Source organism: Xenopus tropicalis, chromosome 4, assembly GCF_000004195.4.
Source record: "Xenopus tropicalis strain Nigerian chromosome 4, UCB_Xtro_10.0, whole genome shotgun sequence".
In the NCBI taxonomy this organism is placed as follows: domain Eukaryota; kingdom Metazoa; phylum Chordata; class Amphibia; order Anura; family Pipidae; genus Xenopus; species Xenopus tropicalis.
The window spans coordinates 93118870-93407227 of NC_030680.2; the positions used below are offsets into that span (position 1 = coordinate 93118870).

At 38.4% G+C, this 288358-nt stretch overlaps 8 protein-coding genes and 1 long non-coding RNA gene across 13 annotated transcripts in view; 5 read left to right on the top strand and 4 right to left on the bottom strand.

Annotated features, from left to right (window-relative positions):
• Positions 1-3252: 3252 nt before the first annotated feature.
• LOC116410396 lies at positions 3253-5793 on the bottom strand. The gene is made up of 2 exons (XR_004222355.1): positions 5707-5793; positions 3253-3358 (listed from the first exon to the last, which is right to left on the bottom strand). It is a non-coding gene; the product is annotated as an uncharacterized LOC116410396 (long non-coding RNA).
• Positions 5794-84267: 78474 nt separating this feature from the next.
• Positions 84268-102384, top strand: rad54l (RAD54 like). The gene is given in 18 exon segments (NM_001001241.2): positions 84268-84415; positions 87145-87225; positions 88181-88300; positions 89508-89568; positions 90100-90235; positions 92360-92429; positions 94369-94657; positions 94847-94971; positions 95738-95888; positions 96697-96823; positions 96917-96991; positions 97590-97720; positions 97823-97933; positions 98426-98549; positions 98861-98939; positions 100021-100200; positions 101150-101313; positions 101790-102384. Coding segments are annotated over 18 exon segments (2229 nt in total). The 5' UTR covers positions 84268-84412; the 3' UTR covers positions 101992-102384.
• A 7457-nt stretch (positions 102385-109841) lies between these two features.
• On the bottom strand, positions 109842-125239 carry lrrc41 (leucine rich repeat containing 41). 2 transcript variants are annotated; one of them, XM_031900944.1, is made up of 10 exons: positions 125002-125239; positions 123834-123920; positions 120425-120495; positions 117903-119013; positions 117242-117475; positions 115300-115464; positions 114993-115091; positions 113294-113416; positions 112272-112347; positions 109842-110799 (listed from the first exon to the last, which is right to left on the bottom strand). In XM_031900944.1, the coding sequence occupies exons 1-10, from the start codon at positions 125102-125104 to the stop codon at positions 110580-110582; spliced, it is 2289 nt and encodes a 762-aa protein (XP_031756804.1). In that variant the 5' UTR covers positions 125105-125239; the 3' UTR covers positions 109842-110579. The 2 variants fall into 2 exon arrangements, with proteins under 2 accessions (XP_031756804.1, XP_031756805.1); XM_031900945.1 differs by lacking the exon at positions 125002-125239 and adding an exon at positions 124708-124796 and having other exon boundaries at positions 110184-110799.
• Positions 124825-133101, top strand: uqcrh (ubiquinol-cytochrome c reductase hinge protein). Its single transcript, XM_031900946.1, has 5 exons — positions 124825-125242; positions 129716-129888; positions 131132-131167; positions 132093-132254; positions 132855-133101. Exons 2-5 carry the CDS (start codon positions 129844-129846, stop codon positions 132885-132887), a joined length of 276 nt encoding a protein of 91 aa, XP_031756806.1. The 5' UTR covers positions 124825-125242; positions 129716-129843; the 3' UTR covers positions 132888-133101.
• Positions 133102-136082: 2981 nt separating this feature from the next.
• nsun4 (NOP2/Sun RNA methyltransferase 4) lies at positions 136083-142174 on the top strand. The gene is made up of 6 exons (NM_001007929.1): positions 136083-136186; positions 137512-137930; positions 138088-138242; positions 138813-138973; positions 141390-141514; positions 141671-142174. Exons 1-6 carry the CDS (start codon positions 136103-136105, stop codon positions 141945-141947), a joined length of 1221 nt encoding a protein of 406 aa, NP_001007930.1. The 5' UTR covers positions 136083-136102; the 3' UTR covers positions 141948-142174.
• Positions 142175-149618: 7444 nt separating this feature from the next.
• Positions 149619-178799, top strand: faah.2 (fatty acid amide hydrolase, gene 2). Its single transcript, NM_001011356.1, has 15 exons — positions 149619-149812; positions 159352-159465; positions 162406-162549; positions 162905-163038; positions 164671-164877; positions 166814-166854; positions 167231-167355; positions 167960-168085; positions 172373-172470; positions 173893-173992; positions 175163-175206; positions 175847-175886; positions 176888-176996; positions 177770-177915; positions 178419-178799. Exons 1-15 carry the CDS (start codon positions 149624-149626, stop codon positions 178548-178550), a joined length of 1749 nt encoding a protein of 582 aa, NP_001011356.1. The 5' UTR covers positions 149619-149623; the 3' UTR covers positions 178551-178799.
• Positions 178800-179045: 246 nt separating this feature from the next.
• faah.1 (fatty acid amide hydrolase, gene 1) lies at positions 179046-208131 on the top strand. Of its 3 annotated transcripts, none has more exons than XM_012961592.2 (15): positions 179046-179625; positions 192166-192279; positions 193191-193334; positions 194625-194758; positions 195662-195868; positions 195955-195995; positions 196141-196265; positions 198003-198128; positions 199344-199441; positions 201602-201701; positions 202912-202955; positions 203340-203379; positions 204075-204183; positions 206609-206754; positions 207753-208131. In XM_012961592.2, the coding sequence occupies exons 1-15, from the start codon at positions 179419-179421 to the stop codon at positions 207876-207878; spliced, it is 1761 nt and encodes a 586-aa protein (XP_012817046.2). In that variant the 5' UTR covers positions 179046-179418; the 3' UTR covers positions 207879-208131. The 3 variants fall into 3 exon arrangements, with proteins under 3 accessions (XP_012817046.2, XP_017949065.2, XP_012817045.1); XM_018093576.2 differs by lacking the exon at positions 179046-179625 and adding an exon at positions 180462-181341; XM_012961591.3 differs by lacking the exon at positions 179046-179625 and adding an exon at positions 187114-187601.
• Positions 208132-209119: 988 nt separating this feature from the next.
• On the bottom strand, positions 209120-229927 carry faah.3 (fatty acid amide hydrolase, gene 3). Its single transcript, XM_012961960.3, has 15 exons — positions 229681-229927; positions 225635-225748; positions 223624-223767; positions 222012-222145; positions 219612-219818; positions 218976-219016; positions 218649-218773; positions 217940-218065; positions 216105-216202; positions 215348-215447; positions 214918-214961; positions 213649-213688; positions 213125-213233; positions 210672-210817; positions 209120-209531 (listed from the first exon to the last, which is right to left on the bottom strand). The coding sequence occupies exons 1-15, from the start codon at positions 229888-229890 to the stop codon at positions 209403-209405; spliced, it is 1767 nt and encodes a 588-aa protein (XP_012817414.2). The 5' UTR covers positions 229891-229927; the 3' UTR covers positions 209120-209402.
• Positions 229928-278039: 48112 nt separating this feature from the next.
• The window catches only part of dmbx1 (diencephalon/mesencephalon homeobox 1), a 15858-nt gene continuing 5539 nt past the window's right edge, over positions 278040-288358 (bottom strand). The window contains exons 2-5 of one of the 2 annotated variants that reach the window (XM_018093577.2): positions 283105-283269; positions 282301-282495; positions 281659-282013; positions 278040-280741 (exon numbers count right to left, since the gene is read on the bottom strand). In XM_018093577.2, the coding sequence (XP_017949066.1) occupies positions 280341-280741; positions 281659-282013; positions 282301-282495; positions 283105-283257 (1104 nt within the window). In that variant the 5' untranslated portion in view covers positions 283258-283269 and the 3' untranslated portion in view covers positions 278040-280340. Of the gene's footprint in view, positions 280742-281658; positions 282014-282300; positions 282496-283103; positions 283270-288358 lie in introns of both variants that reach the window. The other variant, XM_002931403.5, reaches the window with a different exon arrangement.

A 288358-nucleotide genomic window follows, 5' to 3' on the forward strand; every position in this document is an offset into this window, starting at 1 on the left:
AAATTAGGCTTCAATGGTTATTAACCAGAACAGAACATTTACTAAGTAAATAACAGAAGAGAAGGTACTTTCTTTGTACACAAAATATTCATGGCATATTGCCACAACACACACTAAGAGCCCAATGGGTACCCATTAAAGTGTATGGATAACCTACAGACACAGAAGATAGGCAGATAGAAACGTCATAAATGCAGCCCTTACTATGATTATGTATAATTATGGCATTGACCCATAATTTCCAGGACAGAATTGGAAACTGTGAATTGAGGGAGAATTCCTTATGGAGGACTAGAGGAATATAGTAATGGAATCCAAGTAATGAGCTTAACATATCTTTATAATTGTTTTTATTTTCTACAAGGAATATAATTGGCTTTCCACAGACAAAGAAATGCATTTGTTCAGTTTTTCCTAACAGACTAATTCACCTAAGGAATCCCATCAAACACTCTTTTCCTTCACCTTCTTATTGTCCTCTACTTTGTCACATAATAGGATTCATTTATGTCTGCTAGTGCATTGAGCCAAATGCAATTTTGAGTTCAATCACCATGTATTTTCCCACAATGCACTGTTCTCCCAGAATTCCAGTGTCATTGCTGGCTGGAAGAGGTGCTGAATCTGACGCTATTGCACTGGGCTTCAAAATCAAAACTATTGCCATTGTGTGTGACCTTCGTTACAAATCAGGTGCAATTGTGCCAAATATTTTTGAAGTCTATTTGGCATAATTTCTGGAGCTACCGCCTGGTCTGGAGGTTCCCCTGTGTCAATAGCAGCGTCTGATTCAGGACAGAAAGCAGGAAGGACTGGGCAGCACCAAGTGCAACTTTATGGAAGTGCAAAGAGCACATTCTGATGCAAGTATCTTTAATGAAAGTAGTTTTACATGCAACTCCCACATCTGCTTAAATGAATGTATGCATGTATGTTCTCAGTCCTGGGTGATCTCATGGTTCTAAAGTATGTAAAAGAATAGTGGGTGTCAATGAGTATAATAAAAATAAATCCACAACATTTGTTTACTTAGAAATGTAATAAGGTTACACTAGAAACCTTGTTTTAATAACCAAATAAATATTAAATGATATAAAGTACATTTAAACTTGAAAATCTAAGCATTTTACAGGTCTTGAAAATAAATTATGCTTTTCCAAATCCCCTGAATTCATACATATTATATACAGCATTCAAGGATATTATCTGACACCCCATTTATCTCTACTTCTCAGTAATATGCTTGAAAGCATTCAATGAAAAGAATCAGCATGTACTGTAAGTCAGTTCTTAAAATGGAAGTATTGGACTTTCTATTAGAACCATTTGTGGTTTAGGGTAAAACCATTATAAAATGTAAGTGGGGGTATTTATTTAAGGCAAGGAAAAAGTTGGAATGAGATAACATTGTAGATATTATTTTAGCAGTAATAAGTACACAATTAGGTAATTCTAGCATTGCTGCCTTTAGGACACAAATCCCAAACAGCAGAAAGCAGCCTGCTTTCTAAATACTTTGAGCACAGGTCAACTATTTAATTAGAATTGTTGACCAATGTATTGAGTTTAATCCTCCCAGACTAGAAGATACTGGCAAGCCTGGTTATTAACATATACAAATTGGAGCAATCCAACTTTTTTGATGTGCAACCCAGTCTCCACCCACATTTACTTTTAATAAATTCTTGTAAAATTAAAATAAATATTAGAAATGCACTATGTATTATAATATATTAAAACAAAGGGGTGGGTTTATCAAAATTCGAGTTTGCTACAAATAAAAATGCAGACATGAAAAAAATATCCTTGAAAAAACTTGTGTGATGTGAACGACACATGAAAAGTCACATACTGACAGTGGCTCCAAGCAGCCAATGCAGCCTACAAATATTCCAAATGCACCAACCACATAGAAAACCAAAGGAAAATCCTTTACAGATGGTACAAAACACCCTCAGTCCTCCACCAGATATACCCAACGTCTCCCCCAAATTGCTGGAGATGCAATACCGAAAAAGGGACACTAATACACATCTGGTGGGAGTGCCCTATTCTTACCCCCTTTTGGACAGATGTCTCGCAACTACTTTACGATACAATGAAACTGCACATTCCATTAACTGCACCATTAGCACTCCTCAACCATGGGCTACAGGACCTACCCCATGAACTACAAAAGCTCACATTCCACATCATCACGTCAGCCAGACTATTAATTCCCAGACTATGGAAAACAGGCACTATCCCAACTAAAGAGGACCTAATCCATCTCACAGACTCTAACCTTACCTACGAAAAACAAGTGGTACAATACCCCGTGACTACAACAAACAAAGACAAAGCTACCCAACACATATGGCGAACCTGGATAACAAAATATACAAGAACCACCTAAAACTACAACACAAACAAACAAGAGGCAAGAAATCACATACAACAAACAAACCCATGCCACTCCCCTATCAACCAAAGAGGAAAGAAAAAGTAAGAAGCATCTCCGCAACCAAGAAGCAAAATTACTACGCATGGACCCCCATCCCTTCTCCCCCTTTCTCCCTCTCCTACTTACCTTCCCTATCTCTCTTCATTCTTTATCCCCAATATTTTTGCTGTGTATTACATGTAAAGGAAAAATAAACAAAAAAAAATAAAAAAATTTCAGTTTAAAAAAGAAAAGAAAAGTCGCATACTGGTAAGAATTGTTCCCTTAATTTTAAATAATTTTAAACTTGAATGTTTTAATAAACTGGGGCAACAGATAGATAAAGTTCTAATCAACCTCCCCAGCTTCTATTTGCTAAGTTTTTTTTTCCTTTAATAATTACTGAGTTAAGAATATTCTCGAACATATTTGTGTTTTTCATTCTGAATTGTGAAAAAAACGGTAAGTCAAATTTTGCTAAATTGGCCCCTAAATGTGTAATATTTCATTAAAATATTCTGTTTCTAAGTTCCAGTTTTTTGATGAAGATGATTCACTTTTGATAACCCTTTTCTTTGAGCTGCCTCCGTTTTATCCCAATAATTACCACCTTAGGAAGTAGAATGAACTTTTTCATGGTTTGAAAGCGGGCACAAGCTTTTACAGAAGGTACAGCATCCATTATGAGCAATAATTGAGCATTTCTACTTCATTTTGCATCAGGAGAAATTATCTTGGCTGATAATAGACAGGCAGAGATGTCATTTCCTCTCAAAATCTCCCATTCTCTACCAAAGTTGAACTTTATGCTGGAGGGGGGGGGGGCTTACCTGCCAATTAATTTTCTATCAGACTGCATGGTGAAAGGTAAAGCTGAGTTTTCTTCTTTTTAATAAATGCTTTCACCTCTGCCCACATGCTGAATAATACTGATACCTGCAATACATTAAAAAGTTGTTTTATTGATTTTTGATAGCGATGAGCAAATCTGTCCCATTTTGATTCGCCAAAAAATGTGCTAAACGGGCGAAAATTTGCAAAACACGGCTACCTCACAACATTTTTGACGTGGATGTCTTTTTTTTACGGTACCGCAACTTTTTTGACGCAACCACAATGTATTTCATTCGACCGTGACTTTTTTACACAACCGCAACTTTTGTTGCCAGAACCATGACTTTTTCCTTACTCTGCAATTTTTTTGCTGCTGTTTCTTTAAAAAGTATACACCAATGGCAAAATGCATAATTTCACTGTGAATCCAAGTCTGGCAAAAAATTTCTCTCATCACTAATTTTTAAACTTGAGAAGAAAAATCACAATTTGCAATTCCCCCCCCTAGATCACTAGCATATTTACCAAAAACTAAAATGTTAAACGTGATCGTGGTAATAAAAGTTGATTGCACATTGAAAAAAAACCCCATCATCTTGCTTTAAAACGTCAAAGACACAGCCCATTGAATTTTACAGAATCTGGCAGGTGGCACACTATTTTTAATAGTAATGTTTTTTAATAATAATAATAATAATAATAATAAGTAATAGTAATGTTTAATTTTTAAATGTTTTTTGTTTGGTAAAGCCAGTTTGTTAATGGAAAAAAGAGCTAAAATATATTCACAATTGCATTGTTTTGCTGAAATTTTTCAGAACTGCAGAAAAAATATGATGTCAAATATTGATAAATCAAATATTGATCAATAAACCTCACCATTTGCATCTACTAATGTTCTTTTATTTTTAATTTTGACTTTACTTAAGAAACCCTGTGAGTGCTGACAATCGTATTATTATATATATATATATATATATATATATATTTATATATATATATATAAATAAAGGTATTCCTTTAATAATGGGATCTAGGTACCCCTATATGTAATAAAAGGCACTAAGTCTGCCCAGGTGCAGTAACCTATTGCAACCAATCAGATGCTTTCTTTTAACCGGGTGACCAGTAAATGTTACTTTCTGATTGGTTGCTATTGGTGATTAGACCAGTAGCAAACTTTGCACCTTTTATTACATAACCTTTCCAGTATGGTGACAACATTTATTTAGTATACACTACTAAAAATCTAATAATGCAAAGAACTTTTGTGTGTACCTTGAGAATGTAAATTTGTACTAAATATGCAATCACCCACAACACAGGATAATATATCAGAAATAGACATTTAAGTACATAAAATCATCCCAATAAACCCTTGTTTACTAAACATCAAACTTTAGGCTTCACTTCCAGCATCAATATGTATATATAACTTCCTGGTAGTCTCAGAAGGGATTCGTATGTTTCTAAGAAATGATGCTTGCTGCCACACAATCAACTGACATTAACTGGCTCATTGCCTGCCATAAGCACGTTCCACCTCTTCCACTGGTTCTGAAACCTTTCCTCGGGACTTTCTATTAACTAAACAGTAAAAAAAGAGGAAAACAGAGGGAACTGTGGTTCTTTATTTTAATTTTCTTTCTTTAGATGTCCATCTTGTCTGTCTGTCCTAAGCTGGCGACACTTGTACTAATAAAATCATACATAACAAAGCTTTGTGCTATTTTGGTGTGTATGCTGACTGAAAGATCTTACTAAATATCTACTTACCATGGATATTAGTTGGTTCGTCAAATGGGCAAGCTTAAAAATTTCCTATTCCTAATGCATGATTATCAGCCAGTGTATGGTGCACCAGCAGAGGCACTACTACTGTTCTGACAATTTAGGCTTCTAATCAGAATGAACAGAACAACAGAAAGGCAGTTATGTCCTGTATGGCCCCTCATATGGAGTCTGTCCACTCAATTGTCAGCCAATTGGTTGGATACTGTACAGCAGTGTTCCCCAACCAGTGGCTCAGGAGAATCATGTTGCTCACCAACCCCTTGGATGTTGCTCCCAGTGGCCTCAAAGCAGGTGCTTATTTTTGAATTCCTGGAGGCAAGTGTTGGCGGCATAAAAACCAAGTGTTATGCCAAGCAGAGCCTCCTATAGACTGTCAGTTCACAGGGAGGCTACCAAAAATCTAACTGATTCATTAATATAAAATATGATCCATATCTATAAATAAAATACAGTAGCAGAAAAATATATAGACTTGCTAATGCTGGGTGTTTCAAAACTTTAGTTAATATTAAATTATCAATATGCTATTATCAATATGTTTGTGGTCTCAGAAACCTCTTAAACCATGAAAATTAGAATGTTGATAAATGGGCCTTCCCATCATTTAGAGCTTTGCCATTATCTAATTTAAAAATAATTCTGTGTACTCTACTCACATGCATTTTTCAGTTGGATGCACTTGGATCAATTCTCCTTAACTTAAGTTACACATCCGTCACATCAGTCAGTACCACCTGAATGGGTCCTTAATAGTGATGAGCAAAATTTTTCAGCAGGCATGGATTTGCAGCAAAATTCAGCATTTCACCATTGGCAGATTTTTCACAAAATAGGCGGAAAAAAATCACAAGTGAGGAAAAAAGTTGCAGTCACATAAAAAATGTTACATGGTACCCCTGGATTACATCGACTGAAATACACCCAACAACCCCAACAGATGCAAACATAAACAACTTTAAGAAACACTTCTGATGTCTGATCCAAAACAATAGAAACGGACTATACTTATAATAATAATTAGGTGAGAGTCCAACCCTTCCCCTCCCCAATCCCCAACCTGACCCCAACTTTACTTCTTTATTTTCCTTTTTACATGCTTTAAATGTAATTTACCCTGTTGAAAAACAAACAATAAAAACAAAGTTAAAAAAAAAAATGTTACATGGTAGCCACATTTATTTTTCACTGGTTCCAATTTTTTTTTACGTCATTTCGAGAATTTTTCTGCAGTTTCTCGAATTGTTTGGCGAGCAAAATGGGACAGATTCACTCATCACTAGTCCTTATTGCAATGCCTCCAATTTAAGAAAGCCATGGTACTCATGATTGACCTCTTCCAACAACTGTTGCTTTCAGGTCATGTCTTGTGGGGGTGCACTACTTTTCCCTTTTTTCACTATTTAATTTGTTTAGGGCATTTTTTGTGGCTGCTATTTTAACCAGTGTTGTACTCTGCATGAGTATAACTACCCTAGCAGTCAAAAGTATTTATGTCCTGTTTACTAATACCTGCCCACTATCAAGTATATGACAAGTTGTTTTTTTAATTTTGCCTTTGACTTATGATCCCCCTTCCTGTCAACTGAGATTTCATTTAAAAGGCCTTGTTCTATATATTGCATTCCAGTGGGTGTTCGCTGAATGCTGTGATTGCCGAGAGCAAAACTAAACAACAGTGGTTACAAAAATACCTGCCATTCACAACTTTCTTTGCAACGTCTTTTATTAGTGAACTAAGGAAATTCAAAGATTAAAACCAAGCCTTTAAAATAATAAAAGCCATGTTTCAGTGTAATTTATTTGGAGGTCATCAAATAAATAAGTAAATAATACTAGTAAAATTCTAAATAAACCTTGTTTACTGCAATTTTATTTTCTATTTTTCTGTTAATATATTCAAAGCTGCCTATAATATACTATAACATGGTTATTCAAATTTGCCTATAGTTTACTATAACATTGTTCTCTTCAAATAATTTTCCTGGTGTCTGGCACTGCTAAGTGATATATCTGAGGCTTGTGAGTACAAGGGGAATGGCCAACTACCTCCTTGTTATCAAATGATTCGCATTTGTACTGTAAGTAATTTGGTACAACAAATAGCAGAACATACTGAAGTACAGAAGGTGTCTATAACAACAGTTTAGTGGGCACATTGGTGCAATTTTAAGTTTGTCTATTTTATCAATATTTGTTGTCCTCAGATAAAGGGATGAGCTTGTCATCTTACTCTGTACAGGTATGGGACCTGTTATCCAGAATGCTCAGGACCTGGGGCTTTTCAGATAAGGGATCTTTCCATAATTTCAATCTCCATACCTTAAGTCTACTATAAAATCATTTAAACATCATTTAAACCCAATAGGATTGGTTTGCCCCAATAAGGATTAATTATATTTTAGTTGGGATCAAGTACAAGATTCTGTTTTATTATTATAGAGAAAAAAAATTAAAATTATTTGCTTATAATGGAGTCTATGGGAGATGGCCTTTCCGTAATTTGGAACTTTCTGGATAATGGGTTTCCAGATAAGGGATCCTATACCTGTACTCAGTTTTAAAGGGATGAGGTGGAACAATACTCAGCTTTTAAAGAAAACCTTAACAGACCAATAACATTATCCAACCAAATCCATACTTAAACAAAGAATACATTAAATAAAAATTCTATAGAGAAGTGTTCAAATCATTCATGTACTATAAAATGTTTTTTTCTGTAAGTGTACATAGAAGGATCTGGTCAAATGGATAATACATTTATAACAAGTAATCAGTTCTATTGCCTGTCATCTGTATTGGCTTTTATGCATCTTTCTGATATGCAGCTAAACTAGAGTATTAATCCATATCCACATTTAAAATAAAGACCTAATAGTGCAATCACATATAAAGCATCTAATTTATATGCTTCAGAGCTAATATGCAGCTTATCTTCATGTTTGCTGCATGGCTTTGTAGAAGCCAGGGAAGTCTGCAGAATACATTGCAGCTTATTTGGGTTGAAAATTTGCAAAGGACTTTAATTTATCAATCTAACATATTATCTTATTCCCTAAACTAGGCAACAACAGAGGCTCGGAGTCATGCAGAGAATGTGCAGGATTCTGGGCACAGGCAGGGGGACTACAGATATAGGCAAGTTGGGTATTTAAAGGAGAACTGAAGCGTAACAAAGAAGTAGGCCAGAAATGAATATAGAATATAAATGTCACAATATAAGGTGGATTAGTAATTAATTCAGATTCTGCTTGCATGGCAGTATAGAAACCAGTGCAATTCACATCAGAATTTAATAATCAGCCCTGTAGCATCAGCTTCTATGAAAGGTAAACCGTATTTATTTATTTGATGATTTGCAACTACCCCTATGCTTACCTGTCCAGAGCATACTGAGCATTTTAGTGTCAGTGAGACTCCTAAAAAATTCCGAGATGATGACTCCCTGTGGACAATTTTGAAGTATAAACTATTACTGTTTTAGAGAATCTGGAATTTTAGGCAGGTGCAATGTATAAATTACATAATTTCTGCCCAGATTTGTTTTTAGGATTTAGGTCTCCTTTAACTGAAAAGGAAAGGCAAAGTCACTTGGGGGTGCCAAAATGTTAGGCACCCCCAAGTGACTTAAATCACTTACCTTTTACCCCGGGCTGGTGCAGCGCTTCCTCCTTCGCTCGCACGCAAATGCGCAGTAGAGTGAAAAAGCCGAACTTTAACAGAGAAGTCAGCTTTTCACTCTAATGCACATGCGCCGGTCCTGGGAATTTGCCGGCAAAACGAAGCAGGAAGCGCTGCGCTACAGGTACCCCGGGCTGGTGCTGTTTTCTCCTAACAGGGGCACGAGCCTGGGTACAAGGTAAGCGATTAAAGTCACTTGGGGGTGCTTAACATTTTGGTACCCCCAAGTGACTTAGCCTTTCCTTGTCCTTTAAGATAACACGATGTCTTAATGTTATAGGGAGGCTCAATAATTTGCTAAATTATTTTCTAAATTGGTGTATCACAATGGTCTGTAGATGCTTCCACTGTTTTGTTTACAGGTTGTAACAATAATTTTTCCACAAGAAGCCCATGTTAAGAGTTAATATTTGGATGTAATTCTCTTGTTTAAAGCCCCCCTTTATCCTTATTTTGCATGCATAGGCAAATACCTATCAAATGATACACATCTCTGAGCTAGTATAAATTAATATTGAGCTAAAATCTGACACTTTAGAGATAATGAGATCAGCACGAAGTCACATTCAATTAGACAGATCTCAAAACACACTGCAGAAACATGTTCATTTAACTGTTTATTGTGTTTGGAGTTTGAATTATCTGTTCTGTCTTACGGCAGATACTGTGCCTGCAGATACTTTCTCCAGCAAAACAGCAACAAATGTAAGCATTCTAGGAGTAAGTGCTTAAGGGCACTTATTTATAACCTATTAGATAGCCCACAAAAATGTTTGGCAGTACCTTGAATAGTAACTTATATTAATTAATGCAAAGGTTAGCCCTAAATTATGGTTGGTTCTCCACATCACAGAAAGGTCCTCTCATCAGAAAACCTCAGGTCCCAAGCATTGCAGATAATAGATCCAATAGCTATACAAAATGACTAAATACAATTAATACTGATAAAACAAAGAGAAAGAAAGATTGCCAGCGCTTAGTTTGCCTTTAAAAATAATTTTTACAAAAAATGAGGTGTTAGTACCACACTTTGGCCAAAATATGTAAGCTCACATGCCACGTCAAGGCCCCTCATTGTACGTGAGTCCTACACTGTCTAATGACTTTGAGTCTGTGATGCAATTAAAATAAAGTCCCCCAACAAACAATGTGACTGAGTATTTAGACCTAATGCACCTACCTTTAGCTCAAAAAGGCTCTAGTGGAAAAGCAGGGAGCTTTTAAGTCCCAGCTCATTAGCACACACATGAAAGTGATTCATTGGTTTAAAGGCTACATAGCAGCTAGAAGCAAAATTTGGCTACAATTTGTACACAAAACACAGAAAGAAATAGCCAGCGCTCGGTCTAACCCACGCTGTAGTGTTGACCAGCTGCTAGAAACACACTATTGTGCCAGCGCTCGGTCTAACCCACAATCTGGAGTTGACCAGCTGCTAGAAACGATAAAAAGCCATTAATTATACACAAAGAGAAAGAAAGATTGCCAGCGCTTAGTTTGCCTTTAAAAATAATTTTTACAAAAAATGAGGTGTTCCACAAAAAAAGTACCACACTTTGGCCAAAATATGTAAGCTCACGTGCCACATCAAGGCCCCTCATTGTACGTGAGTCCTACACTGTCTAATGACTTTGAGTCTGTGATGCAATTAAAATAAAGTCCCCCAGGTGCAACAGGGTCTTACTACTCAGTCACTCAGTCAGACTTTATTTTAATTGCAAAGACTCAAAGTATTGAAAGAATAATGCTAATTCAGATTTTTATGATCAATAAACCGATTACAGAACTGGATCAGCTATGCCAAAATAAATGTTTTTTTCAATAATTAAGACACTGAATAAGAGAAGTCAAATAATGTGACAAGTAGTAGGTTAAAGACTGAACACTAAATATCGAAATGTAGACCCTGAATCAAATCCCCCCAATGTACTGACTAAATCTCTACTAGCTGCCATAATTGTTGTAAAGTGCTTTGATTCCCTTAAATCCCCTCAGGAGAAAGCACTATAAATAATTTTTATTTACCTCTTCTATCTCTCTTCCCTTTCTGCCTTTTACTTAGCGGAGTGACTGAGAGAGAAGGTAACTGTTATCAATAATGGATTTTGTTGTGCTGGGGCTTATAAGTGGAGTATCAGAAAGACTTGTAGTGAGCCTAGTCATTTTGACCTTTGTTCATGTTTTAGACTGTGTGGTGTCTTTATTAGCAATAAACTATGAATTTTTTTTCTCTAACGCTGGCTACAAATCTCCATGAAAATGCCTTGCTATAGACTAACATTGGGATCGCTGCAAGTAAAATATATTACTTGGCTACTAATCTCCCTGTGTGTCAATGCCCTATCAAAGGTTGCAACTTATGATTTGTTTGTACAGAGCTCATCATCTACATCTGAAAAATTACCCTGTTTACATGTGAAATTGCAGTTGCATAAAATAAACACAAATGTGGTAAGTCGTGATGCATAACATTAACCATACTTATTGCACTTCCATAAACACAATTTTGTTTATCCAGTTTAATCCAATGAAGTTATGCAATCCACTCTCTGAAAATGTTATCTTAAACAATAGGGTTGCCACCTCACCCCTTTAATACCAGGCACATTGAATCCATATCCTGCAGTTCATCCATAGTAAGCAGTTCATTTAGATGCGTGCTGCATGGCTGCAAATAAATTAATTCAGTCTGCAGCATGCATCTAAATTAATTACAAATTAGCCGCACAGGATATAGATTCACCATGTGGCCAGTATTAAAGTGGTGAGGTGGCAAACCATTCCCAAAAATGTGCAACAGTGGCCAAGCGCTAATTAATCAGATACTTACAGCCACTTGATTGGCTATTGCAGCCAAATGGAAAACATCTGCTGCACCAACTGTGACTAAGATAATTAACCAGGTTAATTCCAACAGGAAGTTTGATTACGGAATAGCCACCCTCCATAACATCTGGGACATTTGGAAATTACAGGCCTGGCTACCTAATTTAACTAAGCTTTTGTACCACCTATTCCTTTTGGCCACAATTCACCATCTAATTTGCCGTCTCTGTTGGCCATCTACACCAAATACTCTAACAACTCACCCCAATGCCTTACGATCTTGCATCCACCATTTAACCTGAAAACTATGGTTACAGTTTTCCCTTTTTCCTCTTAGAGGTTACATTACTGTTGTTTATTATACTTTGTTTTTCTAGACCAATCTCCTCTTCATGCTAAGATTGGTAAGTTTTTTTTATAGAAAAAGAAGACATACTACTCATGACTTATCACTGGTAATAATGCTTTATTCTTTCTTTCTTTTATTGATGATTGCTATCCAACACATGCTTTTTTATTATACTGTATTATGTTCTTTCTGCATAATTGAAAAATAAAATATAAGTTACAAAAAAAGTAGTGAGGTGGCAAGCCTACTTGATAGGCTGGCATGACTAATAGAGCACCACACCTATAGATGCCAGAATTAAAAAATATTCTGCAGTAATCATTTGACTGATGTGTAATACAACATCCCTCCATGTTTACATGTATAACCACTAGGGTTGCCACCTAACCCATTTAATACAGGCCACATATTGAATCGGCAGTATGCATCTAAATAAATTGCAAAAAAGCACCAATCACAGGTGGAACGCAGGAGAACACCACTACTCTTAGTAGGGAAGTGCAATAAGAAATGCTGGTGAGTACAAGCATAATAAACTTCACTTACACTATATACAGTATAAGTGATTTAAAGTTTCCTTCAGTCTTGGAATTACACAACTACAGCAAGCAGGCAGGGTCATTTTGTTATTGAGAAAAGCTTTGCATCATGCCAAAATCTTGTTTATGTGCGGGGCAGGTAATATATGATTGACAGCTGGGACTTTTAAATGCCTTTTGGGTATGGATGTGTTAATGAAAAAAGGAATTGGGATTTCATGTTTAATTTGAACAGGACTTTTATTATACAGCTTTTTATATCTGGGTGACAGGTCCCCTTTAATGTAACTTATTTTAGACTACAGAAACCTCCAGTACTTTTAATAGTTAAAATCTACATTAGTGGTGCTCTGAAAATCCGTAATCAAGTATTTCTCTCTTAAGGCTTGATTACAGGAAGCACCTTAGATAATTGTTTATCAGAGATTGATAGACAGTTTAGTTGCTACTTCTGTAGCCTGCATCAAAGAAAGTAAAATGGATAATACACTGATTAGCGAGAGAAGCAGAGCTGGAGGCAGTCACGTGTCACTCACTTCTCATGAAAGAGAAAAATATTTAACATTCATTTTAATTTTTTAATTTATTAGAAGTCATGCAGCTAAAGACCTTAACATCAAAAGGCCTCTACTTTTACAGCAGTCAGCATAAGGAAATTCACACGCCTTTCATATTGCTTGGGCTTTCTCTTCTGTGTTTTAGTTTTTCTAATTAAATTACAACACTCAAACCATTTAATGTCAAAGCATGACCTAGAGATACATTCGTCTTTTACTTTAGAAAACACGTCTTTTAAAAATATACATCTGTGGACTTGCAGCATGCTTATAGGGAGTGTGCAGTAATATGTGATAAATGCATATTTTGATCCTCTCGTGAACACAGATAGATTACTAATTGTGATAATATTTACTAGTGATGAGAGAATTAGCCAGGTATGGATCTGCAGCAAAATTTCACATTTTGCCATTGGCGAATATTTATATGGAAGTGGTGCAAAAATTTAAGAACCAGAGGTGCTGTTGGGGCCACTGGTCTTAATTGATAATATGGTGCCATGAACTGTCAGCGACAGATAGGGACAATGTTAGGGAGGTCAATCTGGTGGTCATCGTGCTGCCCATGTTTAGGTATACATTCAGTCTGGGTGGTGGGCCATGCTACCCGTGTAATGGATTAGAGCAGAGGAGACAGAGCATGGCATCAAACTGACACATCAGGAGTCGTGCACACTTTTACCTCCACCCATGAATAAAATTCTTTCTTGTTCAGCATTCTTCATTCTTTCTAATTCTTCAGGATTCTTACCTGACACATGTAATCAGCAAAGCCACCAACGTGGTATGCCACCCCTTGAAATATTTATAAAAAAAAAAGGAGCATACCCTTAACAAAAATGTCAATGTTTTGGGCCCAGGTCAAAAGCAAATATAAATATATATATATATATATATATATACTGGCTTAGGAAAAGCCAAATTAATAGGTCCTTGGAGTCAGTGGAGGAAGAGAAGGAAAGAAGTAAAGACCTTCCATTCTGAACTCCAGTTAATGTTTTCAGTTGGCCAGCTGTAGGCAGCTGGCTGAATAAACTGCAGGTGAAGCAGCAAATAAAAGAGCTGTGGTGTTGCACAGCAAGGGGTTGGTTCTTGACCTTGAGTAGGTCAGACTCAGAGTTGGTCAGAGCAGGGCACAGAGCAGGAAGGCTGCCTGCCTGTGTAAGGAACTCCCAGAAAGGCTGGGGGTACTGCCTGCCACTGCTAGGAACAAAGGGTGCCGTGACCAGGTGTATGAGAGCTGAGAAGAGTCAGCAGGGCTTAAGGTGAAGCCACAACATCAAGGCTTAGGGAGAAGCCAGAGTGTTCACAAGTGTGAGAGTCATCGTGGATGTGTGTAACTGGGGACGGTGAGAGACCCCAAAAAGGTTCCAGAGTGTGGAAGTTACACTGGAAGGTGAGAGTCCCAGAAAGGGGACAAGTTTTGAACAAGTTTGCTGAACTGTTTTTTGATGAACTGTGTTCCTGTGTTTTTGATGAACTGTGTTCCTGCGAGGACTTCCAAGGTAATTTTCTCAGAGATATTACCTGTGCCACGAGCAACATTAAGAAGGCAGCGGGAGCTTAGGGAGATTAATGCGTGGCTGAGAGATTGGTGCAGGGAGGAGGGCTTTGGGTTTCTCCAGAACTGGGCTGATTTCTCAATCGGCTACAGGCTCTTTGCCAGGGATGGGCTGCACCTCAATGATGATGGGGCAGCTGCTTTGGGGGAAAAGATGGCTAGAGGGTTGGAGGAGATTTTAAACTAGGAGTGGGGGGGGAGGGTGCAGCGGGAAATTCTGTGGTAGACAGGATAGATGAGGTAGTGGGCATAGTAAGGAAAATTGGGGGAGGAGACTTGCTTCGGGATACTGATAATGGCAGGGAGGCCCATAAGTTGTTTACACGTCATTCTCACGCCGGAACCAGTATTAAATGTATGTTTACCAATGCAAGGAGTCTGACTGGTAAAATGGGAGAGCTGGAGGTACTGGCGTTGGAGCGGAAATATGATGTGATTGGTGTTGCTGAAACTTGGTTGAATGAGTCTCATGACTGGGCTGTTAATATTGGGGGGTATACATTGTTTCGGAGGGACAGGGGCAATAGGAAAGGAGGAGGAGTGTGTCTGTTCATTAAGCAGGAATTAAAAGCAAATATTAAGGAGGAAGTGATGGGGGTAACAGAGGGAGCTGAATCCTTATGGGTTGAGCTTCTCACAGATAGTAAAGAATCTACCAAGCTAATTGTAGGGGTATGCTATAGACCCCCTAATGTAAGCGAAGAGGAGGAGGCCCAGCTCCTGTTGCAAATAGAAAAGGCTGCTAGTTTGGGGCAAGTGATAATAATGGGGGATTTTAATTACCCTGATATTGACTGGGGCAATAGTACTGCCAGGACAGTAAATGGGAACAAGTTTATAAACTTGCTGCACGACAACTTTATGTCACAGGTTGTTGAGGAGCCAACCAGGAACAATGCTATACTAGATCTAGTGATCTCTAATGACCCAGAACGTATAGCAAATGTGCAAGTGGTTGAACCCCTGGGTAATAGTGACCATAATGTTATTTCATTTGATGTTTGGTGCAGGAAACAAATTTACACGGGGGCAACAAAGACACTGAATTTTAGGAAGGCAAATTTTAGCTCCTTAAGGGCAGTGCTTCAGGGCATAGATTGGGGCATTATGTTTTCTGATAAAAACACAGAGCAGAAATGGTTGTCATTTAAAATGATATTAAATCATTACTGTTCTCAATTCATTCCATTAATAATAAAAAGTAGAAGTGTTAAGAATCACCCCATGTGGCTTAACTCTGAGGTAAAGAAGTTAATAGGGAAAAAAAGGAAAGCTTTTAAGAAATATAAGTCAGAGGGGACAGTAGCTGCGTTTAATGAATATAAACACTATAACAAGTGTTGTAAAACAGCAATCCGGAAGGCAAAGATAGAAAATGAGGAGCGCATCGCGGCCGAGGCCAAGACTAACCCCAAAAAGTTTTTTAAGTATATTAATAGTAAAAAGATGCAGGTTGAGGGTGTGGCCCCATTGAGTTACAATAACAATATGGTTACAGCGGATACAGAAAAGGCAGATGTGCTTAACCAGTTCTTTTCTTCTGTGTATACAGTAGAGGAGCCACTGGGCCAAGTCCCACCCAATAGCTGCACTGTTGCCTCAGCTCCAACTACACAGTGGTTGGCACAGGATATGGTGCTTAAAGGGTTACACACGATAAATGTAAACAAGGCACCTGGGCCACATGGAATACACCCTCGGGTACTGAGAGAGCTAGGGGCAGAATTGCAGTGGCCCTTGTTTCTGATATTCTCAGACTCTCTTTCATCAGGTATGGTACCTAGTGATTGGAAGAAGGCGAATGTCACTCCCATATTTAAAAAGGGAATAAGATCTCAGCCTGGCAATTATAGGCCTGTAAGTTTGACATCCGTGGTGGGCAAGTTATTTGAAGGCTTGTTAAGGGATCACATTCAAAATTATGTAGTGGAGAATGGCATTATGAGCAGTAATCAGCATGGCTTTATGAAGGACAGGTCATGTCAGACCAATTTAATTGCTTTTTATGATGAGGTAAGTAAGAAGCTGGACAGTGGGGATGCAGTAGATATAATCTATTTGGATTTTGCCAAAGCATTTGATACCGTTCCCCACAAACGACTGCTTTCTAAGCTAAGGTCTATTGGTCTTAGTGAAGTCGTTTGCACATGGATAGAAAACTGGCTACAGGATCGGGTACAGAGGGTGGTTGTTAATGGCACATTCTCTACTTGGAGTAAGGTTCTCAGTGGGGTCCCTCAGGGTTCTGTACTGGGTCCACTTTTGTTTAATTTGTTCATAAATGACTTAGGGGAGGGTATTATGAGTAATGTATCAGTGTTTGCAGATGACACAAAACTCTGCAGACCAGTCAATTCTATCCAGGATGTGACATCCCTGCAGCAGGATCTTGACCAACTGGCAATCTGGGCAGCTAAGTGGCAGATGAGATTTAATGTGGATAAATGTAAGGTCATGCACCTGGGATGTAAAAATATGCAAGCCCCGTATACCCTTAATGGGACTGCACTAGGCAAATCCATAATGGAGAAGGATCTTGGAGTCCTTGTAGATAATAAACTTGGCTGTAGCAAGCAATGCCAGGCAGCAGCTGCAAGGGCAAACAAGGTTCTGAGCTGTATTAAAAGGGGTATAGATTCACGGGAGGAGGGGGTTATTCTTCCCCTTTACAGAGCGCTGGTAAGGCCCCATCTAGAATATGCTGTTCAGTTTTGGTCTCCAGTGCTCAAACGGGACATTATTGAGCTAGAGAGGGTCCAGAGAAGGGCAACTAAGCTGGTAAAGGGTATGGAAAGTCTCAGTTATGAAGAAAGACTGGCCAAGTTGGGTCTGTTTACACTGGAGAAGAGGCGCTTAAGAGGTGACATGATAACTATGTATAAATATATAAGGGGATCATATAATAACCTCTCTAATGTTTTATTTACCAGTAGGTCCTTCCAACGGACACGAGGGCACCCACTCCGTTTAGAAGAAGGGAGGTTCCATTTAAATATTCGGAAAGGATTTTTTACAGTGAGAGCTGTGAAGTTGTGGAATTCCCTCCCCGAATCAGTCGTACTGGCTGATACATTATATAGCTTTAAGAAGGGGCTGGATGGATTCTTAGCAAGTGAGGGAATACACGGTTATGGGAGATAGCTCTTAGTACAAGTTGATACAGGGACTGGTCCGATTGCCATCTTGGAGTCAGGAAGGAATTTTTTCCCCTCTGAGGCAAATTAGAGAGGCTTCAGATGGGGTTTTTTGCCTTCCTCTGGATCAACTTGTAGTTAGGCAGGTTAGGTATAGGCATTATGGTTGAACTTGATGGACGTATGTCTTTTTTCAACCCAACTTACTATGTTACTATGTTACTATGTTATGTTGTTAAACCTGTGTTTTTGCCTGAAGAAGTGGTGTCCCTTTCTCTATGCTCCTGATCCTCTGGTTACCTGCCTACCATAGCTAATTCCCCCCAAAAATATGTACTGGTAGTCAGCATGTCACAATATATATATATATATACAGTATATACATTGTATTATTTTAAGTAGAATAAAGTATGGTCATCCAAATTACAAAAAGACCCAGTTAACTGTAAAACCCCAGGTTTCAAACATTTTTGGATAACAGGTCCCATTTATCACATAGGTTAATTGGCTCTTGATAAAAGTTGACCATTTGCACCATTTAAATACCAAGAATAAAAATTAAAGTATTTTGTTAAAGCTACAGTCACCCAGTTTTTGTTTAGTAAATAAAGTGGTTAAAACCCTGTTAACTAAAGAAAGGAAATAAGTAAGTTAACATTTGGATAAATGGCAGGGACACTTATTAGGGTGTAGCCTAAGGACCCTCTGTATGTATGTATATCTTTATTTATAAAAAGCTACTTTTTGTACGCAGTGCTGTACAGTAGAATACATTAATACAAACAGGGGGTTATTAAGATAATAGATAAATAAAAAGTATTACAATAAACACAAATAAATAATAATAAAGATAGTTGCAATAAGATAAGAGTCAAAGACACAAGAGGATGGAGGTCCCTGCCCCGTAGAGCTTACAATCTGTGGCTGTATATTCAATTTCCAGGAGCACCTGACAGTCAGAGAGGTAAAGCGGAGAGGCGCTAGGATTGGGGTCCACAATGTGTTTGCCATGAAATGTTGGGGGCCAAGGGCACATGTCATGAATTGTTGGGGTCCGTGATGTGCATGTCATGAAATGTTGGAGGCCACATTATGTTTTTCATAAAATGCTGGGGGGCCAAGCTGTGCCTGTCATGAAATGCACTGTGAGAAGCTGGGGTTGCCATCACCATCTACATCACTGCCCAACAGGCACTACATTTGCTAGTTAATCAATACAACGTATAGCCAACAACAACATTCAGTGAAAAAATATTCTCAACCTGCCCATACATCTCTACATTTACCATAATATATATCCCACATCAAGTAATTATAACCATCAATGCATAACATGGGGGTGGCCAAAAAATCCTTTAAACAAAAAGATGTGTAACCACAGATTAACTATGTCTGTCCATAATACCAGACCACTAGTTCAGCAACAGCCTTTGAGCTACTGGTTTAGGTCAATTATTAACCACTTCTGGTCTTGTTATATAATAAGCCTTTCTTTAAAAAAACATATTACACTTTTTGTAATGTAAAATACATTTCTATACAACAAGCATAGATGTCTGTTCTTTATGCAATGACATACTGCATCAGACTGAAATCCACAATATTCACAGTATTACATACTAGTCCTGGTTCACAGAATAGTGGTTGGTTAGAAAGATTTGGCAAAAGGAACAACACCACTTTAATATGTTGGCTTAGGACAGTCTGTAGTTACAGAAACCTTTTCCCAGTATCTTGTCTTGCGCTAACATGCTCAATGATGTATTGAGTAAATATACAGATAAGTGAGGCTACTGTATGTAGTCATGTAAATAAAAATTAAATTAATACAGTATACCAATTTTGAAATGGCCATGCATACTACAGTTCATATATTAGGTTCACTGAAGTATGCTGAGTTAAGATAAATCGGTGGACCCTTGAGGGGTAAAGCAATTTCATGCTGTCCTACACTGATTAATAGCTTTGAAGACGACATAAAACGTCCTGTGTAACATCTCAGATGTGTCAGGTTTCTTATCTGGGCACCTTGTTTTGTGTACTTCTCCTTTACTTTAGCACTAATGAATCTGAACATGATCAGACATCTTATGTTTTTATAGCAAGTAAACTAAAAACAATTAATCACTGGAAGAACAGCAGTTAGATGTGCATTGCTCATAGCTGGCATATAATGCAGAGGTAATCATGCGTAGCAGTGATATGATTGTGATATAAATGTATGTTGCCTGCGGAGCCCTCTAGATATTATCAGCCTCATAATCTTGTACTCTGCTTAAACCATTGACTACACACTAATTCTTTGAGGAGTTGTTCCAATAAATTATGAATTGCAAACTAAAACAAGTTTAAATTAGAATATTTTAACTCGTTCTGCTAAAAAAATGTGAGGTTAGTAAATAAATATGTATGAAAAATTGGGTCTTCTTTTGTTTTACATCTGCAACATCCCTGACACTATGGGACAGATTTATCAAAATGCGAGTTTAGAGTTTAATACATAAAAACAAACCCACATTCTATTCATTCATAAGCCTATTTATTTTATTATTTATTTGCATATGTGTATAGTGAGTTCTAAATTTGGTAAATACGCTTCAAAAATCCCCTTGGGATGACTAGAACATGGGTGATTTTTTTTATGTATTAGGCTCTAAACTCACGCTTTGTTAACTCTCCCCCTAGGAGCTTACATTTAAAATTACTGATGAGCGAATTTGTCCGTTTCACTTTGCCGAAAAATTTGCAAAACTGCTGAAAAATTAATGAATTTTGATGCACGTGACTTTTTTTATGTGACCACAACTTATTTGACGTGACCACAACTTTTTTTACTCAAACGTCACTTTTTTGATGCGACCGCAATTGTTTCCTCACTCTGCAGATTTTTGTGGCAGTTTTGTAAAAAAAATTTGATAATGGCAAAATGTGGAATTTCCCAGTGAATCCATGCTTGGCGAAAACTTTTGCCTTAATGTCATGAGTGCCATTACCCTATGCCCACTTGCTATGACAGATTTCACAAAAATAAAGTTGAAACATTCCAATACCAACAGTTAAACAAATATTAAATGAACACATATAAAATACACAAAGCTAGTTTTGCATGGTTGTGTGATTTTATGCTGTCTACTGTACATTTTTCATCTCAGCTTAAACTTTATTGTGTGTCTGTGATATTGGTGGAGATCCACTGAGACTCTCATTAATAAGGGTTTTACATCCATCAGAAACATGAGATTTATCTTGAGATTACATGGATTATGAGTCAGACCTCTTCTGCAGAGACCATAGGGATTTCTCTATTTAATTACTGTTGAATCTAAAAATGAAACTCCCGCATAAATATTCTAAAGAATTTCCCATTAGTATCACAGTGTGAATTTCTAGATGTGCTGAAAATGCTAGGGAGCTGCAATCCTTTGTGTGAGCTCAGTCACTTTCCTAACTGACAAAGCCAGCCAGATATTTTCTCCAAGAGCAGAAACTAGTAAAGGCAAGGTTAGATAGTAAAGGATATGATAGGGTAGGGTAAGGAAGGATATGGAAAGGCAGGTCAGGTCTTCTGAACTGTAATTTGGAAGCTATTGCTCTCTGTATAGTTTTAGCTATTATTTAAGTAATTTGATACAGAAAATATGAGCCATGGTTTATTCATCACTAATTTTAATCAGAGTGGTGGCTGAAGAAAGAAAAGGCCATTGAGGGTGGTATTTAGGGAGAATGTCTATTTCCTCTCCTAGATACACTTAGCAGCCCAGCTCACAGGTCACCTAGGTTTAGTATGAAGATGAACACTACAGGGCAGATTTATAAAAAAAAATCCAGCTGGTGTTTTATGTTGATTAGAGAAAAAATGTTCTGAAACCTCAAACAGTCATTTAGTTAAAAGATGAGAAAAGAAAACTTGGCAAGTAAAAGCTGGCAGGTTTCTATAGGAACTCTCAAACAACTCTTTATTCCCCCAGTTTATTGAAACACTGAAAATGAATGTAACAATGGGATTTTCATTAGTGACTATTTAGTTCCATTTTTTTCTTAAATGTACCCGTGTTTCTTTTTTATCGACCTCCAAAATGAGTAAATTGGCCTCTCTGTTCAATTAATGATTTAAAAAAAAAAACAAAACACCTTCAGATTTTTTATTCATTTTTCTTATATCTCAATATTTTTTTGCTTAAATTTGCTGAGATCCATTCAAAACAATGGGTACATTATAAAAAAAGGCAAGAGAGCCTTGCACATATTTTAGTCACAAAGTACTTTTTCCAGTTTTCATTAATATTCTTGGAATCATTGCTGAACTCCTGATTTAGCAATGTTTAACTGATCTGTGCCCTTCTGAGCTAAGAGAGTCTCTGACCAAATCTTGTGCCTTAAAAATTAAAAATAAAAAACCTATCTCTGGCCAGTTTTGATCTACACCAAGTGGTCAGTTAATTTTTAGGTGAGAGAAAGTCATCCTCAGTCCACCAATTAGGACTAAAATATACTGCCAAGGATAAAGTCGTTATCTGTAATACAGATGTGAATGTTTTCCCTAGTGCACCCTGCAATAGAACAGTCACATTCTACAAAGTAATCGTTACGCTTGAAGAATGCAGAAGTTCCATTAAATTCTCCAGATGGAGGTAAAGCACCTGACATTTATCTGCTTGAATTTATGCAAACAGGTCAGGAGGCTTAATTAAGAAAATAACACTTAGCAAGTCTGGGTGCCAAGGCTTGCTAGCATCCCCTTGCATTATTCACAGATGGCAAAAGGTGAGAGAAGTAGAAAAATCTTTTTATTTTTATAAGAACACTATGAGGCACAGAAAAAGTAGGACTTTGTTTCATTGACTATGGGAGTTACATAGTAAGATTGTTCCAGTCCAATAACCCATACAAACAAATGTGATGCTTTCTTTATTAGATTAGAACTGCAGTAACTGCTTATGGTTTTTGTATGTATACAATCAAGATAGGGAGCTAATTCATTGCAAAAAGAATTTGTCCTATTAACACTAGAGTGGTTTAAATATGAGTTCATTTTAGGTATTAAAGGAACAGTAACACCAAAAAATAAAAATGTTTTTAAGTAATCATAATACAATGCACTGTTGCCCTGCACTGGTAAAATTTGCACATTTGCTTCAGAAACACTTCTAAAAAGCTGCTGTGTAGCCATGGGGGCAGCCATTCAAGCTGAAGAAAGGAGAAAAGGCACAGGTTACATAGCAGATAACAGATAAAACACCATTGTATTGTACAGAACTTATCTGTTATCTGCTATGTAACCTGTGCCTTTACTCTTTTAAATGGCTGCCCCAATGGCTACACAGCAGCTTAGTTTACTAAACTATAGTAATGTTTCTAAAGCAAATACACCAGTTGCACCAGTGCAGGGCAACAGTACATTATACTGTAGTTCCTTTTATACACTTTGATTTTTTGGTGTATAAGTTTTAAGTTTAAGCTTAAAATGAAACACATACTTTTGCAAACTTTTGCAGCCAGTGAATTAAAAGTTTCAGTTGCCAAAATGTGAGAAAAAGAGTGTTAAATAGATTTATATAAGTTTTGAACTCCTATAATTGAGCACCATGACCCAAGAGAATCTTTAGTTATCCCGATGGTGCTGGATCCTTTAAAATCACCAGCCAAATGAAATTAAAAGCAGAGCTGAGCAGTGCAGCTGCATACCTGGCCGACATCTTCTTTGCAACTGAACATTCTTCTGATCTCTCCGCCGATATGGACTCTGCTCTGCGCAAGCAGGGTTCTTATTGGAGGAGAGAACCGAAGAATGTTCACTTGCAGGGAAGATGTCGGCTAGGTACGCAGATGTACTACTCTGCTCTTTTAGGTTGGGGTTAGTGATAGGGACTAGTGATGAGCGAATCTGTTCCGTTTTGCTTCGCCGAAAAATTCGCGAATCTTTGAAAAGATCCGCGAAACGGCGAAAATGTCATGCGACAAAAAAAATTGTCGCCCGCGGCTATTATTTTGTCGCGCGGCTATTGTTTCGTCTCCCGCGGCTATTGTTTCATCGCGCGGCTCTTGTTTCGTCGCGCGCGGCTCTTGTTTCGTCGCCCGTGGCTCTTGTTTCGTCGCGCGCGGCTCTTGTTTCGTCGCCCGTGGCTCTTGTTTCGTCGCGCGGCTCTTGTTTCGTCGCGCGGCTCTTGTTTTGTCGCCCGCGGCTCTTGTTTCGTCGCGCGGCTCTTGTTTCGTCGCCCGCGGCTATTGTTTTGTCGCGCGGCTATTATTTAGGCGCCCACAGCTATTATTTTGTCGCACGGCTATTGTTTCATCGCGCGCGGCTCTTGTTTCGTTCGCCCGCGGCTCTTGTTTCGTCGCCCGCGGCTATTATTTTGTCGCGCGCTATTGTTTCGTCGCCCGCGGCTATTATTTTGTCGCCCACGACTATTCTTTTTTGACGCCGGCGACAATTTTTGGACGTGCGCCGAATTTTTCCGCGGCAAAATTTTTCATCCGTTTCGCGAAACAATCCGCCAATGGCGAAACGCGGAAATTCACCGCGAATCCATGCCTGGCGAAACTTTTCGCCCATCACTAATAGGGACAGTTTTAAAAGTTAGAAACTATGCGATAAGGGAGAGGTTAGGGGGGTCAAGGCAGTGCTAGTTAAGGGGGCTTTTATAGCCCGGGAGGTATCGTTCTCCTTTAAGGCATACCAATGAAACATAACAATAGTAGAAAACAGAGCTATTAGTAGCACAACTTAAACCCGCATGCCAATGTGTGAGAGTATAGTTATTTAACCTTCATCCTTCGTCCTCTGTTTGCCGTTAATGCCCAAAATATTACTGTTACCAACAAAATTAATCTGCCACTGAATAGTTCAAATTGTCAATAATGAAATGTCAATGCTTCAGGTTTTCTGAATTTGTACTAGCAGTACTGGATCTCTCTGTTTTTATTATTATTAACATTTATTTATAAAGCGCCAAAATATTCCGCAGTGCTGTACAATAAGTGGGTTTCATACATTGGACATACAGAGTAACATATAAAGCAATCAATAACCGACACAGGAGGTGAAGAGAGCCCTGCCCAAAAGAGCTTACAGTCTTAACAGTACTGGGAACATTTGCATTATTAACCCATTTATATGCTTCAGTAAGCAAACTTTTACAAACAGTTTTCCTGTACATTAAGAAATTTAAAATAACATTTCTCTGCAATATACCCTACCCTGTGGTAGATCACTGTATAACAGACCCCTGTAGAATTGCAGCATCCTTCTTAGGCCATAAGCTGCTGCATACTCAGAGCTAATAAAAGAGGCATATTAATAAAAAAGGGTGTTGAAATACACTAAATATTACTACTTTGTAAACTCAGAATCTATCATTTTTGGGTTTGCCCAAATACTGAATCTTGCATATTTGAAAGTAAGATAAATTAAAAAAATTGCATCATCTATAAATAAAAAAATTGTCACATTTAGTTCAGCTTTAATATCACATGACTTTCAGGCAAACTAAAGCTGAACTCCTAAAGATTCTGACAAAAGTTCTGGGATCCATAGGAATATTGGACCAAATCATGGAATTGATATATTCATAGTTCTAAAACTGGTTAAAACCTTTTTTTTACATTAAATACAGTGAACCTATGAAACCTATTTAAAGAGGTCTGGAAAAAAACATGCACCCAGTATGCACCTACATTACAAGTTTGAGCTCAGTAGCAATTCTTGTCAGTATCAGAAAGGAAGCAGATTATTTTTTGGTCTTATTTATTATGTTACCTATTTTCTAGTACAGGTATAGGACCTGTTATACAGAATGCTTGGGACCAAGGGTATTCCAGATAAGGGGTCTTTCCGTAACTTGGATCTCCATACCTTAAGACTACTAAAAAATCTTAGTTGGGATCAACTACAAGCTACTGTTTTATTATTACAGAGAAAAAGGATTTTGATTAAAATGGAGTTTATGGGAGAAGGGCTTCCTGTAATTCTGAGCTTTCTGGATAATGGGCTTCCGGATAAGGGATCCCATACCTTTATATCTATTTGCTGCTGTTCCAGAATAAACCTTCATCTGAACCATATACACTACTTTGTTCCAATAACCATGTCGCCTCTTTGTGCGAGGCATTAAAGTGCCAGGCATTAAAGGAGAATTCCTAGCAACAGGTACTTGGACTTGGCTAAAAACAAAACATTTTTTATACATAACAAACATAAGTCTCTCAGTATGGATGCTCCTTAATATTTTTTTTTTTTAAACATTAATTTATTGAATTTTTAGTATAACAAAGCAGGTAAGAAACATAGAGAGTGGAAGGGGCGGAGGGGACATGTACAGTATGGGCTTTTGGTATGTGGATATGTAAGCAGTTTTGTAATATGGTAACACTTTGTTGACTGACCCTTTCCAGTTTGGTCCTTAATATTTAACACATTCCTTAAAGGAAAATATATTGTGTGAATTAAATATAAATAATATTGTGTGCATTCAGCGCTGAGAATAATCTATGGTGTTAATTGAAATGGAAAAGTCCAGGCCTTGGTGTTTATTGACTGGGGACTTTGCCTTGTTTTTCTTTCAATCTAACACTTTCAATAAGTTAAAGAAATGCTTTTTTCTTCAGAAATGACTGTAGAATTATAACTGAGATGCTGTCACAACATTCACACTGGTTAATTATCTTATTATGTGAACTAGCAGCTGTTATTCCTGTGAGGCCTTCTTAAAAGCAATGCTGGCACTCATAGAGGGCGAATGCTTAAAAACAGTTCACAGAATTGCTATATACTGTAATTAGAATATATATAGGCTTCCAGCTTTAATGATGTGAGGAAGTCCCAATCCACAGGGAACTGGAGTCACTGGAGGGAAACAGGTTGAATGCACTGAAGGATTTGCAAATCATTTCCAGCATCACATTGTTTGCAAAGCTATGTTTAACATGTCATATGTGATTGAGGCTGCAGCTTACATTTCGTTTCTGGGGATCTACTATGTAATTAAGCGGCTACTTGCTGGTTTGATAACGCATCTCAGAGAAGAACAGACTAATTCAACTCAGAAAACAGACTAGCCCCAAAGCCTACTGTAGTTACATACTGTATTCCTTAAAAGAACTAGGAGGTGATTTATCAAGGGTCAGTAAATTTTACCAAGCAGTAACAATGTATTCCTGGCAGGAACGTTTTGATCAATGGGAAAAATATGGAGCTGCTGGGAATTCAAGAATCTCTGTTTCAGTATATTAGATAAACCACTTATTTGATATTTGTTTTGGGGGGAATGTTAACCCCCTCCAACCTCTGTGCAGGTACCTTAAAATGTATCTACCATTGGTGGAGTATTACAGGTATCCCTATGGCCCTGTCAAGCAACAACGCTTGTCACGAGGATTCATGTCACAAGATGGAAGAAGTCTATCAGAAGTCACAGGGAAAATGCTGCCTGGGCCAAAACATGTACAGCTATAATACCTATTCTGCTCAAAGAGTTAGTAATACAGTATGTGTACCACCTTGAAAAAAAAGATAAATAATAGTAGGCCATAACGTACCTGAATGATTTGAATCAGCTAGAACTGCGTTTTCAAGGTTTTTTGTTTTTAAGTCTCTATTTGCATTCTAATTAACCCATTTTAACTTTATAATATATAAATACATAATCATAATAGTCACATAGGTTAAGATTTGGGGTTAGTAATTATTTAGCTGTCCTAGATATTACTTAAACCACAGCACCCAGTTAGATTGCAAGCTCCATGGGGCAGGGATCTCCTTAATCTTGTCTCTTTACTCTTTATATAACAATACTTTGTATTTATTTGCATATATTATTGTGTAGGGGTTTGCTAAAATGGCCCCTCAGGATGTATACCCCTAGGATAGGTCCCTGGGAGGGTAATGGTTAAGGTACAATGGGTATAGCCTGGTACATCTATAGTTAATGGGGAGTATCTCAGCAGTTCGGGTTATGGCCACAGGGTGGTGCATAGGCCCATATAAGGGGAATGCAGCCATGTGCTGCAGGCCAGAGTTAAGGGAGAGCCTCTGAGAGCAGAGGTATTCTCCCCATAGGTATATTAGGAGTTTTATGTGTCAGATCACTCTAGGAGTGAGATGTAGTTAGGGCACAGGTAGAATGGGCAGAAATAGCCCCTCCAGGAGTGGTAGAGGGAGTAGGCTCCCCCAGCATTACATCAGCTGGAGTGTAGGGGCCCAAGAGTCTAGGTAGGTGGTTAGGCTGCCGCTAGAAGGGGTACTACTCTGAGGGTACTTAGTCGTGAGTACCGGGGATGAGTCCTGGAGGTGGTCCATCTTGGCGTGAGTACCGGGGAGAGCCTTTAGAGAGGGTCTCTTGGCGTGTAGTACCGGGGAGGACATCTAAAAGGGATCATCCTGGCGGGAGTACCGATAAGATACCCAACAGGGGTAGGTACTCTAAAGGTTTAAAGAAGGAGAGTGTCCCCTGCACTGTGTTTTGTATTGCCACTCCTGGAGAGGTCCTGCCTAATAAACAACCAACTGTTTCATCACAACTGTGTGTTCATCGTGTCTGCCTCAAGGAGCACCTACCTACCAGTAAGTGAATACCCCAGGGAGGGGATAACCATTGGAGGTTGTGTGAGGTCTCAGGCAGCACTACACCCAAGTATCAAGTCCCAGGGAGGGAGTTGTAGTTCTCCCATAGCAGAGCCCTGGGTGGAGGCACGCCATTTATCCAAGAAATCCCTGCTTCCCCCATAGTAAGGTCAGGACTCCTGGAAGCGCCAACTAGTGAAATATCAGCAGGTAGTGCCACAACCGTTTATAAAGTGGGCTACAATTGTAATGACCCCTGTCTGTTTTATTAATCTATTATTCTGCTGTACAGTGCTGCATACATAAGTTGTGCTTAATATATAAATACATACAAGCAGAATAGCTCATACACATCATACAACAATGTAAACATATTACCTATGATATTCCCTGATACTGTGGGGGTGCGCATATTGCTTCATTTCACAAGTGAACTCATAGATGGTTAGTCACAATCTTCCTGATTTAGAAAAATGTTTCCAATGTGGACAAAACTGTTACTTCAAATTAGCCCTAAATCACATCCATGTAAATAGCCTGAAATCACTTGTTTAAGTGCTTATTGGGTTGCAGCAATAGGGTTTAATTACTTATTTTAAAGTGAAATGAAATAAAAATGTACACATAAACTACAATAAAATTGGTATCATCAATAAAAAAAAAGGAGTGATAAGTTCTGACATCAACTTACAACCTGTGATCCAGAAACAAGCATTATACAACATACTTCCGTAACAAGTAAAGGGGCCCGATTCACTAAAGTCTGAAATAAGGAGTGCTATTTATAGTTATGCGTTAAAAATCTTATCACTTCTCGATTCACTAAAAAAAAAAACTTGTCATAATTAAGAAGCGATGTTCTTGGCGTTATTTATCTTGCGACGACATATTTTCAAGCAATATATTACGCAGCGCACAACATATTACGCAGCACGCGATATTTTACGCAGAGCGCAAAATTTTCAGAACGGTAGTCTTCAGAAAGTAATGGTTACGTGGGTAATATATTGCGCTCTGCGTAAAATATCGCACGCTGCGTAATATGTTGTGCGCTGCGTAATATATTGCTTGAAAATATGTCGTCGCAAGATAAATAACGCCAAGAACATCGCTTCTTAATTATGACAAGTGTCCTTTTAGTGAATCGAGCGAAAAATAAGAAGTGATAAGATTTTTAACGCATGCTATAAATAGCACTCCTTATTTCGGACTTTAGTGAATCGGGCCCAAGATGTTTTAATTAATTATTATGCATGGGCATTTGTGCTTACTGATATACTTGAATTTATATATTGTTTTACACAAATAACAGGAGTGGAAGCAGTCTGTATGAAACTGGCAGTGACCTTCCAACTGTACTACAGATCCTGATCTCAGTGATAGAATTTATCTTGAGTCACACTTTTTTTATCCTTACTACTTAGTTGTATGTGCAAACTTAAAAACAGAAATGGGAAGCAAATTTATATACAGTATATGGCATACTGGGAGGATGTGGGAATAAGCTATATAAAGGGAATATTATGCTATATGTCATATATATTGATAATCTATTGCTCAGGAATATGAAAAATACTTCCAAATCTTGTCTAATTTCTTTTTAAAACAGGTGCTGACATAGGCATGGAGCTCGTGAACTATGATATAAACAATTGATAACAGATGGCACTCACATCCAGCAGCTGTGCTAATAAGTACTACATTTTATTAAGATCTCCACACACAACGTTTCAAGGAATTCTCCCCCTTTCTCAAGTGCTCTCAGAAATGTGTATCAGGAAGCACATATTTAAAGGAACACCCTACCCACTGATTTTTTGTCTTACACGGGTACTAAAGTTTTCTAGGAACTTCTTGCGGACACAAGAATTTCTAAGTGCCTTTTTCCTTTCTCAAATACTACCATAAACCTCTGCTGTTCTCATCTCATAACTACAACCTGCTACATCCTGTAAATGTTGGTCTTTTAGCACCCAAGTGACTGTGTAAACCATGCTCCTAAGTGTTGTTATATATATAATACAGTTTTTACTTCAGTTTGCCCCGTTATAGGAAAGTGAATTTTTAGGTATTGTTTCTGCAAGGTACATTAGGTTTATTTTAAATAACAAATAGAAGTTAATTGCCAGTCTGTGTGTTGCGTAGAGTGTCTAAATATTGTATGACTATATCAAACATAATATATGCAAAATGTTCAGACAATACTGTGAATGTTAACAGTAAAGGTCCTATAGATGTAAAAAGTTACATATATTTTTGTGGAAAACTAGTGAACTGCAGTTAAGCTTCCTGTTTTTTTTTGTATTTGTAAATTCACATATCTGCTACATAGCAAAACATAAAGTAGCCAAAAATTGGAGAGTGAATACTAAAATAGGCCTTACAAGCCCACTCTGGGAGACAGACCTCAACTAACTGGTTTATTATTGCAAGGTTTATTAGAAAATTATATTTCCTTTTCAGTTAAGGTGGCATATTACATATAAAATTTACCAACACATCAAGAAGGAAAGCAAACACCCATAAACTTGTTTTGACTTTCTGTGAAGGCGCTCTTGGCAGATAATCCCATGGTTTAAAATAAAAAAGTAATACATTACTTTTGCTTAAAATATTAAGACACCGTTCTGGATTGTCATCAGCAATATATAATACATAACCTTGCAATGTGCATTTTGCAATTTTAGGTATTATCAGGAAACCCATTACCCAAAAAGCTCCCTAATGCAGTAATGCACTTTTCAGTAGTGTTCTATTTAATCCTTTGCTTTTCACCTAATAGCCCTTTCTCTGCAAAAGTAAGCCAGTGCCTTTTATTAGATGTGTGCAGCAAAACAATGCTATTTTATTCATGTTTGAATGTGTTTAGTAGCCTTCACAGACCCCTTAGCTGGAAAACGCCAGGTTGCAAGCATTAATGATAAAAGATCCCATAACTGTATAAACATGTCAAAGAGAAACAGGGGTTAAATTGAGAAGAATAACAGATGATGCTAACTTTTCCTACTTTGCAAAGAATATCATAAAGAGCACAGATTCTCTTCGTCTCCAAGAACGGCTTCCATTTCAGGGATGGCTGTATTCAGGAAATGAGTTTTCTGTTCCATTAGTTTAGTCCGCCTCTGAAAAGTTATCTCTGATAACAAATGAGACTCTTTTTATTCTGTTGGTGGGCGGGTGCCCACTGACAGATGAGGAAAGGCCCAATTCCAAAGGTAAAAGAAAGATTCATTTCACCCACATCACACTTCCTTTCAGCACAGATTAATTGAAACAGCTTTTGCTTCATGCACTTTGTGAACAAAAAAAAATGAGCCAGTGGGAGACTCATCGGTTTGGAAAGGTTATCACACTCTCGTGAGCAGGGATCTCCTATTAAAATGGCATTGTGAGGTTTATTTATCAATGTCTTCCAGCTCCAGAACTGGTGTAAACTTGGATTTTATTTAAAGCATTACAACACTACTGAAAACGACTGCACTCTTTATGAAAAGATACCAGTAATATTAATATAGCCAGACCCTGCAATAAGTAAATACTTCAGTTAGCATTTTTAATTAGGGGGAAGTCATACCTTGTAAGATTGCAATATCCAGCTGGGATTCATTTTTCTATATGCCTTATAATAATGCAAATCCCTTTCTTATCATTACATTTCTCTGTAATTAATTCTGCAGATTTGTGCCCTCTGCGCCTTAACTCATTGCAGAAGATTCAGCACTGAAACTGTTAAAGAACTGTCTAAATGCATGTAAACAAAGAATTCATGTTCCTCATGCATGGTAAAGTATATGGAATGACTATGATAATACTAGAACTAGATAGGCTAAGTTTAGCCCACAAACAATACATTGTATAAAAAGACATCAGGTATTAGGTCCATAAGCCCTAGTGCAACATTTAGGGCTGACAAAAAGGCAAAGGAATGAAAACAACCATACTGTAGAGCTCTTCCAGATGATTAAAATAAGGTGTCTGCCAAAAGTTGCTAGTGGGCCCCCTCTCTTTGTGGGCCCTGGGCAAAAGCCCATTTTGCCCATTTAAGTGAGGCTATTCATACACACAAAGAGCACCAAAGAAGCAGATATTTGCACAATTTGTCCACTGAGGTGGAGGGCCAGACTGACTTTATTGAATCATTTCCCCCCACGCCAAAGATAGGAACACAATGCAGACTTGTCCAGGGAGGACCACATCCATTTCCAAAATGATTCTCACCTAAAGAGAATGTTTAAAGGAGAACTAAAGCCTAACTAAAGAAGTAGGGTAGAAATATTGTACTTTATGTTTTGGGTTTCTGTACCAGCCCAAGGTGACCACAGCCCTAGCAGGGAATATCTGTGCCTCCAAAATGCCCCAGTAGCTTCCCATCTTCTTTTCTGCTGATTCACTGCACATGCTCTGTGCTGCTGTCAGCTATTGAGCTTAGGGACCCACTGCATAAATAGAGTATAAATGTAACAATAAAAAGCTGATTAGTAATTCATTCAGATTCACATTACATGACAGATCTAAAACCAAGGCATTTGCATCAGAATTGAATAATCAGCCCTGTAGCATCAGCTTATATGACAGACAACCCTCATTTTCTGCTTGATAATTTGCAACGACCCCTAAGCTCAGCTTCTCAACAGCTGCTCAGACCACACTAAGCATGTACACTGTCCCGGACAGTTCTGGGGGGTGGGGACAGAATCCAAGATGGGGAGCTCCTGTGACAACTGTAACACTGAGATGCTGAAACTTTAAGCCAGTGCAGTCAGTTTATAATATAAAAGGGTTTAGTGCTCCTTTAAATCTTCCCAATAGATAATTTCCAATAGAACTCTTGCCAAACTTTGACCAGAAATCAGTCGTGGAGACTGAGTTGTTTTGAATGTGACTCACTTTTGAATGACTCAAGTGGGGCTCAGTCAAAAGGCAGTATCAGCCAATATGTGGCTGCAAGTAGTGTGTCACAAACATAACAGCTAGAAATTTGTAGGGACCCATAGGGTTAAGCTCCCTATGGCTTTACCCCTACCTCTTCACTATCTTCACTGTTATTGGGCAGAGCCCTTATACTCAGGTTTCAGTTATGTAACTGTATTCCTTATAGGTTTATACAGATTGACCACTCCCCCTGCAGACTGATATAGTGTCTTGCAAGGAGGAGTGTCTTCCTCTTTTGGCTGCATGCTGTGTCCTAGGCAGAGCTCCATCTGAGCCTGGGTGCAATTAGGCCCCAGTAACACTACTGGAACAACTAAAGCCGGGGACAGGGCCCCGTGAATGAGAAGAAGCCAGCACAGCAGACCTATTTAATAGCACCCTCTAGGAGAGGTGAGCACAGTCAGTCTAGCTAGAAAGGGCAGCCATTAGCCCCAACAAAGGAGTTGTTAAGGGTTTAGCCTACCCCAGGCTCTGTATGGCTTGCTGTAGGGACCACAGTTAAGACAAAGGGGCACATTTACTAACCCACGAACAGGCCGAATGCGTCCGATTGCGTTTTTTTCGTAATGATCGGTAATTTTGCGATTCTTTCGGCGTCTTTACGATTTTTGCGTAAAAACGCGAGTTTTAACGCGAGTTTTTCGGCGTCTTTACGATTTTTGCGTAAAAACGCGAGTTTTTCGGCGTCTTTACGATGTTTGCGTAAAAACGCGAGTTTTTCGTAGCCATTACGAAAGTTGCGCAAAGTCGCGATTTTTTCGTAGCGTTAAAACTTGCGCGAAACGTCGCACCTTTTAAGTTTTAACGCTACGAAAAAGGCGCGACTTTGCGCGCAAGTGTTAACGCTACGAAAAAATCGTGACTTTGCGCAACTTTCGTAATGGCTACGAAAAACTCGCGTTTTTACGCAAAAATTGTAAAGACGCCGAAAAACTCGCGTTTTTACGCAAAAATCGTAAAGACGCCGAAAAAAAACGCAAAAAATACGAAAAAGTCGCAAAATGTTCGTCTCCAATCGGAATTTTTCCAATTCGGATTCGAAATCGTGTCTTAGTAAATCAGCCCCAAAGGATCAGGCAGTACTTACCCTTGAACCACCATTGGCTGGAAGGGATCCGTTCCAGTAAAGGGCATCCATCTTGGGCACTCAGCTAATACCTCTGCACTTCTCCATGTTGGGCTATACTTCCTAAAGGTCACAACTGCTATTTACCACTGTGACATTCTATATCTACTGCTTGTGAGTATATGACAACCCTGCATAACATCTGTGTCTTGGACAATAAATCTGTATTATAGTTTACCATAAGAATCCTCTGGCGTCCATTTATACTATCTGCACCACACAACCTCAGCTAGTTGTAGTTCAACTACACCCTTGCGTATAGTACATCTCCCACTTAGCGGAGGCCCATGCCTATGTATTAAGGGTTGCATGTAACACATGCTCTACACTACGCTACTAGCCAGGATTTGCCTTATCTAAGTCAAAATAGTGTTACAAATTTATACTGCTAACTTACCCTGTATTTAACTACAAGTTTAGTAGTGTTAGTTAATCATCAGCTAAACGTTAATTAACGCTGTTGGGGTATTCTCTGCAAACAGCAATAGAATGGCACTTCTAATGACCATAATAAATGAGACCAATAGGGCTAATTCACTAAGGTGCGTTAAAACGAGTGCTATTTATAGCATGCGGTAAAAAATTTTAACCTGTCTAATTTTTCGCGTCTTAACGCACGATTCACTAAAAGGATACTTGTGTTAATTTAGACGCGATGCTGTTTGCGTTATTTAAGTCGCAAAGACTATTTTTGTGCGGTATTTGACGCAACGCACGCTAATTAACGCAGCGTGCTACTTGTTGCTCGCGCTAATTAACTCACGTGTGCTACTTATCGCGTGCACGCCATATTAGCCATACACACCATTACGTTCGTAAAACTACTTTTTTTGAAAATGACCATTTCCCTGCAAACAGGAGGCTACATCACTCTAGGGCCAACACAGACTTGAATAAATCCCACTGCAAAGTCCTTATTGTGTTGCCAAAAGCTCATGAACTTTACTTTTCTATAATTACCGCCTGTCCCAAGTAGGTGTTAATTTTCGCATAGACTAATGCGATATTTAGCGCATCTAAGTGTTTGTGAATCATACGTTAGTATTATTTCTGAGCAAGAAAATTAACGCATTCGGTTGCGTGCTATTTAACGCACGCGATATGCGACTTAACGCATGCGATAATACTTTAGCAAATTGCACATTTTTTTAGCGTCAATTTTAACGCAAAAAAAGCATGTGATAAGCGTTATCGCACTTGAATCAACCCTCATGTTTATTATCTAAGATGAGCAATTAGAAGTTAAGTTTGACCCTAAATGCATATACAGGTATACAGACTCCAGTCAATCCTATTGTATGTTTAATGATTAAATGTTTTTCTAGTAGTTAAGGAATGGAGATCCAAGTTACAAAAAAACCTTATCCAGATCCTATACCTTTACAAGTATAGGATCCATTATCCGAAAAACCCATTATCCATATATCTCCAAATTACGGGAAGGTCATCTCCCATAGACTCCATTTTCATCACATAATTAATATTTTTGAAAATGATTTCTCTTTTTCTCTGTGTTAAAAAATTCCTTGTACTTGATCCAAACCAAAAGATAATCCTTATTGGAGGCTAAATAATTATGTTCAGTTTATTTAATGCGTAAGTTGTTGTTTAGTATACTAAAGTATGGTGATCAAAATTATGGAATGGACCCTTATCCAGTAAACCCCAGGTACCAAGCATTCTGGATAACAGATCCTATACTTGTATTTGCATAGTTTGTGGTTAAAACATATTTCCTTTTTCTATGTAATAATAATGAGTTTTCTCAGTAAATAAGAAATATGTAACACAACGCTTTAGACACTTGATTGTCAGGGGCAGCTCACTAAGAGAATGCTAAGTGACAGATAAGAAATTTCATTAAGGAGACAAACACTACAGGAAGATAATGTTTAGCTATATGACAGGGGAATCCACCAGTAATGGGCAAGGTGCTTTCTTTATAATTCCCATACTATCAATTAAAAAAAATATTGCATTGCACATTTATGGCACACATATATGGCAAGACTTTACAAAAATAAAAATTTACTTGTCCTTTTCTCATGAATAATTAAGAAATCAGTAATGTTCTCTATGGCACTATCTACTGTCACTCAAGTCACTTTAGCATAAGATGCTACAAATTTATTCAGATAATTTAGGGCCTAAACAATGGACATTTACATTTTAGGTGAAATGGGTTCAAGTCTCTTTATATAACGTATCTCTATTTACAGTAATAAATGTTCATAGTTTTCTAATGGATATTCCTCTATAATGCATTTTAATTAAGCATATTAGATCATTCACTATTGCCAAATTAGGTGAAAAGTTGCAAGAGCTGAAATAATAATTTTTAAATCTTTGAACATTATATTATCTATTAAAATTCTCTGGTTGGGCATTCATTGTGTATATGCCATTTAATTCTGGGAAACTGCATACAAAAAGAGGCATTCCTGAACTGAAGAGTTCAGAGAAGGACAACAATATTAATTAAAGTGTCGAGGACTTGTGTTATGACGAAAGGCTTTTGAAATGAGGTTTGTTTTCATTAGATAAAATATGCCTTCAAGAGGTTTTGATTAATTTGAACAATTATAGGCAAGGTCAGAATAGGGGAATACCAAGGGAACTGTATCCTCAGGACTGTGATACAAGGCCGTTCATTTTGGCAGGAGGGAAAAAAGGTTTTTTAGGACAAGGTCGTTAGGGTTGGGGGAGTCCTTGCCTTGGAAAGCAGTAACAGATAATTATGTAGATACATTTCAAATGTATACATTAACAACTGAAGGTTATATTAACCAAGGACAATTCTGATACCCTTGTTGGGTTCACTATATTATTTTTTTAATCCCTTGTGGCTCATTTGGTGTATACTTCCGCTGATTTCACGATTTTACATTTTTGTTGCCTGCCTGTACAAGTGTACCTGGAACTGTGTAGGGTGAAACTAGACAGGTTTGATGTCAATTATTACGCTATATTTTCTGTTGTTGATACAACTACATTCTGTAATACATTTTTCTCTTGTTCATTGGCTGCATATATGTGTAGGTCTGCTTATGGGAATACAGCAGAGACTTTGTGCATTGGGTATGCGTGAGACTTTATTCTTGAGTTTAGTTTGTATCTCTCATGTTAGTGTGTTCAGTTGCAAACTCAACACTATAGGGCTCAGGGCTCTCTTCCTACTCAGCAATAAGATGCTGTAGAGAGATATCATTAACTATGTCAGAATAGACAGAATTGTAATAGAAAAAGTACATTAGAGTTTATTTACCCTTTAAAGAGTTTTTGTTACATTTTTCTATCCTTCCCTATATATTGTACTAAATGTTTTACATGTTATTCACAACATTCTGGTCAGACCCCACACAGTCCCAATATTTTATATAAATTGATCATTTTTGACCAAACTGTGTTATCATTCTTGTTCAATGCCATAGAGAAAGTACCCACAGGTACTTGGCCAAATGACTGTATACGCTTGCTGATCAACGTCATTAGTTCTTGTTTATGTATGTGCATAAATGAAGGACAAGAATGGACTGTTTAGTTATGAATAATATTATTTTAATTCATATGTGCAATTAACTTCTTTTCTTTGTTATTTTTTACAGATTATTTGCAATTCCTATGAACATACCAGTTAATATTCAATGAGCCAAACTTGCCTTCTAACTTCAGATTTCCCCTATAATCTGTATTGAATTGAATCTGGCCCAATATATACTATAAATTTACCTGCTGAATAAAAACAAACTTGAGGTATATGTACACTTTAAAAGACAACACAATGCAGTTGTTGAGTGATTTTCTTCCCATATAGTCTAATTCAATTAGAAATGGCCATGAAGAAGAAATCACTAATTCAGATGCATATTAAGGTTTGACTTGTCCCCTTTTACTCAGCAGGCATGTCATAGAAAACCAATATTTCCCAAGTTGTTATAATTATGACATTTTTAATACAGCTTCACAGAGTATAAGCCATCTAGGGCTTATGAGGCTGTACAAACGGAAATTTCCTCTATAGTTTATCCTGCGTAATAGCATTTAATAATTGTATAAGAAAGATCACAGCTTCAGGCCACAAATGGTCTATGAATAGTAAGTGAGAAATCCCTCTTGCCACATTGTTGTCTGCTACTGTCAGACTGAATAACTTGAGAGATCAGAGCAGCCTGAGATGGATTCATTTAGAAAAGGTCAGAAGAATATAAAATGCACATTTACAAATTTTCCAGACATTTTTAGAAAAGCTGCTGCTACACTAACTCTTTGATTCCAAAAAGGCCTACACTGTCTGGGGTCAGCTTAAAACCACAGCAGCAGCTGCTTGCTAGATACCGAATGGCTATCAGCAAAACTAGCACAATATAGGGCATGATTTTTAACATTAAAACTTTAAAGCTTCCACAAAAACAGTTTAAGGTTTCCCAGCTTTTAATTCCACACAAATTATCTGGCAATTATAATCATTATGGTATAAGCCCCTGGCTTCTGTATTGGTTATTACAAACAAGCTGTTTTCAAAGTCAGAGATGCTCTGGCTGGGACAAGTCATTCGCTCACAGGCAAAGAACCACATAACTCCTCTTTTAAATGTAAAAAGACTCTCCTGGATTAGTATGTGATGATTTTTATAACTTTTGTACAGAACTGCATGTCTTTGGCTGGAGGAAACCAAAATTATTTTTCTGTTCTGCATACAGTGCAACTAGGGGTGGAGCCAAGATGATAATAATAATAACTCTTCAGCTGCAAGAAAATGGTTGTAAAATAGACAATGGCCAGCTACAATGGTATAGAGCATGGGGTATACTTAATTATAACACACAGGATGGGCCTTTGCTATGTGGAAGGATCGAGGGGGTGGCAGTGCAACTACAACTCACTTAAGCTGTGTGCAAAAATATAAGAAATAAAGGACGCCAGAAGATTATTGCAGCAAACTCAAACAGAACTGGTTTTATTGTCCAAGACAAGTGATCCACAGGGATAGGCAATAATACAAATGCAGGTGCAGAGCAAATTGATTGACAGGTTAAATGCAAAGCAAGAAATATAAAGATGCACCATTGTGGAGAGTAGCTTGGGTAGTAAAAAAGTCTGTAGTACCTGTACCTTAAGTGGTCCGGATCCTACACAGCAGTCCTGGGTCAGGGAGAACAAACTAAGCCTGATACCTTGTTGTGCTGCGGTCCCTTCACTACAGCAGCAGAATACTCCCACTTATCTCTCCTGGTTGGAGCAAAGAAGCTGCTCTTTCTCGCTAGTTCTGACTGTTTCCTAGAAAATGCTATAAAATATATCTTTCCTGCACTTACTAATCCTCATTCACAGGGTCCCTGCTCCCCAACTTTTCCAGAGGTAAAGGTCCCTCTGGGGCAGAACAGCATTACTGAGACCTTGTTAAACCCAACTGCAGTGAACATCCACCTGGTTCAACAGATTCAGGCTAAAGAAAAAGATCCACCCCCTACTAAACACTATAGTACAGTGTGCAGGAAGTGGTTGTAAGCCTTATGGGCCAATAACACATAATATGCTAAATAGCAAAATAGATACACGGACATCTGGTCAGTAACAGTAGAAAAAGAAAGGTAGGATTTAAAGCTATATGGGATGTTATCTCTATAGGTCCCTATTTCAACTTTCAGCTGCCTAAGCTGTCTTTAAGGGGCAGAGACAGGGAACTTCACATGACCCTGCACATAGTAAGGGTACTTTTAAGCAAAATAGCAGTATATGATGTAGGGTAAGATTGACAGTAACACCATATATTACTGCTGCCCAACATTTATGGAGCTGAGGGCCACAAATTAAGACTACCCTACTCTCTACAGATAGTGTGGGAACCATGTCTTCCCGCATTGCCTTTTCTCTAGCTCCATCCCAAAAATGCTTTTTAAACGTAGAATACCACAGGTGGTACAACACACAATAACAAATAATATGAAATGTATACCCTGGTCTACAAAAAACCTGCAGGGGACAAAACTAACAGTGTCTTTGAATACCCCTGATGACAGAGGGCTACTTATACTTAACACTTCTCAGCAGAAGATTTTTTGCTGTAGGGCCCATTTTAAACATTATAGTCATCCATTCAGTTAAAGAAATAAGGTTAGCCAACTTTATTATAAGTTACTTACAAATGCTTTGGTAGTTTATAAAAAAAAGAAGGTTATGTTATCATCATCCTAGTCCTTAACCAGAAAATTTTGGGTGCACTGCTAAGTAACCTATGAAAATATCATAAGGTTGCATATGTACAGTACAGCCATTACTATCATACTTGCCAATGATAAACAATGTAATTATCAGAATTCTGCTGGGTTATTAGAGCTCCAATTGTGCTTAGAAAATGTTTATTGTTATGTGTTTGTTGTTTTGACAGGTGCAAAAAATATTTGATAGTTTGAAGTATGCAAAATGTTTGGGAAGTATTTACTGCCACATATATGCTTTTTGAAATCTTTTTTAAGGGAAGATCATTGAGACTGCAATAAGTACGCATCTTACAGCACCTTCAGTATTCACAATAAGCTGCAAACTAGTTTAACTTCTTGATAACTAATCATAATACAGTCAGATGTCAAGTGTTGGATAACAAGGTGCAATGTGCTTGGATTACTTTTTAATTTTTTTATTTTAATTCAACTGTAGTGATTATTTATGAGGCATATGTTAATTGTATAATACATTTGGAATTGTTTCCATTTATTCTTGTTTAATAAAGAACTTTAAATCTCAATGAAGCCTGCTAATGTTAGTGGTTTTATTACACACATGCTTAGTCCCAGGTGAATAAAGAAGCAAATCAAAAGACATAGGAAAAAAAAACAGAAAAAGTAATCAGATAGTACCTGGATTTTTAAGTGCCCCCATCATTTTTTTTTATATTTCAGACGGTCTCTAGAAGCATGTTTTGCCCTTCAAGTTGCCCCAGTTGAATTTTTTGTGTCACTTGAAACAGATTAGTCCATAATAGAGTGAAATCTCATTTCATCATTAATCTAAAAGGTTTACTCTACACAGAATAGACAGAGTCAGTCACCCATTCAGTTATTTATTTGCATCAACCAAGGTCAAAGGATAATCCTGTAGATCTCAGCAACATCAACTCAAATGCCAAAAATCATGTTTTCTTGGAATGTGTTTTTCAGTAATGAAATTAAAATTCCATCTAGGCATGTTGCTCGTATAAATTATTTAGAAAATGGGATGAATGGATGCTTTATGGCAGTCTAATCTTCATGACCAAATGTATTGAATTTATTACATTGGTTAGTTTAAGCTACTAGATATAAATTAATATCATGCCAATGGAAGAACCCCATAATAGAGTTCTAAAGTCTATGGCATCCATTGATATAATATTGCTGTGTACATAAATGACTATTTTATAGGATTCTACATCATGAGTACCTTATATGGCATAGGCGCTAACTCTGTAGGGCTCTATTTAACTGCATTTATCCCTTACAAAATGTGAATTGAAATTTCCACCTTAAATATCCAGAAGTGCTGGTAAATGCTAGGGTATGAAAAAGCAGCTTTGAGTAAAAAATGGCTTTTTAAAAGCAGTTTGTCCTAAAACCTCTTGGCATGCATGCATTTTGCAACCATTCTTATAAATAAGTGGGCTATTAAAACAGCTTAGTAAAATGGAATATATATAATTGTACAAACTGGAGTGGAGCACCATCACTTGAAATTTTTATAGAAAAATAAGAAGGTCTCATATAACAGCAAAAAAAGGAAATATTACTATATACCATGCAGGTTAGTTACAACCTTTTGAGGCTGCTGCCTCTTTGTCAAGTAACAAGTAGTGATGAGCGAATCTATTCCATTTCACTTTGCTGAAAAATTTGTGAAACTTTGGAAAAATTCACTAAACTGCAACTTTTTTTTGACGCAACCACTACTTTTTTAACACAACTGCGAATTTCATGGGGCTAAATTTTGTGTATGTTTTGCAAGAATTGCCAATGCTTACATCTTCAAAAGAGAGAAAAAAGTTGGATTCATAACTTTCATCCACGGGGCTTAACAAAGAATATGATTTGTATGCCTTTATAGAGCTAAACTCCCTTAAAAATGGGTGTCCAGAACCAAAAAAATTTAACATATACAAATGAAAGTGGTCCGCAATCCAAATTTCCATGTTTCTCAAAGTGCTTTATTCCATAGATATTACCGTTTTGGCTTCTGCTTGGGGCCTTTTTCAAGCCTTTCAAGGTATGTATATATATATATATATATATACAGTATATCTCAGTATTTCTCCCTCAGAGATCACCCCAGGGATCACCTGACAGGAAATAATGCAGCTCTGTAATAATGCAGTCTGTAGCAGGAAGACTTGTGGGAGCAAAAGACAGAACTTTGTCCATTATTGGCTGATGTGACTTAACGTATATATGTGCCTTTTGTTTGTTGTCTTAGTACTTTAAATGCTACTAAAAAGTATATTTTTATGAAAATGGTTAATTTAAATGAAGCAGGCTTTTACATATGAGCTGTTTTTATGCAATACATTTTTATAGAGACCTACATTGTTTGAGAGTATAGTTTTCCTTTAAGAGAAGAGCTAATTTTCCTTGCATGTAACAGCTTTATAGGCAATAACATGAGATCATGGTGGGGCTAAGGTAATCACTTTAAAGCAGAATGAGTACAGCTTTGTTTTAGATTAGATGCAATTAAGAAACATCAGTTGCTTGCAAAATTACTCATTTTATTATAGTTGAAAAAAGAGAGTCCATCAAGTTCAACCATTCCAAGTGAAACCAGCACTCACAAACCTTTACTGACCTAACTATACACTCACATACACTACATAAACCAAATAAATCAAGATCAATACTAACGGTAGATTTTAGTATCACAATAGCCTTGGATATTAATGATCAATAAATCTTCCAAGCCCCTCTTAAGCTGGCCATACACGCACCGATACTATCGTACGAAACCTCGTTTCATACGATATTCAGTGCGTGTATGGCATGTCGGCGAGTCGACCGATATCGCAGGAAGCTGACTCGTCGATCGGCCAGGTTAGAAAATTTGATCGGGTGCCATAGAAGGCGCCTGACTAAAATCTGCCGTCAGGGCTGAATCGGCAGAAGGAGGTAGAAATCCTATTGTTTCTACCTCCTTATCTGCTGTTTCAGCCCTGACTGTGTGTGGCGGATCTGACGATGTTTCGTGCGACCGATGGTCGCACGAAACATCGTCAGATCGCCACGTGTATGGCCAGCTTTAAAGACATTTACAAAATCTGCCATTACAACATCACTAGGAAGGGCATTCCACAGCCTCACTGCCCTCACCGTGTAAAACCCCTTTCAAATGGAAGTTCCATTCCTCTAATCTAAAGGGGTTGCCTCTGGTGCGTTTACCGTTTTTATGGAAAAAAAAACATCCCCTATTTGCCTATAAATCTTCCATCCCCTTTACCAGTTTAGTTGCACGTCTCTGCACTCTCTCCAGCTCATTAATATCAAAATCTTTCCAAGTCCAGTATTCCAGTTCAGCTACCTCATTCAAGCAGGCTATCACTCCTGTGCTCCTGTTGTAGCACTAATTGCATGTAGACATCATATAAGGTAATGGAGGACATCTGACACTGCAGGGCTTTGCTGCAATTAGTGTTTAATAGTGTGTTACACTACATGTTTCGGGCAAAGCCCTTTTTCAAGTGAAGTGAACACTATTAAACACTAATTGCAGCAAAGCCCTGCAGTGTCAGGTGTCCTCCATTACCTTATATGATGTCTACAGCTCATTAATATCCTTCTTAAGGACTGGAGCCCAAAACTGCACTGCATACTTAAGGTGAGGCCTTACCAAAGACCTATAAAGAGGCAAAATTGTGTTTTCATCCCTTGAGTCAATAAATGGATGGCAGCATGATCCTAATATCTAATACTTTGGTAAAGAGACAGCTATACAAAACACACCATAAAAGCTGCTTGAGTAAAGGCATGGCCACACGTTTCAGCAAGTTCCATGTTGTAGACTGCATTGTTCTGTTGCTGTTCCCATCTTACTACTGAATGGTCATGAAGCTAAATGAAGCTTCAAGCCTCAACATTCCTCCGTGGAATAGTATACAATATCAGAAGAACCCTGCCTGCATCTGCCGTAGTTTGTACTGGCTCTTCTACTTTTAGACTGATGGATGTCAAAACAGAGACCTTAGCATCCCTGGAGACTTTTTTTTTAGTTTTTAACTAACTTCATAAGAGATCTTTGCTTCTAAGGAAACAGTAACAAGGAAGTATCAACAATCGCAGCTTTTATTTGTGTGCCTTTTAAATTAATAAATGGCCACTTGAATCAATATAGAAATACACTGGAAATACACCGGACAAGTTCCTACTGTTTATTTACTCCTTAACTCCTTTCATACAATCAGAATTTAAAAAGCAGCAGAACTAAACATTTTATTATTTGCATACAATTTGCAGCGATAAAGGATAAACTTCAGTGGTCATTTTGATAGCACACCGATCCAGATTTAAGTAGCTAAAATAAACTCTTAATAGAGATGTTCTTCAGCTCCTGCTGTCTCTATATAAAGGAATAATATGTCCTTTTGAAGCAACCTGTATTTTAAGAAATCATTGTTACTAAGTGATAACTTCCCTTCAAATGGAATTCTGTTAAATGAAGAAGTAAGCCCTTAATATGAAATAATAATTTTGATTCCTTTGGCCTTTTGAATCATTCCTTCTTAATCCTCTTCCTTTCATACAAACACCATTCAAGTCCAAATAGACCTCATTCTTGGCAAAGTATTCATAACAGACTCTTTTTCCTTTTTACATGAAACAGTAAAAAAAAAAAATAGGCACCATTAAAGGGGGACAAAAAAATGCACAGGGCGATGATTAATGCACTTTCCCTGGCTCAGTGTATTATCAGTCAATACAGACTCAGCAAGTGCTTACATTAGAGATTTTAGTGACATATTTCTGATCATAAAAGATGACAAGCCAAGGCCATCCTTCTAAAGCAGTTCTAGATAATTACCATGGCACTTTCCTTCTACCTGGTAGCATTTTTATTGGTGAAGTGTCCCTATGACACCACTTCAAGGTGGTATGTGTATAAAATTACATGTAAACCTTCCATTTCCCATTTGTGTCCTCTAGCTCTGCAAAGTAGTCACCCTAAACTTAATAACAGATACAAAAGAAAATGATCTCTACCAATGCCACATCTTGCTGTCATCAGTGAGATTCTAGTGCACTTTTTGCTTCCAAATATTACACTGTGGTCAAATTCTATCCCCAGTGATTCAATGAACAAAGAACATGATGGCAGGTGTACAAAGACTAATTTAGTTGCCTTTTATGAGGAGGTGAGTAGGAACCTTGATGCTGGAATGGCAGTTGATGTCATCTACTTGGACTTTGCTAAAGCGTTTGATAGAGTACCTCACAGAAAGTTAATGATAAAATTGAGGAGTATTGGCTTGAAACATAATATTAGCACTAGGACAGAGAACTGGCTGAAGGATAGATTACAAAGAGTGGTGATAAATGGAACATTTTCTAATTGGGCCAGTGTGGTTAGTGGAGTACCGCAGGGGTCAGTCCTTGGTCCTTTGCTTTTTAACTTGTTTATTAATGACCTGGAGGTGGGCATAGAGAGTACTGTTTCTATTTTTGCTGACGACACTAAATTGTGCAAAACTATAAGTTCCATGCAGGATGCTACCACTTTGCAGAGCGATTTGACAAAACTGGGAAACTGGGCAGCAAACTGGAAAATGAGGTTCAATGTTGATAAGTGCAAAGTTATGCACTTTGGTAGAAATAATATAAATGCAAGTTATAAACTACATATAAATGGTAATGTGTTGGGGAGATCCTTAAAGGAGAAGGAAAGGCTACTAAAGAATTAATCTCAAGCTGCAGGCATACCTTCAGTTTTCTCAATAGTGCCCTTAAGTCTCCCCATATTTCAATCGTTCAGATGATCAGAAGCCAAACAGGAAAAAAAAACGCTGAGCTGGGTAAAGAGGATTCCCATAATGCATCGCTCCTGCACGGACACTGATACCAGCATTATAGGCAACGCACATGCATGTTCCTCTTCTGGGAGCGCGTGCAAACAGGAGCTCTCTCTTCGAACAGACTGACTTCCAACTGAGCCGCTATGAGCGCGCACCAATAGCAAGCGTCCGGTTGCTATGGTGAAGCGCTATACACAGAAGGGATCTGGCCAGTGTGACTGTTGCGCATGTGCATTGTAGTGCACTGAAGAAAAGGTGAGGTTAAAGCGAGGTTAAACTTTGAAGTAAGTTATTCTTGCTATAAGAGAGCCAAAACTATAGCGTTTTTCATTAACAGTAGTAGCACTATTGAATGGTATCATTTATAGATTTTGCCTTTCCTTCTCCTTTAATTGAGAAGGATCTGGGGATTATTGTAGATAACAAGGCAGTGTTATTCTGTGGCTACTACAGCAAATAAAGTGCTATCTTGTATAAAAAAGGGCATTGACTCAAGGGATGAGAACATAATTTTGCCTCTTATAGGTCCCTGGTAAGGCCTCAACTTGAGTATGCAGTGCAGTTTTGGGCTCCAGTCCTTAAGAGGGATATTAATGAGCTGGAGAGAGTGCAGAGACAACTAAACTGGTAAAGGGGATGGAAGATTTAAACTATGAGGTTAGACTGTCAAGGTTGGGGTTGTTTTCTCTGTAAAAAAGGTGCTTGGGAGGGGGCATGATTACTCTGTACAAGTACATTAAAGGGGATTATAGACAGATAGGTTCAATCAATGACCATATTTGACACACCAAGACTGTAATAAACCACACCAAGACAACATAGTTTTGTCTTCATTTTCTGTATTCAGTAGACTAATGAAAGCTAACTGGTTCAACTGTGCAGGTATTTAGCATCTCACAGGTCAGACAATACTCACAATTGGTCACAATGACTCTCTCTCTGCAGGGCACAATGGGTTACCCCCAGCTTTCAGGTTATACTCTCCCAGTGAAACCTAGGCGATTCACTATCTAGCCCTAGGTCTGTACACTGGTAACCCTACTCTGGACAGCAATACACCGGGGATAATAATCCTGCTATAACCCTTGTCGGAGCCAGATGCTGCTCACTAGCTAACCCTAACTATGTCTGGGCCTACCTGTACCCAGGTTCCACTTAATCTCCCCACATGCCTGCTCAGGTGGAGAGCTTTCACAAAATGGCCTCCTGCCACATGGCTGCTTAGCCTTTTATATTATATCACAGTGCCACCTTATGGCCAAACTGTGAACTTCAAAAGGCCAGGCTATGACCCAGGAAAAGGGACTTTCCATTACATAGAGGACCCTTTATAGCCGTCCACATAACCAGGGGACTGCCAATGAGAAAAGGGCACAATTTACCAGTCCCCTACCCTAGTAAAAAAACAATTAGCAATACCTCAAGAAATAAAGGCACATCGCTAATCATACTATCAAAAGCTGTTACACTATGGGGTCAATGACAGTAGTTCATTTAGAACCACACCACCCATCAAGACTTAAAGAAAAACTATACCCCCAAACAATGTAGGTCTCTGTAAAAATATATTTCATAAACAACTTCATATGTAAAACCCTACTTCATCCAAATAAATCCTTTTCATAAAAATATGATTTTTTAGCAGTATGTGATATTGGGTAATCCTAAATAGAAAATTGCAATTTTAAGAATTAAGGGCCTCCTCCTGGGATCATAGGATTCACAGTGCACACAAACAAGCCAAGGCACACATACATGCCAGGCCTATCGGCCAATTAATGGACAGTATTCTGCCTTTTTCTTCCACACTACTTTCTGTTACAGTTAAAGCTGAATTATTTCCTGTCAGGTGATCTCTGAGGGAGCACACAGCCCATCACTAATTGGTGGATCAAGGATGTAAAAGGGCAATATTTACTGATATGTATATTCCAGTTTGTCAGGGTTCTTTAATAGGTCACTTAACATAATATAAACTATCTGTTGGTTAAGTATTCATTCTGGGGGTATAGTCTTCCTTTTAAGAAATGGTCAACAACAATAAATGCAGAAAGAGTGCCAAGAATAGTGTTCTCGATTACCAGCAGAAAAATAGAGCTCTACAAGCTCTTCAAATCAGGGTAAACCAAAGACCAGCTCTGTTTATAAATTAAAAGGGAGGGCATTACCTTCACTTTGCAGTGTTACCACATAAATGGAGTGGCATAGTGAGATAAAGTGAACCATCTATATATGGGAATATATTTGTTCAATTTAAAAAAGTAATTATTATTGATCAAAACGGGCAGACATAAATGTAGAAAATCCAGAATGGCAAACCTTTGAGATATCACTACTACAAGGGCCAGTAACACTTTTCCTATATCCCACTTCCATACTATAGCATCAATAAATGCTGCTGCATGGTGATTACAATAATTTTGGGTAGGGGGTGAAAGTAGACATGCTCCTTCTCAGTGGGTCTGTAATTCTTCTCTACCAGAGTCGCACTGGGGGGTGCAGAGCCCTGCAGGTGCCCCCACCAGCCACGTGCCCCACACCCCCTAACCCTCTCCCTTGCTGAGCCACCTTAACTTAGCGTACATAAGTTTAACGCATCGGGAAGGAACACCAGGGGCACGCCGGCAAGGGTCGGGTTTGGGCCGCCGGGGCCCACCGGGTTTTTTCTCTACCATGTTTTCATACCCTTATAGTTTCTAAGGTTCCTCGTTCACTTAAAGTTAGGTTCAACGTCAGCAGGTCAAAGCAGGTTCAACGTCAGCCATTTCTTCACTGCACACAACTCTGACAGCAAAAATGATTATGAGGAAGTAATATGACAGCAGGTTTAAACCAGAAGTTAGTCTAGAAGAAATGGGATGTCCACACAGACCTCTTTAGGGAGAAGGTCACCCTATTGCCCTATTATGTAAGGCACTACTTTGCCAGAATATGCCTTTTATAATGGTTTTTATTAATAAAACATAACAAACAAAATGGTAAAGGGCAGACCTTTTACTGAAGGGGAATGTATTCTGTTTAAAAAAAAAAACATGCTTGTCTTACGGTATATTTAATTCTTATTGCTTCACTTTAACATCTATGTGGGCAATTGTGAAACTGATGCTGCAACGCCTTATGTTTTACATTTTCAATATCACTCTCAACGCTGTAGCAAAATGTCTCATTTCAGAGCCCTTATTTTACCTTCATTCAATGATCCTATTAAAAGTGGATTAAAATAATTGCTTTTAGGGAGTAGAGGAGGTGCTCTCAGCTATTGTAAATCACATTCGGAGACTGGCACTCTGAACATGAATAAAAAAAATGTAATGAAATGTTAATTCCACATGAAAGTCTGTCATTTCACAGAGCAGCTGTGACTGAAGTTTAATTGCAGTTCAGGATGGTAAAATAAGCATGTAGAGACAAGCTATTTGAGCTGAAATTTCCAGAGGGTGAGAGGACGGCCTCCTGGAGTAAATTCTAAAATAACTAAGATGGTGTCTGACTCATGCTCCAGAAATAGCAGGAAAAATCCAGCGGTCATTTGTGCAACTGCTGTACTTTGCTTCATTGGTTTTGCCAAACAGCAAATTTTGTTGCCACAGAAAAGCTAACAGCAATGTTTCATGTTGTATCATTTTGTATCATCAATGTAGTAACTAAAAGGCCTACTATAATCCAATGAGAGCACCACTTAATTGCATGGTAGAGTGATTTTATTTCATTGTTACAATGTAGTTTTGATCTCCAAAGTATTGTGTAATGTAGCAAAAATGAGAACCTTTTCATTCGTTACCAAAAAAGAAGGAAAGTTTCCTTGGTAAGTTAATTTTAGGCTACGGCTGGTGTTGTTGGAAAGCTGGAAGTTGTTAGGTATAATGAATCCAAGTTGACTTTCCTTAGAATAATAACTTAAATAATTACCTTATTAGCCAGAGGAAGTCAGTAATAAGGTGGGGATTCCAGGCTTCAGCCTCTTTGATGGAGGCAGGAAGTAGAAGTCAATTAGAGTGGAAGACCTTAAGGCAATACCAGGTAGTATGAGGGATAGATCATGTAATAGTACATTCTAGTTAGTAGAGCATCTCAATTAAGGAGTACTGAAGGATTAGTTCCCTAAGCATCAGCCACTGGCGCAGGAACCAATAGGCACAGGTATAGAAATTTCCCAATCAAGCGCCCCAGTGTATGGAGCCAGTACGCTGGAGCTGGAAAACTGCTGAGTCAGTACTGGAAGGACCACAACCTTCAAGCCAACAGTAATTTGAGTTTTACCAAGGGGGCTGTAATAATAGGCACAGCAGACTTGTGCCCAGTGAATTATGTCCTTATAATGCCAAGCACCAGAAAGACAATCCAGTCTGTCAAGACGTACCCCCACAATTGTGTTGCTTTTGATCATTAGCGGAGTGCTTTCTACATAGGCCACCACCCACCCGACCCCTATCGTGTGTTTCATTTAGAGGGACAAGGTAGGGAGTGGACTTAGGACATTAGGTCCTGTTATTCAGCCGAATTGCCTTTGTTACTCCATACAAGAAATGTTGAGCACTAATGGTATACTGGTATCATTATAAGGTTTTCCAAGTGTGCTGCACAGCCCTTTATACTGTATATAAAACTATTTACAGAGAGAAAGAGCCAGAATCATTTTAGTGCTGATCAATATGTGTATTCTGAAATCTTAGAGTCAACCTCTGCTGAGCTTCTGCAATTTTACAGTCTCCTGCAGTGTTGACATTTTCAATTAAACTCACATTTACTCCAATTATTTACAGTTATTCACCAAGAAAACTTACATTCTCCCAAAAAATGAAACCTGTTAACTAGTTTGCTGCCAAAATGCACACAGGTTGTCATTTTAAGAAAAATTATACCAGCCATCTGATTTTCTGGGCTTCAAAGTAATAGTAATTTTTATTACCTGCTATTTAGTTAGAACCAACATACTTCCCTGCCCCAATGAAACTTACAATACTAAGGTCCCCAGTCACATTCACATACACTGTGCTCAATTTTATCAGGAGCCTGTATGTTTTGGAGTGCTTGGAGAAAACCCACACAGACTTGGAAGAACATACAAAATCCCTGCCCAGACAAGAATCTGAGGACCCTAGCCCTATCTTGTATAATAAGTTGTCTGCTGTATAATAGGCTCATTATTTCTCACTGTGTCAAAGGAAAAATGTAATTTGAAGCCACAAAATGTGAAGTTCAGTGAAGGGCTCAATCAAACAATAGTGTAGGGTTCACCAGGTCCACTTCAATATATACTGTATCATGTAAAATAAAAAATTCCACTGGAGAGCCGAGTAAGTTCTGTGTTGTTTATTTAGAGAATTCTTGCAGATTGATGCCTATACTGGTTCCTTCTATGATTACTTATGGACATTTTTGCAATGGACAGAATACTACTAGATGGTATGATATACTTTATGATGCTTGAATACATAAATACACTATAATGTATAATTATGGTGGTATTCGGATAGACCCTGTGGTAATTTCCATTGATATCTATATAAATGTAATTAGTGTACCTGGCCTCTAGAAGGAGCTGGTAACCTTATCACATGATTTAATTTGGTGGGTTATGGGTTTAAAAAGGTTGTACACTCAGTGTTCTTTGTACTGCACCAAAGGAAGGACCCAAGAGGTCTGAAACATGCAGTGCTATGCATCTCTAAATAAATAAAACAGAACTTACTCGGCTCTGCAGTGGAATTTTTTATTTTTCATTATTTCTCACTACCTACCAGACATTTCTATAAAACTACGAAATTGTTTCTTTTGGGCCAGTGTTATTATTAGATGGTCCTTGAATCTTTCCTTGACACAGCACTACTGTTTTTTTTCTGTATTATACAATACATGTTAGCTATTACTGGTACACCTGCACAGAAACGGATAAACTCAGGCCGAGAATCAGCCCCTCTGCTGGCATAAGCCTTCTCCTGTGACTGCACCCTTAGCCACTATGTCAGTCCAAGTACAGGTACACATAGCACATTTAGGCACGTAAATAGCAAGTATGGCTAATGCTGAGAATCAGCCCTGTGTAGCATTAGTCTGTGCAATTCGGCACTGAAATCTGTTTCCTGTGCCTGTGGGAAAATATCATGGATGTAAAATGGAGGCCAGAGAAGGCAAGGGAGACTTCCCTACAGCTTTAACTACTTAAAGCCCCTGAGAGTGGAAACAGAGGTAAAGTAGTAGAAAATGCAGGAAGGCCAAAACATAATGCAGTCTCATGGTCAAACAAGCAGAGGTCTGGGCAGGCAGCGAGGAGATGAGGTCAAAACACGCAATTGGTAGGCAAAAAGCAGGCAGTATTCAGACAGGCAAGATCAGAAGACAGAGGCAAGATCAGAATGGGCTGAAATTTGGCAACAGGCAGGATGATCGAGCAAGGCAGGGTCAGGACCCAGCATATTTAATATGGTACCAAGAGGATTAAGGATAAAAAATACCCCACTTCTCTAATAAACAATATTGAATTTATGGAGCAATGGAATAGAATTCTGTCAGATTGCTTACTAAGGTTAATGACCCTTTTGGGTCATTTTGTAAGCATTTAAAAACTAAAATTAGTAAATTTAAAGATGAAAACCAAAATCTAAGTGAAGATTTAAACAAAGATCAATTTTAAAATCCTCATCAAGAGAAACATGTAAGCTTTTCTGGTAACTGATATAGAAAGTTCTAATGATGTCAGAGAATCAGATACTGGTGGCTGCTCTTCCTCCTCTTTATCTCTTCAGGCATTTAGAGATTCCAAATTTCTTGAAGTATTTTCAAGTGATGAAAGATATATGAGGCCAACATCTTCAAAAAACGTGAAAAGAAGACAGACATACTATAAAAGCAAAAATAATTTTCTTTTAAGCGAATCAGGAGATATCCAGTCATAGGAATACAAAGACTATCCCCTAACCCTAGAGGAGGTACCATGGTGGATAATTTGTTAAAAAAAGAAGCCAAGTGGATATATTACCTGAATACCAGACAACCACATGGAATTAATCTTGAATTTGATATTTCCTGCTAATACTACTTAATATCTGTCAGAATAAAGTACAGTACAGTATAAAGTATGTCATTTGCTCAGTAGAATACATAACATATATTTATACTCTCAATATATGAGATATATCCTTGTTGACTATTATATATTTTACGTACATTTAGTATTTTTTGCATTTTTGTATGTCTGTACTTGTATATATTACAATGTGACCTATGTCACAATGTTACAAGCAACATGATTGGATCTTTACTATGATTATTTAAAATGAATTAAAATAGAGTAAGATATTTGTGTTACATTTTCCTATGATTAAGTGCCCAGCATTGGCACAAAACGCATAGGGATTACACATCCTTAAGAGGACTTCTACATTGTGACTGTGGTGGGTGAGTCAATCGGCCTACTATCCCAGAGAGAGTACAGAACACCACGTTACACCCGGGCCAATTTACTCCTGACCTTAAAACTGACAGCTGTATAATCCCCTGAGTCACAAGCTAAATGACACACAACTTAATGATTGTGCACTTTTATTAATTTTGGGGAGTCAAAGACTAGGGTTGTAAGAACAAAACCTATAGTAAGTTCTGTTTATTTGCTTTGTGTCGATGCCTGCATTTATTGTGCTGTCTGGCACATAGTCTGCAATTCCTTTGCTGGGATAATGCACTGGTCTTTACTTGCAATCCTTATTCTCTCTTATTATTCTTGGCAGATAATGAAAGGTTAGATGAAATGGGGCACTCCATTATTCATTTTAATTATCACCTTCCCAAACCCATTTGTAAGACTGACTTTCTTCACCCATGGCGCATATAATATAGCATAATGATGATGCCATATTTTGTCAAGGATATCTTAGACTCCTGCATTGAAAGTATTCTCTTTTGTCCTAGCTCAAATTATGCCTGCTTTTCCTTTCAGAAAATTCTACATTCATTCATCTTTGTGCACTGCATACTTTTCCCATATTTCGCTGTATATAATAAGTACCTTCCTGATTGTAACAGCCTTGTGATTTCTTTTTTGATAATACTGCCAGTTGATCCCAGAATGTGTAATGCACATAGGCTGGCAAACCTAGCAGCTAAGCAAAGTGCATAATCTGCAACTAATCCTTCCAGGAATTAGCCCCATTAGTGTAAATCAGTTTGTTAGCAAGCAGTGGGCAGCTTTCATACAGTTTCAAAAGATAGAGGTGGAAAATTTTCATGGTGGCAAAAGGCATACATCATTTAAATATAGGATATAGGATACTCATTCTCTTTACAGGTTTCTTCACCTTGGTTGTTGTTAGAAATAAAGCTACAATATGAAAATATACTCAGCACTTTACAATGCAAGGACCATGATACATTGTATTTTTAACTTGTGTATTTTTCTGATAATTAAGCAAAGTTTATATTCCCTTAGGAGTTTTTAGCGCAGCTTGTAGTTTTTTTGTTTTTTTATAAATGCCATTATCTCAGTTTATCTGGTGCTACAGCAATCCTTATCATCTCGCTGACACCTCCTGTGTTATAATTGCCCTACATCATATCATCAGGAACATAGCCTAAACGGGCAACATTATACCATGATCCAATCGGCAGTTCATCCATCAGTGATCCACTTGTTTCAGTGGGGCCTGGTATGAATATAAAATTCAAGGCCCCCTATGCAACACTGAATTCTACTAATCATTGGTTTTGAAAGCTGTACTACCCTGACTGGCATCCTGCAGCCAGGCCCACACTGTTGTATGTATGTATGTATGTATGTATGTATATTTAGCTTAGTTCTGAAGAGACTGAGGGAGGATTCTCTCCTAAAGAATTCGGGATGGCATTCCAAACATAAGGAGCAGCAAGGCAGAAAGGTACAAGATGGAAAACAGCAGTAGTAGAGGGGGATGCAACCAAGCAGTTGCTCTGTGTTGGCCAGGAACATATGGTGACACAAGAAAAGAGATGTAGTGAGGTGCAGAGAAATGAAGAGTTTTGAAGGTTGTGAGGAGTTTTTAAGCTATTCTTTGTTTAATGGGAAGAAATGTTTAATACAGACTGTAGGGAGTTAGAGATGGGAGTTAGGGACGGCACCTAGCAACAGGTTACAATAGTCTAGTTGGGTTAGGATGAGAGCATGCATGAGTATCTTAGCTGTTGCAAGTGAAAGAAAGGGACAGATTTTGGCAATATTGCATAAGAAAAGTGACTGGCTTCGACAATTGTGTTAATATGGTCAGCGAAAGAGAGACAGGGGAAACCACCCCAGACAACATGTCGAGTTGACAGGGTTAATGAGTGTGCCATCAGTAGAGACAGTACGACAGGGTGGAGTAGGACCAGGCTTAGGCAGAAAGATGATCATTTCAGCTTTTGTTAGGTTCAGTTTGAGGTGGCATTGGTTCACCTCTTTGCTTGAATTCCTCATGTAACCAATGATAATGCATAAAGTTTCATTTAACAAAATGTTATTTTGAAATAAAATAAAATCTTAGGGCACACTTACTAAAATACTTGCTAATTGTGCAGTTACCAATAACTACCAAATTAGTGATTAGTTTTGATTGTCTTCTACAATCTATAACTAAAAACAAAGATTTAATTGAGTGCTACACTGGTGCAAATATTTTAATTATTTTGTGTCTTCCTTTTCATTTTTTCTCTCTATTTATTCTTTTTCATATGGTAAAATGTTGTTTTTTATGTTTATTTGGAAAACCCTGCAGTTCAAGGTCTTAAAACTGGTAAGCAATTTAAGTTGTTTCAACATGGTCACTACCTTGGAATTGTGCAGAATGGAATCACTTAATCAAAAAAGTCAAAACAAGCAGTGAGTCACTTATTTCTGTGACAATAGCAGCCAGCTTGGAACCATCAGGACTCCTAGAAAAACATCAACCACAGGCTTATCTGCAGACCCAGGCCAGTCTGGATAGAATTATGTTTTGCATTAGAAAAGACTTGGGGGAAATTACTCAGGAGAGCATTCCCTCTTGAACAAAAATCAAGCTTTTTACATTCAGCAAACATAACAGCCTTTAGTAAATGATTAATATATGTACAGGTTTCACAATGTCATAACTGTATGTGCAATAAAATGAAAAACAATTAAGGTTCCTAACTAATAATAATTGCCAAATTTTCTTTTGATAGCAATTGTTATTAAATTACACACATAAAATATATCAGTATGCAAAAAATGAAAACAAGCAATGAACACACGGACATACAAACAGTACCACTAATATCCAGTGTGACAAAAAGGTTTGTCTCAGTGGGAATTGTCTGAATTGTCTATATACAGTATCTACTGGCTCCTTTAAATCTCCAGGGCAAGAGAGGCAAGTGCCCTGGAGCATGGCTAGAGAATGTTGAAGCCCCTTAGGTGACACCTGAAGCACTTAAGGTGAGCCTGGGTGTGCAGCAGGAGTTCAGTAACTGAGAAAGGCTGTGAGGGGTAGACTGGACTGAATGCAAACCTGATTTGGGGACCCCAGAGAAAGACTGCCAGGAATTGGCAGTGACAATTTGGTTATACCATTCATTGAAACTACTGTACATGCTGGTGAGATTTTGTTTTGTTAAACGTTTGTCGCATTTGAACACGAAGCTGTGATGTATTATTTTGCTATGAAAAATAAAGCACAGGCAGGAGCCTGATCATTTTTGTTGCAAACCAGAGTTGCCTGTCTCATCTGTGAAGCCCATATTCCCATCCGCTACCAGCTAAATCCCCATACCAGTCAGCACAAATTAAATCAGAATTCGGCAGTGTCAGTCAGCTTGAGCAAAGTTGTGGATGCTGCAAATGAATGTGGAGTAATATTAAAATTAGCCCCAGTGCAGTAACCCATAAACCAATCACCAGTTAGTTTTGGCTAAGTTTATGGTTAATCTTGCACAAGACGTGTTGCTCAGACTTTAGTTTAGATGGCAAGATTTTTATTAGACCAGCTGTGCCATACCAGAGGCCATTTTCATTATGTACAATGGCAACAATTGGGGATAATTACAGGAAAATTTGAGATAAATGAAAGGAAGAGTTGGGGGAAACAAAAGCTACATATGATGTAACAATTGAGTTATCAGATTAATATTATTGTTTATCATGGTAGGAAACTGTTGTGTAACCCTACAAAAAAAATGTGAAGTGCATCCTCTGAGCCAACTATAGCAGGTGTTGATTATTCAGCATATGATTATAAAGAAGTAGTAGTAGATCTTTTTACTCAAGGTCTTATCCCAACATGATCAGGCACTGTCTGATAGTTATGATTTGCTCATGATTTCATTTTAATTTCATTTAAATATTGATAGTTGCATAAGAGATGTATAATTGGTCATTATTTGGCGTTTAGCTGGGGCATAAAGATAATTATGTTGTTTGCTATTATTGATTCTGAAATTAAAGCAGTCATCAAAATATCGCTACAGAGCTTTTTGGGTTTTTTTCCTTGAATGCTACCTTATTGAAGAAAAGTGTTACGAACTGTAGTGTAGGAGCCCGTAAACTGCCAGGAGTACCTTGTAGGTGTAGAAGGAGAGCCCTGCCAACCCCGGTCCTTTTGGGGCCCCGGAGTTGACAGGGATCCTACACAGGGCCAAAAGTCGGTGGCAGTCAAATATTCAAGCAAAAGTCAAAGACCAGCAAGGCAAACAAAACAAGGCTTTAGATAAAATCTATTACCACAGAACCAGCTTGGGCAATTAAAACAAGCAGAAACTGGAATGTAAATTGAAATTTGGCACCAAAAGTGACATCAGCAAGTCCTCTGACGTCATGACTCAGTGCCGAGTGGCACCCGTGTTACTGCTAAGGCCAGTGTGTGACGAGGGTTTTCCCTTGTAGCCCTGAGTGCTTTTGCTTTTTGTTGCTTTGCAGTGTGTGACGAGGACAGGCGCATGCAGGAGCACGCTTCACCAGAGGAGTCCAGGGTGCTCTTCTTGTTTTCCTTACAAAAAGCCAAATAGTAAAGTTTGCACTTTTTTTGCCGACAAAGTTGCATGCCAGAAAAAATCATATTGTTCCATTTAATTTTGACATGGCTGAAAAACGTGAATGTTTCAAAATAAGTTAATTAAATTGCTTGAGACTATGCAGGTTAACTTTAGGATAGTAATTGAGAATTAGGTCTGCAAACCAACTACCTACTCTACTACCTTTTTGTACTAAAGTGTGCTTTAACTATTTGCAACATGATATTAAAAATTAATGGATAATTCCAGTCAGACTACTGTGTTATTGCCTTACATTATTATGAAGTCCATTCTCAAAATATGGACCCAATGCAGAGGCAGGTTGAGGGAGATGCTTACACAGTACTATATTGCTACTTATGAAAATTCAGCACTGTTAAAACAAGATGACAAATCAGTACGACTTGATTTGACTCAAACAATACATTTCTACCGAAGGAGTGAATCAATGTAAAATCAGAGCAAAAATATGTTGATTGATTCAGAGGATTAGTTCTCACGTCTCTAAACAGGAGGTCTGTAGCTTGTTTTTATACTCAGGAGGGGGAAAAAACATTTGAATGTTTTCAATGAAAATTTTCATCTCTGTTTAAATAATAGCCGCAAGCTAAATGCATGCTTGAAGCATATGGTATTCTGAAATTGCTATATAAAAAAAATGTGATATAGGAAAGATGAGTAACTACAGTGTGTGTGTGTAACTGAGAGCAATATTGACAGTAACACAGAAAGATAATGCAAAGAACTATCTGCAATGTTCAGAACATTATTATCAATCAGAGCAACTTGTCCCTGCAGTGATCCCCATAAATGGACTGTAACTCGGTATAGCAATAGGGAGCTCATGACCAATCAAGCACTGGATAATCTTAAATTTTGAACACAGTACATAGACGCAAAAAAGTCTTTGCAGAAAATTTTCTAGAATGCTTTGCTTGGGTTTCAATATTAACTTCTATTTGAATCAATAGGTATATTCAAGCAATTCAAGATTTTTATTGAATTAACGTTTCGGTCCTCACCTGGGACCTTTATCAAAATACTAAACAAACATATTAGAACAATGGGACCACAAAACTGCATACTATTTAGTTGTTGCTATAGACAACAACAAGAAGTCCTCTGCACTCACCCATTATCAATATATATAGGACATTAAGACATTCTGTGCATTAAACTACCAAGAAATGGATTGTTTTTTTCCATATATTGCAACATACACTACTTTAAGCCAGCCAACTAAGTCAAAGTCATCCCTGGTCTGGCCAGTCCTACATTCACTTTTATCTGATTTGTTAAGAATTCAACTGCTTCAATATACATTTAACAAAGGGGCTAAGTTTTACCTGCAACTTACTAGCTTTCAAGGTTAAACCCCCAAATTATTGCCCTTTTATTGGCTCCACTGGGATCACCTGACTGTAGCTGGGAAGGGTGGGAACTACACCACAGAGCTGGACACTACTCCTGTATAAACTATATCAGGGGGGGAGTTGTACTCACCACTAATTTTTAAACCATTAGGCAGGGATGCAATGAGGCTGTGACCACAAAATGCATATAGATAGAAACAAGAGGTCCTCTGCACTCACCCATTATCAATATATAATACACAAGAGCCATTAATATCCTGGAAATTATATGCTTATAAACAGTACTTTATGGCAATATGAGGATATGGTATATGGTCATGGAACTCCTTAGTGACCTAGTGACAAAAATAGGTACTTTATTCACTATAGTATATAAGACATTAAGACATTCTGTGAATTAAGGTACCAAGACATGCCCTCCCCTTTAATGCAATATACTATATTGCAATATACTTCAAGCTGGCCAACTATATCAAAGTAATCCCCAGACTGCCCAGTCATATAATCACTTTAATCTGAATCATTAAGAATTCTACTGCTTCACTGTACATTTTTCACAGGGACTGGGTTTTACCTGCAACTTGCTTGCTTTCAATGTTAAAACTTCCATCTTTCCCAGCTACAGTCAGGTGATCCCAATGGTGGTCAGTAAAAGGGGAGGGCATTTTTTGGCAACTTATTGTACAAAATGTCTTAATTTCCTTAGCATATTGATAATGAGTTAGTGAGAGGACCTCTTGTCTGTTTGAAGAGAAATGGCACGCACTCCATGGTCCACTAAAACTTGTCTTTATTGTAGAGATCTTAAAACAAAAAGGTCCTTACGCGTTTCGTATACAAAAGATACGTAGTCATAGGCAACTTGTCAGACCTCTTGTCTGTATCTACATATATGTGTTGTCTTTAGCATTACCTACATATATATATGTATTTAATGTTTGTTGGCACATCTAGATCCAAACATCCAAAGAGAAGCGGCAATAGTTCATAATGTGGTCTGGCATATTGCTTTGAATTTATAGCAGTATCCCAATTACTAAACCAGCAGTACTGAATCAAGTTTGCTGAAAGAACATGTGAGTGATTTTCAAATCATCAAATTTGCAATCTGATGTGTGGGGAATTCTCTCAATTGCTGTTTTTTTTAAACAAACTTTTTTGTGCAGATGGATATAAAAAAAAAACCTAATTTTGTTCAATAAAATAAAAAACTTTGTAACACTTAGGAATATTAGGTGCTTTACTGCTGTAGTGGTGAGAGGGATGGGGATTCATGATGTAATTTTCTAAACCAGCATCATTCAGGCTTCTTGCCTTCAGCACTGAAGTAATGCATTTATTACTTGAAGCCTATCTATTAAACAAACTCATATTAACATTGATTTTATATCACCAGCACTTCACTCGTTCCTCTTTGGTATATGTCATTTTTATGCCCATATATAATACAGTGTTCACATATTCCTTTGACCTACTTTATTAGCGTCTCAGGATAGAGTATTGAGCTATACATTTTGTTTCACTGAAAATTTAAAGAGGCCATTTAAAAAGGATCTAGATGTCTTGGAAAAAACTTAGTGAGCTAATAGGTTATATCCTAAATTGTGTTCTGTCTAATAATGTCATCAAATTGACTTAGACAGATCAATACATCTTTTACCTTGCGCTTTGAGATGTAATGCATGCAACCCAAACACCCAAAAGCAATGTGATAGAAGTTTGAAGTGTAGAGATACCTCTGTCTATCACTGATATAACCTAGCAAGTTTGAGTGTTCGTGCTTTGTGTAAGAGTACAGTGGTAAAGGGGATAGACTGCAATACACACAGACGTATATGTATATGTAACCACATTTTACTGGTTACACACATAGTATATTGTATATACACATATACACAACTCTATTCTCTTAGTATCTGGGATCAAGCTGCTTCTTGGTTTTCCTCCTACCTTTCTAACTGCTCCTTCTCTGTTGCTTTTGCTAACAAATCTTCCCAAAATGGAGTACCTCTGGGCTCTGTACTTGGCTCTCTGCTGCTTTCCCTCTTGTTGGGACCTTATTTCTTCATTTGGCCTTAAATATCACATGACATCCAAATATTTTGAAGACACCTCATCACTAACCTCTGACACTCAGACCCAGATCTCTAACTGGGACTTAACCTAGCTAAAACAGAGCACATTGTCTTTCCACTCAAATCCAGTGCTTGAGGCACACGAGGCACAGCCAAGCTCTGTTCTTACAGCCTTGCTTAAAGGTGGCCATACACGGGCCGACTATAGCTGCCGATATCGGTCCCTTGGACCGATTCGGCAGCTAATCGGCCCGTGTATGGGGAGAGCAGAGCGGCCTGGCCGACCGATATCTGGCCTGAAATTGGCCAGATCTCGATCGGCCAGGTTAGAAAATCTGGTCGGATCGGGGACCGCATCGGCTCGTTGATGCGGTCCCCGATCCGACTGCCCCATTGCCGCTCACATAATCCGATCGTCTGGCCCCAGGGCCAAACGATCGGATTATTATTTTTTTTACCTAAATGGTCCCCGATATCGCTCACCCGTAGGTGGGGATATCGGGGGAAGATCCGCTCGCTTGGCGACATCGCCAAGCGAGCGGATCTGCTCGTGTATGGCCACCTTTAGATAGGCTACACCAAGTGGCTCCCCCTCCCTAATGTGTCTCTAACTAATGCAATTAGCGCTGAATTAAAGAGAGGAGCAGCAGGTCTCTGCTTTCCATTTTAAAGACCTGCGTCAAAATACAAAATGTAAGAAGCAGCCTGCACAAAAAAGCCAATTGTGGCACATTTCTTCCTGCCTTGTAAATAAGACCTTATATCTAGTTACAGAAGCATAATTATACCAAAATTCCACCAGATTTAGAATTTTTGTCCTGGAAAAAAAACTATATACAGTTTTCCTAGGTGAACTACAGGTATCCCCAAGGAAATGTGGTGGTGGATTACAGTAGACATCCAGGTCAAGATAAAGGCAATTAAAGCAAAATAAAAACTTTAAACAGTCACTACCACCTTTATACAAGCTTTGGTGAAAAGCAATAATGAAAAAAATAAACCATTTAATAAATGTCTTCAGGGCTACACACATTTTTATGTTGTGCTTTTCTAAGCGATCCAGCCCCCCGTCTTTTTGTGGCGCCCCTCTGAACACCCCAATTCTCCCATTGACTTTGACAGGGAAGATTTTTAAACTGCTGCCACACTTACAGCTTTGAAGCTACACCCCCCAAACATGAATAACATAATCATAGGGTCACCCCAAATGAAACAGCGACATTTGTTGGATGACCCAAAGTGGGAGGGGCCAACAACAGCCAATATAATTTCACCCAATGACTTTAATGGTGAAATGTAACCTGCTGCCAATCTTACAGCTTTGAGGCTACACTCCCTAACCTTGAATCACATAGTCATGGGGTCAACCTGAATGAAAAGATGATGATTGTTGGATGCCCAAAAGTAGGCGGAGCTGTGAACAGCCAATCAGATTTTACCTACTGACGCTGGAAATTCAACCTGTTGCAATTCTCACAGTAATAACACCAGGGTCCCCAAACTTTGCAGAGTTAGGCACCAGGTAACCGTGGCTAAAGGTAAGAAAAAGTGGGCGAGCCACCAACAGCCAATCAGATTTTACCTATTGACTTTCAATGGGGAAATTCAACCTGCTGCCATTCTCACAGTATTAACACCAGGGTCCCCAAACTTTTCACAATTGTTCACTAGGGGACTGCAGTTTTAGTTTTGAAAAGTGGGCAGAGCCACTAACAGCCAATCTATTGACCTATTCACCTATTGAATTTTATTGGTTTGATGTCAGGGTTCCCAAACTTTGCAGTCAGTCACTGGGTGGCTATGTAATCAAGGTTAGAAAAAGTGGGCAGAGCCGATTGGTCACTGGGGGACTGCAGGGAAAAAATAGGAAAAGTTGATTGTGCCACTAACAGCCATCAGATTTCATCCATTGAATTTTGTTCTCACACTATTTATGCCAGCGTGCCCACTGTTTGTCACTGGGTGACTTTGACTCCAGGTTAGAAAAAGTGGGCACACCCGCCTATCACAATTTATCTTATTGGTTTAAATTTAAACTGCTGCTGTTCTTTAACTATTAATCCTAGGGTCCATAAACTTTGCAGAGTTAGTCACTGGGTAGCTGCAGTTTCAGGTTAAAAAAGTGGGCGGAGCCACCAACCGCCAATCAGATGTCACTCATTGACTTTCAGTGGGGAAATTTAAATTGCTACCATTCAGACACTTGTAGGGACCCATAGGGTTAAATGCCCTATGGAGTGATATCCCTACCTCTTCACATAGATCCCTTGTTACTGGGCAGAAGCCTTTGTAACAGTTTGTAGTTATACCTCATACTTTATTGGCCCATATGGTTGTCCACACCCCTTGCAGCCTCATATAGTGTCTAGCAAGTAGGTGTGGCACCCTCTTTGGCTGCCTGTCTCCTTTCCAACAACATTTCACCCCGGATACCAACAAACTATCTGAAGAAGTTGGGGACAGGGCCCCGTGAACAAGGCTTAGACAGAATAGCAGTCCTTGTTATAGCACCCTCTAGGAGGAGTGAGTTCAGTCAGATTTATATAGTAAGGGCAGCTCAGCCCCAACTAGAAGTCAGCGGAGGTATTCCTTCCATCCGGCAATGTTGCCTTAGCTTAGGGCCACGGACTAGTGACAGGATACAGGCAGGATAACCCCTGATCTATGCCCAGCCGTAGGACCCACAAGAGTTAAAGGTTATCAACCTGAGGATTGGAATAACTAGCCAGACTGCCTTCCAAAGTGGTGCTAAGCTGACAAGTGCTTTACCCTGACCAGACTCTACCAAGAGGTGGGATAAACCGGTGGTACCCTCCTTTACTATCCTCAGTGGGTTCTGCTATATCTGCATGTCTCTGTGAGTATTGATTGATCCCTGTGCTTATAACATCTGTCTTGGACAATAAAGAGTTTACCAGTTTATCTGCAAGAGCTCCTGGCGTCCTATTACTTTAACACCTTACACAGTACCAGTGTTGTAGTGCAACAACATCAATTATCCCAATTCCTTCCACTTAGCGAAGGCCCACTCCTTTGAAAGAGAGTCCCAATGTACCCCATGCTCTGTCCATAGCCGTGGTTTGTCTATTTCAGCCAAAAAGGGGTTACACACTATGGAAACCCGGGCCCCCAAACTTTGCACAGTGGTTTTTACGATATAACTGTGATCCAAGGTTAGAAAAAGTAGGCAGAGCCAACAACAGATCAGATTTCATTCAGTGACTTCACGTTTTTCAAACCAACATAAAGTTAGTTCTCAAACTTCCCTTTCTAGTTTTAAATATTAACTGGCAATACATATTTTTTGTTTATTTGAACAGATTTCCACAGCTAATGACTATTCTTTCTGATGTTTTTTTAGTTGATCCACACCTCAAGATTTTAAATCAAAGCCGTTTAAGCTGTATTATTTACCTTATAGTTGTGCTACAATATAAACCCCCTGTTCACTCCATTTAAAACCTGTCTTCCATTTTTAGGAAACACAGAATCCCGATTATTAGGAAACAACAATTCATTTACTGATTGGAAATTTTATGAAAACAGACATAACATATTTCAACTGTATATAGTGTATAAATAGATAGATAGATTTTTTTTAAAATAACCTCTAGTAGCAGTTGTCCCTTTTGCATCTGACTGTGTGTGGAAAATGCACATGACAAATGTCATCAAGCTGTCACTGATGGAAAAAAGAAACATTCATACTGTCAAGTTAGCAAGAAGAGAAGGTAGGGCAATGTCCTCGGCACTTTTCCAAAACCAGCCTTATTAGCCATAGTTCATTATTATTCCTTTGTGTCCTTGAGGAACATGTACTTTTTAATCTTAAATTGTCAGCTGTGTGGGTAACAATTTGTGAGGTCTCATCACTAATGCATTATATGGGCAATTAACAGCTTGTAACCAATAATATATTTAATATGATAGCAATACTAATTAAATAGCAATTATTTATTTTTCATGTTTTTCACCCAGATTAGGGTAAATCAAGTGTCAATTTATTTAACACATGTTGACTAGTACTTACTTAATAATGTGCAAATTTGACACTGTTGGGGTTAGAAAGGTTAATGTTGTTATTTGTTAAAGAGTTGCTCACGTAATCTCACTGACTCACCCCTGATCAGTACCAAAATGTCTCAAGTAAGTTTAAATTGGGCTGGAAACTGAGATAAATGACATTAACTGTGCAGGAAATTAGTGTTTGTCACTTTCCCTATGACTCATCCCTTTTTACCTGAATGGTGGTAAGCAGTTCAAAAGTATGATATTGTGATGAATACATTATGGGCTCCTTTCTAAAAAGTACTTTATCCAGCCTTTAAAAATAAGATTACACTTTCTTTGGAGAGCTGATTCCCAACAAACATTAAATGAAAATCAAAATGTAATAAAAGCTTCATCATAAATGAAATCTGAAATAAGAAACTTTCTAAATATCAATTAAAAATGCTGTAACTTTTCTGAAATAATCAAGTTTCTCTGTAGCATCCCCCTCTTAACATCTCTTTCTCTCTTCCTTCGGAGATGGTTCCCCTTTAAGAATATTTTTTTATATTGTTTTGTTAAACTATGCTAGATGAGATACCTGATGTTGCCCTAGAAATAACAGAGGACAAGTGCAATGCAGCAGGTTTGGAGTTTGCCATGTCTGGCACTGACCTCTGGTCCCCGGTGCTGTACATGAGCATGCAAAAAGGAACCCAGTCTGATTATAAATTCCAATGGGCAAGGTCCTGGTCGGTAAGGAAGGGAAGGGACATCAAACAAACAAACTTTCAACTTTTTAAGAGACTACATTTCTCTATTAGCATTATTTTTTTTGCATGCACCTGCAGTAAGTTATAACTGTATAATGTTCATTATTATTGATAATAACAATGTATTCATTTGTATTAGTCTTTTTAGAATTTCACAAACTTTCCCACAATGGGGGTGGGGGCAAGTGGGTCACAGATGTTATGGCTTTTTAACCAATAGCCATGGACCTTTAATAGTTGGCCTAGTAACAAGTGAGTTCCTATCCCTGTGAAGAGGAGGGTCAAAAAATTCAACTGTACCTAATTTAAGCTAAAATACTGACCCATCCCCAAGAATAAGAAAAGGTGAAAGAATGGGTCAGGCCAACAATCTGTGACCCCCCATTTCCTAAGACTTGGCATCACTCAAAGCAAAACAGGTTAGTGAAAAAGTGTCATCACCCTGTTTTCATGATTTTATTTAATTTTATAAAACAATGTACCACTGTACCACTTACTATTATGATGGCATCCTACTTCAGAACAACTAAAGATTATTACCTTCCAATATACACAACTTTGTATATTTTGCACATTTTTCTTCCTGATATTTTGTGCACCACACATTTATCTCTATGTATCTTCCAGGTTACAACAGCAGCAGAAAAAACATATTTAAATTGGTCTATAAAAAACAAAGCATCTGTGGAACTAACTTTGCTGTATATATCTTTTGTGATTTCCATTGTAGTTAAAAAAATTGTTGATAATGATGTTAATTAGAAGTGTATGGTTGTTCCATAGATTATGCAAATAGTAAAACGTGGCATTTTCCTTACTGGATCCTGGAGCAAAATAAACGGCATTACTTAGGCAGTAACTTATTGCTTTAAAAAAATGAAGCAAAATCCACCAATGCAAAATCAGCATTGCTAGGCACATTGTGCATAAAAAGGTCAAAAAAAGCAATTTGCATGTTGAAAGGCTGATGTGAATAGCTCTGCCTGTAATCAGAAGATGATGCCCTTGTCTCTTTCAGTGATGGGTGATGATTTATACAAGGTGATGACTTTCATTTTGCAGTAGGCCACTGAAGATCAGATCTAACAAATAATTCCCAGGCAGAGCAAGCTAAAATTATTATTGTTGTTAGCAAATGTGTGCAAACATCATTGACACCAGACCTATATACATAACTTTGGTTCTAGTGAGGGTGCTAAAAATGTTATTTTGTTAAGTACAACTTTACATAAAACTAGCTTACAAATGGTTCCTTTTCAATATACAAAAGTTGCAAATCATGTTGGTAGAGATATTTCTGTATTATATACAGACCAATACTATTTTTTATCTAATTTAGCCTTGTCTAAAAGTTACCCAAGTTTTAAAATGCACAAGACTGATTTTATTCTTTTATTATTGTTTTCTTAAAAAAAATAAACATTTTATACATTTGCAAACCACTTTGATAGAGGAAAGGGCTTTATATGAATGAAAATATATTGCACTGTTACTTTGTTCCCAATAAATGTTTGCTTCAGAGACTCTAATATAGTTTATATAAATAATGTCACTTCCAGGGATCCATTGTGATCATCGGCTCTGTTGTTTGCACCGTGTTGCAACTGCAAAGATGGCTGAACCAGTGCATTGGCACTAGGTGCAGGGCTACATATGTCAAAATAAAAGTCAGCTCTTTTCACCCTCCTTAATCAAAGCCAAGCGCAAGGAACATGTATGGGTGTAAGTAGCTTTTTCAAGACTGACAAATTTTAGCTGTGCGCACTTGCATTTGTAAATAAGCTTGTAAAGTGTGTTTGATGCTCTGCTATGTGTCTTCATTAGTATAGTCTCTAGGTAAGGGTTGCCATGATGGCTTTCTGTCATAGAATGATTACTGGCCAGGACCTCAAACAATACTCTTGTAGCTGTATTCATTCTGAATGGTAGTGTCTCTTTATATTACTGGAGAAATGTAGTTCCATAGTATTGATTACTGTCTCTCTATTTAAAATGTGTTTCTGGATGTGTGGGTTCAGTGGCTTTAAAATGTAGCGCTGACCTAAAGTGCTCCTCTTGCTTGTCCACTATCACTCATCACACATTTTAGAAAAGAGTGTGATGAGCACTACTACTGTAAGTACTGTGTCCTCCTCTTTACTAGAAAATCATTTGTTACTTCTTTTAATTCCTTTCTCAAGCAATACTTTCTAAAACATGACACTACAGTGTGCCATGGGCAGTACAGTACATTTTAGATTTCCTGTTGGTTGCAGAAAAGAGACTTGTGATCACTGTGGTTCTCCCTGACAAACTTGTGAAAGTGAACGTGATATGTTCCCAGTTTTTACAACAAAGTGCCCATAACACTTTTAAAAGCTTCCTGGCCTCTGCAAGGACTTCAGCCATGGCTGTTGTAGCAATGCAAAGACCCAATAAGCTAGAGTACTGATGAGAACAGGTGTTTCCCTAAGACTGCTGCAGCCGCGGTAACTGCCAGTTACTAACAAGTAAATGGGATAGGGGGTGGGGGAAAGCAAGAGCTCAATTTTAAAGGTTTTTTAAAACTGGTAGTGACGCAGTTATCATCAGAATCACATTACAATGTGCACTCATTGTCCATTTATTAGACAAATAAATTGTTGATTTCAAGATTATCTACTGCTAATACAGCCAAGGATTTGATGTACCTTTTCCATTGCTTTGCTGCATTGATTGTTTACAGTAACACTAAAAAATGTAAGTGTATCAAAGTAATTAATATATTATGTACTGTTGCCCTGCACTGGTAAAAGTTGTGTATTGTGTGCTTCAGAAAGCCTACTATAGTTTATATAAACAAAGCTGCTGTGTAGCCATGGGGGTAGCTATTTAAATTGAAATAGTGCTAAATGGCACAGGTTACATAGCAGATAACAGATAAGCCATGTAGATTGCCATTGTATTCTACAGAGCTGATCTGTTATCTGCTATGTCATTTGTGCCTTTTCTCCTTTTTTTGGCAGCCTGATTGGTTGCCCCCATGGCTACACAGCAGCTTAGGGCAATGGCACACAGGGAGATTAGTCACCCGCGATAAATCTTTACTGCTGTGGGTGACTAATCTCCCCAACATGCCATCCCACCGGTGATCTTGTCAGTGGGATGGCATGTCGGGGAGATTAGTCGCCCCCGAAAAAGTGAAGATTTATCGGGGGTGACCAATCTCCCCGTGTGTCACTGCCCTTATTTATATTAACTGTAGACTCTTTCTGAAGCAAACACAAAACTATTACAAGTGAAGGGCAACAGTACATTTTATTCTAATTACTTTAAAATATTTTCATTTTTTTGTGTTACTGTTCCTTTAAGCCATCAGAAATTACAATTCATTGTTCTCCTCCTTTGGTTGTCACGATAAATTATCATTCAGTCTGTATTCAGCTTTGTGATTTTTCTATCCTATAGGATTATTCATGAGATATATAGATATAAGATTATATCTATCCTATATTTTACATTTTGTCTCACCTCTCATTGCTATAAATCCTTTTGCATTTACCTTACCCATGCTGGAATATAAACACTGTTGTATAGGGACATTCGATTAACTTAGATATCATATTAATATCATTTATTAACATCGGATATAGAAACGGACTTAGCACTCAAGTCATCCTGGATTCCATTGTCTGTGCCTGTCATTACTCTCAATACGAGTAAATGAAAAGCTCTCTATTGAACATACATGGATTGGTGACCAGTGGACCTAGGCGCCTAGCACCGCCCCCACAAAATAGTAATGTAAGTGAGGCTGTCATTTTGTTGCATGACTGTAAATCACCCAAAATAAAATATGCTCATAGATAGTTGCCCAAATATCTAAATATTTGTTCCCCCCCCCCCAAAAAAAAACCTACAGTTTCTGTAGTAAATAAGCAAAATACAGTATAATTCCCTAAGATTTAAGTAACTCTTTTTGCCCTCTAAATGATCACTTCCCATCATGTACATCAACACCCCATTCACTTTAGTAATATGGATTTAATAGCTAATCTCTAAAGATTGAAATCTTCCTTATCCTGCTGGTTACAGAGGGATTTAAATCTACAGATGTAGGAACAAAGCTGCTTTTTAATCTGTCCTGACGGTAATATTAAAAAATAAGTTGCTTTAAATCTGTTAGAGAGAGCACTCTCTGTACAGGCGTATAAATGCTGGAGAATCTCTGCTAATCTCAAACTAAATGATTTTTTATTGAGCGTAACAGAAAAAAATTAGAATGATGGTTGCACTTGGCAGATAAGTAATCTTCCTGTCACTTTGAAGGGATTCACCAAATAGTGAATTATGATCTTTTTAAATGATGCAATGTGTAAATGTAATGTATTTAACAAGAAAATATAAGGGCAGCAGGGGTAGGATATAATGTTAAAGGTCCAGATGCCAGTTCTCAGTAGGAGTAAAAATCCACTTTACAAACATAGACAGCAAAGAAGGCAAAAAAAGAGAAACTGAGGATAGCACCCATACCCTTCATAAATTGATATGTTAGTCATACTGCCTCATAAAGAAATGACTAAAAATGCAAATGTCTGTAATAAGGTAAATTGTGACTGACTGCTCTTTCCATTAAGTGCTTTCTCTTTTTCTCAGGGCAATATAGTACAGGGACCGGTTATTCAGAATGCTTGAGACCTGGGTTTTTCCAGATAAGGGTGTCTTTCTGTACTTTGGATCTCCATACTTTAAGGGGCATATTTATTATGGTGTGTAAGCCTACATCACAGCTGATGTTGGCCATACTTATTGTACAGAGCTGCAGAATATGTTGGCGCTTTATAAATAAATGTTAATAATAATAGCATAGAAAACAAAAGCAAAGATCTGATTGGTTGCTATGGACAATATCACTGGTCATGTTGGCTTACGCGCTATAATAATTATGCCCCTAAGTATACTAAAAATGATGTAAACATTAATTAAACTGAATAGGATTGCTTTGCCTCCAGTAAGGATAATTATATCTTAGTTGGGATCAAGTACAAGGTAGTGAATACTTTTAAAAATTTGAATTATTTGAATTTAAAATGCAGTCTATGAAAGATGGTTATTCTTTAATTCGGATCTTTCTGGATAATGAGTTTCTGGATCATGGATCCCATACCTGTATAGGTATTCACATCTGAGAGCTCATTTACTAAAGGAATGTAAACTGCAAAAAAAATGTCTAATGTCCCATGTTTATTTAACCATATTTATTTTAATGCAACCTTATATACTAGTATCAATGGGTAACTGTACCTGCCACAAAATGCAAAATCTTGCAGCAGGTACCGGAAGTGCTAAATACATTGGGTAATAAATGCCAAGAGAGCTCTGTGCTTACTGCTGCTCACTGCCTTGCGAAGGCAGATGTAAGGTGCAAGGGTCGCTTGCCCCAGAGCTTGCTGCACCTTCTACCTCATGCCACAAAGTTGTATAGAGTAGTATAGCAGAGGTACACAAAGCTTGTATAGATAAGTAAAATGAGGTGTAAGCATTTTATGTTTAGTATTTTAATGGAAATATATTTAGGGAGAGGCTTGATTGAGTACAACGGTAATAGATAATAATTGTGTTTCACATGCATCACAACTTCTATGCAATATTTTGATGCAGAAGCAAAGTATTGTGTACATTGGTAGATAGCGTGGAAGCTGAATTTGTGTTTTGCTGTGGGAAAGAATTCAGCAAGTGCTGGAAGTAACACCTCCTACCTACAGACAAGTTTTATTTCCAGGTTTCCCTTGTACTGATGTGCTCTGTATTTTGCATCTAGCACCCTTTAAAGCACTGTGAGTTTTAGTACAAGTACAGAAGATTGTGCATAGATGCAGTGCCTTTGTAAATAGACACAATTATGCGCACTGCTCTGCATGTGTAATTGAACCTTATGTAGCAAAAAAGTTGTTTTTGTTCACGACTGTGTCCACTGCCTTCACTGCATATTTGAGGCCTTCAACCAATAAAATAGAACAAAGCTAATGTTTGCCATTATCCCATTTAGCAGTACAAGGGCCACACCTTCCACCCGTTGCCTGTGAATGCTGCAGTATTTTCAAGTAGCTAGTGGTGTGCCATGTAAAAAATTTAAAAAAAAATTAATCTGTCTATACAACTATAGGAACTAGCTAATGAAGGTTTTCCTTTTAATAGACCCAATTCTAGTAATATAACTACTGATGCATTGGTGAGAGAATTTAACATGTAAAGGTAAACAAAGGTCCAGGACCGAAGAGTATTCATCCCAGGGTATTAAACAAGCTTAGCTCTGTGATTGCCAAACCTCTCTACTTAATTTTTCAGGATTCACTGAGGTCTGGCATGGTGCAGAGAGACTTGCAAATTGCAAATGTGGTGCCGTTATTTAAAAAGGGATCCCATTCTCAGCCTGAAAAGTATAGGCCTGTTAGTCTCACATCAGTAGTATGAAAGCTTTTGGAAGGGGTAATAAGGGATAGGGTACTTAAATACATTGCAAATGACAATACTATAAGTTTGTGCCAGCATGGTTTTATGCGTAACAGATCTTGCCAGACTAATTTAATTGCCTTTTATGAGGCGGTGAGCAGGAACCTCGATGCTGGAATTGCAGTGGATGTCATCTGCTTAGATTTTGCTAAAGCATTTGATACAGTACTTCACAAAAAGTTAATAATAAAATTGAGTAATATTGGCCTAGAACATAACATTTGTTATTTGATAGAAAACTGGCTGAAGGATAGATTACAAAGAGTGGTGGAAAATGGAGCATTTTCTAATCGGGCCAGTGTTGTTAGTGGAGTACCGCAGGGGTCAGTCCTTGGTCCTTTGCTTTTTATTTATTTATTAATGACCTGGAAGTGGGCATAGAAACTACTGTTTCTATTTTTTCTGATGATACTAAATTGTGCAAAACTATGTTCCATGCAGGATGCTGCCGCTTTGCAGAGCGATTTGATAAAATTGGAAAACTGGGCAGCAAAATGGAAAATGAGGTTCAACGTGGACAAGTGCAAAGTTGGTAGAAATAATATAAATGCAAGTTATACACTAAATGGTAGTGTGTTGGGGGATCCTTAATGCAGAAGGATCTGGGGGATTACAAGTTGTCTAATTCCAGGTAGTGTTATTCTGTGGCTACTAAAGCAAATAAAGTGCTGTCTTGTATAAAAAAAGGGCATTGACTCAAGGGATGAAAACATAATTTTGCCTCTTTATAGGTCCCTGGTAAGGCCTCACCTTGAGTATGCAGTACAGTTTTGGGATCCAGTCCTTAAGAAGGATATTAATGAGCTGGAGAGAGTGCAGAGATTGCAACTAAACTGGTAAAGGGGTTGGAAGATTTAAACTATGAGGTTAGACTGTCAATCTTAACATTAAGTACATTAGAGGGGATTATAGGCAGATAGGGGATGTTCTTTTTCCCATAAAAATGACCAGCGCACCAGAGGCCATCCCTTTAGATTAGAGGAACGGAACTTTCATTTGAAGCAGCGTAAGTGTTTTTTCATAGTGAGGTTGTGGAATGCCCTTCCCAGTGATGTTGTGATGGCAGATTCTGTTAATGCCTTTAAGAGGGGCTTGGATGAGTTTTTAGACAAGCATAGTATTAGCATAGCTATTGTGATAATAAAATCTACAGTTAGTATTGATGTTGGTATATATGGTTTATTTATGTGAGTGTACAAATAGGTCAGTATAGGTTGTGTGTGCTGGGTTTATTGGAAGAGTTGAACTTGATGGAATCTGGTCTTTTTTCAACCCTATTTAACTATGTATCTGTGTTTTTGTGACGAAAACAGTAATCATATAAGATATAACTGCATTGTGGGGGAGAGAGGAATTCATAACTTTGGGGCCGTTAGAACTAAAGAAGGATCACGAAAAACTACTTTTCCAACTCTTCAAGTCAGGCCTGGACTGGCAATCTGTGGATTTTAGCAAATGCCAGAGGGGCTGCTGTAAGATGCCAAAGACAGTCACTATTTATTGGGCTGATGGGGGGCTGTTTGGGTTTCTGTGTACATGAAATGCCAAGGCCTATTTTGAATCCCGATCCTGATCTCTTTCTAGGACAATATACCACAATACATTGTGATCTACAATATTTTCATTATTGCAATTCTCCCCAGCTATGTTCTAAAAGTCATATATTCACCTTTCCATCTATTCCTTCATGTTTTTTTTAAGTGTCGCAATAATGTTCCAAAAATACAACCAAGTATGCTATATAATACATTACAATCTGGCTAAAGTCAGAGATATTTTCACCTGGCATATATTTTTATCTTTTTTTTCATATGGAATTCACCTGGGAACAAAATCTATTTCTGTTAGGTTCTGCATTTTCAAAAACCTTTCAAATGTTTCAGCCTTTTTTTTAGTGTTTCTGTAGTCGTGACCTTTTTTAGATAGAATGAGGATCTGGTTGCACTAGAGCACCAATTACCATGTCTCGTGCTGAAAAGCAGAAAATGCTTGTGCTTTTTGAAGTGTGCTGTATTTTTGATACAAGCCCTGCTGGTTGAACTGCTTCTTTTGCCGAGGTTGGAGATTTTCTCTCTGCTCTTTGGAACAGAAAAGATTAAACATTGTCACATCATTTTTCACATCGTTTGAGAAGGTTAACTCCATCTAAGATGGAGAGACACATTTTGTAGAACTGATATTAAATCCTTTAACCTATTTAATGCCAAGAGTATACAGATAATTCATTATAAAGTTGCAGTATAATAGCTTAAATTAACAAATAATCTCTTACATTCTTCTCAATAGTAATTGGTCATTTCACAAATATTTTGCAATGAGTGACCACATACATCCATTATCCACACAACCACAACAGCCCTGTGCATAATAACAGGACCACTAAAGTACACCAATAACATTTTTGGCTAGCAACAACCAAGACAGTACACTTCTGCATACAGTCATCTCTTATCATTACGCGACATCCTAAAGGATGCATAGCTTGCTTAATAAAAGGTAAATAATATGTATAATGCAGAAAAATAGATTGATAAAGCCATCACAAAAAGTTAATTATCTTGTAGTCACTTCCAGTATACTTCAGTTTCCAGTACAGGTATGGGACCCCTTATCCGGAAACACGTTATCCAGAAAGCTCCGAATTACGGAAAGCCCATCTCCCATAAACTCCATTTTAATCAAATAATTTAGAATTTGAAAACTGATTTCCTTTTTCTCTGTAGAAATAAAACAGTACCTTGTAAATGATCCCAACTAAGATATAAATAATCCTTATGGATGCAAAACAATCCTAATGGGTTTAATTAATGTTTTATTGATTTTTTATTAGACTTAAGGTATGGAGTTCCAAATTACGGGAAGACCCCTTATCCGGAATACCCTTGGTCCCGAGCATGCTGGATAACAGGTCCTATACCTGTATAGCATAATCCCTATAAGCCTGTTTATCAACCCTGTAAGTATCCTGTATTAGTGCCTAGGCTTCACACTAGAAATGTCGAACCAAAAAGGAATACTGCTGTTTCCCAAGAAAAACAGACTACGGAATAACCTAGTCAGCTGAGAATGGTTTGAGTAGACCTTAAGGCTAATGCCACACAAACGTAAAAGCGCTTGCTGAAAATTCCGCCCTACGCCTCCTATATGTACCTGCACCTGAATGAATGAGATACACTCGGGTGAAGGCACATGTAGCCGATATACGCATGAAAACGCGTGATAATGCAAAGTATCTCATTCATTCGGGTGCAGGTACATGTAGGAGGCGTAGGGCGGAATTTTCAGCAAGCACTTTTGTGCTTGCCAAAAGTATCCTACCTACGCCACGTGTGGCATTAGCCTAATGAGCATTATGTGAAGGTGGGAAAATAAAAACAGAAGATCCATGTGCCCCAGATGTGGGTCATAAAAATGAAAAAATGACAGCTGCAAGGACCTGCCTGACCTGCATAACATGATTCTGCCAAGAAAAATAAATAATATGCTTCACAGTATCTGCAGTGAGCATTTCTGTTTTATCTGCTGCTTGTGTCTAATTACAAGAAGTGTAATCAAAAGGGCGGGGGCGGGGTGGATATAGAAATGGAGAGGTGCACTATTTACATTCACATTTACATTCAGAAGGGGTGTGACATTTGTTATTTATGATTATTTTCTATACTTTAAAGTGTAAAAGATAAGATACTGTAAATTACAAGTTTGCAGTGAATTTCAGGTTTGGTAGAAACCATAACTTTAACTAAAAATCAGCTATTAGTTTGGATCAGAGGAACGTCTTTTCAAACAGATACCACATTGAATTATTAGCTATGGAACTTTGCGTGCACGATTTAGATTCTGGGAGTCACCACATACAACATAGTTGGGTAATCATATGCATCTGTGGCTTCAAACTATGCTTGGTAATATTTATGATATTTTTTCTTCACTATCCTAGAGCCTTTGGGAGTTAAAATACTGCAAATGGCAAACTCTGAATCAATGTGTAGGACTTTTGTAGAAAAGGACCATTTTGTAGTTTGGTATGGAAAATCCTAACCAACTTTCTTGAATTCTGAAGCTGTACTTTCTAAAAATACATGATTTACTATGAAGGGGTTTGCAACACATACTACAAATAGTGGGTCTCAGCAACAATAGGCAATTAATAGCAAGCAATCAAATCTTTGTTTCACTGTTTTGAATAGCCCAATGCACTCTGTCCCTTTCCAGTCTCGAATCCAGAATATCAGGGCAGGAGGTCTGGAGATCAGGTATGCATTCAGGCAGGCCACGTATCCTAACAATATTGTGCCTAGACCTGTTGTCAGCATTTATTTGAGCTTGGAGTGTTATAATGTCCTGCTTGAGTCGATAACTGTAATTATATTGTTCACTTTTACTTCAATATCAGCTTTTTGCATGCCCAATTCGGCAACTTGTTTAGCCATGTTAGCTGAAATTTTAATAGTAATCATGTCCAATTCTTTGCAGCATAACTTTTAATTTGCTTAATAGTGCCTCATTAGTCACATGTGAGGGCTGTCCCTTGGGTTGCCATAACCATTAGTGTTCATCAAACTGGATGCCCTGTGATGCCATTTGGACAGAGTCCAAAGGAGTTTTGGGCCTAGTCAGATAAACAATTACTGGGCAAGTACCAAGGGTGCTGTAGTATCCACTTTCTTTTATGCACTGACTACGAGTTATCTGACTGGCCATATGCATGTGTGGTACTGTAGATAAACTATAGGAGTAGGTGTTCCTTATGTCCGGTGGGATTGATAGCTTTGGTTAGCTGCAAAGTGCACAACCAATATGGAGCCAACTCAGGGTGTGGCCATCTCGGTTGGCTCACGCATGTGCCCCCTCATGAATTTTATAGTTTTCACCAGTGTGTGGTGTATGTAATAAACATTCTTAATGGAAAAGTTATTTTTGTTCCAAAAGAATACAAGCCTTAATAGTGTGCTATGAAAAATTAGCAGTGTAATGACCTTGTGGAATACAAATTTTTGATCTTTTTTTTCTTTTTATGACTTACATTTTCCCCAAACAGCCAATGTTTTATATATCTGAACTCCAATTTTCTTGTACACTCAAAACCAGTAATGCTAGATTGAGAACATCTGTGCCAAATAAGCTTTAACATCTAACCACTGGATGTACAATTATATACAGTTTTCTCATTAAAATAAAAAGGTACAGAGGGCATACAAACAGTGTGCTAATCTACATACTGTAGAATAGACTCTGTTTAGCCATATCTGTGCAATTAAATGAGTAGGATGCTATTGCTCCCTCAGTAGATATGTTTCTTAATATTTGCAGGCATCAGTAAACAAGCTTTTTTTATCCCTCCAGTTGACAGAAGCCACAGTCACAAATGCCAGTTTATGCCAGTCTGTAAATGTCTAGCTGTTAAAGAATAGTTCCATCAGTAATAAAAAAAAATGTGTGCAGATGCAGTTTAACTTCTTTTTATAAAAATAAATTCATATTCTACTATAATGTCTCAAACACTCTAGGTCCTAATTGGAAAGTTGCTAATCCCTATCTACATTACAGGTATGGGACCTGTTATCCAGAATGCTCAGGACCTGGGGTTTTCCGGATAAGGGATCTTTCCGTAATTTGTTTTTTCATAACTTAAGTCTTCAAAAAATCATTAAAATATTGAATAAACCCAATAGTCTTATTTTGCCCCCAATAAGGGGGCAAAACAAACAATCTTATGATTACAGAGAAAAAGGAAATCATTTTTAAAAATTAGAATTATTTGCTTATAATGGAGTTTATGGGAGATGGCCTTTCCACAATTCAGAACTTTTTGGATAATGGGTTTCCAGATAAGGGATCCTATACCTGTACTTGTTTTTTCCTTTATGTATGTTTATATGAAAGCACACTAATATGGTTCAGATCTATTTTAAAAAGCACTAAACTTTGACCAAGCTACCAAAACATCCGCATTTTGCTTGTACATGTATGGGACCTGTTATCTAGAATACTCCTAAAATCATTTTCCTCCAATTTGGATTTATACAGCTTATTAATGATGTTTTATTATTACAGAGAAAAAGGCAATGGGAAATGGCCTTCCCGTAATTCTGAGCTTTTTGAATACTAGGTTTCTGGATAATGGATTCCATACCTGGAAATCCCATATAAATAGCTTTTTAGATGTACAAAGCTAACATAAGCTTTGGCTAATGCATTTATTGGGACGAACCACAGGTCTTTAACTGGCAGTAAGAAGATTGGTTCAGATAATAAAATATAAAAAATATGAATGAATTCTTTAACTCACTGGCATTTTTTACAATTCATTGCTCTTTTGTAATTCAAATAGGTTTTTTTCACATTTGTTTTTTTTTTTAAAAAATAAAAAACTTGATAAAACCAGCAGAGATTTTTTATTGTTTGAAAAACCACAAAAAAATCCCATTTGAGGGGAAAAAGCAAGCAATGCAAAAAAAAAAAAATTAAATGAGTTAAACTACTTCCTAGCATGCTTTTAAGCAGGGGCGTAACCTCCTGGCCTCATCACCCTCAACAAAATGAAAAATTTCCCCACCCCGAGTTTAGCCATATGTGCCCACCTTCACCTTGTATAGAACCTTGTAAAGTACCAACCTGAAGATGGTGCTTACCAGGACTCCTCTTCTCCTGGGTTCTCACAACCATGGATTCTGCTCTCACCTCGCTCAGGTTGTGTAAAAGTGTTAGGCTTAGAGTCCATATAAACTTTCCAGTGTTCAGAGAAGATGGCAGACAGGTAAGAGGTCAGGGTAGGTAGCAAGAAAAAATAAGTGTATGGAGCATGGCCAAAGGTCAGCCAAGAGATCAATAGATGCTGGGTAAGGTCTAGGACAAGAGCTCACTCATGCAATAGTACAAGGTGAAGGGTTACTGCCCACAGGCAGATTTGCAAGTTGTTGATAAATTACCATAGGGTCTGCATGTGTTTTGTATGTATAATGTGTGCAGTAGCAAGAAAATACTGTTATTCAGCACAAACCCAAGATCAATCTTGGCTGTCACACAGCACATACATGAGTCATGGTTGATTCCTAACTGCTCAGACAATTCATGCATGGTAAGGGGGTGGGCATGACTAAAATGAAACTGGGACATCACCTTAAGAAAAGGGATGAATTGATTGATTATGTATCCATAGCAGAAGCCATTTGGCTCCTATGCACCACAACTTCTATATGTCATGTCAGGTGTGCACATTTGTGTGTACGTCACATAATTTAAAACCTGACCACGGTCACATATACAACAACATGGATATAAACAACCATTTCTGCGATTTGCCCCCCAAAAATAGCATCATCAGACGTTTCTTTACATTTGCCTTTGAAGTTATACCGCTAGCCCTAGCCATGGATTTATTTACTTCTGGACTCTGAACCTGATTTGCCTTTTTTGACACTGGCCTAAATTATAAAAAAATAAATCACTTAGACCTGGTGTAGAAATCTTGCCACTACTTTCTTTGCTGCACAATAACCAACATACATTCTCTCAGTAGGGGTTGCTGGATCAATATTTAAACCGCAGCAGAAAGTCCAACAAAGCACCAGAAGAGTGTTGGTTCACATCAACTCTTAAAGAGATGTATAGTTTTCCATGTACCTGGCTTTTCTACTTCTTAGCTTTATGGCTCTGTCTGTAAATAGAAAAGAAAATAACTTTACATAATTTATAAAAAATGAATACCTACTAACACCTCCAGTTAGTTTTGAAAGGAGCTAATAAAATACCTACATATGACTCTTAGATTCTAGGGAAAAAGACCTAAAATCACATTTTTAATTATGTATCGAGACAAGAGCCTGCTAAGTGGCAGAACTGTACTGAGGACAGGATATGTTCCCTGTCCTATTGCACAATCACATCAAACACTGTAAATTACTCCTGATTGCTCATATTTCACAAGAACATCTGCATCTTGAAAGGAAAATTGATGATAAAAGGGAATCACCTGGTGGTTTATGAAATGGAAGCAGATAAGTGTAATTTTTACCTTTAGATGAGAAAAATAGCTACTTCTGTTTGTACATAGCTATTAGATTTTCCTAACAGTTTAACTCTACATGTTGAAAAGATTGGCTTTCCCTTTGCAAACATCAGGCAACTATGTGATATAAAAATCTTTGCAAGATAACAATGAGGACCATGCCAACCATAAAATGGCTGTAGTGATTTTACTAAATAAAACTATACAATATGGCAAACATTTTTTTTCTAAAATCAGATATAAATTAAGGATCAATAAGCAAAAAGACAAAAATCCTTTCTGTCTAGAATATATATTGGACTGATCTGTTATTGAATGGAGGTTTGTATGTTCATAGCAACCAACTTTTACTTTACCAAGCTTTGCCTGCACAAAGATATTCATATTAATGACTTTACTTTGATTTTCACAAACAATTGCATACAGCCATTCAAGCAGTTCTATGTGCTGTGGGCCTTCCACTACATTGAGTTCTGGGGCCCCAAAAGGACTTCAGTAAAGACTAGTGTTGTCAGGAGATCTCCTGTGTCACATAGGGGCATACAGTATTTACTAATCCACGAATCTGAATCCCGAATGGGAAAAAATTGGATTGGAAACGAAAATGTTGTGACTTTTTTGTCGCCGTGGCGTTTTTTTCGTATTTTGCGTGATTTTGTCTTCGCCGTCACGACTTTATCGTATTTTGCGCGACTTTTTCGTCGCCGTCGCGATTCTTTTGTATTGAGCAATTGTAAACGGTGGAAAAACCAATCCGATTTTTTCATGGCGGCGACGAAAAGGTTGCGGAAAATATACGATAAAGTCGTAACGGCGACAAAAAAATCGCGGGACATCCGAAAAAGTCACGACGGCGATGAAAAAGTCGCATAAGTACCGATCATTACGAAAAAAACGCATTCGGACGCTTGTGGATTAGTAAATGTGCCCCATAGTGTGAGATTTGCAGTCTTAGGACTCCTATGTTACTGCCTGTAGCATGCAGTGTGTGATATTCTGTGTGATATGTGACATACCATCATTATCACTAGCCAGGCCAGTAAAATACCAGCCAAGTAGCAACCCTACAGTTTTTTCACCCACCATGCCCATTTCACTCCACACCAAACAGTGCAAAACAAAAATCTAAATTTTTATGTGCAGGGATACCTGTAGAGAAAGCAGATTCTACTTCATCTGTTTTTTTTAATAACAGCTTATTTCCAATAGAGGAGGGTGTCTCAAATGAATTTGCAGTACTGCTCTAACTTAAAATCATTTACAGTGGAGGAAATAATTATTTGACCCCTCACTGATTTTGTAAGTTTGTCCAATGACAAAGAAATGAAAAGTCTCAGAACAGTATCATTTCAATGGTAGGTTTATTTTAACAGTGGCAGATAGCACATCAAAAGGAAAATCGAAAAAATAACTTTAAATAAAAGATAGCAACTGATTTGCATTTCATTGAGTGAAATAAGTTTTTGAACCCTCTAACAAAAAAAGACTTAATACTTAGTGGAAAAACCCTTGTTTGCAAGCACAGAGGTCAAACGTTTCTTGTAATTGATGACCAAGTTTGCGCACATTTTAGGAGGAATGTTGGTCCACTCCTCTTTGCAGATCATCTCTAAATCCCTAAGGTTTCGAGGCTGTCTCTGTGCAACTCTGAGCTTGAGCTCCCTCCATAGGTTTTCTATTGGATTAAGGTCCGGAGACTGACTAGGCCACTCCATGACCTTAATGTGCTTCTTCTTGAGCCACCCCTTTGTTGCCTTTGCTGTATGTTTTGGGTCATTGTCGTGCTGGAACACCCATCCACGACCCATTTTCAGTTTCCTGGCAGAGGGAAGGAGGTTGTCGTTCAGGATTTCACGATACATGGCTCTGTCCATTTTCCCGTTAATGCGAATAAGTTGTCCTGTGCCCTTAGCAGAAAAAAACCCCCAAAGCAAAATGTTTCCACCCCCATGCTTGACGGTGGGGACGGTGTTTTGGGGGTCATAGGCAGCATTTTTCTTCCTCCGAACACAGCGAGTTGAGTTAATGCCAAAGAGCTCTATTTTGGTCTCATCAGACCACAGCACCTTCTCCCAGTCACTCACAGAATCATTCAGGTGTTCATTGGCAAACTTCAGACGGGCCTGCACATGTGCCTTCTTGAGCAGGGGGACCTTGCGAGCCCTGCAGGATTTTAATCCATTGCGGTGTAATGTGTTTCCAATGGTTTTCTTGGTGACTGTGGTCCCTGCTAATTTGAGGTCATTAACTAACTCTTCCCGTGTAGTTCTAGGATGCTTTTTCACCTTTCTCAGAATCATTGACACCCCACGAGGTGAGATCTTGCGTGGAGCCCCAGAGCGAGGTCGATTTTGTGCTCCTTCCATTTTCGAACAATCGCACCAACAGTTGTCACCTTCTCTCCCAGCTTCTTGCTAATGGTTTTGTAGCCCATTCCAGCCTTGTGCAGGTCTACAATTTTGTCTCTGACATCCTTGGACAGCTCTTTGGTCTTTCCCATGTTGGAGAGTTTGGAGTCTGCTTGATTGATTGATTCTGTGGACAGGTGTCTTTTATACAGGTGACTAGTTAAGACAGGTGTCCTTAATGAGGTTGACTAATTGAGTAGAAGTGTCTAACCACTCTGTGGGAGCCAGAACTCTTAATGGTTGGTAGGGGTTCAAAAACTTATTTCACTCAATGAAATGCAAATCAGTTGCTATCTTTTATTTAAAGTTATTTTTTCGATTTTCCTTTTGATGTGCTATCTGCCACTGTTAAAATAAACCTACCATTGAAATGATACTGTTCTGAGACTTTTCATTTCTTTGTCATTGGACAAACTTACAAAATCAGTGAGGGGTCAAATAATTATTTCCTCCACTGTATATATTAAGCTCCCTTAAAAAGATCAAATACAATTTAAAAAAAAACAGCCAGCTAAGTGTTTTCGAACTACACATTTTCCTTCTAAGGTACTCATAAAAGGACTCCTATACTTCAACAACTCTGACTTGCAAAAGTTATATATCGCAGACACATTTCTTCTATTCATTGGTTATTAACCCATCCTCCCATTTATGACATTCTCTCCCGCTCATTTGTAGAAGGGAAATTAGGGCGTCTACGCGGAAACGCAAGGCATCTCTGGGAATTGTGGTTCACATTCTCTTCGGTGGCCTCTCAGATGTAAAGGTTTCATATGACCGAGGAACTACAATTCCCATCAAGCGCCGCGATTAATGGGACTGGAAGATAATGCTTCCCGGCATACCTTGCGAGTGGGCCCGGGAGAGTTTAATGTGAAAATGGAATAGGCTGGGGCAATGTTGTTGTATGTACTGCAAAATAAAGGAAAACAAATCTGCAACTGGCCGAATCCTGCCCACCCCGTGTGTTGTTACAAGGATGAGTACCATGTTTCCTGTCTGAGTGAAAATGGTGAGCTGCATTTATTACAGATTCTAAAACACCGTGAACCAAGTGTTATAATATTGTTTAATGTAATGTATAGATGGCAGTTGCCATGCATATCTACAGATTAGGGGCTCTAAAGCAATTTATGTAATTAAAGTCATTTGTACGTTGTAGAGCCATACAGGTTCGCACCCAAACAAGATGCTATTTAAAATACAAAGGCTGTAGTAATTAAGAGTGACATTTAAATTCAAAACTCATATCAAAGTAGCAGTGTTACTGTCAAGAAATATCTGTAGATGGCATTCAGAGTAGATAGAATTAATTTATAAATGAGTATAAAGCACTGCGTAACTATTTAAATAAATATAATACTTTAGTCACTTGTAGATGTTGCTGGCCCTTTAACTGGCTGTTTTTAACATATTTATCTAACTCCTGGTGTCAGAAGTAGGTGTACTGTCTCAGAGACAAAATCCCCATCCTTGCATATATCTGGCATGGTTCACTTTTAAGCAAACTTTTAGTATGTTCTAGAATGGCCTATTATAAGCAAATTTTCATTGGTCTTCATTATCTATTTTTATAGGTTTTCAATTATGATTCCTCCAAACTTTCAAATGAGGGGGGGGGGGGGGGGATCACTGACTCCAGCAGCCAAAAAACTAGTTTGTGAGGCAACAATTTTATTGTTATTGTTACTTTTTATTATTTTTATTTTGTATTTTGGTCCTCTTATAAATATATCACTCTCTTGTTCAAATCACTGCCTGGTTGCTAAGGTAATTTGAACCATAGCAACCAGATAACTGTCAAAATTCCAAAATGAAGAGTTGCCAAACAAAATTGAAATCATTAAAGAAAAATACAAATTAAAAATAAAATGAAGACTAGTTGCAAATTGTCTCAGAATATTACTCTTTACATCATACTAAAAGTTAGCTGAAAGGTGAAAACCCCTTTACGTAGGCATTATTGTGTTATTTTCAGTCTCAGTGAAGGTTTACATTTCATACATGCATGTATTTGTAATGTGCACTGGTTTTTGTTCTGCCTCAGCCATTGCTCTTTTCTGTTTCATAGCTAAATAAAAAAAAAAATACTTTTCAATGCAACAATGTTTTAAAATGTAGATAAGCAATTTAAACATTGAGTCGTGTATTCACCCACCCAGGCTTAATATCTATAATCAGTGCCATAAAGCAAGACTGGACTGTGGGTTTTTCCTCCGGCATGGAAGTTAAATTAGTCAGGTGCATTTTAGAATGTTATCCCCAATAAATATTTTTCTTTGCAAACCTACAATGCTTTACATATTATTGTACATGTTGTTAAACATTTTTTTAAAGTAATACTTATTCTTTTGACGGTATCTGTTTAACCTTATTATTATCATTGACAACTGTTCTTGTAGATACAGATTCCCAGACAGAAGTGTTTTGTAACACTATAAAGGAATTAAAAAGCACAAACTCATTTACACTCTTCAAAAGGCTGGAATACCATGATTGGTATTTAAAAGGATAGTGAAGTGTTCCAGGTCTTATTAGAAGAACATCACTATTCCTCTGTAAATGTCAGTATTGCTAAGCTTTCCTGATTCATGTGCCCACTGCTTACTTGCTTGCTTTAATCTCCTACATGGAGCAGCTATGCCTGTGTTGTTGTGCTTTGGGGTGTACAATGTTCGAATAGGCTGAAGGACAAAAAAAAAAGGGCTCCAGCCAATCAACAATGACCCCCAAGCTCAACGTCATCCAGGAAGCTGCATTGTGTCAGAGATGAGCAAATGTTAATATTCTGGGGGCTGAGGGGAAGCAGGGAGCGTCTGCATTTGGAATGCTTATTGGTATCTGGGCTTAAAGAGGAATTGCAATACGTTACTGTTGAAATTAAAATGTGCCAATGGGCACTTGAAGTAAAATGGATACATTCCTGATCAAAATATGATTTGAGCAAGTAAGAAAATCTGATTGGCTGAGGACTGGCCAAAGAAATTTCACTGGTCCATTCAAGGAAGTTCATTCATTGGCCTGAGGGCCAAACATTTTGGTCAGTCCACTGTAGCCACAAACTTTGTGTGATAAATTGTATAACTCTAGTCAATGGCTTGTGGGCAGAATTACACATACACAGTCATGCGAGGCCCATTCGTGCATGGGCAGCATAACCGAGTTAGATTTTACTGTAGGGTAAAACTATCTCTCTCTCATGTATATATGTGTATATATACATATATGTATATATATTCATTAAGTGTTTTACTTGGGTGCATGCTGCTGATCCTACTTCCAAGCATCAAATATAACTCAAACATGAACACGCTGCAGCACTCCGATACTTGTGAAAAGTGTTTATTGTGCCAACAAACTAGGCCTGGTTGAATCATTGTATTTACCAATACATATAAAACTCTTGTAGCATACTGTGGCATTCAGTTGAGCTTGTCTGTTTCTCTTTAGTCTGTTCAGCACAGTTTCTACAATTGATCTGTTTTCTGCCAAAGGGAGACATGTTTTTTTTTCCATGCATTTCAAGAAACAAAAAGTTATCAAGAATGCAGATACATAAACTGAATATGGATAAACTTGTAGAGCATTTATCCAAATAACAGGTAGATCAAGGCAAATCACCCTTAACCACAACTAACTGTGCAAAGCTGGTGCCTCTGCTCTTTGGTTGGCAGGAAACATATACTTAGTGCTAATAATAAATACCAAATTATAACAATTGTTTTTTTTCTTTGCTTTTAGAGAAGGAGTCTTGCTCCAAGTCAGTTGGCAAAGAGAAAGCAGGGTAGCTCATCTGAGGATGAGGAATGGTGTGAAGATGCGGTAAGATGGTTCTTTCAAGGTCTGGCACAAATAATAATACTATTATGTATTTCAATTACTGCTCAATATATTTCTGAGCACTTCCAAAGTAAAACTGCCACCAATCCCCTCCAATCTCGGTGCCTATCTCCGTGTGCCTGTTTATCTCTTAACTACTCAAGCAATTAATATCCAACCAATATCTCTCCTCTTTAATCATGCCCTGCTGGACCCCCAACAATTTTGAGTCACAGCATTCCACAGAAACTGTTTTAATGCAACTAACAAATTATCTGTTATCGACACAAGCCAAAAACCAGCTTTTGGCACTGTTTATCATCCTCTCCTCCTTCAGTCCTTTTATTTTCTTGCTGTTTATGAAACTGCCCTATCCTGGTTTTCCTCTTATTTTTAAAGTTTCTCTGTTTGCTCAAGGCTTTTCTCTGTATACTTCCTTCCTTTGCCAACTTGTTTTTCAAATTGATATGGTTTACAATACCACACCTCTACTGATGATACTCTGTTTTATCTCTCCTCTCCCCATGTTAACCCAGAACTTTTAATTTGTGTTTCTTATTTGTCAGCCGTGCCTAACGATGTCACATCAGTGCCTTAAAGTAAATCCATGGAACATCCCATAACATCCCACAAGTGTCTATTACCATTAATGACTCCGCTGTGACCCTATTTCCCCTGGCCCAACACCTAGAGGTCATCCTTGATTCTGCTGTGTCCTACGCTCCTCATGTCCAGTCAATTACTAAATTATGTCACTTTCACCTAAGAAACTTCCAAAATATGATCAATTATCACACAGGGTACCACCAAAATTATTATTCACATTTCAGAGTATGACTACTGTAACTGTCTATTAATTGTCCTACCCATCCATAAACTGTCTCCTCTCTGGTCCATAATAACTGCTTTTTAATAATAACAGCATTCCTCTTTTCTTGGTCTGCAATGGTGTTTTTAGGTTCCAAAGAGAAAACGTTTAAGCAGTAACAAGGACATTCGAGAGAACTGGATTTCACCTTTTCGGAAACCTCTTGCACAAGTAACAAATAGGCCAACGTGTCTTGATAGCAAGCAACATGTAGGTGTCATCTTATTTTAATCTACATGCTAAACCATTTACTAGGGTACTTTACACCACCACTACCTATAAGCAAGTGTTTAGCTGGCCATGTTGAGGTCACAAAATGAGCAGATCTTTCCCTGATATGCCTATGATTGATCCAGTTGGTTCATATTGATGCTGTTATTGTAACTGATAAACATATAGACAATTTGCGGGCAAATATTGGTCTGAGGGCCCCAAACAAAGGTATATAAGCTGCTGACTGTCAGCATCTTTTATCGACCCATGTATGACCTTTAGTCTAGTGTGTGAATATGTGTAAAATAAAAAGCAGTATATGTGCACTCCTATTTTAATTCAGTCAACATTATAAGACTATAAAATTAAACCCAACATCATAAGAAGCAAAAAATACTCCACTCACAGGACTTCAACATATAACATTATGGTTTATTGTGTATTACAACGTTTCAGTTGCATATTTAGACACAAAGGAGAGAGGTCACAATATGTGACCAAAACATTGGCTCAAAATATGTTTAACCAAATAACATATAAAAATATGCCTACACTATTTTGGGGTATGGTTGTCTAAATGGAGACCTGGACTTTATATACTGCCCACTAAGTAATTTTGGCTCCTGCCTTTGTTTAATGTGTTTGCAGCCTGGATGAGATAGGGAAACCTAGGAAAGCTGTGGTCAAACTGGAAATACATGTTTTTCATTAATATTGGTATTTATTTTTTTAATGTACATCTTCACTCTAAGAGCAATTGACTATAAAGCCATGTTTATAAGGAACCCCCTTTAATATGGCAATTGGTGCTTTCTGTCAGAAATAAAATGTACTAACATTATCGTCATTCTTTGCAAATGTAGAGATGGCGTTTTTTCATTCTGCTGCCAAGATGATGATATTCTTTTAGATTTTATGTGGTGGATGATAGGGAAATATTTTGTGTGATAAGCTTGCAACATAGAAAGTCAAATAAAAGGATGAAACTGGCAACTGAGAAAACCAATTTTCTTTTGTGTTTTTGTCACTCCTTACATTTTATTATTGTCAGAATTATTGCAATCTCTTTCCTTTTGTCTAATCTTCTAAATTGTGCTTCAGTAATATGGATAGAACAGCATTTCCTGTTATGCTCTCACATGCAATTAAAGTTGTGTATCTTCTTATTATAATAATGTATGTTCTTTGGTGCCTGCATTTATAGGAGGCCTTTATTCGAAGCATATTGTCAAAACCATTTAAGATCCCCATTCCAAACTATCAAGGTAAGATCCTATACATTTTGCTGTTACATTATCTAAAATTATCTAAAATAATAGCTGCAGCAGTTTTAACTGTAAGGAGATGTTCTTTCAAGCAATAGTAAAAGTAGGCAATGACTTTTATGTAATAAATTTTGGTTAATCTTCTGTGTGGCTATTATAAACCTTTTGGTGTGGACAAGGAAGCCATATGAGTTAAGTGGTTTCCACCATGTGTATTCCTCAGATCTCTGCTGTGCAGTACTAGACCTATAGTACATTCTTTCCAGTTTATGAAACTGGCACTGCTTGACTGGCAGTGGATTATTGTTCTGTACATGCAAGTGTGGATGGAATTATACAGTGTTCCGTACCATTTTTGCATTTAGTCAATTGTTGGTTATTGCTGCTTTGGCGCTAAATATATAATTCAAATATTAAAGCTACTGTCAATTAATTTGATGCAATATCAATGTTTATACAATTTTATTTGCTATAGGTTAACATTTAAATATGTATATTTCTCTAAAAAAAAAAAACTTGCTACTATTTTAGGAGGCCTAGGATTGCGGGCTTTGGGAATCAAAAAAGCTGGTATAAGAAGAGCCCTCCATGATCCATTTGAAGAAGGTGCTTTGGTTCTTTATGAGCCCCCTCAGCTTAGTGCACATGATCTGCTCAAAGTGGACAAGTAGGTCATTTTTTAATTCAATTCTGAAGAGAGCACTGTCTGCATAGAGATTTGCAGTGTTATAAACCAATATCTTACAGAGCATATTAGAACACATAGGGGTAAGGTAGATCTATATGCATGTATGTGAATATGGATAATATAGACAGTAAAAAAGTGAGTAAAGATTAAAAAAAAAGTTTTATAGATGGCTTTGCACAATTTTTTTTTATGATGAAGAATTGTCTCTGGAAATAAGGTGAACAATAGAAGGGCTTTCCAATTGAGCTTGGTAATAGGAAAAACAAAGTTAATTTTGTTGGGTCATTATTTTTTGTTTGGTAACACCTCTTGAAAAACATCCCAGTTCTTCCAGGAGTAATTATATTGTTAAATAGTATCACTCTGTAAGGCTGTTAGGAAATCCATTTGTCTACAAGCAAGAAAATCTTATCAGTAAGTAGACCGATAAAATAAAAAATCATTGAAATACAAAAAATAGGTAGATATCTGGTAGTTGTTGGCCATGACAATATTCATATTATACACAGCCAGCATATATCTTCATGGTGGGTACCAATAAATGCCGGTGGGCACGTTGCTCGGATACTAAGAAGACTGTATTGAAAGTTGACAAACTTGCTGTGTAGCTATGGAAACAGAGATCTGAGAAGCTTTTGGAGAATATTTACTGAGTGAGTTGTTGGATGCCAATGAAAGAAAATAATAGCTTTCAAGGCACAAATGACATTACTAGGATTGTTGAGTATTCCAGAATTTCAATTTCATTAACAAATTGCCTTCTTAATGACTGTGTTTAATGTCCATCTTACACCAATTATTTAACTTCCCCCAGGGTTATGCTTTGGTAGAAGGGATGGTGGCAAAATAACCTATTGATATTAAATCTTCAGTCATCCATAACTTCACATGCTGTTTTAAAGTTCCATAAGGTTTAAAAAATTGAATATTAGGCAATATAACCTTTACAGGAGAAGGAAAGGCTAATAAAGAGTTAATCTCAAGCTGCAGGCATACCTTCAGTTCTCTTAATAGTGCTCTTAAGTCTCCCCATATTTCTCCTGTTCAGATGATCAGAAGCCAAACAGGAAGAAAAAATGCTGAACTCTGTAAAGAAAGTTCCTATAATGCCTCACTCCTGCACCGAGACCAAGACCAGTGTACATGCTTAGTTAGTAAGATTATGAGTCAGCTTCCTGCTGATTGGCTCAGATCAACATTCCTAAGGGGGGGGAGGGAGTTCTTAGCATTCTTGAGGGAGGGGGGTGCAGAAGAGAGGAGAGAGCTGCGTGTCTCTGGCACAGCAAAACAGACACAACAAATCAGTGCAGCATTTCTATGAGTGCTTATGGCTGACCTTTCTGATAAAGCTTACTTAGTTTTTACCTTTCTTTCTCCTTTAAATATTTGTGTTCCTTTCTGCATCTAACATAAATAGCGACTTGCAACATAAAGTGAAACAGATTAGATTTATATAAAAATATTATTGATATCATTATTGTGCTAGACTTAAATGTGCATCAGCTGCTGATATGGCTCCTTCAAATCCTTTCGGAAACTTATCTTATGGGGGAGCCCCAACAAGTCTACCCAATTGATATCTGGCCTAAAACCGGGCAGATCTCAATCAGGCAGGTTTGATTTTCCTGCCGGATCGGAGACCACATTGGCTCATTGATGCGGTCCTTGCTTCTATTCCCGACGCTGTAACTACTCTGATTTTGCCACCTTAGGTGGGAGGTTAGTGGAAAGATCCGCTCATTTGGTGACCTCGCCAAAGGAAGTGGAACTTATGGTGTCTGCCCACCTTTAGCTTTGACACCTCTGATTTAGGCACAACAAGTCTAGAGTATGGTAAATGTTAATAAAAATAGGGTTCCTAAGTCAGCCATTCTAAGGGACTTGTGTATGAGCAGACCAGTTTTGTTCCTTTTAGTTTAAATATTTTGTCATCTAAGGAGCCATAATAGCATGAGTGGCCATGAGTTCCCTGCAACTCATCACAAATTCTTGTGGTCCAGTAATTTAAACAATATGATTATTATAAAATATAATAATATAAATACATATAGGTTGAAAAGTCTTATTAGTCTGATTATTTATTTATTTTTTTTTTTTTTCCAGAGAGAAAGTTCCAGTCCATGTGGTGGTTGATCCAGTACTTGGGAAGGTGTTAAGACCACATCAGAGAGAAGTAAACATGTTTCGCAATAGTTATTAGCAAACTGTGACTTGAATTCTCTGGAGGGATACCATAACCAAGAGGTTAAAGGAAGGGTAACACAAAAAATTTGGAAGTGTATGAAAATAATTAAAATATAATGTACTATTACCCTGCACTGGTAACAGTTGTGTGTTTGCTTCAGAAAGACTTCTATAGTTTATATAAATAAGCTGCTGTGTATCCATGGGAGTACCTATTTAAATTCAAATAGAAATAAATGGCACAGGTTCCATAGCAGATAACAAGCTCTCCATTGTATTCTACAGAGCTTATGCTATTTAACCTGTGCCTTTTCTCCTTGGAAAGCTGCCCCCTTCCATTCCTATTATTACTTGGAACCCTCTACATTTCTGCCTATATTTTGCCATAGTTTGCAATTGATCCAGTGCATACATGCCCAAAAAGAGCAAATTAAATATCTTCAGCTCTCTATACTCTTTCTTAATTTTGTGCAATCTGACAAATGTCATCACATAATAATTATAATTAGGCCTAATTCCTCATTGGAAGCTGGAGCACAAATTAGTCACCTTGCCCACTGGTATAAATAATAACTTTGGAATACTATTAGAATGTATGCATGAAAGGCATGAAAGTGCATACCTGAACTATATATTTGAAATGCTATATCTGCTGCTGTCTTTTATTTTGTAGCTGAAAACCAAGGATCTATTTAGACTGCATACATTAGTCTTTTATATTGGGTTCCCGCTCATGGTGGGGCTCATTTGTCAATACTGGGCAAATTTGCACCTGGGTAGTGGGTAGTTTTGCTTTCACTGTTGTACCTGCAGCTTGCTGAAAAAGCTCACTGTTTGGTTACTGCCTAGAAACCCAGTGTTAATAAATGTGATTAATAAACACTGCTAGTATGTACCCTATTTTAATTTAGCAACACAAAACGTCCATCAGAAGCTCAAGCATTATGCCCCTTTTTCAACATGTTTGCAATAAACAGGGCTTGTGCTGAACATATTTCTGCTTAAAAAATGTTTGCTCCTTGTGAAGTACTGTAGATTAGATTACAAGTGCACAGATAAACTGCCTGCATAATGGACATCTAACAAAGTCATAACAGACTTTGTTGAAGGAAGGAGTTTGTATATTTGTAACTACAGATTTTTATGATGAAAACAAAAAGAAAACTGTATGTTTAGCACAACCCTGTTCACATAACACATGTAGAAAAGGGGGTGTATGGCCTATAAATAAAAAAATAAATAAAATAAATGACTTGAGCAGTTCTTTCTCTATTAGCCTTAGCAATTCTGGCCATTGCCACCAACTTTGGTTCTTGTGTTGTGCCTTTCACCAGGTATATATTGAATATGCATATACCTGGAAAGAACTCCCATAACCAACCTTTTAAAGATAGAGAGTTTCAAAGCCCTGCTTTTGGGGAGGAGTAATAGAGTTACTCCCAATGTATTTCTTTCCCCAAATGCACTAACAGAGATAAGAATTTAAAAAGAAATTGGCAACTTAACAATTTTTTGATTTAAATATTCATGCTGCCTCCCTGCTCACAGGCTCTTATTTAAAATGTTATTTAAAGTTATACCAGTTCAGACAGTATTGTTGAATCTAAAGCATATTCATATATTGTGGTGATTTTCAGTTGCAGTCCCTAAAAGGGATTTGCTTCCAACATTGGTGAACACTGCTACTGCAAGTCGTTTGGTAACAACTGAATTTTATATTACGTATCTCCCAGATGTGAGGGAACCCAGAACATATGTACTTGCAAGGCATACTTTCTCTTTAAAATTAAAATTAATATTAATTTATATGAATTAAGGAATTTGTCTTAAAAACAATATTTGGTAGATTAGTATGTTAATGCATAGATCATAGTTGCTTTACCTTAGGGACAAACAGATTGTTTGCACAGTTATATTTTCTGTTTTAGGGTGTGAAATTTCTTTGGGAATGTGTGACAGGACGGCGTATCTCTGGAAGTCATGGAAGCATCATGGCAGATGAGATGGGGCTAGGAAAGACTCTACAGTGCATCACTCTTATCTGGACCTTACTCAGACAAAGTCCAGATGCCAAACCAGAAATTGAAAAGGCAGTAGTGGTTTGTCCATCCAGTCTGGTCAAAAATTGGTACAATGAAGTTAGCAAGTGGCTTGGAGGAAGAATACAGCCTTTGGCTATTGATGGGGGATCCAAGGAGGAGATCGACAAAAAACTAAGTAAGGACAATAAGCAGACAGTTGCCTGTATCTTGTGTCTTAATTTTCTTTCTTTTTGTTTGAAAGCAAATGGCAATCAGAAAACTCTCCTGCATCAGTGCCTGTCATTAAATGTATTTTTATTTCTAAGAGAAATATTACACTTTGTATTTTTAAATGGAAGCTGATATAGTTAATTTTTTTGTGTAGGCGGCTTTATGAATCAGCATGGAATGCGGGTCCCTTCTGCAATTTTAATCATTTCCTATGAGACATTTCGCCTGCATGCTGAAGTTCTGCACAGAGGCAGTGTGGGGCTGGTCATATGCGACGAGGTAAGTGCAGATGATATTTATAACAATATTTGTACATTTTTGTTATTTACTAATTTAAATACACTGGGCACACACATAAACTTGGTTTTAACAGAGCAACCAATACAGATTGCAGGGGCATAAGATTTTTCCCCATCATTCCTGAAGCCCTGGAAAGTTTCATATTTGGTATTGTTTGTAATAGCATCCTTGGTGCAGCTTTACCTTTAGACTTTGTGCAGTCATATCCTTGCCTCCATCTGCCTCTTCATTCTGAGCACAGTTCTAATACCATGTAAATTTTAATTACATGCACTATAGAACAAGTAACTAAGATGCGAATAAAAATATTCACATAAAGCCTGGATTAAGCTTTGTGTATTCAAAAGAGAAATTGATGGATTTTTTTTTTTTTGTGGTGAAATGTTTTCATTTTAGCTGCAAAGAATATTTTAATGTGATATGCAAAAGATTTCATAATATGCATGCAAGGAAATACTGCATAACCTATAATAGGAAATGAATAAAAACTTTCCTCAGCAACAGCATACATTTAACTTTTTTTGAAAGAAATAGATAAGAAATTAAGACAGCTCTCGTAAGGTGAGTTTACTGCAATAAAGACTTTTAATTTCAGGAGTACTAAGAAAGACACAGCATTCTAATTGATAAATTATTGATAAAACACTTGTAACTTTTTTTTGTAATAACTTTCTGTATTAATGTTAACCATTTATACCTACTTACTGATGTATATGATTTCTATTCCTTTTTTTTTTAATTGAAGGGACATAGACTAAAGAATTCTGAGAATCAAACTTACCAAGCTCTCAACAGTCTTAACACTGTACGACGTGTGCTAATCTCTGGAACACCCATTCAGAATGACCTCTTGGAATACTTCAGCCTGGTGCACTTTGTTAATGCTGGAATTCTTGGTAAGGGTGCCATCTACAACCTCTCTTATTTTATGTTAGACTGAGAGTCAACTCTCCCTCTGGCTTCAGTACCTACTGAGAGGTTTTCAAAATGATAATGAGTGTATTGACTCATTGACTCTTAATTTTGCAGTTAAGAGTTTCCTTGAAACACTTACTTGTTGTCAGCATTTCAATGGAATAAGTGCAATGGCTGACAAAATCAGATCCAGTAATTTAACCCATTATGACTCTTTTGCAAATCATACCTTCCTATATCCATGCAAACCTTGATATTTTACAGGCTGTCGGTTATAAAGAAAACTGCACTTGTAGTGTGATCAGTGTTTTAGTCAGCACCAGTGACATAAACACCCATTATACACCCCACAGACAAGCCCTTATTTGGCACCAGAGCACTTGCTATTGGAGATTAAGATATTATTTTTAAAACATTTTTAATTATTAACGTAATTGTCATTTTGGGCTTGGGTGTGGGTTAATTAATTGGTATTCATGTCACAGGGTGGTATCTCAAAAAGGCCTGTGTGCCGAACGAAATGTTGATTATGCCACAACAAATTGATTTTTTTGTTTTCACAAATCCTGCAAGTGCTTTGCTCTATTTTTAATTGAAAAAATTCCAAAGTTTCGAGCTCTTCCTCAGGGGCAAACCACTATATATATATATATATATATATATATATATATATATATATATATATATATATATATATATATATATATATATACATACATACACACACACACACATTTTTGCCTATTAATTGGTGCTTTAACTGGTGCTGTATTTTCTTTCTGTATATAGGGACAGCTCAAGAGTTCAAGAAACGCTTTGAAATTCCTATTTTAAAGGGAAGAGATGCAGATGCCAGTGCTGCTGACAGACAGAAAGGAGAGGAAAAACTCAAAGAATTGATCGGTGTTGTGAATAGGTCTGTTATTGCCTTCTTTTGCTTATGTCACAGCTTTTCACCATTTAGACTTGCAAATTGTTTAAGTCGTTTTGATATGTGTTTTACTTTCAGGTGTCTCATTAGAAGAACGTCAGACATTTTGTCAAAGTACCTGCCAGTAAAGATTGAACAGGTGGTCTGTTGCAGGTAATTTGCCCTTCCTGGTTCCAGTTAAAGGAAAACTATACCCCCAAACAATGTAGGTCTCTATAAAAATATATTGCATAAACAAGCTCATATGTAAAACCCTGCTTCATCTAAATAAACCATTTTCATAAAAATATACTTTTTTTTAGTAGTATGTGCTATTGGGTAATCCTAAATAAAAAATTGCCACCCCCTGGGATCATGGGATTTACAGTGCATGCATACATGCTAGGCTACATCAGCCAATTAAAGGACAAAGTTCTGTCTTTTGCTTCCACACTTCTTCCTGTTAAAGATAAAGCTGCATTATCTTTGGTCATGTGATCTCTGAGGGAAAAGATGTAAATGGGCAATATTTACTGATAAATATATTTTAGTTTGGTGAGATTCTTTAATGAATAATCTGTAAGTCAAATGGCTCTGCATTTTAAGTATATTGCATGTATATATTTGTAATAGAAAAATAATAGAAAATAGAATAGCAAATGTTAGTTTGTAGTTCTACCTTTCTTTCAAAAATTTTAAAGGCTGCCTTCATAGTAGCAAACCAATTCACACAAAAAGGCCAAGTGATATTTTCCCCCATTTTTCATTGCAGATTAACTCCTTTGCAATCAGAACTCTACAAGCTGTTTTTAAAACAAGCAAAACCTGCAGAAGACTTAAACGAGGGGAAAATAAGTGTTTCTTCATTGTCTTCCATTACCTCTTTAAAAAAGCTTTGCAATCGTATGTATTTTGTCAAGTATTATTTATCATCCACGTTAAACTAAATAACCACTGACCAGGAAATATTTTGTAATCATCTTTCCATAATTAATACTAACACAGATCCTTCACTGATTTATGAGAAGTGTGTGGAAGAAGAAGAGGGCTTTCAGGGAGCCTTGAATCTATTCCCTTCTGGTTACAGCACTAAATCTGTGGAGCCACAATTATCTGGTAAGAAAACAGAAATACTTTTTTTTTCTCACCCCCCCCATGATATATTTTGCTGGAGAGGCATCTAAAGGATAAGTATACATACACACAGATCGCTTGAGGTAAACAAGTATGCCAGACACACAAAATGTGATTGTAACTGGGTCGCTCTACCCTTTCAGTTGTTGCTGCATCTCACTCTATTTAAATTCACTAAAATGGGCCAAAATCAGCCCATAATATCTGCCCATTTCTAGAAACTTTGCTGTATATGATTTTGCTTTGATGTGGCTGTTATGCCCCTGTCTACATTATCACACAACCTTAGACTGAAATGGGCAAGTGTTTTCTCTGTCAGAAGAACAACACTTTTATAGAAGCAAAACAAATTAGAATATTTGTGCTGAAATATAATGCAAGTATACAACTTTTCTCTTCCTTACAAAATAGACATGCATTTTTAATTCTTATATTGCTCTACCTTCATTTGCCATACTGCATTTATTTTTTTAGGGAAAATGCTTGTTCTGGATTATATCCTGGCAGTTACACGAAGCACTAGCAGTGATAAGGTGGTTTTGGTCTCTAACTACACCCAAACACTGGACTTGTTTGAGAAATTGTGTCGGACAAGGAGGTAGGATATATTCGACTGACATTTGGAGTTGCATTGGAAGTGATTATGCCAAAAATTTAGACTTGGTTTGCTTTCTTTAATAAAGACAAGGTGAAACATTTGCCTGATTTGTCCATAGTTTTCAGTAAAAGGTTATGTAATAAATATGTGTATGTTTTGTATTTTAAAGTGATGGATTCCTAGACAAAATTAATATGTTTAAATTCAGTATAATTATTGCATAAGTGCAATACTTTCTGGCTGCCAAAGCCATCGTTATTTTATATTTATCTTATTATTTTATGTTATTCTCATCTTATTTTCTCTTTAAGATATCTTTATGTGCGCTTGGATGGGACCATGTCAATAAAGAAGCGAGCAAAAATAGTGGAACGTTTTAACAGCCCCTCAGTAGGTACCTTTGTTAGATTTAGGCAATGATTGTATAATCAGAAAATCTGCCAGGGGTATGATGTTAACGCCATTAAATTAATATTAAAAGACTTTTAGGAATGGTTTAATTTCTAGGAAAATTAGGGGTTTATCTGGTTCCTGGAAAACGAAAAATCTTAATCATTTTTTCCTTTCGGCAGCTCCTGTTCATGAAGTACTACAGGGCAGGCAGCAAAGGTGTTTATTCCTTGTACATAATAACAGTACTGTACAGTATACAATAGAGAGCGTTGTGATAGTGTTGTATCACTATCACTGGACACAATTCTGTGGAATCAGCACTGCATACATGAGCATGGGTAGGAAGTGAACGCCCCACTTGGCCAGTATTCATAACTCGCAAGTAAGGAGTGAATACATAGATCTCTGGACCTGTACTTATAGCTTGCTTAGGGAATATTGCCCTTAGCTCTACAGCATTTGCACTTCTGCCCATAGTAAAGGAGCTTTTGTCATGTCAGCAATCTGACATTAACCAAATACATTACCTTTGGGAAACTGAGCAAGGCAAAGGGACTGATAACTGAAGAAGCTGCTACTTGGAGAAAGTGTCTGGTTATAAAACTAACCCATTGAATCTGCCCTGAAGGAAAATTCAGAACATGCTGTAACTATCCAAACAGTGACAGAAAATAACACAGTGCTTCCATCAGGTGCTGGACAACCAGATCATGCAGTCTTCTACTTTCTGATCTTTTATTCTTGCAGTTCAGTGCTACAAACTTGTGTTTTATATAGGAGTGAAACAGAGAATGAAGACAAAATTTGCATTGACAGAAAATCAAGTAACCCCTAAATCACCAAACATATAACATCTAACAAATTTTAACCCCTCCCTTTTTGAAAGTGACCGGCTGCTTTAATGGTCAGTCAGTAAGCTGTATCTACTGTATTTTTAGGAGCAACTCCTGTTTTAGCCATACTTTCCCCGATATGCTTGGCATAAATATAACAATGCTTCTGGTCCTGTGGGCAAGGTATGTTAAGGTTCTTAAACATGTATTATAGTTATTTTTCTGCATGTGCTTATTTCTGACAGAGTCCTGAATTTATCTTTATGCTGAGCAGTAAAGCTGGTGGCTGCGGTTTAAATTTAATAGGCGCTAACAGATTAGTGATGTTTGACCCAGACTGGAACCCGGCAAATGATGAGCAGGCGATGGCTCGTGTATGGAGAGATGGCCAGAAAAAGACCTGTTTTATCTATAGACTACTTTCGGTATGTTGCACACATCACTGGCATTTTTCAAAATGTATCGCTAGACTGTATGGAAATGTTTATACCATACTGACTGGCATGTTGGATTAGGCTGCCCAGATCATTCCCGTAACCAAGGACATTTTTATAGAAACAGCCCAGCAGGGCAGCAAGGATCTGAATATGTTTAAATGCTTTCTCAGGGAATCTTCTATTGATGTTGCATGATTAGAAATGGCTTTTAAATGTAGGTTATTTACATGGTGTTTGAGGTTTAAAATGCCAACTATTAAAGGAATACTGTCATGGGAAACCATGTTTTTTTTTCCCAAAATGCATCAGTTAATAGAGCTTTTCTAGCAGAATCCTGCAGTGTGTTTCAAAAACACAAACAGATTTTTTTAATATCTAAGTTTGGATTTTCACATGGGGCTACCCATATTCTTAATTTCATAGGGTGTCACAACCATGTGACCTGTGCTCAACTTCAGTCACACTTTCCTGCTGTGCTGCAAGTTGGAGTGATATCCCCTCCCTCCCTCCCAGCAGGCGATCAGCATAACAATGGGAAGGCAGCAAGATAGCAGCTCCCAGTAGATATCAGAATAGCACTCAGTAGTAAGAAATCCCAAGAAGTCCGGCTTGGGACTCCTCCAGTTACATGGGAGTAGGAGAAACAATAGGTTCCCTGAAAGCAGTGCATGTGTAGTGCTGGTTCTATGCTTTGAGATAACTGCCTACACACCAATATTACAACTAAAAAAAATACATTTGTTGGTTGAAGAATAATATTTTAAATTTTTAAATGGTAGAGTGAATTATTTGCTATATAAACAGTGTAATTTAGAAATAAAAAGTATACCAACCAAAAATCATGACAGTATCCCTTTAAGGAAAATGCCCTAGTACTGAAGTAGCAGCTCTGGAATAGTTTATATTTGCTGGATGCGGAGTGTTTTCTGCTTTACAGACTGGGACAATTGAAGAAAAAATCTTTCAGCGCCAAACCCACAAGAAAGCACTGAGCAGCTGTGTGGTAGATGAGGAGCAGGATGTGGAGAGACACTTCTCCATTGGAGAGCTAAAGGAACTCTTCATTCTTAATGAGAACACAACCAGTGATACCCATGACAAGTAAGTGCTGGACTAGAAGGAAAGTAGTACTATATTCCTAATAAATAGTTATTGATTGAGATAGAGAAACACTCTTCAGATTCTTCCATCACTGAAACTCTTTATCAAAGCATCTTTGCCTTAAAATATCCACTTTACTGCTGAAACTTTGTAGGGTATATCTATCAGCTCTGACGTACATGTGAACACTAGAGTCCTTGGCAGTCAGGTACTTGACAAACTATTGTAGAATTTTTGAACTGTAACAGGAAGCATGTTAACCACATGGTGGGTCCAACTGGATAATGACATTTGTGTAATGCCAAGGGAGAAATAATATGCCAAGGTGCAATTTTTTTTCCTGTGCAGTTTCAGTTCTGCCCCCAACCACCTGCTTAAAATTATATTAACATTTTCGTTTACCTACCGTTCATGATTTTACAGTGTGAAGTTGTTTTTGCTGGACTAAAAATGAATGTAATTGTTTGGTTATTTAGATTTAAGTGTCGTCGCTGTGTGAATGGGCATCAAGTCAGACCTCCTCCGGATGGTACAGACTGCACCTCAGACCTCTCCCAGTGGAATCACTGTGCTGACAAGCGAGGGCTGCAAGACCCAGTTCTTGTGTCTGCTTGGGATGCTGCCATCACATTTACATTCCACCACCAGTCCCATGAGGAGCAAAGGGGTGTTCTTTAGCTTTATTTAATCATCTGCTGAAAGAGTGAAGGTGGGAGACTGGAGAGATGAAAAATCCTTTTTATATTCTGAGTTGCAGGCCCTTATGTTATGTTTCCTGCTTTAATGTTGTGGCCCATCAGGTTAACCTACATCTTTTTACCACTGTTCCTTAATGGCAGTATGAAACTCTGAGGCAAGAGCATCATGTCCTAATGTTTATTTTGTTGTTTTTCAAATCGCCCATATTATTGTATGCTATTTGGAGGTAACCTGTCAGTGCATGGACACAATATACAGACTTCCTCCTTACAGCTCATTGCTGCCATCTGCTGTACCCTATGGGTAGGCTAGGCACCAGTCACTAGGCTACTGCAGTTTTTCAACAACTCATAAATAAATACTAAATACTGATATATTGCAGATGTGTGTTATCTTGTGAGCCAAACCAGTCTTGTGCCTGCTCAGCACAACCAGCACAGGTTGTTTTATTCTGCTTGTAGCACAAGTAAAATTACAGATAAACACAGTGTATGCTAAGTCCTTTTTCAGGAAAGTGGTTTGTTGACGTACGTGAGCTAAGCGTTTGATGTATACCTCATGGAGCTCAACTGCATTACACGGCGTAGAGTTATTTATCCCATTCCCCTGTAAGACTTTGCACAAAACAAAGACAAACACCACAAAAATAGTTTTAACGCATCATTTCTGAATTCTGATTACTCGGTCAGTGGTTTCCAAACTGCATGGCTGGCCCCCTGTGGGTGCTCAGCCTAAAGACCAGTTAGAGTGAGGTTTGGGGGGGAATATGTATGTTCTCATCTTGATACTTCTAAAAGCTTATCATGAAAGTCAAGCAGAGCAGGAAATAGGGGTGTGCTCTTGTTTAATGTTCAGCACTGTTTTCATTTATATGAAACTTATGAGCACCAAAAGATGGACCTCCAATGGGAAGGGGAGGGGGGTGAGGGTTGAACCAATAACATCTTACAGCAACTGTTGTATGTGGTGCCAAGTGGTTAAGCTCTATGGAAGCCAGTCCTGAAACTGCAGCATAAGATCCTTGTAAATGATGTATATTTGTTATATGACTTATTTAGATGCAGTTTATTTACCTGTGAATATCTTATTTTGTATAATGTGTACAAAAGAAACACTGCAGTCCAAAAATGTATGTCTAAAATATTACAATTTGTGAAACAGTTGTGTGGTTTAGTTTGTAAATCTGCAGTAATGTTTACGCATTTTGGAAATGTATTATTTTTTTGTAACTCTTTATTATATTTTTAGCTAATTACAACCAAAATTAAGTTTGTAGCACCATTAACTACAGTATTCCACAATATAACTTATACGTCTGTTTTTCAGTATACTGTACTAGTTTGGAAAAAAGACAGGTACAGAACTGTATGGTTTTCTGTATTATATATTTTTATGGGGACAGAACAATGTCTAGTATTAGGAGAAATCTGGACATAGTTATGAACTAACACAGGCCTTGCCTGGCCCTGTTAAACTATAACAACCAATCAGCAATTTGTTTTTTTTCTGGTCTAATGCGCTTAGGCAATGGACACTTGCTTTGCTTCTCTAAGCCTGCTTTAACTTGCGTACTGGTATGCGGAGCAGAGGTCAGTCCAAAAATCACAGAAAGCAGGCATTTTTTTGGCCGACCTCTGCTCCCATGTACCTCAGGCAGAAGCTGTACTCTTCAGTGCAGATGCACAAGGGAGTGGGTCCGCAAAGCAAATGCTCTTTGTGCCTATGGCACCAATGAAAGGAAACATCTAACTGCTCTCTTTGTGTTAGAGGTCCAGGCCAAACTTTGCCCATACAACAATATGATTTGCTTCCGTTTCTGATCATGTTCCACATTGGCTCTGACATCCGTGTGCTCATCTGCCCTTGCCAGCCTACCAAGGAACACTTCTGCTGAAGATTGGTTTTTACTGGAGCAAACCTAGTGCCATACAGAGTGACAGTAATATAAAGGGACCACTGTACCATCAAATGTTCTTGTAGAATTACATTAAAAGGGGCAGTATACCCCCTTCTTTAACATGAGTACAATTAATAGGGTTTGCACTGAACTAGCCTGTTTTAATCAGGAGAATAATTTTCTACTTTTATCTAATTTCTTGAACAAAGCAGGAAAAATGAAGCTACTCCATGTAAGGTTCTTGCAAGGCATTTAATAAGATTAACCTTTTTATAATGAGCTGCTCAAAGTCTAGCATGCTGCATCTGGCAAAAGGGAATTGCTTGTTTATACAAAAAGTATATTAAGCACAAGCCTCATTCACTGAAGTAGTGTTTACAAAGACAATGGGTGTACAGCTCTGTTTAAGTGCTCTTACTGAATCTAGGGTGTAGAGTGCAACTTTATTCATGCATGTATTTGCGCATAAAGAAGCTATAGTATCTTTCAAAGGAATTGGGGTGGAGTGTTAAGTACCACTCAACCTCAAGTGGAAGACCAGGAATGGAAGCTTGCATGAGAAGTGCTAATATCTTCTACCTTACAAGCAGAAAAGACCTTCCATCTAAGCCATAGGAGGGAAACAAAGGCTAAACACTTGAATGGGTTGGGAAGATACTTTTTCATTCATGTGTTTCAGTCTCTTGCAAGAGGACTGAGAGGGCAGATGAGATTTAACGGAGCCTAGTCTGGACTAACTGAATTGTAGTACAGCAGGCAAGGAACCCTGCTAATCCAAGCAGAGGCTGTCATAGGGTGTAACAATGCTCTTGATGCTGACTTGAAAAGTACTACCAGTTTCTTGTCCATCAAGTTTTTCAAAGAAGAGGCATGTAGGACCAGATAGCTTTCCGAGGCACACCACTTCGAACAATATCAGCCTGGGCGTGTGAAAGGAGAATTGGTAAAGATTTTTTTTTTCAGGTTTAAAAGTCTGAAGAAAGTCTATGTCCTTGAAAACAATCATCCAAACCTGAAGCTATCACTTCATCTTTAGTTTCAGAGAAGTTCAACAATTCCTCTCTAAGGTTCTGAATCCTGTAAGGCTTATAGAAGACTAAATTCTTGAAAATGCCTTTGCATTGACAGTAATGCTAATCATACTCACCCTGATGGTGCACATACAGGAGAGGCATTTTTGGAATTCTGGGCCTGAGAATTGTGTGCCTCGACCCTGGAATTAGCTTCAAGTGCATAAAGGTTTATTATGCTCCAAAGGGAAGCACTTGTGGCATATGGGGCAGGCTAAGATTCTACTTTAGCTAAAAGGTTTGCTGACTTGGGAAAGGGCTCCTCTAAATTCCACTCAGGGAGGAGTCCTGGATGCAAAAATATGGGGCTTTTTATGCACTGTTCAGGATGGAGAGTGAGGACTGAGGAGGAATGACTGTCTGAGCCTGCCAGACTCCATCAGACAACTGCTTATCCATCCAATTGTCCACTGTCTATAGTTGTGTAGGCTGTGCAGGGGCATTTTTTACAAGCTCTACCAACATAATAGGAACCTATCCATATGGACACATAATAGATACTATAGTAATAATCTGTTATAATAATAAGCCCAACTTTTTAACCCTTGTAGCTATCAGTTGTTGACCCCTTTCTTGTCTGTTGAAAATGCCAGCTATAAATGGGTATCACACATAACAATAACTTCAGAAACATGTAGTGGAAACAAATCATTATACATTTACATCTTAGTACAGAGGCCTGCAAAGCGTATATAAAAATGTTTTAATTAAGTGCCAGTGCAGTTCTGGCCCTGTCAATTATACTCTACCTCAGTGCTGTCCAACTGGCGGCCCGCCCCTGTTCACACCTCAGGAGCAGTAGAAACCCACAAATAATCCCTGCACTCTACAAAAAGAACATATACTGAGGTGGTACTTCAATTAAAAAGTTTTTTAATATATAGTTATTGTGCAGACTGTAGGAGCAGTGCCAGCATTGTGTCACTGTAGGCTGCCTGTGTGTGCCATACACACAGGCATCATAGGGCAAGCAGAGTATGGCACACACAGGCAGGGTAGGGAAGGCAGAGTATAGCACACACAGGCAGAGTATAGCACACACAGGCCAGGTATGGCACAAACCAGCCAAGAATGGCAAACACAGTGAAAGTATGCACACGCAGGCAGGGTAGGGAAGGCAGAGTATGGCACACATGGGCAGGGTAGGGAAGGCAGAGTATGGCACACACAGGCAGGGTAGGGCAGGCAGGGTATGGCACACACAGGCCAAGTATGGCACAAACCAACCAAGAATGGCAAACACAGTGAAAGTATGGCACACAGGCAGGGTAGGGAAGGCAGAGTATGGCACACACAGGCAGGGTAGGGAAGGCAGAGTATGGCACACACAGGCAGGGTAGGGAAGGCAGAGTATGGCACACACAGGCAGGGTAGGGAAGGCAGAGTATGGCACACACAGGCAGGGTAGGGCAGGCAGAGTATGGCAGGTTTTTGCTGTACTACAACCATTAATATGGGTATGGTCATGTGATAACATGGGTGTGGTTTCAAGTGGGTGCGGTTTCAAAAAGGGGAGTGGTCAAAACTGGCTTCCATTATCGGCCCTCCACCACGTAGGTCGGAAAAATTCCGGCCCTCGGTACAACAGAAGTTGGACAGCACTGCTCTACCTGATTGGTGACCTCTTGTGTTCCCAACCTGAAATTATTAGTTCTGCTACTGAATGACACAGGAAATCCATGTATCAGGAAGAGAAAGTAGCATCGGCAACAAAATCACTGCATTTCCTTATCCTGTATGCATCTTGTTTAAATAGCTTGGATAGGGAAATAAAAGAATATTGTTATTTTAGGTAGGTTTTATTGTGCTTTTAGTTAGTGAGATGTTGCATACAGAAGGCGAGCCATATCCATAATACTGCTGTCATTTCTTCAAAGGCTGATAAGTGTTTTTGGTATGTATTTGTATTTACAGCTTCACACCATTTGTATGAGGAAACACTTTCATCGTCACCTCGTGGCCCTAGAGTTTTATGCTAAGGTGTTTAGCTTGCTGGATAATTGAACAGAACATTCAGTAAGGCCAGTACAGGTGCCACAATGGAACTGTCTGGGACTTCTCCAAAAGAGAGAAAAAAAAGCATTGATTAATATTCATATTAACGTCATATGAAGAAAATGCACTTATTGACAATATTTGTAATGACATTTTATTAGTGCGCTTTATACCAAACTTAACAGTACCAATAAGCAAATTGTTTCTTTAAAAAAATATGTATTAACAGCAGCGTAGAAACATAACGTATTTGCAGTTAGAGGTATGTATGATTTCCTTGGCACATACATGTTATTTACACTGGTCTAATCCCCTTCTCAGATTACAAGATGGATATTGTATACCTTTTTTGTGTGTGTTAAAATGTACAAATGCATCTGCAACAATATGCAGAGTTAAAATGATACATAGGAAGTAGTATCAAATCTTTTTGTGGTCCAATGTTATTTCTTTTTCAATCTTGCCACTGCCAGATACCTGCAGGTAATAGCTACAGCTGGCCCGATGCCTATCCTGTATGGCCAAGTTTGAACAATGTATCTCCTGATACACAATGTGCGCTTCCAGTTGAGAAAGAGCGATACTAACATCTCTTTACAGATTGTGCAGACCAAGCCACCATTAACTAAATGCAGTTTCTTCCAGTCACAGTACCTCCTTGTTCAACATGCATTTAATAATTAGGGCCTATTGTTTTAATTTATGAAAAATCTGTGGATTTTTTTTTTATTTCTTGAGATAAACAGGGACTGTAGAAATAGAAAGGACTCCATCCCACAATGTAAAAAAAGGGACTAAGATTGCCCCGGGTGCAATTACTCATAGCAACCAATACAATGTTTGCTTTTAAACAGGTGACCAGTAAATGCTAGCTTTTGATTGGCTGCTATGGGTTACTGCTCCTGGGCAAATGTAGTGCCTTTTATTACATAATCCTGCAAGTTTTTAATTTCCTGGTTCTTACAAGGTAATTAATTAGAACACTCATTTATTTTAAAGGTTTACTTATCCTTTAAGGAAAAACAATATTAAAATGTACTTAAGCCATATTTACATTTTGCCAGCTTTACATGCATATGACCTTCAATAGAGCCTCTATTTAAATATTACAGCATTTCAGGAATTAATTCCCTATAAACTGACAGAAAAAAAGCTATTGCAACCAAACCACTGTTTGCTTTCATTATTTTAGCTGTATTTTGCTGTAAAAGCTAATTGCTGATTGGCTGCTAAGAGTTCTTAGGCTGGTATTTACACAACCATATTGCTACATGAACATTTAACCTGATTAAATTATTATACTGCAAATGTTTGGAATAAAGCAGTTCTAAAAACGCAGAAGGTAAAATGCCTGGCTAAAAGCCCAAATAAATCAACAGTCACTTTGAGCCACAAATATTATTCTACCATCAGCAATGATACATCAATTTCTCGGATTTTATATGGTAAATAAATGCTAATTTTTAGTGTCAGTAGAATAAAAACATCCTGCAGCATTTACGCAAGATATAAGCGGATACAAATACACAGCATATTTATTGCATATTGTAGATTTGTTCTTTAGCCAGTAATTATTCAGTCTCTGCCACCAAAGAAACATACAGTTAGTGCAGAATATATGATGCATCTGGTATTGCAGAGAACACAAAGCCAAATGATTAAAGTTATCATAAGAGCAGCACATGCCCCGGTGCCCAATCTGATGTGTAAACTACATGAAAGGATTGCCATCTGACACGGCACACCCGTCAGAAGAGAACACAACATGCTGCATCTTTATCCGACAAGATAAAATCTGATGGTGTCTGACAGACTTTTTTCTCTCACTGAAATACATTGACTGTCAGATGTAGATGCAGGAACAAAACCCACCACCAGATTTTATCTTATCCAACTTTACATTACAACTGCTGGAGATCAGATTTTGTAGGATCTTACAAAATATTTTGCTGTTGCATGACAAGGTCAGATAAAATCTGTCCCATAAAATCTCCTGTGGAGTTTAGCCCTAATTGAATCCCAGACTTATGTGTCCATATATAAATTCCCAAAAGTTGGGAAATAATCCAAACGTTTATATGCAATCTACTCAGCATGTCTCCTATTTATAGTGTGTATTCAATGCTACAGACAGATGATCGTAGAGCTGATCTGGATCCAGCCAGTCGTTATTCATGTGAAATAACTGCTCTGAATTATATTATTTTTAGCCTTTTCTGCAAAGTATATTATTTACCTGTTTTAATAGCCTCGGCGTGAGAAAAAAAAGTAAAACCATAAATATTATCAAAATGGAATAACAATATTAAATTAAAATTATTAAATATGTGGCTCCAATGGTCAGAGCAGGGAAAAATATTGTTGGAAAGGGCAACTTAACATGAAAAAATCATACCGTACAACTCATACAACAATCTCCCTCCACAAGGATTTTATGCCCTTTGTATAATGTCTTATAACCCAGCCATTAAACATGCAGTATTAGAAGTAATCATCCCACTGCATGTAACCAGTTTAACATTAGTCACCATGAAAAATATGCATTTGGCTCAGGATCATCTCTGTGGGTAATTAATCATAAGATTCGTTTCACCAGTCATAAAGCATAAAGGCATAATTCACTGTGCGCAATATCCTCTTTTTTTGCCTATGAGCGCATTTGTATGTATGTGAGGGCTCCTTAACTGCATGCTTTAGTATAGATCCAGATACCTTTATCAGACACAGGCAATAAACATGGCAGTTCCCACATATATAGAAGAGAAATAGGCCTCAGACTGCACAAAAATACCCATTAAACCTAGTTTGCTTGACCAGTGACAAGGCAAAAAGGTTTTTTATGGTACTGGAACCTTGTTCTTGAAAAGTACTTCTAAAACTGTTAATATATTTTTTACAGCCCACCAAAGCAATGGACAGAAATAGGACAAAATATGCAATTAAACAGTACATACCATTAACCAAATCTAAAAAGTTCACTACATGTTCTCCACCCATTAGCTGCTGTGAAGGGTAGTGCTTTCTTTTCATTGTACTGCTAACTGTAAAGCATTCAGAAACATGCTTAATGTAAGTTAACCTTTAGCATATTTGCAGAATACAGATAAGAATCTACAGTAAAGGAAGCACTGTGGCTTGATGTGATGGAGTATTCCATTTCATCCAGTTTGTTAGAAACCATAGAATCTGCTGAGTATAAAAGGCTGACACTGAGTTTGTGTTTGACTGTATTTACATCTGTGGAAAGGTGCTATAGTCCACACAATGAAAAACATACTTAAATTAAGACATCATATAAGAAATGAAAGGACAAATAAACTAAAATGCACTTAATGAAATAACAATGAAAATGTGTGCTTTGTGCAAACACTGGTGACCGTGTTTATTCTTCCATAGGACAACACACTGTGCATGCATTCAGGTCTTAACTGACCAGTGGAGCTGAGAAAAGCTTAAGCCAAGCCTAGAGTCAGAAACATGCGCAAGGGTGAGGCACAGATGAGCTCCGATTGCAAAATACAGTAGCTGATTGCTCCCATGAACCCAAGACACAGCCTTGCATATACAGCATGCAGTCTATACAATAATACAGACGCAGTGGCACCTTACATGACACTGACATGGTCAGCAAAAGCTTGAGCAGAGTCCCAGTTGTCACTGACCACACAACACACTCCTTCCAAGGACTGCAGGGCTTCTTGGGCCATAACTGGGTCTCGGTCTAGCAAGTTCTGGGAAATTGAGAGGTGCTTCAACTTGATCTTCCCACATCGTTCCAACTTTTTTGCAAAATGTAGCAGTCCTTCTGGCTTGATGCAGTTGGAGCTATGGCAGTATCAGAACACAAATTAGGGGTTAAGTAATAAGCATACACAGCATGATAAGGGGTGTTGTGGGTGGCTTACAATGCACACGTGTTCAAGCACAGCAGTGGCTGCCTACATACTCAAAGTCTGTATGGGCAGTGTTAACTACAAAATACAGTTATGGGATCCATTATGTGGAAAACCATTATCCAGAAAGTTCCAAATTACAGGAAGGCCATCTCCCATAGACCCCATTACAAGCAAATAATTATAATTTGTAAAAATGATTTCCTTTTTCTCTATAAGAATAAAATAGCGCCTTGTACTTGATCCCAGCTAAGATATAATTAATCTTTTTTGGAGGCAAAACAATCCTACTGGGTTTAATTCATGTTTAAATAATTTTTCATTAGATTTAATTTATGGAGATCTAAATTACAGAAAGACCCCTTATCCAGAGAATTCTGTATAACAGGCCCCATATCTGTACAAGATTCTTAATACTTATAGGCAATTTTTGGTTGCAGACTGCAGGCTACCAGTCCACTTAGGAGCTCCCCAAATAGCCATTCACATCCCATATTTGGCACCCAGAAACTTTTTTATTCTTGTGTTGCTACTTTTTACATTTGAATGTGGCTCTCGGGTAAAAAAGGTTGGTGATCCATGCTCTAGGATGCTCTCTAAACACTGAACAAATACACTCGCCATAGAACTAGTAGGCACCGGTGCAAAACACTGTGTAGTTATCAAGGTATAACATTTTTTATGTCATTTTTTTTATAGTTAGAATTTTCTTGCTTTCTGAATTTTTACCCTTTACTGGAATGGGTTACAGTTACACCATAAAAATAATACTGTAAATAACAGTGTCAAATACTTCAATGGAGGGACATATAATTAAATACAAATATTTATAAATTTGTCATTTATATTATACTGCATTTTTACACTGTTGTTTCGACATAACTTTACACAGTATGTTATTTATTATACAATATAATAGCCATTGTGTCTAAAAGTCTATTAAAGGGGTGGTTCATCTTTATGTTAACTTTTAGTATGTTGTAGAATCTCCCATTCCTAGCAATTCAGCAGTTAGTCTTCATTATTTATAGTTTTTTAATTATTTGCTTTTCTTTTCTGCCTCTTTCTAGCTTTCAGATTGGGGTCACTGACCCCAGCAGACAAAAACTACTGCTATCAGAGGCTACAATTTTATTGTTATGGTTACTTTTAATTACTTTTCTTCCTATTGAGTCCTTCACCTATTCATATTTTAGTCTCTCATTTCAATAACTTCTTGGTTGCTAGGGTAAATTTGACCCAAGCAATCAGATAGCTGAAATACCAAATTGGAGAGCTGCAGACCAATTTCAGATTGTCCCAGAATATCAATATCTACATCATACTAAAAGTTAATTTAAACCACCCCTCTAACCACTGGAGACTGTAAAGCACTGTATGTAATTAAACATGGAAGTAGAATACCTGACATCCAGGTAGTGAATAGAGCACAATGAATCCGGGTTATAAAGATCTGCCAGTGCAGTTAGTCCATCATTCCCTGAGGATGGTAAAGGGAGACAGAGACTCTTTACTAAGAGGATAGATTGGCTACATAGCTGCTCACTTATCTTAATTTTTATACAGAAATACATTTTCAAAAGGAAAAAAATGCATTGTTTTCAAATCGTATTAGGAATGTCACACCTGTTGAAGTCCAGCTGCAGTAAGCTATAATTCCCAGAATCATCATCCAGCTAACTATCCTGCAATATGTATTGTGGCGAAGAACTTCTGCACAAATACCTTGGGCCAGTGCAGTTTTTAGCGAGCAGGAGCACAGGTCTCAGGGAATCGGGTAAGCGATTTAAATCACTGGAGGGCGCCTTACATTTTGGTACCCCCCAGTGATTTACACTTTAGTTCTTCTTTAAAGGAGAAAGAAAGGTAAAAACTAAGTAAGCTTTTTAGAAAGGTCTAAGTAAATACAGCCATAGGCACTCACAGAAACGCTGCACTGACTTCTCTGTCAAAAGATTTGTTGTGTCTGTTTTCCTCTGCCAGAGACACAGAGCTCTCTCCTCTCTCCCCCTCCCTCAAGAATGCTAAGAACTCACTCCCCCCCCCCCTTAGGAATGTGGATCTAAGCCAATCAGCAGGACGCTTCCTCATAGTCTTACAAACTGTGCATGTACACTGGTCTGGGTCTCAGCGAGGCATTATGGGAACTTTCTTTACACAGCTCAGTGTTTTTTCTTCCTGTTTGGCTTCTGATCATTTGAACAGGTGAAATATGGGGAGACTTAAGGGCACTATTGAGGGAACTGAAGGTATGCCTGCAGCTTGAGATTAACTCTATATTAGCCTTCTCCTTTAAACAACTTTAACATCACATTTGTACAGCTGATCTTCAAAATCCAAATACCTGTGCTCACCCCAAAAATCTATTTGAAAAACCTAAATTATAATCAAAATTAAACAAATTATCTGAAATAAAAATAAAATACCCAGTCGGTTCCCACACAGCTTCAAGATTTTTACAGATGGGTTTTTTCTTAGAGCATCAACAAAGGCAGACAGGAACTCTTCTGTGCCTCTTTCAAAGAGCCGGCAAAATGAAAATTTGATTTCTGCAGGACAACAGGAAGTAAACCATCAATCACACAATACAGTAGCATTAAATATATTTTAGTAATAGTCACTTTTTTCCATCCCTAAATATCACTGATAAATTGCATTTTAGAGAACAGATAAAAACTGTGCTGTACCACATCTTATGTGAAATTTAAGGGAGAAAAGGGGTCAGCATAATGAACAGTCAATTTCATTATTGACTGATCTTGGAAACAAACATTCTATCCTTGTCAAACACTGTGATAGGGAATTCTAGTCTTTATAGAGAACAAGAACAGGAATGCTGTGAATTATTTAGCAAACAGTCTGTTCTGGCTAGTGCTCCAGACTAAACAGGTGGATAGCATGCAAACAAAGATTTACCATTTTTCTCTTCTTTGCCGCATGTTCAGAGTACATATACATGTAAATAATATGTAATAATAATACATATAATGGTGTCTTCCAACTGCTATTACCCATGGTGACTGAATTAGCAATTAAAGGAGACATATCCTATAAAAATTATGAATGTACCAGTGCTTAAAAAAGTTGTATTTCAGACAGATTTATTGATTAATTCCACCAAAACCCCACTAGTCCCGCCCATCAGTTCCACTTCCTGCTGGCTGAATTCTCTGGATGAGCTGGGGAGCCGGCGGCCCTCTGTACACTGCACTGTAGGATAGGAACCAATCAGCAGCTAGGCTGACCTGATAGGGAACTGAAGCCTGTTCCCTATCAGGTCACCCACATCTTATTCTGAATCATTTGATTATTTAGGCTACTCTGGTAAAGTATTCCTCACATTTTTCAGCAATGTTTCAGGCTGCTACTGGACTTTTTCAAGCTTTAAAGGAGAAGGAAATGTAAAAACTAAGTAAGCTTTATCCAAAATGTCTATGTAAATACAACCATAAGCACTCACAGAAACAGAGTTCTCTTTCAAAAGAAACAGGATTTCTTGTCTCTTTTTATCCTGTGCCAGAGTGTGCACAGCTCTCTCCTCTCTCCTGCTCCCCCCTCCCTCAAGAATGCTAAGAACTCCCTCCCCCCCATTAGAATGTGTGATCTAAGCCAATCAGCAGGAAGCTTTCTCATAGTCTTACTAACTGGGCATGTATACAGGTCTTGGTGCAGAAGCGTGGCATTTTGGGAATTTTCTTTGCAGCACTCAACATTTTTTTTTCCTATGAGGCTTCTGATTATCTGAATGGGAGAAATATGGGGAGACTTAAGGGCACTATTGAGAGAACTGAAGGTATGCCTGCAGCTTGAGATTAACTCTTTATTAGCCTCTGCTTCTCCTTTAAAAAGAGGCGACTGGTGGACTTTATGGTGCTGTTCATTAAATGTCTACATTTACATAATGGCTTGTAGCCATAAAAGGGATGAGCACCAATCATACTATGAATATTTATGCTAATTCAGATTATTTCTGATCTAAAAAGCATGGCAATAATGCTTCACTGCAAAGGCATAACCAAGACTTTCAGTGGGACAGGTGTTTTTGTTTTAGCATGGTTTCACTTTTTTTAATTCAAACAGTACAAAAAGAGCATGAACTCCATTTGTAGTTACTCTGTACATTACCTTCTAGGCTAGAAGAGTTCAACAAGAGCACAATTTCACTGTGCATATCTGTCATCTTCATGTCATGAAAGCTCAGCCTTCTGAGTGCTTTGTTATGTTCTGCAAACAGATACATAAATTGTTTAAAACAAGTTTATCTAGTTTGCACAAATTTAGTGCATACTTATCCACATGGCACTTTGAAGAGACTGCCTGACTGGGACAATAACATGAAGCCACATGTCTGATAAGTTGATACAATATTTCATTTAGTTGACAGCTAAAACTAGCTGTTTGTTAAAGTGGCAAATCAAATGTGCCATATTACCTGCAAGTGTATGTAGCACGCACTTCAGATCTTCTGTGCAACTAAAGGTAGCATTGTCCAGGGAAAGCTCCAACAGCAATGTAGATGCCTTTAGCACAGAAATTAAAGACCCAACTGGCAAAGGATCCTGGGGGAATCTGATTTCTAATTGTTTCAATTGATTTTCTGTAAATAGAAAAAATATCCAAAAACATATGTGCAGTGAGCCTTGATGGTACTTGACATACAAAAATCAGCTTAAAGGAAAACTATACCGCCAAAATGAATCTTAACCAACAGACAGTTTATATTATGTTAAGTGACCTATTAAAGAACCTTGCCATACTGAAATATATATATCAGTAAATATTGCCTTTTTACATCTTTTCTCTTGAGCCGCCATTTTGTGATGGGCTGTGTGCTCCCCCAGAGATCACATGATCAGAAATAATGCAGCTCTAAGACGTGTGGAAGCAAAAGACTGAATTATGCCCATTAATTGGCTGATGTGACCTAGCATGTGTGTGTGCCTTGGCTTGTTTGTGTGCACTGTGAATCCTATGATCCCAGGGGACGGCCCTATATTCTTAAAATGGCAATTTTCTATTTAGGATTACCCAATGGTACACACTACTAAAAAGTATATTTATATGAAAATGGTTTAGTTAGATGAAGCAGGGTTTTACATATGAGCTGCTTTATGAAATATATTTTTATAGGGACCTACATTGTTCGGGGGTATATTTTTCCTTTAAGACTGTATAAGCTTGTTCAGCTCCACGCCACAAAGAGCACTTTCATTAACTTGTAAAGTAAGATTTATTTTTTTATAAAATACCATAACCTTTCCCCTAGGACAAATTATTAATGTACATTATGCAATTAGGTCAATCGGTTACTAGAAAATGATACCATTTTACTACCAAACCCACACTTTTGTAGTTGCTTCCTTTTCATAAAAAGAACTACGGTACATTAGGCTCACCAGGCAACGAATGCTATCCATGTTGCCCTAGCATAAGAAATTTCTCCTTCATGCCAATCTGAGGGGACATAAGGCGGAGCTGTGCCATCTCTTACTTCCTCATTTGCCACCACACATATCCAGAGAGTCAGGTAACATGGTCGAAATTGGCCAAATTATCTGAGAAAGGCTTACATGGATAGTTTCATTCTTACGCTAATGACAACACCAAGGCAACAAAATAAACTGCCTTATTCTCTTTCTCATAAAATACTATAGGTTCTTCTTTGAGATGCATTTAAGGCAGCTCAGCCATTACCTAGTAATGGAAAAATAAAACTTTACTGGACAGCTAGGGTTAATTTTTTCACTTTCCTTAAAGGAGATGTAAAGCCTATATTTGCCTACAATGTATATCAGTTGGGAATGTCTCCCCCATCCAAAAGGCATAATCTGTACTGCATATCCCCCTCCATTTGCTAGCACCATCACATTTTTCTAAAGGTGGCCATTTTTTTTCATTTTTTTCATACATTTAAACCTGCAAACAGCATACACACACACAGACCCTTATTCAGTGTACATTTCATCGAGAATACAGACTCGCCCAGGCAGAACTATCTCTGATAAAAGTTCTGCTTTGTTTGAGTTGAGCTCAGGAGAGGAGGTTAGGAGAAAAAAGTTAAAGCAGACAGCTAGAGCTGAGTTTCTATGAGAACCAGCAATGCCATCTCTTCACTGGCTGCTAGACTGGAGGGCATGTTTAGTAATCTGAGCATGTCCACAAGCCAGAAGTCAAAGCAAATTCCTGAGGGAGGGGGCCGAGTGGGTTACAGGAGAAGAAGGAAATCTAAATGATTAAGGGGATGCTGCAGCCTTCCTATTAACCTTTGGAGATCCAGAGTGGCAGGTATTGAAAGATTTCAAAGAGGCTATTCACTGATTAAATTTGTATGTGTGGGGGTTTACATGTCCTTTCTTTTTAAGGACCTAGAGTACCTTTGAATTCTGCTGGAATGTCCTCAGATGTCTCCTTTTCATTGTGGTTCTCCAGGTCATAACTGAGAGACAAAAGCTGAAGTGAAGGAAAGGTGGTCAGGATAGTGTTGGCCAAATCCAAAGTGGGGACATATGTTGTAAAGTCACTCATGGAGAACATACTAAGAGAGCAACCTGGACAGCGGGAAAGAGCAGAAAGGGCTTCCACAATAAGGAAGATGTTGGCACCTAAATCTGAAACAAACAGAAAAGTGTTTTTAGTAGAGACATGCACAAAAATCAGAGGACCTAAAGAGAGATATCCAAGTGGAGAAGTGACTGTGGTGGAACGCCTCCAAATCACTTTTATTCATAAAGATTTTTATTTTATAAAGATTTATTCAAAAGCAGGTATCATGAATACTTTTGTACAGTATACCTTCAATAAACAGGGATTGAGCCCCTCCAAGAATAAATAGATACAGGCTTATAGTAGTCTGTACAAACAAATATTATTATCCAACATGCATATATGTAGTATATAAATGATAATATTTGGAAAATAAAAGCTTCTGCACAATTTTTTCTGTATCATTAAAAATATCTCTAACAAATGGGATTTGCTACTCAATCACAAGAATATGCAATGCACTGAAACAAATAAAAAAATCTTTTCACATACCATTGTACGCCATGGTCAGCCTTTCCAAGGACACCCAAGAGCGAAGAAGATGACACAAAAAACGACAAGAGCTAAGTGTAAGGGGAACATTGTGCAAATTTAGAGCTCGGACACTTCTGAAACGATGGGCACCATCCGGAAACTGACTAATAATGCTTCTTTCCTCCACAGGAGGCAAATCATCAAATAAGGGCACTGTAGACACTTCTGAGGGTTTCTCCTTGGCACTTTCTTTATATCCTTGGTTCATGTTCAAAACTCCCCCCTCCCCCATGCTTGGAACACTGAAAATGAAATCATACAAGTCATCTGGCTCTGTTCTAATGCTGCCCTGAATATCTGAGCCAGATATGAGATTTTTCCTTGAGGTAGATGCCGCTTTACTGCCAACAGTATTGGTAGGCAGCGATGATTTTTGACATGTTGCTTTCTTACAGTGGGTGCTCCCAGGTACTCGGCGTGGTAGGGTTTCAGCACTGCTGCAATCAGAACAGTCAGTTACAACGCTGTGACTAATGTTTAGAGGCTGCAGGCTTAGCAAGGCACTTTGGCTGCCCATGTCCTCTTCAACATTGTGCTTAGAATGCATATGTGAGAGATCTGCAGAGCTAGAGGACTGCAGAAGCCCTTTTTCTGGTCTTTTTTCCTGGAGTACCTGACTGTTATCATTTAGTGTTTTTTTTAAGCAAAATGTACAGGGACAGCTTGTCTGCTTCTGCCAAAATCCTGCACTTATACTAAGTATCAGAACCAGGAGATTAATGTCAGGTGAAGGCCAGGAAAGTAGAGAAACTCTCTTCACCTGACCATGATGTATGAGACGGTGAAGGAGCAACCTCAGGGACCTTTGTGTAGCTTGGTCAGAAGAGCGTAGATGGAGGAATTTCAGAGATTCAACAGACCTTGCAAGACATTCCAGCACCGCTGGTGTAAGCTCTGACACACCTTGTTGCTTATTGCAAATAGTAAGCTCAGAAACATGCCGTGCACTGTGCACCAGAGGAGAAAACCGCTGGTCATTTAAACGTTCATCAGAAGAAACATTCAAAATTCCTCGAAGGACATTATGAAAAAAAGCTTCTAGAAATTTCTTTCTCCAACATGTAACAGTCTGCAAGGAAACAGGTTTATTCATTACGTTTTATGAAACCTCTCTGTGCAAATAAGAAATGTGGGTTAAAATTATGTGACTACCAACATGGTAGTTGTCCCAAGCCGAGTACCAGTAAAGAACTAAGCCTTACTTAAAGAAGAAGAAAGGTAAAAACTAAGTAAGCTTTATCAGAAAGGTCTATGTAAATACAGCCATAAGCACTCACAGAAATGCTGCAGAGTTCTCTTTCAAAAGAAACAGGATTTCTTGTCTCTGTTTTACTGTGCCAGAGACAGGCAGCTCTCTCCTCTCCTGCTCCCCCTTCCCTCAAGAATGCTAAGAACTCCCCCCCCCTTAGGAATGTGTGATCTGAGCCAATCAGCAGGAAGCTTCCTCACAGTCTTACTAACTGAGCATGTACACTGGTCTTGGTGCAGAAGTGAGGCATTATGGGAACTTTCTTTACACAGCTCAGCGTTTTTTTCCCCTATGGCGCTTTTGATCATCTAAATGGGAGAAATATGGGGAGACTTAAGGGCACTATTGAGAGAACTGGAGGTATGCCTGCAGCTTGAGATTAACTCTTTATTAGCCTTTTTTCTTCTCCTTTAAAGGAGAAGGAAACTCACTTGGGCATTTTACTGCCAATAGATTCACTACATTAGTGCCACCTAGAACAATATATTTATTCTGCAGAAAGCATTACCATACCTGAGTAAACAGCTCTAGAAGCTTTGTTTGTTTGCTAAAGAGAGCAGCTGCCATTTTAACTAGCTTCCTGCTGCAGCTCTAGCCCTTATAGCTCAGATCACACATTCCTAAGGAAGGGGGGAGGGCGTTCTTAGCATTCTTGTGGGAGGGGGAGCAGGAGAGAGGAGAGAGATGTGCAGACTCTGGCCCAGGGAATTTTTCTGAGAGAGGAAGTCAGACACCTGAACATCATGTTTACTAAAAAGGAGACAAGAAATCCTGTGTTTCTTTTTGACAGCTTATGGCTGTATTTACATATACCTTTCTATAAAGCTTACTTAGTTTTTACCTTTCCTTCTCCTTTAACTTTAAAAGCTAAACTAGCTGTGTGATCTTCTAAACATAGAGAGTAGGACTGAGCTAAAGGAAGCAATTTCTTTTCTTCACAAGCAGTAGGCAACAGCAGCTTATTTAAACAGTAGAAGTCTATTGGATGCCTGACCCATAGGTAACAGAAGTTTTTTTTTTAAAACCGCTTTAATATTTAAAAACAACTGGAAAAAAAACTAGAATGAATTACTGTATGCATATTTACATTCATTGCTGGAGGGGTAGCACACACTTTAAATGTACAAAGCTAAGAAATTTTACATTAACAGTTTTTTTTTTTTTTTTTTTTTTTTAAATGTGTACTGTTTATTTCTTGGATGCTGCAAACAAGTACTAGTTCTTTACTCACCCCAAACCTTGAAGGCTTGCTTTTCATAACGTCATTCCACAGCTTGCACCAGATAGACTGAGTAGAAAGACCTATAAAAGGGGGGAAAGAACACATATCATAACCAACAATGCTAGAATTATCTCCCAGTATCATTGCTAACTATTCTTCATACCATTGCTTCCTCAACCTTTTCCAACCTAACATAACCATGGCAAACTGGTCTTGGTTCTCATTAGGAGACTGGACAGAGCAGCTTGCCTTATCATCTATGCCACACCAGTCACACTACACACTACTTTAAGACTGGAGAGATTCTGTACTAACACGTGTGCAGCTCTACGGATGTATAGTAACCAATACCAGCCAGCTATTATCTTTAATTGGTCTAGAGCATTATCAATAATAAAATAATACTTCTAGATGGCTGTTATTGATGAAAGAGTGACAAACATCAGGCTATAATTCCAAGTTTTATAGTGTATCATATGAAATATGCTACATACTGACCACAGATGTATATTGGTGATGAATGTATTGTATTTAAAAGAATGTTATATAATCACGAAATATTACATTGAGCACTACAGCATTCATTTGGAAGCCTGCAGGACAGATGTGGCGATCAAAGGCATTTTTGCAGCCCCTAGACTGCTCCGGGCTACCATTTGCATATGCAAACTTGGGTACAAATGGCAAAATAATCTGTGATAGAATAGGATTTACTGCCATCTTAAAGAGATATTGACATGAGAAATTAAACATTTTATTACATCTATCATAACAATGTCTTTGCATGCTATTTATAACTTTGCCATTAATGTATTTGTCCGATGCTTTTACATTACCTATCTGATCCCCCATGTTCCTCTATGAGGGGGCTGCCATATTTGTGCAGCAGGAGTTCGTTAGCATTAGAAGCTATAACTGACAGGCTGAGAAGGGACAGTCAGGTTGGCAAAACAGTCAGGTTTAAGAATTTTAAGTAACAATTACTTACAACAGCAGCCCTATCAGCAAAGAATGGTCAACATGACCTATAGGGAACTTTTTATGTAGATTCATATTTTAAAAAGTCATTTTTTCGTTTCAGTATCACTTTAAAGGCATGAACTGAATCTGCCATCACAACATCACTAGGAAGGGCATTCCACAACCTCACTGCCCTCACCGTGAAAAACCACCTACGCTGCTTCAAATGAAAGTTCTGTTCCTCTAATCTGTACTTGTGTTCATTTTCAGTTAAAATATTTATCTAGTTTATTCTGCACAGTTTTATGATCTATCTACTTAAACCATGAATTTATATGAGTAGGAGCTCATAAACTGTTAGATTACATCATTATTATTTGCTTTACCAAATAATGTGACTGAATCAGCAACCAGGGAGTATCCTTGCTTGCTTAGCAAGATAAGCTACATATTTACCATTTTTAAAATTCATAAGATTATATATATATATATATATATATCAATCCAAATGGTGTCTGCACTCCAAGGTATGTATGCATAGAAAATAATCATCTGTGGCCAGCACACCCTTCAATGTTTCATCAAAAAAATTTTTATTGCAGATATATTGTTAAAACCAACGTTTCGGTCCTTATTAGGACCTTTCTCAAGGATCCTTGAGAAAGGTCCTAGCAAGGACCGAAACGTTGGTTTTAACAATATATCTGCAATAAAAAAATTTTTGATGAAACATTGAAGGGTGTGCTGGCCACAGATGATTATTTTCTATATATATATATATATATATATATATATATATATATATATATATATATACTGTATATTGTTACTTAAAAGGAACAGTATACCTTCTTGTTAAGCATGAGTATTATTAATCGGGCTTGTGCTGAACATTATTTTTGCTTTCTGTTTTGGTCACAAAAAATGTTTTTTGAGCTATAAAGCGAAAGCAGAGAAAGTGAAGCTAATTTATGTTTGGTCATTGTGCGGTAGATCCTGCTAACACACCAGTCACAACAAAGAAAAAGGGAGAGGCTTTATACTGGTAATCTAATTATCTACCTCGCAAGGAATAAACATGCCCTTTGAATGACCAGCGCCACCAATAAATTAAAGCAGTGCTGTCCAACTGGCGGCCCGCGGGCCGCATGCGGCCCGCGACCCCCCTCTGTGTGGCCCCCCACCTGTCTGACTGCTTTGATGGCTTACTCTTGTGTAAGCTTTAAATGGTATCAGTACTGTGATTAACTGGCCCCCTGCATGGTTCTCACCTCAGATTCAGGCTGTAATCCCTCTGTATTGTTTAAAAATGTAATCCACTGTGTTCTTCACACCTTTTAATCTCTGCATTGTTCACCCCCTGCAGTGTTCACACCTCAGGCTCAGGCTGTAATCACCCCCATTGTTCCCCTGTTCACACCTCAGGAGCAGTAGAAACCCACAAATAATCCCTGCACACTACAAAAAGAACATATACTGAGGTGGTAGTGCAATTAAAAAGTTTTTTAATATATAGTTATTGTGCAGACTGTAGGAGTAGTGCCAGCATTGTGTCACTGTAGGCTGCCTGTGTGTGCCATACACACAGGCAGCATAGGGCAAGCAGAGTATGGCACACACAGGCAGGGTAGGGAAGGCAGAGTATGGCACACACAGGCCAAGTATGGCACAAACCAGCCAAGAATGGCAAACACAATGAAAGTATGGCACACACAGGCAGGGTAGGGAAGGCAGAGTATGGCACACACAGGCCAAGTATGGCACAAACCAGCCAAGAATGGCACACACAGTGAAAGTATGGCACACAGGCAGGGTAGGGAAGGCAGAGTATGGCACACACAGGCAGGGTAGGGAAGGCAGAGTATGGCACACACAGGCAGGGTAGGGAAGGCAGAGTATGGCACACACAGGCAGGGTAGGGCAGGCAGAGTATGGCAGGTTTTTGCTGTACTACAACCATTAATATGGGTATGGTCATGTGATAACATGGGTGTGGTTTCAAGTGGGTGCGGTTTCAAAAAGGGGAGTGGTCAAAACTGGCTTCCATTATCGGCCCTCCACCACGTAGGTCGGAAAAATTCCGGCCCTCAGTACAACAGAAGTTGGACAGCACTGAATTAAAGTATCATAAATACACACACAATATTCATTCAAATTGGTAATACACCTTTTAGTATGTAACAAAATGTCCTATTCTTAGACACTTTTTTATGTATTATCCAAAGTTCCATTAAATACAATAGACCAGATGGCTGATGATGATACAATAATAATAAATAAATAATAAAAATAAAACTTTTTTACATACACAGCTTAGTAATATATAGTATGTCAGGTTGAATTAATCATTTTGATTCTTTAAGATACTGGTTCTTTAATGCAGTGTTGCAGGAACTAGTTTTTACTTTTTAAATTGAAAACTGTCAAACCCCAATATAATGTTACTGTACAACCATACCTTTTTTAACAGCAGCTTGTTCTATTCTCTCAAGATAATAAATGTTTAATAGTGGCAGAATTCCTTGCAGGACAACAGCTGGCAGCCCTGTAAGAACAAACACTTCCACATAAGGAATAATCTTCTCCATAGTTTCTCAATGGCTTATATTCTAAAATCTCCATTACATTTATACATTTAGGGTGAAGTCACACAGAGCTACTAGTAGCAGCTACTTGTTGTGGCTACCAAAACAGACAATGCTGATCATTTACTGATAACTGTCTCTACATGTGTTTTAGCAGAGGCAATTCTCAGTATTGTCTATGGGAGGGTATTTTCCAGAGTTTAAGAAAAAGTAGCTGCTACTAGTAGCTCAGTGTGTCTTCACCCTTAGGGCTCTGGCACACGGGGAGATTAGTCGCCCGCGGCAAAACTCCCTGTTCGCGGGCGACTAATCTCCCCGAGTTGCCTTCCCCCTGCCATCCCACCGGCGAACATGTAAGTCGCCGGCGGGATGGCAGACACGGCGGCTCGATTTCGCGCAAATCGCCGAAAAAAAAATTGCCCCGCCGCGTCTGCCATCCCGCCGGCGACTTACATGTTCTCCCCGTGTGCCAGAGCCCTTAAAGTGCACAGGAAAGACAGAACAGCCAGCTTATTTACAGCAGCTTCAGGGTAATATCATACTGCATTAGCATCCATTAAAGTTGATGGAACTAAAGAAACCTCAGTGGTAGTTATGAAACCACACTTGCCTGCAATCCTCTATTTAAATACGAAAAAGGGTCCATCGCACACATATGCACAGTAAAATCAGGGTTAAATGGAAATATCTTTAAAGCAGAAACTTTCCATGGATCATGGATTCTTAACCTGCAACCCTCCAACTTACCCACTGTCTCTGGCATAATTGTACTTTTGGTTCATCATGAACCTTCTTGTAAGGATATAGATCAGTATTTATCTTTCTAAGAGCACCACCTGATGTGAATTCTAACGGCTGACAGAAACGACATACTTCCCACAGAAACCTAATGAGAGAGATATAAATGTAGCAATACTAGGGGCTCAAGTGGGATACAAGCATTTTACCACAACCCCCGTCTGTCAGTAGAGTACAGAGAATGAAAGGAATGCTAGTATTCCCCGAACGACACCAGGCAGTCCTGGTGTTTCGCTGGCTTACCCCAAACGTCTTGTTCCAGTTTCTCCATGTTGGCATTCACTACCCTGGCACAAAGCTCAAATAGGGTTGCCGTCCCTCCAGCATCTTCCACCGCATGATCCATGGCCTGGGTTACCCTGATCACCGCTACTTACTCATTTCAGGGGAAAACCGAAACCAAAAGCAGCGGACAAGTCAAGAGGGAACAGAGCGGGCGAGGAGCCACTTCTCAGTAAGGATAGAGGGCAGCCATCTTGAGAAGGTCAGACAGCTCTGTTTAGATCACGTGTCGAAGGTGGCATCGCCGTTAACTAGCCATCTTGCGAAGGTCAAATGCCTTATTGTGGCAGTTGATTTTTTATCATGTATCCTCTAAATTGCTTTATTGTTGATTGAAGAAGGGAAATTAAAAAAATCAATAACTAAAGAATATTATAGACTAATTGTCTCAGAATGTTATTGTCTACATCAGGTCTGACATTTTTAAGCAGGTCAGGAATGGCAATCTGTTCTGGCAAATGAGGATGTGCTGTAAGGTGCCATAGACTGGCTCTTTATACTGGGGCTGGTCAGCCCTACCTACTACAAATGCCAGTGCCTCTTTTGAATCTGAAAAGTGTATTTCCACTAATGGATAGACTCAAAAGTCTAGGTGACTTCTCATCAATGAATGTATCCCAGGAGATTGTTACAACCTCTTTAAATGCCTGTTACAGGGAGAATTTAGTCAGTGTGACTTGAAAAAAGCACTATTACCTTAGGTGAACATGAAAAATGTCAGTCCTGTTCTTCTACAATCTATAGCACTTTTTATTGTATCTGTGTATGTACATATGTGTGTATGTTCATAATGGCAAGAAGCCACTTGAATGAGTGGTGAAACATTTTTCAAAAAACTCAGAAAAGTCCAGTTGTTTTAGGCTTAATTCTACTAGATACTTCTATGCACACACCTACCAGCTCCTTTTTTATCTTTGTTTCAGAGCACAAGGTATTGAAAAGGAGTTTGCTTGATCTTCCTGTGCTTGCATGGGTACTCCTGTTTCTTCCCACACTCCAAAACATACAGGCAGGTTAATTGGCTCCTGATACACTTGTCTCTACTGTTTATGAATGTGAAAGGGACCTTAGACTGTACGCTCCACTGGGGCTGGGAATGATGGGAATTACCTACAGTATAATCTCTACAACAATGCTGCAGAATATGTCAGCACTATATGATAATATAATACATAGCTATGAATATCCTGTAAATGATATGCTTATAAACAGTGTTTAGTGATGACATCAGTTATAACCGGTGCTTAGTAATATCATTTTTGTCACATCTCCCTGAAACTTGTGTATTATAATAAATAGTGTACCCCCTGTTATAAAATATTAAGATATTAGGCATTTAGCCTTTGGCCTTGTGCTTTTATAAGGTCATGGAATTCCTCTGTGACTTATAATATCCATATATTTTACAATAGGTGGTACATTATTAACTACATATATATATAGGGGATCTTATGCCCCAATATCACTGAGAAGGTAATTATTTAAACGGCACCATGGGGGTCCTGGTCCATTGAGGTAATGGGGTTTTATAAAGTTTTTTAATAAGTTACAAATAACTATATACACTTCTTTCACTCGTATTCTACTTGTTGGATATTTTACTCTTAAAATCTTTTGAATGTATAATTATATTACGGAATTAATTATAATATACAGTGATGTTTATAATGCTTGAAAATTTATAGCGCATGTGTTTTTTGTGAAACCCTCTGGAGTCCAACTAACCCCTCTATTTTATCTATACAAATTAGATAAGTATGGGCCGTAAATAATTCAATATTGATACATGAATAATGTAGCTACGTGCCCCAATAGTAGGAGTGTGTTAAAGCACATTACGCGGCTAAAAGAACTGTGACTCAGTTTACAACATTATTTTATATCCTTTATTCTATTACACACATTGGTAAAAATACTTCTGACACATGGTAAAGGACATTTTTTATTTTTATTTTATTTCATTTTATTTTTTCATTTCATTGTATGTAATCAACTTCACTGAGTGTATACGTCATCCTGACACGTCACTTTCGAGTTTCCCGCCACACTGGGTATTTAAGTTTTAGATGCACTGTTTTTTGGCAACTTTGAGAAAGGCTGCAATTGTGGCCAAAACGTCAGTTCTCTGTTTCTACACTTAATAAACTACAAATTTTGTTATAAGTCCTGAGCGATGCGATTCATATTTTTGTTTACATATATATATAGATAGATAGATAGCTAGATAGATAGATAAATAGATATATCATAACAGACAATGCTGGGCTGGCAAAAGTTGCTCCTTTACAGTTTACAGCATTTTTTTTTTTGCTCACATTTACTGATTTCACGTTAGGGTTACATGGGTTACATGGCAAGAGGGTATTGTTTTCTCCCTAATGATGTGAATTAAAGTGAACATTTTACCCTCTAATTGTTTCCCCAGTCAGAGGTGTGGGCTAATAGAGAGTTTTTCTTTTTAAAATACAGCCCCACCATTACTAGGCTGTCACTGGGACAGAGCTCCGGTTTTAGGGTGATGGGTGCCCTTTAAGCTATGGTCTCTGTCTTTAAAATGTGGCTGAAGGGGCTAATTTGACATCCCTGCACTATAAGAATTCTGCTTTAAAAGGACAATCAAAGTTCTATTCATTTGGCGTTGCCAATTGTTTGGGTGATCTAAAACTACCTAGAGAGACACTATCACTATTTATGCTTGTTATTTCTTTTTACGGCAGAGGCACACAAGGAGATTAGTCGCCTGTGATAAATCTTTGCCATTGCGGGCAACTAATTTTACCTACATGCCATCCCACCGGCAAGAATGTAAATTGACGGTGGGATGGCATATGCGTCGCTTTGGTTTTCCAAAGTTTCCTTCTGAGGCAGCTTTAGGAAACCGAAGCAACGCGTATGCCATCCTACCGGCTATTTACATTCTTGCTGGTGGTATGGCATGCCGGGGAGATTAGTTGCCCGCAATAGCGAAGATTTATTGCTGGCGACTAATCTCCTAGTGTGTGCCACCGCCATAAAACAACTTACTTTTATATATTTACTTTATATTTACCAAATATTACTATGTATTGATAGAGTCTGTTTTGCCACTACGCCTAACATTTTGTAAAACTTAAAATTGGGTAGTATTCTGTCTTTTGGTATATGGCATTGCTGTATCAACACATCCAGGGCTGGAACTAGGATTTGCAATTGCAAAAGTGATTATAGTTTATTGCAGTTCTGTTGTCCATGAATTATCATTAACAGCTCCTTATCACTACTCTACCTTGCCTTGTAAGTTGGTACACGCTAGTGGCACCCCCCTGGATCAGTGCAGTTTTTAGTTAACAAGTGCAGCCAAATGTCTCAGGTAAGAAGTTATAATCACTGGGGGGTGCCTAAACTTTAGTACCTGCCAGTCATTATAACTTTCCTTCTCCTTTAATTGTGACAGGCAGTAGGGTGGATGTAGCCGTTCTTCAGCCAGGCAAGGTGGGAATTCACAAAAGTGGCATTAAGATGAATTTGGTGTTAAACTGACATAACATTCTGATTTAAAGAGTTTGTCCACCTTTAAATTATTTTTTATTTAATTAATATTCTAAGATAATTTGCAATTGGTTTGTTTTATTAATTGTGGTTTTTCACTTATTTAGCTTTTTGTGCAACAGCTCTCCAATTTGGAGTTTAGCAGTTTTGTTGTTGCTAGGGTCTTGTTTACCTTAGCAACCAGGCAGTGGTTTGAATGAGAGACTGAAATATGAATAGGAGGGGGACTGGATGGAAAGATAAGTGATAAAAAGTAATCACAATGATATAAGCTCTCAGAGCAATAGGTTTTTCGCTGTCGGGGTCAGTGACCCCCATTTGAAAGCTGGATAGATTAAGAAGAGGAAGGCAAATAATCCAAAAACTATAAGGAATAAATCATGAAGACCAATTTCAAAGTTGCTAGATATAGGGCATTCTCCGATATATTACAATTTAACCAACGTCAACCACCCCTTTAAGCCATTTTTTGAAATGGAACTTTATGTATTTTAGAGTGCAATTGCATTTTCTGCACTAGCAACACCTCCCCAACAACCCACTGTGATGCAGAAGAGGTAAGCAGCAGCCCTTTAGTGGCCCTGAATGGATGTATGTATGGATGTAAGGGGCAGGGGCGTAACTACAGAGGAAGCAGCATAGGTCAATTTACCAATGTTTTGGGGCACTAAACTAAATTTGCTGTGGGGCTCAGTAACATCTAGTTACGCCACTGCAAGGGGTATACAACATGTACACTATTTCAAGTTTTACTTTTTGTATTGGTTATTGTTTATATTTGTAATCCAGGTTCAGTGTATACACCAATTGCCTTGTTTGTAGTTTTTTGCTTGTATTACATCATTTACACATTATGATGCAGCTGGTGATTTTTAAGACGCCACCTGTACTGTTACGTGTTATTACAGGTGAAAATGGCGTTAACCTTCAACTCCACATGTTGAAGCACTTCCGATAAAATGTCCTTAAAGACAGCTGGGTACGGTTTAAAAACAAATGCTTCAGGACACAGTAGTAGCAATCAAGTCAGTTAATGTACAGTGAAACCATGTGAGTCACTTGGTGCTAATAAACCATTGCTTCTCCACCAGATGGCAGTGTTGCTACCCTGTATGCATAGTAACCCATTATTTCGGATTGCCAACAGTCGCATACTGAGGGATTTCACCAATGAATGACAAGAGAACTAGTTCCCGTGTCAGGGGCGTGGTATAGTGACGTATTTCCGACGGGTGACCCCTCTCGTCCTTCTTAGTTGCTAGCTAGTGGTTGAAGATGGTGCTGGAAGAAGAGAGAGCTTGGGAAGGGGAACCCGAGGAGGTGAGTGGGATCAGAGAGAGAGCTTTGTTTGCAGCGCCGAGGATAAGAGACTTTTACTTAATTCTCATGACAAAGATCTCTGAATGGTAGTAGGTTCGATAGCACCAGGTCACCGCACCGCACCGCCCTTCCCTTTCTTCCTATGTACATCTGTGACCCTCCTATAAGAGGGTGGGTAGCAATACGGGGGTCAGTTGTAAAACTGAGGAGCCCTGACCTGGACATTACAAACTAATGATCGTTTGTTTTGGTGAAATTGATGGGACTGTTGGCAAGTGGTATCCGTTCCACACAGTCTCTTATGAACAGATTAATATAGTGAGTAATTGTACCTCTTTATAGAAACGGATGGATTGCGGTTTTTTGAAAAACCATGAACCCTGCAGAACAATCTGACCCACGCCAGCCTGTTCCCCCTTCTGTTTTATGAAGGCTAAAGGCATAATAGCCACTACTAGTACACATGGTACTTATATCCTTAGCTGAAGACTATCGTAATGAATATCTAACTCAGTGTTTTTTGTTTTCCTTGAGTTTGTGCAAGAGTAAACTACCATATAAGAGAAGGCCATGACTGCACTGATAATTATTTTATATATATTTATACATACAGCTCTAGCTGTGATGGGTTTATAGGAAGGAACCCTATTGGGAAGCCCATATAACTTCAAAATATTGTAAATTTTTTAGACTCTACATATCTTTTCATTTTTGTCTTTAGCAGTAGGTTGACCCACTTTTTATTTAATGTTATAATAGGACCCATCTGACCTTGTATGCAATATATTGGTTCAAACATCAAATTTAAAAGCAAGGTTAACTTAATTTTATTTAAAAAAAAAATAAATATATATATATATATATATTGTTTTTCTGTTCTTTTAGCTATGTTAATAAAAATAGTGTCTAATTGATTATTCCATACTACTACCTAGGTGCTTTTCTGGGGACTTTTGAGGGAAATGCAGTTTAATGTTATCTTTTCAAATTACTTTTTAGCAAAATTATGTAAATTTGGATTTTTTTTTTTTTTTTTAATCTGAGTAAGCAAATAGGGTTCAGATTAATTTATTATTTTCGTATTTGGAGTGTTTTGTATTTCGTATTTGGAGTGATTTTTTTTTTTCTCCAAAATGTAACTAGCAAAAGCAAATATACAAAATGACTACTATAATAACTATCCATTAAAAGCAATTATTTCTTTCAGTTATAAATTTCTTGTAATAATATTTTTCTGCCACAGGAGGAAGAGGAGGAGGAGGAAGAAGAAGAGTTAGTGGTAAGAATAGAAATTATTCCTTGCCTTAGCTTCAGTGTAACGTTCAATAATATTCATAATTCATAGAGTTTACATTACCTTTCCTGGAACTTATTCAAGGTATCAACCATCCAACACCCAGGTACAACTTTTATTTACTCTGTGTTGACCTTGGATACATCTTTAGCAGTGGTTGCTGTAGCTGTTATATCACGGCTTTGGCTACTGTAGCCGTAATAACAGGGCATTGGGATTGGGCTACAACCTGACTGGTAGCTTATTTTCAATATACATTTTGATTGCATAATGTTAAAATAGTAAGATGTCATAGACAGGGCTGTTGCAACTCTTTCTAATCTAGTCTCTATGTATTATCCTTGGTACTTTCTAAATAAATTCTAAAACATAATTACTTTTTACAGTTTTTTCATAGGAATCTTTCTTAAGTCATAAAAAATGGAAGTTGTATCTGTTAAGTATAATACTTCTGTTGGTGGTGTTTACACTCAAAAAACCTCTTCTGCAAGGAGCAAAGTGCTCCAGTAACTTTACAAAATGCTTTTTCTCATAGAAGATGTAAATGTAATTTTTGCTTTCAGGTTTTTAAAGTCCATGTAAATAAAGTTTTCCAATGTCCAGTCCACTTATTTTAATTTGTTATGTTATCCAAATTTTAGGACAAAACTGCCATAAATATGAGCATGTTGTCTTCCAAAATTAACAAGCCAAAAACATTAAATCAAGTCCTATATATTCACCAGCTGTAACAGTTAATAGGGTGGTCCCCCAAATACTCAGCGCTTCTTGGTGGAGTTCTTTGAAACCAAATCTTCAGTATAGTAGAAACTGTGTGATCATGTGCTGCCTCCTCATAAGAACAACCCTCCCTTTCACCAGCTGATTTACTGTAACATTTAATGATCTTGCCTTTTTTATGACCTTACAGGATCCTTTAACCACAGTGCGGGAGCACTGTGAACAGTCCGAAAAATGTGTAAAGGCTCGAGAGATCCTTGAGTTGTGTGAGACTCGTGTTAATTCTCGCTCACATACAGAAGAGGAGTGCACTGAAGAACTTTTTGACTTTCTCCATGCTAGGGACCACTGTGTGAGTAATCGGGAGATATGTAAAAATATTTGTATTTCTTAGGGGGGTGCTGGAGACTTTTTTTATATTTTAAAAATGGACAGTTATAATCACTGGGGGGGGTGGGCTGGCAAGGGAAGCAAGGGAAGAAGATGGTGCTCATACAGAAGTACCCCAGGTTGCTGCTGTTTTCTGCTAACAGGAGCACCAGCCCAGAGTATCAGGTAAGTTATTATAATCACTGGGAGTGCCTTTCTTTTTCATTTAAGGAAAATGATTATTGTTTTCAACCTCTGTTACTGTGGTTTCCCTGGTACTTGTTAAAACATCCACAGATGCCAGCGGCATATATTTAGTGCCTATGGAGCACAGACACACTTTAGGGCAAGCTCAGATTTATTAAGACTGCACAAAATAATTAAATAGTATGCCTTATATCACCAGACCCAGGAGTCATATCGATCTTACTGGAGGTCAGTGGATCAGTGTTATGCTATTAAAGGGGAAGGTCACATTAGAATTTAGTTTTTATGATGTATATGTTGGTATACCAATTAACCTTCTCTTTCTCTGTGCATATTAAAGTGTCCCCCTTTTTTTTTTTTTTTGGTTCTCTTGTAGGTAGCTCATAAAGTCTTCAAGAACCTAAAGTAATGTTTTAATTAAGAATTCTCATGAGTGACTTGTTTGCTGAGCTGAATGGTCATTGGCTGTGAATCATTATCCTATGGATTGTGACTCCTTGATCCTGCTTTCAGTACAGTGCTATTCTCCACACCATGGCTAATATTTTGTGGGATAGATGCCTATAAGTAAATATCTACAGCAATGTTGTGACTGTTAATAAAGCTATTTGGTGTTGAGTCAATTTTATTCTCTTATTTCTGCTTTGCTTACTTAAAAAAAAAAATGAAATCATTCTATTAAACTCAACTACAGTATATTGGCTACTGAAGCTATGATAAATTAATCTTCTGATCAACAGATATAAGCCTAAACAGTTTGCAACCAAATTAAAGTAGAAAGGGATAACAAACAGCAGACCAGAAAAAGTTGTCTTCTGATTGGTTGCTGTGGGTTATTAGTTTTTATTATGTTAGTAGCAACTTCTGAATTGGGCTAAGACCTAAAAGAAAAATCCCTTTAGATCTTACATATGACACAATCAAGCTTGATATACAGACCTTTCTTCTCGGTAAACAGTTTAAAGGGCTACCCAAGTTGACGCTGAAATGAATCAATCATGTCTGACTAGTACAAATCTTCATTGTGTTTAAGTGAAAGACCAACATTATTCCCTCTTGGGTAGAGAGTGATGATAAAATTGAGGGTAACCAAAAATTTGAATGCAGTATCGCCCTTCAACTCAATATTGTTGAGTACTTAAAGGTCTGGACAGCTTGGAAAACACACCACCTTCAGATTTACTCATCTCCAACTGCTAGCCCCACTATACTACTGATGTACGCAGCACTTATACCTGCAGTACACTAAGGTCCATCCTATTAAGGTCCATCCTATTAGGTTTTTTATGAAAAACTAAAGGGTGAAACCAGGCTTGACATATTTAAAGAGAAGTCAAACATGACTTCTCTTTAAATATGTCAAGCCTGGTTTCACCCTTTAGTTTTTCATATGAATACTCTCATTACTCTCATCAATGTTTTAAGTTGTACAATAACCATATATTGGCAGCACCACGTACAGCCCACACTTTTGACCTATATATATATATATAATATGTGTGTGTGTTATTTCTTGACTCCTACTGTCACCAATTAATGCACATGTTCCAGATCTCAACTTGACAGTAACTCTATATAAGGATTGTAATTAATGTGGTGCTTATGTGCACAGACTGATGGGTACATTACCTGCATGGTGGAATGCGCAACAATCCACTGCATGACAAAGCAAGCACAGACAATGGTGTGTAAGGCCACTAGGCCTTAACAGAATGGAAAATAGTACAGAATTGCACTTTTTGCTCACAGACACATGTATGTACTGGTGTGTTGCTATGGCTATTATATATTGGTTTTTTCCAGCTAGCCTTTGTAAGGACAAACCAAAGAACCCATGCAGAAAAGTCTTCCTTAAAGTTTGCTTTATAGGAAAACTATAAAGCACAAACAGTAATGTTACACCCTAATGGCGTTTGTGAAAAAGTTGGGCAGCTGTTTCAAACAAAGGCCCTGTGTCATTAACTTACTGAACCTAAATGCAGGAACGGTATCGTGAGACGTTATAACATACTGACTTTTAACACTAAGGGGCTGATTTACTAAGACACGAATTCGAATCCGAATTGGAAAAATTCCGATTGAAAAACGAGCATTTTGCGACTTTTTCGTATTTTTTGCAATTTTTTCGGCGCCTTTACAACTTTTCGGAAATTATCGCGACTTTTTCGTTACCAATACGATTTGCGCGAAAAAACGCGAGTTTTTCGTAGCCATTACGACTTGCGCGAAAAAATGCGAGTTTTTCGTAGCCATTCCGAAAGTTGCGCAAAATCTGGCGATTTTTTCGTAGCGTTAAAACTTACCCGAAAAGTCGCGCCTTTTTCATAGCGTTAAAACTTAAAAGGCGCGACGTTTCGCGCAAGTTTTAACTCTCGTATTGGTAACGAAAAAGTCGCGATAATTTCCGAAAAAAACGCAAAATACCGATCATTACGAAAAAAACGCAATCGGACGCATTCGGCCCGTTCGTGGGTTAGTAAATGTGCCCCCTATAGTTAGATTGAGTAGTTCATCTTTAAACTAACTTTCAGTATAATGTCAGGGTTGGACTGAGGTGTGCAGAGCCTATTGGGCTTCCATTCCAGGGGTCCCCACTGCCCACCCAACGCTCTACCCTCCAGTGTGTGTGTACTTTATTTTGTTATATCTTTGGCCCGATCAGGGGTGGGAGCTCAGCAGGGGGAGTGGCAATGGGGATCGGGTCTGGGTCAGCTTTTTCCCACCAGGACAATCCAACCCTGCATAATGCAGAGAGTGCTATTTTTATCAAATTTGCAATTTGTCTTCTTTATCATTTGCAGTTTGAATTATTTAGCTTTTTCTTTGGAAGCTCTCCAGTTTGGAATTTTAGCAGCTATATGGTTGCTAGGGTCCAATTTAACTTAGCAACGAAGCAGTGGTTTAAAATTGAGACAGGAATATAAATAGGAGGAGAGCCTACATAGAATGATAAGTAATAAAAAGTAACAGCGACAATAAAATTGTAGCCTGGCAGAGCTATCATTTATTAGCTGCCAGGGTCAGTGGCCCCCATTTGAATGCTAGAAAAAGTCAGAAAAGCAAATAATTCAAAAACTATTATAAATGAAGGCCAATTGAAAAATTGATAAGAATAGGTCATTTGGTAACATATTAAGTTAACCAGAAGGTAAACCACCCCTTTTAGTTAATGGGTCCTAAGCTGCGCTATCGCCATTGTTTAATAACCACTTTGCTCTACACTTCCAAAGTTGGCAGCCCTCTCTGGTACGTTTCTCTCAGCATTACAAATGCTAAACGTAGTAATCTAGGTAATCCTGCTCTATGCGAACAATAAATCTCTCTGTTTAGCGGACTGAACATTCTAAGCGTGGGTACTGAAATTAGTCCACTGACGGGTACTCGCATAAAACCAAAAAAATGGCTTGCACAAGCAAGGAATCAGTGAAAGCCTGGCATGCTGATTTGTTACAATATTATCATCTCCCACGGTGGGCAAGGATACATTCTATTAACAGCGCCAGAGCTGCTCGGCAACAGTAACATGCCTGGGTAGCTAGAGCTCACCGATAGGTTACTGTTGACGGAACAAAATGCGTTCCTGCATTGTGTCAGGGCGGAAGGGCTTTTTTGGTGCACAGCAACATGGCAGCCTGCAGGGGATTTTTATTGAGGAGGATCAATGACTCGTGTCTGACCTTTCGTAGACATAAATTCAAGAAAAAATGGGTAAGGGCTTTATGACCTTGGCAAAAGTTTCATATTTGAGAAAACAGATCTAACAAGACGTAGTTTGCTCCCCCATTCAACCTTCTAACATCAGCATTTCAGCACCACCGTGTCTGTCCATCATAAAACCTCGTAGAGAGCTCTTACCAGACTAGTAATTGTACATGCATAACGGTGCTCTTGATTATGTTTTGCTGTAATGACATTGGCTGATTATTGAGATTTCTGCACAGTGTTTGTATAGCCAGCAAGTCTCTAAGGTGTAATGCTATAGCTCAGGGTTCTCTTTTAAGGATCTGGTATTTTTATGTTGTAGTTCAGCAAGAACAGCATGATAGAGGGCCACATTTTTGTTATCCATAAAGTATAAGAATATAGTAGTTTGTATTTAGGTACTTTCAGGACTTCAATAGCAGATATACTGCAGCAATATATTTTATTTAATATATTTGCTTTTTTCTTTGTTACTGTTGTTTCTTGTAGAACTAAACAATTGGGGATGTGCTGAATGCACTATTTTGTGATCTGTCAAAACCCAGAATCATTTGTGAAAGATTTTACTAAAAACCAAATCGAATCTGAATCCTAAGTCTGTTTTTATGTGACAAAAAGTAATGTGATTTTGAGGATTCAGATTCGGTTCGGCCAGGTATATTATTATGGCTGTATCCAAAATTAGTCAGCACAAATAGTTTCTATTATGGGGGTGCAACATTAGAATACCATACGGGCAAGGTTCAGAGTGCCAAAAAGTGCATATTCTCCACCTGATATATATATATATATATTTTTTTTTTTTTACTTTATATGTGCCACATAATAATTGGTCTTATAAAGTGAGTCCTGTTGCAGCTAACACAGCATATATGTGCATGTGTGTTGTGTGAATTATTTATCAAAAGAAATGTTTTAACCAGTAACATACTTTTAAAAAAAGTGTCCAGGATACTCCCATGATCTGATGTTCTAGGAAGAGCACTTGCTGCTGTCTGCTGAGAGGTATATTTGCTGTGTCTAGCACTCACTAGTGGCCAAATAGGTTTATTGCATGTAGCAACTTAGCTTCCTGACACTGTCAATATCCTTAATCTCTGGCTATTGTCAGTTCTTCTTAATTTTAATCCACGGTTTATATTGGACTCCAGTAGCTACACAGGGAAATAGAGAAGTGTTTTAAACAGCTAATATTTGCTCAACTGAAATTAATAAAGGGCAAACTTATTTAATTTTGGTTGTTGAACTTTTTGTTTATGTTTATAAGGCCATCCAGTAGCCCTGCTTTTGCTTTCTCTATATTGAATTGTGTTTCTTTTTCAAACTTTAAGGCAACAACCCTTCCAAAAATTCCATGTTCAAGGCTTGCTTTGCAATATTTCGACATGAATTACAGCATGCAGTTTGGAGATCTATGGCCTTCAATTCGTATTAGTCTTCTCACAGAACAAAAGTATGGGGCTCTTGTCAATAATTTCTCACATAAGGAGACCGTATTGAAAAATCTCAGTGCTTTTAATGCAAAAGACTTTATCTCTGAGGCTCAACATGTGATATCATTATTGCAAATACAAAACAATTTGGACACCTCAGAAAAAATGACATCAGGTGAAGCATCTCTGAATCTGGTTGGACAGAAAAATAATGCAGAGAAAACTCAAGCAACAAACCTGCTTTCATCTCTTTCTAATACAAAACTCACATGTTTCAAATTTTCCAGGGGTGATATAAGTCGTTTTCCTCAATCAAGGTAATTTATTTTGTATTTCATTCACTGATTTTTTTAAGTACCATTATATAGCATTTATTTTATGTGGTTAAAATGTACCTTATACTTGCTTTGACTTTGAAAGCTTGTGAAATATTGTTTTTTTTTTGTTTGCTGTAATAACTTGCTTTTGTTTCAGGTCAGACAGCTTTGGACTCCTGGAGTATTACTTAATGGATGCCGCCTCACTATTGCCTGTTTTGGCTCTTGATGTACAGCATGGTCATAGTGTTCTTGATCTTTGTGCAGCGCCTGGAGGAAAGACTTTGGCGCTTTTACAAACTGAAAATTGCCGTATGTAACCACTTGCAATATACTGTATGTATGTGTATCACTGTGTAACAGTGATCCCCAACCAGTGGCTCAGAAGCAACATCTTGCTCACCAACCCCTTGGATGTTGCACCCAGTGGCCTCAAAGCAGGTGCTTATTTTTAAATTCCTGGCTAAAATGCAATCTTTATTTGCATCAAAACCATAAGTAGTACCAGACAAAGCCTTCTATATGGTATAAGTTCATATAGAAGCTACCTATAGCCAATCACAGCCCATTTTTTGCACCCCCGGGAACCTTTTGCAAGTTTGTGTTGCTCTCCAACTCTTTTACGCTTGAATGTGGCTCAGGAGTAAAAAAAGGTTGGGGACTCTTGGTGTAATATATAAGTTCTTTTTTTAAATAAAAACAATAATAATTCTTCTGTATTTAGGTATAAGAACAAACATTTATGTGCTTTATGAAGTATGTATGTATATCTTTATTTATAAAGCACTACTTGTGTACGCAGCGCTATGTATTATCAATATATGCCTTTTAGATATTTTAGTTTCTTTTGACATTTGTTTCCATTGTACTCTTATTCAACAGAATATCTTGCTGCCAATGACTTGTCTACTTCCCGAAGTAGCCGTCTCCACAGAGTTTTGCGTAGTTATGTTCCTAGAGCCCAGCGTACAGAGCATAAAGTGTGCATCACGTCGCAGGATGGAAGGCTGTGGGGAGATGCGGAGGCTAACACATATGACAGGGTCAGTTTGTTGCAAATTTAAAGGTTATATTAGTATTTGGATTATTACCAAGATTAAAGTGAATATAAACCTAAAATGTATGTCAATTTACTCAGAGAACACTAGTGCAATTAATTTAATAATCTTTTGCTATTCCCTTCTAAGTTTGCCCGACTAAATTAAAATTAGTTTTGTTTCAAATCAGGCAGGGTCTCTCTCTTTTTTATTATTTACCTGATGGCACTGGGGAGTTGTTTGCATCTGGGGCAGCTTTGACCCATTTCTTGTCACTGAGACTCATTACTGGTGAGTGTTGTATTGGGTCACTGTATGGATTGTGTGTAGGTTTGATTTGGTGTGATTTCAAACATTGATGGCAGGATCTTTTAGCCACTTTTTTAGATTGTGATGTCTGAGTTATAGTGGTTCAGGAATACAATATATAATCCATCATTCTACGTGTGTTATAACCCAGTAGTGCAATTGTTTACTGACTTTTTTCTCCCTTGGGAGTTTGATCCACCTTACCAGGTAACCCTGTGCTGTTTTGATAATTTTAATATATTTTATTTTTTCAAGTTTTCTGTTATTACACCTACTCATGGTGTGCATTATAGTTAGGTTCTTATAAATAAGATCTTGCACACCTTCTTTGATTAATTTTAGGCTTTGACATTGTGGTGGTGCTCCCCTTTGCAGTAATTGTATAATACTAAACTAAAATTAGCTGTCCCCAACCAAGACTCCATTTCCCATAATGCCTTACATTCTTTTTTTCAACTATTTTGTGAATCAGAGTCCTCAAGAGTCAATTTAAATAAAGCTCCACAGTGAAAATATATTTAGATTGGTGCTATCATTATCAGAAAATGCTTTTACAGCTACCATCCTCATGTATCTCTTATGTATCTCTTAGTGAGACAACACAATGAAAGTCTTTCTTCTTAGGGAAGTCACATAAAGGGGCAGATTCATGAAATCACGAGTTTGAGTCCCGAATGGGATAAATTCGGATTGGATACGAAAATTTCTGAAGATCGCAAATATCATGAAAATGCTTATGAAAAAAGTCATGATAATATCGTATTGGTGATCACGAAAGTCACGAAATTTTTGTACCGAACGTTTGTAAACAGCGGGAAAACCTTTCCAATTTTTTTGCGCAAGTGTATCAAAAAGTTGCACAGTCATGGAAAAAGTCGCCTAAGCGACGAAAAATTTGTCGAAAATACGCTTGGAGCATTCGAATCTTAGTAAATCTGACCCAAAGTCTTGGTTCCGCTTCTTTCTGCCTGTGTTTTATTGGCAGGTGGAGAAAAGTGGATCTGCTCTTTTCCACAGCTCTGTGCCGTTGCACTGACAGGCAGAGCGGTGGATAGCGGAGTTGAGATGAGATCAGTCTGAGAAACATGAATGTGGGCATTTTCGGGGTCAATCTCCATTTAGGCTGAAGCTGTTCCTGTCAATGCAGCTACACAGAGTTGTAGGGGAGAGAAGCGGAGCCAATGCTTTGTGTGACTTTGCCCTTATGATATGCTTTTAAGATCCTTACCTTGCCGTAATATTAATTTTTGTTGTTTTAATGTTTAAAAGAACAGATGAATGTGTAAAAATGAAACTGCGTAGATAGACCGCACAAAATAAAAAATGTTTTCAATACAGTTAGTTTGCCGAAAATTTAATCTATAAAGGCTGGAGTGAATGGATGTATAACATAATACAGAACACTACTTCATCCTTTACAGCTCTCTGAGCTGTTAGCAGTCAGTAACCATTCAGTGACTTAGGGGGGGCCTTATGGGACATATCTGTTTAGTTAGTTTGCTTTTGAATCTGATCTGTCTGCTCACAAACTAACTGAACAGTTTTGTCCCACGTTGCCCCCCCCCAAAGTCACTGACTAAATAAGACATCCATTCACTCCAGTCTTTATAGATTACATTTTTGCCTAACTATATTAGAAAATGTTTTATTTCACACACAATTTTGCCCAATTTATTTTTACTCTGAATTGTTCCTTTGAACTTGACAAAACATAAACTTGGCTTTTTTACCCTGAGAGCTAAATTATCATGGAATGGATTATGTTGGTTTTTTTTTATTTTTTAAGATTAATAAACGTAGGAATTTTAGTATTTTTATTAACACAGAATCACCCTTTCTCCATCTGCTTGATTACCCACATAAATCAGTTGTGTGGAAAAAGAAAAGAGCAGGTTCATCTAAAATGCTTAAAACCAAAACATTATGCTTAATTGAAGTAAGGTTATCTTTTATTTTTTTTTAATTGATGAAAACATTCTGTGATTACATTTAATTCTTTGGTTTGGAAAGGTCCTGTATGGTCATCTCATATGCTTTGATGCAGTTTGTTGTATAATTTATTTATTTTATTAATGGTGTGACTTATGGATACTTGCTTATGTTGGCTGTATAGGTCTTAGTGGATGTCCCTTGTACCACTGACCGCCATTCCCTTTTAGAAGAAGAAAACAACATCTTCCATCGTATAAGGACTAAGCAGCGCCAGATGTTGCCATTGTTACAAGCAGAACTGCTTGTGTAAGTAATTCGGCATTATTACATTTTGATTGCACTAATTTTTTAAGAACAATATACCTTAAAATAAAATCATAGAATTCATTTACTTCTGCTCTTTATGTGTAATGTACCAGTTGTCTTCTTGAAAACAATAACAAGCTCTATGTTTTCCCCCAGGGCTGGGCTACGTGCTGTGAGGCCGGGTGGAGAAGTGGTGTACTCCACCTGTTCTTTGTCACAGTTGCAGAATGAATGTGTTGTGGAGAGGGCAGTTGAGCTTGCAGCTTCTGATCATGGAGTCCATGTTAAACCCCAGGACCTTAGCTGCTTCAGGGAAGTTTTCAAGAACACTTTTAACTTTTTTCAAGGGTGCCGTGTAGGAGAATTAGTCCTTCCTCATCTCACAGCAAATTTTGGACCCATGTTCTTCTGTAAACTTTTAAGAATTGAATAAAAACTAAAAAGATTACTGAATTGAAGATATGTTTATACCTTAATTCACCTCTGTAAGTGTTCTCAACTCAACGTTGCAAATCATGGAATACAGATATAGTGGTATGAACAGTGGCGCATAGGATGTTCTTGGAAATTTGTTTTTTTTTTTTTTTTTAATATGTTTACATATTCTGGCAGTTATGAGGACAACTCAATTTCTATTTTAATAAAAAAAAATGTTAGAAATTTTGTTTGCTATATTTAATTTCTTAAGAAAGTGGAACAAACAAAATTTGTATGGGGGGGGGGAAGCATTTTGTGTTGCTTATTGCATTTTCTGCTTTTTTTTTTTCCTCCAAAACATTGAATTGTACATTGAATGGTTAAATGAAAATGCACAGGCCAGATATGCTAGATGATCCCTGGTAACAAAAGCAGAGTGCCATGCCATGAACAAGTAGAGTTCTATGCCACACCTGTGTACTAGTCCCCATTTCCACCAAGAATACATATGGAACATTTGCTGCTATGAAATAAGGCTTAAAGGAGAAGGAAAGGCATTTTGACATTATTCTGCAGAAAGCTTTATCATACCTAAGTAAAGAGCCCTAAAAGCTCCCTCTGTTTGTTTAAGATAGCAGCTGTAGTTTTAGCTTAGTCTCAGTAGCTTCCGTGCTGAGTTGGGAGAGGGAGCAAATTCTAATGGAAGGATGAGTGAATTCTTATGGGAGGGGGAGAGGGGAGCAAACTGAGAGTAAGAAGTCTGACATAGAAGAACATGTGTACACAAAAGAAGAAAATAATAAATCCTGTGTTTCTTTTAAAAGATGACTCAGTGCAGCATTTCTGTGAGTGCTTATGGCTGTATTTAAGCTGTGATACAGCTTAATTAGTTTTTAATCTTTCCTTCTCCTTTAACTCCTAGTACATTGCTGGGTGTCTCAGCCTGAGGACTAATTTATAATATGATCTGGGGAGAACACCAATTTGCTCTCCTAAAAGACTAGCTTCAAGTTCAGTTCAATTGAGATTGTGGTGAAGCTTATTTTCGGTCCTATGTGATCTTAAATATATGGTTTAATGGCTGCTACTGAAGTGTTTTCATATATAAGTTGCCAAACAAGTAGATCTCGGTTAACTGATTGTTCAAACAATCAAATTAAAATGATGGGAATAGGACCACATCAATGGGCCAATGTGGCCCCCGATCCTATGAGAAAATCAAACCTGCCCAATCGACATCTGGACAATTTTAGGCCAGATATTGGTTGGGTAGGCCTGTTGGGGGTCCCCATACACTGGGGAATTGGTCCGAATCTGCAATTTATATCTGCCTGTGTATAAGTGTCAATGCAGGAACCAAGTGTAATCATTTCCGCTGCCTGTTCCAGTGGTGTGAGATCGACAAAACGCACCCTAGGAGTAGGATGTAGTTGCATGGGTCAAACTATAATAGAAATGATACAAAAATCTGAGGTGTAAACTACATGAAAGATTTGCCATCCGATGTGACACACTGATGGAAGAGCCTGCTGTGGCTTTATCCAACAAGATAAAATCTGACAGTGTCTGACAAGACTTATTGGGCCCGATTCACTAAAGTCTGAAATAAGGAGTGCTATTTATAGCATGCGTTAAAAATCTTATCACTTCTTATTTTTCGCTCGATTCACTAAAAGGACACTTGTCATAATTAAGAAGCAATGTTCTTGGCGTTATTTATCTTGCGACTACATATTTTCAAGCAATATATTACGCAGCGCACAACATATTACGCAGCACGTTGCTTGAAAATATATCGTTGCAAGATAAATAACACCAAGAACATCGCTTCTTAATTATGACAAGTGTCCTTTTAGTGAATCGAGCGAAAAATAAGAAGTGATAAGATTTTTAACGCATGCTATAAATAGCACTCCTTATTTCGGACTTTAGTGAATCGGGCCCATTTTCTCTTTGAAATACATTGACTGTTGAAGGTAGATACAGGAACAAAACCCACCACCCGACTTTACATTACAGCTGTGAAGATCAGATTTTGTAGAATCCTAGACAATCTTGTGCTGTTCTGTGGCTTTGTATGATCATATACAATCTCAATCTTGTCAAAATTTCCCATGGATTTCAGCCCTAATACATCATTTTTTTTTTTTATCTATGAGATTAAACTTATAGTTACATTTCAGATGACCATTACAGAGCTGCACCAAGCAGTGGATAGAGATTATTACTGTTTGTGTGGGACAGTTGCTTTCCTTTTTTATTTTTATTATTCAGTGTGCCTCTTTGTCAGTGTGTATTTGTGTGTCTGTCACCATGGGTGTTACAAATGATTTTCAGGTATGCACCTTTTATACCCCTACTATGGAAGGGGAGATGTTCCTAAATAATTTGCAAAGTATGTTCATACACTATTAAAGGGGTTGTAAACCTAACCATAACATGGCCCCACTGCGCCTCCTAGTTTTACTTTAGAAGTTGTCCAAAAACATAATTATAGATGCAAGAAAATTCACCACTGAGCATTCTACTGACCAAAAATCTCATTATAAGATCAAAAGAATTGACCAATAAGAATGCTGATTCCCAGCACTATGTCAGACATCTTGCTGTTAATCTTACATACAGAGATAATTATGTCTTTTTGTTTCTTCATTATATGACAATGGAATCGGACATGCGGTTAAAGGACATATACCGTATATACTCGAATATAAGCCGAGTTTTTCAGCACTAAAAATGTGCTCAAAAAGTAACCCTCGGCTTATACTCGAGTATATGGTACGGATGTGATAACTGTGCTTGATCTGCCGATGTGCCCCCCCCCCAGACGGACTTGTGTCCGTGCGTACCTGCGCTCTCGTGCACCCGCGCTCTCCCTATGCCAGCTTCCCAGAACCGCCATCCTGCTACCTGTGCGTGCTTCTCCTGTGCACGCTTCTGCTCTGCTTGGCGTCGCTGATCTTACAAGGTCTAAGATGAGGCCACGAGTAACTGAAGGGGGTGCGTGACGTCACTGGCGCGACTGCGGCGCCAAGCAGAGCAGAAGCACGCACAGGTAGGAGGTCTGTATGAGCTTATCTGCCGAAATGCAGAAGCAGCTTCTTAAATTCTTCAAGGTTGCACGGGGAAACTGTTTTACTGTTTACTGATTATTCCTACATAAATATGAAAAACACATATTTCTCACTGATATAATTGTTGAATCTGGCCATATCTATACAATTCAACTTTTCCAAATAATCTCTATAGTATTTTATCAGAGGATTCAATGAAGTATTTACTTTTATCAAGTAATGACATACTGTAATAGTGGTTAGCCCTATATATAAAAATAGTAATGGTCTGCATGTGATCTATACTCACTTCACTAATTGAGGTTTTGCCATAAAGCTATATAACTCATTCCCCCCCTCCTATCCTTTCCTTTCTGGTCCTGGTCTGTGTTGCAAATGAGCAGATTAGCCTTAAATAGCTAAAAATATTGATCTGCAGATTGGTACATTGCCCCCTTAGCTCCCACAATCATTGCATCTCATTAGTTTCTCTATTTATATATCTTATTTGCATATTTCTGGGAAGCTGGCATAGGCAGAGAGCGGGACTTTAAGTCGCTTGGCAGTAGCTGAAGGGCAACCAATTGGGGAAACAAATATAAAAGCGTCATGTGCAAAATTGGTAAGTTGCCATTTGTATCCCACAATGAAACCTTTTTTACTCACAACTGCTCCTTTTCTGCACCTGCCACAAGTCACAACAAAAGCTGATACGAACAAGTCATACTGGAGTACAGGCCCAATGTTTGCCCTGTCTGTGTTACTTAAGGTCCATACAAGTCATTTTGGTTGTTACAAGCTGAGGCATGGGCATTTATATCAAGCTATATATATAAAGTAGTGATAAGAATTCAATATATTCCTGGTATTAACAATGTAAATGCTATAATGCTGAGTAAGGGATTATCTAAATGTTCCGTCCTGCTTTCGTCTGTCCTGTTTTATGCCTGTTCCAACTTGCTCCTACCTGTCCCGCACTTGTCAGGCCAGTTGGTCCTGTTCTTTGCCTTTTCCAGTCTCTCCTGATCTTTGCCCACTCCACCTTGTCTAGTCCCTTTCTTGGGCCACCACTGTCTAAAACACTCTATACCCTATATATATTTCTTAGGCTAGACAGGGGGCAATTTTTGGGATAAACCAAAGTGTGAGCACACTTTGTGTGCTGGCTCGCTCGCACCAGCCCTACTGGTGACACCCTAGGCTTATACTCGAGTCAATAGGTTTTTCCACTTTTCTTAGGTAAAATTAGGTACCTCGGCTTATATACTCGAGTATATACGGTAGTGATATCTGTGTGATAAGAAAACTGTGCTTAATGCGTCCAAACCAAGGTTTGGGGAAAAGTTTTATTATGCAATATTACTTTAAGAATACAACCCTAATGTTACTGGACTATAGCTCAACCCTCATTATGTTAAATGGTTCTGGGATTTGTAGTCCAGAACAGCTGGGTAAGTTTTGTTGAGCAGTGCTGTACAGGTTTTAGTACCCCTTTAAAGGTGGCCATACACGTGGCGATCTGACGATGTTTCGTGCGACCATCGGTCGCACGAAACATCGTCAGATGTGCCACACACCATTCAGGGCTGAATCGGCAGGTAAGGAGGTAGAAACAATAGGATTTCTACCTCCTTCTGCCGATTCAGCTCTGAAGGGAGATTTTGATCAGGCGCCTTCTATGGCGCCCGATCGAAATTTTCCAACTGGTCCGATCGGCAAGTCGGCCGATATCAGCAGGTTCCTGGCCACCTTAAAGGAATACTGACATTTTCCTATGGAAATCCAAAGGAACGTGTCCGTATTATTAAGTGGCTGCAGCATGAAAAGCTTTTCAAGTAAAGGTCCCCCACAGCCACCCCCTAGCCCAGCAGTACCTGCTTCTCTTAAAGGGGACCAATAGCAGAAAGAGCTGCCTTGTTTTCCTGTGTCATGCAGGATTGGGGTTGGCGTGATCCTTCCATAGGATAATTACAAATGGAAACAGTACTCCGGCCTATGGAAAGATTGCGCCGCCCTTAAACCAGCGTGACGAACACAACTGCAGAGGATCTTTTCACTCTGTTGGAGTGTCACTCGAGTAAGTACGGCTCAGCTGTGGGTGCCTTTGGGACTTTTCACAAGCTAGATTTTTATACTGCAACTGTTTAGTAATACTGACATTTTCCTATGGATTTTAATAGGAATGTCAGTGTCCCTTTAAATGTGTTTTGACAAATTAACTTTTCACTCCTGCTTAATCCTAGTATTGGTTACTGGCCTCCCCTTTGCCATAGAGTACAAAGACTTGTGTTTGGACTTTGGCACTTTAAACTCATCTATGAGAAAAAAAACAAACAAAACTGTCTTTATCTCTTTGCCTGCTCCTGCAGTCTGTTCTTTAGCAAAAGCTAGATGGCATTGGTGTAACTATAAAGGGGTGTAGACCACAGGGGCGGCGGGGTCTGGAATATACTTTTGTTTTTCTATACTACTTACAAGCCATAGCCTCTGTGCATTATCCTATGCTCTTGGAACTGAAAATGAACAACTGCAGAGGTCCTGAAAATTCATGATAGGGTTAACATTCTCAAACTACACTGAAGTCGATGGGTTTTTTTTTTTCCTGTGACATTTTCACTGCTAATTTTTGCAGCACATTCATTCATTCAAAATATTTGCTGATATTTTGCCTCTAATCAACACCTGGTGAAAGGTGGGAGTGATGTCACGCGCTACAGCACACCATGGCGCAAACCCAGCAGCACCCCCAAGGTTACCAGGGGCTGCAAAAAGCCATTCCTGGTAACTTTAAGCAGGGGCGGGCCAAGCCAACCGGGCGCCCTAGGCAACCCGGTCGGCCAACTCCGCCCACCTCCCCGCCCCCCGCCCTCCCGCGGGGCGATTCGATCGGTCATTGCCTCTGCCGGAGCGACAAGCGGCGGAGGCAATGACAAAGTAGCACTAGGGCGCTAGCACTAGACGCGGCGGGGCAATTTCGGGAAATCACCGAAAAAGACTTGCGAGTCTTTTTCGGCGATTTGCGCAAAATCGCGCCGCCGCGTGTGCCATCCCGCCGCCGACTTACATGTTCGGCGGTGGGATGGCAGGGGGAAGGCAACTCGGGGAGATTAGTCGCCCGCGAACAGGGAGTTTTGCCGCGGGCGACTAATCTCCCCGTGTGCCAGAGCCCTTATACACCTTTCAGCCACTGCCCCCCACATACCAACTGATCAGATGGGAGTTGATAAAAACCACACCTTGCCCATTGTTCAGTAACTGAGTTTTATGGCTTCTCGCAGACGTACTGTCCCACCATCCACAGAAAAACCCTTAAGGTGGCCATACACGCACCGATATTATCGTACGAAACCTCGTTTCGTACGATAATCGGTGCGTGTATGGCATGTCAGCGAGCCGACCGATATCGCAGGAAGCTGCTGAAATCGGTCGGCTCGCCGATCGGCCAAGTTAGAAAATTTTGATCGGGCGCCATAGAAGGCGCCTGACCAAAATTCTCCCTTCAGAGCTGAATCGGCAGAAGGAGGTAGAAATCCTATTGTTTCTACCTCCTTACCTGCCGATTCAGCCCTGAATGGTGTGTGGCGGATCTGACGATGTTTCGTGCGACCGACGGTCGTACGAAACATCGTGAGATCGCCACGTGTATGGCCAGCTTTAGATATGGAGATTTGACTTCTGGTGTAACTTGAAAGACTGGTTTATATTAATCATTAGAGCTACCCTCTACACAGTGTATATGTATAGAGACACACAAACATACATATATATATATATATATATATATATATATAATTCTGCGGCACATTTTATTAATATATATATATATATATCACAAATAATGGCACACAAGATACACGATTTCTTACAATACATAGACATTGAAAAGAAAAGAGAGAAATAGCTGCACCGCCCACACTCAAATATTACTCTCAAATAGATGCTGATGTGATTCCACTATGGAATTAAATCAATTATACAGGGACCCACAGGGCAATGTGCAAACGAAGTATATATGTATATCCAGAGGGAAAAAATAGAGAGGTGGTCCCTAATTAGACTTCGATCAAATGCACCATTGCCCAAAAGTTAATAACAGGCAAAATGACCCTCCAAAAGCAGATGTTGGTTAAAGAAATAATAGCTAAAACTTAACCTTTAATAATGCAAAATAAAAGAAAAATCCGTGTATCAAAATAAACCCCAGTAAAAATCGCGTGAGGTGAACCACGACCTTAACATTGAATATAAGGTACCCTGAAGCTGCCTTGAATTTGCTCAAAACTACTGTGCCTAGATGTGGCAGCTTATGTAACAGAATAATGTAGCAAACCATCCACACTTAGACGCTTCGGAGGAAAATGCCGAAATTGATACTTTTGCAAATTCGCAACATAAATAGCAAACTCTCCACACTTAGACGCTTCGGTGGAAACTGCCGAAATTGATACTTTTGCAGACTCGCAACATATGTTGCCGCCTCGTCTCAAGAGAGAAAAACGGGTTGTGTCATTCTTTACTCCAAGATCCCGTTAGCGCCTCCTGCCCAGTAAGTGGGCGGCAGTCCAAGTAAGGCTCCGGTTAGAGGGAGGGGCCACGGTGCTGCTCTTTGTGTCACTTACTGCCATTGTCATTCTGCAAGATGTTGGCACTAAACACTAACGATATAGTGGGGCTCTGTGCTCTGCTAGGCTGTTCTGCTGCCACGGTAGTGCTGCTATTGCGCTGGTTAGATAGGAAGCGGATTGGCAAACAGGTCAGGCTGGCCCGGGCGAGGAGGGACGCTGCCCTCGGACGTATGGAAGAAGCAGTGAGGCGCTTGTCTGCGGAAGTGAGTGAAACTGTGCATTGGTGTATTTTAGCTCAAGGCTCTGGTGCTTCCCCCCATGTTCATAGCTGTAATGGTATTTAGGAGGTAATGTAATTAATGACATAACCACTGATGCAGGGCTATTTCCCATAGTGAGCAATCAGCAGGGAGACTTTACTAGGGAGCTATTCAAAAGCCAAAATCTCATGGGTTGCTATGGGTTATATGACCTAGCAAACTTTGAACCTGTTTTTGATCCAGCTTATGTATGTGCCCTAATGTTAATATACTTTTCTTATATACAGTATATTAAAGTAGTATGACATTTATATAAAGCATTTTTATACATTGGTATAACTAGGGCCCTCAGTACATAAATTGGTATAGACTCTAGAGCCTTTACTTTGTTGCCCACGCAAGTCAAATACTCCTATTCACCACCAATTTAGTAACCCAAGTCCTTCTATTCCTTCATATCACTTGAACACTCCATGTTTGGGCAACAGGTGGGGTTTTGATATAAAGAGGGGCAAGGTGGATCAGGGGCATGGCAATGTGTGTCTGGGGCATTTCTTTTAATTGGGTGGAGGGGGTTTCATGATTACAGATGGCAGCCCTTCAAATACCACATGACTAATGTCACACACAGCATTTACTCTTCTGCTGAAGAAACTGCAGATGTTGCCTGTTACCATCCATATAGGAAATCGAGAAATAGGCAGGCACTTCGGAACTCCAAAATAAAAGTCTCAAAGTAGCTCAATATTTAAGGTAAAATCTGTAACGCTTTTTTGGCTATATCTAGGTAAATCCAGGCTAGTATTTAGGTGAGAGCATGGGTTACATGCGACTCCCTTAAACAGGATGGACCTTTCCTTAGGTGGAAGAGACCTGAGCGTAGCCGAGGGTGTAGTCACTGTAGCTGTGTAGTGCAGGTGTAAATATGGATGCCAGAGAGGTTCTTGCTGTTTAACTATAATACAAGTTTATTGTCCAAGACAGTTACAAGCTGGGTAATCAAATACTCACAGACAGGCAAAGGTAGATGTTAACTGATAGTGCACTCTGAGGAAGAAGAGAGGGTGTACACCGTTTTATCCCACCTCTTGGTAGAGCCTGGGCAGGGTAAATACACCAGTCAGATCAATGCCCCCTGTGGAGGTAGTCTGGGTAGATATCTGATCCTTCAGGTTGATAACCTCTAGTATATGAGTCCTCCGGGTGAGTAGGGATCAGGGTATATTCTGGCCTGTCACTATCCCTACTCTGAGGCAACATTGCCAGATAGGAGAAATACTCCCAGAACTAACTTTCCTTTGGCTATTAACCTGCCCTTGCTTACTAGAGCTGACTATGTCACTTTCCTAGAAAGTGCTATAACAGACCTGCTGTGCTTACTAGACCTCGTTCTAGGGGGCCCTGTCCCCAACTTCTCACATTGGGGCCCCTACATGCCACATACTTAGGTAAACATATACATATTGGGCATCAAACTGTTCAGTGGACCCCTGGAGTTCATATTTAGGGTGTTTTATCTTGGTACCTAATGCTATGTGGGAGATAAGGTGCTGGAAACTGAAAGCTTTGAAGGGATTTTTGGAAATTTCATCAAAATTGCTAGCTTTAGGAAAGCTTTGCAGCTTGGTACTTTGGAGTAGATAGACATAGGTACCCATTTTGAATTCAGGGGAATGTGTACTTTCCAAAAATATATGACTTTCTGGGGTGAGTGTACTTTTTACTAGCATTATCCCACATATAATTATGTAAATGTGTTGATTTTGCACGAGCTGAAATTACAGAAATGATTGATCATATGGGGGTATGTTCACATTGGGGCCCCTACATGCCACATACTTAGGTAAACCTATACATATTGGGCATCAAACTGTTCAGTCGCCCCCTGGCATGCATATTTAGGGTGTTTTATTTGGTTACTTTATGACCTGTAGGAGATAAGATACTATAGACTGGAAGCTTTGAAGCGATTTTTAAAAACATCACAAATTTTGATAAAAACCTATAATTTTAGGAAACCATTGCGACTTGATAGTTTGGAGTAGACAGACAGTTGTGCCTATTCTGTATTCCCCAGAATCTGTTCTTTCCAGAAATGTGTAATTTTCTAGGATAAACCTCCTGTTAGTGGAAGTTTTGGCCTTGAAATCTAAAGTATGCAGCTTTCTGGAGCAGTGCTTTGGAAATTTGGTAGTGTACTGCTGGGAGATTTTGACCTGTACAAGTGAGAAATCTCCATAAAACTATATGTATTTGGTATTGGCACATTCAGGAGACATGGGACTTTCCAAATCAGTTTTATTTTTGTGCATAAAATACTTTTTGTTTCTGGTATGTGTGTTTATATTATGAAAAATATTATTTTTTTAATTTTTTTTAGACATTTAGAGGTCTATATCTTGTTACAGAATTGGAATTACACCAAAATTCTACCATATATTGAAAGCTTAGTTTGTCCTGAAAAAAAAACAATATATTGTTTTCCTGGGTAAACTAAAAGTCCCCCCGAGGAAAGGCCCCTAAAGTGAAACAGTGCAAAATGTTCAAAAACTGTCTGGCAGTAGAAGTTCCACTTTGGTCCAAAACGGCTGGCAGTGAAAGGGTTAAAGCAAAGATAGCCAATCGCATTTCAGAGGGGTTGACCAATCACAATGGTACATATAATTAAAGTTAATCATGTGGCAATTATGGTCACTTAAAAGGAAAAGCACATGTGTTTAAGTACAAAGGCTTTTGAAGAATGGAATCCAACATTAGGCACAATAGTTTTTGAAGAATGGTATCCAACATTAGGCACACAGAATTTTAGTTATACATAACATGAAACATCATAATCAAAGTTTAGACCTTCCGGTTGTCTCGTATATAAATAAAAATCCACTTTGTTTTTTTCTTTATAAGGGCATTAATAATATTACTTCCACGAGGGTATGGGATAATTCTGTCTATACCTGTAGCCATTAAATTGGATAGAAATCTATTAGAGCATTCAGAAAAGTGTCTAGCTACAGTTGTACTACATTTTTCATCAATAATATTTACAATATGTCCTTGAATACTTTGTTTTTATTTTCTACTGGTCTGGCCTGCATATTGTTTATTTGATATGTTTTCTTAGTAATTGATGAGATGAAAGATTGTGTTTTAGTTATGAAGTTACAGGCAAGGTGGATCAGGGAGCATGCCAATCCACACTCACCAGCACACCCTGGCCTTTCCACTCTGTTCCACCTGGTGCACAGTATTTAGAGAGACTTCGGCACTCTCCACCATGATCAAAATAGCACAGAAATAACGGTCCTGTTGTGCCGGTATTTCTGTGCTATTTGGATCAGGGGGCATGGCAATGTGTGTCTGGGGCATTTATTTTAATTGCCAAATTAGCATGGGGTTTCATGATTACAGATGGCAGCCCTTCAAATACCACATGACTAATATCACACACAGCATTTACTCTTCTGCTGAAGAAACTGCAGATGTTGCCTGTTACCATCCATATATGTGTGCATACAGTAACAGGGGCAGAACATGCCAAATGGAAGTCCTCTGGTGAGTGCAAAAACCCCCCAGAAAATATTAATTTCCCTGCTATAACAAGGCGTGTGACTATTAAGAGTGAACACACAGAGCTACTTAGTAGCAGATACCTCTACTACTTCACACGTAGAGACAATTATCAGTAAATGATCAGCATTGTTTATTTTTGTAGCCATGACAAGTAGCTGCTACTAGTAGCTCCTTGTATAACACTGAACCCAGGGTCGGACTGGGCCGCCGGGACACCGGGAAAAATCCCGGTGGGCCCCGGCCCTAGTGGGCCCCAGCGGCCCAGTCCGACCTTCGCCGGCGCTCCCTGCTACTGACTGTTCCTCCCCGACGCATTCAATTTATACGCGCTCAGGGAGGACGTCAGGCGGGGGCCCTGCGGGGGGGTAGGGGGGCCCCTGGGGGGGTTAGGGGACGCGGCTGGGGCACCTGCAGGGCCCCTGGGGCAGGAGCCCCGGTGGGCCCTGCACCCCCCAGTCCGACCCTGACTGAACCCACTAATGGCAATATTTTACAGGTTACAAAATAATTGTTGATTGAATCTGAATATGCAAATGAACATATTAGATTTGAATTCAGTACTTGGCTGAATCTTATGAAGGATTCCATGATTGTCTTAATCTTAAATTTATGGATTCATATTGGGCATATACATTCAAGGCAATAGTGTGTGCTCCACCATATTTTAACTGCTAGTAAAGAAGTACAAAAAAGACTATATGCCATAAGAGCAGCTACAGTATATGCCACCAATGTTAATAAGTTTCATCTTTTCCCCTCAAAACAGTGCTATTTATTATGTTGTTATCAGTAAATTGCTCTGACAGTATAAAAAAACATCTGTTATTGCTCTCACAAAGAACTTGCAGTTATATAGGAATAAAGATATAATAATAATATTCAAAGTGCAAATTATCTCAGAATAGTCTTTTCTACATAATACTTTAATAGCCCTGATCACTTCCAAATGTTGTCTCTCATGTGCACACCTTCAGCTTGTGTTCTTTCCTACCCAAGGTTGCTAAGCCAGTTGATCATATTGCCACCAGTTACTTGCTTATCACACTTAGGGGCTGATTTACTAACCCACGAATCCGACCCGAATTGGAAAAGTTCCGACTTGAAAACGAACATTTTGCGACTTTTTCGTATTTTTTGCCAATACCAATACGATTTTTGCATAAAAACGCGAGTTTTTCGTAGCCATTACGAAAGTTGCGTAAAATCGCCCGATTTTTCCGTAGCGTTAAAACTTACGCGAAAAGTTGCGCCTTTTTCGTAGCGTTAAAACTTAAAAGGTGCGAAGTTTCGCGTAAATTTTAACACTACGGAAAAAGCGCAACTTTTTGCGCAAGTTTTAACGCTACGAAAAATCGACAGATTTTACGCAACTTTCGTAATGGCTACAAAAAACTCGCGTTTTTACGCAAAAATCGTATTGGTAACGAAAAATTCGTAAAGACGCCGAAAAAATCGCAAAAAATACCAAAAAAATCGCAAAATACCGATCATTACGAAAAAAACGCAATCGGACTCATTTCGACCCGTTCGTGGGTTAGTAAATGTGCCCCTAAGGGGCAGATTTATTAAAGTGTGAGTTTAGATCTTAATACATAAAAACTCACCCTTCTTCTATTCATTCCTATGGTTTTTTCAGAAGCGTATTTATCAATGGGTGAAAGTTAGAACTCACCATTTGATAAATATACTTCTAAAAATCCCGTAGGAAAGACTAGAACATGGGTGAGTTTTAATGTATTAAGCTCAAAACTCACATTTTAATAAATCTGCACCTTAATGTATGATCGTGGTCTGAACCCCTTCCCTGCCAATGGTTCATTACCAATTACCCATTACTGTACTTTTTGAACTGGGACGGTTATAGTTCACCTATGTTTACCAATGTGGTACCAATGTCATACACTTATTCAGATATTATGCACATTTAAAGGAACAGTAACACCAAAAAATTAAAATGTATAAAAGTAATTACAATATAATGTACTGTTGCCCTTTACTGGTAAAAATTGTGTGTTTGCCTGAAATACTACTGTGGTTTATATAAACAAAGCTGTTGTGTAGCCATGGGGGCAGCCATTCAAGGGAGATAAAGGCACAGGTTTCTTAGCAGATAACAGATAAGCTCTGTAGAATATAATGGTGTTTTATCTGTTATCTGCTATGTAACCTGTGCCTTTTCTCCTTTTTCCATCTTGAATGGCTGCCCCCATGGCTATAGAGCAACTTATTTATATAAACTATAGTAGTGTTCCTGAACCAAATACACAACTTTAAACAGTGCAGGGCATCTATACATTATGAAATAATTACTTTAAAACAATTTCATTTTTTGGTGTTACTGTTCCTTTAAACACTGCAAGTGGTTCTGCGTAGAGACTGTCCTGTCATAGCTCATTAATTAATTATGGAAATAAATAATTCCAGATGTTGACAAGCACATGCTGCGTAGTCTGCATTTTTACACCAATAAAATTTTTATTGGATGTATATTGTGTATTGTGGCACAACTATTGCGTTATTATTGTTAACATTTATTTATAAAGCGCCAACATATTCCGCAGCGCTGTACAATAAGTGGGTTTCATACATTGAACATACAGAGTAACATATAAAGCAATCAATAACCGATACAAGAGGTGAAGAGAGCATGTACCCATAGTTTTAATGAATACTATTTAGGGTATTTTTTTTTTTTTTTAATTTTTGTACGTTTTGGACTAATAACCTTTTTATTGCAGAGAGAGCAGCCTTCCTTTCTGCATTAAATGCTGTACTTTATTGAAACATCTGAGTGTCTTTCCTCTTTGGGTTACATCTGATATATGTGTCGCTTTATAGATAATAAAATACCTTTCCCATTTTATAACTGCCTCTGCTTCTGGATAAACATCTCACATTCTTGTTCTGAAACTACAGGAATGCCTGTAGATCTCCTTTCTTACTTGACCTTGCAAAGTGTAATCATTTGCAACAAATCTGTGCCTGTTCTGTTCAAAGTACAGGATTTAATTTGGGTATTGTCAGATAAGTAGTGGCTTAGTAAATATTAAACATTCTAGAAAAGTAATACTAAGTTACACTTGTTTTAATTTGTTACAGGTAAATCCTTTTTCTGTTGGTATGGTGAAATTTTATATTTCCGTAAGCTTACTTTGTTTTGCATTGTGACATTAATAACAAGGTCAATGTTATTTCCTCACGTAAAGGGGAAGTTAATGTTGTATCACCTTGGTAGCAAACAGAAAATCCGCTATTGACTTCTACATGATCTCGATAAGTTTTAGATTATTTTCGAACTTGGTTTTGTCACATAGTAAATCTCAAAAAAGTTGTGACTTAGCACTAAATAATCCAAATCAGAAAAATCTTACTGATAGTAAATGGCCCCCATAGTCTATGTAAGTTAGTGAGAAGGCATATTTGTGCATACTACTGATAAACCTTTGTTTTTATTTGTACTCGCAGATTATTTAACTGGCCAGCATTCAGTGTTACATAAGGCATACAATAATTCTTTCATTTTAACATTTACAATACTAATGTTACCCATATATAATACCATTGTGCTAACAAAACAGAGAGACAAAGAGAGGTGAGTGCTCTGTTCTTTCATAGTGATATATCTGTCAGGGGACTATTAAGGTTACAGTAGAACAAATTATCTTTATAAGTTACCTAGTACTGCTGCATTAGCATTTTTCTTCTGCTTTCTGAGTAACTAGTTCATACAAACAGGTATATATTCTTTGTTATCCCCTTTGTTATCTATTCATCTAAATTATATTGCATAGAAACATTGGTTGGAACATTGGATAAGCATTTCAATTGAAAGAAAAAGGAGTGGTGACAGAACTATTTGAAAATATAATGGGAAAAATGCAGCTATAACAAATATGATTAAAGGGAGAAGGCAAAGAACAACATTAAGGGAATCTATACTCTAATTATATGAAGATTTTATCTTTTCAGGATTAGGGATTCACTTGAATGTAAGTGTCTGCCTGAACTAGATTCAACCCCTTAATAATACATAATATTAGACCATCTGACTACAAAAAGTGTAGATTTTTTCCATTCTTTCTGCTCTAGAAAGAAAACCAGATAGTGGCAGGCATGAACTGATGATTAAATTGCATGGAAGAGGGATGTGATGACCTTGTCACTTCTTGTTATTTGAGGACCTCACACACCTGAATAAGCCTTTGTGACCTTTTTTAGTTTTTGGAGACAATGCAATGCTATATGGTTGCAAAGCAGATGTAAAGTAGGTGGATATTGGTGCATTGAAATATAGGCACTCTCTATTCATTTCTATGGGATTTTGTTATGAAATAGGTAATTATGAAAAGGGTGAATTCTCAAATTTTGCCCATCTATAAATCAGTCTTTTTGAAAACCCCATAGAAATGAACAGAGAGTGGAGGAATTTCATTGTGACAAGCTCTATTTTCACTTTTTGATAAATCTGTCCCATTGTCTCCAGGTTGGGTTGTGTTTAACATGGGTATAAGTGGCTTTTTTGCAGCTGAAAAATCTTTTATATTTATTAAAGGACATGTCATCCCAAAAAAACTTTGCTTAATAAAGGAAACCATACTTCTAAGCAACTTTGCAAATTTCATTTATTACAAATTTGTAATGGTCTTTAAGTTACTTTTAATAATTGCTATTAAAATCAGTGTTTGCCTGCTCCTTTTCTCTTCTTATAAAACAATGCAACACAAGCCAGCATATTGACAGTAGTGATGTGTGGGCCAGCCCGATACCCGTGGGTTGGGCCGACCTCGGCACATCGATTGCAGGTTGCAGGCGGGTTTGGGTTTTTCCCGACATGACTAATTGACAGACCTGTCTTGCTGGAGGAGACTGGCTTTTGCAACATTGTTCATAACCAGGAGTTTCTTTCAATAGCAATTACATTTAAAAGTATATTTATATAATGTCCTTTAAAACCAGGGGCGGGCCAAGCCGACCGGGCGCCCTAGGCAACCCGGTCGGCCACCTCGCCCCTGCACCTCCCCCCCTCGCGTTTCAGCACGCATGCGCAGTTCCGGGGGAGGGGGGGGCAGCGGCTACGCGAAAGTTCATTGCCCCCACCGCTTATTGACAAGCAGCGGGGGCAATGAAAAAGGAGCTAGGGGTAGGCAGGAGAGGCTCCTGCTTGGCGCCCCCCCAGTGTTTGCGCCCTAGGCAGCTGCCTCTTCTGCCTACCCCTAGTTCCGGCCCTGTTTAAAACTATTGGGTATTGCTAGTTACCATGGCAGAATAATGGTGCAAAGTTGCTTATTTACTAAAGCTTATTTGCACTAATGCAGTTACTTATATCAACTAATCAAATGTAATATGCTTTCATTTTCAATCCTGTAGTATATAATCAAAACTAATTTCTGATAATAATATGGGTTAATCCAGTATAGCAATTTAGCTCCTGTGTAACTAATTCAGTCTTAATGAACAACTGGTCGTGCTTTTTATCTGTGCCAGATTTATACTATTTGGTCAGTTGTCTTTCAGAATGGCTGATTACATATTACTGACTTTTTCTACAGTGTTTAATATGGGAGAATCATTTTTATTATATAGGGAGCAGTAGGAGTGGTGACTTAATTGTCTTTTTACAGAACACAATCTATTAAATATAGCTATAGAGACTGAAAACTCAAAACCAGTCATACTGCTATGTATATATAAATACTGTATCTGTCACATATCATACAAGTATATATGCAAATTTGCATCAAAGGAACATCCTTTTCGTTAAAGGGACATCAAAACCCTCAAATGCAGTTAGGTTATTTTTACTATTTTTCCCACATTATGGGGTATCCTACTTATGGAGGGAATTTTAGAAATGTGTGGCCTGACTTGTGGCTGTTTTTGAACAGGGGTTTGTTGTTTTATTCCTTGCCTTTGAGTTTGCCAGTGGGTGATTGATCTTATAAGCCTCTAAATTATTGGTATGTTCTTTTTCTTAGCATCCAGTAGCTGATCCAGAAGGTATCTTGTCTCTGTCTCTGCCTGAGCTGGCCAGTAAGCTGAAGGATGGTTCCCTTTCTCCAGAAATGGTTCTTCATTCCTACATGAGAAAAGTATGTATGCAAAAGTGATCAGGTTCATTTATAATGGGAATCTCATAATATATATATATCATGAGGAAAATAGACAGTCTCTCAAAATAGCTCCTGTTCCTTATATGCATGCACATAACCCTGAATATATATATATATATATATATTAGTAAAGTAATATGTTATTGTAATTGTACACATCCAGTATTTGGTCCTACTTTTGTCAGTCAGATAACGGTATTTGAAGATCAATAAAAGAAGGTATATGCAGAAGGAATATACAGTGCAATCTAATGTGATCAAATCCATTCTTTCAGATTTCTTCAGTTCATCAGCCCCTGGAGTTGAGTGTAATTAGCTGTACTGTAACTTTTATTCAGTGCTGTCATGCATGTCATTATTCCCCTTGTACATTCACTTCTTAAACTGGTGATTTGATACATTACTACTGTTAATATAGCTACTCTTTTAAATTCTCAGTATACTTTTATTTTATTTACTTACTGTTGCCATGTATATATACAGTATATATATATATATATATATATATACACTGCTCAAGAAAATAAAGGGAGCACAAAAGTAAGACATCCTAGATCTGAACGAATGAAATATTATTATTAAATACTTTGTTCTTTACATAGTTGAATGTGCTGACAACAAAATCACACAAAAATTAAAATCAAATTTATCAACCCATGGAGGTGTGGATTTGGAGTCACACTCAAAATTAAAGTGGAAAAAAACACTACAGGCTGATACAACTTTGATGTAAGGTCCTTAAAACAAGTCAAAATGATGCTCAGTAGTGTGTGGCCTCCACGCTCCCTACAACTCCTGGGCATGCTCCTGATGAGGTGGCGGATGGTCTACTGAGGGACCTCCTCCCAGACCAGGACTAAAGCATCCACCAACTCCTGGACAGTCTGTGGTGCAACATGGTGTTGGTGGATGGAGCGAGACATGATTTCCCAGATGTGCTCAATTGGATTCAGGTCTGGGGAGGCTTCATCTTGCAGGAACTGCTGACACACTCCAGCCACATGAGGTCTAGCATTGTCTTGCATTAGGAGGAACCCAGGGCCAACCGCACCAGCATATGGTCTCACAAGGGGTTTTAGGATCTCATCTCGGTACCTAATGGCAGTCAGGCTACCTCTGGCGAGCACATGGAGGGCTGTGCGGCCCCCCCAAAGAAATGCCACTCCACACCATTACTGACCCACTGACAAACCGGTCATGCTGGAGGATGTTGCAGGCAGCAGAACGTTGTCCACGGCGTCTCCAGTCTCTGTCACGTCTGTCACATGTGCTCAGTGTGAACCTGCTTTCATCTGTGAAGAGCACAGGGCGCCAGTGGCGAATTTGCCAATTTTGGTGTTCCCTGGTCAAGGGGCTGTAAGCACAACCCCCACCTGTGGATGCAGGGCCCTCTTACCACCCTTATGGAGTCTGTTTCTGACTGTTTGAGCAGACACATGCACATTTATGGCCCACTGGAGGTAATTTTGCAGGGCTCTGGCAATGCTCCTCCTGTTCCACCTTGCACAAAGGCGAAGGTAGCGATCCTGCTGCTGGGTTGTTGCCCTCCTACGGCCTCCTCCATGTCTCCTGATGTACTGGCCTGTCTCCTGGTAGCGCTTCCATTCTCTGGACACTACGCTGACAGACACAGAAAAACTTCTTGCCACAGCTCGCACTGATGTGCCATCCTGGATGAGCTGCACTACCTGAGCCATTTGTGTGGGTGCATGCCCAGGTGTTGTAGGAAGGTCATACAGCCACGTGGGGGCCACACACTACTGAGCCTCATTTTGACTTGTTTTGAGGACATTACATCAAAGTTCGATCAGCCTGTAGTGTTTTTTTCCACTTTAATTTTGAGTGACTCCCAATCCAGACCTCCATGGGTTGATAAATTTGATTTCCAAGGAAGTGTTTAATAAGAATATTTCATTCATTCAGATCTAGGATGTCTTATTTTTGTGTTCCCTTTGTTTTTTTGAGCAGTATATATATATATATATATATATATAAATACACAAAAAGAGGTTGTGGGAGCACTCCAAGGCTAAATAAAGTATACAAATACAATGGAAGTGCAACTGATCTGGCCAAATTAACTACAAACATATATGTATATATATATATATATATATATATATGTATATACACACATACATACATACAATAAAGGTAATCTGAACTCATCAGTTATAATCAGTGCTTAGTGATGTGCAGTGCTTAGTAATTTCTGTCACATGACTGAAACTTGTGTATTGTAATAAATAATGTACTCCCTGTATGAGGGTATTTAAAGTCACCTTGGAGTTCCGTGACCTGTATAAAAGCGACCTTCAGCATTGTGCCTTTATGTGTTTATGAAACTCCTTGGTGACTTATCCCTTACATTTTACAATAGGGGCCCCATTATTTAACATTCACTCAATATCTGTAAACAAAGTATTGTACTCAAGGACTTAAAAAATAAAATCAAATTCACCCAACGTCAGTATTTGATTAAAATAGTATTTAGCTGGTATACATCATATATCATTGCCAACACCAGTAGTATAAATTGGATCATGCCGGGAAGCAGCAAATGGATAATGGCAGAGACAGTGGACTTCTTATGTTCGCCAGGACTTCACTGACCCAACACCCAGGACTGCCTTTGGGTTGATCTCTGGGCTCTGTGACCAGAGATGATCACAGCCAGTCCCAGTCAACTCAGGGCTGAAGTCCTGGAGGGGTTTAAAGGAATTTGAATTACTGTTTGCAAGTTATTTGTTGTCCCTGAGGATCTAATCCAGTATGCCTATGCAGGTTGTGCTTTACTGTTATTTTATTGTGCTTAATATCTTACCAGAGTAAGTCATGTTAGTCATGCACACACACACAGTGTGTTCACATGTACTTTTCAGCTGCTTATGCCAACTGTTGCCTCCTATACTTCCCCAGGCCTTGGATGTCACTTCTGAGCTGAACTGTGTGACTGATTACCTACCAGAGTGTGAGACCCAGTTGGTGCATCTTAGGGGTCAAAAAACGAAAGGCCTTCTCTATGGCGTGCCCATAAGTCTGAAGGACAACTTCAATTATACAGTATGTCTCTTCTGAGGTTATTAAAATATGTTCTAATGACATAAATATAAATATGCTTTGTTTATGCTTCCTTCCTTCATTTCCCACTGACTTTAGCAGATGTAATTAATTGCAGAACTACATCTTACAGAATCGCTTGCATCTTAGATAATGTTATGCAAGGGATTTGGTTCTGTAACAAATGGAAGATTATTTTAATAAGTTAAAAGATGCAGTCCTGCATCCATGCATTGGAATCATGTTGTGATTGTGGTTGTGCCCTCAACCCCTTCAAAGTGCTATTAAGTCTGGGCTATAGATATTTTTCTATGTAAACAACTAGGCCTTATTGGAATCTTTTTTGTTTTTTCCCCAGGGGCATGATTCCACCCTTGGTCTACTTAATCAGTTGAACCGTCCAGCCTGTGAAGACAGTGTTATTGCGAAGGTGTTGAAAGTACAAGGAGCTCTTCCGTTTATGAAAACCAATATACCTCAATCAATGTTAAAGTAATTTCTCATTTTTTTTAAGACTTATATGTTTTATGGGTGCTGTTTTTGGGGGAAACCTTACATGTCCACAATTCTGTTTCAGCAATAATATTCTTGAAAGGTCCAACATGTTCATGTAGAATAAAGTAACTGATTACCTATTAATATTATTGAACCCCCATAACCGCATGTCTAATTCTAATTCAAACCATAAGACCTAAACTTATACCCCTAACAGTTACATAATTTAGAATATTCAGTCTTCTGTTGGAAACAGAATGGTGCAGTCTGGAAAGCCGGTCCAGAAAAAAGTACTTTTACTCATATGGATTGCCAATAATGGTAGAAGCAGTGGATTCAATATTCTGCCTACCTTCATGTCTACATTCTTCAGCTTTATTTTAATACAAAATATTGATAATGCCTTGTTAATTCAAAACTCAGCCCAATGAATAATTCCCAAGTTTCACTTTTGAAAGGTAAATATTTGGCATTAAAAGATAGAAATAGAAATGTAACCATTCAAGTACAAAATAAAGATTTAAAGAAAGAAGTCAGTAATGTTTTTTTAGATCTTTGGCCCCGACTCCAGCTAGACTACTGGTCAAGGTCCCAAACCTTTGTTTCTTATGGTGCTACCAAGTGATTAAAGGGGCAACTCAGCACACCCGCATGGATCACTTGAAAACCTTTACTGTAGCCTTCAGCAAATTATAACTTCATATCATTTAAATTATATTGTTTTGTCCGTTTTGCCCAAGTGACATTATTAAATAGTCTATTTTCTATAAAGCTTGTATACTTTTCTATTTAAAATATTTATTGCAAATTATGGGGTAGCCTAACTCTTCATTTCTTATTTGTTATTATTAGCTGCTGATCTATTTAGACAGGCCTGTTAGAAAGAGTTTTTTGTGTGTGCAATGTTTAGAGCACTATAGAGATATTTTTCTTCTACCTCTGCTCCCTCTTTTGTTGATCTGTTGACTATAACTGTTTTAATAAATAAAAGTGTGAAATTTTATTTTAATATAATACCTTTTATGTGACTTCCAGACTTGTTTTTTTTTAAAGGAGAAGGAAAGGCTAGTAAAGAGTTAATCTCAAGCTGCAGGCATACCTTCAGTTGTCTCAATAGTGCCCTTAAGTCTCCCCATATTTCATCTGTTCAGACGATCAGAAGCCAAACAGGAAGAAAAAACACTGAGCTGTGTAAAGAAAGTTCCCATCGTGCCTCACTCCTGCACAGACACCCAGACCAAGTGAACATGCTCAGTTAGTAAGACTTTGAGTCAGCTTCCTGCTGATTGGCTCAGATCCACATTCCTAAGGGGGGGGGAGGGAGTTCTTAGCATTCTTGAGGGAGGGGGGAGCAGGAGAGGGCAGAGAGCAGAAAAGCTGCCTGTCTGTGGCACAGGAATTAAAGACACAAGAAATCTTTTTTCAGAGAAGTCAGTGCAGCGTTTCTGTGAGTGCTTATGGCTGTATTTACATAGACCTTTCTGATAAAGCTTACTTAGTTTTTACCTTTCTTTCTCCTTTAAAAGACCGTCCCTTAAATGGAAAATGTTTTTTTACAAAAGGTGCTATCTTCTGTGTTTTTCTAATGACAAAGACAGAAGGATAAATCTCTCTCTATCTTGTTCTCAGCTATGACTGCAGCAATCCTATTTATGGCCGCACACTAAATCCTTTAAACCATAAGAAGACTCCAGGAGGATCCTCTGGAGGGGAGGGATCACTCATTGCAGCAGGAGGCTCGATTCTTGGCATTGGCTCCGATATTGGGGGCAGCATACGTTTCCCAAGTGCTTTCTGTGGTATCTGTGGCTTTAAACCCACTGCAAACAGACTCAGGTTTGTTCTGTCTGCTTTTCTCTGGGCACTGTCATTTTTGGGAGTGTGCAGTTAAAAGTTAGTTATCTAGTGGTCGGTAAAGATCTAAAACTGGATTAGTGGGGGTTTACTTTTGGTGCATTTCAGCTTTTTGCACTGCTCATTGTCTAATTGTCTTGTCATATTTTATGAATGATTTGTTTACCCAGTTAAGGGTTTTATGTCCTAAATTTTAGGATATTCACCTAATCTTTACCTGGGCAACTAAGTACCCTTCTGAAGAGCTTAGCATCAAAGAAGCTCTCATTATTCCATGAAGATTTTTGTGCATGAAGAATAAATTTGTCTCTGTTAATCCATGAACCTATGAACCAGAAAGCTCCAAACTAGGGATGACCATCTCCCATAGAATCAACTTTAAGAAAATAATTCTAATTTTTCTAAATAATTTCAATTTTCTCTGTAATAACAAAACAGTATATTGTACTTGAGGATAACTAAGCTGTATGAATCTGTATTGGTGACAAAACAATCCTTTTGGGTTGATTTCTTGTTAAGGTATTGTAAATTCAAATGATGGAAACATCACTTATCCGAGGTCCCAAGCACGCCATATAATAGATCCTATACTTGTATTGATCTAATATTACTTAATAACCCATCAATGCTCTTATGTGTTGCACAAGACGATATGAATTGGTTTGCTGTAATATTTTGATAGACCACGAGATGGCAACAGTTAGCTACTTTTTACATTTCTAGAACTAATCAAAGGAATGCAAACTATTGCTCAACCATACTTTAGTCAAACATTGCTGTACTTTTAATTCAGGATACATCAAAATTAACATGGTATGTTGGCAGCTGTAGTCCAGTAATTGCAAAGTTGGCAACACTGCCCAGTAACTATTCATCTAAGCTGTTGAGAATCCTTCTTGTCCTAGTTGTTCTTTTTTAGCACTGAACACCTAACAGGTTAATAAAGGCAAGAAAAATGTTGCACGGTAATGTCCCTGTGTGAGAGCAACAAGGTTAGCCAGCTTCTCACTGGGCCCTTGTAATTAAGATTTGGCCATCTACTGTAACGTGCAATGGAAAAACAGATAAGAGCAATGGAAGGATTATTTTTGTAGATTTATTTCCCGTTTAATCACTGGAAAGACTACTATTATGTTTTTAGACTGGAGATTATTTGCCATAAAGATCTAAGGGGTCTATGGTTCCCACAGTGTGTCACTAGACGAACCAGACTCTCTCCCAGTGAATTGGATGCAAATGCTGTTTTAGTCACCTCCAGTGGTCTACTAGGAAATGCAGCAGTACTAAATAAAATATCAGCATTAGCATGTTTTCACTCTTTCTGAATTTTCCCTTTTGTATCTAGATTTAATTTATATTTAAATAAATAGGTCACATGTTTATATGTAGTCAATTCCACAAAGGTTTTTTTTTATGTAAAACAGACACTTTTTCTCTTGTAAGCATGTTTTCTTATAGTTCTGGTTTTAAACTGACTCCAGGTATCCTAAACTCTTCTCTTTAAACTTACCTTACAAGGTTCCTCTGTAGTAAGGTTCCCAGATCACTTCAGGGACACTTCTAATAACTGCAAGTTACTGGGGCTGCACTGATTGTGTTTAAAGTGATGTGATCAATAAATACAGCCCTTCTACTTTGATTTTCTAAATGTGTCTCAGTTTTTTTTTTTACATCATATGGAGCCCCCCTGTAAGTCCTGTGCTTATTATTGGAATGCACTCCGGAATCCTGCATTCTGGCACAATGCATATTCTAATGAAACACTTTGCTAGTGGGACGTGAAGGTTTAGTGAGGTTTGTCTTACATGCTGCCCATTGCCATGAAAGGAAATATATTATGGCTTTAGTTGCTATTTAAATTCAGAATTTTGAATGCCAACACATATTCTTGAAAGTCATTTTCTGTTTGTTTTTTTAGTAAGCTGGGAGTGAAGACTAGCTCAGCTGGACAGAAATCAGGTAAGACTTAAGCACAAATCCAGTCTTCATGTGACTTCTTGTGAGAAAATACCTTTGTATGGTTACATATTATACTTATTATAGGGCGATGTCCATTTAGCAGCTCTCGATATATGTTTTTATCTAAATTTGCTTTTTGCAGCCCCAGCACTTAAAACATAAGTTACTTTGCAGGTCAAATCAAAATTATTTGTGCAGAGTAATGCATGTAACTGCACTGTCAGTGCACCACCAGCCTCTGCCACCAGATTTGTTTCAGATGGAAACTTTTTTAGCCCATTGGCACACATTTGCTGTATATCTGTTATGTTTACATGATTTTAATATGTTTAAGTCAGGATTGGATCAATGCATAATTTTCATATTTTACTTTTAGTGGCAGCAATGATTGGACCATTAGCAAGAGATGTAGACAGTCTGGTGTTATGTATGAGAGCTCTACTGTGTGAAGAAATGTTCCAGCTGGATCCAACTATCCCACCTCTGCCATTTAACGAAGAGGTATAGCCCCCCCATTACACATGGCATACATTTTTGTGTTACATTATCACTTTAATCAGTTGTTCATTTTGGAGAGCAATGGTTTTCTATCACACATTTTAAACAATAGAATAGAAACATTACTCTACTGGTCCAGTAAGTGCAACTTTTATCCTTTGCCAAGAGAAGGTTAGTATAGGATACAAGAATTTGCAGCAGGCATTTCAAAGGTTACCAATAGAGCAAAGGTACATTAGGAACCATTGGCCAAGCAGAGAGTAGTTTTGGGGCATTCTTATGAATCATGTTAGCTTTATACATGAGACTGGCTGGTGCCATAAGATCAGTATATAAAATATGGAATTTCTAGACCCATTCATTTTTAGGATGTTGTTCTTCTTTAAAGTCCTAGTTCAGCAGCTGTTGCAAGTCCTAGGGAAAACTCGCAACTGTATTTTAGAGCAGCTTGAGGACTAGGAATCTGACCCTCCTGGTTTAGAGTTTAATGTTTTATTGCTAGCCGGTTTGGGCAGGTATAACAGGTGGTTACTTATTTATATATATAATAAAAGCAATGTTGTTGTATCATCACCTAGTCAAATGATTAACTTCTCAACTTTCTCAGATTTATTCCAGCACTCGGCCTCTTCGCATTGGTTATTATGAAACAGATGATGCTACAATGGCCACTCCATCAATGAAACGTGCCGTGCATGAGACCAAAGAACTGTTAGAGAGAGCAGGCCACAAAGTATGTTGGATGCAGTCTTTACACCATACAGAACATCTAGAATTGAATCTAGAATCTAGCCCACTTCTAATATAAAAATATTCAGTGTGTAAAACATTTGCTATTTTACTAGATTTTTTTGCATTTTTTCAGTTACAAATAAAAGGGGTTGCATTGAATTTATTATAAAATTAAGTGTAAACAGATCTTCCAGCTGCTTAAAACCAGAGTGTAGTCAAGTGTAGTAACCAAGAAAGCAAAAGCTACTTTGTATAAATCTAAACTTATATTGCCAGACAACCCAGATAGCCCTTAACAATGCCAAATGGCATAGCCTTGAAATTCAAAGCTAATTGGCATACCTCATAAAAACCTTTGACTGTGGTATGAGTATGAGTTACTTTACTACTTTCTGGAGCTGAACAAGAGAGCCCTGCAGTTTAGAAAAAAAAAAGGTCTCATTTATATTAACCAATTTTACAGGCTAGGTGGGGTCTTAATGGTCCTCCTTCTGGCAAACTTCCCAGTCAACCTCAGGAGTGGTTTTTGTCCTTCAGGGCCATATTATCTACATAAGCATCCTATGTCCCATGCTTGGGACTGCAGCCTTAAAAAAGTGTCCCTTGAAAAAAAAGAGAGAAAAGACAAGGGAATAGGCATAGTACATTTTTGTTTGCCTTTATAAAGCCATCTGAATAATTTTTTATTTGTACCTAAAAAACATTTGTAATGTTTAGTTAATTAGATTAAAATGATGTAAATCTATTTTGAAGATGTTATGGCCTCTTTTGTATGCTTTAGGGAGTGAATTTTTTTGTTACTTCTGACAAAGTGCATTTTTCTGTTATGTTTGTCAGGCAAGATCAGCAATTCTTTTAGGGGATTTTCTAGCTGGTGAGCTGGATATGGCTTCTCAACAGATTTTATGGACCTAATATCCTTCATATCCTAATGAAGTGGTTCCCTGTGCTTGTATGACATTTACATTTGATAATAATTCTCCACCCCTGCACTAGCAACAGGGACTAATACAGTATAGAAGGCATGTCTTTTATTTATTTAATGCTTTTCCTACATAGGAAATAAATTCAGCTAATAACAAAGGGTAGTACTACACACAAGGGTTTGTTTGGATAGCCTTAGCCACAGCAACTGCATGCAGCATCCAGAGATTTTGTAGGATGCTGCATAATCTGATCTTCCATGCGGTCATGTCAAAGTATATTGTTTTCATGTATCTGCATCTGACTGCTTATAAACTTTTGGGAGAAAATGAACACTTTATATATGCATTCATTATTCCCTTCTAAGTTATGCTGTGTCAGATGGCAAATGCTTCATGTAGTTTACAGATAGACAGATTAAATTTTAACGTGACATTATTTTTATAAGTTCACAACTACATCCGGCTTGTAGGATGAGCTCTGTTGCTATGCCCTAAGTCTAAACTTCTTGACCTAATGCACTAGCAGTTGTTGGACATCAGTTGGAATGTAATTGGAGCTGTCCAGTGCTGAATTGTTGTAGAGTAATAAACTTTAATGTGGCCTTTATTTATATTATTATTATTTATATAGCGCCTTCATTTTACATAGAGCTTTACAGAAAAGAGGGATACAAATATAAGAGCAAAATACAGACAAAAAACTTTTCAAAACTGATTCACAGTTTCATTTGGATATTGTTAGGGTGCAGTGGGGGGAGGACCCAGCTCATGGGAGCTTTTATTCTATTCATATATCTTTTGGCTAGAGCAATTCTGTCTAACTTAAACACTCTTATCATCCCAGTCTCATAAGTTAGGATTCATTGAGATCTGGCATGGTGCAGAGAGACTGGCAAATTGCTAATGTGGTGCCGTTATTTAAAAAGAGATCCTGTTCTCAGCCTGAAAACTATAGGCCTGTTAGTCTGACATCAGTAGTAGGAAAGCTTTTGGAAGGGGTAATAAGGGATAGGGTACTTGAATACATTGCAAATCACAATACTATAAGATTATGCCAGCATGGTTTTATGTGTGACAGATCTTGCCAGACTAATTTAGTTACCTTTTATGAGGAGGTGAGCAGGAACCTTGATGCTGGAATGGCAGTGGATTTCATCTAACAGCATTTGATACAGTACCTCACAGAATGTTAATGATAAAATTGAGGAATATTGGTCTACAACATAATATTTGTAATTGGATAGAGAGCTGGCTAAAGGGTAGATTAAAGAGAATGGTGGTAAATGGAACATTTTCTAATTGGGCCAGTGTGGTTAGTGGAGTACCGCAGGGGTCAGTTCTTTGTCCTTTGCTTTTTAATTTGTTTATTAATGACCTGGAGGGGCATTGAAAGTACTGTTTCTATTTTTGCTGATGACACTAAATTGTGCAAAGCTATAAATGCCATGCAGGATGCTGCCACTTTGCAGATCAATTTGATTAAACTGGAAAACTGGACATCAAAATGGAAAATGAGGTTCAGTGTTGACAAGTGCAAAGTTATGCACTTCAGTAGACATAGTATAAACGCGAACTATCTACTAAATGGTAGTGTGTTGGGGGATCCTTAATGGAGAAGGATCTGGGTTTTTTTGTAACAAGTTGTCTAATTCCAGATTAGAAGACCAGAGCTTCCATTTGAAGCAGCGTAAGTGGTTTTTCACGGTGAGGGTAGTGAGGTTGGGGAATGCCCTTCCTAATTATGTTGTAATGGCAGATTCTGTTAATGCCTTTAAGAGGGGCCTGGATGAGTTTTGAACAAGCATAGTATCCAAGGCTATTGTGATACTAAAATCTACAGTTAGTATTGATGTTGGTATAAATAGTTTATGTGAGTATATCGATTGGTAAGTATAGGTTGTGTGTTCTGGGTTTACTTGGAAGGGTTGAACTTGTTGGACTCTGGTCTTTTTTCACCACTATGTAACTATGTGCTTGGTGACATGGATAAAAACCGACATTAGAAAAGATGAACAGGCTCTGAAATGTCTATGGCTGTAAATTCATAGCAATGTTGCATCTTTAATGGTGGATAAACCAAAGCAGCACAGTCAGTTTCTGCCTAAGGATCTTTGTGTAGGATGGGCATTTCCCTTGTGATATATATAAATATATATATACTTTTTTGTATATTTGTGCAACTTTTTCGCACTTTGCACAACTTTTTCGCACAGAGTACGAAAGTTTCTGGTTTAATTCAAGCTTCGGTATTGTGACTTACCTTGGGCCAGGTTGGAGCTGCAGAGTGCCATTGAGCCCTATGGGAGACTTTCCTTGGGCCGGGTTGGAGCTGCAGAGTGCCATTGAGCCCTATGGGAGACTTTCCTTGGGCCAGGTTGGAGCTGCAGAGTGCCATTGAGCCCTATGGGAGACTTTCCTTGGGCCAGGTTGAAGCTGCAGAGTGCCATTGATTCCTATGGGAGGCTTCCAAAATCATGCACAGAAGGATCAAAGTCAGAAAGCTTTTCCTGTCGTTTACGATCGTTCGGATGAAAATTCCGTGACTTGCGGATCGCAAATACAATATTATTGTGACTAATACGATTTTTTCGTCAGCATTTTTGTGATATTTGCGATCATCAGAAATTATCATATTTAATCAGAATTTTTCCTATTTCGGGATTCAAACTCCTACTTTGATGAATTAGCCCCTTAGACTTGTGTTTCCAATTGTAAAGTAAGTGTTGTAAAGGCACAGGAAAAATTCGAATTGGAAACGAAAATTTCTGAAGATCGCAAATATCCCGAAAATGCTTACGAAAAATCGTATTAGTCACGATAATATCGTATTGGCGATCCGAAAGTCCCGAAATTTTCGTACCGAACCATTGTAAACATCGGTAAAACCTTTCCGATTTTTTTGCACAAGCATATGAAAAAGTTGTGCGGTGTACGAAAAAGTCATGCGGACGCCTGAAAAATTCGGCGAAAATACGCTCGGAGCATTCATGCTTTTGTAAATGTGTCCCTAGGTGTATTTTCATTGTCTCCTTTAGGATTTATTATTTATGTTTTGTTAGAGTGCCTAAACCAAACATTTTTACTGCTGCAATAAATTTATCAGGCTGTTTAGCAGTTTGACATTGCAAATAGTTTCCTCATGCTGGAGTCTGGTTTAAACCTGAGAAATTGACTAGCTATTTTTATTTGCAAAACTCAGCATGATTGTGTTAGAATTTGTAGCAAATGATCTTTTGTGAGCAGTACACAAAGAGAATGATCAGTCCAGATGTACAATTTTTTCTCAGTCACTGACGTGCCAACAAATAGGGAACAGACAACTCTATGTAGTTTATGCAATTGGTTTACTTTTTTCCCTTCAGATGGTGCCATTCACTCCTCCATCAGTGGAAAAATCCATGTTTGAACTGATTGTGAAAGGACTTTTAGCAGACGGTGGCTCCACTTTCCTGGATAATTTGTATGTATTTTATAGGACTTTGTGTTTTGACTTCAGTATTCAAAGCACTTGGTAGTTCATGACTATAGTAAATAGTGTGTAACTTGGTGCGAACATTTGTTACAGAACAAATTTGTATTTGTAATGGCACACTCAGGGGAAAATAAATTGGAGGTCCACAGGATGTTGCAGATAAACACAGAAACATTTTTTTCACTGCCACCAGTACAGCTTCTCCAGTGATAGATTATGATTGTTAAAACAGAACAGGGTACTGGGCCCCCCTGTTGCCTACCATTCTGCTTCTTCTCTTCAGGTCAGCTATTCTGTACTTACAGACTACAGGCAAAAGAAGTCAGCCTGCGAGAGTTCTATTTCCAGCGCTGCCTCTATATTCAAATCCCACCAATGATGCAATTTTTTTTTATAAATATAAGGCAGTTCAGCTCTTCTGAGGCACAATACTCAGATGTTAAAACAGAAAAAAACAAGTGGTGAGTGCAAATAGTAAGGATTATAAAAACATTTCAAAATTCTTTTATTCATTAAAATAATGTCCACATGCTGTGTAAACAGACTGGTACCTGCACACTGGGAAAAGGCTACTTGCCTGATATGTTTCTTTTAAAATTACACTGGTGAGCAGTGTTTTAATGAATAAAATTTTTTATAATCCATACTATTGGCGCTCACCACCTATCTAGTCCTAGTTTCCCTATTAAATGGGTCTCTGTCTGACTATTACCAGTGTAATTTTTTGCTCCTTGAGTCCCAGCTGCTCAGCAGGGAGTTCCATGGACTGACCTGTTACTAGCTAATGTTTTGACTCACTTTGTTACCACACTGACAGTGACTTAACTAGATGTTACTGGGTCCCACAGGAAATTCAATCCTGGGCCCCAAAACATTAGTAAGTTGACCTATTTTACTAAGATACATTGAAATTGCTCATTATTTGGAACCTTACTGGGCCTGTTTCCTTTCTAGTTAAGCCCTGCTGACTGAGCTTGCAAGCCTCAGGCTCAAGGTTGCCATTTACTTTTGTCTTCTCACATCAGCCAAAGAATAGATGCCCCCCTGCTTATTATATAGTCTCTCTAGGGAAATCCCCTGTAAGCACCACAGAGGAAAACCTGCTCTAGAACCTTTTCAAGGGTATCCACTACCTATCAGCGCAATCTAGTGACTGGAGCAGAATTAACTATGGATGCACTGTGTCACCAATTCAGTTTGGCATTTGGCGAATCCTAGTCTTTTTTTGGAAGGATTCAGATTCAGCCAAATCTGTTAAGGAAATTGCAAAATTTCACTTGGATCCAGCCAAAGATTTGGGATTTGGCCAAACCTCAAAATAGTGGATTCTATGCATCCCTAATATTTAGACATAATAAACTGATTTTACCAGTGAGCAGTGTCAGCAGTAATACTTTTATTTTATTTCAGTAAAGGCGACCAAGTGGATCCAAACCTAAAAACTCAGGTTTCAACATATGGTCTTCCTTACTGGCTAAAAATCTTTATTTCTTTCATTGTTAAACCAGTGGTAAGTATGCCGAAACAAGCATTCTTAGTTCATAAAGAGACTGGGAGAACAAAATCATATGGGCATTAGTCTTTGAATGGCAGTGTCATGTGATGGCAGTCATTTGTTAGATGTCACTGATCATTCTTTTATGTTTGCTCCAAATTAATACAACATCAAATAGAGAATGCCTGCCTGAACTGGGTTATGCTTTATAGTGGTTTCATCATTTTATAGAATGTTTTAAAACATTATTGCAACCAGTGTCACATATTATTCCACTTTATTTGATCTGATGTTCATGTCGGCCGACTGGCCACAGTTAGATCTGGTAGAAAATTAAGTTAGTCAGAATAGGAAAGTCTTATGATGTTTCTTTCCCTAGAAATGACTAGAGAAAATGCAGTTTGTTTTTTTTCCACTAACTTAAATTTCTACCAATTGTATCAGCTGGAATGAATAGCAGGGGGGTAAAGTTGTTTCAAATCAATTATACTGCCACTGTAAGAAACATAACTGTCTTGAAACTAGAAAAAATATATATATACTGCAAAGAGTTAAAATGTATTCTTGTACAAGCTTTCATATTCTTCCTGCAGCTGTCCAAAGACAGATTGCTGTAGTTTACTGCTCAGGTGCAAATTTCCCCTGTGTTATTAAATGAGCCCACCAGTTTTTTTTAAGTCTAGAGTACTTTTATGGAGCCACTGCAGTCAAGACTCAACTCCCTACCCTTCACAGCTTACTGTTATTACAACTGGAAAATGCTTTCCCTATAACAGATGGTGGCAGTAATGGGTGGAAACCATATAGGATTCAGAAACCAAGTGTTTTAGCGCCTGCCTATCAATGCAAGAATTTCTATTTTTTTATGGGAAATTGTGACAGAAAGGGAGTGTATTTTATTGCTGTGGTGCTCAAACACCACATGTGCCATAGCCCCTAGTTTTGCTTAAGCATTGTCTTACTGGAGGAAGTTCACAACCTCCCACAAGCATCTACTGTGGTTATAATCCCATTACAGGATGTGAGAAGAGGGCATGGCCTAGCATATTAAGGGGGAAATATAAATTGCAAGTCATAAATTAGAGAGCAAAAATCACTGAAATTCTGAAGTTTCAAAGTTTTTGTCAAAATAGCATTGCACTTCAATAAACCATAACTATGTCAAATATGTATTTCTCTCTGTAGTTTCCCAGGTTATCAAAACTTCTGCAGAATATAAAAGGTATCAGGTAAGGAATGCTTGACTATTTATTACAGTTGGTCTGTCAAAGAAACAACATTCATCTTCTCCCAGTAATATTCTTCAGTCATGACTCCATATTTTTCCCTCTTTTGGCTCTGTGGCCAAGGTGGTGTAACTAACTTAAGACATCCATAGGTAGATTATTGTCAATCAAAACATCACATATTGGCCAGCTATATGAATTTTTATGGGGAGTGATAAACACAAATAAGCATACATTTTAAAAATACCATCTTATTTTCATTAAAAAGCTACATTCCCCTGGTTAAATGGGAAGGTCATGTCTGTGAAGTGATGAATCCATGTTCAAATACATTAGCAAGGCTTCCTTTATCTGCATTTTTTAATTTCAGCACTGGGGTTTTAAGCACAGCAAAGTGCCTAAAGCCCCGCCCCATTAATATTTCTTAACGTGCCCCAGTGATTTTTATGCATTTACAGGCAACCATTGTCTGACAAGTTCTAGCTCAACTATGTACCATTTTCCCTACAAGCCAATTGGAGTTGTTTTCAGCTGCTTTCACGTTGCATCATTGTGCTGCCTAAAAATGTAACATTAGATTTTTGCTTTAAATTGTCAGTTTTATTTTGTTTTTTTGTTTGTTTTTTTTTTTTACAAATTCCAGATCTGTTAAAGACCTGTGGAAGCACCACCTGGAAGTGGAGGTATTCTGTCTATATTGAGCATTTCCATAGAATTGCTAGTGCAATATTAATATGTGGCAGTGGTAAATTTGATTTAAATTTTGATTAAGGAGTTATGTTGATTTGGGAGTACTTCTGTTTAAGTTAGGGTCCAACAGAAATGTTATAGGTTTGCTAATACCCCCTCCCCCCTTTTGGCTTTCTGTACCACCCTCCCCTGTTTATTCTGAAAACTGAAAATAAAGAATATATAAGTTGTGGTCCAACAGAGGTCTTGATCCTGTAAGATTACCGTTCCTAAGGTTATGAGTAAGAAAAAGATCTCCATGCATGGGTTGGCCCATATTGAGTATGCTGGCACACAGCTGATAATTACACATTTGACACATTCCAGCTTTTACAACAATGTCACAGTAACTGTAAATGTGTAACATTCCTGGCACTAATTTGTTCTTTTAAACTAAAGCCTTGTCTCCCCCAGCCCCCTCATTTTTTACTGCACCTGTGTTGGACTCCAGGGGCTAGGCTAGAGACTTTTTATATCCCTGAAAAGGTGAAAATTTATAATTTTTAAACAGGGAATAATTGTTATAGAGGCCAGTTGACAAATTTGATTTCCTCATAAAAGATTTTAGCTTCATTAAACTATGTAATTAACAAGTGGCCCAGTAATAGCCCTTACTATTATTTGTGCCATGCCAAGGACAGAACGCAAACAACTTTACAATGCATGATCCAATATTTTGTAATCTTTTTCTTTGGCAGAGATAGAAGAGCCATATTAATACAGAAATAGTTTTACATTTGAATCCATCCATGGCATTAATAGTAATGATCATTGCTAAGATATTTTATAAATGTTCCAAAAAACACAAATTATTACACATAACTAACACAACAAAAAAGTGTAATGATTAGCTCTGTAAATGAGTTGCATGTCATATAACTTCTTTAGGGAACTGTTGGTATCATAAATGTATGTGTGTTTATTAATATGTTGACTTGTTATTTTTTTACCCTAGGCATACCGCCAAGAATTCATATCACAGTGGAAAAAGCTGGAGATAGATGCTGTCTTGTGTCCTATTCTGAGCCCGGCTTTAACTATTGGATATCCTGGAAAACTGTCAAGTATGTGACATTACAGTTCATTACTAAACTGCCTAGGCTCACATATACTCCATTACTTAACTGCTGTTTACAGTTTGTTCCTCATCCAAGTATTCAGCTGTTTTGTACAGTTTGCAAAGTACACTTTCTAAATGCTGTGTGGTCTGTTTCTAAACAATGATTATATTCATTCTAGCTTTTATGCCAACCTGTCAAGATAATAATTCTGCACCAGGAACAGATTATGTTCCAATCTTTATTTAATGGACAGAATTATTATTGCAGACATATAGTATATGCAAAATATGCAAGCAATTAACTATTTTAATTACCCACAGTACAGAGTTATTTTCCAGATTTCCAGTGTTATTGAGGGTGCATGAAAAATTGCATGCGCTACAACTTGCTCATGATTTTCAATGAAGATGCTAATTTTTAATTGCAGTGGTAAATTAAGTGCAAGTTTATGGAAAATGTAATAAAAAGATTTAACACAAAAAAGTGCAGGTTGCTTTCTACAAATTGTGTAATTATCAGTGTAAATATGGCTGCCCTGGAAATGGTGTTAGTGTGTTGGACAAGTCCACCAACATGCCAAATATATATTTTTTAATCAAAATAAGAGTTAAAAAAAAACATATCTAAAAAAAAACATATCTAATATCTAATTTACGGAGCAAGGAAAAATATAAGGTATTTGAAATAAAAAAAAAAGATTGTAGCACTTTAAATATAAATGAGAAGGTAAAGGCTTCCTGAATTATCACTTATTAATTGTCAAGTTTTCCTTTCAGCGGCTGTATCATACACAATTTTGTATAACTTGGTGGACTTTCCTGTGGGGGTGGTGCCTGTTACAACAGTGACCAAAGATGACGAGGAAGGACTAAAAGCCTACAAGGGTCACAAAAAGGATTATTGGGATAAACTGCTAAAGGAGGTGAGCAGTAAATCTGTTCTTACTCAGGGCTGCAATATTTGGTTACTCTTAAAAACACAAAAATAGAAACATCTTACTTCTTTCCCTAGGATTACACAGGACTTTGTTGGAGTGCTATTTGTTAAAACACTTTACATAATATTACAGTGAATACTTCTATAAACCATCATTTTTAGAATGAAGAATCATCTATTAAATGTATAATAAGTGATATTCAGATTGCTACTTTGAAGCGCCTGTATTACTTTCATGCCAGATCATGAAATGCATGTATGTAGAGGACTATATGACTCATTTATAAATTCAAGTGCACAGTTCATCAAAGATGCTTCAACGTATTGATACAAGGAACTATTTTTAATGTGGGCAATATTGTAAACAATAGCACTTTGCACTTGCTTTTATGGGTAATAAAGACATAAAAACTTTTAGAATGGTTTATTAATTTCAATTTTAATGCTTGAGTACTTCTGACATTGTCCTGGTACTATTACTTTCTTCAGGCTTTAACGGACAGTATTGGCCTTCCTGTTTCTGTGCAATGTGTGGCTTTACCATGGCAAGAGGAACAGTGCCTTCGCCTAATGAAGGAAGTGGAAACACTTACACAAGAAAGAAGAACGAGTAACTTCTAAAACATTTCACATTTTTTTGTAAAGGGTAAAATAGACAGGCCAAAGATTCTGTTTGTAAATAGCACATTAGCAAACTGACAATTTTCTAGAACAGGTTTTAAGAGTAATATAAGCAAATACATTTTGTGATGGACTGCAACTAATAAAAATGTTAATTAAGAGTCATACAATTTCTTTCTTTTTACTTGCATGTAGATGGTTAAGAACTGCCTCCTCAAGCAGTATTAAAAATATGCCTTTGCCCACCTAGAAAAATTATGTTGAAATTTGCTTTGTACCATGCTGTATGCTTGTCGTTAATGGGCTGCAAGAAAACCCCACGTCCCGAGCATTCTGGATAACAGGTCCCATACCTGTACTGAAAATTCCAAAGATTTTATAGATAAAGTAATACAAATACATAAATTAGGAGAAGGGTTTAAAACAATATCCAAATGTTTGAATGTCCCAAATGGTACTGTTGGCTTAATTATCAAGAAGTGGGAGCTACATAAAAATACTGTGCCTACTGAAGGTTCTCCCTTGAAAAATTATACTCCTCTTTCCAACACTCTCTATAAGTCTCTAGCTTTTGAATTGGTTTCTGTCATTGTGTCGTGACAGCCAGTCATATTTATAGAATCTACACAGGAAGGCTTAATGTATATAATAATTGGACTATTGACACAGGAGTTGCAGACCAAGCCCATCTGTACTTGTAGGATTCTTAAGATTCATATCCAAGGAATCCATTCCAGATTTTGTGCACCACTTCTGAACGTCTCCAAGCATGGTCAGATCTGTTTGCAGACAACTAGGCAGTTATATGCCATAAGGCACAAGAGACTGTTCTACTACATGGTGCTGCAGAACTTGCATCCATCCCACAATGATATTGAAGATACTCATACATCTGCTGCCTGAATTTTTAGCAGATCTCTTTTTTGTAACCCTCCTTCTTGGCTTAGTTGGTACTGTCTTGGTTGCACTATGGATGGGCGAGAAAAGGACCAAAATGAAAATTGAAAGAGCAGGAACTCTGAAAAACCAAGGTCTTGCTCAGATGGAAAAACTGTGCCTTCGGTATAAAACACAGGTATGGGGGAAGCTACCATAAGTAACTGCTAATTTCCAGTACACTGTACTTCTCAAATATCTTTCTAATTGTTAAATAGCAGGCATATTCAGCTGGTAGCTAACTGGTTGTTACTGAATTAAGCCTCCCAGCATCCTCTGGCAGATATAAGGATTTAACCATTTTAAAGGTAATTGGTTGTTGGCTGCCTGTTACATGACTATACATGCTATAATTGTGGCATAAAATGAAATTTTCAGGAGATACTTTTTATCAGTTGGTTACTCTTTCACATTATGAATGACATAGTGGTCACAGAGTTAGAAAAGGTATCCAAAAGTGTGTACTGGTGATGGTACAGTATGTGTTGTTAAAAACACCAAAAAATACTAACCCTGAAGAGGGTAGTGCACCGTATCCTTGCAAATGCTGCATTCTGCAGGTAATAGCAATAAACATGACTTAATGCATTCGCTATCACCCAAAATGCAGATACAGTTACCCATTACATATACACAGCTAAAATGTTAAATGTTTTATATTTAAAAATGGGAATTTTATATTTTTGACAGAATTGTCACAGTTCTAGGTGTGCAGACAGTGCACGACATGAATATTGGGCTCATGTCAAATGCAGTGCTTGCTCCGCCAGCACAGAAAGCTTTTCAATGCTCATGCTGCCAGCCATTGAAGTGAATGCAGCATTTTGGGTGGAATTTTCCCGTCACCTCCGGTGACAGGAGGTTGACAGGCAGTCTACAGCAGACAGTATGATCAGTGACAGGCAGTTACACCTGTTATGATGTTCCTGCAGGAACCTGCCACTATTTGTTTATTCTGGAGCCATTTCTACACCATTTTTCAGTGCATTGTAATTTATTTTGTTTCATTTGTATGATAACCAGTGGAGCAATGATTTGGCCACAAATGCCAACCATTATCAATCATAAGGGTCTTCAGAACTGTTAGTGCATTGTTCAAATAATTGTTATACATTTCACTGCTACTGTGTGTTAAACTAGATTCCGTTCAGCATCTGTATTTTTCAGGTAGCTATTGGGTTAAAGTTTTATAATCACTCACATCTATTTTTATATTAGGACGATCCTATTTCTGATACTTAGATTAGATCTAGCATACCACTGTCACAGGTCCTCTCAGCTGTCGCAGTGTAGAATCTTTTGGCAGGAGCAATAGTGCAAACAAATTTCCATATACAGTGCAAGATCTATATTTATGATGGAATTGGACCCAAATCTAAATGACTAGATCATAGTCATTCCTCAAACCTTCTGCTCTCCCCCGTAAGTGAGTTTTTCACTTTAAAACTGAGATTTTCTTTACTAAATAGAGAGTTTCACACTATGAAATCATAAATGTTCAATGGAGAGCTGATGTCCAAATCCATTCCTGATTTTGTGCAGTACCCACTGACTACAGTTGCAGAAGTGACAAAGCAACTGTGCCACAGAGAGTGGAGAGCAACTACAGAAAAGCTAAGAGTTTTGAGCTGGGAGACATTTTAAATTATCTAAGAACTTCACAATGATATTTTTCTTGTTTGAATTTGCTGTGAACCACTTTTTCCTCTTCACTCTTTGCTGCCTGGTGGTGTCTACTGTGGTATTAAAATGCATGGACCACATTCGCACCAGTATGAATATAGAGAAAGCACAAAAGCAAAGAGAGGATTCCCTTCATCTCATGGAGAAGGTTATCACAGGCTTTAAGGAACAGGTATGCCACTCTCAGAAGATTTATAATACTGAAATATTATAAAGATGTATCATACTGTAACTTGAGATATTCAGGGTTTTCTTATTCAGTGAATAGTGTCAATTTTATTAAAATTAAAGTATTCATGTTTTATGCTTGCCACCCGTTTCATGTCAGCTTTTAATGGAAATATCTCTTTTGAGTGTTCACTTGTCATTATTTGCATGTAATACAAACTAAACAGAAAAGTTCCTGGTTGACCTTTAATATAATCTTGCTTCTGTTGAAGGGTTTTTCTCTTCTTTTTTTATTGCAGAATGTTGTGCAATGTAAAACCTACTCAGCATAGGATTAATGATGTCTTTTATTTCAGTATTTTATGCAAACTAGCATTTGCTTTACAAAAATGAAGTACTGAAGTATTAAATTCATATTTATGATAAGTTAAGGATTGCAGTCTCAGGAGAAATGAATGTAAATGTACTGGCTTTGGGAGCACCTTTTGATGCTGTTGTAGAAGTAGATTTAGTGCAAATGTCTCACTATTTGCATATTAATTTAATTTATAATCACCAGGTTCACTTAGTACATTAACGTTCTATTTTATTCTGTACAAATTGCAAATTGCAGATAGACCAAAGTTGATTCCTAGGGCAATAATAGTGCTGGTCTATCTGTGACAGCCAACATTTTTTTAAGGGTTATGTCATAAGATAACAAGCCAAAAAGCTACACTCCCATCTGAATAAAGTGAGCATCTGTCACACTGACCCACCCCACCCTGTACCCAGGTATATATCACCCTGTCTTTAAGCTGCTCTTAAAATTTAAAACCTAGCAAAACTGGGGTTATTTACAAGCATGAATGAGGTGTTTAAAGCAAAAAACAAGCAATCCACCATTTTTTGCACTTTGCACATTGATATCCTGCTTTAAAGAGTGACATTCATTATCATACCCCCAGTGTAATTGCATTTCCTGGCTCTGTATAAGGGTAAATCATTATCTGATAACAGGCAATAGGTGTGAATTTGGGTGTGTTAGCTGTCTAGCCAATTGGGCCCTCCTCTCAGAACCATGTGACTCTCTTGAACTATTTCATTGGAATCACTCTGGGAGCAGCTTGGCTGGGGGGTGCAGCTTGGCTTCTTTTGTCGGCTCCACTCACCACTTGCTCTCTAGACCCCATGCCTTCTTCTCTTCTCAAACACTGTGCTTCTGAGCTTACTCCGGCTCTTACTCATATCTTCAACTCTTCTCTGTCTTCTGGAAGTTTCCCCTCTTCTTTCAAACAGGCCTGTGTCAAGCCCATCCATAAAAAGGCCACGCTGGACCCGTCCTGTCTCTCTAACTACCGTCCTGTCTTGCTTTTACCGCTTGCCTCCAAAACCTTAGAGCGCATTGTCTTCTCCCGTATAACTAACTTCCTTAATGCACATAATTTACTGGACCCGCTGCAATCTGGTTTTTGGCCTGCGCACTCTACTGAGACAGCATTGTGCAGAGTTACGAATGATCTTCAGGTTGCCAAAGCCAATGGTCACTTTTCTGTACTAATCCTCCTAGATCTATCGGCTGCGTTTGATACGGTTGACCACTCCCTCCTAATGCAAATTCTGCATTCAATTGGTCTCCGTAGTCAGGCTGCATCCTGGATCTCTTCCTACCTCTCTAACCGTTCATTCACTGTCTCCTATGCTAACAAAATCTCATCTCCAGTTCCACTTAATGTGGGGGTACCCCAAGGCTCTGTACTTGGGCCGTTGTTGTTCTCCCTTTACACACTGTCTTTGGGAGAACTTATCCGTTCATTTGGCTTCAAATACCATCTGTATGCTGATGATACCCAAATTTACTTTTCGACCCCTTCATTAACAGTTGAAACTGAGACTCAAATCTCTAACTGCCTCCTGGCTATCTCCAATTGGATGAACCAACGCCACCTCAAACTGAACCTAACAAAAACTGAACTAATGATCTTTCCGCCTAAGCCTGGTCCTACTCCCCCCTTTCCTATCTCTATTGAAGGCACCCTCATCAACCCTGTCAATTCCATGCGTTGTTTGGGGGTGATCTTTGACTCCAGTCTCTCCTTCTCTGACCATATTAACACCACTGTCAAAACCTGTCACTTTTTCTTACGCAATATTGCCAAAATCCGGCCCTTTCTTTCTACTGTAACAGCTAGGCTGCTCATGCATGCGCTCATCCTATCCCGACTTGACTACTGTAACCTGCTGCTAACCGGCCTCCCTAACTCCCATCTTTCCCCCCTACAGTCTATATTAAACACTGCTGCCAGAATTCTCCTCCTCTCATCCAGGAGAGTTCAGGCCCTTCCCCTGCTAAAGTCCTTATCGTGGCTTCCTGTTAAACAAAGAATAGTTTACAAACTCCTTCTCTTAACCTTCAAAGCCCTCCATTCCTCTGCTCCTCACTACATCTCTTCCCTGGTGTCTCCGTACGTTCCTGGCCGACTCCTTCGTTCCTCGCAGAGCAACCGCTTGGTTGCGCCCCCCACTACTACTGCTGTTTCCCGCCTTAAACCCTTCTGCCTTGCTGCCCCTTACATTTAGAATTTCCTCCCTGATTTCCTCCGGAGAGAATCCTCCCTCAGTCTTTTTAAAACTAAACTTAACTAAACTACCTTTTGGAGCACTCACCCAGCACCTGATCTGGAAACTGGCACTTATACTGTAATGTCACCCACTGTGACCTATAGCACTTACATTTGCCCATTTGTGTCTGTTAGTTACCCTCCCATATAGATTGTAAGCTCTACGGGGCAGGGACCTCCTTCATCTTGTGTTTCTGGCTCTTATTGCAACTGCACCTTGTATTTATTGTATTTATTGTTGTACTTTGTATTTATCCATTATCTTTAACCCCCTGTCTGTATTAATGAATTCTACTGTACAGTGCTGCGTACATAAGTAGCGCTTTATAAATAAAGATATACATACATACATACATACATACAAGTCTCTGCACTCCATTTGGAGTCATCCCAGTGAATGCAAGTCTGTCTGCGCTCAGGAGCACTGTATTCATGAGGGAAGGAAAGGGTTACACATAGGTGTCCTCCTACCTATCCCCTAACTTGCGCATCATCTAGACTGACTGTGCACCTTGCAGTAATTTTGTTTTTAGCTGACCTTTTTGCCAGTTAGTGCTTTTGCACTTCTGCTCCTACTCTTTGTCAATAACCCCTATTCATTCATAAACAGTTTATTTGTTTTTTATTTTTACAAAACAGAAAAGTTTAAATTGTTAATAGTTGAATAGTGCCTTAAAAATGTATATAGATTTGTAACTAGTTTATGTATGTTATAGAGAAGCTACATAGAGTAGCAATTTTATCATTGTTCAATGCTTTAAAAAGAAGAAAACCCCAATTAAAATGTATCTCAAAATATGAATGCATTACATAGCAATGTGATGGAGACATATAAATAGGCTCAGGTTCAGGTGTGTCATGCATCATCTATATATTCTGAGGTAGCTCTGGGAATTATGGATGCACTGTATCTGAACCCTAAATTGCACTTTCAAAAAGTCTGAAAAATGTGTTGCCTTCTGATTTGTTTTACGCTAAGGCCAATACAGCCAAAACTGAATCATAGAAAAGTGGTTGGATTTAGCCAATTCCTGGAGCTAAAACAGACCGCTATGGCTTCTGGTCTAATCCCTTACTCACCACAGTGAAGTTCTATAAGAGGTTGTTCATTAAAACTTTCCAGACAATCAGACACATTTATTAAATCTAAGAAAATTGTCAGTCCATTAAAATGCATTGGACAACTTTGAGATGTTGAATGAATTTATTTTCTGTGAAGCATAGAGAAATAATTCCTATTCAAATTGTTTGTACCCAATGCAAATCACATGAGGAGACAAAAGATTTGGAGAAATATTTTACCCTCAGTAACACTTACCAACACTTGATTCATGGCCCCTCTCCCAGTCAATATTAACAGCATTCCCAGAAAGACAAGAAATGTCCAGCATACAGTTATGATGAAAAGAAGAGGCTAGCAGTAGAGTCATCAGGCAAAGTCACAGTGAAACTGGAATCAGGTTGCAGGATATGGTCAAGACTTTACCCATCAAAGTTAACATACAGACATAAGGTCAACTGGAGGATCTGACATGAAAAAGCATGCCAAGATTCTCTGACTAGAAGGACCAGTGAGACACTACCATGACAATGTCATAATGGTTCCTAAGCAACAAACTAAACTACACACAAGCTTAATGCTAACAACTGTTACAGAACCAGACTGAGTAAGGGGGAGATTTACTAATCCACGAATGGTCCGAAGGCGTCCGAATGCATTTTTTCGTAAGGATCGGTATTTTTGCGACTTTTTCGTATGTCCCGCGATTTTTTCGTCACCGTTGCGACTTTTTCGTATATTTTACGCGACTTTTTCATCGCTATCGCGAAAAAATCGGATTGGTTTTTCCGCCATTTACTATAGCTCAATACGAAAAAATCGCGACGACGATGAAAAAGTTGCACAAAATACGATAAAGTCGTGACGGTGGCGAAAAAGTTGTGACAAATACGAAAAATCGCTACGGCGGCGAAAAAGTCGCAACATTTTCGTTTCCAATACGATTTTTTCCCTTTCGGGATTCGGATTCGTGGATTAGTAAATCTGCCCCTAAGATTATTGTACAAGATAACTTTACTATAAAAAACTGCAGCTTCCAGAGTGGTAGCTTGAAAGATAGCAGGAAAGTAGCAAGTCTCAAGCTTAAATGCTGCTCAGCATTGGTAGCGATGGTAGAAATCTGCAGAACTACATGTTTGCACTTCAGAAAACCACTAAAGTTAAATATGCAGCAAAACTAAAACCATCTGCCTTCCCCACAATCTTCAGTGAAAATAAGATTTGTTCAGTGTGATTAATTATGTGCAAAATCTTTATTTTGATTACATTACTATCCTTTAATAAAATAACACTGACAGTGTATGCAGCACATTCCTCATCCCATCATCAGTGGAGCATATATTTAAACTACCACCACTACTACTACATTCACACCCTAGGGCCAATTTCATCAGGAAATAATAATCTACCTTGATGTTTAGGGGTATGTTAGTCTCCTCCAGGTACTGGATTCTTCCCAAAGACAAAGTGAGAACATACAAATTCCTTTCCTGGAAATGAACCTCAGTATCTTCCAGATCCATTGTTGACCCTTATGCATAAAAAGTGCCCCTGCTACTTCTACCCCTTGACTTACTTTACCTAGAAATGCAGTGGCAGGAAAGAGCCTCTTTCAGTTCAGAAACTGTACTCTGACTCTTTGATTCAATATTTCTGAAGTATTCTGAGGTTTGCAGATACATAAAAGTATAAATATATCATTTATCCCACAACTTGCATCTAAGGTGGGTGGAACAGTTTATAATGTACTTGAATCAGGCACTTTTTTATGGCATATGTTGCATTTATATTTATGTTGGATAGTGTATAATATATAAAGTGTTCCAATTACAATTTGTTTTCTGTTTTCTCTTGCAATTACCTGTGAATTTAACAAACAAACAAACAAGTTGAATTCCCTTCAGCAAACATTACTGGGCATCTGACTGGAAACACCTTCTATATTTATTATAATGTCAAGGGACAATCTATTCATAGTCAACATAATCCCAGCACAAATGCTGATATTAAACATGAAAAAGTGTATCTTATGAAGACCTCTGGAAACTGTCCAGGGTGGGGATTATAAAACAAATCTTTTGTCTCTGATTTAGAAACTTTCCTGTTGGTGGTAGCGTTGCTTCCATAGAACATTTGTTGTTTTCAACAGCTAATGGCTGCCTTAAATAACATGTGACGAGAACACATTTTATTACAGCCTCTTGTATTGGTCACTTAGACAGACTGATTGGAACAAAGAATTGGATGGCAAATGTGTTCTACCCTTAAGATCAACTGTTACTGGTGATGATTATTTAATATTGGGTTGGCTGGCCAGGGAGGGCTGCACCAAAGCCATTAAATTGCACAGATCATAGAAGCAAACCTTTTACAGCAGGACAAGCATAAAGTGTCAGGATGATTTTTAGAGCACTGAGTCTGCTTTTGCCTGAAGTGGTGTCGAATCACCTTCTAATATCTGCATTTTGCTGCCTGGTGGGAACTTTCCTGGTGCTAGGGTTGCTAAATCGGAGAGGTGTGAGACAGAAGCTAAGATGCAGGAGATTACAGAGACTCCATGCCTTGGACCTTATGCAGAAGACCATCTCACAGTTCAAGAAGCAAGTAAGGGATCTTGAAATATATTTGGTGATTTCTAAGACCCATCACAACATGGATTAAATAATGAGACCAGTTTCATGTGATCTGTGATGAAATGCTAATTGCAATTCTGTGTCCTAGTCAAACATGAAGCAAAGCTTCCAGCAAACCTTTCAGAATGATAGGATTTGTGTATTAGGTTAAAAGAGTGAAAAGACTCTATAATATTCTGTTAAACATGCTTTAAAACGTTATTTAAATAATATAAGTGTAGGAAATTACCTGACTGGTTGCCATTTGTACATGTGCAACTTAGCATCTTAGTTGCTACATAGGTTGCTCCTGCATTAAGGGTTTAATTCACATGTTTTTACAGTAATTACAAAAAAAAAACAGATTCTTTAAATTTCTAAACAATATATGTTAAACTATAAGGGGCTTTTAGTAACATTTGTATTTTATTTTTTTCAGATTTGTTCTTTTTATGTGCAAAAATATGTTTTTTTTCGCAGAAAATGTTAAAAAATTTAAAAGGCTGTTTTAATAAATAACTTGGCATTTGTGGTTTCAGAGAAAATTACTTTTTTTGGTGGTTTTAAAAACCTTTGAAAACCACAAAAATGAGACTGTTGATAAACGGGCCTTAAAATAGTGACAGCATATATGCCCCATGTGTGACTATACAGTATAGTATGCATCTGCATTTATGCCGATATGTACAAATTGTAAGCAATTTTGTTATTTAATGTCTAGTTTGCATGCACCTTTATATGAAGTGTATTTTTTAAATTTTATCATCATTTACAGTTTTCAGTATACCTCTGTACAATCCTGTAAAGTATAATAAAGTCCTGACTCTCCATCTGGTACTGAAAGCCAATAGCAGAATCATGACAAGGGATTCTGATAGTTGTTTTGAAGGGAAAGTAATTATCCAGAATACATTATGATTTCATGTACAGGTATGGGACCTGATATCCAGAATGCTTGGGACCTGAGGTTTTCTGGATAAGAGGTCTTTCTGCAATCTAGATCCACATACATTATCGGCTAAAAAATCATTTAAACATTAAATAAACCCATTAGGAATGTCTTGCCTCAAATAAGGATTATTTAAATCTTAGCTGAGAAAATTAAGTCAATGGGAAATGGATGGCCTTCCCGTAATTTTGAGCTTTCTGTATAATGGGTTTACCAATAACAGATCACAATACATTTAGTAGGCGTTTACTCTATTTAGACTGGGTTTCTTCTGCTTTTCAAAATATATTTATTGTATCTGTCTGCCTGTTGGATTAATAACTTTGGCAACTGCAATAATTTAGGTTCAGTGGGTCCCATTGTCTGCTCTTTATAAGAGCAGACATACCAGAAGGATGAGCATAATTTTTCCTACACCGTTTTGCTACAAATATTGCACTTTAATACCTGCAGCATTAGAAGGATCTAGCAGCTGTCTCAACAGGGACCCAACGTGCTTTGGCTAGAGATCAGTGTTTTTACTGGTTTCAACATACTTTATTATCCCTCCAAGGGCTGTATTGCAAATATTAAGAAATGTGTTTAATACATAGATGGGTTTTATATATGTATTGCTACACAGCACACCTATGTATTTAATTATACACAAATTTTATTGGTTTTAAACTCCTTGTGTCCTACTCAAACAAACTCACAGAAACAAAATATTTGCAGGGAGCAGTTCATTTGTATAAGAAAAACATGAATCTGTGTACACATAAGGGTTGATTCGCTAAAGTGCGATAACGCATATCGCATGTTTTTTTGCGTTAAAATTGACGCGTGCGTTAATTTACGCGCAACCACATACGTTAATTTTACCGCATTGCGTTAATTAGCGTGCAGAAATAATACTAACGCATGATTCACAAACACTTAGGGGCCCATTTACTTACTCACGAACGGGCCGAATGCGTCCGATTGCGTTTTTTTCATAATGATCGGTATTTTGCAATTTTTTTGGAAAATTATCGCGACTTTTTCGTTACCAATACGATTTTTGCGGAAAAACGCGAGTTTTTCGTAGCCATTCCGAAAGTTGCGATTTTTTCGTAGCGTTAAAACTTGCGCAAAAAGTTGCGATTTTCTCGTAGTGTTAAAACTTGGGCAAAACATCGCGCCTTTTAAGTTTTAACGCTACGAAAAAAGCGCAACTTTTCGCGCAAGTTTTAACGCTACGAAAAAATCGCAACTTTCGGAATGGCTACGAAAAACTCGCGTTTTTTCGCGCAAATCGTATTGGTAACGAAAAAGTCGCGATAATTTCCGAAAAGTCGCAAAGGCGCCGAAAAAAATCGCAAAAAATGCGAAAAAGTCGCAAAATGTTCGTTTTCCAATCGGAATTTTTCCAATTCGGTCGGAATTCGTGTCTTAGTAAATCAGCCCCTTAGACACGCTAAATATCGCATTAGTCTGTGCGAAAATTAACAACTACTTGAAGCAGGCAGTAATTATAGAAAAGTACAGTTAATGAGCTTTTGGCAATAACATATGGACTTTGCAGTGTGATTTATTCAATTCTGTGTTGGCCCTAGAGTGATGTAGCCTCCTGTTTGCAGGGTCATTTTCATAAAAGTAGTTTTACAAAAGTAATGCCGTGTATGGCTAACATGGCGTGCGACTATTTGTGCGTGATGCGTTGATTAGTGCGCGTTCCGTCAAATACCACACGAAAATAGTCTTCGCGACTTAAATAATGCAAGCAGCATCATGTCTAAATGAACGCAAGTATGCTGTTAGTGAATCGTGCGCTAAAACGTGAAAAATTAGACGCGGTAACATTTTTAACGCATGCTATAAATAACGCACGTTTTAATGCACTTTAGTGAATCAACCCTATAGTTTCTAATATTTCATATTTAATGAACCTGTTACATTTTAACAATGGCCATACATGCTCAGTTTGTGGGTCCAGCAGTTGTCCTAATTTGAATGATATTATCCTATTATGTAGCATTTACAGTCAGGGGATAGTTTTAACAGGCCATCCCAAAATCCACATCTGTTAAGGTGGCCATACACGAGGCGATTTCGCTCGTTGTGGGATGAACGATTATATCGACAAACGATCGTATGGCGATCGAGTTCCCATACGATATGCCATCCACGGGCAACGATAATTCGGGAAAGATTTCGTCGCATCATTATCGTAAAATACGTACGATCGTACATCTACGTACGATCGAATGTCGTTGACTTCCGCTGCTGGCAATCGTGACATGCGCAGAGAACAATCGTTGAAAGACAAATGTCTGACACTCACACCAACTGGCAGATTTTATCGTTAAACGACCAAAATTTTTAAACCTGGCCGATCGATTTTGGGGACGATAATGTCGGCTCGTTTAGTGGGCCGACGATCGTTCGTACACCACCAACTATACGATAACTTAACGATAGCATCGGATCGTTCGGGAATCGGTCGTTTGTAAGTAAAAAATCGGTCCGTGTATGGCCACCTTTAGACTAAAAACTTCATCTACCAACAGCCCTTTTTAGTAGCTGGATAGGGAACTGACTCATACAGTACAGTTTGGGACATATTTATCTTGGGTCTGTCAACATCACTGGTAATGTTGCCCATAGCAACCAATAAAATAGATCTTTGCTTTTGTTTTCTTGTTTTAACTTAAAGGTGACTGTTAATTTTAATTGCTGATTGGTTGCTATGGGCAACATCACCGGTAATGTTGGCTTACACAATATTACAAATATACCTCATTGTACGGAAATGGGCTGCATTTGCTTCTAAATTTCTCTTGAATTTGAATAGGACAATGCATGGATAGACAGTTGCACTATACCTGAAATTTTGGTGTGCGGATGAATTGACTGGAAAAATGCCATTTTGGCCAGTGTATGGCCACATATAGCTTATTTGATAGCCGCTGTATAAAATAGGCCTTACTGTGCCTGCCTTATCTGCAAAATCGTTAGATTTTCTGAAATAAGCAAAGATTTTTAAGAAGTGCTGAAGTGTAGTATATTTAAAACATTTCTTTATATAGTTTTAATATATAAATATATTTAAAATCACTTTCATGGTTTAATGTATTTGGCCCTGCATTGTTACAAGTCCTTACTGAGAGTATGCCTTATCTAGTATAAATAAGGAATCTAACTGTGCACAAACAACACTGAGGGGCTGAAAATTTGAGTTAGAGCTCCATACATAAAGACTCACCTACATTCTATTTATTCCTATGTATTTTTCATTGAGTATTTATCAAAAAGTTCTAGCTTTCACCTATTGAAATTCCATAGGAATTAACGGAATATGGGTGAGTTTCTATGTATTAAGTTCTAAACTCGCATTGTGGTAAAACTTCCCCTAAATATAATTAGTATGATCCCCATACTGGATAAAATGAGAATTTTTGAAAGCTTGCAATTTAAATCTCTTTAATTTTATTGCTCTCTCAGTGGGTAACGGTACAACATTTTACTGGTCCCTGTGTTAATAATAAACCACACTTCCCTAAGAGCTACAATAAACAAGACAATCATACTTGAAACTTTATGCTTCAATCGAACTTTCTAAAAATCTTTCTCATTTGTTACACTTCAGCATCCTGATGTTGATACCGGCCATATAGTTTCTCTGACTCTGTCCCAGTTGGTGGACCAGCTAAAGAAAGGCTCCCTGACTGCCGAAAGTGCTCTCATTGCCTATACAGAGAAGGTAAAATGATTGCAATTGTTGACATTTTTCTTTTTTTTTTTTTTAATCTTTTTTTAAATGTATAGTTTAGATCTTTTCATTTTCATAAAATTTCACATGATCATGAAGTGTTGAACTTGTGTTAGTCTATAATCACCAGTTGAAATGTATTCTTCTATCAGGAGCTTCAATGTGGGTTGGTTCAGAAACAATCTGTAGCCCAACAATGTTCACATCCATTTCCTAAATAAATTAATGCTTTCCTTAGGATGTGGGGACTGGCTGTATTGTAACTGCTCAGTTGAGCCAATGGCATCGTCCTGTGATAATGCAGAAGTGACCCTATTTGCTACAGCAATGTGCCAAAACAGGTTTTAAGGGCTTTAGGGGGACCATAAGATTCTGGTTTTATGTTCTGCTTTCCAACTTTGGCCAGTTTACCAATGTAATTTGCTGGCTACCTTCCACCAAACAACTGCCTGTTTTTCTACTTATGTTTGACCAAATTGTGTTCCAAACATTTGGTTGGTTTCCTAAAATTACTGATTCTTGCTTCCTCTCTGTACTTGGAGACTAGGCAGTGTTTGGCTGCTTCTGGAACAAACATCTGATCATAGGTCCTTTAGTTGCAGGGAATTTAGAGCTCAAACTAAAAGGAAAAAGGTGTGCTGAGCACAAAACCCAAAAGCTCCAGTTTCCTATTAATAAGAGTAGCTGCAAAATGTGAGAATGAATCTATGTATGAAACTAGTGGGTTATCTAAATAAAAAAAAAATGCCCCACTCCATTATCACAAGGTGTCCAGTAAAATAATAGTCTTTACTGGTATTGTTAGTTACTTGACTTGGGCCAATTTCAATTTAATAAATAATCAATTTATATGAAAAGAATAATAATATCTTAGCAATATAGACATTGTACTTTGTTTCAAGGCTTTGGAAGTCAATAAGGAACTAAACTGCCTGACAGACTTTCTGTCCGAGTGTGAGGCCCAACTTCAGGAAGTGAAGAAACAGAAAGAAAAAGGCCTGCTGTATGGAGTGCCCATTACCTTGAAGGACAATGTTGGATATAAGGTATTAATGGGAACTAATACAAATCTCTTGACACAATTCTTGGCAAATCTTGGCACAAAACTTTTGGCAAATATTGCAAAAAAAAAATACACTCCCGCACTCAAACTGTGCTCTGTTTCAACAGGGAACAGGGGCTCTGTATTTAAAATTGTATATTTTCTGTGTAACTTCTATCTAGAGTGTAACTTCTACCAAGAGTGTGTGGTACAACATGCTCACACATGAATATGAATTTATATTTATATGTAGTGCTTATTTTTCTGAAAGTAAATAGACTGCTTTTCATGCTAATGTCATGTATAATATAGTACAGATACAGAAAACTGTGATCCAATATGCTGGATTAAAGGAGAAGGAAAGGTAAAAACAAAGTAAGCTTTATCAGAAAGGACTATGTAAATATAGCCATAAGCACTCGCAGAAATGCTGCTCTGACAAAATAAATAGGATTTCTTGTCTCTTTGTTTTCCTGGGCCAGAGACAGGCAGCTCTCTTCCTCCCCCCCTTAGGAATGTGGATCTAAGCCAATCAGCAGGAAGCTTCCTCATAGTCTAACTAACTGAGCATGTACACCAGTCTTGGTCTTGGTGCAGGAGCATGGTATTATGGGAACCTTCTTTACAGAGCTCAGCATTTTTTTTCCTATGAGGCTTCTGATCTGATTTAAGCAACTCAGAGGTGTGGCAATATCCTGCATTTTACTTTGTTAAACCAAATTTATTCCCACTAGTGGTTCAGTATATGTACTATTTCTTACACTTTTCTCTTTTATGGTAGTGCTCTGTCCTCAACAAACCTGTGGCCCTCTAAATGTTATTGCATCACCTGTTTACTGTTACTATATGTTGTAGTTTAGCAACAGCTTGGTGGGCAGCCAGATGGACATCCACATTATTTGAAAATATGAGCACACAAATAGAAGCCATGTGGGTTAATAAGTGGCCTACCTGATTCAATTGCTCTGAGCAATTATATTATTGGCGCTAGGTATGCATAGCCAAATTAGTTAATGGTTTACCAATGTGTCTATGCCTGTTTTGCCTATGCCTATATGGATAAATGTTTAGCATTTTATCATCACCTCCCTCTTCTTTCCCTACATCACCAACAATGAAGCTTGCAAGAACTTATAGGTAGCATGAGAGGGACTTGTTAGATCTAAAAATTGGATTGGACTGGACTGGCTCGAATACTATTTATATTTATTAAGCTAGGCTTTCTTATTTGCTATTTTCAATAATCCATTAACCTTAAATGTTAATCTTTTCATTGATTATCCTTTCCTGCTAGGGCCATGATTCCCACTGTGGACTTGTACAATTCCTTGGCATCGTGGACCAAGAGGACAGTGTGATTGTGCAAGTTTTAAAGAAGCAAGGGGCTGTCCCCTTTGTGAAAACCAATATACCCCAGTCCATGATAAAGTAATCACTACATCTATTTCTTGAAATGTATAATGTTATTACATAAAGAATGTTTAGGTCTAGCCCTCACTCAGATGGATTTCTGTCCAACCAGTCCCTCCTAACATAAGCACTATAAGCTTAGAATGAGTATAACCAACGGCCCAACTAATTAATTGGTTTTAGTTCTTTATATGCCTGTAGACCTACCTAACCAGTGAAATCTTGTTTTCTTTCTTTTTATTATTTTTCAAATAGACCGGTATTGAACTAATCTTCCTTCTACCCTCTTTTTACTTTACTTTACCCTATTTACATCCCCTTCTCCCTATCCCATTTCTTATTTCTTGTTTCCTACTTTCTATTATTTCACTGCAACTATTGCTTTTTGGTTAGTTAAGAAAAACTCTTGAGGAACCAATGGGCTTAGATAAAATAGTTTTTTTTTTCTTCCAACACTATTTTTTTTCTTATATGTTTTTGCTATTAATTAAGCAAGAAATTTTAAATGCTACAGTGTATTTGTTTTTCATATTTCCCTTTTTTCTGTTTTTATGATACAGTATTATTGTACTGCTGGAACCTCAAGATTAATAAAAAAAATTATATAAAAAAAAAAAAAAGAATGTTTAGGTTTGGGTTGTTGTTAGTCTCATCTTGAATCCACATGGGAGGTTCAGCTACTAAATGTCCAATATACCTGAAAAGACAACTGTGTATTGAGATCAACCCATGATCCCCCAATATACATACCTACAGAGTTTAATCAGTCAAACCTTTTGCAGAGCTCTCAACCAACCCCATGTCATGAGGGAGAAAATTACTGACTCCAGGTCATTTTGAGATCTTACTTCATGGCAAGAGGTGCATGGTGTGTTCCTATATATAAAGTGATTATGGTAATGACTGTTTTCTTTTCATTAGTTTTGACTGCAGCAATTCCATCTTTGGACAGACCTTGAATCCCCATAATCACAAAAAGACATGTGGGGGTTCCAGCGGTGGGGAGGCTGCTTTGATCGCAGGAGGAGGGGCAGTACTTGGTGTGGGTACAGATGTCCTTGGAAGTATCCGAATGCCTTGCAGCTTTTGTGGCATATGTGGCCTAAAACCATCAGGGAATCGACTTAGGTTTGTTTCAATGCTTAAATCAAGAAAGTTCACTATCATCCTGTACACCTGTACATATGGATTTGCCCTTTTCTCTTTCATTTTAGTTCCTTGGGATTTTCTACACCTGTCAGTGGAATGAAATCAGGTTTGTTTTTCAAGTGCATCTTGAATAATACCTGGGTATTAAATAAACCCTGGGATGGGATCTGAAACTCAGATCAGTGGGAGGATTTATATTCAATATGGGACTTTTATTCCAGAAATTAACTGTAGTATGTGTCTGCTTTTAGCTGTGATGATGCCTGGACCAATGGCAAGGGATGTAGATAGCCTGGCTTTGTTTATGAAGGCTGTTCTATGTGATGACATGTTCCAGCTTGATCCAACAGTCCCCCCTGTTCCATTTAGAGATGAGGTATGATCTACCTTATGTACCAATGTAAATATACTGGATGCAATGGACGTTAATATGTCTTTTTTTTTCTCAGGAAGAGTAAAGTGGTTTTCTATTCATTTATGCTGAGTGATATGTCTTTTGTGCGTCATTATGTTTATATAATTATTGACACACAGGTTTTCTCTCTCATACTAACCAGCTGGATTCACTGAGTTTATGAAATGTGAGTTGCATAAAAGTTGAGAAAATCTATAGCCCCAGAATGAATGCTTAACCAGCAGATAGTTTATATCAGGGGTCCCCAACCGCCGGGCCGCGGACCAGTTATGGGCAGTGGACGGCAAGGCAGTGGGCCGCAGCGCACCCCCCTCCCCAAGCGCGTCGCATGTATTACGCGCCGCGCCCACCTCCCTTCTGCCTCCGGTCCGTGAAAACATTTTTTGGCCTCCTACCGGGCCGTGGTGCTCAAAAGGTTGGGGACGCCTGGTTTATATCATATTAAACGGCCTATTTAAGAATCTTACCTAACTGGGATATATGTTAGTAAATAATGCCCTTTTATATCTTTTCCCTTAAGCCACCATTTTGAGATTGACAGGTAGTAATGCAGCTCTAACTGTAACAGAAAAAGTGTGAGAGTAAAATACAGAACTTTACAGTCCATCAATTGGCTGATGTGGCCTAGCATGTATGTGTGCCCTTAGTTTGCTGTGCATTGTGAACCATTTGATCCCAGGGGGAAGAACTTAGTACTTAAAATATAAATTTTCTATTTAGGATTACCCAATAGCACGTACTACTAAAAAAAGTTAATTTTTTTGAAAATGGTTTATTTAGATGAACCAGGTTTCTACATATTAACTGTTTTTATGCGGTACATTATTTTTTCGTTTTAGAAAAGCAGGTTAAATGTATGTATTTTAAGTCATCTATTTGTCCCTGTTGCTGATTAGCCCAAGGGATCCGTTTGTTGGGGGAAAATGTGACTCCTTCACCTTTGAATGTGAGTACATGCTGCTATCTCACTGAATCCAGAAAAAAAGACTCCAGTACCTCTCTCTACTTTTTGGGGTGGTGTAATGTAAAAAGCCAGTGAACCAGATATGTGTGGGACTTTGCAAGCCATATCTAAGTAAGAAAAGAATTATGGATAATAGATGTAAGGAGTATACAATTTGGCCCCTGCTGTTGACTTTGATGAACTAAGATGCACCCAGATTATTGCAAGTTCCCATAATAAAGCTGCTTAATAATAACAGGTTGTGTGTAGTGATGAGCAAATCTGTCCTGTTTTGCTTCTACATATAATTTGCGAAAAGGCACGAAAATTTGCAAACAGCGAAAAATTTGCGAAACACTTTTGTCGCGTAATTTTTTTTGTAGCCCGCGTATTTTTTGACACGACCGCGCCTTTTTTGACACGCAAAGAAAGAATTTTTCTGTGGCGAATTTTCACAGAAATTTTGTGAAACAATTCGCCAATGGCGAAATGTGGAAATTCACTGCGAATCCATGCCTGGCAAAATTCGCTCATCACTAGTCGTGTGGTGTAAATATTTACTTACAAGCTACAAAGGTCAGTTGAGCCTTTGTTTGAAGGGTGCAGTCATTGGCTTTGTCTTTGGGTGAAAGAGTTCTTTCTGAGCAGTAAAATAATGCCTGTGCAATTGTAATAATAATATAAAGAGATTTAATGCAAGTCACTCCTGTTTAATTTGAGAAGTCTTAAATGCTGAATTACAAAATTCATTTCAGATTTATAACAGCTCAAAGCCTCTTACGATTGGATTTTATGACACAGATGGATATTTTCTACCAACCCCTGGTATGAAAAGGGCAATTCAGGAAACCAAAGCTCTGTTGGAAGAAGCAGGTCACAAGGTGTGTTGCTAGCATAATACAAAAATACATTATTTTCCAATTGGACAAAAACACTTACAGTGACAGTTACTGTATATGGAAATTTATATGGTTAGATTCAAAATGAGATTTCTTTAGCTGTTATCTCAGAAACACTATTTCAAGAAAATATGGTTAGATTCAAAATGAGATTTCTTTAGCTGTTATCTCAGAAACACTATTTCAAGAAAATACACAGAAAATAATATGTATAAGTATAAGGTGTAAAAATAAAAAAGTCAAATTATCAGATGCAACTTTTTCATTTCAGATTTCACGAAGACATTCGTAGAAATGAGTTTATTCGAATTTTAAAATAGAAATGTAAAAATAAAATGTCCTTGTGAAATATGAAATGAAAAAGTTGCAGAAAAGTCGCAAAACCTCTTTCTAATTGTCACACAAGAAACCAGCAACAAAAATCCAAAACCTTTAAAGTTTTGAAGGAAAAGAAGCCTCCTCCAGGGAAGAGAAGGGACATTTGTCATAGACTTCTACATGATCTTGGCAAGTTTTAGCTAGGGAATATTCAGATTTGGATTTTTAGCTATTTGGACGCATAATAAATCTGCACCGTTTTTTTTTCTGCACTAACTCAGTGATCCCCAACCAGTGGCTCAGGGGCAACATGTTGCTCCCCAACCCCTTGGATGTTGCTCTCAGTGCCCCCAAACCAGGTAGTTATTTTTGAATTCCTGACTTGGGGGCAAGTTTTGGTTGAATAAAAACAAGATTTACTACCAAATAAAGCCTCCTGTAAGCTGATAGTGTGCATAGAAGCTGCCTAATAGCCTGTCATAGCCCTTATTTGGCACCTCCATGAACTTTTATGATGCTTGTGTTGCTCTCCAAGTCTTTTTACATTTGACCGTGGCTCACGAGTAAGAAAGGTTGGGGATCCCTGGTCTAACTGATCAAAACTTCTTCCACGAAGGCCTAACATATGTCAGTGTATTCCCTAAGCTTATCTTCTAAAATACATTGTCAGCATTGTGGAATAACTAGGTGTTATTAAATCTGAAGCAGACGTATCCTTGCAGGCTTTTTAACTTCTTTCCACAACTGATGGAGGAATTTTACTGTCCAAGGCAAGGTCATTTCTTTAATTCTTTCTCTTTATGACATGAATGGATTCTTCCCAAAATATTTGCATATTTAGAATGTCCAACTGTTTATTCTTCTTGTTTTTTCCCACAGCTTGTTCCTTTTTCTCCACCACGCATAGAATATGCACTAAATGAGCTTTGTATAAGAGGATTTTTTGCAGATGGAGGGTCCACTTTAGTTGAGAAATTGTAAGTATTTTCTAAACATGGGAAAAACATAGTGATGAGCGAATCAGTGATGAGCGAATCTGTCCAGTTTCACTTTGCCAAAAAATTTGTGAAACACATTGAAGTCAATGGGTGTTTTTTTGCCCTGACTTTTTCCATTCCACCACAACTTTTTTTTGCGCCCATTGGAAACCTGGCAAAAAATATTGCTGATAATTAAGGAGTCTATATTTCTAACCCTGTACTTGCTGCACATACAACACTGATTTACAACCCTATTTCAGTAAACTTGAAAATGAAAAGAGAATGGGATGATTTGCAAATCATGGAAACCCTATAATTAATTGCAAATAGCACAAAAACAACATACCAAAAGTTGAAGCTGAAAAATGTTATTGTTTTCTTAAAAATATGTGTTTTTTTAAATTTGATGCAAGCAACATGTTTCAAAAAAAAGTTCAGACAGGGACAACAAAGAACTAAAAAATTTGTGTAATGCTAAAAAAAAAAAAAATCACCCGGGGAACATCTCACCAATTGGCAGCAGGTAAGTAACGTGACTGGAAATAAACAAAGCAGATCCCAGAGAGTTTTTCAGAAATAAAGATGGGGAGGGTTACACCACTCTGTGCCACACTGCTTTGGAAAATATTCTAACAATTTAAGGATAATGTTGAAATTGAGGATTTCATCATCTACAGAACATAACAAAAACATTCTGAGAATCTGGAGAAATCTCTTTATGCAAAGTGATCTTTGGGCCCTCAGGCAGCACTGCATTAAAAACAGACTTTAGACTGTAGCAAAAATCACTGCAGTAGTTTCAGAACCCCCTGTCTGTAAACACAGTGCGTTACTGTACTTACAAATGCAAGTTACAACTCTACCATGAAAAGAAGAAATCATTTACTTACCTGACGCAGTAGGCAAAGTGCTCTTATGGAAGCAATCGGCATTTTGTCACATAAAGCACCATTCTCTCCCAGAATTCCTGCATCATTGTGTGCACAAGTGGTTCTTGAAGTGGACTCAGTTGCGATGTGTCTGACTCTTGTGTGCTGTGTCTGGCGCAGTTGTGTCAGATGCATCAAAATAGACAGAACTGCACATGCGCTACGCTGAAAATCAGGCGCAGTTGCGTTGAATATTTTTAAACCAGCACTCAGTTCGGAACAGAAAGCAGGAAGGACTGATTGCTGCTGAGTGCAGTTATACAGAAGTGTGCAGGGCACATTTAGATGTAAATACCTTTAATTAAATATATACAACTCGCTGTGGGGAAATGTGCAAATTGCCCACTGTGTCTCCGGATGTAAGTGAGCCCTCATATATAAACATGATCCAGAAACACTGCTGCCATCTTTGTGCCTAAGCTCATTTAAGAGGGACTGAGGTGAAGTGGAAAACTGTCCTGTTATCTGGCAGATTAAATTTAAAATTATTTTTGGAAATCATGTATGTAGCATCCTTGGGGCTAAAGAGGAAAAGGACCATCTGGCTTGCTATATGGGCACAGTTAAAAATTTCAGTATCCGTGATGGTATGGGGGTGCCTTAGTGCACATGGCATGGGTTTTGACGCAACATATGTTGCCATCAAGACAATGTTTTTCAGGAAAGGCCTTGCTTATTTTAGCAAGACAATGCCAAAAACCTTTCTCAGCATATTTGAACAGCATGGTTCCGTAGTAAAAGATTCTCGGGGTGAACTGGCCTGCCTGCTTTCGTAAACCTGTCATCCATTGAAAACATCTGTTGCATTATTAAATGAAAATGTGACAAAGGAGATTCTGAACTGTAAGCAGCTGAAATCCTATATCAGATCCTATATTTAATCCTATATCAGATATCAGGCAAGAATTTGGCAACATTTTACTTATTTCAAAGCTACAATTGGTCTCCTCAGTTCCCAAACATTTTCTACCCCTTGACTTACTTTATCTAGAAATGCAGTGGCAGGAAAGAGCCTCTTTCAGTTCAGAAACTGTACAAAGAGGTGATGCAGCACTGTAGGAAACATGCACTTCACCCAACTTTTTTGAAATGTGTTGCTGGCATCAAATTTAATGAGCTCCTTCTCCTCTTTAGTCCCAAGGATGTTGTACAGGTCTGTGCTTGAAATAAGCATACATTAGCCGAGATGTTGACATACTGCCTTTTAACATTTGCTTTTTTATAACAGCAATGCAGACATAGTGGACCCTAACCTGAAACAGCAGATGCTTCTGTATAAAGTACCCACCCTTGTGAAGAAGATCATATCCTTTTTCATGAGACCGATAGTAAGTGTCAATATACTTCTTCCATATTTTCTATTTTGGAACTGCAAATTCAAATACAGATGAAGAGCTGGGTAACCTGAATTATTTCTTGGGCTATCCTAGCTTGTTAAATTACATGGATTCCTATGGTAACATATTTTCAACCGCCTAACCGCTGAAACCTTAGGAATCTTGTTTATAACAACATGGGATATTCCAATAAATCATTTGAAACATTTTCAAATGTTTTAAATACTAAATAATATTAACACTATATTTGTGCTTCTCCTCTTAGTTACTGGGTAGAATTCCTGATTACTGTATATTTGTACACTATAGGACTCATTTACAAAGCTGAAAATTGCACAGATTCCAAAGCTGCTTACAAACATACTTGTGCCTATACACACTCTTTGCAGCTTGCATTTGCATCTACAAAATACACGGTGCACAAAGGTGTTTGTACCAGGGTTACCTTTCCATGTTTGCTACAAGCACAACTGAATTGCTTCCAATGAATTGCACACTAACACCATTTCTGGTGCTGCACACATCAATTTGCCTGAAATGACACAATCAATTCACACCCACACTGACATTGCTAGTCAATGTGTCTGCAATGTTAAATCACACATAAGTTGTGCACCCTATATTTAAAGGTACCCACCATTATTCTGGAATTCTGGGGAAAGTGCTGCATTGTGGCTAAAAATCCTTGCAATTTCCAATTTAAAAACAGTAATGCCTCCAAGCAATATCCGTACTGTACTAGTTTGTTAACATGGGCGTGAAAGAACTTGACTTACCTACACACAGCCTTGAACTGAAGCTAATTAAACAGTTGTTACATGATTTGTAAAGCTGACTGGGAGCCAGGCCTGATTGCCCAACATCTCAGCCCAGCCTTATCTTTCCAGATTAAGTTGTTGGAAAGGTGTTTGCTTTACTTTACCAAGCAATAACATTCTTTGCAGGCATAGAAATAACTTTACAACTAACTTTTTAGCAAAAAAAATTTGTACACAGATCAATAAGAGTGCTCAGATTGATGCTCCTTATGTAACGGTAAGCTGTGGATAAATAGCAGACAGCAATGTTGTTATACAACTTACCAAATAGGTGATAAATAGAATATTCTGCTGTAGCCATTGTTTGTACAATAATTTAGGTAAGTCTTCTTGGTGTTTGTTCGTCAAATATTTATATTGTTTTTTATTTTGTTTTTCCAAAGTTTCCACGAATTGCAAACCACGTGGATGCGCACTGTGGTGTTGGGTAAGTAGAAGAGTAGGCAGCCATTACCATTACGCTCACAAGATATTGCTTTGTTGTGGCTTTAAGAGCTAAATAGTGTTTATATGTGGTAAACATATTCAATGCTCAAAAAGTTGTAAAATCAATACAACTTTCTTACTAAAAAAGAGAAAAGGGTTTAATGCAATAAAAATATATTTTTCGCTACTTTGTTGTGTCAAAACCATTTGAAGGAAACAAAAGAAGAACATAAATTAACTCCTGTTTTAAAAAATATGAAGCCCAGGACCCCCAATAGCAATATGGTTAAATATAGGATTTAAAAAATGGTATACAACAGTAGTTGAAAACTGCTAGAGTGGTGGTTACCCAAAATATCTATTCAGTTTATTTCTGTTTTTGCAGCTCTGTCAAACAGCTGTGGAAACATAACACTGCGATAAAGGTAAGCTTTGGCTGGACCTGGAATATAAAAGGAGTAATTTACAATGCACCACACAATGTGCATAGTGCAAAAAGTTGAAAATTGGGCGCTAGTGCTAAACAAAATTTTTTGGCAGGTTTCACTATGAAAAACGTCCATGGACTCCAATGGACACAAAAAAAAGTTAAGAGGAATGGAATGCATTCCATCAATATTCACTGTTTTGTGAATTTTTTGGTAAAGCAAAATGGGACAGATTCACTCATCACTAGCCACATGCCTCTCTGCTTCATTGTGCCATGTAGGGACCCAGTGCCGGATTTCTAATCCGGGCACCCCAAGGCCAGCCCTATGCATCTTGGTATCCTTGAGTGAATTCATACAAGACAGTGTGCACAATGACTTTAACATTCAACCTGGTTTAGGTTGTTAACCCTAATGGAGGAAAATGCCCCATAGACCAGTGGGGGGGGGGGGGAATCAAATTAGTTGGTGGCTTCTATCCAGTTTCTCCAGAATTTCTCATACTTCTGGGGACTACCCCTGACAGTGGATGTGAGTTGGTTCAGGGGGGGGTAGCGTTCTGATGAGATTTGCTGTTTTCTATTTGTACTTTCAAAGTGTTTTTTTTCTTTAGAAGCTAGATTCAATTAACAAATGTAAACTGCACTGGAGCAATCAGCTCACATTAACTTTGATTAAAATGTCATTTGTAGGAGTATCGTTGTGAATATATTAATGAATGGAAAAAGCTGAATTTGGATGCCTTGCTGTGTCCAATGTTGGGTCCAGCCTTTAATATTGGATGCCCTGGAAAACTCTTTGGTGAGTACTGTACCAAGCTGTCAACTTTCTTATTGCAACTCTAAAAGGGGTAAATTTAAATCTTTCATACCCTTGTTTATGTAGACTAGATTTAAGGATACAAAATGAGATTGCTATTACCTGTTGCATTATCATATCCTCCTACAGAACTGTGCTTAAGTGTGGGATTGTTGCTGAACTACACACCACAATATTATGCTTAACAGTAATGAATTTATATTGGTTCTTTGAGTGGTGTTTGGCATTATTAAAGAATAAGTAAACCTTTTTTTTCTGTTAATAAAATTACTCTAAACAGCTTCCCAGAATTGCCTACCTTTGTCCCTCTGTTCTTTCTGACCTGGTTCCTCAGTTACAAGATGATAGATTCCTCTCCTTCCTTGTTCAGAGTGAAGCTTCGCCCCAACTTCCTGTTCAGGTCTCTCATCAAGAAAAAAAATGCTGCTAATGCACAGACTTGCTCCTGCTGCCTCCAGGCATGCGCAGATGGCACTCTAATTCGACTACAGAAGGTCGATGTAATAAGAGACCTGAACAGGAAGTAAGGGCAGAGCTTCACTCTGAACAAGGAAGGAGAGGAATCGATCACCTTGTAAGTGAGGAACCAGGTCAGAAAGAACAGAGGGACAAAGGTAGTCAATTCTGGGAAGCTGTTTAGAGTAATTTTAATAAAAGAAAAAAAAAAGGTTTACTTTTATTTACTTTTAGAACGTTAAATGATTAAATATTCATTGTCCCTAGCAAAATATTTTTTAATGAAGAGATCCATAGTTTTATTTTTTAAGATATTTTAGCAAATATTGTATTATATGAAGTAGACTGGCCAGTCACTAGTTGTTGAATATATTAATTGAATTTGAACATTAATGGGTCCAATTGATTGAAGGAAGGCCCCTTTTGCTTTTTCTCTGCATACCATAACTGCCATGCCTTGCAAATAATCCAATAGCACAACTTAGGATACTAACCCTTAAGATCCCCATACACGCTAAGATTCGCTCGCTTGGCGAGATCGGCAAGCGAGCGGATCTTCACCCGATATCCCCACCTACGGGTGGGCGATATCGGGGAACGTGCAGGCTAATTCGATTATATTGGCGTCAATGGGGCAGTCGGCTGAACGAGCTGATGCGGTCCTCGATCCAACTGAATCTTTTAACCTGGCCGATCGATATCTGGGCAATTTCAGGCCAGATATCAGTCGGGCATGCCCCTCGTTTCTGCCTCTACACGGGCTGATAAGTGCCGAATCAGTCCAAGGGACCAATATCGGCAGTTACAATCGGCCCGTGTATGGGGAACTTTAGTCCCTCTACATCAGTGCTGTCCAACTGGCGGCCCGTGACCCCCCTCTGTGTGGCCCCCCACCTGTCTGGCTGCTTTGATGGCTTACCTTTGAGTAAGCATTAAATGGTAACAGTACTGAGATTAACTGGCCCCCTGCATGGTTCTCACCTCAGATTCAGGCTGTAATCCCTCTGTATTGTTTAAAAATGTAATCCCCTGTGTTTTTCACACCTTTTAATACCTGCATTGTTCACCCCCTGCAGTGTTCACACCTCAGGCTCAGGCTGTAATCACTCCCATTGTTCACTTCTTCACACCTCAGACATAGGTACTGTAGGCAGAGTATGGCACATACAGCCAGCATAGGGCAGGTAGAGTATGGCACACACAGGCAGCATAGGTCAGGGAGGGTATGGCACACATAGGAAGGGTAGGGCAGGCAGAGTATGGCACACACAGTCAGGGTAGGGCAGACAGAGTATGGTACACAGAGGCAGCATAGAGAAGGCAGAGTATGGCACACATAGGCAGGGTAGGACAGGCAGAGTATGGCACACACAGACAGCATAGGACAGGCAGAGTGCTGCCTGTGTGTGCCATACTCTGCTTGCTCTATGCTGCTTGTGGGAGGTGAACCTGGCAGGGGTTTGTTGTGGGAGTTTGTTAGCAGTTGGAAATAGCCATTAAATGGTCCCTAAGGTGTGTAATTATGTACTGGGGGTTGCTCTGCTATCCACAGGGGAGGAGGAGGCATATGGAATTTAAGGGTATATCTTAATATGACATAATTCTTTCACATATGAATGATGGTTGATATCCCCACAGTAAGGACCAAGCATTTGGGATTTTGCTGTGTTACCACCATTGTGATAAAATAGGTGTGGTTTGAAGTGGGTGTGGTTTCAAAAAGGGGAGTGGTCAAAACTGGCTTCCATTAGCGGCCCTCCACCATGTATGCTAGAGAAATTCCGGCCCTCGGCACCGTAGAAGTTGGACAGCACTGCTCTACATGATAAACTTCTTTATCTGAATATAATGTATTTTATTAAGGTAATATTTCCTAGATTAGTAGGCTAATACTTGTTGATGTAATTTGTGTGGCAACATAATTAGGATTTCTTGCCAATATGTTTTGCAGCTGGCTTTTGCTTCACCATGCTGTTCAACATTTTGAACTTTCCTGCTGGGGTTCTACCTGTTACCACTGTTACACCTGAAGACGAGGAAGAACTGAAGCATTACAAAGGATACTATAATGATCTTTGGGACAAAGAAGTGATAATGGTATGATGAAAATTGAGATTTCCAGCACTTTTCTGTTTTCCTATGGCACATAAAGTAATGGGTAGCCCTATAGGTGGCTGATAAAATGGTCATAAATGACTCCAGTCTTTTGTATGGTAATTGCTTTGTTTGGTTTTATCCTGGAGCTACTAATCACTGCAGTGGAAAAATATACCTATTACATATTTTAATCAAACTGTAATTTATACATGAATGAATGATGGAAGAAGACATTTAGAATAGGAAGATTATATCTAGTTGGTTAAGATGCTTATAAATACCTGGTAACATCAAGAGGTAACTTCCCTTTCAGTTGTTTCTTTGAACATTCTTCAGGTTATGTAGTAACAAGAAAAATGTGCTGTGGTTCATTAACCACATGTACCTATTTGTTTTTGTATTTTTAACTGCAATATAATAATAAAAATATTATTATTAAATTATTATTTTTAAATGATGCCCCTGTTACCACATATTCAACATACCAGTGTCTGGCTAACTGTGTGTTTTCATTATACAACGACTTAACCATGCTTCAAAAGGTTGCACATGCCTTGCTCCTAGTTGTACTATTATGTATTATATATTATTGTAACTATTATGTTAATTCTTTCTTGTGAAGTTTTTAATAAAAAACATAAAAACCCTAGTTGTACTATCAATACATTATATTACATTTATTTATAAAGCACCAACATATTCCGCATGCTGTACAATAAGTGGGTTTCATACATTGGACATACAGAGTAACATATAAAGCAATCAGTAACCGATACAAGAGGTGAAGAGGGCCCTGCCCAAAAGAGCTTACAATCTACAAGGAGAAAGGGTTGAGACACAAGGTGTGGGAATGGGCAAACTTCAGAATTTTGCCATTTCGCGTGAAACTGGCGCCAAAATTTGGCACGGAAATAATTGTCTATGCATCAGCCAAAAAGATGTTCACATTTACAAAGACTATCATTACATGATGTAATCCTATTACTTCTGCTTTGCAGGGAATGCAAGATGGCGCTGGACTCCCATTGGCCGTGCAGTGTGTGGCATTACCATGGCAAGAAGAACAGTGTCTTCGACTTATGAAGGAAGTGGAGAATGTAACTCGTGGAAAAATAAACATGTGAAGGTCCAATCTTGGTCTGCAATAACGCAGATGACTTTATATGACTCTATCAATGAATGACACACATAAGAGTAAAACACAAAGACAAGAAACTGCCATATTCCTACAGATTATTGGAGGTGCTATTATAGTTTAGATTGATAAAATAATAATATGTTTATTGTGAGTAGTATCATTTATTATAAGCCTCACTTTGGTGGCTAATTACCTAATGCATTTCAAAGACTCGAATGCCTGGTATTTATGCAAAAAAACAAAAACTTAACCATCTAACCATAACATCACCATCTAAAAGCTTGCGAGTTTCTATGGAGTTTTCCTTATTAATAAATAAGCAAACATTCACACAAACAAGCCAAGGCACACATACATGCTAGGCCCCATCAGCCAATTAATGAACAGAGATCTGTCTTTTGCTTCCACACTACAATTTGGTGAGATTCTTTAATAGGTCACTTAACATAATATAAACTAGGGGGCTGATTTACTAACCCACGAATCCGACCCGAATTGGAAAAATTCCGACTTGAAAACGAACATTTTGCGACTTTTTCGTATGTTTTGCGATTTTTTCGGATTCTGTACGAATTTTTCGTTACCAATACGATTTTTGCGTAAAAACGCGAGTTTTTCGTATCCATTACGAAAGTTGCGTAAAAAGTTGCGCATTTTGCGTAGCGTTAAAACTTACGCGAAAAGTTGCGCATTTTTCGTAGCGTTAAAACTTAACGCTACGAAAAATGCGCAACTTTTCGCGTAAGTTTTAACGCTACGCAAAACGCGCAACTTTTTACGCAACTTTCGTAATGGATAGGAAAACTCGCGTTTTTACGCAAAAATCGTATTGGATCCGAAAAATTCGTAAAGAATCCGAAAAAATCGCAAAACATACGAAAAAATCGCAAAGTACCGATCATTACGAAAAAAACGCAATCGGACTCCATTCGACCCGTTCGTGGGTAAGTAAATCAGCCCCTAGGTTTAGTTAATTCATTCTGCAGGTATAGATTTCCTTTTCTTATAATAATATAATGTATTTCATTTTGTGTGTGCTTAGTGCCTAGTATTTTGCCACTCCAGGGAATTAGCCAGCGTCAAACTGGGGGGTGCAGGGCCACCTGCATCCCCGAACACAGCCTTTCAACCCATCCCCAGCCGCCCAACAATTATTTTACAAGGTAAAAAGTGTGATCTATTTTGTTATTCACTTTTCAAAATGTTATGAACTCAATGAATGTTCAGTTTTGGCAGAACGAATTCTCTTTAATTGTATTAAAATATATTTTGATGATTACATATCATGCAACAGTTTATGATAAGATAAAAACACCCATTATGCACCCAGAGGTGTTAAATATGTTATTCCTATGAAAAATGTGCATACCATAATTTCTTATAGTTCACATCCACTATATAAGAAATAGGTTAAAAACAAAGAAAGGTTTACAAACTCTATTGGTCTTATATTAGACACAGAAGTGGAAACAAGGGTTGCAAACAGTAGGAGTGCAACTAAATCACTAACTCAGGCTTTCTTTTTCTTGTTCTGGTGCAGAGTCTCAACTTCTTTCATTAAGCGCAGGCAGAGCTCATCTTGATAGGGTAACGCTGCACACTGAACAGACAGCGGGAGCCCTAGCCCACCTTCCACTGCCTGTAAAGAGCAAACAAACATATATATCACTTTTATGGCTAATGGAAGAACAGTTTGGTTGGATTATATACAATATCACACTACAGCAATTTTTCAAGCTTTAAAACATAGAAATAATGGGCCTCAGAATTATGCTCAAATACATTTTAACACTAGGTAGAAAAGTGCCCCCAAGTATACATGGCAGCTTTGTTTATATAAGCTATAGTAGTTTTTTTTCTGAAGCATACGCACTTTTACCAGTGCAGGGCAACAGTACAATATATTTTAATTAATTTTTTGGTGTTACCATTGCTTTAATCAGATTTAAGCTTTATTATGTCATCAATTCACATACATTTATGAGCTTCACTCTGTTTTAACACACACAATCACTGCCCCGGCCTAAGCTCACCCTCAAGCAAAACAACTTCTTTCTCTGCCTCTAACTTTTCCAGGATGGCCACCACCCCCTTACTTTCTCCCAGGTTTAAATCCTACCTGAAACAACTTTATTAACAATTCAAACAGTTTTAACAAAATGTGTTGCACCACCTTACATGCTCTTTTTGTCTGTCTTTGTTTTCCCAGTTAATGCCGGGAACCATCTTGCTATATAATATTAAAAAGTCTGCATTTCAAAGTTTAGAATTCAATAGCTAGAGATAATCAAAAGCAAGTTTTAAGGAACCACAACATATACATATACACAACTTTTACTAGTACATGATTTCCAAACTTAACATTTTCAACAAGGCATTGATCTAATAGGCAACAAAGCACAACTCATGCAAATGCCCATAGGAGGAACAAAAGAGTGTTGGCTCTTGTAGACATCTCTGTTAGAATGGATGTTAAACTAAAACAATGAGCATCTGCACACTAGACACCCTACCACATGGGTTGTATAAGGGTTGGGTTAATTTAAAGTTGAGGAATATTACAAAGTGTTGTTGCTGAACTCTTCCTCTCTCAATGTCCCTTGAGTTCTGCTTATGACTTTTAGTATATATATATATATATATATATATATATATATATAAATAATATATATATATATGTGTGTGTAGTCTATGTTGCAAAACCCATTTGCCTAGCACATGTTATCAAGCATTTCTAACAATTCCATGCAGCTATGTCTATATGTGGTTTGCACACTACCTTTACAAACAGCTTGTCCAATTGGTCATTAAAGTGTCCTTTGTAATTCTTTAGTTCCTCTTCATCTGTTTGAGTGACAGAACCCACAGGTACAACACCAGCCGGGAACCCTACTAAGTTGTAGAGCATTGTGTAGGAAGCAGCCGCTAAGAAAAACAAAAATGTCTTTTGGGTAAAATGTTACTATACACTGAGATCAAGGTTCAAAACCATCATTTGCAGTTAGTTTATTAAACCCTGATTATGTGGGTCTCTCTGTATCAGATCATTAAGCACTGGATGCACTGAAGCCTTTATGCATATCCTATAATGTGGCTTCTTACTTTATCTGAGTGATCTGCATATCAGAACTCAAGAAGTAACTTTAGTGGTGCAATGACTTAGTGGAAAGTCGTAAATTCTTTGCTGCAGTGCTTTCTGGATAGAATAATAAGATCTGTGGGCAAATACTTTTTACCACCTTTCCCTTTGGAGAGGTAGGGGAATATTTATTATAGTGTGTAAGGCACATCACCGGTGATGTTGCCCATAGCAACCAACCAGCAATTGAATTTGTTAACTACAACTTAAGCTGGCCAAACATGGGCAGATCCGCTCGCTTGGCGATGTCACCAAGCGAGAGGATCTTCACCCTATATCCCCACCTACGGGTGGGCGATATCGGGGAGGCATGTAGGCAAATTCCACATGCGGCAATGGGGCAGTCGGTTCAGTTCCAACTGGATTTTCTAACCTGACCAATCGATATCTGGCTAATTTCAGGCCAGATATCCATCGGCCAGGCCCATCGGTTCTGCCCCTACACAAGCCGATAAGCTGCCGAATCGGTCCAAGGGACCGATATCGGCAGCTATAATTGGCCCGTGTATGGGGACCTTTAGAAAACAAAAGCAAAGATCTGATTGACTGCTATGGGCAACACCACCAGTGATGTTGGATCACTGTGTTAAACACTGCAACAGCCATTTGCAGGGGAGCAATATTAAAACTGCTAGGTTCGGTGATTATATAACAGACATAAACCTGCAGTGTGAATGATTTTCTTTTAAGGGAGTTTAGTTATTAGAGATAGTCTCTTTATTCATAGGCACAAACCTATAGATCCCTGTTTTCGATATAGTTCTTAAAGAATTTGATGCATCTATCATGCTTTAATCCATAAACATTAAAATTCAGTTTGAGGATAAAAACTTATTTTACACGGTGAAAAAAACAAATAAAAACTATGGGAAAATATGGAATTAAATTTATAGATACGGTTTTCTCGTTTAAATTGAATCTAGGCTAAAGTGAAAAAACTTTCTTGTTTGTATTCATCACTTTGTGCATAGAATTCATTTGGGTTCATCAGAAAAATGGTTGATGGTTGGACTCATGGACTATGTATTTGTTTCTAATTTGACCATACATGTGGTCACTAGTAGCCCATAGAAGTAGAGCCCCATACACATTCAGGTTAGCAAATAATTATACTTTAGGCCAATTAAGTAGTGTGGAATTGCAGTATAGCTTGATACAGAGATTGCATATTTAGGAACTCCTACACAGAGTATAAACATCAGCAAATCATCTTGTGTATAACCACTATTAGTATGAATGCTTCATATTTTTTATTAATTCAGCCTGCTGGCAGATGAGTGGCCACATTGTTTAAAGGAGAACTACTTTCCCCCACAAACAAAATCTCCCATCTACTGCCCTCCTCCCTGCTCTTTCCCTGTTGAATCTGTTAAATACAAAAGCACACCACTTTGTGAGACGTATAGATGCAGAGTAGTGCATCAGAGTTTTCAGGGGCTATCTTGTAGATGGAGCTAGTCCTGAGTTAGCTCCTACTGCGCCTGCAAGCTCCACATTGGCAAACTGACCCGAAGACATCCTGAACATACAGAAGATATTGCTGTAGAACTCCACTGTGCTACTCTGCATCTATATGTCAGGTTTACAAAAAGGGATGTTTTTCTATGTTATAGACTCAGCGGGAGGGGGCTGATGGAGGGATTTTGTTTGTTGGGGGTTTAGTACTTCTTTTTTATTTTAGTGCTCTTTTTATTTTTATTTTAGTGCTCTTAATTAATTTGATAATTGAACTGTTGTACAGGTTTCTTGTATTGGTCAGTCCTTACTGATCCAGCAAAATGCTCACTCTGGGATCCCCACATAAATACTGGAAATCATTTGGATTTATTGGGATAAAAGAGATTGGTAAAAGCAAAAAAATCTGGCACAAGAGTTACATTCAACTAATCCCCCTAAACCAGTCAGTAGCAAGATATTTTCCCCTGATTATAGTATTTAACAATTCGAAAATGTCTTCATTAGGTAAGCTTCTCTGATTTCATTGATGCTAATGCATACAATATTTTACTATTAGCATCTAGTTATGATGTGAATCATTCCCAGATAACCTGAGGTTCGATTTAGATGAAGTTATGTAAAAATGAAATATTTACATAGAAGCTTTGCAGGATAGCCTGGGTTAAAAGCTGGACCTAACATAGGAGCCAATACCACATCTAAATTCAACTTTCTCCATTCAGCGATAAATTCAGTCTGGTATTCCTGGGGATAGAAATAATTTTTATCAAAAATATACAAGTTGTAGGTATAACAGAAATAAAATAACAATAGTTTAGGGCTGATTTTGTATTAAGACAAAATTGCAAAAAGTCATTTTAACGTTAAAGATGGGGCTTCACTGGTAAATGCACTCATCATCTGTTGAAGCTTTTTTTTCTAGTTAAAAATAATGCATAGCACCAAGCACACCATGAGTAATTATCCTACCACTATTCCATAACCATGGTGAAATTATAATGAAAAATATCTTCAATAATACATATAACTTGGTGAGGAACGATATTCTCTTCTGTGTCAGGGATGTAGAAAACAGTAAAGAGAATAAATGAAGTTACATAGGTCTAGGTCTAAGTCTTCAATTCAATATGAATCTGTAACTCTCTCTCCAGGACTGTACCTCTACAGCTGTATTTTGTTTCCAATGGTCCTTTACGCAGCTAAACAGTATAAAAGAGATATATGTTATCAGTACAAAACGTGTCGTATATTTAAAATACTTAATGTTTCATAAATGAGAGAAGAATGCAATAAGTTACAAATTAATTATTTTGCAGCACAGTACTGCTTCCCTGGGTCTTTCTACTTTATTTTATTCTCTTGTGATGGGGCTGGGAACCCCAGTCAACCACTTTCAGTGCAACTGCTTTTTGTCACTGTGGAAAAGTCTGGTAGAAAGAGGAATACTGAGTATTGAATGCTGAATACAGAGAATATATTTTTTTTGTCCTTTATATAATCTGTTTGACTGCCTGTGCTTCTGACTATATAAGAACACTTATTTTGTGTAGCTGAAACAGCATTCCTTTAGATATATATATGAAATCCAGTGGGCACATCTATCCTGTGCTACAAAACCACCATAGCCAAGGTCTTGTAGTATTTCTCTTTCCAACCTTTACCTGAGCCATGTTTGTGCTGTTTTTGGACAGGTGATACCAATCCCAAGACTAAATTCACCTTCCACTTCTAGCTTGGTAGGTGGTCTCATATTATTCAAAATCAAAGCTAAATAGCATTTTCCACTATTATAAATATATCTTAGGGGTTGTTAATGACCACAGGTACTGTTAGTTAATACAAATGTTCCCACAGACAGTTGTTCGAAAACCCCATTCATTAAAGGTATTTGTGTCAAAATGTGCTCTTTGCATTTCCCTACAGTTGTACTCAGTGCCGCTCAGTCCTTCCTGTATTCTATTTGGAATCAAACGTAGTTGTACCTATGGATGCAGAGGAACCCTAGAGCTACCACTACCTCCGGACCAGGCTGTAGCTTTAGGGTTTGCTTGGTGCCCTGCATTAGAGCACTTGTGTCTAAAGAATCAGGGCCACGCCAAACACCAGAAATGATGGCAACTGGACTTTCAGCACAATTACATCCGAATTACGATGATGTGCAAGCACAATTGTGTTATTGCATTGGCCGCAATTGCATCAGGTGAAACACACTGTGTTTCATGGTGATATATGTGCCAAAAATGTTACATTACTGTATACCATATAGTTATACTTATAATGGCTCACATTTTCACATAAAGCTAGCTATACACAGAAAAATCAGTGACCAAGTCATCAAATGTCTTAATCTTTGCCCAATTTGCCCCCCAGTCCAGGCAACCCCACTGGGTTTGAATGAATAGCTGAAAGTGTAAGCACAATGTCTCACCTTGCACCTTGTGCTGAACTCAAGGACAGTGCATATCTTGGACGCTGCAAAAGAGTTTATTTAGTTGAATATTGGCATTTTTAGTGGTAACAGTAAAATTCCATTTTTGTATTCCTCTGCCTTGTGTGCCCTTAAACCGTACATAGAAATGGGGATCACTGATACCTATGGGACTGTATACAGTGGTGAGATACAGCAAAAGAATTTTAATGCTTCCTGTCACTCTCCTTGCAGCTTCTTGTGCCATCCCCCTGCATAATGGGGTCTGGACAGTAAATAGAGCTCCTTAATAGTAAATTAGGGATTCCAGGATCTGAACTTTGCTTCAGGTGATCAATATACAGTACATGAGAATGTGTAGCCCAATTTGAAACAGCTACATTCAGCCTCAAGACATAACTTTTGCATTTGCCATGTAAAATCTTCTTACCAATGGCTTCAGTATAAAGGCCAGAATCTTCTTCACTATTTTAGGAAGGTTGCAAAGTAAGCATAGATCTCTCAGACGTTGGTCTACAATGTTGTTTTTGCTAAATAGAAACCAAAAATATTGTATGGTAAGAACAGAAGCCCATAATGTTATGCTATTTAAAATAAAAAGTTTAATAAAACTCTAACTGGAGATAGTTATATAAGGAAATAATCCATTTTTTTCCTTTATACCCTAAAGAAAAAAACTTTACTTGTTTTCATTTTTATATGTAATAAGCAAGAAGGGCTTATGCTTAGTTTGTTATGAGAATTAAGCTTTCATCTTATTCTTATTGAAATTTAGATGCAGAAGTTCAAATGACTGCATCAATGTAATAAGAGATTATAATACTATAATATTATTTTCATGTAGCAAGGACACAAATCTATACTCAGTTGATGTCCCTTGCACCTTTTTTTCAGAATTGTTTTGTTTTGGAACTAAAACAATGAGAATGCACAATAGATGCTGTTGCTTAACATTCGGCAGATATAAAAATATTATCTGGAGGAGAAATGGGAAGGGAGTGAGGGAAGGACACAGAATGAGAGGAAGAATACAAATAGGGCAGTATTACAGTACTACAGTATTACAGTACTACATTCCAGGGTTTTTTTTTAATATGGCAAGAAAACTAAAATATAGCAACTTCACTTCTGATATCAAACTAACTTCAGACCTGTACCCTTATTAAGTATAAGAAAATTCTACTTACAACTTCTCACTTAATGTTTGTCCTCCATCACCAAACAATGATTTCATGTACAGCTCATTTAGCATGTATTCAGTTCGGGGAGGTTTGAACGGTATAAGCTGGAATATAATCATACCATTGCGTGACATTTTTTTTTTACATTTGGAAATATGTGCAATATATTTCTTTCTAGTTGCAAAATGCCCTGCTTTGGCCCACTGCAGTAGATGTTTTTTTTAGCGTGTTGAATGGTATAACCTATAAGATCCTACCTACTTGGCTCCCTGTGTACCTACAAAGTAAAAAGACTTTTCTTGTCATGCTAGATATGAGTGCTAAATGAGGATGCGGAAAGTACAGAAATTCTCAATAGCAAGGGTTGGGTTGTGGAGGCAGAAATGTAAGATTTTGATATTTCCAACTGAAGGTCTGTTGGCTAGATGTCACACGCCAATGGATTTATTTGCCCCTATTCATGTATAAATGCCTTTACAACATTTTGTATGACAATTTAATTTTCAGTATCATTCATCCTTTAATATGCAGAATACCAGATAATGCCATTTACTATTGCTTGATTTTTTAAGCTTGGATTTTTTGTCACTGAAAAAACACGATTTTGGTGTGGAACCCCCAACCCCCCCCAAAAAAAATTTCTCATGATTAATTATGCAACAAAGTCGTGAAAATTGCTAATTTTTTATTAGCAATAGATGCCAGTTAGAGTTTGTCCAGATCATGTAGTCAATGGCAAATGTCCCTTTTATAGTTGGAAGACCTTTCTTTGCTTTGTGGTTTTAAAGGTTTTCGGGGATTTTTGATACTGGCTTTTGTGCAACAATGTGAAAACGTTGTGGTTTTTTTTTTGTTCACGCTGTTTTTAATTTGGATTTATAAATAAATGACTGCCATTCATGGAAATTAGTTTAGTCGTGGTTTAAAAAAAAAAAAAAAAATATAGAACCACGAAAATCCAAATGTTAATAAATCCCCCCCTCCTAAATGTACAGCACAGATCCAAATGGTAGAATTAAGAGGGTTCTATATGGTGTAGATTCATTTAATATTATTCTTAGGCAAGGTTTACATGTGATAACAAAGAGAATTGTAACTGTTAAGGGTCTGTATTACCCAGAGCACCAGGCAACAGCTGAAGTCCCATAGTCCCATAGGTTCCCTATGTCTGTTTATTTTTTTTTTTTATGGGTCATATAATGTTAAGATTATGACAATAGTATCTGAGCTAGTGGGCCATTAGTAATATGGACAAAAATGAGCATATTCTATAAACGAATAATTCTAATAATCATCCATTTTGCTGATGAATAGAAAGCTTTCCACATTGCTCTTTGCTTCTCCTTATAAAGGCAATGTCTCTATTTCAGAGAGTTGGCAGGAAGAGCAAGTTGTAGTTGCAACTGGGCCAGGAGTCCTTGGTTAGTTCTCTATATTTTGCATTTCTAATGTGACACAGATAAAGCTGTAGCTGACATGAGTTGGCACATATTGGCCCAAGGCATGTAACAAATGCAGACAACTAGTCTAACTGATGTTAATGATTGTTAATATTGGTGAATAGTGATACAAATAGCTGCTCTAGTTCACATGAGGACACCTCCTCGATGCTTCATGAATGTCCTGAGCTGCTCTAGCTATACTTGGCACTATCACATATGTGTATATGTGTGTATCTCTGCTACTGCAAAGATCTGTTTGTATTTCAAAATCACATAAAAAATAACTCTGTTTTAAAATAACATACATAACTTTGTAGCCAAGGTAAAAAGGTTATGAAAAAAACTATATAAACACAGCAAATGATTCCTGAGAGATTTGTGCCCTGTCTTTATTCTTACCATGTGTCCAGCTTCTTCCAGCAGCTTTTTTGTTTCTAAGAACACACGCCTCATAGCTGGATTTGGCAATGTATAGCCATCAGTTTCGTAATATCCAATGCGCAGGGGCTGAGACGTAGAGTAGACCTAAACAGTTTTCCAACATGTATAAATTACTCCTTTTAATATACTTTAATCATTAATTGCACCAAGCAGGCAGTGAACAGATTAGTGTTTCCCAACTTTATGTTTTTACATTGCTCTTTGTTAATTACAATACAAAGGGACCCTATATTCTATATCATAGTAGTTGGGAGATACATTTTCTGCTTTTCCAGACAAACTACGGGTCTTTTCAAACAAAAATATGCATTCTACAAAGGGTTTTAAATCAAAAAGTACAGAAAGGACATTTTCTGTTAATGCTTTTCAGTTTCTGGAGCTTTCTGATCCAACTGATGTTTGGCCTCCTTGTTGGATGGGGCATAGTACATCACTCCAGCATCCCAACAGAGGCCACCCTAGGTTTTACCTTTTATTCTTGGTAATGATTTTAACCTAATACCCAGATATCACAATTGCAAATTATTGTGTCTTACAATCCAAAAGAATCAAGTTTGCTGATGACAGAAGACATATAAAAGTGCAAAGCTCATGTCATATCTTATATGCATGTAGAACCGTTAATATTCTATATGTATAATGTGTTGTTCCTTATACTGCTACCTACCTCTTCATTAAAAGGTAGCGGTGGCACTCTTGGATCCAACTTGAACATCTCATCACACAAGAGAGCCTTCATACACAAAACTAGGCTGTCTACATCCCTTGCCATTGGTCCAATGCACAGCAGCACTATAACATATATACCACAACCCTTAGAGTATGAACAAAAATACATACTAGAAAAAACTTGGCTAATTTGGCTAAATGTCAGTGAAATTAATCGTATGGTGGGTGCAAAGTTTGTGACAAAAGAAAATCTATCCCACCTGAATATTCCCTCTGTCCCTTTCATGGATTAGGTAGAGCAAGAGAGATTAGGATAATCCTTTACCTGCAAGCATGCCATCAACACAAGGCCGCACTCCATGTAAACTGCCAAAAGGAAAATTATTAGAATTAAAAATGAGTTGGAAATAAAAAATTATACATTTTGTATTGTGCTTCTACCTCATTAATGTTTACATAGTATGGCAGTGCAGCCTATAACTGTACAAAATATGTAGGTTTAGGGTATATTGTATGGGATGCAAAGATTTGCCTGGCTTAGATAGGGTTAATCTTCCCTTACATGTCTGGAAGAGAGACACATATCTGGCTGTTACATCTGTGTGAGACTGAGGCTAGTGAAGCCTGTGCCATGGGGCTATGTTGGGAAGCAGGTGCTGTGGAAGTCTGTGTACTAACTGGTGAGAGAGAAGATGACTTTCTGGAGGGAAAAGCAGTGAACAAATGGTATTGTACACCTAGTTTGTATTTGGGCAGAGAAACCCCATTTAGACCCCAAGGAGTTATTTATCTGTTTACCCAAAGACTTTGGATAAAATGACTGTTTTTGCTACAATGTTTGTGAAAGCTGAACTGCTGAGAACAAAGTGTAGTGAGAAAACTGCTTTAAACTGGAGTTTGGTGTCCGTCACCTATCTGCCTTCCCTCTGCCACTGCCATCTTGAGCAAGTCCCCACAATACCTCAATCTATTTGGAGTTGGCTTTAATCCAGCTATTCCACAGAAGCTTGATGGCAGTCGGATACTTCCACCAATGTCTGTTCCGAAACCTAAGATTGAGCCTCCGCCTCCAATTAATGCTCCCTCTCCCCCAGAAGATCCAGCAGCACCTTTAGTGTGGTTATGGGGATTCGTTGTAAGTCCATATATTGGGTTGCTTGTTTCATAACTGTCAGGGAAAAACAAAGCCACCCCACGGTAATGTATGGTTTGTAGTGATAACACAAATACTTTCTTTTTGTGAAGAAGGGTTTTAAGTAACCGCAAAAAGTTATAATTACTATTTAGTCCCCAAGATTGGTCATGACAGTATTTCTTACAAGCCAGTATGACAGAGTACAATATTCAGAGCATTAGAGTAGTAAAATAACAAACCAAAGAGAGAGAGGAGTGGGTTGTCCCAACCGCTACGTTTCAACTTTTGTTTTCTAGCAATTATAATGTTTAGTTCAGAGACCAACAATTTCTTTACTATCTGTGTCTTTTTATCTTCATCCCACTTGAAATAAACTACATAACATGATGATTTTTCATCAGAGGGGGCATCAGTGGTTGCTTAGGGGAATTTGCTGGTTGGAAACCAACAGAACCAAGGAAATGATTGCCTTGAAGGTGCAACCAGAACCTACTGCTCAATAAATATGCCCCTTTCTATCAAGTGTATCAAAGATGTCCAGCTGGATGAATGAAATGTTATTTTAAGCATTTTAATAAATTACTAGAAAAAAAAGATTACAATTGTATTTATTTACACAATGATGTACCCAGGATAAGCAAAGAGGCTCCATATTTATACCAGGGGAACTTATATTTAATAATCCCGATCTACCAAAAGGACAATTACAGTTTAACACAAGCTATAATTGCAGTTACAATTTGTACCAGGACTTATAAGACACAGCTCTTACTCAAATATTTTTATTTGCTGGTATGAAGAGCTATATTAAAATATAGAGTTGTTGTATATCTGCTTTACTTTTATCACAAAGACATATTCACAGCACTGCACAAATGATAAATGTTTAAAGTTTACTGGTCTCCTACATGAACACTGATAAAAAAAAGGGCAGAAGAAACTATCTTTTCCTTAATTAGGCAATTCTTTGCCATGGCCTTCTTCGGTAATATGATCACCAATGTCTTAAAAAGCTAGAATGCAAGCAGTGGCATACGTATAGGTATAAAATGAAACTCAATATAGTTGATTTCAATGTTTTAAAAATTTACCATAAAGCATAAACCCCTTATGGGATACTCTTACATATGCACCAACCCCCCAATTTTTTTTTTTTTTACAAAAAGCTGCATTATAAAAATGAAAACTGTGCCTGGGTGGTTAGAGGCAGACATGAAATGAAAATGTAGGGGAATGACATAGCTAGACTAACTAAAGATAGTGCTGTGCTGTGTATGGTCTCCCTATTGCCAACAAAAGAGGCTGGGAGCTCAGTGTTATGCAGGAATTGGTGAGAGTGTTGCTCAGGGCATGCTGCTTGTAGCATTCTTCAGCAGGTATCTCAGCTCAATTTGCTGCTATTCACTGCATTACTTTGCTAATGGGCACAGTGAGCTTTATTGAACCTACTTGAACGTGATAAACAGTACTGTACAGCCTCTTGTAGGTAATGTGTATATTAGGTCTGGGCAACAGAATAACTAGCTACATTGGAACTAAGGCACAGCTAGATGTGTTCACAGTGGTGGTACGGGTTTTGGTAAACCATAAGAAGAACAGTTTTATGAGGTTTCAGGCTCCTCTTTTGGCTTTCACCTTTTCATTAGGGATGTAGCGAACATCGCCAAAAATGTTCGTGGACCCGTTCGCGGACTTTCGGCAAAACTCGCGAATATTCGCGAACTTTGCGAACCCCATAGACTTCAATGGGAAGGCGAACTTTAAAACCTAGAAAAGCCATTTTTGGCCAGAAAACTGATTTTAAAGTTGTTTAAAGGGTGCCACGACCTGGACAGTGGCATGCAGGAGGGGGATCAAGCAAAAATTTCTCTGAAAAATACTTTGTAAAAAAAACGCCAAAAAACCCCCCCCCAAAAAAACGCCAAAAAAAACGCAAAAAAATAACGCCAAAAAAAACCGCAAGCTATTCCTGTGTATACGCAAAGGCGAAAAACCGAAGCGAAAAAAAGCGGCGGAAAAAAACGAGGCGAAAAAATGCAGCGCAAAAAAAAAACGCGGCGAACCCAAAATGGCGAACATCGCCAAAAGTTCGCGAATTTCCGCGTTCGCGAACACCTGATGTTCGCGCGAATTAGTTCGCCGGCGAACAGTTCGCTACATCTCTACTTTTCATATAGTTAACTAAGATGTTGCTTTAGATTCAAAATAAAATGGAGATGTATTTACCATATCAAGGTCTGTGGTACATTGGTCTTTGCAAATATAATGGCCCCTTGTTTCTTCAAAACCTTAACAATAACACTGTCCTCTTCCTCGAGCTCATCAAGGTATTGCACCAGGCCACAGGTGGAAGGATGTCCCTAAGAATACATATAGTATAAATAACATATTAGGGCCGATTCACTAAAGTGCATTAAAACGTGCGCTATTTATAGCATGCTTTAAAAATTTTATCGCGTCTTAACACACGATACTTGCGTTAATTTAGACGCGATGCTGCTTGCATTATTTAAGTCACGAAGACTATTTTTCGTGCGGTATTTGATGGAACACTCGGTAATGAATGCATCGCGCACAAATAGTCGCCGCGTGCGAAAAAACGCACGCCATATTAGCAATACACACCATTACTTTCGTAAAACTACTTTTAAGAAAATGACCATTTCCCTGCAAACTGGAGGTTGCATCACTCTAGGGCCAACACATACTGTACTTGAATAGGGTGTAAATAACATAAGCTTGATATATAGGATAAAATGAAAAAACAGCAGCACTCCGGAAATGTTGTTTCAGGCTTAAACCAGCCCTTTATCAAGGCTTAAACCAGCCCTTTTTAAGCCCGAAACGTTGCTATGTGCACTTGAGTAAACTCACTTTTTTCTACAACATTTCCGGAGTGCTGCTGTTTTTTCATTTTATCCTGGATATTGTTTTACCCTGGCTGAGGGTTCAGCTTGCACCTGGGGCTACAACTAGCTGGTTTGTCCATTGTGTAGCACACCATAATCAATTTGTTGATAAGCTTGATATATAGCACAGTAGAGAACAATCACTAATATTTTGTATGTTAAAAGAAGTTTATCCATTTCCATTTTATTCCCTAACAGTGCATTGCACTGTAACATGGTATGTTTTAAAATATTTTGGTATCATTTCATGCTAGGTAGTTCTCCTGGTTTCTTGTAGGAAAATTAGCACTTCTTATTTCAATAACCTGGAAGAGGATTTAACCTTACTTTTCTGCTGGTCATATCTGGTGAGCAAATTAAACCAGTGATGCCATAAACTCCACCCCCTGGCTGCTTTAGGCTAAATCAGGTTAAAAAAAGAATTTTCACATTACAGAAGAAATCTGATCTGTTCATCCTGCAGGTTTCCAGCTCCCTTACTGCTGTCAGGGGATGATAGATGTTTTGTCAGCTCAGAGAACATTGGCGAGGATGTTTATTAAAAAATTAATTAATTAATGAATTTAGACTCAATAAATTGCAGCTATACCACTAAACATAGGAGAGAGGTGAAAGAGGTGATAAACTTAGATCACTTGTAAGCTGTCTGCCTTTGGGTAATGTGCTACTTCTATGAGGTTTATTTCTGGTACTCAGTTACTAATGCTATGAACGACATCTCTAGAGTGCCTTCCCTACTGCCCCTTCTTCACTAGTTACCTAAAAAATAAAGTAATAATTACTGGTCCCCTGTTTAAATACAAACATGAAATTGGTTGTTATGGGTTACTGCACCTAAGCAAACCTTGTACATTTATTAAACATGGTGGTTTGTGTTAGATTGCTACAAAAATATCTTTCTTCCAAAGAAGCATAAGGAAAACACTCACCTGGTATCCAACATGTTCCTTTATAGAGACAGGAACACCATATAGAAGACCCTTTTGCTTCTGCTTTTTGACTTCTTGAAGCTGGGTCTCACAGTCATTCATAAAAACGGTTATACAGTTGGTATCTCTAGTCACTTCCAAAGCCTTCGAAATTTGTATAAGTTAATCATCATCAATATAATGTAATTGCATTTATACACACAACTTTCAAGACTATAAGAAGTCACATTTACCTTGATGATTGCATACAATGTCCCTAATTAAGTGTTTAACTGTCATGCCTAATTGTGTGGTAGTTGTTAGCTTTTCCAAAGGAGTGAGTTTTTAGGGGAGGGGGAAGCAGGAGAAGGGAGTGAGGAGAGCTGCAGACTCTTGCCCCAGGAATGATGAATTTTTCTGAGAGAGGAACCCTAACAAGTTCTTTACAAAAAAGGAGACAAGAAATCCTGTGTTTCTTTTCATAGAGGCTGTATTTACATAGACCAGTGTTTTTCAACCTTTTTTGGGCAAAGGCACACTTGTTTCATGAAAAAAATCACGAGGCACACCACCATTAGAAAATGTTAAAAAATTTAACTCTGTGCCCAGCAGCAGTGCCCCCCTAGTACATTGGTGCCCAGCAGCAGTGCCCCCCTAGTACATTGGTGCCAAGAGCAGTGCCCCCCTAGTACATTGGTGCCCAGCAGCAGTGCCCCCCTAGTACATTGGTGCCAAGAGCAGTGCCCCCCTAGTACATTGGTGCCCTGCCTACGGCACACCAGGCAACATCTCGCGGCACACTAGTGTGCCGCGGAACAGTGGTTGAAAAACGCTGACATAGACCTTTCTGATAAAGCTTACTTACAGTAGTTTTTTCTTTTCCTTCTCCTTTAAAGGAACTGTGTTTAGGGTATGCTGAACTCATCAGTATATCATACCATAGACCTTTGGGTGAATTCTTAAAGGGTTTTTCTTAGCAACTTTAGTACAACACGATAATATGTAGCAGCAGAATTGCCAATCTGTATACATTTTGTGGTGATATTAGTAACCAGTTTAGCTCAGGGCAATAATCTAATGGCTGAAGACCTGTCACTCTGCAGTTATTTTTCTAGCACCCACTGTTATATACAACAGGAAACTACCCCATTAATACAAGTCACTGTTATCATGGTCCTAAAGCAACTTTGAGACACACAATCTGCTCTAATTAAACCCCCTATGGGACATTTTCTTAGTAGTCTTCCCTGGGGCCTGCCTGCCTGCCCCATGTTCTTGATGAAATTTTTTTGAAATACAGGTATGGGATCCCTTATCCAGAAACCCGTTATCCAGAAAGCTCCGAATTACGGAATGCCCGTTTCCATAGACTCCATTTTAATCAAATATTTCAGAATTTTAAAACTGATTTTCTTTTTCTCTGTAGAAATAAAACAGAACCTTGTAATTGATCCCAACTAAGATATAAATAAACCTTATTGGATGCAGAACCATCCCATAGGGTTTCATTAATGTTTTATTGATTCTTGAGTAGACTTAAGGTATGGAGATCCAAATTACGGAAAGACCCCTTATCCGGAATACCCTTGGTCCCAAGCATTCTGGATAACGGGTCCTATACCTGTAGTTAACTTTTAACACAGTTTTGCCTTTGCTGTAGATTGGGGTTGTCTCGATGAAGCCCATGGCCTGGAGGCAACCTTTAAGTTTATTTTATGGCCTGTGGCTTAGCTAACATGTCCATAAACTTCTTTGTAAGACATCATTATTTTATAATATTTATATTGGCACTACTATACACAGTAAATGGAAAAAGTCATTTTCCAGAGTAAATATATTTAATTAACCCTTGGATCACTTAGACCAGCAGCTGACAGGGGAAGTCCTAAGACCCAAATATAGGCGTGCTAATATATTTTATACAGTTACAAATAGTTAGCTAAGTTACAAAAATATTTCATTGCTTTTTTATGGGATGGTTAAATGAATATTTGTGTTGTTGTGTTATGAGCACTCTAAAAGGCACCCTTACTTTTTTAACATATGGGTACAAGACACTCTCAGGAGAAAGCGATCCATCTCTAAGCTTTTCTGTAAGTTCCTGCAATGACATGCTCAGGATTCTTCTGGAATCTACACCTGGGTTCTGCAAACACAAGCAAATATTGTGTTACAACGTATTTAGTTGTGAAAGAACATGTTCCTGCTTTGCAAGCAAAAAAAAAAGATTGAATCTATAAAATTATGTAAGCAGCATATCAGATGTAATGGTTCATAAGACAGACTGAAAACAGACATATCTGCACAACTACCGTTAATAGACATGGCAACCCGCATGCACTCAAATGCACAACCAAGTACTTTAAAACTTTTATAATAAAGTAAGAAACCTAAACAAAATTGAATCAAATTTTGACAACCAGGTATATTTACAATGATGTTATAAAAGAAATCTGTCTGTGGAGCATTATTATTATTTTATTATTTACATTTATTCATAAAGTGCCAACATATTCTGCAACGCTGTACAATAAGTGGGTTACATATATTGGACATACAGAGTAACATATAAAGCAACGAATAACCGATACAAGAGATGAAAAGAGCCCTGCCCAAAAGAGCTTACAATCTACAAGGAGAAAGGGTTGAGACATAAGGTGTGGGAATGGGCATGACAAGAGTTGTGAGAGGTGTGGCACAGGGTAATGCTTTTAGCAGCACACTGAGGTTATGTTACACTAGATTAGGGTAAGCTTCTCTAAATAAATGTGTTTTTAGAGATCTCTTGAAGGCAGAGAGATTGGGAGAAAGTCTGACAGTTTGTGGGAGCGAATTCCAGAGAAGGGGGGCAGCCCTTGCAAAGTCTTGAATGCGAGCGTGTGAGGAGGGAATGAGAGAGGAGTTGAGGAGCAGGTCAGTAGAGGAGCATAACAAGCGGGTTGGATGGTACCTAGAGATGAGTTCAGAGATGTAGGGTGGGACAGGGTTATGAACTGCTTTGAATGTGAGAGTCATTAGTTTGAATTTTATCCTGGATGGTAGGGGAAGCCAGTGCAGAGATTGGCAGAGTGGCATGGCAGAGGAGGAGCGGTTGGAGAGGTGTATGAGCCTGGCAGCAGTATTCATTATGGACTGGAGTGGGGACAGTCTTTTGAGGGGAAGGCCAATTAATAGGGAGTTACAGTAGTCCAGGCGAGATATGATGAGAGAGTGAATAAGAATTTTGGCAGCATCTTGGGTGATTTTGGAAATATTTCTTAGGTGAAAGTGACATGATTTGATAAGTGACTGGATATGAGGAGTGAAGGACAGGGCAGAATCAAGCAAATGAAAATCCCTTCAGAGTTTCTGTGTTACCAGTAGGGATGCACTGAATCCACTATTTTATGTAAAAGATTCGCCCGAATACCAACCCGAATCTGAATCCTAATTTGCATATGCTTAAGTGACAAAAAGTCACGTGATTTTAAGGATTCGGTGCATCCCTACATGTGGCATGTGGAGAATAGCAAGAGCATTATGGAATTTTGTATTACCAGCCTTTTCCTAGCAAAAGAAATGAGCAATGATATCTCAACCAGTTGCAGAGCCCATGCATAGAACCAATGCAGTACAGTACATTTTTTGTGGCAACTTTTTTCAGTGACTATATTTTTCCTGACAACTTTATCCCTGCAAAATTTATTGGAGTATATGGATATTCTTTTGCAATAACGTTTTTTTCTGTGGCAACTTTTTCTGAGCAGAATACAATGGAGTCTATGGCCATTTTTTCACAGCAACTTTTTAGCTTACATAATTTATGTATGTATGGCCGAATTAAGGGCCAAGCTGTACAATCTAGTTTTGTGTGTAGACCTAGCTTAAAGGACAGGTAAAATGTATTTCACTGTTGGGCACCCCCAGTGAAGTTGATCGCTAAGTTTATATTTGGGCTGGTGCTCCTGTTAGGAAAAAATGGCACTGGCCTATCAAAAACCTACCTCAGCACTGCGCTGGCATCTCCTTATATTCTTTGTTTATTTGATGCTTGGTGTTCTGCGCATGTGCAGTAGAGTAGATCTTGCCTGGTTTACTTTACTGCACATGTACAAACAGGGATTTTTACAATGGATGCTGGTAGGATGGTAAGTAAAATGCAGCACAGCACTGATAACGTTTTTTTTATTGGGTGATGCAGTCTTCTCCCAAAAGAAGCACAGGACAGGGGAAAACATTTAGTAATCTATTTTACTGGGGAGTGCCTAATATTTTTGTTCTTTAAAGATATAGAAAGAAAATTTAACAGAGGATAAGACCCAGACTGGTAACTTGTGGGTTCTGGCAAATGCCAGAGGGGCTGTTGTAAGACACCATAGACAGTATCTATTTAGTAGGTTGGTGGGGGCTGTTTGGGTCTCTGTGTACTTGATATGCCAGGGCCTATTTTGAATCACAGTCAAGACTTGCAGAGGATCAATGATTGCTGCCCAAATAACAGGTCAGTTCTTCACTGAATCTGAAAGAATGCTTAGCAGAGATAGCTGGAATGACATTCTATGGTAAGGGAAGTTATCATGGGAAGTTAACTGGGCAGGGATCTCTTTTCTACTGGCACTAAATCTTTGTGTATTTATACTTATTTATTTATTTATTTATTATAGCACTTGTCCTGTTCCTGTGTGTAAGTTTGTTTATTGTAAGATTCTACAGTGCTGCTTATCCTTGTAGTGCTTTATAAATACAGTTATATGTACATACATACATTTATCACCATTGGTCACCTGGCACCTGCACCTGGGCAGCAATCTACAGAAACCAACCAGCTGCAAGTAAAATAACGGATGCAAAAACAAAGGTAATTCAGGATCTACTGTGTCTGTGTCTTGTGGCAGAATATACAGTCCATAGTTACATCTTGTAGTATGCTGTCCCTTTAGGTAGGCAAAATCAGCCCTTATAATAAGAAAAGGTGCAAAGTTTGTTTACTTTAAATGGATGAACAGTAAATACTACCTGCTATGGGTAACTGCACCAGTAGCAAACTTTATACCTTTTTAGTACATTCCTATTTCATGTTATGTGTATAATTACATGGTGATCACTATAATCTCAGTTAGGGCTATGTTTGTCAGAAACCTTATTGAAAGAAATCACTTCATCATCAAAAACTGTTGCCAGTTGACCAAAGCAGTATTCTGCTTTGTTACTTGCTACTTATGGACAGGGTAGCCAGTCAGGTTGCTTGCACTGCAGAAGCAGAGTTTTTGTTGTAGGATGGCATGTTGTGATAAGATGCTTACTATCTTTTATTATGTAAAGTTTACTACTGTAATTATATGATCTGTTGCTAATAAAATTTGTGGAAGTTCAAAGTTCCACTTACCAAGGCAATAACAACATATCTGTATTGTGCGGAATAGTTATAATTATATGCAAAGTAAAAATAGCCAATCAAACATGTAATTGACAGTCTACAGCAAATAATATGCTTAATACTTTTGTATCAGTATAATTCTGTATGAGGTGTGTGAATTGTGTGTGTGCGTGTGTGTCCTATCCTTCCTTGCACTTTTCAAAATATATGTCTATGCCTTCAGGCTATGTTCCCACCCCAAAGTATCTGTAAAAGGCACTAGCATACAGTATTTTCAAAAGTGTCCTCTGTCCTTCTAACATGACTAACAAGTATGTGTGATCAAGATGTCGGTGTACATACAGTATGCGGTGGTCAACATTGATTTAATCCCATGTAACTAAATTCTACAGCTGCTATAAATTATTATTATCTCTAATACTGTATAGGCTTCCCCTGAATAGATGGAGGTTATTGCCAGGAGTCACATGGGTTACATAGTATTATACCTTCTAAATGAAAAATTTTTTTTTAAAAAAAATGAAGGGTAGCAGTATACTTATGTTTGTGCTTGTATAAACATGTTATAATAAAGTAAACGTTTGACCATTCAAATTATTTGCAGAATCTTTATTTTAACAGATACTTAACAGGTCAATTTTTCAATGTAAATTGTAAAATGAAATAGTTTGAGCTATAAATGTAATAATGGCAATATGGCCAGGTTGGTTGCATAAACGTACCTGTTTCTTGAACTTCTCAGCTAGTTTTTCCATGAGTTGCAGACTCATATCTCTTCTCTTTTTCTCTTGATTTATCCTCTTTAATATACGCCTTTTCCTTATCCATTTCAGCCCATACAGGGACACTGCAACACAGAGCCCCAAGGCAGCAAGGATCCTAGATTCAACTTCATGCTCAGTGAGGAATTCATTTAACTTGTTACACAGCATTGTGCTGTTCTGACTATCTACAGAGCAGCAGGCAAGGTTTTATTAAACAAATCTGGCATGGTTCCACATCAGAGGCTCAGCAGTTTCATTGGAATGTTCAAGTAATACAGCAGCAGCAGTGAAAATGATCTGTAGGGGGGGGGTTATTAAAAAGACCTTGTCAGTAACATTAATATAATTAGGTTTCTTTGTAATTGTTCGCATGAAACCAGCTACAAAGAGTTAAGCAGTTTTTTAATTATTTGTTCTTGGCTTTTTCAACTTAGAAGAGAGGCCGAAAACATTGTTTTTGGCTGCAGCAACTGAAAATGTGCCAAAAACTGAATGGCTTGCAACACAGCAAAAAAAAAAAAAATATACACAGTTGATCTACAAGAAATTACATAGGCTCTAGTTTGTTTAAAACAAACATATACAGCCCTCCCTTGTTAGCTGATCATTAAATAGTAGAACCATAATGGGGGCAGGGAATTCTCTTAAGAATACTACTGTGCAGGCTGAATGAAAGCACCACTATGGTTTAGTTCCTGTGTTAGTCACTATGGTTTGACAGTTCAGGAGTACAATATGGATATATATGCTGTACACACATTTGTTGCAAGATCCTATTATTAGGCTTTATTAGCCTTTAAGGACCTCACAGGACCTTGTCCCTGACTTAGTGGCAACCACAAGCAGCTCAGAAGCCATGCTTCATGCATCCATTCTGTAGGACTGTACTCCCTCCATCTGTTTCTCAGACCATCTAGTACAGGGATCCCCAAGCCTTTTTACCTGTGAGCCACATTCAAATGTAAAAAGAGTTGGAGAGCAACGCAAACATGAAAAATGTTTCTGGGGTTACAAATAGGGGAACTGATTGATGTTTTGGCAGCCCCTATGTGGACTGGCAGCCTACATGAAGCTCTGTTTGGCAGTACACTAAGTTTTTATGCAACTAAAACTTGCCCAAAAGCCAGGAATTATAAAAAGACATAAGCATCTGCTTTGAGGCCACTGGGAGCAACATCCCAAGGCTCATGAGCCACTGGTTGGGGATCACTGATCTAGTAAATGTCCACATGGACATATTCAAGAAAAAAACCCTGTGGGTAATATGAGAGGAGTGTTTTAACCCCAGTTGCCCCATGTTAAGTATAATTAGAAAATTTATCCTGCAAAGTGTATTCAGGGTGGGACTGGGCCAGCAGGGCACCAGGAAAAAAATAGATGCGCTCGGCTCTTGCGGGCCCCATGACCCCACCGACCCAGGCCTGTTCCCTCTGCTAACTGCAGGAACCAGCGCATCCCCCCCCATTGTGGCCATAAGGAGGATGTGCAGTACACAGTGGGGAAAGGGGGCTTGCCGTCACAACTGGGGTGGGGGGTATGTCCCCAGGCAGTAGTCACGGTGGGGTCTGGACCCCCCAGTCTGACCCTGAGTGTATTGTCCATTTAATGGTCAGCTTGTGCAGAGACAATAAACACAAAAATCAACAAGTCTTGGGGGCACATTTACTAATCCACGAATCCGAATCCCGAATGGGAAAAAAACGGATTGGAAACGAACATTCTGCGACTTTTTCGTATTTTTGCGATTTTTTTCGTCGCCGTCGCAACTTTTCCGCGAATTGTTGCGACTTTTTTGCCGCCGTTACGACTTTTTCGCGAATTGTCGCGTCTTTTTCATATTGAGCGCTCGTAAACGGCGGGCAAACCTTTGCGACTTTGCATGATTTTGGAAGCCTCCCATAGGACTCAATGGCACTCTGCAGCTCCAACCCGGCCCAAGGAAAGTCTCCCATAGGGCTCAATGGCACTCTGCAGCTCCAACCTGGCCCAAGGAAAGTCTCCCATAGGGCTCAATGGCACTCTGCAGCTCCAACCTGGCCCAAGGAAAGTCTCCCATAGGGCTCAATGGCACTCTGCAGCTCCAACCTGGCCCAAGGAAAGTCTCCCATAGGGCTCAATGGCACTCTGCAGCTCCAAACTGGCCCAAGGAAAGTCTCCCATAGGGCTCAATGGCACTCTGCAGCTCCAACCTGGCCCAAGGAAAGTCTCCCATAGGGCTCAATGGCACTCTGCAGCTCCAACCTGGCCCAAGGAAAGTCTCCCATAGGACTCAATGGCACTCTGCAGCTCCAACCTGGCCCAAGGAAAGTCTCCCATAGGGCTCAATGGCACTCTGCAACTCCAACCTGGCCCAAGGAAAGTCACAATACTGAAGCTTGAATGAATCCGAAACTTTCATACTCGGCGCGACAGTACGATTATTTTGCGATGGCGCTGCAAAAGTCGCGACAATACGCGAAACAGTCGTGACGGCGATGAAAAAATCACAAAAAAACGATCTTAACGAAAAAAAACGTATTTGGACGCTTTTCGGACGCTTTTCGGACGTTCGTGGATTAGTAAATGTGCCCCTTGATGTCTCCACTACTTCATCAAATGTTTATTTTCCAGCATTCCAGGATTTTCAGACATTAGTGTAATAAATAAATAGACTTCAGTATAAAAACCCTGACTGTGGCCTCTGTTCTACTGTTTTAATTTCTTTTGGTTCTAAAAATCAAGCATTTTTTACGGGCTATTTAAGGTCAGTGAGGTTTTTGTTTCATTTGGGAGACTGGATCTTTCCACTTCTATTAGCTGAGAAAGTTCTTAATCCCCAAGCCAAAGAATTACCATTGTAAAGGGGAAGAATCCTTTCAGAAATCCAGATCCAACTGAAACTATCCTACTAATAGCGATGCAAAATTTTTCGGCAGGCATGGATTAGCGGTAAATTTCTGTGTTTCGCCATTAGTAGATTTTTTTTGTGAAACAGGTGACAAAATTTGCCACAGAAAAATTCTGTGCACAAAAAATTGTCACGTGTCAAAATCTTTTAACCGTTTAACTGCCAACGACGTACGGCATACGTCATTGCAGGAAAAGGCTTTATCTGCCAACGACGTGCGCCATACCTCTTTTGGCATGTGCCGCTTCTGCAGAGTGTTTTTAGCAATGACAGCCCTCTGGGCAACGAGCCAAGGGGGCGGTCATGCCGGTTCTGCGACGCGATTGTCGCAGGACCGACCTCCAAGCAGCAGATGCGATCGCATTGCTCCCCACTTCCTGCTTCCTGTTTCCCCCCCAAGCGCCGGCCCACAGACCAGGACTGCAGCAGGACGACCAGCCATGTGATCCCTGCTTCTGGACAGGTAAGTGTGTTTTTATTTTTTGCACTTACACACTTACACACTTACACACACTTACATACATTTATACCTACATACAGCATGCAATTTAGCACTTTTTTTTTTGTTTGTTTTTTTCATTTTGCACACTCATATACACTGTTTATTTTGACAGCGTGACTATTGGATCAGATATTCTGACCACTAATTACACTGTTGTGTGACTTATTTTGTTGTTTCTCTGATTTGCACAATTTTTGTGGTTTTATTGCATTTTTATCCCTGTATAAGTGTTCTAAACTCACATTTTGATAAATCTGCCCCTTAAGGTATGTTTATTTAAATTAAAGAAAACACTTATTCAGAAAACCTAGGTCCCAAGAATTTTTAGATAACAGTTTCTATACTTGTATAGTACTGTAAAATATTTTACTGAAATGTAACAGTGAAGTATTCTGACTAAAGACCCATATTATTATTACATCTATGGCACCTGTTATCCAGAATGCTCAGGACCTTGGGTTTTTGGATAAAGGATCTTTCCGTAATTTGGATCCCCATACTTTTAGTCTACTAAAAAAATATTAAAACATTAAATAAACCCAATAGGTGTGTTTTGCTTCTAATAAGGAATATTTCTATCTTAGCTAGGATGAAGTACAAAGTACTGTTTTATTATTACAGAGAAAAAGAAATAATTTTTAAAAATCTGTATTATTTGATTAAAATGGAGTCTATAGGACAGTGACATAACTTGGTCGCACCAGGCCCTGTGCAGAGAAATCTGCTGAGAGGGCCCGGCGTGAACAGTCCCTCCTCCCCCGCCCCCCCTTTAGGCCCCCTGCTCCACTTTTTTTAAAAAAAAGTTAGGAGAGGGACCAGAGAGGGGAGGGACTACAATACAGCATACCCCCAGTCTGGCCCCCCTGCGATTGTGTTGTGGGTCTGTTGTATAGGTAGTTACACCATTGCTATGGGAGATGGCCTATCTTTAATTCTGAGCTTTTTGGATAATGATTTTCTGGATAACGGATCCCATAACCGTATAGTAATTAATGTTATATAATATATATATATAATATATAATAATGACACAACTGTTGGTGAAGCATATGTGACTTCTTAATAAAGTACTTCTTAGTAAGAAAATAGGATTGGAACTCACAGCAGCAGCTTACTCACAATGAAAGAGCCTTCAGATGCAGGAATGTTGCAAGAAATTGTAATCCAGATATATTTCTTTAAGGTAAAAACAGAATACTGAAGAGAATAAAAATCAATGGTAGCTCCCCTTATTCCAGAATGGAAGGGGCTGTCCCAAACTAGGGCTATGTGTCTCACTATTAACCAGTGACACAAGACAGGTATCAGCTACTAACAGGGCCGCCATCAGGGGGGCACAGGGGGTACAGTTGTCCCGGGCCCGGACAATTTTAACCTTAAAAGGGGGCCCGGCTGTGCTACAGTTTTCTTAATAGCTCGGGCCCCCTTAAATCAATTCCGGGCCCTGTCATTGGTGGTCAGCGGGTGATCCTATTGGTCGTGCCCCGTGCGTACATGCACGCCAGTACGCACGGGGCGCAACCTTATAAAAGGGTCTGTCTGTCAGAAGTGCAGAGGCGTCGTCAAGGAACTACCTCGCCGGAGGTAGTTCTATTTTTCCAGTTCTGATGTAATATTTTCTCTGAATGCAATATGTGTAATTACTTTTTAATGCTCCATTTATAAATTAGATCTTTTTCTTAATACTGCCCAGTCTGCATCAATAATGGACACATCTATGCACATTTCTTTTTTCATTTTTGGATTTTTGCAAGTGTTTAATCAATCCTGCTAAGGAATACTCATTGGAAACTGCCAAAGACATGATGAGAACATACAAACTCATTCAAGCCGGAATAAATCAACACTGCTTCTCACTGAGCCCCCATACTGCTCAAACAAAATAACATAACATTGTTTGGTGATTATTTGAAGATAAGTTCAGAGATGAGCAGGCGTGTGGATTGCTTTGAATGTCAAGCACTAACCCATTATGTAATAAAAGGCTCTGGTTGCTATGGGTTACTCCTCCTGGGCAAGCTTAGAGCCTTTTATTACATAACCCCCTTAGTTTGAATATTTGGTATGTTTTTTCACAATCCTTCCTCTTAGGGTTAAAGTGACAGTGGGTTGAGTCGAGTTTAAATGTACAAGTTTTAAAGCACCATCTTGTGGAAATTTTGGATAAAGCATTCAGTATTTTAGTATTTATATGACATTAGAAAATTAGCTGAGTGATTAATAGCAAACCTAAGACACCATATTAAAGGGGTGGTTTACCTTTAAGTTAACTTTTAGGATGCTGTAAAATGCCCAGTTCTCAGCATTTTTCAATTGGTCTTCATTATTTATCTTTATATCCTTGAATTATTTACCTTCTTCTAACTCTTTGCAGCTTTCAAAAAGGGGTGAATGACCACAGCAGCCAATAAACTATTCCTCTGTAAGCCTAGTATTATTGTTATTGTTACTTTTTATAACTTATTTTTCTATTCAAGTCCTCTTCTATTCATATACCAGATTCTCATTCAAAGCACCTTCTGGTTACTAAGGTAAGTTGACCCTAGAAACTAGATAGTTGGCGATTTAAAATCAAAATAATTAAAATACTACAAATACTAAAAAGTGAAGTCCAATTGCAAATTTTCTTAGAATATTACTCTCTACATACTATACTAAAAGATGAATAACCTCTTTAATAAAGATAATTATGAAATCCAAAAGTTTGGGGATGAAATGTAGCACAAGATTGATAGACAGAAGTGTTCATGATGAGACAGCTTTGGAGAAAATATGTGCCAGATAGCATTTTTATTAGTGATGAGGGAATCTGTCCCATTTCACTTTGCTGAAAAATTCAACGAACTATGGAAAAATGTGAGAAATGGTGAAAAATTTGGCCTTTTTTTGCCGCTACCACGTCTTATGTTTTGTGTGTATCGGTGTGTAGGCAGCCATCTCAGTACATTGTGCCTGAGTCTGAGCTTTCAGAAGGAGCCAGCACTACACATTAGAACTGCTTTCAGGTAACCTATTGTTTCTCCTACTCCCGTGTAACTGGAGGAGTCTCAAGTCTTACTATTGAGTGAAATTCTAATATCTACTGGGAATTTTGTTTATTATAAAATAACAGAAGAACTACATAAACATTAATTAACAAGAAACAAAATATACAATGCAAATGTCAATAAATCAAATTCAAAGAGGCATATTTCATTTTCATTTCTCCATATCCCTTGTTTTTATGAAAATAATTTCCCTCATTATGGCATTTGTCACCTGACCCACTGACTCTTCCACCTGTCACAGTGTCAGGAGATACCTCATATTCCAGAGAAAAAAAATATAAGCACAGCAAAAACTATATACAAAGTTCCCTTATAAATATTCATGTCTCTGGTAATGATTCCATAGGATAATTCTGCATATGTAGCTGATTTAAAGAACCCTTTGACCATTTTCTTGGAGCACAATATCCCTCACCCACTTATCAGTCTTAACCTTGAAATTCTGAATTTTCCAAAGCTTTCTTTGCAACTCACAGAGCAATGTCCATTCCTACTGCCCTCACAGCCTCCTGCAAAGCTCTGCATTCTCCCCCCAATGAGCCACTAATTGCACCATCACCTGGATTGCTTCTCGACCTTTTGACTAAGATCAAGTGTAGTATCGAAAAGAGAAACACTTGGTCCTTTGGCCATTAGGTTGCCAAATGGAAGCTTGATGAAAGCAGAGGGGCTGTGTTCCCATAAGGGAGAGTGCCTGACTTATCTTTAGTCGGGGGCTTTGCACATGCACCTTCTGCCTAATCATGCTTCACTTTCTTTGCCTAAGCCATTAGGCGGGCAGGAAGTTTTTTCCTTTTTTCTTTCCAGGCGCCAGCTGGAGCCTTACCAAGGCAATCAATGGCATTGCACCTGCACACTTCAGAACCTTTTTTGTGCACCCTGGATGGGTGTCACAGTCCTTTGGGCTTGACCCGAGGCCAAGACTTACGCGGACTCCTCCTAGCTGCAAGACGAGGGGAGTCCAACGACCTGGTGGGGCTCACCTTAGCTTCAGCGAAGGTGTACCTACCCGCCCATGCTGTTCGTTGGCGGATGCATTGGACACTTGAGCATCGGAGCCCATGCCTTCTGGCAGGACTCACAGGCAATGATTCAATATGATCACCTGGGCTGTAGGAAGGAGACAGAACTTAATCTCTGGTGTCTTTGCTTTGTGACTGACCAAAAGCTCCTTGGCCCTCCTGCATGTGCCCTCCAGCTGTTTCCATAGCATCTGAGCTGAGCCCTCTGCTTCCTCCTCCACCATGCTGCTTCCTGGTTCCCTTCTCCCTTGTGCCGCTCCACTCCTGGGCTCATGAACAGGCCCGGACTTGTGGCGAGGCCACAAAGGCCCAGGCCTAGGCCGGCAGAAATTTAGGGGCAGCATGCCGCCCTGCCACAACAAAATTTTTAAATTTGGCTCCCATAGGGAGCAATGGGGACCTCTACCCACTGTTCCGTATGGGACTTTAAATGTTTGCGCATGGGCACTGTTCATGAAGCTGCACCCACAGGGCTTTCCTGACATGATGCCCACAAATCCTTCTCCCTCATTATGAAAGCAGCTTAAAAAAACACTATAGAAAACTGGGAGATCAAGAGAGAATGCCAGAGGCACCCAATCCAGAAAAAGTCCCCCCCAGATCCAGAGGGGACTGGGATACAACAACCTTTCCCTGAAGCTCAGCAAAACACACCCTCTCAGTAGAAAGGAAGGGGGTGATATCGCTGCAAATCGCAGCTCGACAGTAAAGTGTGACTGAAGTTTATCAGAGCACAGGTCACATGGCTGTGGCACCCTGGGAAATGAAGAATATGGCTAGCCCCATGTGAAATTTCAAAATTAAATATAAAAAAAATCTGTTTGCGCTTATGAAAAACAGATTTCAATGCAGGATTCTGCTGGAGAAGCTCTATTAACTGATGCGTTTTGAAAAAAAAACATGTTTTGCCATGACCATGTTTTTTTAAATCAATATCTCCTCTGCTGATCTCAACCCAAAGCTCTTAATTCGGGTCTATTCTTGCATGTCTGGTATCTCTACCTGGATGTCCCAACACAACCTTAAATGACACTTCTTTAAGACAGGAATGGTTCTCTTTATCCTATTCAACCCCCATAACATCCTAGTATTTTTCCCTTTTTTTTAACCCACGTTGCAAAGCCTAAACTTCCCACATTGCCCTTGTGATGCCAGGGGATGGATAGGTGGCTTTGCTAAACACTAGTGATGGGCAAAATGTGCGGCCAGGCATGGATTCGTGGCGAATTTCTGCGATTCGCCATTGGCGGATTTTTTTGCGATAAAAAAATTGTTGCCCGCATCAAAAGAATTGTCGCCCACATCAAAAGAATTGTTGCATGTCAAAAGAATTTTCCTGGTCATCCCCTGGCAGCATAACATTTAGCTTTATCCTCTACCATACTGTCAGGACACAGAAGGGTTAATAAAGCAATGCATTAAATACCCACCCCTTCCTGTCCTCCTCAGTCTTTTTTTTCTTCTGTTTTGTCCAGGACCAGATCGTTTTGGGTTTTTTTTAGAACTCACTTGGCCCTCTTTAGGGTTAGATTCAGGCACACTTTCTCCGCCTGATGCCTGCTCCGTTGTGATTGCCATAGCGCTTTCTCAGGAACAGGTCCCCTATTGCAGCTGGGGGAAAGATACAGTTCTTGGTAGAAATGCATGTCTGTGTGGGCGGTGACATCATCAATCAGCGCAGCCTTATCTTGCCGGCAGCCGGGGTCTGCTTTGCCTTGTGCGCCCGCAGATGAGTTTGAGCAGGAACGCTCCCAGAATGGATCTGGCTGCTGAGAAAGGTGCTGCCCCTAAGCCTACTCGGCGAGTTCTGTTCCTGTCAGTTGTGCTGCAACGAAAAAACTGTGTTATTAATGGCTGTTATTGCTTGTAGGCTTACTACCCCTGTTGAAGAGACGGCCAGGAAAAGGCAAAGGTCACAAGATAAGGATGTCAGACCCTGTAAAGCTTGTAAGAGGCCTGCTCTCTCAAACAAGAGGCTGTGCAAGGAATGTGTGGCTGAGATCTTAGAAGGGGATACAGACATTCCAACAACTGCTCAAGCGGTTTCTTCTGTGATCCAGTCAAATCAGCCTGATGTGCCTGAGGATATAGAGTCAGATTTAAGTTCATCCGAGGAGGAAGGGGAAGAGAAGACTTCCTTCTTTGACATGAAATATATACCAGACCTGATTAAGGCAGTGAGGCGTGCATAGTGTTAGAGGAGCATGATCAGTCAGCGACTAATGTATTTTTTGCCAAAAAGAAAAAGCACACCTTTCCAGTGCACAAGGAGGTGCAGGATGTTGTGAGTTCAGAGAGGCACAAGATGTCCAGGAAGGTGCCGGTGGAGGCCAAGTTTGGTAAACTATATCCCTTTCTTCCAGATTCACAGGAAGTATGGGATAGTGCTCCAACTGTGGATGCGCCAGTGGCCAGGTTATCCAGGAAGACAGCCCTTCCAACTGATGATGTCTCAGCATTGAAGCATCCAATGGAGAGGCGAATGGAGACTGAGCTTAAGAAGTTATATGACAACAGGAGCCATGTGCAAGCCCTCTATAGCCTTGGTGTCAGTGGTTAAGGCTCTGTCCATTTGGATAGAAGATATAGAGCATATGACCAGGGGAGGTGAGCCCCATGAGAGAATCTTGACATCCCTGGCAGATTTATAGTTGTCCACAGCTTTTTGTCTTGGAGCAGCAGGAGATCTGACTAAATTATCAGTGAGATCAATGGCTTTAGCTGTAGTCTAAATATAAATGGCTTAAATATACAGCCTCAAAGAATGCGTTATGCAAATTACCATTTGAAGGGAAAATGCTATTTGGTAAAGCATTAGAGGAAATAATTTCTAAGTCTTCTGGAGGGAAAAGCACTTTCCTCCCCCAAACCCCAAGAAGGTTTAAAGATCGTTCTAGACATCAGACAGACAAATTTGTTACTAAGAGAAGAGAAGATTTCAGATCATATAGGCCTGGTAAGGAGCCCTTTCGTTCATCTTCTTGTAGATCAGGACAGCCCAGTCTTTTTCGAAGAAGTCCAAGAACCCAAGATCTCCCAAGTCCCAGCAGAAGTCACAATCACAGGGGGTTAGTCCATCTTCCCAAGGTTCGGGCAAGATTGCTTCAGTTTTGGGAGGTTTGGGCAGAAGGGATACAGGATGCTTGGGTTTGCTCAGTTGTGAAGAGAGGGTATCAACTGGAATTCCGCCACAAACCTCTTTTTTACAATTTTATCAACACTCCTTATCCAATTTCCTTTTTAAACAGGATGGTGATGAAAAAGTATATTGCAGTTCTACTTTCCAAGGGGGCATCAATTCATGTGCCTCAAGGAGAGGAAGGCAAGGGCTTCTATTCTCCTCTCTTTCTAATAAGAAAGGCATCGGGCGAGATGAGACCAATATTAGACCTCAGATGTCTAAACGAGTACCTCAAAATACAGAGTTTCAAGATGGAAACAATACAAACCATAAGAGCAGCAATACGTCTGGGGGATTGGCTTTGCACAATAAACTTGAAAGACGCTTATTTACATGTGCCAGTGGCCACAGAGCATCAGCCGTTCCTGCGATTTTCCATAAATTATCAGCATCATGCCTGCCTTTTGGGTTAGCCACATCCCCCAGGACATTTACAAAGGTGTTGGTAGTTGTCATCGCAAAACTCAGGGAAGTGGGTTTGGAAATATATCAATATTTAGACAACCTTTTGTTAGTCGCCAGAGAGACCTTGGAAAGATACAGGGACATAGCATCAGCTACTCTAGAATGGTTTGGCTGGGTCCTCAACAGAGAAAAAAGCCATTTACAACCAACGCAAATACTAGTGTATCTTGGAGCTCAAATAGATACAGATATAGAGATGATCTCCCTTCCTCTAAACAGAATCTTCAAGGTGACAGAGAGGTCATCGGCAATGAGCCGATTCAGTCAGGTGTCTGTAAGGCAATTTATGAGGTATTTGAGTACCCTGACGTCCAAAATTGGTTTAGTCAAGTGGGCAAGATGGCAGATTCGCCCAATCCAACTGGAGTTTCTGACCCAGTGGGATCGTCAGACAAAGAACTGGAATCAGAAGATTTGTTTGTCTGTGAGTCTGAAGCAGAATCTGCGGTGGTGGTCAATACCTGTCAATCACAGAAAGGGTTTTCCGTTACGGGAGCCAGAATATGCGGAACTCTACACAGATGCCTCAGGTCTGGGTTGGGGAGCTCATGTAGAGAATTTCTAAGCCCAGGGAGGATGGGGCAGGGATCTGTCTCATATACCATCCAATATACTCAAGTTGAGGGCAGTAAATTGTGCACTGAAGATTTTCCAGAACAAATTGATTTCTCTCCCTGTCAGGATTCGCTCAATGTGGCAGCTGTCACATACATCAGGAGACAAGGAGGGACCAGGAGTTGTGCTATGATGGAGGAGCTGATTCCTATAATGACATTTGCACAGGCCCATCTAATCGATATTACAGCCCTTCATGTGCCGGGCATGTTGAATCTCCAGGCAGATCAAACTCAGCAGGAGGAGGATCAGCAGTGGGGAATGGAGTCTCCATCCCCAGGTCTTCAACTGGGTGACCATCAGGTTGGGCCGCCCAACGATAGATCTTATGGCGACAATACAGATTCAGAAGGTGTGGAGGTTCTTCTCCATGTTTCCTTGTCCCCAGGCAGTGGCTACGGATGCCTTAGTCCAAGGACTGGACAGGCTTATGGGTGTATGTGTTTCCCCGCTTCCCGATGATCTTCAGGGTGTTGCAGAAGATCTTTTACACTCAGATGGAGGCCTTGGTAATCCTACCAAATTGGCCACGCCGGCCATGGTATCCACTGTTGAGGAGGATGGTCCAGGGCGAGCCAATTCCCCTGCCGATCAGGGAGCTTACAAAAAGCTTACAAGGAGCAGGGGGAGCCAGTGCCTCAGGGAATCAGAGCCCATTCGACCAGGGGTATTGCATCATCTTGGGCAGAAGAAGAGGGAGCTCAACCTGAAGCAATCTGCAGGGCAGTTACATGGGCAACCTTTATTCGACATTATAAGTTAGATATTAGGTCTACTGCTTCATCGCAGTTTGGGCTTTCAGTTCTCCAGGCAGTGGCTGGAGATGAATAAACTTTCTTCTGTTATCAGCATAATATTGTCTTTATTCCCACCCAGTCAATTGCTTGGGTACTAACCCAAATGTTATGCTGCCAGGGGATGGCCAGGAAAAGAGAAAATTAATTCTTACAGAGACTTTCTTTTCCTGGCCATCCTCCCTGGCAGCATGCCCAAGCTTTCTCTGTCCAGAACATCAGGCAAAGACTGAGGAGGACAGGAAGGGGTGGGTATTTAATGCATTGCTTTATTAAGCCTTCTGTGTCCTGACAGTATGGTAGAGGATAAACCCAAATGTTATGCTGCCAGGGAGGATGGCCAGGAAAAGAAAATCTTGGTAAGTATGAATTAATTTTCTCTTGTCACCCTCGTCAAAAGAATTGTCGCCCACGTCAAGAGAATTTTCACCGTTTCGCGAATCTTTTGAAAGATTTGTGAATTTTACTGTGAAGTGAAAAAGGGACAGATTCGCTCATCACTACTAAACACAAGTGATGAGAAAATGTCAGGTGAGAATCTTGAATAGTGATGAGTGAACCTGTTCTGTTTTGCTTAGCAAAACTTTGAAAAGATTCGTGAAATGGCGAAAATGTGGTAAATGACTGTCATTTTGTCAGATTTTACCAGATTGACCTACTTAACACTGTCCCTATTCTAAGCCAGTACATGGATGGCCCAGTCCCCCAGACTTACTGCAGGGGCGGGCCAAGCCGACCGGGCCCCCATAGGCAACCCAGTCGGCCACCACACGACCCTTTTAGTGTGTATGTGCAGTCCGGGGTGGGGTGCGATACGATGGGTCATTGCCCCCACCACTAATGACAAGCGGTGGGGGCAATGACAAAGAAGGAGGACTAGGGGTAGGCAGGAGAGCCTCCTGCCTGGCGCCCCCTCATTGCTGCACCCTAGGCAGCTGCCTCTTCTGCCTACCCCTAGTTCCGGCCCTGACTGACTGTATGTCAATACATGACAGCTCAATGACCACCAGATTGCCCTCACTAACACCCAGATATATATTGAGATGTATCAGTAGACTTTTACTTTTACCCTATACATATGAAGGGCCATTATTTTTTCTATATATACCAAGTAAGGTTTCCATAGTCTACTAGACTTTAATTGAGTTCTGCACCTAAAAGGAGATGCATGATGAGAATACAATTAAAAAAACACTTTTTAAAATATGCATGAGTTAAACATTCTTAATGGTTTTTTAATTGGCATCACTGACCCCAGCAGCCAAAAAAAAACTATTGCTCTGTGAGGCTACAGTTCTATTGTTGCTGTTACTTTTTGTAACCTTCTTTTCTATATATATATAGAGCCACTCTCTGGCTGCTAAGGTAACTTGGACCCTAGCAACCAATAACTGCTGAAACTCCAAACTGGAGAGCTCCTGAACTGAAAAACTGCAAATAATAAAAAAATAAATAAAAATAAAAATTACAAATAATAAAAAATGAAGACCAATTGCAAATTTTCTTGGAATATTATTCTCTACATCATACTAAATGTTAACTCAAAGGTGAACAATCAGCTGCCTTACAACATAATTTCATGAGCAAGAGCCAAAATCCGGCCCGCCAGGCCTTGCAATGTGGCCCGCACCGCGCTGTCATAGGTGACCGCGGTGACATAGGAGGCTTGTGATCTCGCCGGCCAATCTATTACGCATGCGCAGTACCGCCGCTCCCTATACGCAGAGTACGCCCTTTTATAAGGTTGCGCCCGTGCGTATGACGTCACACGTCAGCGACGAGGCGCAACCTTATAGTAGTGCCTGTTGCCGCGGCATTAGAGAGAAGGAGCCGCCGACATTACTGGTCTGTTGGGGGTACTTTCTGTGGGGGCTCTGTGTGTGCGGGCTGGCTACTGTCTATGGGGGGTACTGTGTATGATGAGGCAATTGGGGGTACTTATTTTTGGGGGCACTGTTTATGGGGGCAATTGGGGGTACTTTGTATGGGGGCACTGTGTGTGGGGGCTACTGTCTATGGGGGGTACTGTGTATGAGGCAATTGGGGGCACTTTGTGTGGGGGCTACTGTCTATGGAGGGTACTGTTTATGGGGGCAATTGGGGGTACTTTCTATGGGGGCAATTGGGGGCACTGTGTGTGGGGGCTACTGTCTATGGGGGATACTGTGTATGAGGCAATTGGGGGCACTTTGTGTGGGGGCTACTGTCTATGGAGGGTACTGTTTATGGGGGCAATTGGGGGTACTTTCTATGGGGGCAATTGGGGGCACTGTGTGTGGGGGCTACTGTCTATGGGGGATACTGTGTATGAGGCAATTGGGGGCACTTTGTGTGGGGGCTACTGTCTATGGAGGGTACTGTTTATGGGGGCAATTGGGGGTACTTTCTATGGGGGCAATTGGGGGCACTGTGTGTGGGGGCTACTGTCTATGGAGGGGTACTGTGTATGAGGCAATTGGGGGCACTGTGTGTGGGGGCTACTGTCTATGGCTGTCTATGACTGTTCAGTAAACCATTCGGCCCGCGATTTAGGCTGGATTTTAGATTTTGGCCCCTTCTCTGATTGAGTTCGACACCCCTGGTCTATATACTTATAAACTACATATAGCTATGAAAAACATGATAACTGCTTGTCATTGAATTGCTAAGCATTTGAGTTGTGTCTTAGAGCTTAAAGGACATGTAAACCCCACACACAAAAATTTAATCAGTGAACAGCCTCTTTGAAATCTTTCAATACCTGCCACACTGGTTGTCCAGAGGTAAATAGTAAGGCTGCAGCATCTCCTTAATAACTTAGATTTCCTTCTCCTCCTGTAACTCACTCGGCCCCTCACTCAGGAATTTGCTTTGGCTGTTGGCTTGTGGGCATGCTCAGTTGTTCTAAGCTCAGATTACCAAACACTCCCCCCAGTCTAGCAGCCAGTGAAGAGATGGCATTGCTGGTTCCCATAGAAACTCAGCTCTAACTGCCTGCTTCAATTTTTTTCTCCCATCTAACTCTTCTGAGCTCAGCTCAAACAAAGCAGAACTTTTATCAGAGACAGTTGTGCCTGTGTGAGCCTGTATTCTTGATGAAATGTATGCTGAATAACGGTCTGTGTGTGTGTATGCTGTTTGCAGATTTAAACATATCCAATTATGTATCAGAAGAAAAATGACCACCAGGTGAAAGCTGCTATTTGCTTTAGGAAAATGTGATGGTGCTAGAAAATGGAGGGGATATATGCAGTACACATGATGCCATTTACGTGGGGGAGACGTGCCTAACTGATATACATTGTAGGCAAATGTAGGCTTTACATGTCCTTTAAAGTCACTGAGTCACTCCCCCATAGAAAAGAAATGGAGTTGGACAGTAGTGATGAGCGAATCTGTCCCGTTTCGCTTCGCCAATAAATTCACGAATCTTTCAAAAGATTTGCGAAATGGTGAAAGATTTGCGACACGAAAATGTTGTGCGACAATTTGGACGTGTGACTATTTTTTTGACGCCTGCGACTATTCGTGTGTCAATTTTTGGACGCGCGACTATTCTTGCGGCAATATTTGGACGCGCGGTGAAACGTGGAAATTCACCGCAAATCCATGCCCACGCCCATCACTATTGGAGAGCTCAGAGCAACCCACTGAGCACATTCTGAAAGACTGACAGGAAAGAGTTAATAACTTGAAGAAAATATTTAACTGCTGGGGATCCCTCTGGATTTGTCAGTTTGATATTTACTCAGCTTGCTGAAGGGTATGCTGAGCATTGCAAAGTGTCTGAATATTCCATGAATTAGTGCTATGTTGGTTAAATAAACTTGCAGATAAAGAGACAGGAGACAGGAGAAGCTGCAGCACTAGATACTTCCTTCATTGTAAGAAAGCAAAAAAACTGTTAGTTTGAAACAAATCATAGTGTATATATATATATAGAGAGAGAGAGTCCAAGCAAAGGTAGCACACCATTCGATAAGGGTGGATTTGATAATGATAACCCTTGCCTTCTGTGTCTTCTTCTGCAACTGAACCAAAACCAGCGTATTCTGGTAAACAGATTTCCATTTTGCAGTGAACATTAAAACTATAAGTGGCTAAAAATATGACAGTTGTTGTTTTGCACAGCTGAATGGAGATAATTGTATTGGCAATTGTGAGTGATTACTGCATTATCTCCAGTCAGAGAAAGTTATTTTTGAATGCTAAGGGAATTAATGACACATAAAACTATTTTCATATTGACTGCATTCATCAGCAGAACTGCTTTCTCTAGCGTTGGCAGTTTGTGATTACTACAAGACACTTGGATGTATCTAAGGTAGAATGCATTGAACAACAATTTGCATACATTTACATCCAGAGAGCCTCTGCGCCGGTGCCGTTGTACGTACAGCAGCACCTTCATTCTCTGCAAACGGCTCTAATGGTTCACTCTTTCATTGAAATTCATGCATTTCTAGCTACTGTATTACATGGGGGCAGAATGATTTTATGTACCTGATGGGGTCACTTGATAGGTCCATCAATCTATTAGCCATCATTAACTATATTTGTTAGCTGCCGGGAGACCTAAAGCTCTGGAAATCAGTTAGCCAGGCAGTTTAACTATTTCTACTTTGCAGCAAAATGTTATAAATAGTGATATTATAAATTATTTTGTGATGATGGTTATTTTAATGAGTATATGGGTGTCTAAACCCATAAAACTTATGTCACCATCCCAAGCATAGGTGCAGATGGGATGAAACCTTGTTTTGACACAGCATGGGAAGTCTCACAGCCTAAATTCTATTATCTATTTGATGAGCATTAACTTAGCATTTTGTATGATTTTATATATAATGCTTTTTACACAGCACTAGGGGACACTGTGTGTTTGCTTTAAAAGCTCTAATATTGATATAAATGTTACTATATAGGCATGGATCCTGCCATTCAAATTCCATCAAAGCCCCAACCTGCCCCCAACCCGACACAGCAATCCGCCTGTGTTCATAGACCTGACCCACCTTATCTCTGACTTCCTAAATGATAGAGGGAGGAGCAGGCGCATATGTATAAATAGAGGCTGCTGGAGGCAGAAGTGGGGTGCCCGAGACCCACAAATCTTGGTTGGACTTTGACTTTAGCACATGAGACTGTTGCTGCCAATAAAAACCTTATTTGCAGGCACCAGACAAATATATATCAAGTAGGATACAATTTTGCTCTAAATCTGTGGGCAAACTAAAAACTGCACTGTAGACTGGGACAAGCCAAAGGTATGGGGAGGTGGTCCCAGAGGGGATAAGAGCCATATTCTATATGATTTATGGAAGGAGCTGGTAACCTCCGGCACTCCTAGGATCTTTTCAAAGTGTGTAAGGAACTCTGAACCAGTATTCATACATAAAGCATGCATAAAGCACATTGTAGCTGTTATGTAGCACTTGAACAAGGTCATTACACAAATGGCTGTTTTTCTGACACTTGCCCATCATCTTGTTGGTACATTGTGGTACCTTTATATTTTACATTAACACTCTGTCCATCCTACTCATCATGAGCCCAGGTGCAAAATTTACATCTGGGCCCCCCTACCATACTTGCACCTGTGCCTTCCATAATGTGGTACAAGCACGATTATGGTATCCCTGGCGGGCCCCATATTATCTTGTTCCAGGTATCTCCTGTGCCAATAGCTGCACTTGTGTACACGCTGGAACAGGGGGCGGGACAGATGCAACTATAGGGAAGCACAGAGAGTGTCTTTAAAGGCAAGCCTTTCATTGAATGTAGTCTATACGGACAATGACTGCATCTATTTTTGATTGACCGCAGCTGTGGCTACAGTGGTAAATAAACCATAAAGACTTTGGAAATTCTGCTATGTGACCTGGGATGTCTTCCCCATTTGTGTTAGCCTAGCCCCTCCCCCCCGCTACAGGACTACTCTGAGCATTGCAGTAAAATACCAAGTGCTTTGTATTCACTAGCTGTATCTCATTCTCTCCTGGATAAACAAAATACTAGCAAAGTAAATGGACTACACAAGTAATAAAAAGCCTCAGTTGCAGGCGATCAAGTGAGCTTGCACTTTAATTCATTTTGGACAGATGTGTACTAAAAATGTTCAGTGTTTGGATTTTGTCACTTCTGGTACTTGGCATTGAAATGACATCTGCACTCAGTTCTCTAGCCTAGACACAAGTGTGCTGCAACACCTGATTCAGGCCCCGCTGTGCAACTATACACAAATGGCATAAAATATGTTCAGCACCCACTGATTGTGCCAGATACATACTTGTTGTCAAGACTTGATTCAGTTGTATTTGATTGCTGTAAATGCCTATTTACTGAATCCCCTCCCCCTTCTTGCCTTCTGTATCCCTTGCTTTAAGTGTTGGAAAATAAAAATATATAAAAAAAAATATTTTAAATTTTTTGTTTAATTAGAATAAACTCATTTCCACGAATGTCTTATATTTACTAAAAAGTCTGAATTAAAAGAAGTTCCATGTAGATCATCACTTCTACGTGATCTCGACAAGTTTTAGCTGGCGAATTGTCGGATTCGGATTTTTAGCCATTTTGTTGCATACTAAATTTCTTGACTTTTATCGTTAAAAAAAATTTGAATCGGAAAAAAAAAGATCCAACCATAAACGGCCCATCAGCTCTAAATCTTTAATGTAACTGTACCTTCTATTTGGTTGTATTTATTATACTGACTCATGTTTGTTCTGTTAATGTATTGTTCTACTGTGCAGAGCTGCAGGCACTAGTAGCACTATATAAATAAAATATACATACAAAAATACAGATAGGTATCTAATGGGCAAATATTGAACATGAAGCTGCTATAACAGCTTATTTCCACTAGAGGGCATTTTAACCTTATTGCAATTCCGAGTTAACATACAAATGTTTCATAGTGCAAAGTTATGTGTTCAGCTGCAAGATAAATCAGATGCCAGTTTAGTACAGAGTATCTAATTATTTAATTCGATTTTACAACATATTTTTAGTGAACTTATTTGTTTCATTGCAAAACCACCATTGTATTTTCCAGCAAACCTATAAACACTTTAACGTAGAAGTGATCAAGCTGTATGTTATGCCAGCAATCAGGTATGGAACATTTCTATTTTTTAATTGTTTTTCTCTCTTAATATAGACAATCACAAGCTGTTTTTTGTAAAATGAATGTATTAGAATTGCGCCCCTAATTACAGGATTCCTGCGTTTGACCTCCCAAAAGGGTCCACTGAAAAAGACAGGTTTGGAGAAAATTATAGGTCCAGAGGAGGGGAGATTTACTTATGGGAAGGCAGATGGCAAACTGCAAAAAAAGTTACAATTGGCCATTCCTTTTCAAACTTCATGCCTAGCTGAAGTAAAAGTACGTGTCAGGTATGGTCAAAGCGACAGTTTTGAGTATATTTTTATCTTGCACCACAAGTGAACACTGCAATATGCTTAAATGAAGCAGCTTCCGAGTGACTGTAGTGACCCCCTAACCACAGAATTTCTTAGTACCTGTTAAAGCACTTGGGATATTAAATCCAAGAGGAGATAGAAAATCATTTTTTTATTGTGGTGTGTCTATAAGGATCCAATCACTAAAGTGAAAAAAACCCACAAAACAACCATCTATCACTTTCCCATGCTCTTTGTTCCAAGCTTATACTAACGCTTTATCCATGCATTTCATTCTAACCTAAGACATTTTAGCCATGGTACATGGCCTTGTAAGTCCTCTTTTATAGCACAAAAACACCAACATTTACAGAACTCCTGAACTTGCAAAGATGTTTCAATGATCTTAACTTGTGATCAATGCCATCTGTTAGTACAGGTATAGGACCCATTATCCAGAATGCTCGGGACCAAGGGTATTCCGGATAAGGGGTCTTTCCATAATTTGGATCTCCATACCTTAAGTCTACTAAAAAATCAATAAAACATTAATTAAACCCAATAGGATTGTTTTGCATCCAATAAGGATTATTTATATCTTAGTTGGGATCAAGTACAAGGTTCTGTTTCATTTCTACATAAAAAAAGGAAATCAGTTTTAAAATTCTGAATTATTTGCTTATAATTGAGTCTATGGGAGACGGGCTTTCCTTAATTCGGAGCTTTCTGGATAACGGGTTTCCGGATAAGGGGTCCGATACCTGTACTTGGTGCCACACTAGGGCACCCCCCGATTGCTTGCCCCTTTTTCAAGCCGATACAGTCTACATACACAAATTCAATAGGAGAGGGGCATTCCTCATAGCACCTATGTCCTGCAGCAGGCTGGGGGATAGGATATTCTTTTTCTATGTAGGCAGTCCTAAAGCAAAATGATTAAAAACTATAATTCAGTTTTGCCACAGCCTCAAATTTTCTGAGAGGGACTACTATTAAATAATATTGGTTAGACGCAGCATCTGAGCCTGCCACCTGTTAGATTTCAGCTTAACGTTACTGTCTTAGGATAATGATGTGATCACTGTCTTGGAATTGCACTGCATCAACATGCTTTTAAAATGCCATTTGTCTGGGGCTGACAATATCACAGTATGAAAATGCTGACATGAAAGAGAATTTCCACTTCGTACAGTCTGTAATATCTCATTTTATCCTGGTTATGCTTTATTAAATTCTCATAAACCTGTCAATAGGGACAGACATCATTTCACTATACCCCATTAGCTCTTCTTTCTCTGACTCTGTGAGAAAATAATGTACAATGCAGCACGGCTTACCCAGGAGCAGCCGGGGAACTGGCATGTAATTGAATTAAGTGGCTTGTGTTAATGACTCCTAAGATTTCCCTGTTTAAATAAAAATTAGCAAGATTATAGGACGGGAGATTATTTTTGCGGCAACGACAACAATATTGCGAGATTTGTTTATAATATATATTACTGATAATTTAATATTGGAGACGACATTCTGCTGTAAGGCACAGCTGGATTGTAATTGAAAATCAAATGTTTTAGGCATTAAAAGGAATCAGATGCTTCCGCTTGGAATTTATATATGTAAAATTCATGAGTTAACGAAAAATACCTTTCTGCCTGGACTGATTATTTTTTTAACGTAACCCAGTTTTTTTAAAGGAGTGCGATTTTATACATAAGAAGACCTATGTTAATGTTTATTAAATATAAAACATACACTTTTTTTCACTGGCCGATTGAAAAGAAATACCTCATTCTTTATTGGAAAATATTCTTATGGTTTCAAATTAACATCTTTTGCAGAGGTTATAAGCTGAGGCTGAAAAAGTTGCACTGATTCATTTTTGGAAATCTTCTTCAGTGTCAACAGAATGGTGCAGAAAATATTTATATGGTCACCATTAGGTGTCCAATGGTTAATTAACAGGAATGTGTAATGTCCTGTGTAAGGTCATATACTCTCTAGCAGTAAAGGCATAGATTCAAACACAGGTATAGGATCCCATAGACTCCATTTTAATCAAATAATTTGTCTCTGTAATAATTGAACAAAATTCTAAATTATGGAAGAACCCCTTATTCAGAAAACCCCAGGCACTGAGCATTCTGCATAACAGGCCCCATACCTGTAATGGTAATTCCCTTTGGCCTGATAAGAATATAGTGAGAATGGCAAAAGGAAAGATTGCTCCTAGGGCTTTAACTTCTATGCCCTTGGGTGATACTCAGCTGACACCTGAGGGGGCATTTACTATTGTTAGTTTTTTTTAGTTATGGTTTGTTTTTACGCCAAACACCTGTTTTTTGTTGCAGAAAAAAAACGTGATTTTTTTTTCACAATGTGTTATGAACAAAATTGCGACAAATCCAAAATTTCAAATCTAAAAATTTAGTAAAGTAAAGTAAAAGGCAGATGTCCCTTTTAGAACTGGAAGATTTTTCTTTGCTTCGTGGTATTAAAGGTTTTTGGAGTTTTCTGATGCTGGCTTTTGTGCAACAATTTGAAAAAGTTTTTTTTTTCACAGTTTTTACCGCAACATTTTTTCATTTTTATGCTTTTTTAATTCGGATTTTTTGATAACTAACTGATATTTGTGGTTTAGTTATGGTTTCAAAAAAATATAAAGCCATAAAACTCCAGGGGGGGGAAATTTTCCAAGACACGAACGCATATTCTCGCTGTTTTTTTCGCACCCACGCAACTTTTTCGAGCGCCCGTGCGAAAAATTCGGAAAGGCTTTGCTGCTGTTTACAATGGTTCGGTACGAAAATTTAGTGACTTTCGGATCGCCAATACAATATTATCATGACTAATACAATTTTTTCGTAAGCATTTTCAGGATATTTGAGATCTTCAGAAATTTTCGTCTCCAATCCGAATTTTTCCCATTCGGGATTCAAATTTGTGGATTAGTAAATCTGCCCCCTAGTCTTAATAAATTACCCACCCTTGAAGTCAAGGGTGTAGGTGGGTGTTTAATACCCATGGTTCTCTCTGAGATGATATCAAATACAAATGTAGGATATGGGCCTGAACTTGTCCCTATGGGAACTTTCAACAGCATTTGAATTCCACTAAAAGAAAGGGCCAGTTATCAGCAAATGTTTTTATTTATCAATTAAACACACTGCCAAAAGACATTAACCAGATGCATTCAGTGGTTCATCTTTACCACATTGCCTTGCAGTATATAGGTTTGCCATGCAGAATATTTATTTTTCTTAAAAAAAGAGTATACTGTAATTTTTTTGTAGAAGAGAAGAATATTTTTTCAGATGTCAGGCAGTCTGTAGATTTAAAATATAGCAAAGTGTTATAAGTTTTGTGTATGTCAAGATAACAGGGGTATCATATGTAGCTGAATGTCTTAAAAGCATACAAGGTCCAAAACTAAGGGATAATGGAAAACTGAGTAATAACAATAACAATTTCAAGTTTGAATGAAAATAGAAAAAGAATTTACATATACTTTCACTGATATCTTAAAAACAATGTACAAGTGGTAGGTGGAGAATAATGGCCTGTGGTGGCAGGGTTTTCTTTGTTGCTTAAACCAGTGTTCCCCAACCAGTGGCTCATGAGCAACATGTGCTCCCCAACCCTTTGGATGTTGCTCCCTGTGGCCTCAAAGCTGGTGTTCATTTTTTAATTTCTAGTAAGAAAGCAAGTTTTGGTAGCATAAGAACCAAGTATAATGCCAAACAGAGCCTTCTATAGGCTGCCAGTCCATATAGGGGCTATTAAGTAGCCAATTATAGCTCTTATTGGCACCCCCGGGAACCTTTTTCATGCTTGTGTTGCTCCCCAACACTTTTTCCATTTAAATGTGGCTCATGGGTATAAAAGGTTGGGGATCCCTGGCTTAAACAATATTGTAAGATACAGAGCATTAGAGATCTTATTTCATGCTGTTGTGTGCTGTTTGTCCCTTTCCTTAGGTGTGAATTTTTCTACAATAAGCTTATACATTGTAAGTAACATCGCTGTGCTTTGCCTTTGTACCCCTGAAATAACCAGAGACAAATAGAGATATATACAAAGCCATTATTTTGCCTCTATAACAGCAGGTATGACTTTGCATTATTTTATTGAATAGAAGTATTGGATCTCTCACCCAGAAACCCATATTCCAGAAAGTTCTGAATTAGTGGATGGCCTTTTCCCACAGAGACCATTTTTAGCAAATCATTTTTTAAAAAGTTATAACTTTTCTCTGTAATGATAAATCAGTGCCTGACGAAGCACTAATAAACAAATAAGAGGAGGTGGCATATTTGCACTGGAAATAATCTTCCATTTGTGAATACATGCTGGGTGGATCACAATAGATACCATAATAAGCTATAAAGGAAAAGCAACATGTTAGGAAATCGTTGCCCTTCTTTGTTTGGTCTCAGGTTCCTATATTCTCCTAAAATGGGCCAAAAGACACTATTCAGGTTCCTGTTCTGCAACATTTTTCAAGGCCTTAAAACTGATGTTTGTTATTTGTCCAAACCTACAGGTCCAGCAATGCATTATAATCAAATCAGCGCTAGAAAGATTTAGAGAAATTAGCATTGGAGGCGCCACTGGATAAGGGACTAATTAAATGCTTTTCAGAGCTTTTTGTGCTTCCTCTAATTACATTAAGTCTTAGATTACATGGTAAGATGAAAAGGGGATGAGAATTCTCCCAAAATCTCATCCTTTCCACTCACTCCCTTGGACTGCTTGGTGTGTAACTCCATAGCCTCTGACTTATTTAATTGACCACCTACCTTAAATACACTAGAGGTGAGCTCTGTCTGTTAACTTAATATCCTAACAGTTTTACTAATGATTAATGGCCACCCAGAGAATATGACAGTTGCCGCCAAGGCAGTAAAACAGGTGATAATGAAGAGTCATCACACAAGACAGGACCAACCAACACAAACATTCTGTTTTCAAAGATGTCACACAGGTAACAAAAGGCGAATTAAAGCTTTATATTGTACTAAAAAGGACAGAAAGGAGAGAAAGATAACTAAAACTCTACAATCAGCTGCAAATGTGCTGCAGAGATTAATCCTTCAAATGGTCCTCAGCAGTTCAGGGTAAAGACGTTTTACAAAAGTTACTACTGGGAACAGCATGTAGAAACATATACTGTATGTGACCTATAGGCTAGGAAGTCATGTTACAATATAGGGCCTACTTTAAGCAAGCTGATAATGTGTGAATGGAACTATTTAATATAAAAGATCACCCCTTATTAAACAGCCAGCTTAACCAAATGTACATCAACTGGAAAAGACCAATCTTCTTTGACAGTATTGAAGTGACGAATGCTACAGAGAGGCTCAATAATAAGTGGCATAAACTAAAACAGTTCATAAGTAGAGGTGGGGTGAGTTTTAAACCATAAACATCTCAGGTGCATATCTTTCTTAAGCATGAGAAGCATGATAAGTTCACTAGTATGGTATTCTGTACCATCTCAACCCTACCGTGTATGTTATAGTTCTTTAAGTACTGGGCAGGTACTTTGAAAGGGTGAAATAATCCAGCTGTCTATTTAACATTAGTCACCAATATAATACTAATATTAAAATATATTGAGAATTATTATTAGCACATTGGGTTTCATATAGCAGTAAGTTGCTAATAGTTGCACAGTAGGCTCACATTGCATTAAAATACTATTAAGTGTATGTAACAACAGTAACCCAGTAACTCAGACTAGATAAAACCTTTCTGTTACTGTTTCTGGGGCTCCAGGACTAGTGTAAATCAACAGTATTCTCACTTACATTTTATTTTGTACGTATTTACATACTGTATGGATCAGAATTAATATAGACAAAAAAACTTGAAAACTCAAAAGTCAAAATTCACTATCCTAAACCTTGTGCGTTTCTAAGAAGTCATTGGGAGTTGTCCTAGGCAAAAGTCAAACCATGTTTTTTGTAAAAAAAAAGTTTGCAAACTCGAAAAAGATTTGAGGTATTTAATTTTTTTATTCAAACAAATTTTCCATATTAATAAATAAGCGACCATTCAAACTTGAAAATTAATAAATAAGCCCATTAATATAAGTATGTTGATTACTCCATTTTTATGTAGGGAAGAAACAACATATTCTCCTGATTCTACAGCAGTTTCTGTTTTTAAGTTGGGATATGCCTCCTTTTGTGCACTACAGGGGTTACATTTCTGAAATCTGCAATATTGTGATCACCAATTTTAAGTTTTTCAATTTTAATAAGGAAATGCTTTGTTTTTTTGTTTTGCCACAAAAACTTAGATAATTGAAGGCCATTGATATGGATGGAGATGACAGCCTTTAAGACAATTGTAATGTTTTTCATGTTTTACAGCACCTTTATCCTACTATTTGTGTCTGGATCTGGAAGACAACTTGAGCTGGAGCAGAAACAGAAGGGTGAGAGCACAAAGAGCTAGGGGCAAGCCTCAGTGCTCAATGCTCAGGCCAGGAAATGAAATACGGGAAGTGTTTGAACACGGTACCGCTAGCTCTAATTAGCTGACCTTAAATAACCAATTAGACCATAGTAATCAGCAAGAAACTTCTGGCTGCTTTGCTTGTCTGTGGTAAAGACAGAGCATCCAGTAAAAAGGAGGTTCCCAGTTCAAAACCTGGCAAAGTCTAACAACCAGGCATATCCACCTGCTAATAAATTGTTTGCTTACACCAATCTAATGTATCCTGTATTGCTGCATAGTCTTTATTGATCTATCCTTTTTTGAGGGTGCAAAAAGTGTCCATTTATAGTCTACCTGTTTAAATCTTCCTTGGTGAAAACATAAGATGAGCCAATATGTAACTACTGAGGAGGCGCAATATAAAAGACCCAGTGTGGCACCAACTAATAAAAAGTGGCAGCATAGGTTGATGAAAAAAATCTTATTCTGAAAGAGCCCTAACATGATTTTGCTGTGGGGCCCGCTAGCTTCTAGTTACACCACTGAATAAGAGAATTAATATTTAAATGAAAAAAGAAAGTTGAGGAGAGCTAGAACAAAAGAAGCTGTGCATTTATTAGGCTTTGCTGATGTCTTTGCATTTATCTGCTTATGGTTCTTCTCTTCACCCTTTCTCCCTCTCCATTCTTCTGCTTTCTTTTTTTTTTTATTATTCTTGAGCCTACTGTAGATTCTTGAATGCTCTTTGATGTTTATCTCTCGGTAATTCTATTTGGGGGATTTTGCCAAAGCGACAGTTGAAAGAATACAGCATGGAACAGTGATGCCGAGTGGTTAAAAGAATGCTGGAAACAGGATTAGGATCATGTTCTAGCACTGCATGTCAGCTAGTCAATAGGACTAAAGTTCTTTATCGCCCCACAGTGGCAGGTCCCTTTGTCCTTGGTGGATTTTTTTGGCAATCACCTTTCACAGTGATGAAGGAAGAATATTCATTAACGGAGTGTCATTATGATATGTTGGGAATTCCCACTTGTAGTTGTAGCTGGGAGAGACAGGGTGCAGTGAATGCTTCCAGAGCATCATTTGTTTCATTTACTTTTTTTTTTTATTTATTTATATTTTATTAATGGACATTTTAAAATGCAAAAATCTAAATCAGCTATATATTCATGTTCAAAAAAAGGCATAAAACATTTAAGGCGGAAATTGCTCGGCATGTTACTGAAAAAAGAAAACAAATGACCAAAATAAAGTTTCTGGCATGGCGTGAATCCCCCTTCCTGCAGATATCTTGTAATATTAACTGTTATACCGTATTAAATATAGAAGTAACTGAAAAAGTTTATCTAACTAAATATAGCACACATGGGTCTTTCAGCTTGCTCAAGTCTAATTATCTATATATTCTTTCCAGGGATACCAGACAGCATAGTGCTGTATGTGCTTATTATCAAGGGACACTGTCAGCTCATTCATTAAGCAAAGTTCATTTATTGCTTGTATCCACCTCTTTATAGATGGGGTTATGTTGCTTCTCCAATAAAGTGGAATACTTGCTTTTGTGGTTAGGAGTAGTTGTATGAGTAAGCATTTTTTGGTTGGGTCCTCAAGTTCTACTTTATATGAAAGCAGAACTGTTGTAGAAGATAAAGTGAAGTGGCATCATATAAGTGCTTCACAAATGTCTCAAACCTGTATCCAATAAGATTGTATTCCTGGGCAAGTCATCAAAATGTTACTTGTTTCCTTTTCCCACCTCCAGCTCTTATGAGTCTGGATTAATCCCATTCAGTGTAGGAGTGCGGTTGTCCTGTACCACCTTGTAGTTTATATGACTGTTCCTGATATTTGTTGCTGATTGATAGGGATGTAGCGAGCCTCAAAAAGTGCGGATATTCGCGAACTTTGTGAACACCATAGACTTCAATGGGAAGGCGAACTTTAAAACCTAGAAAAGCCATTTCTGGCCAGAAAACTGATTTTAAAGTTGTTTAAAGGGTGCCACGACCTGGACAGTGGCATGCAGGAGGGGGATCAAGGGCAAAAATTTCTCTGAAAAATACTTTGTTGACACAGCGTTGCGTAAAACCGCAAAGGCAGCTGGCAGACCTAGCGGAAATACGCTGCGTTTTTTGCCATTTCGCACTATTAGCACCATGGAAACGGGATTTGCTGAAAAACGCCACGCGAACCCAAATTGCGAACATACGCGAAAAGTTCGCGAACTTCCGAACTTGCGAACACCCGATGTTCGCGCGAATTAGTTAGACGGCGAACAGTTCGCTACATCTCTACTGATTGAGAACTTCATAATTGTTAAATTTATCCAACCAGTCCTGTTCTGGAATTGACATCTGTAATCAGTTCCCATGTTTTTGTATATGTTGGCAAAATCAGATATTTGCAGTCCAGTAAAACCTTATACATTAAGGAGAGCCTGTGTTTTATTGGGACAAGATAAAGCTATTTAATGGAAACTGTATATGGAATGCCATGGCAAAAATACATTTGAATGAAATAAAGTTTCTTAATGTTGCAGCAAATGGTAATCAGTATATGGCTAAAAATACATATTTTTAAGTGTTAAGTGTATTTTTTAAGGGTGAAGACAATGGATCTATAATCTATCTAAGATGGCGAATGGAGCTACCCGGACCCTAAGGGTTAGAGGAGGAAAGGCTTCACAGGGCTAGGAAGGCAGAGACTTGGAACGGCCAGATTAGGGTCACAGAGAGAAGGGAGGAGGGAAGGAAGACCTTATGTTGCCAGGAGACAGCAACAAGCACAAGCCGGGGTACAGAGTCGGATGTGATCAGCATCCCACCCTCCCAAAAAAGGGTTCAGTGAGAGTGTAAGGAATTTGGTGTTTTGGTCAGTTTGAGCTTGTCTTGGGGTTTCGGTTCAGTCACAGCATGGAAGTTTGGCAGGGAAATAGGTAGGAGTTTGGAGTGAGGCCTACTTATGCCTTTACTTGCTCACCTTAGTGCAGTGCATCTGGGTGGCCGGCATGGCAGGGGGACCCATTCACTCCAGTAGAGTGGCAAGCATTCCCGCAGGGTAGTGTTATGGTTTATTCAATTGTTATTCAATTGTTATGTAAACTGTTAGTTGTTTACAGTGTTAATAAATCTATGGCCATTTTACACCCATCCTGGACTGTTGTGTGCACTTTCTTGGGGCGAGTAGGGAAAAAGGTAATTGGAAAAGGTTCAGTGGGGATCCTGACGACTGCTTGCCTTGATGCTGCCCTGGTCAAGTCCTGTGAAGTATTTACAGGATGGAGCCCGTATCTGGCACACAAAAAAACAGTATACCAGCTAGGGCTGGGACTGAAGAATCAAAAACAGAGAGCAAGGACTGTGTCATGGACAGAAACCAGGAACTCTAGAATATAGGAACAACTATTAGTGCAACCAGCATAATGGTTCCCACTCCAAATTCCAAAACATGTTCAACTTTTAACTAGAAATAACTAAACCAAGCATTTATTTTATTTCTACAACATTTTGTTGAGATGTTTTTGCACGGTCATAACTAGGCAGATCAAGCCAAGTAACTCTTTGAATACTTTTTCATTTCTGCCATTACTTTCAGTGTTAAAGGCTGTGGTGCTTTAACTATCTTCACTCTTAAAGACTCAGAGATGTAAATGGCTACTAGCTTTGTGTCTAACCATGCTTATCTGACAACGTAAAACACTGCACCTTCGTTCATGCTCCAAAAATATTTCATGACGTACATTAATCAGAAGGTATTTAAACAGAGCAAAATAAAAGACGGTGTGTGTGTGGGGGGCATGTTTGAATTCACTGAGCTTGACAAACTTTTCTTTTTACAATATAATAGGGGCTTAATCATTGCCCCAGGCTTGAATTCTTCTCTATAATGGAAGATGTATTTATCTGAGGCAGGTACAACTTTATCCTTTGCTTTTATTTCATCAGATTAGCTTTCTATCTGTCTTTTTCTTAAAAAGGTGATATTGACTGAAATCAATTACTGTGAATTTTAAACTTTCATTTTCACACCCTGAGCTTTTAAGCTCTTTTGTCTTCTCTTTATTCTTGACATTAATTTGGCACAAGATGATAACAATCAGTGGACTTACTGACATTGCAAAAGGAATTGTTAGCTTAGTATGAAATCCAAGATGTGTGTATTAAAAGCCTCAGAGGTCATAAAAGATATGATGAATAATATAAGGCATTAGTTTGTGTTCTTTGAAAGATTTTGCTTATGTCTTGAGAGAATATGTTCAGGACATGTTTTTTTCTAAGCAATCTATTATTGTATGTACTCTACTATAGATACTGTATGTTAACAGTATCTCACCATACCCCTGTTGTCTTTCTCTGAAAAAATAGCTCTGTCTTCCCAGCTCTGTCTCACAAGGCCTATGCATCACAGTTTTCCGAAGTGCCGTGAAGTTTCCTTCTGCAGGCAACTTTGTGAGACTTCGGCAAACCGAATCAATGCATAGACCTTTCCACCAGCGACTGCCTTTGCTGCAGGTGGAAAGGTTGCACCTGCAACCCTCAGTAGCAGAGATCTATCACGGGCTACTAAATCGCTCCATGGGACATCAATCTTTCATGTTTTATTTTCATTACTTTTGTTTTCACCTTGCTCTGTATAGGAGATATACAAGGTATGTTGCAATGGTCCTTCAAGGGACCTCATATTTTAGTTAATTACACTTTTAGCAAGACCAGCTCTCTAAACTTAGTTCATTGTGGGACCAAATCAGTGAGACTGCACAATGGGTATAGGCAGGAAGAAAATCCATTTAAGTTACTTTTTATATTTATAAATTCCTATGCCAGGCTAGCTTTGTTTTTTAAGCTTGAATCTGATGATTTTCCTATTCATGGTTAGAATGTAATACTATATTTATATATATGTTCTACATAAAGTGAATATTCACTTACTTATATCAACTCCAAATACAATTATGTGGAAGAAACAATAGCTTTCTGAGTCATCTTTATTCTCTACTCGGGCTATGTAGCAACCTTTGATCTATACCTATGCCATAGACACTATGTAATATGGTCAATTATTCCTCTATATCTGAATATTACCCAATGCCCATTCTTCTGCCTGACTGCCTGATCCCCTCCTTTGTTATTATGTACTTATTCAGGTTTTGTCTTAGTTAACAAAGATCTCTGATACTGCTGGCTCCAGCATTTAAGTAGTGGGGGAATTAAATCAAGGTGTTATTGTGAGTTTAAGACAGGGTCATATTACATGAAAATTTGAGCAAAGTCAAGCTGTTATATGGTTGCAGCAGGTTAAGGACAACCCCATGTAATGTGCAATGCTCTACGTGTTTTATGTCAGTACTGGGCTTTATATAACATATAACAGGGGATCCTAGCAAAAATGTAACAAAAAGTAAAAAGTTTAGAATCATATAATCTGTAAATGGGTATTACTAGTTTAGTTATTCCTTTTTTCACATGATTATTATTTAAATCTTTTTTAATTAATACTTTAATAATGTACAGACAATATGCAATGAAGATGTTTAATAGTAAAATATCTCAGTTGTAGAAGAAAACAAGGAAGGGCTCTTAAAAAAAATTAAAGAAAATGATATATTTTTTCATTAAGAGAAGACACGAAATATATAATTTGTTAAGTAGATTCACCTGTAACCACTTCGACAGATGCTACAGTATATAAATGTGCAAATAAACCAGTTTTGTATATTCCTTTGTGTAGCCATTCTGCTAACATGGCTATTAAATAACTGTACAAAGTATAATTCTGTGTATAATCATATTGCTGGGACTTGTAATTCTATTAATCTTCAGCACTGAAACAGTTAATTGCTGAAGACTTTGCTGGGCTTGCAGGAAGAAGGAAGATTCCTCCCACCAATAGAAGAGCAGCTTTCAGACTGAGGAGTTTGTAGCCAGTGAGAGAAAGACTTACTTCAGGGAGAGGAGAACTTTCTGGAGCTGTGAGGGGGAGGGCTGAAAAGAGAGAAACGCAGGGGAGTATCCAAGGGAGAGCATGCACAGAGCTGGGCTGTATGGGAGGTGGAATCCCTTTTCTCCAGAGTGACCAGTGACTGTCTGCTCTCTGAAGAGGTGTTTTACAGACCACTCCACATGGTAACTATTTCTTCTGCCTAATACCTGGAGAAACTCTTTATTACTGCAGTGTGAAGGAAGCTGAGACAGCAGTGATTGGCTGATAGTGGATCCAGTCTATTGGTATGCTTTATCCTCTGCCTATATTGCAGCCCCTGCACACTCACAGGCCCAGTTTTCAGTGAGTGATCCCTGTGGATAACCAGTACTGTTTTATGTGCCTTGTGGATTACAAGTACTAATATATATGAGCTCCAACTGCCGGCCTTGCTGCTTATACTAACACTGGCCAGTGTTCAGGGAACTTGACTTAAACATAATCTTAATCTGAGTTGATTATATCAGTCTGTTTATATAAGTCTGCTATTTAAAGTGCATTCAACAATTCATTGTCATTTTCTATTCACTGTTTGCTATTGCATTGCTGATTTAACTTTGTGTTCAGATGCTACAACCTATTTGTTGACACATATCGCTAGTAGAGAGATTGTTCAGTTTATCTTTGTTAATGGGTCTCCGGATCCAATAAAAGTGCTTAGCATTATACTGCTGGTTTATGTGTATCACTGGGGGTTGTGGGTGTCACCAAAGCACCAAAGGTGGTCGAGAGCAGGACCCATATAACACAGCTACACCTACGGGTGCGCTACACTTGGGGGCTCGTCCGGGATCCTTGCTCCGCCCAAATCTCCGCCCCTATTTCCCTAGACTAAGTGTTAAAGTGATACAGAAGGCAAAATGAACCCAGAAGCAGCTGCAAAGTGGTGTAAACAGCACAATGCTCAGCCAGAACAGTGCTTAGTTTTCATGTTGCCAGATACTAAATGGACTGATGTACAACTACGTAAAGTAGCTGAGTCCTTACCAGTGGTTGGCCGTGGATTTGTATTAGACAGCATCATGGATACTGCTGAACACAAGACTCTAGCTTTATTAGAATGGAGAAATCCCTTGGTGCGTGAGCAAATACCTCAGAGTGTGTCAGGTCCAGGAGAAAATGTAGTCCATGTGATATTCCCTGAAAGATGCACTACTTCACCGACAGAAGAAATACCTGGAGACACTGCATCACCTTCTACAACAGAGGTTGAAGTCTCACTACCCAGTAATGCCATAGGACCAGAAGTTCTGAATGCTTTGGGAAGTCTTGTAGAAAAATGCCTGAAGCCCACACAGCCATTTACTGGATTTGGGTACCGCAAATTACGTTTCTTTTCCGGCAAGCAACCCACCCCTCAGGGAGAGGAAGATTTTGAATCATGGATGGATCAGGCTTCACAGGCCGTAGAAGAATGGGACATCCCAGAAACCCAAAAAAAACAAAGAATAGCTGAAAGTTTAAAAGGATTAGCTGCTGACACCATACGCAACTTAAAGATGAGCAAGTTTGATTGCACAGCTAAAGACTATTTAGAAGTGCTGCATGATGTGTTCGGGAGAACAGAGAAGGCGTCTGACCTCCTGTACCAGTTTGAGCATACATACCAAGAGGTTGGTGAAAAATTATCTGATTATATTAATCGCTTAGACAAAATACTCCACCAGATCATCCTAAAGAAGGGAGTGGACCCAAAAGTAGCTGATCAGGTGCGGATTGGTCAGATTTTGCAAGGAGCTCAAGCTATGGATCCCATCATGTGGAAACTGAGGATGAGAGACAGAAGAGAAACTCTCACCTATTCACAGTTGGTTAAAGAAGTGAGGGAAGAGGAAGCACTGCTGGAAGCCAAATCTCAGACTTCAACTCAAGCTGCAAGCGGAAGTAAGCCGGAGCTTGCAACAGTACATACTACTCAAACAGGGGTCATGGTCCCAAGTGTTGTGAGTACCGAGGTATCACAGCTACAAGCGCAAGTGTCTACACTAACAGAAGCAATAACCCAAGTTACCAGATCCGTTGCAGAGCTGCAGAAGATTGTGGTAGTTTTAGCTGAAGGGAAGGATACCCCTGCCAAAGCATCTACAGTGAGACCTAAGGGAGAATCTGCAAAGCCCAGGTCGATAGCTATATCTGGATTTTGTTTCCGCTGTGGAGAAACAGGGCATATGAAGCGACAATGTCCCAATGCTGAAAATTTGCGAAAAGTAAATGAACTGCTATTGGCAAGTGCGATGCAGGAAAACTTCAGAGGGCCTCAGTGAAGGAGCCAGCTGAGTGCCCAGCTAAAAGGAGCTCAACGAAGACCAACAGAAACAGAAGCCTCATTGGATCTAACCTTCCAAATGCTTCTCGCAGGGAAAGGGGGAAAGTACCCACTGTGGCCCCTTTCAACTCATCTAAGTCAGTTAGCAAAAGCGGAAAACCAGCTCAGCAAGAGTCTTGGCATCGAAACTCACCAAGAATCACTACAAAAGAATCCTGTCCTCAAACAGAAGCTTTAAAAGGCTGGAAGCAGCCAACTGTTCCTCAAAAACATGCTGACTGTCGCACTGCTGAGCAGCACAGAAAAGAGGAATTACCTGAAGGCTTAGTGGGACCTTCTCCTATAGTGACAGTAAAGATAGAAGATGTGTACAGTAAGGCACTACTGGATACTGGTGCACAAATCACTATCTTGTTTAGAGACTTCTACCAGAAATATTTAAAGCATTTGCCTCTTTTGAAACTAGAAGACTTGCAGATCTGGGGACTAAGTGATACTAAGTTTCCCTATTATGGCTATGTCTCACTGAAACTAGAATTTCCCAGCTCTGTTGTGGGGTCAACAGAAGTTTTTGAAACTCTTGCTGTTGTGTGTCCAAGACCAAAAGAAAAGAGTATAGCTTCTATTCTAGTGGGGACCAACACTGACCTTGTCAGGAGAATGCTGAAGCCTCAGCTAACTCAAGAACATCCAACACTACATCCACTTCTGAGACCAGCATTTTGTGCCCTTCAGAAGGAAAAGGACAACAAGAGAGAGGAAATAGGACATGTATGGACTCTATCTGGGAAAGAATATGTAATACCCCCTGGTCATGTCAAGTGTTTCAAAGCCAAAGTAAGGATGTGTGGGCAAGCAGCCACATCTCATCTTATGATGGAAATGGATCCAGAATTACAACTACCACCTGGACTTGAGTTAGTACCAGAAATCTGGCCTGTTGACAAGCTGAAACATCCTTATGATACTGTATCTGTGGGACTGATGAATAAAGGAAGTACCCCTATTGTTCTTAGCTCACAAGTGCGTTTGGGTAATGTACACGCTGCCACTCCCTTACCTGCTTCTGTTTTGACAAGTGACAAGGGTAATGCGGAACAGTTGAAGCTGGAAGATGTTGATATAGGAGGTGGTCTGCTGACACCTGAATGGGTATCCAGAGTTAAAAAGAGGTTGATGAAGAGGAGGAATTGTTTCTCCACCAGTGAGTTTGATGTGGGGTGTGCAAAAAGTGCGCAACACCATATAAGATTAAAAGAAGACCGGCCATTCAGAGAACGTTCCAGAAGGGTCGCTCCAGGTGATTTGGAGGACTTGAGAAAACATCTGGAAGACCTCAAAGCGGCTGGAATAATTAAAGAGTCAAGAAGCCCATATGCTTCTCCCATTGTTGTTGTCAGAAAGAAGAATGGATCAATTCGCATGTGTGTTGATTATCGCACTCTGAATCAGCGAACCATTCCTGACCAGTACACCACACCTAGAATCGAAGATGCTCTTAATTGCCTGGTGGGCAGCAAATGGTTCAGTGTGTTAGACTTGAGGAGTGGATACTATCAAATCCCTATGCACCCTGAAGATAAGGAAAAGACTGCATTCATTACTCCTTTGGGGTTTTTCGAATTTGATCGCCTGCCTCAGGGCCTCTCAGGTGCTCCCGCAACTTTCCAGAGGATCATGGAAAAAACAGTTGGAGATATGCATCTCCTGGAAGTCCTAGTCTACCTTGATGACATTATTGTCTTTGGGAAGACACTAGAGGAACATGAAGAGAGACTGATGAAAGTACTGGACAGACTTGAAAAAGAAGGGCTGAAGTTGTCCCTGGATAAATGTAAGTTTTTCCAATCTTCAGTGACCTATGTGGGACATGTGGTGTCCGCAGAAGGAATATCAACTGATCCCAGCAAAATTGAAGCTGTGACATCTTGGCCCAGACCCAGAACCATCACAGAACTGCGGTCTTTTCTTGGGTTTTGTGGTTATTATAGAAGGTTTGTGGAAGGGTTCTCAAAGACAGCTAGACCACTCAGCCAACTGCTGCAAAATGATATAGGAGTTGATGAAACCGATGAAGACATTCTTTTGAAGAAGCCAAAGGGACCAAGGAAATCTAAAGAGTGCATAGAGAACCGTTGGACTTCTGAGTGTGAAGGGGCATTTGAACAGCTTAAGTATTGTCTTACACATGCCCCAGTACTGGCTTATGCTGATTCAAGAAAACCATACACATTACATGTTGATGCTAGCAGAGAAGGTTTGGGAGGAGTCCTTTACCAGGAGCATGACCAGAAACTGAGACCTGTAGCCTTTATCAGTCGAAGCTTATCTCCAACAGAGAGAAATTACCCTACACACAAATTGGAATTCCTAGCTCTGAAGTGGGCTGTGGTTGATAAGCTGCATGACTACCTTTATGGAGCTGAATTCGAAGTCCAGACTGACAACAACCCTTTAACATATATCCGGACCACTGCCAAGCTAGATGCTACTGGACATAGATGGATGGCTGCTTTATCCAACTACAATTTCAGTTTAAAATATCGTCCAGGACATCAGAATGGGGATGCTGATGGTTTGTCAAGAAGGCCACATGCAGACTCACACCCTGAGGATGAATGGGTGGAAATTCCAGCACCAGGAGTGAGAGCTATGTGCCAGATGGTAGCTTACTGTCAGCAAACCGAATGTTGGGCCCGGAAGCTGAGTCTGCCAGATTCAAGCATACCCCAAGCCTACTGTAATCTTGTTTCATTGCAAGGCTACTCTTTACCAGCTTTGAGCAACAGTGATCTCAGGAGAGACCAGAGAAATGACCCCCTGGGACAGTTAGTTGTTGCTGCTTTGGAGAATAAAAAGGTTGATATACTTCATACAGATTCTCATCCACTAGCAAGTATTCTAGCAAAAGAATGGCACAGACTACGGATACGAAATGGCCTAGTGTATAGAAGGTCCCCTAGTGTTCTTGACAATGAAAAGTGGCAATTGTTGCTTCCCCGAAAGTATCAAGAAGTGGTACTTCAGTCACTGCATGATGAACATGGCCATTTGGGCTATGACAAAACTCTGGGACTTGTAAGAGACAGATTCTACTGGCCATGTATGAAACAGGATATTGAAGACTATTGTCGTTCATGCCTTCGCTGCATCCAGAGAAAGACTTTGCCCACTAAAGCTGCCCCATTAGGTCAAATGGAGAGTAGTGGACCTATGGAACTTGTCTGTATAGACTTTCTCTGCATTGAACCCGATGAAGGTGGAATCAGCAATGTGCTGGTAGTGACTGATCACTATACCAGATATGCTCAGGCATTCCCAGCTCGTGACCAAAAAGCTGTCACAGTGGCCAAGCTACTGGTTGAAAAGTTCTTTATACATTATGGTCTGCCAAAAAGAATACACTCTGATCAAGGGCGTGACTTTGAAAGCAAACTCATCTATGAACTACTTACGCTTCTGGGAGTTCAAAAGAGTCGTACATCTCCTTATCACCCTCAAGGTGATCCCCAGCCAGAGCGTTTCAATAGGACTTTGCTAGATATGTTAGGAACACTGTCTGCTGAGAAGAAGAGTCAATGGAGTAGACATGTGGCTACAGTAGTGCATGCTTATAATAGCACTAAGAATGATGCTACAGGATTTTCACCCTACTTCCTAATGTTTGGAAGGGAAGCTCGTCTTCCTGTTGATTTGACTTTTGGAGTTACAGCTGATGATACTCCTTTGCGATCTCATGCCAGTTATGTAGAAAGACTCAAGAAGAACCTCAAAGAAGCCTATGATCTAGCTGAACATGCAAGTGGTAAGAGGCATCAACGGAACAAAGCTCATTATGATAAGAATGTGAAATTGCATGATTTGCAACCCGGTGATAGGGTTCTGTTGAGAAATTTGGGCCTGCATGGAAAGCACAAACTAGCTAATCGATGGGGCTCTGAGATCTACATTATTTGCTCTCAGCTACCTAACATTCCAGTCTATCAAGTCCGCCCCGAAGGTAAAGAAGGACCTATAAAAACCTGGCACCGCAATAATTTGATGCCTTTGGCAGAGTCAGTGAGGCTTATAAACTCTGAACCTACAATGTCTCAGCGCAGGCCTAACTCAAGGCGATCTAGGAGACTAAGACAGAGACAAGATGCTCTTCCTGCTATTCAACACTCAGGTATTTCCCCAGAAGAGGAAGAAGACAGTGAGGATGAATGGGGATTGGATGGACTTTTCTATGACAATATTCAAAATTCCATCAACAGTAATCTCAATGCAGATGCATCAGATTTCATCCCTTGTCAAACTGAACAACCAGTTTCTAGCAATAGACTGACAGATGTTTCCATGCCTCAGGCAGAATTCAATGTCACTGAAAGTTTTGACAGTAATCCTGATGGCAGTGGTACAGTGTTGGAGAAACAGATTGAGGCTGTTCAAGAAGAGATTTTAGAAGAAGACAACATACAGGCTGAAAACTTAGATATTGAATGTGTGACAAGTGATCAACCCTCAGAACAAAGTTCTTCAGTTAATGTTTTTGAACCAAGGCCTCAGAGACTGGTGAAACCCCCACAGAGACTCACATATGATACTTTAGGGAATAGTACTCAAGAGCCTGTGGTCACTGCTCATCGTAGAATCTACGCCCATGTTCCCTCCGCTTTCTACTCAGTTGGTGACACCACACCTCAGTTGACTTCTACAGTTGAGATACCACTTTATAAAACAGTGGTTGAGTTAATGGTACACTAATGTTATAATTGTATTTTGATGGTAAATTACTTTTGACTTGGGAGGACCCAAGTATTTTCAGTGGGGAGAGAGTGTAGCCATTCTGCTAACATGGCTATTAAATAACTGTACAAAGTATAATTCTGTGTATAATCATATTGCTGGGACTTGTAATTCTATTAATCTTCAGCACTGAAACAGTTAATTGCTGAAGACTTTGCTGGGCTTGCAGGAAGAAGGAAGATTCCTCCCACCAATAGAAGAGCAGCTTTCAGACTGAGGAGTTTGTAGCCAGTGAGAGAAAGACTTACTTCAGGGAGAGGAGAACTTTCTGGAGCTGTGAGGGGGAGGGCTGAAAAGAGAGAAACGCAGGGGAGTATCCAAGGGAGAGCATGCACAGAGCTGGGCTGTATGGGAGGTGGAATCCCTTTTCTCCAGAGTGACCAGTGACTGTCTGCTCTCTGAAGAGGTGTTTTACAGACCACTCCACATGGTAACTATTTCTTCTGCCTAATACCTGGAGAAACTCTTTATTACTGCAGTGTGAAGGAAGCTGAGACAGCAGTGATTGGCTGATAGTGGATCCAGTCTATTGGTATGCTTTATCCTCTGCCTATATTGCAGCCCCTGCACACTCACAGGCCCAGTTTTCAGTGAGTGATCCCTGTGGATAACCAGTACTGTTTTATGTGCCTTGTGGATTACAAGTACTAATATATATGAGCTCCAACTGCCGGCCTTGCTGCTTATACTAACACTGGCCAGTGTTCAGGGAACTTGACTTAAACATAATCTTAATCTGAGTTGATTATATCAGTCTGTTTATATAAGTCTGCTATTTAAAGTGCATTCAACAATTCATTGTCATTTTCTATTCACTGTTTGCTATTGCATTGCTGATTTAACTTTGTGTTCAGATGCTACAACCTATTTGTTGACACATATCGCTAGTAGAGAGATTGTTCAGTTTATCTTTGTTAATGGGTCTCCGGATCCAATAAAAGTGCTTAGCATTATACTGCTGGTTTATGTGTATCACTGGGGGTTGTGGGTGTCACCAAAGCACCAAAGGTGGTCGAGAGCAGGACCCATATAACACAGCTACACCTACGGGTGCGCTACATTTGCAACTTGCAACAATATTAAAATTAACCTCCACATTTCTTCAAGCAAACCAGTTCAGATAGTGACACTCACGTATGAGCATTACGTAGCATTAAAACATACCTTTTTTTAACTGCTGTTAAAACACCCACCCATCCATAAGTTACTAAGCATCCACCATATCTATAACATTAGTATGGCGTGGGACAATGGTGGTGATTAGTAAGTGAATTCCATTAAGTCACTTAAGTCACAATTTTTTCACCTCACCACTTCCTTCACCACCCAACCATCATTTCCAGCCTGTCTATGTTGGAACTGGTGGGGGCTAATCACAGACAAACAGTTCACCTAAGCTGCCCTACGAGTTTTACCACTACTGCAGCTTCATCAGGTGCATAACCAGTCATGTTGGCACAAACAAGGCTTGGAGTTAACCTATGCTTTACATCACTGCTGTCCAACTTCTGTGGTACCATGGGTCAGAATTTTTCTGGCCTATGTCATGGAGGGCCAATAATGTAAGCCAGTTTGTCTCCTCCCCCTTTTAAACCACACCTACTTCAAACCACTCTCATGTTGTTACAAGAGCTTGTAACACAATATCCAATGGTGGTAGCACACCAAAAAACAATTAATTCCAGGGATATCACACTTCAGTGAAAGAAGCTAAATATTTCATATTAAGATATACCCTTAAATCCATATGGCTCCTCCTCCCCTGCAGATAGCAGAGCAATACATACATATATATTAATGCATAGCTTACCATGTGCTAACAGATTGTCCTTTAACTTTGGATGTTTATAATGGTACCCATACATATACTGTATATACTCGAGTATAAGCCTAGTTTTTCAGCACCCAAAATGTGCTGAAAAAAGTCACCCTCGGCTTACACTCGAGTCGGGTGCCATGGGTCCCTCTAGACTAGCACCCTCTCTCCTTTGTGTGCAAATTAGGCCACCTGCAACCAGACCCTCCAGTGCCCGGGCTTGGCTCCCGCTAGCAATACTTATTTCCCCTTACATCCCTCCGGGACTGGGTCTGCTGCCAGTTTGCCAATGTGCAATGAGCGTGGTGTAGTACTCATATTGTTTTTGTTGACCCTCTTCTCCGCTTACAGAGCTAGTTTACTGTTTTTCTTTTAAATAAATATTGAAAAACATATACCCCACTGATGCCTCAATTAATGTAATTGTATTGGTATTTATTTTGATTATTAAAACTTAGCACTAGCTGCTGCATTTCCCACCCTAGGCTTATACTCAAGTCAATAAGTTTTTCCAGTTTTCTTAGGTAAAATTAGGTACCTCGGCTTATATTCGGATCGGCTTATACTCGAGTATATACGGTATTTGATATTTGCATTCATTATTCTCTTCTATTTGTTTCTATGCAGGACATTATGAATTACATATAATTCATATTGTGCATATTGTGTCATATAAAGTACTGCATTTAAAATAGAAGCTACCCTGGTTTTAGATATTTTACGTTGAATTGAACTAATTTAGAACAAGGTAAAACAAACTTTCTCAGCAAAATGCTTTTAATTCTTCACTAGCTTTTTGGCTCTTAAGGGGTTAGGCTATTTGTATCTTTGCTAGATTAACAGCTTCTGTAATTTATCCGTAGGATAATCTTCTGACATACTTTCTGAGTTGGCCTTTTACACTCAACAGAAGATCATCTCCCCAGCTTTTTCATCACAGATCTTTGAGGATCTGAAGGTCTTTGTATTCAGCTTAAATGTTAAGCCTTTAATTACAATCACCCATCGTCTTTGGTAATGCTAAATTCAAGGACCACTTTAATGGTGGCCTTATTTAGTACCCTGCCAACTAATGTCAAAGTGTTGAAAAAATGAGAATTGACCCTCAGTACTTCTATAGCCTTGAGGACAGTGTTTTGGGACACAGGGCACTTAGGATTTTTTGTTTTTATTGCCCCAGCACTTTGTAGCTCCATCTGCAGGGGACAAAATACTCAAAATCACTCTTTCTTTTACATTTAATGGAAACTACACAAAAGACCCAAGTGCAGTTGTGTGTGTGTATGTGTGTGGGCAATTATTGCTCAAAAACACAAGTAATCATTTTCATGTTATAATCTCATGCACAAAAACTATACCAGGTGCTTTAGGAGCTTTAGGAAATTTCAAGTGTTTTGTCTCCCACCAATAGATCTTCATAATGCAGGGGTGTCAAAACCATCCAAATCTTTCCATGCACCATTAGTCTTACACAACTTATTTATTTTATTTATAGTTTAACTATCTTGGCAATAAATACTAAACTTTCATATACTTTTCAATATTTGCAAAAATAGGATTTTTTGCAAATAAAAAAAAATATTTCCTAATTCAATTTCCCGTTGAGCTAGATGTAATTTATGGGAATCTATGGGAAAAAATGGAACTGAATTAGGAGTAGAGGTTCTTCTCCTCAAATTTATTCTTGCCCATACCTTTTCATGTGATAAACCATAAAATAACATTTTCTAGATATTTCTGTGACTTTTTTTAAGTTTTTAATTGTATATTTCAGTGATATAATCACAGCATGACTTTGAGAAATCTCATTGTTCCATTGCAACCAGGAAGAAATACTTCTGCTTAGTTTTGCACATAGTGGTCGCTATGTGTCCAACTGTTGGGTTTATAATATGGGTTTATGTTGCTTGATATTCAGTTGATAAGTAGCCTAACTGCAATGTTTTATTGAAATTCAGCCTTAATCATCATTTAGCATATAGGAAAACTTGCCCAAAACATCATAGGGCTGATTCACTAAGGTGCGTTAAAACGAGCACTATTTATAGCATGCATTAAAAATGTTATTGCGTCTAATTTTTCATGTCGTAGCGCACGATTCACTAAAAGGATACTTGCATTAATTTAGACGCAATACTGTTTGTGTTATTTAAGTCTCAAAGGCTATTTTCGCAACGCGGTATTTGACGCAATGCGCGCTAATTAATGCAGTGCGCACAAATTGTCACCGCGTGCGGAAAAACGCACGCCATATTAGCCATACACGCTATTACTATCAGAAAACTACTGTTCTGAAAGTGACCATTTCCCTGCAAACTGGAGGATGCATCACTCTAGGGCCAACACATACTTGAATAAATCACACTGCAAAGTCCATATTGTGTTGCCAAAAGCTCATTAACTGTACTTTTCTATAATTACCGCCTGCCCCAAGTAGGTGTTAATTTTCGCACAGACTAATGCGATATTTAGTGCGTCTAAGTGTTTTTGAATCATAGTATAGTTTAATCATAGTATTATTTCTGTGCGAGAATTAACGCAATGCGCGCTATTTAACGCACGCGATATGCAACTTAACACATTAGATAATACTTTAGCGAATCGCGTTTTTTTTGCGCGTCAATTTTAACGCAAAAAAAAACATTCCATAAGCTTTAACGCACTTTAGTGAATCAACCCTAATATCTTAGTAGGAAATATACAGTTTGGCTGCAAATTAGAAGCATACTGTTGTGATTTTTTCTATATGCCCATAAAAATCACACCTTTATGTTTTAATCTTTACAAGACACAACCACATGAAGCTCATTTGTCTACTAAATGCCCTGATAATTAAGAACTAATCTATGGGACTCAAGATAAATACTTGTCCTACAGCCTTAACCTTGGTCAAAGTACTTGGCTAGATAAAACCTATAAATATATTCAGATAAATATTGGAAATACCCTGTTTCCATTGGTTATTAATTGGAAATTACTGAACATGGCTAATTAGAATTTGTCTATTCTGCAACATTACACAGTAGTTGATATCCTCCCCTTCAGGCCAAAAGTTGAGTAGCATACATGGACCTCTTCTAAGTTCAAGCAGAGGTGAAACAAAACCAAGTCAATTTAAAAAATAGTTCTAGCCTGGGGGTAAGCACAGCTTCTCTCACATTCAGCAGGTTACAGAGTTTATTGCATTTTTTCATTCTAATTTCCACCAGGAGGATGTTTGCACATGTCCTTCTAAAAAAGACAAGCCAATAACAAACATAAAAATGTAGGACAAAGCTGAATATATACAAGAGCAGTTCAAAAGATGTCACATATTCATTTATGGTGCCAACCAGGGCAATTCATATATAATAAATGCCAAAAATAGGACTTGAAGCATCATTGCAAACATTCTATTATATTTATTGAACCTTCTTGAATTGTTGCTATTTAGTGAATGCTATGTTTGAACAATTGAAAGAAAGTACATAAAAAGTACATAAAAACGTAAATAAAGATAGTGGGAAAGCTAATTTTTTTTTCTGTGTTGTAGATGAAGCAAAAATAACCAAAACACCAAACAGAACTGCAAATTAAAAAACATAAATTAATACAGATATGAGTATTTTGTGGTATCCAAGACATCTGAAAGTCATCATTATTATTATTATTATATTTTTAACAAAATAGGAGATCTATAGAGTTAGGAAAGAGGTTGCTGGTACCATTTAAACATACATGGCAAAAAAAAGTAAAAAGAGACTGGAGGAGCACAAAATTATTGTGGAATATTTTACTAAGCTAATAAAAAAAAAGCTTTTATAGGCATAATACAGGTAGTAGGCAATCTCACACATGAAACATGTATTTGGTGCATAGATTTATTCAAAATTTAAAAAAAAATGTAACCATACCAAAAGGACAGGGGTACCTCAGTGCTCCATGGTCCCTGAGCTCCTACCTATCATGAGTTCTCTCATGAACTGCTGAATAAAGCAAAATGCAGTGGAACAATCTCATGGACCATGGAGCACTGAGGTACCTCTGACCTTTTGGTATGGTTAGATTTTTTTTAATTTTGCATAAACCTTTGATTGTTTTGTGCACCACATACATGTTTCATGTGTGAGATTTTCTATTATTTGTACTATTATAATATTTATTCAGGATCTAGGGCAGTATTTACATCTAAGTTTTTGCTATAACAGTTTCCTGTACTTTCTCCACAGATTTCAAACACAAATGTAAATCTACACTGCAATCGTTTGGTACCCAACTGCAAAGTCAGATATTACTGCTGTTATTGGCGACTGTCAAGAAAACTGCAGAGCACCCAAGACATAACACCAGATGCATCTGACTTCCTCAGGGGAACTCTTTGAGGTTTAAATATTTTAAAACTTAGTGATGCTGTTGTGAAGGCTACCCAACTATTTCAAGCCCCCTACCTTGGTGCATCCAATTGCTCTGTGTGTTGTTGGGAACTGTGCCCCCTGCAACCTCAGTTCGAAAAATTCTATATAATTACAAGATTGTTGCTTAAACATGTGCCAGAAGTGCCCTATGTGACATTACTCTTTCTGACCCATTAAGAAGGAGGAGTGGAGGAAAGCTCCTACAATCCGCACAGGATAAAGACACTGCTCATTATATGCTCATTATATATGACAATATTAAACTGCCCCTCTTTGCATCACAAGTAATTCCATGTGGGGTCAGCTGGAATCTCAAATTGCAGCTCTCACTATCATTGCAGCTTGGCAAGTGTTGGTGGTGGCCCAACAGAAAACCTTAGGTACAGGGAGATTTTCCTCTCATTTTTCCAGTTCCTATTGCTTCATAATGTTTTGGGCCTTAAAAAAATTAAATGCTTGAAAGAGTTTAGTAAATTATGAGTGATGCCAGATGCCCTGCTTTTGCAGGGTACCGGACTGTTACTAGAGTTTTGGATAATGGCAGTGCTCAGGAGCACACAATACTGTGCTGGACATTAGTGCCAACCCTGAAACTTCTGCAGCAGCCAAAGGTAAAGTAACTGATGCCAAGGCACAGGCCAGGAACTTTGTGGATTGATAGATTTGAGGCCCCATTAAAGCAGAAGGCTACTTTTATAAAGATGTGCCTGTCCAACCTGGTTGCTAAGCTCAGTCCACTGGAACATAATACGTTTGCATACAGTCTTGCAATATGAACATGTAGCCCCATGTACACTGTAAGGTTTGTTGCCAAACAGGCAAACATTGACATAGGCAATAGCTATATTTATTAAATCCTGCGCATCAGAGGCAATCATTTGTGATATCTTGCATTGACTAGAGAGCAGAAATAATGTAGTGCATAGGTTTTTATATTTGTCCTTTTTCACCAACACTGTGTTTGCTATTGCATCTGCTGTCTGTGCTGCTGTTTGGATATGCACAAAACATGCACTGCTGGAAAAGCCTAGGGACAGGTTTGAGAAACTTCCTGGGTGGGTTGCACAACAGTGCAACCCACCCAGTGAAAGGTATTTGTGCCAAAGTCACTCCTTGCATTCCAAAGTTGTACTCAGCACCACTCTTTCTATTCTGCCTTTTCTTGCAAATCACATGCAGTACTCCAGCTGACGTAGAGAAAGCTTGAAAGCCATAATTTTCACAGCAGCCTGCCTCATATGATGCAATGAACATGCTGCAAAACAGCTGATGCTGAGACCTGGAAATGGCAGCATCTGATGAATGTGTCAGCTTGGCATTTAAACCCATTCACTCTATGGGTCAGTTTTGTGTCCCTCGTATTTTCACTTCTAGCCATTTTGTGTAAAATAAATTATCCCTTTAACAGTCTGTGAGGCATATGCTTTAAGGGTGTATCTAGATATTAAAGGGGAAGTTCACCTTTAAATGAATTTTTTAATATGATGTAGAAATTTATATTCTAAGACAATTTGTAAATGGTCTTTTTTAAATGTTTTTTGTTATTTAGCTTTTTGTTCAGCAGCTCTCCAATTTGGTATTTTAGCAGCTGGCTGGTTGCTAGGGTTTTATTTACACTACCAACCAGGAGGTGGTTTGAATGAGAAACTGGAATATGAAGAGATGAGAATCTAAATAGGAAGATAAGTAATAAAAATTAACAATAACGATTGCAGCCTTTCAGAGCACGTGGGGTCAGTGACATTTGAAAGCTGGAAAGAGGCAGAAAAGGAAGGCAAATAATTAAAAAAACTATAGACAAATAGTAAATAATAAAGAGCAATTTAAGGTGAACCACCCCTTAGCAATTCAAGGTGAACCACCCCTTTAAATAATATTTGATATAACACAGTAGATTTATGTAATTTTATTGAGACATCACAGCACTGTGATGTCTCAATAAAATTACACAAATCCACTGTGAAATTGTGTACTCTCCGGGTCATTTATATCTGAATTTGGAAATGTTGTACAGCCAGCACGGGGTCTGTAACCTGTTGAGGAGTACTGTATATACTCAAGTATAAGCCTAGTTTTTCAGCACCTAAAATGCACCCCCGGCTTATACTCAAGTCAGGTGCCATGGGTCCCTCCAGACCAGCACCCTCCAGATTAGGCCACCTCCAACCAGACCCTCCAGTGCCCTGGCCCTCTCCCAAATTCATCTTCATCTACCATCCTCACCTGTCCCATTCTGCACTATACATTGCACTTTATATTCTATATAAACTATATATCGTTTTGAAGGATTTTAACTCTTTGTGCTTTAGCTTGGGTACTGATTGAGCTAGGGGGGTAGTACCATTAAGGTATCATTGTTGATACAATATTGTTCTTGTTGACCCTCTTCTCCACTAGAGATAGTTTACTGTTTAAATAAATATTTAAAAACATATACCCCACTCATTTAATGTAATTTTATTGGTATTTATTTTGATTATTGAAACTTAGCAGTAGCTGCTGCATTTCCCACCCTAGGCTTATACTCAAGTCAATAAGTTTTTCCAGTTTTATTAGGTAAAATTAGGTACCTCGGCTTATATTCGGACCGGCTTATACTCAAGTATATACGGTACCTACAGATAACACTGGAAGCTACTGCAGGACTTTTACTTATATTGAGGATATGATACAGTAGCCACACATTTAAAACAACAACACTTACTAAATTTGTATTTCATTGATTTTATTTTTCTATTTATATATTTAATTTGAACACATTAAAGACTCATAGAAAACCTGTTTCTCAAACAATGCAGAAGCCATACAAGCCTTTTTTATTGTTACATGTAAAATCTCAAGGTAAATCCATGAACTGCAAATGCTTTTACATATAATTTATAAATAAACAGCACAAACATTTTTAAAGTTAATTGAGCTGCTGCTGTACAAAGAAGTATCCAGCCTGCTGCAGTGATTCCCGCCATTTATACATATATTGATTTATACTAGAAGAGCCTGCTCTGTGCTTGGGAATAGAGAGATGTAAGGAAGCAGTTCCTAATGTGATCCTTTTATGAAGTGCTTGAGCAGAAATTAATTTACTTCTGTATTTGTTCATCGCTGATAGATTTTCTGGAATACTTTTGTGACAGGGTATAATTGCATAAATACATAAAGTACTGGGCAACCAAGTGTTTCATTCTTATGAATGGGGGCAAGCATTTTTTATGAAACGTTCCTTTTCAGCCTGAGTAGGGAAATACTGGTTCCCTGCTTAGTGTGGCTGATTTGTGTGCTACGTGTTACATGTATAGATAAACCATATTTTTTCAGCAGAAACTGCACATGAGCCAAAGGTTTACTATGTATGAAAAACTATTTTTTTTTCATTTTATCCTTTTTGCTTGACCCTTGAATGCATCCCACGTAAAAGCACCACACCACATACTGAAGGATAAGCTGAGATTAAGTGAAGGGTTAAGTCAAATCTATTCATTTTACCCCTGACCTTAATGTTTCACCTCTTACTGGTAAATCTGATTGAAAACAGGCTAGCAATGTAGAGCTACCACTATAACCATTCCCCTCCTTGTCACTGCCCCAAAGCCATTACTGTGCAATATGTTACAAACAACCTGGCAGCAAAGGGACCAGAGGAGAGACAAAATGACACAATTTCCAGAGAAACACTGACATACACACATGAAGGACATTTCCCACGATTTCCCCTATATACAAGCAGATATTTATTCTTGTAAATGACAGCTCCTTTACATTTTATACAAAATAACTGTACAGGCCATTCAGTCTTCCTGGGAAAAGACAAATGCTTTCTGATTTAGCCATTTTCAATCCACTTGACAATTCTTCCTCCAGTTCAAGCCTTAATATGCTCCTAGTAAGCAGAAATGACAGGCGGCTAAATGTGCCCTTTTGGCCATACTTCATCAGCAATAAAAAGTGCCAAATCCATTTTTCTACTGATGTATATACTACAAATGAACTAGTATTATTTTGCTATTTCTATGTCCCAAAAAATTTAATATATATATGTGTGTGTGTGTGTGTGTGTGTGTGAAAACAGTACAGGGTTTATTTAATAAGATGTGATCCATAAATATTGCCTAATATTGCCGACTCTATGAATGGAATGACTTACAAACTTGAGGTGAGAACTTTAAGCAACAAATATTTTATCAGATCTTTCTTTTTCATTGATATAAGGGTTTAAATATCATTTTATTGTGATATGTAGAATAATGGTTTCAACTGGCACTGAATTATCTTTATAATATGAAGCCGTTTTCTCTGCTTTAGCTGTTTCAACATTTGAAGGCCTAAGGTTTGTATAGTGTTTTTAAGATATATTTATTAATTCCTTTTTAGGTATGTATCATCTTTTTCCCTAATGTCTGTGCGTACACCCTTAAGCTGTAAATCACACATATAAGAGACATGGGCTGGAGTATGGCGAGTTGCATGGAGTCCCTATTGCCCAAAAGGAAATGATTACTTAGCATTCCGTCAAAGGAAAGAGACAGCCTCACCTCTTTTTGAGACACAGTCCATACCAAGGACATATTCTTGCCTAAAGCTTTCATTTTTTACAAGGAAGACTGAATGCAGCTATAAATGTTAGATTACTTGACATATGCACCTAACACATTTCACTGGACCTTCTTTATGCGGGACTGTATTACTTAAGCCACAATCTTCATAGTGCACATGCCTGTTCATTTGTGATTTTAGCTGATCTTTGCCCAGCAGAATAGAAGGTTTTAAATGTACTGTTCCAATTTACTAGGACATCACCAAAGGAAGGAACTGTGCAAGGTTCCTGTGTAATTAAGTCACTTGATTTCAGTGCAGAAAGTACAGGAGTGGTCTATGTCTGGCAGCTGATGGGTCCTGTACATCATACATTTAAATAGGGTCTGTATGGAACTGTGCATGGCATTTGGCGGCAGTGTTTACAAAGCTTCTGTCTGGTTTTAGCGTTCCTAAGAAACGATTGGTATCAACACAGTTTTTTGTTATCTGTGATTTCAAGTCAGTTAGGTAAGGTATCAAGTCCCAAAGATGCAGCATGTTGCTTTGCTCTGAGCCTCAAGTTCTCTATACTTGTAGTTTTGCTGTTTAGGCTTGGAAGGCCCCCTGAAGACTGCAGAATGGGGGAAGACCAGACCTGCTGTGCATGGGACAAAGACTGGTAATATGACTGGCAATGCAAAGAGCTCAGGGGAGCCATGCTGACATTCATGCCCAGGTAAGGCACTGCTGGTGGACTTGCCATATCAAAGGAAGAGTAATGGACTAAGTTGTTGGTAGCTGCCATGTGCTGACGAAACTGTTCCTGCAGGCGGAAGAGGCTCAGGGGTGAAGATGAGTAGGAATGAGTTGGGGTGAGGCAACTGCTGGAGGAGGGTGTCATTGTGCTGCTGACTGGAGACTCTGCAATATATAACAGTAACAATAATTAGAAAATAACACTAGATTGATTTCAGATGTTTCAGTCCATAGGTAAGTATATATTTTAAGAGGTAATTTAAAGGGGAAAGGTAAATGCCAGAAGTTAAATAAAGCACCCTTCCCCCTAGCATATTCCTATAGGTACCGAGTCAAGTTACATAGTTACATAGTTACATAGGGTTGAAAAAAGACCATTGTCCATCAAGTTCAACCCATCCGAGTAAACCCAGCACACAACCTATACTAACCAATCTATACACTCACATACATAAACTATATATATATACAACCAGTAATACTAACTGTAGATATTAGTATCACAATAGCCTTGGATATTCTGCTTGTTCAAAAACTCATCCAGGCCCCTCTTAAAGGCATTAACAGAGTCTGCCATTACCACATCACTAGGAAGGGCATTCCACAGCCTCACTGCCCTCACCGTGAAAAACCACCTACGCTGCTTCAAATGGAAGCTCTGTTCCTCTAATCTAAAGGGGTGACCTCTGGTGCGTTGATTGTTTTTATGGGAAAAAAGAACATCCCCCAACTGCCTATAATCCCCTCTAATGTACTTGTACAGAGTAATCATGTCCCCTCGCAAGTGCCTCTTTTCCAGAGAAAACAACCCCAACCTCGACAGTCTATATTAAGTATATTAGAAGTATTTTACTATTATAGCCAATTTTGTAGGGAATAATTCTATAGCAGAAAATGCACATGCTTAAGAGAGATACAGTTAGTGGAATAAGATTAGATGTAATATTTTAAGACTACAGATTTCCTAAAGTTTTGCCTTAATACACAGGCATTGGTATTTACTTGCTGTTTGCCAGTATATCAATGCCACTAAAGCTACTGCCACTTAGTATACAAACATACAGTTCATGGACATTCCATACCTGTTTTTGGACTTGCTCTCTTGCAGTTCAGTGGCTTGGTGTCTGCAATGGGATTTTTCTCAGTTTTGGGTTCCTCTTTTGGGGTTTTTGGCTCTTCTTCTTTGTCAGTATGTTCTTCAGCAGCTGATTCACTAGCGGACTGTTCTGAGAGGGTGAGGTTCAGCTCCACGCTGGAGTCATTCACTGAGCTATGGGCCTTCTTGGAATCTTGGTTAGATGTTGCAGAATCTGCAGGGGTGGATTCAGTCTTGCCCTCACTATTGCTCACCTCGGAGTCCTTCTGTTTCTGCAGCTGCTCTTTCTGAAGACTTCTTTGCTTCTTGCGGAACTTGGCTCTCCTGTTCTTAAACCAGACCTGAAATTTATAAAAAACAGGACTCTTATTTATTACCTCAATACAAGGAATAAGTAAACTATGATAAACACGGGGGAGGGTGCTTTAACTATGAAATATAGCTCTAGAATGGATGTTTTGTTAAGGACTGGTGTTACTACTGTTAATTAAGCGATAATGGAATAAGATAATTATCAAAATGCTGGCTATATCTGGCGGTACCAGGTGCAAATATCATCACAAGGACAAATACTAAGGTAAGAACAGTAAGAGATCAAGCCCGAAAAGGTGGTGGTGCTGTCTGTTACCTGTACTCTGGCTTCAGGAAGGTTAGTGCACATGGCTAGTCTTTCCCTCATCACCACATCAGGATAGTGAGTTTTCTGAAAGGTCTTCTCTAAAGCTTCCAGTTGCTGTGCTGTGAATGCAGTGCGACTGCGTCTCTGTTTTCGGTGCTGGGATCCATAACGGGCTTCCAAAATGATGTCTTGAAATGTACAGCCGTTGGAGAATAAAAAAGGGCCACTTTAATTATTGGAAATTTTTGGCATATTGTATCAAATAAACAATAAACATATAAAACTTCTTCTGTATACTCTGTAGACTATAACCTCATTCCTACTGTATCTCATACCACAAGGCACATGACCTCTGTGTATTTATACTTATTTATTGTATTCATTATAATACTTGTCCTCCTTATGTGTACAGTTCTACATTGTAAGATTGTAAAGTACTGTGTATCCTGTGTACAATAAGCAGGTTAGTCAGTTACAGTAATACAGTGGTCTATTTTATATTCATTGAACAATGACAGAAAGAACTTGTTGTCATATAAATATGGATCTGCCCACTAAAACAGTGGATTAAGGGAAAGGGTGTCTAAAAGTAATTTAAGGTATTAGGTAATACTCATTTATTACCCTAGCAATGAGGAATAGGAATACTAATTTATTACACTAGCTTCTTGAAAATCTTAAAAACGCTTCAACAGATGAACTGAATGATGTTTGAATCACAATCAAATCACAAATAAAATTAAATAATCTAACACAGCTTTTAGGTAGCATGCTTAATCCACAAAAGTATACTGTCACATAGTTGTTCTTACCAGCCAGTCTCTCGGCCAGAGTAAGTGCATGTACAGAAGGCCTGTAGTCTGGTGCATGCTGTGCCTGCTGTGCTGCCTGTTGATGTAGGTTGTACATGGCGCTTAGTGAATTCATTGCATGCAGAGAGTAGCCATTCACACCATAATGCTGCATGGCTGGAGGTGCCTGAAAAGAAAATGGAAGCATTAAAATAGTAAGATCATCTTGAGAAAGATCAGATATTGGCAACTTAATTCATTTTAATAATGGCATAATAATTCATTTTATTATAGCATTACAGACATCCACAATGCGAAAATTAATTTAAAGACTGGCCAAAAGTTACTTATGCAAATACAACAAAAAAAATTACACATACACAAATAGGCTAAAAATCAGATACATTGCTATAAGCCAAAAAAAACCCTTTTTTTACAATCCAATGCAATCCAATATTTTTTTTATCATACTGTATATATACAAGGCAGTGCATACAGAGCAGCCCAGGGTCCTTAACATTCCTTAGAGGGCTACATCCTGCCCCCAAGACCTCCATCAGGCCAAATTTGCCTGGAACATAACCATAAATATCAACTTTTTGTGAAATTAGTTATCTCTCACATGAAAAATATAGTCTTAGAGTTAGTAAAGTATCATTAAGTCTTCTCATTGGTGTACGCAACCTTAACCTAATTAATGTTCTATTTTTAGTTTCAGTGTTTAAGAAACTGACACCTGACCTCATTAAATAAACCTATGGGCTCATTTATAACGATGGGGCAAAGTACCATCAGAGGGCTCCAGGCAAACTTTTTGGGTCTCAGCAAACCATGCTCTACATGTTATGTGCCTCACATGGAGGATGATCAGGGGTGCAATTAGTAAGTGACACTTAGGACTACAGCTCATTATAAACAAGCCTTTTAATATCAAAGACAAGGGGATTAAATTCCCATGATACGCACTTGTACCACTGCATAACATTACGCATTATTTAGCAAGTTAAAGAACATGTTGCAAATCAAAAATAGCAATATTTACAGATTTTACAGAAACCCTTTTCAAATATTTTATTTAGCATAAGAGATACATTTATACAATTAATATACAGTATCTCTTAAAACAACAATAAAAAATGGATCTGACACCCAACAGAGCCATCAAACATTCTGATTGTGCTTACGCTGGATAAAAAAATCTTCATATTTCATTAGGCAGGCGAGTAAGCTGATCTTTGTAACCATAGCTTGGTAGTAGCTATTGTACCAGTGCATCTTCTAGACTTGTGTAGCTGGAAGGCACATACTAATGAAACAAGCTCCATTGTGTTAACTAGAATATCTATCATTAAAATGATATATATATGAAAAGGAACATTAGGCTGAAATAAAATCATTATATGTGTTTTATGTCAATTTTCATTTTGTCCACACTGGATTGATTTTAAGGATATGCTACAGACCAGCCCATGTGTCCATCAGTTGGATACTTTGCTATTTGGTCATGGACATTGATCAGTCAAATCACTGTAGATGCGCAATTCCATTTAGCTCCGTGTTGGATCTAATGTATGTACCAATGTGGGTGTCACTGTCCAGCCTGATTATCTGCTTTGGTTAAAATGTACTATTAGAGCTGGATTATCCAAAACACTCATAGCCTCCACATATGAATGAGCTGATGATTAAAAGAGTCCAGTGGAAGGTGGCTACATTGTATGGAAAGTTTGGCTAGTGCGTGTATTTCAAAGTAAGAGCCCTTCCCTTGCAAGGAACCCCAAATGTAATTTCTTATTCATTACAACATGTTCATGTTAAAGGGGATGCCCTGTTTTATCACAGGTGCTTGTGTACTAAAACGGATGCTTAGTGATTTCTAGTCTTTTACTTATCACATCTGAAAATGTTAATCCCCACCAAAGATTACAGGAACACAGTTGTTTTAGTCAATGGATTCACAAAAAAGCCTTTGATTCAATAATTCAGATGATTAACTGCTGCAAATCATTTCTCCAAACAGGTTTTCTGAGTAAGCGGAATTCGATGAGACTCATCCCTCTCACAATTAGTTCTTTCATTGCTAAAGAATATTTTATCCAATGAAGGAAATGGTTAAGACAATGCTGTACCATTTCTTTAAAGCAATATCATCTCATCATTATCAGCAAGTCTTAAGGAGCAAAGCATTGCGTTTATTGCTATGTTGCCATTTAAGCTCCAGTCACCCATTTGCCAAGGCAGTGAAATATGTCTTGGTCTAAGACACAAATCTGGCAAACTGCTAAAAGGCATTGTTTAGGGTTATTGTTAAGTGTACAGCCGTACTGCAAATCTTACGCCACAAAACCTGTTTCTGCTGGCTACGTCTCCTAAATTTTATACGGAAACTGTACAAAGACTTGATCACATTAATGAATACAATGTACGTTTTAATGCAGCGTGTAATGCTTCTAAGGTGTCAGCTTTTGCTAATTCGGGAAGTTACAGTCCCCCTCTATTTTCATGACCTGTTACAGCCTGACCAGGGTCACTGCTAATCTACCAGTTTTGCAGCTATAACAAGGCTCTGCTTCTATAAACTGGGAACATGTTGCATTCAAGCTTGCATATGGGTTTTTCTGTTATTTTATTTCTGTAAAGGATGGTTCTTGACTATGAAAAAATGCTGTAGTGTGGGCCATAAGTGCACTGTCAGCAAATGTATTAGGTGTGCAATATCACTAGTAATTAATTCACTAGGGGATCTTCACTAAAGTTGCCTAATACAGTTCATTTTGTGCTTGGCTCAGTTAACCTGTTTGGGGGAGATGTACAAGAATGCGCTCATCATTATTAAAGTTATAATGCTTGTTTGTGAACCTTGGCTACTATGTAACTATATCTCAGAAGACACCAAAACGTTCCATTAAAGTTTTAGCTCTACTAAACTACTTAATACAGCAAAAGAATTCTACACTTACGCTACCTGTCTTGTGTTAGAGAAACTGAAAGGTTTAGAACTACTGAATGCAGAATTACTCCTTTATGTCCCTTGTCCTGTTGTGTAATTGAAATTAATTCAAGGTAACCCAAATCTCTTCTAGCTGTGTTTTTGTAAGAGCTATACAAATGCACTCGCCATTTCAAACTTGCATTCTCCTCTGCCGTCGGTTTGCACAGCACTCCTTTTCAGACCACCCACTAAAAAGTCTTAACAATAAAACTAGTTTGTTAATACAGGGAAGAAGACTTGGTATTATTTGACTAACCCCTCACTTGAAACCTTAGAGGGATTATCATTTTAATAGTATTAAATCTCAAGCAGGACAGAGACACAAAAGCCTATAGTTATGAAACAGCCTAACATTTAGCACTTCTTGTAAATCTGTTTTTACGTGTATTGGAATTTATGTTTGAGTGTGTGCCTACACCTCTTGATTTTTTGCAGTCAAGTGAAGAATATGTTTTAATCATAAACTGAATGGTTTCCCTTTTTATGATAGCCTGCAAAGTGGTTTTTTTTTTGTTTGTTCATTGGACACAATCACTTTTTGATATTATTGTGCAGGGTGTATTGATGACTAATCATGGAAGCATTGTCTAGTATAAGTTTCATGTATCCAGTTGGAAAGTGGTTCTATTCACTGTGATTGCCACTTTGATTGAAACTGTGTTGACAATATTTGATCTAGTGGTATGACGCCTGTTTTCCAGAATGCTCAGGACCTGGGGTTTTCCAGATAAGTAGTCTTTCTGTAATCTGGATCACCCTACTTTGCCTACAAAAAAAAATGTAAGCATTAAATGACCCCAATGTTATTGTTTTGCCTTCAGTGAGTATTAATTATATCTAAGTTAGGATCAATTATAAGGAACTGTTTTATTACAGAGAAAAAAGAAATCAGTTTTAAAAATGTAAATTATTTCATTAAAATGGTGGTTTATGGCCTTCTGTAATTCAGAGTTTTCTGGATAATAGGTTTCCAGATAACGGATCCTATACCTGTACAACAAGAATGTGATCAGTTACGGAGAAAGGTAGCTGCATAGATTTGGTTACGGCACAAAATCTTGGGGTTTCCTCATGATGAGCAGGTACCAAAACCAGCACTAAAACTGTCTGTACCTTTTTTTTGTTAAATAAAATAGTCTTAATACTTCCACCCAAAAAAATAATGGAATGTGCCAGCCTGGACGTGGCTATATTCTCTATCTATATTCTGAAAGTTGCGGGGGAAAAAATATATATTCTTTTTAAAAAGAAAATGCATTGGCTTTGACTATTCTATCTCAGTAACAGCGATAAATGCAAAGGTCTGATTCTTTGTTATGAGTTAGCACACTTTGGTGCTGTTGTGAAAAATCTAGTAAGTTTAAAATTGTAAAAAATTCTAAGGTAATAAACAATGGTTTAAAGAAATGTGGCAAATTTAATTTTTTTTTACGAAATGTGCAATTTAGTACTTTTCAGACATTATTTCTTAATTATTTCTCACAATTTTCTCAAACTTTGACAAATAAAGGCCTCTCTGTTACTCTGAATAAAATCCACACCAACGAGATCATCAAAAGCCTGAGGATTGTGTGGTCTCAGCGGCTGTTTTCCCAGTTTTGCTTCCACACTGCATTAAATTCCCCAGGGCTCCAATTCAAATGATTCCTATTGAATACGCTAATAACAGATTTATTTTCTCATTTACTCTATGCTCAGAGCACAGGGGCAAAACAGCCTTTGGGAAAGTGAGAGATGATTTCTAGACAAAAAAAAAACTGTTATCCATTAACATCCAATTATCACTTGGTCCATGCCATTAATTATAAATCAGTCTTCTAATTGGGATAATTAGCTCTCTCTCGGCTAATGCAGCGTGACTGATGCGTTTTGAGAGGGTTTAATCACTTCATTTGTTTAGTGGCAGGGGAACAAATGCAATACTCAGTGTAATTTCATCATCATCCTCACCAGAATTAAAAGCTCTTTAAGCGGCTAATAAATGTTTGCAAATACCTCTTCTGGAGGATTTGACACATCAGAATGGTAAATCAATTAATACTGTAATATCATTATTACTTAAATCCCTCATGTATGCCACTTGTGTTAGCAAATAGAAGAGAAACTACAAAATTACAAAATTTTATAGGTAAATGTGAAACTCCCTGATTCCTATGTTATTTCAAGTAGCTTTTCAAGGAGTTTATTATCTGTTTATTATTTTAATCCGCAATCTTCTAATATACTAGCAGTGGTGTAAAAATGTACCCTCCATTCTCAAGTCCTCCTAAAATATGATGTTGTA

What these genes read in the sequence shown, in the direction of transcription:
- nsun4 (NM_001007929.1), top strand. Translation starts at nt 136,103, where the DNA reads ATGGCAGCCTGCAGGGGATTTTTATTGAGGAGGATCAATGACTCGTGT. An exon ending in ATAAATTCAAGAAAAAATGG is followed by an intron (nt 136,187 to 137,511) that starts GTAAGGGCTTTA and finishes TCAAACTTTAAG; the next exon opens with GCAACAACCCTTCCAAAAAT. An exon ending in TTTACAAACTGAAAATTGCC is followed by an intron (nt 138,243 to 138,812) that starts GTATGTAACCAC and finishes CTTATTCAACAG; the next exon opens with AATATCTTGCTGCCAATGAC.
- faah.1 (XM_012961592.2), top strand. Translation starts at nt 179,419, where the DNA reads ATGATATTGAAGATACTCATACATCTGCTGCCTGAATTTTTAGCAGAT. An exon ending in GCCTTCGGTATAAAACACAG is followed by an intron (nt 179,626 to 192,165) that starts GTATGGGGGAAG and finishes GTTACACTTCAG; the next exon opens with CATCCTGATGTTGATACCGG. An exon ending in ATACCCCAGTCCATGATAAA is followed by an intron (nt 194,759 to 195,661) that starts GTAATCACTACA and finishes TCTTTTCATTAG; the next exon opens with TTTTGACTGCAGCAATTCCA.
- faah.3 (XM_012961960.3), bottom strand. Translation starts at nt 229,890, where the DNA reads ATGCTGTGTAACAAGTTAAATGAATTCCTCACTGAGCATGAAGTTGAA. An exon ending in GTACCACAGACCTTGATATG is followed by an intron (nt 219,819 to 222,011) that starts GTAAATACATCT and finishes TTTCCCTGACAG; the next exon opens with TTATGAAACAAGCAACCCAA. An exon ending in CCTTTATACTGAAGCCATTG is followed by an intron (nt 214,962 to 215,347) that starts GTAAGAAGATTT and finishes ACTCTTTTGCAG; the next exon opens with CGTCCAAGATATGCACTGTC.
- uqcrh (XM_031900946.1), top strand. Translation starts at nt 129,844, where the DNA reads ATGGTGCTGGAAGAAGAGAGAGCTTGGGAAGGGGAACCCGAGGAG. An exon ending in GGGAAGGGGAACCCGAGGAG is followed by an intron (nt 129,889 to 131,131) that starts GTGAGTGGGATC and finishes TTTCTGCCACAG; the next exon opens with GAGGAAGAGGAGGAGGAGGA. An exon ending in AGGAAGAAGAAGAGTTAGTG is followed by an intron (nt 131,168 to 132,092) that starts GTAAGAATAGAA and finishes ATGACCTTACAG; the next exon opens with GATCCTTTAACCACAGTGCG.
- faah.2 (NM_001011356.1), top strand. Translation starts at nt 149,624, where the DNA reads ATGTTGGCACTAAACACTAACGATATAGTGGGGCTCTGTGCTCTGCTA. An exon ending in TAGAGAGAGCAGGCCACAAA is followed by an intron (nt 168,086 to 172,372) that starts GTATGTTGGATG and finishes TTTTCCCTTCAG; the next exon opens with ATGGTGCCATTCACTCCTCC. An exon ending in TCCACTTTCCTGGATAATTT is followed by an intron (nt 172,471 to 173,892) that starts GTATGTATTTTA and finishes ATTTTATTTCAG; the next exon opens with TAAAGGCGACCAAGTGGATC.
- lrrc41 (XM_031900944.1), bottom strand. Translation starts at nt 125,104, where the DNA reads ATGGATCATGCGGTGGAAGATGCTGGAGGGACGGCAACCCTATTTGAG. An exon ending in GCAAGCCTTCAAGGTTTGGG is followed by an intron (nt 119,014 to 120,424) that starts GTGAGTAAAGAA and finishes GTTTCCTTGCAG; the next exon opens with ACTGTTACATGTTGGAGAAA. An exon ending in CGTGCTACATACACTTGCAG is followed by an intron (nt 115,092 to 115,299) that starts GTAATATGGCAC and finishes ATCTGTTTGCAG; the next exon opens with AACATAACAAAGCACTCAGA.